The following is a 288,358-nucleotide window of genomic DNA, read 5'->3' as shown; positions in this document are numbered from 1 at the left end:
GAGAGGAGCAAAGGAGAGCCCTGAGGGCAATCAGCCCCAGGACCCAACACTTTCTGACACAATGATTTTATAGTGTTAGATAATGCAAACTATCATTTAATTCAACCCCTTCATTTTACAGAGAGGAAATGAGGTCCAGGGAGATGAAACCATTTACCCAAGTGCAAGCTTTTAGGTCCAGGCACATAGAAGGCTTTTATTAGGATCTACTATTTACTATGACACTGTTTCTGTTTAATTGAAGCCACGTGGTGAAGTGCTTGGTCACTGGGCCCATTTCCAATTGATCCCTAGTCTCTGATTTGCCTGGTACACAGACAACACTCAAGAAAATATTTATCAAATTAATACAAATTAAAAGAGAAAACACAGCCCATCAACTGATTTGAGGTAGTTTTAAATGTTTTCCAGTTAATATGGGTTCCTGAGCAAGTTAAAAGAAAGAGTCTGCCAAAGCCACATCTCTTAAATGTTTTAAAGAAAGTGCACATTCTCATTGGCCTGTGATGGTTTAAGTTCTGTACCATTCAAAACAGGGACAAAGATATGATCCTCTTTGAACTAGTATTGACCTTTTATCTGAAATCAGTGAAGTCAGCATCAGGATGTCAGCAATGAAAAACTGTACCGGTTGTACAGGAGACAGATAAACAAATTTAAAAACTAATAAATACTTCTGTCGTCATATGTGGGAGGCATTGCCTAGAGTGTTTCCCCCACAGTCATGACTACGGAGCAGAAAAGGAAATGTAGGAAAAAATATATCCCAAGAGGGATATTTAAATAGCATGGTGGGCAGTGGGAGAACGATGACTAATACTGCTGTTAGTAGTGGTTTGGAAACAAAAGAGATAAGTCTGCTAGAGATCTTTTGATTTCCTCTGTTACTGTTCCCCTTTAAAGCTAATGCTGGAAAGGACGAAGAAAGGGAGGGAGGGAAGGAGGGACAGGAGGGATAAATGAAGGAAGGGTGGACATTGGAGAGAATGCCAAGTTGAAAACCTATTTCCTGCCTTTGGCCAAATAGTAATATACATATTTAAGAGCTCATTTTGCTGGAAACCCAACTTAGGTCAAATTAATAGAACTCTAGCATTACTTAAAATTTTAAATTAGTTCACAAAAACTTAACATGCATTGAATCAACATCATAACACCTAATGGAAGTCAAAGAAACTACAGTTCAAAATTTAGGGGAAGAGAAAATACTATTTTATTTTAAGTGGAGAGAATCTGAAAGGTAAAGAGAGAATGGCTAAATAAATAGAAAGGATTTCCTCTGAAATCACAATTGTTGGGAGATTTTTTTTTTCAGAAAGCTTCCTAGGGGTCAGGAAAGAACCTCTGACCCTCAGATCAGCCATCAGTCCACACCACTGACTGCTAATTTAGGGGTGAAAGGAAAAGAGACCAAATGCGTAAGAAGGAAGGTGAAGGAGGACAAGGAAGGGGAGAAGGGTCAGGAGGAACTATTCTGTTTCAACAAAACTATGCAAAGTGAAATTCTGTTAGAACTTTCTGAGTCACATTAGGGATAGATGTGATGGTAGGTTTGATCCTTCTGCAAATAATTTTTAAAATACTAATTTTTTTAATATAGGATTTTTTTCTAGGTGACTGAAATAAAATGAAATTTTAAGTATGATTTGTTAAATAAATTTGTTTTCAACAACTTACGTTAGAGTACTTATGTCAGGAGAATATATATCATGGGATTAAGTCGAAAAAAAATGGATATTAGACCTCAAAGTAAGTATAGCATAGGAGACAAGTAACTTAAGGCAATTTCAGCTGCTTCAGAGTTTTTCCTTTCTTTTCTTAAAAATAAAAATATAATCTTATTACCTTGCACACAGGTGAATAAACTAGAAAAAAAAATCAGGAGAGGAAATTCAAAACTTGCATAGAACAGGATAAATTCTATTTTAAAAAGGCATGTTTCTATTTCACTTCAGTGCTGGCCAAAAGATGTCATTTCTTAGAATAAATGTAATATCAGAATTAAACATTTTTAAAGTCTGTATTAGAAAGACACATCATCACCTATGTAATATTTTTGTCAACATTACTTTGTCTAAAAATAATCATGAATAAGTAATCAGACAAATTCTAATTTAGAGCAACCTATAAAAGGAATAGCTTGGACTCTTTGTTAACATAAAAACATAAAATAAAATAAACTAAGAAGGTAGAGAAACTGTTCTTCCCCTTTTGCATCCATAGGGTCGGATTGCACTTCCTGGCCCCTGGGTGGTGGGTGGGGTTAGGTGATTAGTCCTAGTTGAGGATAAGTGATGAGTAGTTGTGACCAACCACTTGTGGGCCAGAGCATCTAATTGTTGGTGAGAAATTCACCACAGTTCTCTCTTTTGTCTCCAGCACAGTAGACCAGCAATTTTCTAGGTGGTGGTTGCCCTACCTAATCAGTTTCTAAATGACTACCATGAGCAGAGGTCTCCTTGGTACCCATACTGGGTAGTAAGAGCAAGAGTGAGCCACCTAGGATGAGCAAGAAACACACATGTTCAAGCACTAAGCTTTAGGGATGGCTTGTTATCAGAGAATTACCTAGCCTATCCTGACAGATAAATTAATCAGATTGAAGAATGTCCTTGTAAAAGGTGTATGCTTCAATAGCCTGGCCCATCATACAGCAAGAGAAGGGCCGTGGTACAGTACTCATATTGCTTAAATGTTTAACACAAAACTCCTGGTTTAAATAAACTCTTGAGTTCACCCTCTATTAAAGACATTGCAAGATGCATAATATTTGTGTAATTGGCTTTCTGTAAATAAGATATTCCCACAATTCTTTATAGAGTTATACTAACATTAGATGGATCATTCTTCATTTATCTTTACTGGTTCTGAGCAACTGGAATAAGAAAGAGTTACTAGGAGAGCACATGAATAGAGCCTCCTGAAAGGAAAAGGGAAAGTCCTATTTTGCAGATGGCATTAGGCCCTCTGTCAATTAAATGAAGAGAAACCATTCATGAGAACTTAATCTTAGGGAACCCGAGAACTAGAAGCCAAAGGACAACATGTGGCGAAAGAATAAATTAGCTAGGCTTTATTCCAAGAGTTCCACCATAAACTGTGTGATTTTAGCCAGGTCACTCTGATGTCTAGAATTTCTTTCATGTACAGGTAAGATTACTTTAGGCCAACCAGGACAAAAAAAAAGATCAAACTCTTGTAGGCTCTTTTGCATAAAGTGTGAAAAACCATGTTATTTGAATTATTTATTTATACCTCTACATTGTTACAAAAAGGATTTAAAACAGATTCCATATTATTTTATTAACAACAACAACAAAAAAAACCCTTGCGGTTTTCTGCTACCATATTTCTGAGTCTTTCAAGCGTATTGTAGAATTTATTCACTCATAGATTGCATACAAGCTAAAGTGAAAGTGGAAATCTCTTCTCTAGAAACTCATAACACTTAGCACAGCAACAAAGAAAGAGGAAGATCATATTTAGAAGTTTCTGTCTGACTTCCTACATGGTAAGTTTTCTGATGCCCTACTCCAGACACCAAAATAACTGCATTTACCCCCAAATAAGATACTCAAATCTCTGTAAATTAAGGATAACCATTTCATAATATATATATTTTTTATTTGTAGAGTATGTGTAAGTTAATGATATCTTTTTTACCAACTAGTATTCAATATAATGGTATGGTTTTAATCTTCCAATATGTATGTATATAATCTAAAATACCAAAATATCACTGACTTTACTGTGGGTTCGTCACCAGTTGTGGGTTCTGGCTGGCAGAAGTCCCACCGAGACGGAATGAATTATTCAAGACTCTGTGGAAAAAGTCAAGAGAGCGAGAGGGAGTCAGGAGCCAACTCCACGAACCTCTCAAATGCTCCCACATTTATTGTGTACAGTCAAAGGAGAAATCACTGACAGTTGTGTGATGGAGTGCAGGAATTTAGGGAAAGACAGGGTGGGATCAAGATTGTAGAGTTTGGCTCAAGGTCAGAAGACCCTTTATGTTTTGGTAAATCATGTTCGTGTTGGCATCAGCGAGCCTTACAGCTTATCAGGGCAGAACATGTGAGAAGCAGCTGCTTAACATTTTTCTTGGACTCAGGCGGCTGTGCCTGTCTTAGGTTGCCCCGCTCTGGGGATCTTACCCATCAGTGGCTAACCAGCCTTCTCACCTCTGAGTCTGCAGCTTTTTATAACTTGTTTACCATTCCAGCCCAAGACTTGTTCCTTTGGGGGGCCTACAGTTTACCTTTAGGGAAGTCATGGGAAGAGGGGAGCAAGATACATTCTTATAGATATGTTAAAGCAGACCACCAGCCCAGCCAGTTCCTTGCTTTGGGGATAGAAGACTGTCTAACAGCAGGTACGCCCAGCGTTTATAGCCCAGGGCCTGGGTCATTGCTTTGAAAGGAGCAGAGTGCTATCTAAAACCTCAACTATGCAAGCAAGGCAGTTACTAAGCACATTTGCTCTTCTTTAAGGAGACAAGCGGCTGGGGTCTGTTACAATTTGTTAGCCCAATCATGGGCTCCCACACCTTACAGTATAATCATATATAAAGGTGATTAACTTAAGCCAAATGAATTTTAACAGCCTATTTTAAATATTTAAATGCTACGTAAATATTTTAAATTATTCCTTTTGTAAAACACAATTTTATAGGGTGTTGATAACTAAAAATCTACTCTATTATGGATTTTCAGAGGTCTTCATGAATATTAAATCATAAATTCTTATGGATTTCCCAATTGTTAAATGTCTCATTTCATTAGATACTGTATATAAGTTTTTGCAATGGAGTATTGGCCAAAGTATGAACTTTGGAATTCTCCAAAAGGGTTTACCAGCTTAACAAAGCACATATTGTATAGCCTTGGATAATCATCTACGTAAAGTGAAGAGCTTCATCACCAACATTTCTAAATTGGGGATGGTAATCTGCCTTGAGGGTGGGGGGTATAGCTCAGTGACAGAGCATTGCTTGGCATGCATGAGGTCCCGGGTTCAATCCCTAGTGCCTCCGTTAAGGAGAAAAGAAAATCTGCTCTCTCTAAATCAGGGATGGTATTACTCACTCTTCAGATATATTATAAACAATAAATAAATCTATTCAATTACATTCAATAAGTTAACAACCCCCACGTGAAGATGATCCAGGATGCAACAGTAAAGTTATATACGTGTGAAGTTATATACCTGTAAAGCACTGACCAGAAACCAAACACCCATTAGTTAATCCTTACCTCCCCTTTTCCTCAACCCAACCCAAACTCCTAATAAATGTAAGGAGAAATAGGGACAGTTTAAGAAATTTTCTTCAACCAATAAAAACAGGATATCTGAGGGCTCATCCATTTATTTTAGTCTATAGATAGATTCTTTGTGACTAAGAATACCAAAATTAGACATTATTTTTATCTCTAAATTTCAAAGCAGTTGTTAAGAGCTGTGATTAAGCTACCAAAGTGAAGAATCTTAGAAGAATAACGAACATTGACTACAAATTAAACTGATGATTACATATTCCCTCTGGTGATTTGAGAGGCCACTTCTAATTGTACACTATAATTCAATGAAAAAACTAGCTTACACAAAGCAAGTACTTCAGAATAAGAAAAACTCAGACTTAAAATGAGCTGTCAATGTAATGTGAAATGTTAGAGAGGAATAATAATTAAAATATGCCTCAAGGGCTAAGTGAGATTTTCTTCTGTTAAAGAATACTACAAAGGAGGGGGCATGAGGGTAAACAATTCAATCAAAATGGCCAGATGAATGATGCTTATAGGAGTTTCCTGTTCTTGACATCTGAGCCTCATTATAATGCTCTATTTCCTGTATTTCCTTGTCTAAATAGAATTTTGCTTCAGGCAACTTTTTGCTGAACTTCTGTGTGTAGAAACCAGGGACTTTTATTGAATTGTTTCTCACTGGCTACTTAATGTCAACAAAGCATTGAAACAGACTGATGCCCTCAGTTGTGTGACGGAGCATTCCAGCCTAACAGTTGGCTGCACAGAGCACACATACAGCTCATATGAGACAAGGCTAAATGCAGTTACAGAACTCAGAGCTGATACACAGAGGACTATCTTTTTTAGACAATTCACCTCTGAAATGCTTATAAAATAATTTAGTAAAAGATGATAAAACATCTTTTTTTTAGGAAACAAAGATACCACCTAATATGTTGGTCTCCCCAAATACATACTGGTTTAAAGGTTCATTTTTAAAATAAGTTATCTAAAACTTGTAATACATTTTCATGAAGGGAAGTAAATTTTGAGTGATGACAGCAGGAAGAAATAAATGTGGCAAAACAGTAATTGAATAAAACATAAATTCAATAAAATGGTATAGAAAAATCAATGTTTTAAATTTATCCTGATTTAAATATAAAGAGAATTAAATTGAGGATGAGAAAATGTGGTTTCTAATCTTTGTTCTGCCACTACCTATGTGGCCCTGAGCAAACTGCCTGGGGATCATATTTGATAGACACAAAAAATTGTACAATTTCTTTTAAATTCTTGAGAATTAGCTTTAGTTCTCTCCTTTGATAACTTGTTCAGTAACTGATAAATACTAGAGAATGATTTAGACTTGACTCAGTTCCTCAGATGAGCTGCATTTTCTATATTCAGTTTGTGTAAGTTCAACAAATATTTTTTGAGGGGCTTTTGAATTGTGGGTACTGTGTCTAAACAAAATATTTTAAAAGATACTTCATAAAAGATGATATAGGATGCTTAAATCACCAGTCATCATTAAAATGCAAATTAAAATCATAATGAGCCATCACTATATATCCATCAGTTTGTCCAATATTTTAAAGCTGTCAATATCAAATACGGAGAAGGATACAGAGCAACTGGAAGACTCATACGTTGCTGATGGGAGGGTAAAACTGTGCATCATTTATGAAGCTAAACATACACTTACCACATTACCCAAAAATACCACCAAGTGTTCACCAAGAGAAAACAATTCTCCATATTCATAAATGTTCATAGTAGCTTTATTCAGAATAGCTGAAAACTGGAAATAACTCAACTATACAAGTAAATTGATAAAGTATTCTCTGTCAATTAGTGGAATACTACTGAGCAAAAAAAAGGAATGAATTAACAATATACTCATTGACACAAAAGAATCTCAAAATCATTATCCTAAGTTACTGAAGCCAGACACAAATGAATACATACTATATGATTTCATTTGCATGAAATTTTACAATGAAAAAGCTAATCTGCAACAACAGAAAGCATATAAGAAGTTGCCTGAGCTCAGGGGTGGAGGAGGATTGACTGTAAAAATGCACAAGGAAACTCACAATGGGAATATTCTATATCCTGACTGGAAAAATGGTTACAAGAATATATGTCTTTTTCCAAACTCTGAGCATACACTTAAAATATGGATGGCCAGATTGCCAGGGGCTTCTGAGGGAGTGAACAACCTTTGGGGTAAAGTAAAACGTACTTGAATTGAGAGACTCCCAGGAATGGAGGAGGAATATGCAGAGCCCATGAAATCAATCCACAAGAGAAGAGAACACTTTCATCGTTTAAATCCAAAGAGGAGAAGCCTGTTTACAGTAACACCAGTCTTGTATGAGCTTGAAAGAGAAGCCTTTCCTAGACTTTCAAATGCCAGAGCTGCCAAAATCTGTTTGGCAAAATGAAGAGAGCAGAGGGGTCAAGGAAGACAGAGGAAGCCAACAAGTCCTCACTCTGGCTCCCAGACAACCAGTGCCCATCTGCTTCCCTGGAAAGCTTCAATTACTGAATTGAGACCATAAGAGTTTGTTACCTAAACGTCATGGGTGCTGTTGAAAATACCATTTGGTAATGAGGGAACATTTTCCTAATGAATAAATTTTAAGGGGAGAATCAAGGAACAAAAATAAAGTTATGTTCTAATCACAAGGTTTGCTATGCCAAAGTGACTTGGAAACAAGCAAGGTAACATGACCAACCATCCCCGACCCCCAGCCTCCTCATCGCTGGTTCTCAACAGAACGCTGAGAAAATCTTGACGCTTCCATCACTCAGTCAATCAGTTACAACTGGGAACAGAGTCATTTTACTAAAATGCAGATGCTGCTGTTCCTCTCTTTGAAACGTGTGTAGGTATTAAAAATTAAAATGGTAAGAGGAGAATCTTAAAAAGAGCATATAAGGGAACTGTGCTTTGTAGCCACAAAATTTAGGCTACAAGTAACAGTTAACACAGTTAGCCTTTTCTTGCTCCACTGTGCGCAATAAGAAGGACCTAAGTTCTTCTGCCCCGAGACAATGAAGACTTGACGTCACTACAGCCAGGCTGGAAGCTAGCCTCTGGGAAGAAAGAGGAGGGAAGAATGGATTGAGGAAATTGGTAGAAGGAAGAAATTTGAAAAAAAAGAGAGAGAGAGAGTGGGAAAAAAAAAAAAGGAAAATTCTCAGATTTCTGAGGTAGATTCTACTTGGGCTACTGGTGACATGATGAGAAAATTTTTTTAATGTTTGTATCATCCTCTGGACCCCAAACACAACTCTTTGGAGATGCTGTAGCCAAATTCACCACATAAAAGTCTGGATGGTCTGAGGTCCCCACAATACTGATCCCAGGAGCTGGGCTTCCTACTTCTTTAAGGACTAGATCATGGGACCTTGCAAAATGAATTATGAATCATTTAACCACCAAAGACTAAGTTTCTCTGACTGTAAACATTTTTGTTATCACTGCAATCAGTGAAGGAGTTGCCTCTCTTGAATTTTATCAGCAGACACATCACCCACAAAAAGATGTCAGTTACTGGCTTACCAGAAAAATGATTAGAGATCATTTGAACCAATACAGAAACGTATCACAAATGGATTATGGAACAATAATAATTTCAGAGTTTGTTGCATTTTCCATTTCACTTTTCACATTATTTTAAATCCTACCTTTACCATAATATTTGAGTAGATAGCAAGAGACTTATATAAAACAAGTATGTATAGTCACATGATACTTAAAATAGAAAATGACTTCAAAAGAATTTCTAAAAGGGAGCTTTATCTTCTAATTAGGATACAGAAAAATGTATATATGAAAAAAATGTGGTTGTTTTTCTCTTTAGCTGAATCAATGAAGAGTTAATGTGCCCTGATAATCACTAGGGTAGGTTCTAATCTGTCAACCAGTCAATGGCCAGACCATTGGACCAACTACTGTGGCTTTCCTGCCAAGCACTAGGGATTGGGGTTGAGGAAAATAGTTCTAGCTAAAGGTGGGCCTGGGCCATGGCCTGAACCATGACCAGGATAGATGGAAACACTAGATGGCCTTAAGTGTCCTCTGGAACCTGTAATTCCCCATTCTATGATATGAGGAAGGATTCAAGTTGGACCTTGATCATTAAACGTAAGATAAGGCCGGGTTGTGCCAATTCCCCATATGGGGAAAAGGCAGAAAAGGGCAAAAGTGTACATGATTTATTTTCATTTCATTCCATTTAATTTAATTTGGTGTGTGTGTGTTATGTCTTTGGCGAAAGGGATGCATTCAACTTATTAGCTTGCTCTTTTTTTTCCTTAGAAGTCACCCATAGAGAAGATTTGTAGGGTTTTTAGTAGGATATACTTCATACCAAAAAAGTTATCTGATTTGTACATTAAATTTTCCCACACACTCACACCCACACACCCACACCCACATACTTGCACACACACTGTCTTCTTATGGCCTGCTTGCCTTGGTTGTTGCTACTATTTCACATTTCCAATTGTTAACTCCATGGTTTCTTCCCTTTAGATAATTTACACTTTAATTGCAGTATGTTTTACATTCTAAATTACCATTTTTTTCTGCCTTTGTAGTAGGAACACTTAAGGCCAGGGCTACATGACGCATACAAAGATTCAGTATGGGCTTTGCTGTCCAGTGTTTCTCACCACATCTGGGTCAGGTCCCTGCAAAGCAAGGTCGTGAGAATGTGACCGCTGTCTGCACTGCTCTTTTCTTAGCCCTTAGAGACATACAGGTCCTTTTGGACACTAAGTTGAAGAAGGTAGTAGTATTTAGAACAAATACACACAGATTTTTATCATTCTTGCCCATACTACTTTAAAACTTCTTTTTATAATTGGGCTTAGCTCCTGACTGGCTATGTGGCAAGAGGCCACTTTGCTTACACTGACATTTTTCTAGAAAACATCTTAGAGTCTCTTACTGAGAAGGAGATAGGTTGGAATAGCTGTGGGAAAAAAAAAAAAAACACAGCTGAGAATGGGAAAATTAAAGCAAAATGAACTGAAATTAAAAAATGATTGCCTTTTAAATAAAAAAGAAATAAAAGGCTCAAGTGAAAAAATGCTTTGTTTCATTCTTGCTTTCACTTCACTTTCCCACATGGCTCTCAATACAGAAGAATCAGCCACTAGCAAGAATGAAGCTACTTATTAAAACATGTTATTTCTAACTTTATAAAATACTCATGGGGCTTCATATTTTTTTAAAAAATCTTATATCTTGGCAAATTGAGTACCTTGTCTACTTTTTGTTCAGTAGTATATGTGTGGTACCTCCACAGGTAACAGGAAGAAAGTATTTAGTAAAGGTCAATATTACAAACTAAGAAGTAATGAGAATTAATAATAAAGCTAACTAAAATCTGCTTTTACCTAGTTCCAGACACTCCTTTCTCTTTCTTATTTTATTTACTCGAATAAGACCTGGTTGCACTTTATTCCTCATATTGGGAATTGGCATAATCCTCCTCCCATCTTACTTTTCATGATCAAGGTCCAACTCAAATCCCACCTCACATCATGGAATTGGTGAATATCAGATTCCAGAGGACACTTAAGACCATCTAGCGTTTCCACTTATTCTAGTCATGATTCAGGCCACGGCCTAGGTCCACCTTTAGCTCAAATTGTTTTCCTCAACCCTATTCCCCAGTGCTTGGCAGGAAAGCCACAGTAGCTGGTCCAGTGAAAGGTCTGGCCATTGACTGTATGAAAGATTGGAGCTCAACCCAAAAGAGAACTCATCCCTGGGCTCGCAGCTTCCCAGGAGGAGGTGTGGTTCAAAAGGCTGTGCTCAATGGAGGTGAAGGTATTTAGTGAACCTGTCAAATTCACTTCCTCCAGAATTTGTCCAGGAAAATTGAGTAGCTAGCTGGTCAGTTGCAATAGAAGCATGGATAGATCCACAGGGAGAAGCCAAAATTCCATGAACTAAAGGTCACACTGGCCATGAAAGACAGAAGGCAAACATCCAGGGCTATTGAGAACCCTTTCAGATTTTCCAGTGCTAAATCCACTATGTAAATTCTTCTAATAACCACCTCTCCTCATTCCTAAAGAAGCCCAAGTAAATTTCTGTTACTTGCAAGCAAAGAACAACCAGCATCCTTCCTATCCTTCATCACCCCCCACAGCACTCTATCATACAACACCCCTGCCCAGTGATCATGCTCACGTTTAAGTATCTCCAGTAGAAGTTAAACACTCAAATTATCCCAGTATCTCTAGGAAATTAGATTACAGAGCCATTTCTTATACTGAGTGAAGCTTTATTCCCCTGAATCTTATATTATCCAGTTATTTAAATCTTCATAGAGCTGTTCATTATTCTGATTACTCTCTTCTGAAAATGTTGCAGTGTATTCATAAATTTCCCAAACTGTGGCTTCCATAGCTGAAAACAATAGTCCATGTGTGGTATGACCAAAACAGATGGCCTGGACTACCACTTTCCTTGTTCTGTGTAATATATTTCAAGAACTATTGGCTAAGACTTTTTTTCAATGACATTGTTAAATTATTTTAAACTTACTGTTAGCCAAAAGCACTAAAAACTCATTTTTAAATGAGTTTCAGATAACCCACATGTCCCCCCTACCATGGGCCTATGTAGTGGGTTTTTAGCTCCAAGATCAGGATGTTAAGTTTGTAAGTTAAATTTTATCTTTGCTAGGCTAAATTTTATCAGTTTCTAGTCTTCCATCAAATGTCTCTGACCACTGACTCCAGCCTTTTATAATCACTTGATCCTCTGTATTGCTCCAGCAAATACATCTATTTCACTCATTTGGTGCATCACTCATACCACTTAATCAAGTCATTTATCCTTTAATAAAGGTTGACTCTAAAGCATAGAGCTGATATATCTTGTTTTCAGAAACTAGCAAGAGCTATACTCAAAAACCTTATTTGCAAATAGTAATAATAATAAAAAATGAATATTGTGAACATATCCAGTAGGTCTTACACTGCTTTTCTGGTCAATGTCTGTGAGCTTCCAGATATGTGATTCGAGTAGGTCTGGGCAAGGGAGCCTAGAACATTCTTTCCCTTCATTTTGGAAGATGAGAGGATAATCCTCTTGAAAATTTTTACCTTCAGCTGTTAGTATTTTGGATGTCCTTTGCATCTATTTAAAATATTTCTAGTAAACATTTACAAGACAGCACCTGTCAGAGGTGTTGAAACGGCTTGATTTGTCAATGTTTGAAAATTCTCAGATTTAGACATTAACTCTACATGAAGTTGTACATACAGCTATAGAGATACAATAAAGAGATTAAATTACATCACTCACAAGAAATTTCAAAATCATGTCCTATTAAAACAGCACTTCATCTTTATGCATTATGAATAAATATATTTTAATATATCCTTATAATTATTGTATGAATCACAGAATGATAATACACTGTATTTTGGAGTTAAAGGCAAAGAATTGATTTGTTAAGTGGAAACATTTAAGACCACATCACAACTTTGTGTCACTCTGCTCCATAATTTTTTTATTTTTTCCAATATTCTGGTTGCATTAATAAATGGAGATGAGCCAGACCTTTCTCAATTGCACAGAGGCCCTCGAGGCAAATGAGCATCACAATTTCATCACGGAAATATTCTCCTGATGGCCCTTATTTCTGGCCACATTAAACTTATTCTCACTTAACAACAAGGCGTTTTACAAGCTGATTCCTCTTGAGATTGTTTCTTCCATTTGGTACATTTTTAACGAGCAGCAGGAACTGTATGAATCACCATACTAGGTTCAGTGAAGAAAAAAACAACATCACTGACAGAACGAAATCAATGTGATCCTCTCCATCAAGGAGCTTACCATTCCCAAAGATGAGTCCGCAATTACCAACAGCACAAAGTAAAGGACTGGGTATTGTATTTTAGGAATAAACAAAACTACATGAGACCAGAAAGGAGACATCAATCAGATTAGAGATTTGGAAAGTTTGCCAGCTCCATATTTCTACAGTATGGGCAATCCTGGCACTAGTAATAAAGTTCTTTTTGGTCCCTTTGCTCTCACTTCCTGATTTTAACCCCACTTGCCATTCTTGGTGAGAAAAGGTTATTTCCGACACACATCAAGCATGAGAAAGCAATGCTGGGAGAGGAAACACAGTCACAGTTGTTGCTAACACTTCTGCTGCCAAAACTGCACCCCACTCTTTGCTCCAGTCCTGCAAGTTCTTGGGCTGATTTAGTCCAAAGTACTGTCCTGACGAGTCTCTGATCTTCCTATCCAGCCCTTTCTCTCAGTCTAATTCAACTGATACAGGGCTGAAATATTGCAAATGAAGCTTAATTAAAACAAAAGAAGAAAGATCAACATAGGTAAATGAGTCCTTCCTTATTTTAGTGTAACCTTCATAGATTACCTTGCCTGAAAGGCATGAACAGGCACACACACTCAATTTCATTTCTTCAACCCTGTCACTGTAAGTGTTTCCTCACCCAAAAATGTGGGCATATTTATTATCGGGTGATAAACACTGATACTCTTTGATTATAAATCTCAGTTTCTCACCTTAGTCATGAATTATGTTATCCACCTTGTAGTGGACATGAAGTGACTAAGCTGTAAGAGCCATTCACCTCCAGCTTCCGGAACTTGGGAAATGGTTCTGATTTTACAAAGTAAATATCGTGAGGTGCAAATATGAGGGATCAAATTTAAGTTAAGATTCCTAATAGAGAGACATACTTCCATTAAGAATCTTAAGTCTTAGCCAACGTATGCAGAGAGTACAAGCAGTAGAGGGGAAGAAGCTGAGCGTACACTCATGTCAGAGTTAGAGCTGCCGTTTTGCTGGGTCAGTCTTCAGGATAATGACTAAAGGCAAAGAATCTCTGTGATGAGTGATGCAGACCCTGAAACAAGACACAGACAACCAGTGCTTCCCAGGCACCCGAGGATCTAAGGATAAGATCAACACAAGACACAGGGAAGGGGACCCACATCATATTGAAGAAAGCATATTTCCCAGACATATTAGCCAAGGCTTATTACCAGTTCATTAGTAAGGCAAAACTAAAAATGTCAAAATCTAACAATTTATAGTTTATTATATATGCATGTAATAGTAAACTGTGTGTATATATATATGTATATGTATAACACACAGTGTTTAATTAAGCAAAATAAATTCTCCTATTACTTCTACAAGGAATTCAGTTAAAGAACCACATTAGGTGCTATAATAAAGAAATATCTGGATTGAATGAATCTTATTTGACTATTATAATCATAGCTTTGTACTCAGAGAAGGAGCATTAATAAAGATTCAATTTTTCTGTAAATGACAAATCACAAATAATAGTACTTTAAACATGATCAAAGTTTACCTCCATTTCACACCACCTGAACAATCCAGATCTGGCAAGACCAGGTCCCTTCTATCTTGTTACTCAGACATCTTCAATATGAAGTTTCCAACAGGTGGTTGGTCCAGGATAAAGCTCCAGTTTCATCCATCATGTCTCTGCACTCCAGCCAGTAGGAAGGAGCAAAATAGAGGTAAAGGCATTACCCTTCTCGTTAAGGATTATATTCCACCTACATTCTTGGCCATGACTTAGCCACAACCAGCTGCAAGTGAAAATGTGAATTTTATTCCTCTTTGTAAGTGGCCATGGTCCAGACAAAAATCAGAGACTCCACCATGGTGGAAGAATGGAGAATGGGTATTTAGAGCCGAACAGCAGTTCCTGCCTCAGTAGCCAAAATTCCCTCTACCTTATATGACTTTGGCCTGACAAATTACATTTCTGTTTGGATAAAGCAGCAGCAAACATTTACTGAGAGCATATTCTGTGTCAAGCACTTAATTAAAACCTTTAATTGTGTCCCCCAATTAAGATATGTTGAAATCCTAACCCAAATACCTTAGAAGGTGATCTTATTTGGAAATAGGGTTTTTCCAGGTGTAGTCAAGTTAAGATGAGGTCATTAGGGTGGACCCTTATCCAATATTGTTGGCATCCTTATAAAAAGGTGAACTTGGACACCGACACAGACATGCACAGAGGGAAGAGTGAGTAAAGAGTCACAGAGAGACTACCATGTGAAGATGGAGCACTGAAGCGATGCATCTACACACCAAGGAACACCGAAGACTCAGTAAACCACCAGAAGGCAGAACGAGGCAAGAAAGGATTTCTTTGCATGTTTCAGAGGGAGCGTGGCCCCAATGATACCTTGATTTAGAACTTCTAGCTTCCAGAATGGTGAAAATAAATCTCTGCTGTTTTAAGTCACTCAGTTTCTGGTACTTTGTTACAGCAGCCATAGGAACCTAACACAAAGAGGTTATCTCATTTAATTCCCACAACTACTGCTATGTAAGAGGTATTCATAGCATGTTATTCTATGTTATTATGGCATGTTATTCTGTTATTCTTCGCTTTTTACAAATAAGGAACTTAAGGCTCAAAAAGTTATGCAACAAGCCAAGATCCATTGAGTTTTGAAAGTCCCCTAGGTTTTTCTGATTCCAGACCTGCAACTCCTAATCTGCGATACTAACTAAGGAATTAACCAAAAGCCCTTGTTTTTTAAATCTTCCATCCCTTCCCAGCTTGGGCACCACTAGAAAAAATTATGAAGTGCTAGCAAATATTAAATGGTATTACTATCCCCCAGGTAGGTGCCTTTGCAGCATGATGCTGTAACTTTTCCTACAAACTGGGACACTTTCAAGAATGAAAATGATGCTATTCGTAATTACAGTGGAACAAGAAGCCTAAACCAGGACTATCTTGGGCAAACCAGGGCTTACAATTCCACTAATTTTAACTCACTCCAGAGTGTTCCACCCACCCTGACTCCTAACCAGAAATGTCATTATAGTGGCTATACAAAATTCGATTATGTTAGAAAACATCAAAAACCTTAACTATGCAGTAATAATAACATGGTACCACAAAAATAAGATATTCCTTGATAATGAGCAGTATAGAGACCACAGCAGATAGCTACAAAAATAATTTTGTAAGATGATAAATCCACAAAAAGAAAGAATACATTATTGATTATTTAGCCAAAAGCATCTGAGTAACTCTTCCAGACCTCTAAAAACTGAACACCCCCACCTCCGGAAAGTTAAAAAAGTGGGAAAAAAGGTTTATCTTGTTTGCGACTCTGCATGTGAAGGCTCTACTGATGCTAGCAGAATTAATAATCTAATACCGTGGAGAATATTAAGCATACATTTTTATTTAAAAAAAAAATTACCCCCTTCTAGACTCCTTTCCAAAGTTGAAGAAAAAGTTAACTTCCCCAGGGAGGTGAGTTGAAAATTGTTGTCTCTAGTCTCATGCAAACTTGAACCTTAACAATGTCAGAAAGAAGTCAGATTAGCCATCAGGAAGAGCTTTGTAAATTCAGACTTCTGCCAAGATAGAGTCTTCTCTGTTTATTTCTAAGAGACCTAGGTGCTCTTAGAGGTCACCTCATCTGGACTGTAACCAAATACTGAAGAAAAGTAATAATTCTACATGAGCATAGTGTACTATTTACATAATTGTACAATCTGCTAGAAGTTCAAATTTAGGCTCTCTACATCCCTGAAAGTCTGGCTTCCATAGCCTTTATCTGGGGCTAAGACAGACTCAATAAAACTGCTGACATGCACATGAATATGCACTTATCCTCCACATCCAACACTGTATAATCTGAGTAAACTGTAAGGTTCTAAAATGTTAACTGTGTTTACCTCTGCATGGAGGGATTTCCAATGATTATGTGTTCTATTCTTTCTTCTTCGTGGTTTTTCATTGAGAATATAGTACTTTTGAAATTGTATTAAATTATACTTTTGAAATTAGAAAAAAAAAAAGGTCTTTAAGAAAGATCATTAAATTATATATTAAGAAATTTCTGTTTCTGGTCCAGCCTATAAGAAGCTGGAATATGCCACTCTGTCTTAAACAAGAAGTAAAAAGCTAACCAAACTGAAAAATCAACAACTCCTCTTAGACCCTACAGAGAAGTGAGATCACAGGGCAAACTACTGCCTCCAAAATTACACAGATCATCAGACAAATACAGGAAGCCACAAACCTCCATGGGAACCAGTGCCAGGTAGGGAAACCTGAGCTGAAACTGATGAATTTGTACCGAGTCATCAGGGGCCCCCACACTTCTGTGAATTTTACCTCCAGGAGCTCAATCAAGCTCTCACAGTATATACTGGAGAAAAATCTCCTCTTGCTTCTTGCAGGAGGAGGGGAAAGGAACCATTTTTAAACACTCGAGAGCATTCTGTTCTTCTTATGATGGTCTGCCCTTAGGAGAAACTATTTAACCAGAGCCTAACCTGCTGACATTTTATCAGAGCTTAACTGACCTGGGGGAAGAAAATACATAACCCCAGCCTACTATAACCATTCTGTTCCACCTAAGGAGGAGAGGAGTCCTGAGAAGCATGTGTGGAGTTCACAATCCAGGGGTACCAGCTCACTAAAGGACTGAGATCTACTCGTAGGACCAGCGAATGCTTCCTCTCCCTCCTCTTCACCATCATGTTTCTAAAGGTCTATTTACAGCAGTTCCTTGTTCCCATTACCTCATGTCCAGCTATCAAGGAAAAGTTATAAGACGTACTAAAAGATAAAAAATACAGTCTAAAGAGACAGAGCAGGCATTAGAACCAGACTGTGATGCAGGAGGCACGTTGGAACTAACAGACAAGGAATTTTAAAAACTCTGATTAAGTCGCTAACTATTCTAATGGCTAGACAACATACAAGAACAGACAGGCAATGTAAGCAGACAGATAGAAATCCTAAGAACCAAAATAAAATGCTATGGGTAAAAAACACTCTCTAACAAATACAAATGCCTTGATGGGCTTATTTATAGACCAGATATGGCTGAAGAAAGAAGTTCTGAGCTTGAAGATATCTAAATAGAAACCTCCAAAAATGAAAAGCCAAAAAAAAAAAAAAAAAAGACTGCAAAGAAAAAACTCCAATCCCGGAATAGGATATCCCCAAACTGTGGGACAACTACAAAAAGTGTAATACATGCCCAACAGTAATACCCAAAGAAGAAGAGAGAGAAACAGAACAAATATTTGAAAAAACAATAAAAATTGCCTCAAATTAATATCAGATACCAAATCACAGATCCAAGAAGCTCAGAAAACACCAAGCTGGAGGAATGCAAAAATATACTACACGTAACAAATATCATTTTCAAACTACAGAAAATCAAAGATAAAGTTCTGGGGGAAAAAATGGGAAAAAAACAAAAACACCTGACCTATAGATGAACAAAGAAAAGTAAGAATTATATCCAACTTCTCCTCAGAAACCATGTAAACAAAAAAATGAAGTGAAATATTTAAAGTGTTAAGAGAAAAAACCACCTACTTAGAAGAATTCTGTACCCTGTAAAAAATATCCTTCAAAAGTGAAGGAGAAATAAAGACTTTCTCAGACAAACAAAAATTGAGGGAATTTGTTACCAACAGAAGTGCATTTCAAAATATTAAATTAAGTTATTTAAGGAGAAGGAAAATTATATAAGTCAGAAACTTAGATCTACGTAAACAAAAGAAAAGCATTAAAGGAGGAGTAAGTGAAGGTAAAATAAAAACATTTCTTTTTCTTATTCTTAATTGATCTAACAGATAACAGTTTGTTCAAAATAATAATAGCAATGATATATTCAATCATATATGCATAGTGTATACTATTAGAAAGGCCAAAATGTACAACACTGACAACACCAAACACTGGCAGGAACTCTCATTCATTCATTGTATCATTCAATACAAAATGGTATAGCCACTTTGAAAGACAATTCGGTGGTTTCTTACAAAAGTAAACACTTACCAAAGGACCCAGCAATTGTGCTTGTTGGCATTTGCCCAAAGGCGCTGAAAACTTACATCTACACAAAAACCTACACACAGGTATTTATAGTAGCTTTATCAATAATTGTCAAAACTTGGAAGCAACCAAGATATCCTTCAGTAGGTGAATGGATAAGTAAACTGTGGTACAATGGAGTATTATTTAATGCTAAAAAGAAATGAGCTATCAAACCATGAAAAGAAATGGAGGAAACTTAAATGCATATTACTAAGTGAAATAAGCCAATCTGAAAAGGCCACATACTATAGGATTCCAACTATATGACATTCTAGAAAAGACAAAACTATGGAGACAGTAAAAATATCAGTGGTTGTCAGGGATTAGGGGAGGGATAAATCAGCTCAACACAGGATATTTAAGGCAGTGAACTATTCTGTATGATACTACAGTGGTAGAAACATACCATTTCACATTTGTCCAAACCCATCAAATGTAACAACACAAAGAGCAAACCATAATGTAAATTATGAACTGTGGGTGATGATGTGTCAATGTAGGGTCATCAGCTGTAATAAATGTACAACTCTAGTGGAGAATATTATTAATGGCGGAGGCTCTGGATGTATGGAGACAAAGGGTAAATGGGAAATCTCTGTACCTTCTGCTCAATGCTGCAGTGAACCTAAAGCCGCTCAAAATAAAATAAATTCAATTTTTAAAACTTAATTAGTAAAGACTAAACACTTCCCCAAAAAAGTACAGAAATCCTATCTTAGTTTTCCTTCGTTGTGTAACAAATACCCCCAAAACTAGTGGTCTAGAACAACAATAGACATTTTTTATTTCACTTTTGTGGATCAGGAAGGGATAGCTTGGTTGGGTGGCCCTGGCTCAGGCTGCATTTGGAATGTTGGCTGGGGCTGTAGTCATCTGAAGGGTTGACTAGGGTTAAAGGATCATTTTTCAACATGTTTTACTCACAAGGCGTTGGCAGTAGACTCAGTTTCTTGCTGCAGGAGCCTTGAATGTCCTCGTGACACTGCAGCTGGCTTTGCCCAGAGCAAGAGGTCTGAAAGTGAACAAGGTAGAAACCACAACGACTTTAATGACTTAGTATCAGAGATTACACATGTCGCTTTCATCATCTGCAGTTTATTAGAAGCAATTTTGAAGAAAGTCTGACAAAATATTAATATTTGTTACTTCGACAGTGGAGAATATATGAAGTTTATAATTCTCTTTAGGTTTTTCTCTGGTTTTTGCATGTTTCATCATTTTAAATAAATGTTTATGAAAAAAACTTCTTTAATTATTTGATAAGTAGATGTTTTATTACACCTCTTACTATCCCTGAAACTGTTCTTTATGTATTCTGCCTCTTTGTGATTGAATATTCTCTGGGCCTGTTTCCTCATCTTTAAGGTAAGACGGGTGAAAAAGGGGTCATTTAAGATTCTTTGTAGTTCAGATACCTAAATGCCTTTCCCTTTCCATCCCCTGACACCCCACTCCGCCGGCTTTTAAGTTTCGTTATGTGATTCCATTATCAATCCATCTTCCTTTCCTTTGTGTAAATCTCCTTTTCTGAAAAGTCACCTGGAAACATTTGACCAAAGCATGCTTAGTAATCAGGTTTGCTAAAACTCTAGACAAGTTTTTCATTTTCCATTTAAAAGTTCTACATTTTCATCTGTTATCTCTGACATAAAAGAGGTGTAAGGAGCACGAGGAGGTGGTAATAGAGACGCTCCGTGGGAGCAGGGGTGCTACTGCGATCTTACCTGGACATCAGACTCCAGCCAAGGAGCAGCTAACTTGGGATGGACTAAATGAGTCCGTCTTAACTCTGTGTACAATCTGGGCAGGTCAGCGTGGGCGGAACAAACCGTACTTTGCCGCTGGAGGTTGGGAGGGAGGGTAAAATCAGGCAGGGGTGCGGGGAGAGAGGGCTGCCGGATCAGACACACCCTGTAGCATCTCCGCCTGAGGAGAAAGGTGCCCGTGGCTCCGCAAGCTCCCCAGAAAAACTGCGGAGGGCTGCTCGAGCCAAGGGAGCTCCGGCGGCAGCCCGCGCAGCCCGCGCAGCCCGCGCAGCCCGCGCAGCCCGCGGAGGAGGGGGCGGGGGCGCCCGCGCAGCCTCTCAACCCGACTCTCCGGCCGCGCGCTGACCCCGGCCTGGGAGGTCGCGGAGGAGGCTTTTCCCGCCAGCGTCCAGCACCCGGGGCCGCGAACCTTCCACCTACGAGGGCGCAGGTGCAAACATGGGCTACCAGGGGCAGCGCCAGGTCGTCCCGCCGCAGGTAACGCTGGAGACGGGCGGGTTGTGAAGGCAGGTCCCTTCAAGTTTCATTCACCCTACAACAGAGTTTAGCTGTCTTCATTTGGTGTCTTGATTTAGCACCACGGAAGGTTCTCCAGGAGAAAAAGTTTTGCCTTGATATGACTTTTTTCTTTTTCTTGGCGGGCGTTTTTCCATATAACCCCTTTAATTTCGCAAAATCACATCACTGGTTCCTCAGAGATCCTGTACTCAAGGATTTCATGCAGCAGTCCGAGTACTTGGCGCAGCTTGTGATCAGGGCACTTTAGGATGGCGTTTATTTATAAAGTTCTGTTGAATTACTAGATATTATTGTTACTCTTCATTATCATCCTCATCATTATTTTCTTATCATTATTGAGATTACTTATTACTACTGATTTCGTGTTAGTCTCTTACACTGCGTATTTGTCTTACAATTTTATGATTTTTTGAGCTAGTCAATATGTATTTAATTGCCATTTTATATATAGAGCGATCTAGATGACAGAGAAACCCTCGTTTCGGAACATAAGCACAGAGGGGAAACTTGTCGTCAGTCTGCTGCTGTTTTTAATGTTGTCAACTCTATTATAGGATCTGGTATCATAGGTAAGTTTTTTGTTTTTTGTTTTTGTTTTTTTTTTTAAGTAACAAGTCTCAGTTTAAAACATTTATTGTGTTGGTAGTATTCTTAGATTATTTTTAAAGGAAAAAATCTTAAATTATAAAATCGGTAATTTTTTTCCCCATAAACGTCTTTCCTTTCTTCCAATGTAACAATGTGCACACATCAGTCTTTTCTGCTGAGGGTTGTGATTCATACTCTTTCCACGTTTCAGAGCATCCTCCACATGTGGTAGATTAAGGTGAAGCTGACAATGGGAGATGCTGATTTTTTTTTCCATAGGCTTCATGATCAATTGATAATGTTACCTAATTTATTTTTTTCCCCTTTTCCTGGAGTGACCACCATTGCTTGAATCACCTCTGTATGACCTTCTAGAAGTGTAAAACCTCCAGGTATTTGGAAGTATTGGAGGTACAAAAATTTAATGTGAAAACATAACAATCTTGTGAAAAATTAAATCTGTGCAGTATTTCCTTACCCATTTATGTAGTGTTAAACTTTAAAGTACAAACTTACTATGATACATTAATTTTAAATATCATGTAATCAATACATAGAAATTGGTTAAATGTTTTTTTTTTTTAAATAAAGGACACAAATAGTCAGAATTGAAAGAAATGAGCAGCTCATATTTTCCCAAATTGAAGCAAGGGAAAAATTCTGACAAAATTAAGTGCATGGCATTATAATAATAAAGGCAGTTGTTTTTTTAGTGCTTATTATTCTTTTTATTATTTGAAAACATCCGATTTTAGAAAAAGCAGAGACAAAACAAAACCCTATAAATATTCATTGAGAATATTACTTTTTCCTATAAAGTTTTGACATTTTAGTCACAGTCATCTGGGTTGACTGTGGGTGTGGGTGTGTGTGCATATAAAACAATTATTGCACAATTTAAGTTGCAAGAATAAGCAATTAAATAGTATTACTTTTCTTAACTTTCACAAGTTGATGTGTTTCTTGATTTTACTTTCCATATATAGACAATTTGTTTTTCAAATGGTGGATAAAATTTAGGAACCTGAGGCAAAGTAGTAGGAAGTACTGGCAAAGGCTTGTTTGAAATTCTGCCTCTATGTACCACGGAGGTTTGGGCAGAACTCTAGAGCTCATTCCTAATATGAACAATTTAAGCTGATCCATGTCAGCAACTTTAAAAAGTACCTCTTAATTAGGCTCAGCAGATTTTTTCGGGGGGAATTTTTCAGAGAATACAAATCCTGGATGGAAATATTTTAAAGATGTTTTATTTTAAATATTATATTGTCATTAATCTAAAATTGCCCATTTCCAGAGAACTTCATAAGAAATAATGTTACTTACCCCCATCAGCTTTATAAAATATATTTTTGCCTCTCCTTTTCCTACAGGGTTGCCCATTTTGACCCCAGAGTTGGTCTTTCCTCATATCTCATAACCCTTCTACCCTCTCATTACCAGCTCTGCTTTTCCAGCCAGCATGTGAAGAGAGCAAGGACAGCCCTGGGTCATTACCCTCCACAGATTCTAGGTTGTTTGTCCCCCTGACCCTGAAGTGAACATTTCTCATGTGAACTGGCATCTGTTATTCATCTGATGCTTTCTAATTCTTATTCTTCCATTTTATCAACTTGCTCTCTTGACAAGTCCTTAACTTACAACATTTTATTCTGAAATAGGTATTAATATGCTAACATTTAACTTTAGTATTCCTATGCACTGTTTGTGACTATGTGATATAAGCGTGCCAATTTACTTAGCCTATTATGTATAGGAATTGGGGGGAAATATCTGTATTTCTGTATATTTTATTAATGTGACAGGTGGGGTATTTTATGTTTTTTGCAGGATTGCCTTATTCGATGAACCAAGCTGGCTTTCCTCTGGGAATATTGCTTCTATTTTGGGTTTCATATATCACAGGTAAAATACTATTTAATTGCTTATTCCTGCAACTTAAATTGTGCAAGAATTGTTTTACATGCACACACACCTACACCCACCCACACACACACACACACACATCCTGTAACTGAATTTTCCAATTAAAAAGTGCATCAAAGGATCCTAAAGAATTTAGACATTTATGTCTGAAGAGATTTTCTTTTCTTGCTAATCCTCTGAACAGATTAGAAAAGCATTATATATTACCAGACCCAAATCCTTTTCATGTGCCTTTTTCACTTTATGCAGAACGTGGTAGATGAGGGAGTCATTTTAAAGATTGATTAAAGCTGAGACTCTCCTCTCAAAATGTAGACTTCAGGGACTCCTTTCCTGAAAAAACCGTGGGCAGACGCACACTAATGAACAACCTTTTCCAGCTCTGTTGGTGCAGGGGGCACCGAGAGCCCTGGTGCTCAGCCAGCCTGGGTCACCACTCCCTCCCCACCCAGCCCTTGTCTGCCCGGGCTCCCTGCCTACCACCGTCTTCAAGTGCAGCAGTAAGGTGCTTCGGTATCCTTTCTTCTGTTCTGCTTCTCACTTTTCATGCAACATGTTCATTCACACCCAGATTTGGCCACTCCACCGTTTAAGTGCAGGCGTTACAACTCCCAATCATCTCCCCTCCTGATGTTCTCACCCCTGCCCCGTCATCCCACCAGCTCACCTCATGACAAATGCAAGTTCTTTCCTCTACCTTAGAATCACTGTGTGTGTATGTGTGTCTGTGTGTGTGTGCGTATGTGTGTACAGCAATCACAAAGAGACACGCCCCTGCAGTGGTGGCCGCTGTGTGGGACCACCTTGATGTCTGTCCCCAGGGAATGCAGAACACCTCTGCTGTCTCCCTCTCCAGAGTGGGGACCTGGACCTCAGTGATATCACCTTCCTGTGGGGTCATGAACCCCAGCCACCATTTCCCCACAGCCTTCAGTCAAAGACTGACTGGGAGAAGCCCCAAAGCTGGCTTCCCTGCCTCCAGGAGGAACCAATGTGTGGTGCACTTGGAGCTCAGGGCGCCTCTACCATGCTGGGCAAGGCTGCAGCTGGTCTCCACCCAAGACCACATCCCTGCTGAGCTCTCTCCCTGCCCTGTCCCTTTACTCCCCTTCTCCTGGGAGTGCTCCCTCAAATCCCTCACCTAAGAATCTCTGCCTCAGCTCTGCTTCTGAAGACCCTGACCAAGATACCATCCCTCACAAAACCTCAGGTTTCCAAATGCAGCCTGTAATTTGGCTGTTTTTCCTTAGGCTGAGAAAGAAAGTAAAGCATGTGGTAGATAGCAAAGTCAGAGCTGCAGAGACCCTGGCTCCCTTCCTCCCTGATTCTTCTCACCACCCTGACTCCCCAAACCTGAGCTGCTTTTAGTTTTTACAGCTCTTAATTTGTAGCTTAAGACCCATAACTTGGTAACATGGAACCCATTACTTAGTGCTTATTCAGAGTTGCTGGTATTTAAGAATTGCATTTTATTCATGAGAGCATTTATTACACTAAAAATTTCATTCAAGGATTTGCTGTTGTCATTTTTAATTTCCTGTTTCCCAGTCAATCAGCACTGACAAATAATTCATTTCCCCCCAAGTGTAATAACCAGGGTTTATCTAAGTGCATTGTAAACATTTATGCACATTGTAAACCATTAGATAGAGAAAATTTTAAAATATATACCACCTAAGGATTCAATCAATACTTGAGGAGAATGAATAGCTTCTTAAAGCCAAGTCACATTATACATCCATAGATCACAATATGAATAACTTTTTCAGCTGATGCTATACATAAACCTACAGCAATGACTATGAGCAATTCTTTGCAAAGCCATATATTGCAAAATTACTAATCCATGGAAGTTAGTTACTCTTATTAATTAAGCTGCAAGATAAAAATCCTTAAATGATTTTGATGAATAAAGGATGACCACACAGATGCAAAAAAAAATTGTAGACTATGATTCATTTTTTTCTTTTTTTTTTATTTTATTTCGAAATTAGGCTTTTAAGAGCAAAATCTACAAATTGGGGTATAATACTGAATTGTTCTTTAAATTGATGCTATAATTATACAGTGGTTTGTTTCTACAATTATTCTTTTGTCTTTCTAAAGTCTTTGGCTTTTTAAATGAGATATGTCCAGTTCAACAAGTAGTGTTTCTAAGTTCTGTTTTCATGTTTGTGAAATGTTGGGGAACGAGGAAGAATTGTAAATATTTACACCAAATAGTTTTATTTTAATTTGCTTTAAGATTCTCATATTTGTTGATTAGAGTAAAATAATTTTTATTGTCCAAGCATACATAATGATGGAAAAGAAAATTTCCCTCTTAAATAACACAGATTCATTCACAGATTATCTAAGATTTTCATAAAATATATTTAAAGTGAGATCAAAATGTTACAGGGATTGATTTTGAGATTCTTAAAACTTTTTAAAGAAATTTATTTATAGCTCATATTTAACAAGTAGATGAAAACATTTATTATTAACCAAATTCTTACCAAGTTGTTAACTTTAAGCAATACATTTTGAACTTTTATAAAGTTAAGCATTCTCATCCCAAGCATACAGTTCTTCACCAAAACTTTACAATATCTATGAAACTGGTTAGCTCCTGTTACTCAAGGCCTCATTGATTCTCTTCTTCGGCCATTAAGTTGCTGTTGAGTTTTCCTGCCTTTAGCATCTGTCTACTTCCTGATCTGTCCTCCATATTGTTGCAGGAGTTATCTTTGTAAAACTTCAGCATGGTCTCTGTTACGCCCCCACTCAAGACATGTCAACACCCTATAATGACAACAGAAAAAAATATATTGCATTTAAATTCTCGCATGTTTCAGCCACTGTCTACATTTTTTGTCTCATCTCCCCACTAATCTGACTTCTTTCACCCTGTCACCAACACTGCGATGTGTGGGATTTATGTTTTAGCCGTTCTGGACTATTCCATTCCCCACATGTAGAATATGCCTTCACACTGACGTTCCATGGACAGTCCCCCTGCTTGACATTTTTTTTACTTCACTACCTGGTGAAAACCTGTTTGAAGTATTTCAAAGCACTCCTCAGCTCTTCTGTGTAGCTTTTCTTAGTTTTGAACAAAGAACATAGAATTAATTACTATGCCATTTGTGCTTGCAGAATATTTTAAAATATATTTATTAGGTCATTTATCATGTTAAATCTGAATCAGATATGTAGACGTCTAGCCATCTTGCTATACTGATCATAGATTCATTCAACAAATATTCACTGACACTGCTGCCATTATAGCAATGAAGACCATTATTCCTGCCTGCATGAAGCTCACACTGTAGTATGTGAGGCAGGAAAAAAACCCACATAATTATAATATTTCATGAAAAATACCATAATACAAATATGTGCACAATAGGGATACTGGCATTTAACCCAGCTTTAAGGGTGCAGGCATATTTGGAGGAGAAAGAGACACCTTCGCTGACTGTTAATGGAAAAATGTGAGTGAGCAAAGAAGATGAAAGGGTACTCTAAGCAGATGGAAATGTGGAAATGCAGAAGAGAACTGTAGAAGTGATTCAGTCTGGCCAAAGTGTAGGGCTGATGTTCGTAAGTGGAAAGAGACGAAGTTAGGTTTGCAGAGGCATTTATGAAGGTTCCCATGTAATGATAATCATTACCATTTCCTGAGGACTAGCTCAATGCTGAGCATAATGCAGCCACTATACTTTATCTCCTGACTCCATGAAGTAGGTATTCATGTTCTAATTTTTATGGAGGAGGAAATTGAGACTTTAATAAGTTAAAATGATTTGCCCAAAGTCTGCAGTTACTGGCAGCAGAGTTGAGGTTTTGGTTAAGTGCATGGATTCTGGGGCTAGACTGCCAGGACTCTTCCTAAATGGGACATCATAATAGCACCTACCTAGGGTTGTTGTGAAGATTAAACAAGTTAATATACATAAAGCATTTAGGAAAAGGCCTGACGCACAAAAACTGTTGTGAAGTATTTGCTAGTGCTTTACCATTACCATCGGACTTCAAATACAAGGCTTTTTCCACCACCATTTGCAGCCTATAGATAATAACCAAGAATAGCACAAGTTCTCATTCCTTTAGCCTCTAGAGCATGCCAGGCATAGTGGTGGGCATTTAAACATCATCCTGCACACAGACTCTTCAAGGCTGGGCTATTGCCTTACTTTGCATGTGAGACTGAGGAAAGTCAAGTCCTTCACCCAAGATCCCACAGCAAATAAATGATTTTTTTCTGAAAAAAAATATGAAAAGGAGTTGATTTTTATCCAGAGGCATCAGAGGATTCCCCAGGAGGATTTTAAGCAGAAGGCAAGGTGAGATTAATGCTGTGGTCAGATTCATCTGATAGAGGGAGAATGTCAAGAAACTCTTGGGAGGAGATGTCACAAGTTTCTTGATCGGGGGCCAGATTGGTGGAGAGAACTATTAGGAGTTTTTGCAGTAATCCAGGTAAGAAGTGATAAAGGCCTAAGCCCTAAGATTAAGCAGGTTAGAGATTGGAAATGAGGAGACAGAGTTGAATAATTTATGATGCAGTAGTTAATGAACTTGGTGACTAAAGGAATATCGAAGGTGATGGATAATGAGAACTCTAGGGCGATTCTCAGGTTTCTGTTGATATTATTCACAGTTTGGAGAAATATGGATACAGAAGCAGGTTCCTGAACAAATATATAAATTAGAAGTTGGACATTTAAAATCAAGATGCCTATGAGATCTCCAAGGTAAAATGTTTATTAGACAGCTAGATGTAGAAATCTGGAGTTTTGGAGGAATCTGGGCAGAAGATACAAATTTGGGGGTTACTAACATCTGTATGAAAATTGAAACCACAGGCATGACTAAGATCACAGTAGCATATCTTGAAAAATGAGGAAAAAGTCCAAGAATCCAGGGTTTGAAGAGAGTTAAAGAAACTGGAGAAAAACTGAGTATAATTGGCCCAAAATGTAGGAGGAAATCCAAGAGGAAGTGATGTCACAAAGGCCAAGGGAGGATGATTGAGAAAGAGGGATTGAATGGTAAAGAGGAAAAATGCTCCTGAAAGCAAATATGATTGAGATTTAGGAGGTATCAGTTGGATTTATCAACTGGGAGCTCATGGATGAACTTGGTGAAAGAAGTTTCAGTGAAGCAGGGGGGACTCATAATTTGTCTTTTCTTCTTTGTCTTCAAATACATTTCCAAATAACTTAAAGGATCAAAAATTCAGCTGTGAATTTTGGAAGTGTGAGTGAGAAAAAATAAAAAGCAGTAACTGTGTACCCAATACAGCAGTTGGTGTTCAAAAAACACCGAGTTAAATGAAAAAAGAGAGAGAGATAAACTTTTAATTATATAATATCTGTATATTTGTATCTTCAGCTTAAACTCCAAAACTGGAACTTAAACATCTAAATGTAAATTAAAAAACAATTCTTAGAGTGCTCTCTTAACCATAATAACTATAAAATAAAGTTACTAGTAGTACTTTGTTATAAACACACGACTTGATTCTTTTAAATCTTTTTTTTTTCTGAATGCCTACAGCATTTTTTATTTTCAGTCTTTAAGCGTTGAATGCCTGTGAAATATTGGATTAATAACTACTTTCTATTGCTTGGACAGTTGAGCCACGTCTTGTTAATAGTCATTGCTCTGGTTAGGTTAGGAAAGTAAAATGAGAAACCGAAGCTTTAACTCTGGTCTTCATACCCTCTTCTGTCCAGTTCATTGCATGGATATGTTACGTATCTTTGCATCTCAGTTGAAAACATATAACTGGAAACAGTACAGTTTCATGAAACATAATGTTTTATGAAAAGAAAGTAAGCCTTTCCATGCTAAATTACTGTAGCATTAAATCCTTCTTTAAAGTTTCTCTTTTTCTTTAAGTCAAAACATAAAAAGAAAACCTTTATATTAAATATAATCTGACATTTGTTTAATGGTTATTTTTGCCACAGACTTTTCCCTTGTTTTATTGATAAAAGGAGGGGCCCTCTCTGGAACAGACACTTACCAGTCTTTGGTCAATAAAACTTTTGGCTTTCCAGGATATCTCCTACTCTCTGTTCTACAATTTTTGTATCCTTTCATAGGTAAGATGAATGCAAAAATGAATATTGTAATTATTTGCATAAACACACAGCCATTTCTGAATAGAATAGTTTTAATAGTCATTAAATAGTCATTAAAGAATACTAGCGGTTGAAATATTTTCCACGTGAAGTGTTTATCTTTAGCCGTTTTCCCCTTGTTTTCTGGTTCTTTTGGTTGGTTTTCTACGTATTTCATTGAAATAAAATGAGGGTGATTTTCATTCAGTTAATGGTTGTAATTCCCTAGTTTGGTGAAAAATAGAATGAGCTGGTATTACACTGAATGAAAGAAATAATAGATTTCTTCTGGGGCTGAAATATTTTTCGAAAACCTAAGGATCTGTGGACATGATGTACAAGGTCAACAGGCTATTTATAGTTTGCACCTAGTACTTCTTAAATAAGTAAAATGTTAACATTCACCAATGGCCAAATTGACTTCATTTTAAAATTAGTAACGCAGAAGCTATTGTTCAAACCACTGGTTCCTTCTGTCTACACAGAAGGCTAAGGATATATCTTCCCCAAATCTTACTTTTTTTAACTGAGGGGATATTTTGGAGCCTTCACAATTTTCTATCGTTGTTCCTCACTTTGAGCAATACATGTGTTCCTAAAACCGTGTTTAGAAACTGAGATTTCATGACAAAACAAATTCCATTTTAAATGACTACCAAAACTCACTATTATTTAAAGATTGATTCTGAAAGAATCGATTTGTAAAATGAAAATCTTTTTGTAATACAAGTTGATATTATCCCATAATCTGTTGTCTAGTTATTTTTAAAGTTGTACATAATTGTTATTATAATATATACTTGAAAGTAAGATTATGCCAATATTTGGGAATTGATAACAGATTACTTTCAAAATATTCAAGATGAAATATGTGATGGCTTGTTGGTGACTGTATTATTTTAATTATGTTTTTAGCTATGATAAGTTATAACATAATAACTGGAGATACTTTGAGCAAAGTTTTCCAAAGAATCCCTGTAGGTAAGTCAATGAATTTATTTTATATAGTTATTCACAGTTAATGTGGTCCATAATAAATTTTTTTCATAATAATTTTAAAGTAAAATATTTGCAAATGTTGCAATTGAGTGACTTCAAATATCTAGTAACATCTATGATCCAGTCTGATACTAAAGTATTAATCTCCTTTTAGATATAGTTTTGTTCTTATTTAGCTGTTTAATAAATTATTATTTATATACTTTGAATACTTTATTTTTTAATATTTTATGCTACATAGGTACTATTTGTGCTACACCATTTCTTAAATAAGCAAACTGACCTTTGTCCCCACAATTTGTATTAAGATATTTAATATTGTAAAATTAGCCTTTTTTAATGTGTAGTGCTGTGAGTTTTGGCAAATGCATACAGTCATACAACCATGGCCACAATCAAAATACAGTACAATTCCATTATCCCGCCCCCCAAATTTCCTTGTTCCCCTTTACAATCAAAGTTACCCACATCTCCAGCCCCTGGAAGCCACTGATCTGATTTTTCTTCCTACTTTGGCTTTTCCCTGAATGCCTAATAAATGGCATCATATAGAAGGTAGCCTTTGCAGCTTGACCTCACTCACTTAGTATAGTCCATTTGAGATTCATCCATGTTTTGGGGTGTATCAGTAGTTTGCTCTTTTATCTTTCATTGCTGAGGAATATTCCACTATGTGGATGAATACAGTTTACCTGTCATCCAGTTGAGGGACACTGAGATTGTTTCCAGGTTCATGTAATTATGAAAAAGCTACTATGCAGGGAAGAAACTATATTCAATACCTTGTAATAGCCTATAATGAAAGAGACTATGAAAAGGAAGATATATATGTGCAACTGAATCACTATGCTGCACACCAGAAATTAACACAACACTGTAAGTCGACTGTACTTCTATTAAAAACAAAGAAAAAGCTGCCACGAACATTTCAAGCAGAACTTTTCAGCATGCCGCTACCCCATTCCCTGTTGGCCCTTTTACCATATCATGGGCTATTGGAATAATTCAGAGATCATGAGTCTTTTTCTTTGAAGAGTTCTTCATCCAAGCCACATAATCCCCATTTCATAGTGACTTAACTCGATAGTTGTTTTATCGTTGAAACTGATGCAAAAACACCTTTCCTCTTAGTGCATGAATCACTCATTCTAGAGACATCCAAACAGAGTAAAACAAAACCTAAAACCTATTCCTCTCACAGAGTTAAGTGGAAACTAAAACCAGGGACATTTGAGCATCAAATCACAGACCTACTACTTGCTAGCTGTGTGACCTTGAGAAGGCTAATGCCCTCTCTGAGTTCTAGCCCCTCTTCACTAAATTATGAATTAGAGTATCACCTGCTTCATAGAATTAATGTGTGAAACAGGAGAGACAACACAAACAAGGCCTTGCAAAGGGAAGGCTTACCCAGCATCGTTCCCTGTCGTCTGTAGTTGCTGTCCTTGCCCCCAACCTCCAAATCATGTTTTCATAAACTGAGATCATGTGAGCGGATAGAATGTGAAAGAAAATGAGAAGAATATATACCTTATATACAAAATAATGTCAGTTATGTAAAATATCTATTTCCATAAATAAGGACAAAATAAGAAAAATATATTCACATATAAACTGTGGTTATCTTTTAATTGTGGGACACATGGGATTTTTATTTTCTTTGTTATTTTTCAGTTTTTCAAAAAAGCATTATGATTTAGAAAAAAGCTTTTTATCACCTTATTTTCTTATTTGAGAAGTAATACAATAGTGTGAGGACAATATTAGAAAACACAGCTAAGCAAAATAGAGAAGACAGGACATACTCATAATCTCCTTTTTTTGAGACAACCAAGGAGGGACAATCCTTCTAAGAGTTCATTCCTTCTTTCCTTTTTTCTTCCTTTTTAATGTATGCTTTCAGAGTTTTAAGGACGCATGAAACTTCAGACATTCTTATAAATAACACTATATGTCTTGTGTTATAACATGCCTCTTCACATTCTCATATCAAAATATAGGGATCTGTCCTATTTACTTTAACGGTAGTTCAGTATTCTATGTAGTATCTACTGTACAAGTGAGATAGACCACAATTAATTTAATTTTCTCTGAAACATTTTGATCACTTACTGATTTTTAATTTCACAAATAATATATGAATACATACTCTTCATAAAAATAAAACATCATAGAGAAATCTAAAGTTTCCTTTGAAACCCCCTTCCTGGTTGTTAGTTTTATAATCATCAAAAATGACTTTTAAAAAAGTAAGTCACATAACAAAGAGCACACTTGATTCTTATCACAGTTTTCTCATAGTTGTTAAATGGGATATTTTATCATGTGTGCTTTGTTTGTATGTCTTGTAAAGCCAAATTATTTTTGGAAGTAAGGAAAATCCTTAGCAAAGTCATATTTTTCCCCTGAAATATATCACCAATGTCTTAGACTGGTAAGTGGACAGTTGCTTTTGCTTTTCTCAGATAACCAAAGCCTTGGTTCTTGATACAAGTTAAAGTAATGAGAAATAATTATTAGAAGTAGTGTGTGTAGATAATTTTGAAATTTTTCAAAAATTTCAATGTTCAATTTTCTTTACTATTGTTTAAACATTTAAAATCCTTGTTCAGGCACATTTCTGTTAAAAGACACATGTAGGTAATAGATCTCAGCATTGGATTGTTAGTGAAAAAAGTCCTTTATGCTGATGGAGACCCTCAGTTACTGGGCTCCTCCGTGCTCTAGGGCTGTGAATTTTCCCAGTAGAAGGAAATATATTTTCTACCAAACATATTTGTAGAGCAAATGGTTTGAAGGGATACAAAGACCAGATACACAAATAATTTAATTCAAATTATGTTCACTGAGAACTATGTAAATAATTGAGTTCAAGGTTTTTGGAACTTGAACTTCCTGTTTTATTGTTTTGATTCACAATGTTAAGATGATTGTTTAGTTATGGCTGAATTGAATGAATACCCACGGTAAATTATTTCCATTCTGGTATATATGTGTGTGTGTGTGTCTGTGTGTCTGTGTGTGTACACACGCGTGTGTGTGTGAAATTTATGCCACATTGAAGTTCCCATCTTGGAACTTCCTTGTACGTTAGTGTATTGACCATTTAAGAAAATCAGTCTCACTTCTCAGAGTAATAACTCTTTTGTTTTTGTTTTTTACCACACTCACTTATTTGACAGACTTGGCTTCTACAGACTTCAGAGTCTGCAGAAACTAATGCACACAGACTTGGTACCACTGAGAACATTTCAAAAATAAATGACATGAACTCTGAAGGAATTTAATATGAGCTAAAAAAATTAAACAATGGTGTCTTCATTGGTTAGCTTCATTTAAAGCTGTGACTAGCCAGCTTTAAAAATACATAAATCCTTGTAAATATGTTTTATTTTGTGTTTACTTTTATTTATATTTGATCACACACACACACTCTCACACTCACACTCTATTATAATTTCCTTGTTATTAAAGCCAGGAGTCTGCAATGTACGCCAGGTTTCAGCAGCTTTCCTATGACATCTTCCCTATCCAAAAAGTTGCTCTGTCTACTTTCCTTCACTTCTTTCTCAGCAGAAGGATGTAAAGATAGTGAATATTTTTGTCTAAACCTTGATTTGTGAAATTTAAAATTTGACTCTTCAAATCTTTCTGGGACACAGAAGTTAAAAAAAAAAAAAGCCTCAGAATATATTCTGTCCTCATGTAGCTTACTTTCTGACTGAAGGGCTTTGCCCTTAGAGGGTTTGGGACAAGGAGTGACATAATGGTTTTAGCCTTTGGAAAGGATCTCTGTAATTTCTAGGTTAAAAATATACTCTAAGGGGACAAAGGAAGATAAAAGCAGGAAAACTGACTGGGAGGCTATTAAATAATTTGAATGCAAAATATGATAACATTATTTGAACTGTAGGTTCATCCGTAAGTTATTTTGTATTTACATTTTTGTGAATTATTTCTATTTTTACACAGTTTTATGAAATTTATTTACCCAAAATTGTTGTCACTTATGTAGCATTTTATATTATTTAAGTCATTTTTATAATTAAATATTTGACTGTTTTCTTGTGTCACTGGTGTGTTACTCGTATCTATTAACACTTTATAATATTTATTGTGTTTTTAGTTGATCCTGAAAACTTGCTTATTGGTCGCCATTTCATTATTGTGCTTTCCACCATTGCCTTTACTCTGCCTTTGTCCTTGTATCGAGATATAGCAAAGCTTGGAAAGGTAATTTTTACATTTTAAATAGGCACAGAAATGTACTTTGTTACCTGTGTTAATTCTGTCAAACTGCTGTCTATATGGCCAAGTTCTTAATTACAGTATTCATCTTTAGTTTCGTTTAGTTTACTTATAATTATATTAGAGTGAACTATGTTTGATATTTTATTTTAGGAAACTGATGGTTAACTAATTGATGAATATGAAATAAATATGTCCTTTCTTTTCCTTTTTAAGGTAGATTCTCTGATGTTAGACAGCACACTAAATTTAGAAGATATAAAGAACTCTACTTAAACCAAGTCTAATTTACTAAAAAAGTTCTGTCATTTTTATAGATAGTAAACAATTTAAAATTAAATTAACTTTAAGAAGTAAGAATTAATCACTTCATTGGCTTAAAATTTTTTTATAAATTACAGTGTCTATTGTGCCCGTTTTTTATCCTGTGAATTTAAATGTCAATATGTTGATTAATTAATTGTTAAGAGTCTGGCCAATACTTATGATTCTTATTTGCTAAAGAGAAATGATGATTTATTTCTAATGAAACCACCCAAATAAATATTCAGCTTACCACATATGCTTATCTTCATGCATTAGCATTTATCTGACTGTATTTTATTTTCTTACTCATGGAATGTTTGTATTTACTCAAAATATTATTGGTGTTGCATCTACATTATGCCAAGTATTCTAGTGAAACAAAATTTAAAGAGTTATTCATGTATTTTTTTTATATCCTATTTTGAAAAATTCAACAGTTGATTAATTTTACTTTTCACTGTGATATTTCATGTGTATCCACAGTTGTGAAGTCCCTCAGGTAGAGCTGAGTGTGGAGATGGTCTTCCAAAGTTTTCTGACCACTCTGCCTTCCTTCCCTAACAGGCACACAGAAATAAACCAGAGTGTATTAAGAGGCATTTTTTTGGTGAATTATCTGAAATGTCTGAACTATTTTCCATTTCACATGGTTAATGTAGACATAAATGCTTTCTTCTGAGAGCAGAAGGCAAGAATCTATGAAAAGAAAGCTAATAATCTATCATATTATTAATAACTGAACATTTTATCCCTAAATGTCCCTTAAAAATATCATATTGAAGTATCTAAATAAATCTCCCAGTGAGTGAAGTGGAGGGGTTAGGAACCCTGATCCAGAGTCAGGCTGCACATTGGGCTCCCCTGAGCCACTTCCTAGCAGTATGACTTTGAGATTCTTTCCTAATATCTCATTGGATTAGAGGACTCGTAATAGAACCTTCTTTCTAGTTAAAAACTAACATCCTAGGGAACAAAATTAATGACAATCAAATGAATAAATGCAATTTTGTACATTATATTTTTCTTATCAGACAAAAAATTCTAAAATATGCTTATCCATTAAAAAATTGAGTAGCAATGCAGATCTAATGTAATGAGTGCACAGAACACATAACACACAGACCAGTTTATATTTTAACCAGTTGAAATAGTGACAGAGGAGAGAGGAAGAAGCAAAGACTTTAGAAACAAAGACCAAAGGGAAAACCCACATAGGAAAAATAGACTAATAGAGGTAGAAAGCATAAAGAAAAAAGCAGGGCACCACAAAAGTATGTGTGAGTGGGTGGATGTGGGGCCATGTGTTGGAAGGAGCAGGGTAAGATACAGACAGAAGCTAAAGAAGCAATTATAGAGAGAGGAAAAAAAGCACAAGTTAACACTGAACCAGAATCTGAAGGAAAAAGAAAACATAATTTCTCTTTATGAAATAGTCATATTTGTTACTTGTTCTATTATGGGGGAAAAAACTAAGACTATGATTCTGACAAAAAGTTACATGCCTGAAAGTCAAGTATCATATGATATCACTTATATGTGAAATCTGAAAAAAAATGATACAAATGAACTTATTTACAAAATAGAAAGAGACTCCAAGGCATGGAAAACAAATTTATGGCTACTAAAGGGGAAAGATCAGGGAGGGATAAATTAAGAGTTTAGGATTAACAGATACACATTACTATATATAAAATAGATAAACCACAAGGTCCTACTGTATAGCACAGGGAACTACGTTCTTGTAATTTCTTATAATAACCTATAATGGAAAAGAATCTGAAAAAGAATTTGTATATAAATATGTATACATACGTGTGTGTGTGTGTATATATATATATATATATATATATATATATATATATGGCTGAATCACTTTGCTGTACACCTGAAACACTATAAGTCAACTATACTTCAATTTAAGAACAAAAAAGTTACATGCCTGAGATTATCAACACTAATCTATAGCAATAAACAACTAAAGAATTTTATTTTTAAAACTGTATGTAAGTTTACTCAAGTAAAAAGCAAATCACCTCATATGTTCAATAAAATAATGTCTGTTCTACTTACAGTACATCTTTACATTTTCCTTTGCAGATCTCTCTTGTTTCCACAGTTTTAACAACTCTGATTCTTGGAATTGTAATGGCAAGGGTAGTTTCACTGAGTCCACACATGTAAGTTTTGTTGCTTCATTTGATTTATACTCATCATTTAGATGTTTATATAACACATTATAAATACAGAAATATAAAGTAATGATGGTACCAGAAGAATCATTTATCTTTAATATTTGACAAAATGAGAAGTGATTAAGTTTAAGTAGACCTGTATTTTTCACCTGGACCCTGCATGGCTGATGGGATTAAACTTTATTATTTTAATGGCCTGCTGGAAGAATTAAAATAAGGAAGGGATTTTGAATAGTGAAAAATAGGAACAAAGTAGAGCAGTGGTAGACAGCAGAAGGAGAAGTGGTAGATGGCAGAAATTTCTGTATCTGTCCCAGAGATGGGTTTGTTCTTAGCAAAGTTTTCACCAGTCTAGGCTGAAATGAGAAGAATTAAGAATATAATGCATGTTTTTCTCCATTAAAAGAAATGCAATCACTTTGAAAACCCTTGATTCTCTGCTAAGATTATATTCTTCATTTTGTGTTAAAGTACTTTGTCATTTGTGAACTGCTGGTAATAGTTGATAGTGGTATTTATTTGTTTTTTATGTTATTATTCAGCCAAATAAAATGCTGCGAACTTGGTATTGGCTCCCCAGATTTTTAAAATGTTGCTTATCCAAGAAATTCAAAGTGGGGGCACTGCTGATCTAAACTACACAGTTTTTATGCTTTGACAACCCAGGTAAGGCTTGGGTTGTTTATATCCACATTCCCAAGAGAATGCTGGAATGAAACTACCTTAATTGGCTTTAAACACAAAATTGAATTCACACAATGCACAATAAGTATTTGTTGAAATAAATAATACGTTATGGAGTTTCCATGAGACCTTAAATAATATTTTCTTTATCCTAAATTACTCAAATAAAATTAACTTATAACATAAAACAGTACAAGGAACATGCTGGGTCTTCAATTAATGTTATCCATGAAGAAAGAAAAAAACCTGGTAAATAGCTAACATTGATAATGCCGTCCCTAAGGTAACTTACTTTTCCCTGTTGCTTAATTGTTGTTCTGCAAAATCATTTCATGTTCCACTATATATGCTTATATCTGGCTTCTTAATTTAGCAGGAAAATACCAAAAAGTATGCCTTAGATTTATTTGAAAGGAAATATAAAATATCTAGACTAATTGCATTTCATATAGTCTTTTCTTTGAAAAACACTTATTTTGTAAGAATTTTGATAAAAGGGAAAAGTATAAATATCTATCATGTTTATATTAATGTTCTCTTTGAATAATGTAATCCTAGTTCACAGTTGAACTATTCAGCTTGGCCTGCTGGAACAAAATACTGTAGACTGGGTGACTTAAACAACAGATTTTATTTTCTCATAGTTCTGGAGGCTGCCAGCATGGTCATATTCTGTTGAGGGATTTTTCCTGACTTGCAGAGGGCTAATGTCCTGCTATGTCTTCACATTGCAGAGAGTGAGAGAGACAGCAAGCTCTCTGGTATCTTCTTATAAAGGCACTAATCCCATCAAGAGTGTCCCACTCTTACGACCTCATCTAAACCTAATTATTTCTCAAAGTCGCATCTCCAGATACCATCACATTGGGTGGTTAGGGCTTCAACATATGAATTTAGGGGGGGGACAGTTCAGTCCATAGTGATAGTACTTTTGAAATGTACCTAGTTCACTTCAACATGGCCATTTATTCTTTCATTTAGTAAACACTTACTGAATGCCTATTGTTTCTAACCATTGTGCTGTGCCCTGAAAGAAAAAGAGCAGAGAGGCATAAGCCAGCACTTACTGCAAGTTGTTCACAACCAAGAATGGAGAATGGATTTATTTTTAAAACAGAAAAGAAAAAGAAATGACAGTACAGTATTAGAAGTACCAAATAGAAGCATAAGTGAGGGGCCGTGGCAGCACCAAAGAAGAGAGTCCTTAATAGTCTGAATTAAGGAGAGCTTCCTAGAGGAAGAGAAATATGATATGGGCGTTTGGAAAGATGGATCTGAATTTTTCCAGAGAGTTAAGGGTGTAAAAAGGCCTTGCAGGCCTGGGAAAGATAAGCATAGAAGCACAAACACATATATTAAATTCTACTGACATTTATTGAGCACTTGTTATATTGGTGCTGTATTCAGCTCTGGTTTTCAATTCATAGAAACAAAAGGCTAATAAGTATATTGAATAGAATACAATAAATAATAATTTTTGGTTAAAATTTTTAATTGTATAAGACAACTATTTTAATTGAAGCTTTTCTCAGGAAAAGTGATTCTGGAGAATAAATCATTAAGTTATAATAAAAAGTGTTATAGATTTGGTTAATAGGGTATTATGAGACAATATTGAGGGGAAAAGAAGCAAGTAGCTGAAAGTTGGAGGTAAATAAATAAGTCATTAATTGAGCCCCAGCAGAACAGTTTAATGCAATGATTGTCAACTCTGGCTTCACATTAGAATTACCTGATGAGCTTTTAAAAACATTGATGCCAGGGACCTACCTGCAGCGATTCTGAAGGAATTGGTCTAGGGGCCAGGCGTTTGGATTTATTATTTAACATTTGTGAGTCTGTGAACAAGGGTCTAGATCTACTCTTGGATTGAAGATTAAAGTCATTAGTGCACATTTTAACTAACACATTTCTAAAAACAGACTGAAGATTTTGTTATCTTAGTTATCCTTATATCATTATTTTTCATGATTCAGTCTTCACTTATTTTTTTCAGTATCTTCTGTACGCAAAATGTATTTGAGATACTTCTGTGAATACAGAGAAAAAAATACCTCTGCTCTGAGGGGCTCTCAGTTCAGTGGGGAAGATAAGATGCTACAAATGACTGTCATATAGGCAGTGTATCTTGATACAAAGGAAAGGGGAAGGAGAGACCACTTCCTGGTGGTGCTAAATGAACTGATTTTTATGGCCAAAGAGCTGTTTATTTCTGTTGTAAACAAAATGTGGCCTGTATCTTTTTGACCTTCCTCTAGTGCTGGTATCAAATTTTATCTGAGTCTGAATTTTTTTTTAATAACAAGGATTATTTACTTAGCTCTTTCAATATTTAGATGTTAAAGAATTGTGTTTTTTTAATACTGTGCTGCCTTTTATTTCTGTTTGAATACTATTGCAAACAACTTCTGTTTGTCCAGATCTACAATCAGGCTAATCAAATCCCACGTTCAGGGGTTGGCATAGTAGCTAGTTAGGCAGACTTCTTTCTGAAAATATGACAACCATGAATGCTTATCATCCATAAAACATGAAAAATTCAATACTCATTTTTTCGTTCAGATGAATGATCAGAAAAGCTGTACTTTTTCATAGGGCTTTTAAAGTGGTATTTGAAAAAGATCTTTAAATCCACTATCAGAAAGGAGGAAGGTCTGCAATGGCTACTGGTACTGACCTTGTTACCATGGAAACACCTTTTTAGTAGTTGTATTTTAAAAATAAAACATACAATTCAATTTCCTTTTCCATAACTCATAGGGCCATAAATCCTGCTTTTGGATATGATTTGAAATATCTCACAGCCCAATGACTTTCAGTTCTTTTTGGAACTGAAATGTTCAGTTTTATTGTATTTTCTAACCTTTTGCTTTCTAAAAACTGAGGTGGCAAACCAATTTAATTGCTTTCCAGAAAGTGCTAGTATCAAAATGCAATAACATAGTTCTCCCATTTTTTTTCAAACTGCATTCAGAGACATTATCCCTGTGAAAACTTCCCATTCTCTGCCTCATTAATATTCAGTTCTTTACATTCAGGATGGAAATGATAGCATGCAGTCCAAATTTACACCTATTTTCTCTTCATATAACATCTCTTTTATAGCATATAGTCAATCAATAGTGTAGTATCCCAAACATAATTTTTTAAATGTATCTATACTTTAACAGATATTTATCCATATAAACTGTGCCTTTTCCAAGGATCTCAATACATGTTGGCTTTGTTATCCCTTATTCATTCTAACCCTGAAATTCTACAATTGTAGCAATATATAAAGACAAATTAGAGGGCATAAAAGAAAGATGAGAAAAAAATGGGTAAGGACAGAGAAATGGTGCATATTTTAAAAAGGGAGTGATTAGCTTTGGCAAATACTAGCCACTGATTTTTTTGATGGTGCATAAATTACTGCCTTTTTTCTTGTAAATGACAACAACCATAAAACCATAACTGGTTGAACTCACACAGCTATAAAGTTCAAGAGTATTCCTGTTATTGGATTTGATTGGATTTAGGAACTCAATCAATGAAATCATAGTTTCTCTTTTTTCATCTTTTGGCTTTGCTTCCTGTTTTGGCTCTAGTTTCTGAAAGATTTTCCCCTCATTGTAACAAGATGGCAATAGCAGTTCCAGCCTACATCTATTCAAGTCCAAGTCCATAAAAAGAGAAAGAGCTTTCTCTTTAATTTTACCTCAAACCTCACTTCCAGTATTAATTCGGATTGACTCTAATAAGGACGCCCGACGATCATGGCTTGCATTGAGTTGCTTACATTTAGGTTACATGCCTACCCGTGATGCTAAGGATAAGATCAGCTCAACTAAAGCACATACTATGAGTAGAGGGAAAGGTGTCCCAAAGGAACTCAAGGCAATGACACCAGGAGAAAAGGGAGTAGCCTTTGCATGATGCGAACTACAGTTGTGCACTTCAGGTGATAGGACGTTACTGGTAACCGTCAGGACATTCACCTACCAAATGATTAGAGAGAATTAAGACTAAGTGAATTTGACATAATCCCTCCTTTGTTTTTTAAGAGCATCAATGAATGAAAAACCACATGACATAAGAGTGGATTAAGACAGTAAGAAATCTAAAGCATACCTTTTTTACCGTGGGAGATACGGAACGTGTTGTAGACTAAGCCAAAAGATGGAGCCAAAGTCCCCCAGGAGATCTTGAAAAGTTGAAATTTATTATGTAGAGTAATCCTTGGAGAGGATTGAAGTAATGGGATAATAAAAACGATCTTAGGACAATAAAAATTTCATATGGAAACATTCTCTGTTGAAGTAAATTTTCCTAAGTCTACTTCCATACTAGCAAAATTTGCTAACTCATTTGCTAGAAGACCATTTGACTCCAAGTTCTGCAGCCCTACTAGAGACAGCTTTGTTTTCCCAGACCAATTGCTGTGGGGAATCAACATATAGAACCATTGTTTGAATTGAATCTACGTGAAAATTAAAAGAACAGCAGCAAGACAATCTACTCTCAGAGAACATTAGTCCAGTCCCTGTGTTAGTGGAGCTGGAGGAGCAGCCTAGGCTTCTCAATGATAAGAATTCATTCCACTCATCATCCATTATTTTTTATAAATGGCTGCCTTAGTGAATGAAGCTTGCCACCTGCCTGTTATTTCCAATTAAAAGCCAGACTGGCCTCCAAAGTAAAGTAACAACCAAAGAGCGAAAATAGAGTAGCCTGTTCTTTTGGCCAATAAGCATTTATTAAATGTCTAGCTGATGCCAGCTACTCTTCTAGGTATTGAGGCTACAAAGATTAATAGAGCACAGTCCCTGACCTCAAATATTTATAGTTTTGGATGAGGAGAATAGACATTCAATCTTAATATAACATTTAATAGAATTATGGCAAAGTGCAGTGGAAACAGGAAGAGTCCTTAGCCCACCTGGGACGGCAGGTAATATTTCAAGATATGACAGTATGTGATCTGCTTTCAAAAAATGAGCTGGCATTAGTTGGGTCAAAAAAGAAGAAGAGGGAGGGCTGGGAAGCTCTTGTTTGCGGAAGTGAGTGAGGCCCAGAGGTGTGAAATATATAATGATGGAAAGTTTTAGCACTAGGAGGGACTTGAAGAGGAGGGACACTGCCATTATTTAGGGGAACTGTCAAATAAAATAAAGGTGTCTCCCTGGAGAATTTTCTCAAAACACTATCTTGCTTTTATGTTTCTCCTCAAATATATTTTTTATCATAGTTTTAACAATGATCATGTCTCCATATTATCTCTTTTGAAAAAATTGCCAAATAGGGTGCTTTCCTAATCCACTGACCTCTGCTCTCCCATCACCACCTTCTGTGTTTAGGAAGTAACTTGAGTGTTGGTGATTCTGAGTTGAAAGTTTGGCTACAGTGAACAAAGAAATGATTGTAGAGAGGCTGGTGGAGAGCAACATGGAAGGAAAGCTTCATGTGTACTGCTGAGAAAGTTGCATTTGTTCTTTGGTTGATGGGGCATTAAAAGTTCTTCAGCAGGACAGTAACCAGAGCGCATCTCCATTTTGGACTTCTCTTGCAGCAGAGATGAGGGTAGATGGGGGTATAAAGACCTGCGAGGAGGTGATCTATAGCAAGTGTCCAGGCAGAAGGCAACTGGAACAATATAAAGGCAAGGTTGGTCAAAAAGAAGAAGAGGAAAAAGAGGAGGGTGTTGCTAAGGTCTCCAGCCTGGACAACCAGAACGGTAGATGGTCCAGAACTCCCCATCAACATGAGAAAATGAGACAGTCTGTTTAGTCAGTTAGTATTGACTGAATGCTTACTGGGCCAGTCACTTTTCTAGGTGCTGGGGCTCTGAAGGTCAATATAGCACACTCCCTTACTGCAGGGCTCTTACAACTTACTGGGGACAAGGAGAGGTGGATAAACATAAAAAAGATAACTTCAAAAGACTAACAGAATTATGAGCAGGGTGTTGATGGGAACATAGAGGAAAAACCCCAGCTTTTTTATTGAAGTATAGCTGATTTACAATGCTGTGTTAATTTCTGGTGTACGGCACAGTGATTCAGTTACATATATATATACACACATATTCCTTTTCATATTCTTTTTCATTATAGGCTATTACAAGGTATTGAATGTAGTCCCCTGTGCTATACAGTAGGACCTTGTTGTTTAATCTGTTTTATATAAAGTAGTTAATATCTGCAAATCCAGCTTCTTGTAAGTTGTTAACAAGGATAAAAGAGGACACAGATCTGGGAAAAACATGTTTTTAATATTTTAATATCAATTTTTAGTAACCATTGGAGTGGAGAGCGAGGAAGAAGAAGGAGTTTCAAAAATGCCAGTCTGGCATTTAGGGAGAGTCTGGTATGGCCAGGATTGCACAGGGACAGCATATAAGGTGAAGAGAGGTACAACCCAAGTGGAACCTCAGTGGTAAACACTCTTGACCCTTGAACAGTGCAGGTTTAAACTGCTCAGGTCCATTTAGATTCTCTTTCAATAGTAAATTCTACAGTACTACACAATCACAATTGATTGAATCTGTGGACGCAGAACTCAAGGAGGGTGAATTTAAGTTATACTCATATTTTCAACTGCCCTAAGGGTCAGTGCCCCTAACCCCTGCATTGTTCAAGGGTCAACTATAATTATCTGAAGTTCACATCTGAAATTACATTTGTTTTAATATAAACCTTGAGCACTTGTGTTTAAAAACAAAAGGATCAGTTTTGATGTTTAGTGATACCCAAGGAGAATTTTCCTCAACAGCTGTACTGTATGTGTTCCTAACAGACCACAGCTGTGTGTAGAAGACTCAGAAGAAAAGTGATCTGGGAGTGAGGAAATGGCAGAGAGCTGTCAGCTGAGGCCGAGCTGGGAAGTGGGCAGGTCTGCTGATGTCACTAATAGCTTGTGGTGTGACAGGAAATGTGGAGCCTTTGTGTGTGTGCCAGCCACAGCACTTAATTCCCGGATGTATCTGATTGAAGAGGTTAATATGTAAGGCTCTCTTAACAAAAATGCAGGCTCTGTCGAGATTGTCTGATTTGGAAGGTGCCTGTGTTTAGCCGAAAAGAGTTTGGGCAATTACAACAGAGACGTGATGTCCTGTCCTCCTGATCAGAGGTGTAATGTTCTGGTGATTAGAAGCAGTCCCCCTGAGGCTTGTTTTCCCCAGTCTGTGAGGACTGGCGATATATTTGGTAGGACTTACTTCCTACGGCTCTGCCTTATTACTACTTAGCTATTATAAAGATAAGGAAAAGTGTGTCTTTCCAGACAGGATGCAATGCCTGAATCTAGGAATCCAAATGAGATAATTTTGCAAAATGAATTTAATCCCCCAAAACCTCCCCACTCCCACCTCACACACATAAGGAAAAGGCTTCTAAATTTTTTATAACTAAGCATCTGTCTGGATTTTTTCAAAGTTAGAAAAGCAATCACTCTTTTTAAATTATTTGTCATACCAAGGCTGCAAACTGCTACAAGGCAGTCTCTTTTTTTGTTAGTATTCAAATAGGTTAGGACACTGGAAGCATTGCTCCTTAAATGATCTGAACCTTATAGTAAGCCTCCGTTATGTCGCCATGATCTATTTGACGTTTTGTAAGACATTTTAAAAGACCCTGCCTCTTCCTAATATTGCTTTCATTTGGATTTATTTTCCTGAAAAGAATATTCACGTATTTTTACATGACCAAGTATTTCAAATTGCTTTATTTTATTTTTTATTGAAGTATAGTCCATTTGCAATGTTGTGTTCATTTCTGGTGTACATCATAGTAATTCATATATATATATGTATATATATATATACACACATATCCCTTTTCATATTCTTTTTCATTATAGGCTATTACAAGGTATTGAATATAGTTCCCTGTGCTATACAGTAGGACCTTGTTTATCTTATACATGGCAGTTAGTATCTACAAATCCCAAACTCCTAATTAACCCCTCCCCACCCCCTTTCCCCCCTGGTAACCATAAGTTTGTTTTCTGTGTCTGGGAGTCTGTCTCTATTTTATAAATAAGTTCATTTGTGTCCTTTTTTTTTTTTTTTTTTTTTTTAGATTCCACATATAAGCGATATCATATGGTATTTTTCTTTCTCTTTCTGGCTCACTTCACTAAGTATGATGATAATGAAATAGAGCTGCCTTCTACCAAATCCTTTCCTATTTCAGCTGTATCTTTTGGCATTTACTTTTTTACTTCTAGGGAATATGCTTGTAACTACTATTTCTGGATTCTCACTGCTGTCATATAGTAGATGAGGATCTAGCTCTCTCAGATTATTCTTCCTCTTCTACCATATCAATATGTGAAGACATAACACAACCTTCAAAATTCTATTTCCCTTTCTGTACATTTTTTTTCTAGAATTAAGACTTGCTTCTGTTTTTGCTTTTAATCATGTTTACCTGGATGTCCAGTCTAGCTTTTTTAAAATATATATATATATATATTTAAAGCAGTTTTGAGTTCAGGCAAAGTTGTGAGGAAAGTACAAAGATTTCCCATAAACCCTCTGCCCTCACACATGCATAGCCTCGCCCGTGATCAACATCCCCTACTCGAGTGGTACCTTGGTTACAACTGATGAATCTCAATCAGTACATCATAATCCCCCAAAGTCCATAGTTTACATTATAGTTCACACATGGTGTTGTACATTCTGTGGGTTTGGACAAATGTATAATGATATGTATCCATCATTATGTTGTCATGCAATGTATTTTCACTGCCCTAAAAATCCCATGTGTTTCCCCATTCATCCTGTCCCCTACCCCAAACCCCTGGCAACTACTGATCTTTTTACTCTCTCCATGGTTTTGCCTTTTCCCAAATAAAATCTGATTGAAATCATACCATGTGTAGTCTTTTCAGATTGGCTTCTTGCACTTAGTAATGTGCATTTAAAGTTTGCCCATGTCTTTTCATGGTTTGATGGCTCATCTGTTTTTAGTACTGAGTAATATTCTATCATATGGATATACCAGAGTTTATTTAGCCATTCACCTACTGAAGGATAGCTTGATTCCTTCCAAGTTTTGACAGTTATGAATAAAGCTGCTATAAACATCCATGTGGCAGGTTTTTGTGTGGAACATATGTTTTCAAATTCTTTGGGTACAGACCAAGCTGTGTGATTGCTAGATCCTATGGTAAGATTATGTTTAGTTTTGTAAGAAGCCATCAAACTGTCTTCCAAAGTGGCTGTACCATTTTGCATTCCCACTGGCAGTGAATGGGAGTTCCTGTTGCTCCACATCCTCACCAACATTTGGAATAGTCAGTGTTCTAGATTTTGGCCATTCTAGTAGTTGTACTTTTTTCTTTCAAGGTATGTTGTACTATCTCAGTGTTGTTTTAATTTGCATTTCCCTGGTGGCATATGATGTGGAGTATCTTTTCCTATGCTTGATGCTCTCAGAGTATCTTCCTTGGTGAGGGGTCTGTTAGGTGTCAGTGGATCTTTAGCCATTTTAAAATTGGGTCGTTTGTGTTCTTATTGTCGACTTTTACATGTTCTTTGTATATTTTGGAGATAGATGAGTCTTTCATGAGATGTGTCTTTTGTAAATATTTTCTCCTAGTTTAGTCTTTGATTTTGATTGTTTCTATTACTCCTTTTCCAAATGCTCAAACATATAAGAAAATCTACTAATCTTAATATTTTTCCTGGAGCTTTTTTTCCCTCTCTGAGCCTTTTTCCTCTTGCTCCTTTTTGGACAGAGTGATTTCTCAGTTTGCTGCCCCATTCTAGGACTTCCTTTCACCTCTTTTTTGTGTTAGATACCCTGTATCTAGTTTCTCGGGTCTTTCTTTTTTCTTTATTTTCTCCTTTTGCTGGACATCTGAGTATGTGGTGTCTCTGAGTCCTACACACACAGGGGGTTAGTGAGGTGAATTTCACATCATAGCTCCCTCTGTGTTGTTGTAACTTCTCTTCTCAGCAGTTACTTTGTAAACATCTGATTTCCTATTTTCAAAATGTCTTCTCCACTGATGTCTCTTCTTCTACTAACCTATTCCCTGTGGATTTAGCCCCCTTTTAAATTCCATCAGAGCATCCTAGTGAGATCTGAGGAGAAATCAGATAAATGTATGTGTCCCGTCCACCATGTTGAACTGGATGTCCAAGTTTAACACTTGATTTTTAATTTGCCTGCAGACTAAAGTACAAATTCAAGTATTTTATTTAAAACATATTTTCATCTTTAAGGAAGTTATTTCATTGTTTGTGGGGCTTGCACTATGCCATGGAGGATAGTTTGAGAATTATTAAAATTTATCCAATTTTGAATTATCTAGTGCCCTTCTTTGCCTCTTAGTTTACAGCTGCTATTGCTGTCTACTTGACTGAGAGATTAGGAAGAGAAAAGAACAAGCACTACCTGTATTAGTACTTAATTGAAAGCTTGTGAAGAGATACCTGTGAAAAACAATGACTGAAATACAATGTCACCTTGTTTTGCAAGCTGTTTCTTTATTTAACACCCAAAATTGGGAATTGATTACTCCTGCCTGTTATTTATGCATTTGGTGAAAGTTACTGTGTCTTCAATTTGGTAAAAATCATGAAAGATTAATTTTACATTGCTTCCAAAGGCAATGAAACAAACACAGATACACACACCTCAAGATTTTATAATAGGTGCAAGGCCATTTCACCTTATTAAAACAAAATACAGGACCTGAAAATAATTCCTGAAAGTGAATGTTTCCTAATCAAGTAAGGTAGCTTCTGTCTCTCTGTAATAAGGTAGTGTTAAGTGTTCAAGAAGTGAACTTGAATGTCCCAGTACTTACATTTAATGATTTCAAAGATAAAATATAAAAATATCCTTTCATAATATTTCCCTGTGATGAAATACAAAAGAAAGACATTTTATCTTTGCAGTATGGACAGAATAAAACCCTTTCTATAATCAGAAAATTATATAACAAAAAATTAGTAACAAGAATAACCCTTAATTTATGTGTGTGTGTATAGATAGGATCTTAAAAATGTAAAAGGTTAATTTTATACTTTTTTTTCCTTTCAAGTGATTAGTCTAAGACGTTATCCAGTGATTAAATAATCAGGCAATTTGCCTCTCTATCCATTTTAGATGTCAAATATCTTAAGGTTTAATGAGTGCCTTCTTTTATTCAAACGTTTAATTATCTTCCATTGGTGGTGATCTGCACACCAGTATAGCAAAACTTATCATATCACCACAGAGCAGCTACAGCCTTGCTGAGAAAACTGATGGCTGGGCCAAGACACAAACCCTGGAATGAGGTGAGAAGCTCCGAAAACGCTGAGATTCTCTAAGTGGCTTTATGCAGCTGGAATTTGCACCCACTTGATAGACACAGTTATGCAGAAAATTGTTTGGGACATGAGGTGTGGATTAGAGTAGCACTGAATATTTGCTGTGACTATCCAAAGCATAAGTGAACCTTTTTGTCTTTTTCATTATCAAAACCCAAAGGCTACCCTTTTGCTTGGATGTGTGTGATCTGTTATCAAGATTAATTATTCACTTATTTAAAATAAGATAAATTGCCTTTCCCAAGGTCCCTTCGTTCTCTAGAAGAATATGCACACCATGATGAAGATTGCATTTCATGTACTTGCAGGTCCTTACACCCAGACTAAGACCTGTATTGTTATTTTAATGATAACATAAGGAAAGGGAAAAAGTAGAAGGCTGTCCCGTCCAACACTGATTGTCCAGTATACACCACTCTGTCATTAATTGGCTCATAAGCCTTCTGTCTAAAAATAGAATTATTAATATTGTCTCTGTTCTACAGCAGAAAAAACTGAGACCATTGTCGTTAGGTAGTCTGCCCAAAGTCACCCTGCTAGTATATCATAAAGTTAAAATGTGAATCCAAGTCTGTCTGACCCCAAAGCCCATTACTTTTTCCCATTTCAGCTTGCTATATTCCATATATTTTTTTCTTAGTCAAGACAAAAGTTGTCCTTCACAATGGAAGTTAAATTCATTATTGTCCTAGTTGTCACTTATTGGTAATACCAACCACAGTTTGACCTGTAGCCAGCAAATAATCCCATTAAATTAAAGAAGCAGGTAGGAGCCAAAGGAGGGTAAAGAGCTGGTCCATTAACACTTGCTGAAAAGATGCTGTGGACAGCAGACGGCTAATTTCAGAACTACTGGCTTCCATTGCAAACTCTAGACACATACCAATGAATGCAGTTGGTTTCAGTTCCTCAGGGACATGAACTTTGACTGTGGCAACAGAAGAATCTAAAACAAAAAGAAATTGGACAGTGGCTCTTATTTAGTTTCTTCAGAAGAAAACTAGCTTCTGTTTGTACAAAAGAAATACTTCTGTAGGTTAGTTAAGATGTTTGATTTTGAAAAATTATTTGAAAACCATTTCTTCTTTACAGGTAAATTATTCTTTAAAATTTAAAAAAGGAAATGCTGATCCTATAGTTTGTAATAACAAAGTTTTTAGTTGATTCATATTTTGTAGTATTTCAATATGACTAGTGTGTACTGTTTTTCCCGTGTCTTTATTCATAATGACAATGTCTATTTGTTTCTCCTAGTCTGTTGCTTTTTTCATTCTTCTTTTTTTTTACATGCAGATTCCCTAGTAACCATGGTCTTTTATAAGTTAACCAAGTACTCTTCTTGTTCATGGCCATACTCAACTCATTCTTCTACTTGCTTCTCAGAAAGTCCAAGTGGTAAATAGTAGCTGAAACTTAGGGCATAGGCTACACTGTAGGAAAAATGAAACACCTTTAAGTAGTTTCTTTAACAACTTTAGACCATTAGAAGATAATTAGTGTTTCTGCAACAAAAATTACCTGTAGGACTCCTTTTAGATCTGTGCTGTCCAATACAGCAGCAATCAGCCGCCTGAGACTATCTAAATTAGATAAAATTAATTAAAATTAAAAATATTCCTCAGTTGCTGTAGCCATAATTTTAAATACTCAATAGCCACATGTCTAGTGGTCACCATATTGGACAGCGCAGATATAGAACATTTCCATCAGCACAAAAACACATATAGAGGAGCGATTGGACAGGTATGCTGTGATAGGAGTTCACTGCAACAGGAGTAGAGGAGGCAGCAGGTGGCAGCAGCTCCCACTCAAAAAACTGCGAGACTCTGAGCAAACCTTGTAACAGCAGGATGCCTCTCTTTGGGCTACTTAGTTCCTTTGTGCCTGTAACTGCTCATTTCAAATATGGGAAGAAATGATATAATGCATAAACGCCACTAACTCTGACAAAACAAATGAGACTTTCTTGTGTCTACTTTGAGAATGAATAACAAACTTCTGAAATAGATGGGTTTATACCTTGTGCCTTTATGCTTTCTAGGACCTGTATTCCCTGTCCTCCTCTCCTATCTTCGTGTATTCTTCTGGGTCTCACTCAAGCCTTTCCTTTTCAGAGAAGCTGGCCATACTTTTGAACATTTTGCTACCTTTTATTAAATAATAGTGGATAATAATAACAATATTAATACATAAGCTGTTAATACTAGTGACCATTTATTGAACACTTGCTGTATGCTAGGCTCTCTTCCAAAGTTTTACATATTTTTTTCACTTAATTTACACACTAACTCAATGAATTAGGTACTATTATTATTATCCCCATATTATAGATATCAAAACTGAAGCACAGAAAGGTTAAGTAATTTGCCTAAGATCATACAGCTAATAAGTGGTTGGGGACAGAAGACCAACACAGACTTTCTGACCTTGGAGCCTGTGCTCTTCACTATTACCTAGGGATGTGTTGATCAGGGAGACCAATCCCTGCCTAGAGACAGGTTGGCAAACATTTTAATTCCACTAAGAGAGAGGCTTATTTAAGCTATTTAAAGTGTATGTATTTCCAAAACTTCTTTGAGAAGTGTATCCACAGCTGGGAATTTGAGATGACTGGCAGTCCAGTACAGGAGAGATGGACAGATCAAAGAGACAAATCTCAACTTCTTTACTTACTATTTGTGGAAGCTTGACAAGCTATGTCACCACCCAGAGCTTGACTTTCCTAGTAAATTAAATGCTGATAATAATACTTGTGCTATTGCGATGATTAAGATGGCATGAGCTAGCTCTTGGAACACAAAGTACTTCTTCAGTTAATATTAGTTCATGTCTACCTTTCTCAATAAAGAGTAGTGCCAACTATGAATCTCCCTTGGGTAGGATGAGCCTGGAAGAATGAGTTAAAGCGAAATAAAGGGCAGCACTGATTAGTTGAGGAAGAACATTGCATTATTAATTTTTGAATCTTCCTCAATGAATATCTCAACTGATGAGTGCATAACAAATGTTTGTTGTTAAGTTGGTAAGCAAATGAAGTCACAGAATTGTCATCAGTTTTAAATATGTAGAATTAAGAGTCTTTCCAAGTGTTTGAGATGCATTTTTGAGGACTGGAGTGAACAGATAACGTTGATATTCCTCAGAAATTTACTTACAATTAAAAAAGATTAATAGGGGCCCCTTATTAAAATCTGACTTAAAGATACTCAGTTTGTACTGTGGCATCATTTCTTGTTCTTTTATGTGCTTATGCTTGCATTCATTTAATCATTCATCAAATTAACTGCTTTCTCTTCTAGACCAAAAACAGAAGATGCCTGGATCTTTGCAAAACCCAATGCGATTCAGGCTGTAGGTGTGATGTCGTTTGGTGAGTACATGGTTTCAAAGGCCCTTTCTCAATATGGAGTCTTCTGTGCCATGAAAAAGTGCTGTGTTTCATATTTGTGTCTGGAGAGCAGATGTCCTAAGTTTTAGACTTCCTATTAGCAGCATATGATCTAGTTTGTGCCAATATAAAATTAGTCTCAAACTTTTCTCACTCATCACTAAAATTTGCTTCAATTTGGACCAGGCTTTTGCTCATGCAGAAAATTCAACTAAAGTCATCTTGTTTCTTAACTTGAAATTCTAGCATGTGTTACGGACTTCTTCAAAACCTTGCACATGAAGTATTGTGAATTGGCCAGACATCTAAAGCAAGTCTGTTATATCCCAGATGGGAAAGGAAGTCTAGGACTGGAAATATGGTGTTGTTTAGATTTCCTTTAAGATTGGAAAGGCCACTAAGAAATGGAAAATGGGAGAGAAAGTTGGATAGGCCTGGTTTATATCAAGAGTGACATGAAGAGATCACATAAGCCTAATGTGTATGAAATCTCTCATTTCTAGAGTTGTGAGAAAGATTATTTCTGACATATCTAGTAAATTAGTATAGTTGAATTTCAGTTCATTAGTGTTTTCAAGGTAGCATAGATCTCTGAATTTTCAGAAGTAAAAAGAGAACCCTGGTGCTTGCCTTAACAATGCTTTTTTTTTCTTGTATTGCAGCATTTATTTGCCACCATAACTGCTTCTTAGTTTATGGTTCTTTGGAAGAACCCACAGTAGCTAAGTGGTCCCGCATCATCCATGTGTCCACTTTGATTTCCGTATTTATCAGTATTCTCTTTGCTACATGTGGATACTTAACGTTTACCGGCTTCACCCAAGGTAAAATGAGAGAGTCAATCTTATCATACTTCGGTGCTCATGTGGAGTGGTGCTTTCACTTCTCATTTTAAGTACAATTATACCCCATGTTCTGCTTCAAAGTAGAACCCTTTCTCTCCCTACCTTGCTGACTCTCCTAATTTTCCTAATTTCCTCCTTTTGAAACTGCTGAACTTTTTTCTGTCAACCATGCTCTCTCCTTCCATGAGTTCACTTCAGAGCACACTCCTCCTGGCTTCCCCCTCTGCTAGTCCACTGAGGTGCCCCTTCCAAAGACACCAATGTTCTCTCAGTCTTCAAAGCTAATGGTCTTTTTCTGGGTTCTGATTCTTATGGACCTCCCTGAATCACGTAACAATCCTGAACGTTCTTTCTTTCCTCACATAGAGAAAGAGCAGTACCGTCCCATCGTTCACTCCCTTAATAATTTTTTTCTCTCAGTGAGTCATCTTTGCTCTCTCTTACCTCCTCTCCCCCACCCTTCCACCTCATTAACTGGCTCGGGCAAGCTGGCTTTTTTCTCTCAGTAAATTCTCTGGGAATTTTTATTGTTTTAACTGTAGTTTAGAACTTTCTTTTCATCTCCAGCCTCTTGCCTACAGGACATTTGTACTTAGTTGTTCCAGTCTTGCCTTAAACACAAAACAATCTTTCCCACAAAACCAGCCTCTTCTCTCCCCGCCCCCACCCTCATGGCAGTGCCCCACACTGAATACACCTCTTTTTTCTTCCGTTAATCCCGGCCCAACAACTTAGTGGTCATCTCTTCTATGTCCTTGACCCTTACACTCACTCATCTATGTGGTGTGGTAGGGTATTTGGACAGCTTGCTAAATGCGCTGGTTCATGCATTTCACAGCTTGTGCGGGTCTATTATCTCATGTGTCCTTCAGACAACCCTAGGAAGGTAAGTGGAATAACTAGTTTTACCCCCTGCTTAAACACAGAGAGGTGAAGTAACTTGCCCAAGCTGGCTGGTGACAAAGTAGAAATCAAGTCTCCTGACGTTCAGTCCCGTTTTCTTGACGTTCCATCTTGCTGTCTACCCCGTTTTGGTCACGTATGACCCATTAAAAGCTGTCTCTTAGGCTCTAGTTCTTCTTAGCTTATTTTTCAGATGACATTGAGGTGGTACTCTTGGGTGGATGGTGCACTGTGCCAAGTGGAGGTTATAGGTGACTATGATTATAGGGACAGATTGCTCAAGAAATAAAGAAAGATGGCTTCAGAAAAGATTGATAACATAATTGTAGTGCCATCAAAAACATAATACATGTGTGTATTGTTAGAAGGCAGTAATGAAGTGACCTTGAAAATCTTGATAAAAATTGTATTTCAAAAGATAGCCATGTATCACTATTGCTACATAGTTTGCAAAGACGATGGCCTATAGGCTCCAGGCTGTACAGAATCTTGGTTTTAAAAGCCTTTTCTGTGAGACATAAACTCTCTTAGTCACACCTTCCTGGTGTTTTTATCGGCAATTGTTCAAATATAGTTAAGTCTTTATATAACAAAGCTGACAGGTTGGTTTTAATTGTCTTTCTTTTTTCTCTCTCTCTAGCTGTAATTACCTAAAATACACTCAGACTCAAGCTAGAATAAGCTGACATGGTTCTTCAGGCCACTTTGCCTCAGGCAGATCTAGTCTTGTTTGTGTAAACGGCATGCTGCTTTTCCCTTTCATCACATGAATTCCGGCTTGTGAGGCAATAAGAACTCTAGATTGTTCTTGATTTCCCAATGACTTTTGAAAAGGTTCAGGCCCATTGTTTAGTGGAGGTTAGTGAACACAGAGCTTGAGTTCTTTTCTTCTCAGAGTGTTGGAACCCTTTGAATTAACCTTTAAGCGGGCCTCTGTCACTACTGCTTTGTGGTTGAAGCTTATTCTGCCCAAAAGGGTGCTAGAAACTAATGTACATTTACTCCAGTTAATAAGGGAAGGGGAAAATAGTCACTCAAAGTTAGTCTTTGGAAGAGGCAGGTCATTTAGCTTTTTAATGAAAAAAAAGTAGAAAAGTATTGTTGTTTTGTTTTCTTTGTAAACAGTGTAGTAGTGTGGCTTTTATCTAATTTTCTATTCAGTCTAACTGAAAAATATGAACAACACTTTAAAATGTAAGCATGTTATATTTAGGAAATAAACAGTCCCAAATATCTTTTGTTTCCACATGGGGAAGTTTTTTACTGACATGACCTCTGTGCCCTCACTAGGATCCTGTATTTCTTTATAGGAATCCAAGAAAATACAGTCTTAAATAAGAATCAGTTCAAGGTTCACATACATGGTTCATCGTTTAGTTTGGAACTGATGAAATATAATACTCTGCCTGGGAAATAACCATATTTTCAGAGTTTTGAATCAGTGCATTTACACTTGGGTTCATCAGAGACCATGGAAGATCCTGCATGTTTGTAATTCCTCGCTGTCGCCCTGAGTTTGTGATTAAACCCTATAGCATGATATACAGGAAACTCAGCTCCCCACCTGCAGTAGTCTACTCTTCCTTTCAGGATTGTCCTTGATCTAAGAATAACATTTCAAAAGGAAATTTGTTTATTTTAACAGACTTTTTTTTTTTTTAATAATGAAGTCACTTACTTACGAGAAACAAAGACCAGAAGCAAGTTTATAAAACCAATGCACAAGAATTTAGGGAGTTGATTCTGGTTTGAGTAAGAAGACAATGGATAAAAGTATTTTTCAGAAGTTGATACAAATTTAAGGCTATCTACTAAAAACAAACAAGAAGAAGAAGAGAAAAACTGATGAATTCACTTTCAAGTTGAACTTGTGCTAGTCTTAATATCCAGCAGTAATTACATAGTTATTGAATGCAAAACTTATATTTAGACTTGGCAGTCTATTCTATTAATTAAATTAAATGACATTTACATTCTATTAATTAAATTAAATGACATTTATGTAGCTTCTCTTATCTAATAAATATCCAGTATCTCATTTATCAGGTATTTATTTCAAATACCCAGTAGCTGTTAAAATAAATCTATTTTATATTATTCTCTAGGAGACTTATTTGAAAATTATTGCAGAAATGATGACCTGGTAACATTTGGAAGGTTTTGTTATGGCGTCACTGTCATTTTGACGTACCCAATTGAATGCTTTGTGACCAGAGAGGTAAGCATAGTTTCTCTCCGACACTTTACCTAGGTGATCTCTCTACTACATTAACTTAGGAAGATTCACAAATAATTTGATTCTGCAAATTCCCAAGCACGTGGTAAGTAATATTGAAATGTTTACAAGATAAGCTTTCAAAAGTTGGATTTGAAAATCATGTTTGGTGGTTTAGTTTATATTAAGTATAAATATTTATACAATGCATTCCAGAATGAATGCCAGCCTTTAATAGAGTCAAAATGTTTTTTTAAGCGTTCTTTCAAAAAAAGTAAGTACTACGATTTAAAGTATGTTTTACAAAATTGTCTTTTTGCTAAGATATTTTATAAGTCAGTATGTATTAAAGGCACCATATAACAGATTCTGATCAGTTTTATTATTTTTAAAAAACTAAAATACCTTATTTTTCATGAAAAACTAAAATTCAATTTAAACCATTAGTTTTATAGATATATTTCATTTATATATTTATTTATATAGATATATTTATTTATATATTTACACATATTTACTTGTATGTGTATATAAATGTTTATTTATATTTATATACCATATAAAATAATATAAAGAGTATGTTATTTATTTACATCTATATATCAATATTTGTACTTATAAAGTCACCTCCAAGTTATTTTATATAGTCCACCTAGACTTGTGGAGGAAGATTAGGTAAAAGAGAACTAATTATTTCTGTGTAAAATTGGATGACATGGCTTGTCAGGAAGCCCTGCTGCAGTAAGCTAAAAATATACTGCGCAAGTTAGCAGAAAACATGATCCTGCTTCATAGTGGTTCTTTCAGGAATTGCACTGAAAAGGCTTAGTCTTAGGATCTATTCCTAAAGGCTGTTTACACAGCGCACCACGTCCTTGGGTCTCACGTGTGAAGTGAAATGCCTACAGAGCTTCAGATTCACTAACTAATGGGCAGGCTTCTAGAGGCAAACCAGTGGTTACCTTTTATGCCGATTCTGAGGATAGGCAACTGCACAGGGAAAAGGAATAAGGAAATGTTCAGCCCTATGAGCATCCTCTACAGTTAGCACTTGTCCCCACGTACAAATGCGTAACTCACAGGACAGCTCTCCTCCTGGAACACAGGGAGACGTAGATTGAACTTTATGAATATTTTTTAAATCTAAGCACTTTTAAAAATTTTGCTAACTATTGTTAGATGCAGGAAATGGTTCTATTTTAGCTTCTGCCCAGCACTTTAAGTTCAAATCTGACCTCTAGATCAGCAATAACAGATGGTGCATTCTCCTGTGGTTTCTGGTGAACTGCTCGTAGATGGTCTGAGTCACTCCACCTGCACAGCTTATGTCTTCAGTACTTGGAACTTGTGTTTCCTTTCTAGCTGCCATGACAGGAAGACAGAACTAAATCAAGATCTCTGCCATGATAACAAATACTAGGCAGAGGAACTTTGTATATACCTCACCCACTCACTTCCTTTTTCTTTCTCTCCTTTCTACACACACACACACACACACACACACACACAAATATACAGTTGGCATAAATATAATCAAAGCCATTTCTATTCATAGGTCAAGTAGCCGGCCATGTACAAGGGAGCCAGAAAGCCTGTTTACCCCTAATAAGTATCTCTCACTAGCCTGCCCCATTAAGTGATCTTCCACTAAGGTATGATTACAATCATATCTTAGAAGCATCCGTAAGAATGAACTTTAGATAAGATAATATTTGGAAGGATATTACCAATTGTAAAACCATAACTGAGTAAAAGTGATTAGTATCCCCAGTAAATTATTCACAGAGTTAGACAGCATCCAGGCTGTGGGGAATGTTGCTCACTTAGGAATGTTTCTTAGCACAGCTTGTAGAGTTGGCTTCATTAAGGTCCCCCAGCATCTGACCCTCTCCTGCTGTTTTCGCTTCTCGTCTTGTGGTTCTTTTGCACAATCACCACCCTATTCAGACTGTCTCCTCCTTGTCCCCCTAGGGTATTTTTCCTGTTCTTACCTCTTTGCTCTTTTTCACACTGTTGCTGCAGTCTGTTATTCTGGTCTAAATCCCATCCATGTTTCAAGCCCTGCCTCCAGTCAAGGTAAGGCAAGCACGTTTAAGGAATGCTGTAGAGCTGATTACTCTCAGGGAGACAGATCTAGATAACTAAAGCTCCTTCTAGTTCTACATTGTATTTGATCTTTTTTATCCTGTCAAAAATTGATCACTGTTTGTTTCATTAGATTAGTTGGCTCTCTCCAATTAGGATGTTAATTCCTGAAAATAGGAACCATCTCCTAGACATTTTCTCTTAGCAAAACATAACACAGTGTGGGACACATTAAACAGGTAACTGTTGATCGTTTTCCTAATCTGAGTGTCAATGGAAAATGGTAATCAACTCTTCTCCATTTTTGTTGAGGAAAGGCAAGATAAGGTAGGCTTAGCTTGTATCAAATAAGATTTAGATTATATGAAATTAATTTCCTGTTAGTAAAGGATATTACACATCCATTATTATTAAAGGATATTGTGGTAACTCCTTCCTTAGAGACCATTCAAACAATCTAAATAGCGTCTGTAGTTAGTGGTAACCTTGTTGGACTCAAAGAAGAAAGATAAGCTGACTTCCCAAGGTCTCTCTTGAGAAATGTATTTATTCACACATTATTATGACATGTTCTGTGTGTGTAATATAATCCACTGCCTGTCTAATAGTTCAACAAAGAATATTTGTTATTGATATCTGTGTGTGTATGTGTAATTACTTTGGAAAAGATAGAATATTTATTCATATGGCTTAAGATTTGATTGATTGCCTTACTGGTAGTATTTTATACAGTCCTGACTACTATAATATGAAATACTCTCTTAATCAATCCTGCATGACTCTGAGAATCCCTCTCTAAATAATCTGTTTATATTTGGCAGGTAATTGCCAACGTGTTTTTTGGTGGGAATCTTTCACTGTTTTTCCACATAATCATAACAGTGATTATCATCACTGTAGCCACACTGGTGTCATTGCTGATTGATTGCCTTGGAATAGTTTTAGAGCTTAATGTAAGTACATTTGAAGATTACTCTTTCCCTTCTAAAAACCCCATTTAAAATAATGTTTATATTCAACAAAAGGTATATTTTTTTCCTTAAGAAAGGTATCACTTTCTGATGTGGAATAAAAATGTGTTTGTTATATTATAGTAAATATTTATAATGATGATATTGTGTACTTTATAGGACTGTATAATTTTAGAGCAATGGTTCTCCAGTGGGGGAAATTTTGCACCCCCCCCCCCCCCCGTCAAGAGATTTATATCCATACCCCACATTCACCTACCCTGGCCCAAGTTATTTTTCTTTAAAATGTTTTTTACTCTCTCTAGGCCATTCCCTTGTAATCCTTACTTCTACCCCCCAAATCCAGGTCCTCATCATATCACATCTGAATTAATGCTGGCATTTTGCTTCAACTAGCAGATATTTAAGTTCTGCTTCCAATTTATCACCATCTTGCTTAAAAATCTCCACTTTCCTCCCAATAAGCATAAACTCTATTGCTTCTATAATCTGCCTTCTATGGAAAATTATTTACCATTGACTTCCCAAAATCTACCCTCAGCTCTAGTCAGTCTTACTTTTGACCTATAAGTAAGCCATATTAATTCTTTCTTTTATCCTTCAGTTTATGTTTATCCTTTCCTATAATTATTATTTTCCTTTCATTTCTGTTCAAATCTTACAAAGATTTAAAGTCTAGGGCAACTGCTAACTTGTTTATTTGTTGATCAGATATATAATGAATAATTACAGTTGACCCTTGAACAACATGGGTTTGTGCTGTGCGGGTCCACTTATACACATTGTTTTCGATAACTATGTACTACATGATCCTCAGTTGGTTGAATCCACAGATATGGAAGAACTGAGTATGTGGCGGGCTGGCTATAAATTATACATGGATTTCCAACTGCTCAGAAACTCCCTAACCCCCGCGTTGTTTAAGGGTCAATTATACTATGTGCTACATAGTAGAGTCACAAGGATGGAAGTCAGAAAAGATCCATGCTTTCTTGGAGCTTACAATCTCACAAATAAACTTAAAAGTTCAGCCACCATATAGGCAATGAAGAAGACAAAGGGAAGTAGGTGGACTCCTAAAAGACATTTTTGAGAAGAGATTGCAGAATTTGGCAACAGATTTAATTGAGAGGACAAGGGGATAGAGAGACACATCAAGAACGACTTTTTGGAATTCAGCAATTCCTCTATCCAAAGAAAATGAAAACACTAATTTGAAAATATGTATGTACCCTGAAGTTCAATGCAGCATTGTTTACAGTAGCCAAGATATGAAAGCAAACTGTGTTTATCGATAGATGAATGAATAAAGAAAATATGGTATACACGTGCAGTGGAATGTTACTCAGCCACAAAAATGAAATCTTTTCATTTGCAGCAATATGGTTGGATCCAGAGAGTATTACGCTAAGTGAAATAAGTCAGACAGAGAAAGACAAAGACTGTAATATCTTAGTTATATGTGGAATCTTAAAAAAATAAAAAAAAAAAACAAGCAAAACGGAAACAGACTCATAGATACAGAGAACAAACGAGTGGTTGCCAGAGGGAAGGTGGGGAGCAGGGTGAAATAGGTCAAGGAGATTAAGAGGTACAAAGCTCCATTCATAAAATAAATAAGCCTTGTGTATGTAATATGCAGCATAAGAAATATGGTCAGTAATATTGCAGTCACTTTGTATGGGGACAGATGGTTACTAGACTTACTAAAATGATCATTTTATAAAGTATGTAAATGTCAGGTCACCTGAAACTAACATAATATTGTATGTCAACTGTGTTTCAGTTTTTAAAAGTGACCCAAAACAGAGTGACTCCTTAGTTCTGCTTTGTGGAAGCAAGATAATGATGCCATTTGGTGAAACATGAATAGAAGTGAATCTCCCACTTTATAGTCTTTAATCTTCCCTTTCAACAGTCCTCATGGAATTCTACTCAGAATCACACCACTTAGCATTTGTTAATCATGCACACAGGGAGGGCAGGCTTTTACAAATGGGATCCCAAGTTATCATTTATTCACTCCATTGAGAGTTAAGGGGTAGGTGAAGGTATTATTGTCAGGGCGCAAGATATTATTTCCTCCCAATGTCCTTTGGATTTGAAGTTCTCAACAAAGGCAGTGGGAGATTCAGTCAGGAACACACTATTGGGAATTTTCTTGCCGCAGCATATGTGGAACGTAGGGAGTAGGCAGCTTCCCCAAACCACAGAGGATAAGGGAGACATCTATTCCACCAGCAACAGATAGAAAGCTCATAGAAGGGATGGCCAATTATCAAAGGTAACATTTACCTGCCTCCTAATTTTGCATAGGTTAGTAGGGTCACTCAGAATCATTTCATGTTCCAACCTTGATCTAGGTAAATGGATAATGGCTAACTTAATGCACTAACATGATTTTTGTATTATCTTGTATCATGTATTATTTGGGCTGTCCATACACTTGCCTTCCCTACCAAAGTGCAAGTTCTTTGAAGACAGGAATGGTACCTAGCTGCCTTCTCTATCCTCTTCAGTATATAGCACAGGGCTGAGAACACAGTGTTCAAATTACCATGTGGGCAATTGCCCCTTGGGAACACAGCTGAGGAACTCTTTCTACAAATGCTACTAGACATCAGAGACATTCTTTAGTGTAGCACCAGGAAATTAAGTGTTACAAAAAATTGTTGGTGTTGATAATAATAATGGTAATCCTTTAATTATGCTGAGGAGATGATCAGCATGATTCCCAGCTCTGTTATTTCTTGTTTTGTGTAATGTCTCATTTGAGTTTGCATCTTTGTTGGAATATTGTAGGACTTTGACATGAGAGAAAATATGATTATCAGCTGCTTTACCACTCACTATTTTGATAGCCTAAAGAATTTTTTTGTTCCCTTTAAGTTAACCAAGCATACACATGTTGCTTATTTTCCAGGAATGATATGTTTTTGTAAATTTGACCATTACTCTGTCAATTGTGAATCTTCCTGACACTTGGGAAACAAAATTATAAGCACATAATCACATTAACTATTCCCTGTTACAGTTATGTTGAAAATGTTTTGTGGTTAAGATGGTATTCTGGTATTGTAGAGTAATCAAAGAAAAATATTTGGTTAATACCTGTTATAAAGTCAAGATCTGAGCTGGCTTTGGAGAACTATTTTTAAGCATTTAAAACATGATTCTAGGTCCTTAGATTCTTTTAAAACCTGGTAATATAAACATTCGTAAAATACAGGGAAGGTGCTAAATTGTCATCATCTAATAACTCAATTACACTAGTTTTAAAGCACTTTGTAGGAAGTAATAAAATCTAAGATTTCCATTCTCTTCAAGACTACCTGAGTGTGTATTTTTCCAGTCTTTTGGTATGTACAATGTCATATTCAGGTCTTTATTCAACTCCATTTTGTGTGGGCATTTGTCATATTTAATAAAGCCAGATCAAGCATCATGTCTGTCGGTAATGCAAGCCAGGTCATGCGACACTTTAGAATAACTAAAGCATGTGGTGTTTCGCTTCTGAACAATAGTGTGAGCTAACGTGTGTGGAGTATTTACTATGTGACAAGTGTTTTGCATGCATTATCTTCCTTAATCGCATTAATTTTACAGATGAAGAAACTGAGGCACAGAGTGATTAGAGTGATTAAATAGGTCACACTAGTTTTCTTTTTTTAATTGAAATTAGTTGATTTACAATGTTATGTTACTTTCAGGTATATAACTTAGTGATTCAACATTTTATAGATTATACTCCATTTAAAGTTATTACAAAATAATGGGTATATTTTGCAATGTTATACAATATACCCTTGTAGCTTACTATGTTATACATAGTAGTTTGTACCTCTTAATTCCCTACCCCTATCTTGCCCCTGCCTCTTTCCCTCTCCCCACACGGAACCACTAGTTTATCTTCTGTATCTATGACTCTGTTTCTTTTTTGTTATACCCACTGGTTTTTTTTTTTTTAGATTCCACATATAAGTGATAGCATACAGTATTTGTCTTTCTATGTTTGACTTATTTCACTAAGCATAATGCTCTATTGGTCCATCCACATTGTTACAAATGGCAGATTTCATTCTTTTTATGGCTGAGTAATATTCCATTCTCTCTCTCTGTATATACACACACCACATTTTCTTCTTTATCCATTCATCTGTTAATGGACACTTAAGTAGGTCACACTAAGTGGTAGAATCAGGATGTGAATGCAGGCTTTTGAACCCTCTAGCCCACATTTTTAATCATTATGCTAGTCTGAGGTTTCCTAAGGCTTTAAACTGTGTAAAATGTGTGTTTATTTCTCTACGCATTTTTAAGTTAAAAAAATCTATGCATTGAGTTTACCCGTAAGTGAGGTTAAGAATAATTCATAAAATATAGGCATAGACTTTAATAATGGGTTAAAATAAATACGAAGAGATGAAATCAAAAGTTTCTCATCTAAGTTCATAATTTTTAGCTAATAGCTTTTACCTTAGTTAATAATTGTAGTACTTTAGGAATTCTTTTCTATTGTGGCTTCTGAATCATGACTAAGTAGAATAAGGATATTTACAGATGAAACATGTAATAGAATCAGACCTTCAACTTGCAAAGTTAGGGAAATGCTATACTTAGCATAACTAAAATAATATAAATTATTCAGGGTTATATTAGTTATTTACTAAGAAGCCAAACCCCATTTAGAACTTAGCTTCCCTTTTATTTCATTGTTTTCATGGCTGCAGACAACAGTGACATATTTTCTAAGGCAAACACACCTTCCATTTTAAAGGATTCATTTTAGAAACAAATAAAATAAATCTAAGTTCCATTCTGAGCAATAAGAATCCAGCCCCTCAGCACTAGTGTTGCTGTTAGAAAAAAGAGGCACCTGCAGTAATTGGGCCCTATGGGTCTCTGCTTGCAGCAGTACAAAGAGAACAGATGAAGCAGCTGGTGCCTGTGGCCAGAGTAACCAGCCCAATCAGTGCCGTGTGCAGCTTGCAGGGGAAGGAAGGAAGCAGACCAGGTACCCAGCGAGAGCCCACATACAGAGTGAGCAAGCTGTGGCTTTGGCTGTCAAAGACCTCCTGAGCTAGAGTTGCTTTTTAAGGTATAGGAACACATTTCATGAGTCCAGATTGACTACAAAGTAAAAATTTTAAAGATGTATAGCATTCTTTTAGTTTTCAGCTTCCTTGCATCATTTGAGAGGTTGCTATTCAGGTAGGAGAATTCAGATACTGTTCTACTCTGTACTGCCAGTAAAAATCTTTGACACCTTCTGTTTATTTCCCTCTTGCAAACTGCAAAATATCCAGGCATCAGTAGTGTTATTATCAAGGGACAGTGCTACCCTGACTTTATAAATAAGGCTACATTTTACTGTCTTTTTAATAAACAGCTATGGTATTTATGTCCTGTCAAGAAATTTCAAAAATTACTCCAAAACCAGTGGTATATCCTTGGCAAAGCTAGATTAAACAGGTCAAATTAGTCGGACTAATTTATAGAGAATAGAGCAGATGGAACTGTTCTATCATTTTATTAATGATCTTGGATCCTAACAACAATCTCTAGCAAGACGGAGCTTTCAAATATTAGGAAAGTAACCGCTCTCTAGACAAGATACTCAACTGGACTTCTTCCAGTACAAACATCAGCTATATAGTTTTCCCACTAATTGCTACTTTCTCAACTTAAGAATTACGACGTAAACAGAACACCCAATGCTCTGCACTGCCCAGCAAGTTAGGTTTGGAAGAGTCCCAGGATGCTGACTGATGGCAGCTTCTTAGCAGCAGCTGGTGGCAGTTTTCATCCTGATAGCACTTTCACACTCCACAGGTCCAGATGACATAGCTTCACATGTTAGCTCCTGTGAAGAGAAGACACTCCCTACACACACATGCACGCACACACTCAACACACACACTTACATATATGTTTTTATTATTGTTTTCAGAATTATTTCATAGAATTAAGAGGATAATAAATATTATAAGCACAGATTGAGTTCTACAATATTTTGCATAATTTTAAAACCATTATCAATTTCAAGTGTCATGATGGAGCCTAAGGAATCCATAATTCATTGAATTCCAGCCATATGAAAATTAATCCTTTATGCACTGTGTAACTTTGTAGGTATTCGTTTGTATTCAGGTGCTGTGAATGGCAAAATTATATTGTCTATATATTTTAAACTAGTGCTTCTTAGTATTTTCTCACATTTGATCTCGGTAGAAATATTTTCCATTAAGTATGATCCCTTTTATTCTTCCCCAGATTTTTAGATGCTGCCAGGCTAGTCTGATTTAAGTGTGCCCCACCTTAATTGGTATCTCTCTGGACTTTTGCTGTTTCTATAAACAATAAGAAAGTTATATTTTTAAAATCATAATTGTATATTTCTGGCATGAGAATAGTACTTAGTATAAAACACAATAAATTTAGTATGTGATGATACTTTAAAAATCTTTCTTTTAAAACTATTTTTATATAATGTGTTCTTTTAATCATCCAATTTCAAAATCAGTTTTCTATGATTTTTCCCTGGGGACAGTCTACCAAAATAATGTGTCAAAAACCTTTCAAAGTATAGATGATTGGTGTATAAGATTTTATTATTCTATTCTTCCTACTATTCTGAGTATTTACAAACTTCTGTGATAACTTTTTAAAATATGGACAATACGTATTTTATGGAAGATTTCCTTTTAATTCTAAACCATATATTTGTTATTGTATCTGTTTTAAAAAACTTATGTTTTATGATTTAAGAAAGTATTATTTGTCATATGATTATATGTAATATACTTTGCTAATATGTTATATTTTGTTTACTATATAATTAATATTTAACATAAAAAGAAAACTATATTACCTACAATGGATTAAATTTCAACATTATTCTTTTTGCAAAGCTGCTAGTGCAGATTTGGCCTCCTCAAGGGGAAAGTCTCTTTCCCTTTGAAGTGAATAACTCATGGTCTTTTTATAATAGACAACACTACTCCCCATAATTTTCAGTCTGACATTCCCCCCTCAGGTTGGACTTATCCATAGCTAGTGTGGGGGATGGTGAATGAATCATAGTTATTTAGTTCTGCTGTCAATTTTCTAGGGTAATTAATGTGTTTAGTTTGACTTGAAAGAGGATTTAGAAATGCTTTTTCATGCTAAGTGCCCTTAGGGTTACAGTTTTCCTTCCTCATACAGCCAGGCACCTCCTTTCACAGAAACTCAAGTAAAGGAGAGAGAAGTCATAAGGCCTACATGCACCTCTCAGTAGTCCCTTTTTGTTCACAATTGATAAACAGATCTCTCTGATGTGAATGACATGGTAGATACATAGCAATTTGGAATGAAGATTATAAGGAAATAGAATGTGACTGAAAATATGGGAAATTTTAAGAGTTTGCCAGGAGTCAGTCTTACCATCTGCTTTATTTTCTATATTTTTTCTGATTATTTTTCTCTAGTCTAGTTTACTAGTATATTATTTAACTTTTCCCATTTATAAATATACCATCCAAAAGGGAAAAACCTATTCCTAAGTCTTTCTTGGAATTATTTTTCTCTCCTTCATTTGATTTAACTGAACCTATCAGACTTTTAGCATGTACAATGATAAATACATTTTGTAAATATTTTTTAAAACTGTCCAAGGAATGCTCTAAATGGTAACATTATCTTGTCTCTTGTTTTCAATACCCAGGGTGTGCTGTGTGCAGCTCCCCTGATTTTTATCATCCCATCAGCATGTTATCTGAAACTGTCTGAAGAACGGAGGACACACTCAGATAAGATTATGTCGTGTGTCATGCTTCCTATCGGTGCTGTGGTGATGATTGTTGGGTTCGTCATGGCCGTCACAAACCCTCAAGACTGCACCCACGGGCAGGAGATGTTCTACTGCTTTCCCGACAATTCCTCCCTCACAAACATCTCAGTGTCTCACTTTCAACTGACAACACAACCTCCCATTCTAAACATCAGTACCTTTCAGTGAGGTGACTGCTTTAAAAGACATGGATTTTTCGTAGACTTTTAAACTGCATAATAACATTAACACATGTTTTAGTCTCTATATTATACAGTTGTTACTGGGGCATTGGTGAAGACTTGGTTTTCTTTACTCTTTAGTCCAGTGTAAAAATTAAAAAGGCAAAGAAAATTGAATGTATTTTTATCTTAAACTGGGACAAAATAAACGCTTTAATGCACTGCACTAACTAATCTTAAATGCAGAAGGAAGAGTGAAGCCTCTGGCATTTGCTGCCGTCCTCTCAAAGCATTATTCTCTATGTAATATGTGAGCTAATATATTGTCTAAAATAAGTGGATGGTTGTGGGTTGGAATTTTGTGTATGTGTCCTTTATGAGAAAAATGTGCTTTTTGTCTTTTAAAGTCTGTGTAATCAAAGGGAAGGAAAACTCAAAGCTATTAATGAGACTAGACATCTCAGGAGCAAAGTAAGCTCTCCATTATAATTTCAGCTGCATTCCTTGTTTAGAGGGTACTGGATCCCTGGAGAAATAAGTAAACTTCTTCCCATGTTACGAAGCATGAATAATAGACTGGATGTAGAGAGTAAGGTGTGTGAGGAATCAAAACTACCTCTCAGGTTTTGATCCTGTGGGAATATGATGGTAGTGCCATTAAATATATTATAAAGCAAGGAAAAACCATAAGATGTTGTGAGGCACAAGCTCAAGAGATCAGTTATGCATCAGCTTTGCACCTGTTGAATGTGAAGTGCTGGCATGAATTATCTTCGGAAGCTGAGCTCTAGACTGGAAGCTTGCAGGAAGAATCAGGGCTACCAAAGTGGCATTCTCACTGCTCCTGGGGATCCTCGAGATTCCTGGGAGCTCTTGTTAACTAGGTTCTCCAGAAGCAGACATTAAGACAGAGTTTGGCATGGGGGCTATATATGAGGGATTATAAAGGAAGGAGGGAGAAAATGGGAGGGAGGGGGAAGCGGGATTGGGCAAGGAACACGGAACTTCAGTGCAGGCTGACAAAGCCTCTGTCAAGTCCGCAAGGAGTCTCGAGCATGCATGGCCCCTCAGATTTGTCCCAGTTCAAATGAAATAGCCAAGTTTTCATACCGCTGCCTCCATCAGTCCTTGAATGTGGGCAGCTCTTTGCAGCTGAGCAAACCCTAAAGGAACTGAGAGCTGAAGGTGGTCTGCTGGTGGCTGGGGCACCATTGCTTCTTTGTAGAGGATTCGGGAGGCACAGCTGTGTCCTCCACAGCTTGCCTCATTTTATAATGAGGATTTTTTATGTCTCTTAATGAGCTTTCATGTTTTCATATCTATGACAATTTTTTCAAAGTCACAAGAAAATTTGGAACCATCTGCGTGGCTCCCTTAAATCAAGTATCATCCAAGATTTCACTTCTCACCTTTCATTTGTATTTCAATCAAGTTGGCAATCCATAGTACTGTATTAGTTGTTGTCAAATCATGAGAAAATATCACCAGCAGAGCTAATACACATGTAATGTGTTTGTACAAATCACAGGCAAAAAAAGAAAAATAATCCCACAGGATCTGTAGAAGGATAGTTTCACAGCAGTTGGAATAAAGAAGTGGTGAGAGCTGAGTTGTCATGTGACTCCCAATAAGAAAGGCCTATTGAAAGCTCCCTTTGCAGGGCCACTCTCAGGCTTTGAGTGGTGATACTTGCTTCAACAAAACATCATCCATGCCACTAAATTAATTTAAATTCTGTTGGCTGTATAGCTTTTCTGTATTTAATCTGTAGAACTGTGGGTTTTTTATAGTCATTTAAGAATCATAAGGTTAAGTAATTCATGTCCATTTTTAGACTGATACATGTTTTGGTAAAGTAATAATAATAATTCATTATCATTTCATTCCCTCCTGGCAGAATATGAGACATTTTTGCAGCTGTCCATCCCTACATTACTCAGGACTGAGAAACACTGACCCACATAGTTGTTAGATAAAGTCATGAGAGATGAGATTTGCAAGGGTGTACAAAGAGAAGTACGTCAAGGATAACGTAATTTAGTACTTAACCTTCTATTATCTTGTACTTTTGGTATTGCTTCAGATACATTAACCTTGACTGAAGTAAGTGAAAAGCTCCTGATAGGAACTGAGTGATGCATTAAAGCCTAATAAATATTTGTTCTGTGTGTGTGTGTGTGTGTTTTCCAGACTCACTGTAGGACAAGACTACCTTCGACCTAGTTATTAGCTACAAGGATTACCAACATCTTTCAAATTATGATATAATAAATGTTAGAAACTCCCATCTGTTTTGCAAGAATACTTGTTTTTTATGTTACCAACATGCAGAACTTCAAGAACCTCCCCCATCTATTTTCTGCCTCAATTTAATAAGAGATTTCCACTGAAGCTCATTCCCTCCCTGCTACTTCTTGCCCCTGACAGAGCAATTTGAATCTTTAATCCAGTTTTTGAAATTGTCACTACATTTGACTTTATAAAGATTTTCTTAATTTACAAAAGGAGGGAAAGGAATAGTATCTTCACACGCGGATGTAAACATCTAGCCTAGCAATACATTTTCTTTAAAGATATAGATTGGATGGCATCTGTATAACTTATAAATTGGGCCCTTGTTCATGTCATGTACAATAGAATCTTTCATCTCAACCCTAACTTGAACCATCTTCAAATATCACAACAGGTAGCCTGCCTTGCATCTGACTGGCTCCAGTGGTATCAAACAATAATTGTTGCCTCTTGTTTCTCCTCAAAGGACTCAAATCCAAGTGATCCCACTAGGAAAATCCTAACCAGTCCTCTGCTGAAGACATACTGCACACATCTACCTAATTAAAGATTAATTCATTGGACAGGAACCAGCCTTCTTCTGGTTTATCTGCTGCAGTCTTCCCAGGGCAGTGGTGCTGGTCTGTTTTTCAAGAGCTGGCCACTGACAGGACCAGGTGTTGTCAGGTATTCTCAAGCATGGACCAGCCAGTGACCATGAGGTAAGGTATCCATAAATGCTTAACTGACTTTGGTGGAGGTAATTATTAGCTATAGTAATCAGATAAACTCCTTTAAGAACTTGTAATGATTCTAAGAAGTGTATAAAGGATTTGCCCGGATAACAGAGTAGACCTGCAGAGTGGACAAGAGACACCGTGAGCTAGAGAACACATAGACCGGGAGAGAAAGAAAAGAGTGCAGTCTTTCTGTAGAGCAGGGGTCCACAAACTTCAACATGTTTCAGAGTCATTGGAGAGCTTGCTTACACACAGAGTGCTGGGCCCCACCTGCAGTGTTTCTGGTTCGGTACTCTGGGTTGAGGCCGAAGAATTTGCATTTTTGTTGAAAGTCCCCAGGGGATGCGGCCGCTGTTGCTTGAAAGATCACATTTGGATAAGGATGGAGATTGGACATAAGAGAGATGCTAGATGGGGCCATCTCTTTAGAGGCTGTGCAAAAATGCAAGCGAGGTGTAGAAATGCCATGCTGGAGTTCAGGGAAGAAACTGAGTGGAGACAGGAGGGAGAGCTATTGGCATATGGAATGTACATATCCTTTGTCTCTTTGAAAAATCATTTGGCGCTTACAGAGAGGAGAGGAGAAACCAAGACAGTAAGATTAGTGAAGAGTAATGACAAGGGAGGGGAAGAGCCCTAACAAAGAAGAAAACAGAGATTACGGTCTAAAATCAACACAGCTGCAGTGGTTAAGCTGAAAGTCTGGTTTGGAACCTACAGGCATTCAGGGAAGGCTGCATGAGCTTCATAGCTCTTATGAGAAGGAAGAAAATATACCAGATCCTCAAAAGGACACCAAGTTTTCCTAGCACTAAACTCAACAAAATGTCTTACTTGGAAAACAAATCTTACTTGGAACATGAGTAAAACTGGGTTATACTTATAATAACATCATGCAGATAAAAGACTGCATGTAACTTTTTTACAGGACACTCCAATAATCATTCCACTAATGTTTGCTCATTGACAATGAAGATTATGAAAAAATTAGCTTTGGAATTTTTATGATGTTGTCCATTTATAGTCATATGCTAAATGTTCCGTTAAAAGAAAAAAAACAAAACAAAAAACAAAGGCACATACAGATTTCGCCTGTCCTTAATTCCTAACTCCTACCTGATTCTGGTCCTTACCAACTCACACCCAGACTGATGCCACGGCCTCTTACCTGACCATTCTGCCCTCAGACTGTCCTGTCTTCAAAATGATTTGTGCATCACTCCAGGAAACATCTTCTTAAACAGATGCTTTGATAACACCACTTGACTGCTCAAAAGCTTTCCATGAAACTCTTGTGCTTATAGAATAAAGTACAAACTTCCCGGCCTGTATTCAAAGCTTTTATAATATGGCCTCAGCATTCACTCTGGCCTCATCTCCCATGACTGCTGGAAGGAACCCTTTTTTCTAACATTCACAAAAGCATCGCTTTACACTAAAATTGCTCTCTGCCCCTTTTGCATTACACTTGAATTTGCGCCATTCTCTCACCTGAAATATCCAAACCCTTTTCCCCTACCTCCATCAAAATTCTCTCAATCCTTCAGTCTCCCTGTGCCATCCCTGACAAGTCTAGCTGCAAGTTAGTTCTTCCTCCTTTGGAATTCTGTAATTCTTGTAGTTATGTTATATGAAGAAACCATGTCCAGCCAACTAGACTAAAATTTCCTTGAGGACAGTGTGTTTTAAAGCCTCTTTTTACTCTTCGTAGCCCATGGCATGGTGCCTTGAATGTTGTGAACACTTAAGTATTTGAAGGAGATTGATGGTATAAAAGGGAAAATGGCTGATTGTACCAATGGCCATACATATTGTTTTACTGGATTTTTTCAGCTACAATGATTGTCATTTGGTAAAGTAGCAACTTAATGTGATACAGTCATTTATCCAATCAGCCGGTTTAGATAATTAAGTTGGGTGTCTTGTTTTGCTTTATTACCATAGAACCTTCAGAGAAATTATTTGGAATATTCTTAAAAGGACTCTTCAAGTGCATACCAATCAGCACGTATCTTTTCACTTTCGTCTGCTAAATAAAAATTTACTTATCCCTTTCTTAATTATAAGTTCCTTGAGATTTAAGACCATGTCATATATAGTTTTCTTTTTTTGCCAGTGTATGCTCATATATCTTACTCATTCAAGATCCTTGTTAAACATTTGATGACATGAATTTACCTTATTTAGATACATTTAACTAAAATTTACAATTTACCAGAAAAACTTACATTAACTCCTTCATTTACTATTATTTCTAAAGAAACAGTCAAAACTTTAAAGCACAATGTGTTTATGGTTCAGATACAATTATCACCTTGTTGAATCTCAGCAGGCAGCTCAGTAATTTGACAGAGCACTGAAAAGAAGAGGTGGTTTAGGAACACACAGGCAGCAATTTAAGAAAAACACCTCAGGCAACATATGAGTTTGCAGTTTAAAATTTGAAAGACTGAAAAATTTTATTTCCAAGGCACAGTGGCAGCTATGTATTTATCATTTTTTAATTTTGTTTTGTCAGAGGACAACAAAGCCAGTTCCAGAAAAACAAATCCAGTCCAGGCTCCTTATAATCAGGTTTGTCTCATAACAATATTGTTCTTTAATTCTTTAGGCTCTGAGAAAAAAAAAATAGTAAAACGTCTTCTAAGAAAAAAAGAAAAATTATTTTATCCCAAAACAGCACCCTTTGGATAACTTCTGACTTTTCTTACACAATTTTGCATTCTTGTAAAGTCTTAAAAAGAATTTTCTAAGTTACACTTTTTAATTGTTGTTTCTCCACGTGCAAGAGGTAGACAAACTGGAAGCTGAGTAATACGACCTTGAGTTTTATGTGCTGAATGTTTCAAAGCATTTCAAAATGAATTTAGATTTGTTTTAAACACTGCAAGAATAATCAGGGAAGGAAATGTAAACATTTAGGAAAATAGGGCTTAGAAAACTCTTGGGTTTTGTAGAAGAGGCTACTTGATTGCACACAGTGGAAGATGCTTCCTGTTCTAGAAGACAATCTGAATTTTCAAAGTAGACATTTTAAACAAGGGATTAAGAAATTTTAAAATATTAGCTTCTTTTGGGTGGAAATTTTCTTGGAACAAATGCTTTTAAATGTGTAACCTAAATGCCAGCTGGGGACTCCTCACCCCCAAGTGAACTGGTTAAACTTGATCTTAAACCCCATTCCGCACTCAGGAGCCTACTCCACAATTTCAGCAGATTAGTCTGGCTTACTTTCTCACGCTTCTCTATGCCACTAAAAGCCAGTGTTCTTTTGCTCTGTGTCTGAAAAACTCCAAAATACTCCAGATGTGAAATACAATCCCTTCATCAATTTCCATCAAAATCTATTCACATCAAGCAGTGAGTGTATTTTGTATTGTTGTTGCATCTTCTGCAGATTTAGAGTACTTAGAAGGAAGCGTTGACCAATCATTAGGTTTCGCCTTCTAAACTCCTCCTTTATTCCTTATTTTTCATCTCTTTCTCCAGATGAACAAGCATCTGTCTCCCTCTGACATCCCCAGTGAGGTGCCAGCACCTCCAGGCCTCTAGAAGACCCCTCCTTATGCCACTTTACCCCATACTTGTCACTGTATTTTTTTCAACACTAATAACATTCTCTTCCTAGGAAGAATTCAGGTGAAAGCTGTCAGCATATTCATATTTTTCCATTTCCTTACAAATATGTACTCTGCCATTTATATTATGAATTATACTTCTGGTGACTTCACATTCCATAAAAAGAGAAGACCAGAAGACTTCTGCCTTGCATAAAATGAAAATTTGGGTTCATGGCTTCAAATAGGAACTATTCCATCCAAATGGGTTACAGAAACTTGACCAGTTCTGCTGTGGTTTCCCAACATAGCGAACACACGTAGCTTACAGTTGTGTTCCCGTGGGCCCCTAATGTGTATTTCTAGCCATTGTAGTTATCACCTGTACTGTTCTCCAAGCAACAGATGGGTGTCTACCTACTTCCTTTGCACGTTGGATAAAACTGGCCTTTTGAAATAGCTTAGAGCAGGTCCAGCTGTAGTGGGTGGGTAATCATCTGCTTTATAAGGGAGGAGAGTCTGAAAAGTCTCTCTACTCATTTTCTCAAATATCTTGTGTAAATGATACTATGGTATTAGATATATTGTTGATTAATCTACATTAATTATAATAGAGACATCCCTTAACACTGGGGCATTAACTAGAGGATCCAGATAAACAATTAGAAAGTGTAGCTCTAAGAGGATGAGAATGTTGCTCTCTGCAGTTCTCTCTGCCTCCCTAAATTCCAGCAGCACTTCAAGATTTTGCCCAAATACTTCCTCCTCTTATAACTGAGCAGGCCTCCCCCATATCCTCTGCTGTAGCCCCTCTCTGAAGTGCCCAGACAATAGTATCTCATACATACTTCCTTAGTTTTTCAGGTGTTAAAAACCACCACAAAATCTAAGAAATTAACTATTTGATGATTGTGAGCAAGTAACCCCCAGAACTTCTGGCTCCTAAGTATTGATAACCGATCAGAGAATTGTGCACAGCTGATCATGTACCCTGGGCTGCCCCTCCCTCATTTGGTCTTTAAAAAGGATCAGCTGAAACCGCCTAGGGGCATTCAGGGTTTTCTTGAATATGAGCCGCTCCCCACCCTCAACCCCGCTGTTCCTTACTCGGCCTTGCAGTAATTCTTTCTCTGCTCCAAACTGTGGCGTTTAGGTTTGTTTGGCCTCACTGTGTGTAAGGCATGTGAACTTGCATTTGGTAACAAGCACAGGAGTCTGTGCCTATGGCAGGTCAACTCTGGCCAGAGGCATCCCCTTCCCTGGGTCCCAGCAGCTGCAGGAGCTCACTTTGCTCCCGTGAACTGGGAGGGACTCTCCCCAACAGGCATGGCTGCCCCGTGGCCGGAGGCTGTTGGAGCCCAGAAACATTGGGAGTTGTGGTCCCCATTCGGTGTCGCCTCGAGGTGAGTCCCTCCAGCTCAGCGCAGGCTGGGAATTCCCTCCACTCCATGTGGGCTCAATCCCACCGGGAGGTGAACCACTCTGGTTCCATTCTCTTTCGAGAGCTGGGCCCGTTTGTTTGGAGGCATGTCTGGGAGTGGAAGTGGCATTTTAGACTACACCTCCTCTGATTGTCTGTGCAACCATAGCTTATTTATTGTTTGTGTTTTTGTGTGTGTCACATAGGAGGTGAACCACTCTGGCTTGAGCAGGATGGGGAAATTATACGCACTTCACCTGGGCTCATTCCCTTTCAGGGAGTGAGTCCTTCTGGGCTCATTGGGAGCCACTCTGGGTCTGCTGTCTTTCAGGAGCCATGCTGCTCTGGAGGTCTCCATCTGGTAGTGTTGTTTGTGTGTGTGTGCTTTGGCTAGTTGAGAGGTCTTTGGTGAGTAACGGGGCTGATGTGTGAAGACACCAGCGTGTCCTTCCCTATTGCACTGCCTTATGCCTTTGGTTGGGATTTTCCCTTTTAGGACTAGCCTTGGTCATTCATTCAGCTTCATCTCTGATGGGGCATTGGTTGGGGTTCTCCCCTTTTGGATTGATGGGGCATTGGTTGTGTCGACTGAAATAAACGTGCGGCCTAAAAGTTAAGAGTTATGTTTTATTTGGCGGGAGGACTCGAGCCAGGATGACAGCCTCTCAGATCGCCCTGAGGGACTGCTCCGAAGAGGTAGGGGAGGAGCTAGGATATATAGGAGCTTTACAACAAAGACCAGGAACAATAAAAGATTACTTGCTATCTAAAGAAAACCAGGCATCTCAAGTTAAAGAATTTAGTGCTTTTCTATGTATGGGAGGAAGCAAACATTTGGGCCCACTGAATTCATTCCTTTGACAAGCACCTAGCTATCTAGGGCCAGTATCCTGTCCTTTCTTTTTCTGAGTCCGCTTAGAGTGCACCATTGTGAGTGGCTGCAGAGGCTGGAGTGCAGGCCTGTCCCCACTGGGGGGTGGCAGCAGCTGCTGATGACTTGGTTTCAGCATTCTTTGTTTACTGATATGTTTGCAGTATTTTCACTCACATTGCAGTATTTTCGTTCACAGTTGGAAATCTCTCTTTTGGGCTGGGGAACTGGGACCCTGAGAGATCATTTTTGAATTTTTATTTGCTTGATATTTGATAACATCGACCTTGAATAATTCATAGTCCCCCTACGGTATATTTTGCAAAACTGGGAGATCTTCAGCTATGCTCCTATAAATGAAAGAAAATATTTTTTATTGCAATGCTGTGTGAGCTCAATACTCCTTGAGATCTGGTGAACAATGTTCCCTAATGGCTCTGCTATTATGTCAAAGTGGGACATTTGCAATTTGGCTTTTATTTTGGGTGTGTGTGTGAGTATCTCAGTACCTGAATCCAAGTCCTGTTCTCTCTTCCTGGTTTTGCTGAAAATGAGACATGTGATGCAAGCGAATGATACATATATTATTGTCTATTACTATTATTTCTTTAAACTGAAGTGGATATTTGGGAACTGAAAACAACAATCCCTAAAAATAGTCAAGATAGTAGGGTTTTATAAAAGCACTTAGAGGAGGAATTTGCGTTTCTGTTCCTAAGCCTTTGAGATGTAGCTGATCTACCTGGACTCTCAAGGAAAAAACACAAGGTTTTTTAAAAACCTGGAAATACTGTGAGATCTCTGGTTCTGTCTGTCTTTGCCTTAGAAAATTAACTTGTAAATGAGCTCTATTTAATCGACTTAAAAGTAAGTGCTTGCAAATTATATAAATTAAATAATTCTAAGTTTAAAAGAAGCTAGGCAACAAATTTCAGATTCATGTGATCTGGGGATTATTCAATACTGAATTAATATCAGTATTAAAAGTAGCTTAAGCTTGTTGGTATAATCAATACAGACATGTCTTTTACTGTACCTAGATTTACTGAAGGTCATTAAGGTCATGTTTCTTTTACAGAGTTTTTCAACAACAACAAAAAAATTAGCTTGGTGTGATGAAATTCTTATGGGTGAATTGAATGCATGTGGGATAAGAGATTTTGGGTAAACTCTTTGGAAATGATTATGTTTTGGAGATGTCTTCTTAAAGGTGATCTCTCTCTCCAGGTATTTGGTGACTTGAAATTTTAAAATTGTGCTGGATTGGGTTAAATGATGGAAATTTATTGAATAGTTAAATAGCTAGTTCATTTCCAAACAAAATAAGACACTGAAATATTCACTAGAAGTTAAGATTTTTAAGGATTGAGGGTTCTAATTTAAATATGTAATTACGGCTATTAGAAGTAATAAAGGAAACATTTTGGCATACAGTAGAAAAGTAGGATATATGTTTTGAGTAAAAAAAGTATGAGGAATGGAATTGCATTTTGTTTAAAGAGAAAGAAAGTAACTTCATCCTAGAATTGGTTGATTCTAGATGGAAAAAAAATAAGGGACAAATTAATATGGATACAGAAAATTGTAGAATGTTTGTAGAAGGAGAGCCCTAAAACAGGAGTTCTGTGTGGTAGGCTGAGATTAGATTAAACTTAATTAGGTAAATGGACTTTGTTATTAAAAGTGAGCTGGTATAGGACTGGATTTCATTCCTCTCTGTGAAGAGAACAAGTTTACTTAGAGTGCTTCTGACGACAGATTGTGTAAAACTTTGATATTTTTGACAAACTTCCCATCAAGTCCTAAATAAATTTCTTTTGACTTCTGCTGGCTTTGGGATGCTTCAGAGGGTCCCTGAGACATCGCAGAGAAAAACATTAAACTAACTGGGATTGGATGGTATGTTTAATTACATAAGGAGCATTGTCAAATGAATGATAAGCCTCCTCAGATTATATGATATGGATAAATGTTGTCAGTATAGGTATTCTAGAAATTATGTGGAGTTTCTGAAATTTGGTTATGTCCTGGTATAATGCTGTCAGTCATTCTAGTTGTTATCTTGGACTGTTGTACGTCGCAGCAATTTGATCAAGCTTCTTTGCCAAAACATTGTAATTGGATAGTTTACCTTCCCTTTTTGGGTCTTTTGATATTCATAGACAGTTAAGAATGCTTTGCAAAACTGCTTCATCTTCAAGAAGATTCATAAAAAGAACTTCTTGACAAGTATAGGTTTCTTTTAAATCATACAGCAGAGTTGGGTAAGATAATGGCGTTTTCACAGAGTACAACAATTCGTGATGTATAACAATGCTTGCTTTAAGTCTCCTGCTAAAAGCACATGTATGATGCTGTGTAACAATTTGGTATAAGTGATAAAATGTATGGCCTATAAAGTATTTCACCACTAACGTACTTCCAAGCCTGCTCAGGATACCTGATTCATATTCCCCCAATGTGGATAACTAGGCAAATATAAAGGAGCCCTAGGACCAGGGATATGATCTGAACCTGGGGCTGGAGCCACCTCCCCAGCACAGAGGGATAGATTTTGATCATCAGTGCTTTCTATTAAAAGATTTATAATCAAAAGAGAAAATAGATGGGGAAATCTGCACATACTGAGGTATGGGGAAGTTATTCTGGCTTATGCATGGTTTGACTTAAACTTTACTGACCAACGATGCCTGTTTTATGGCCTTTTGGACATGCATTGTACATCTGCCTTAGCCTTGAGGAGGGGAATGTATTTGAAAGTCAAAATGGAGCAGCTGTGCTTCAGACATCAAAGGTAAAGCTAGGTGGCCCTTGTGGATGTGATTTCAGACATGATACCATATTGTTGAGAACTCTAATTTTCTGGCCTGTGTTGTATTCCATATGCCACCAGCCATTCTCAAAGCAGTGTCTGCTGGCAAGTAGCAGCTACAATCTCATGACCTCAAGGTCTCTTCCTGTAACTATTAAATTTAGACAATAAAATTCTTTAGATCAAATTTTAGCAGAAAAAAGGAGAGATGTGTAGTGGCCAACAGCTCTTCATATATATGTTAATACCACATCAAAAGTTAAAACCTACTCAGATAAAAGTAGGCCACTGGCCACCTGGCTACAGGTCTCCCTCAAAGTGCCAAGTCCAGACTGGTTTTCAGGCTTATTCTCCTGAATTCCTTAGGGAATGAGATCTTAATCATGCAAGACTTGGACCCAGGACTTGGAACTCAGGAATATTTCCCAGTTCAGTGTCCATTCCCCAAACTGAGGCAGGATTACAGCCCCATTTCAGCACGAAGTAGCCAGAGTTGTCACTGCTTCATTCCTTGAAAGATGGAGCAGATGAAACAGGATTATAGATTGAAATTCAGTTCCCCTAAAATCGGGTTCCTCTGCCACATTTATGATTAACCTTTCTATCCAAAATATTATTCCCTTTCTTGTCCAACACCTGATCTCTTCAAGAATGAGGAGTATCCAAGAAAAGGAGGGAATTATAACCAAGCAGGACCCTATGGGGCCTTCCTGGGACAGGCCCCTCCCCCATATCCTCTGTTGTAGCTCCTCTCTGAAGTACCCAGATAATAGTACCTTATGCATATTTTCTGAGTTTTTCAAGTGCTAAAAACCACCACCAAATGGAAGAAATTATCTACTTGATGATCGTGAACACATAGCCCCCAGACCTCTGGTGCCTAAGTACTGATCACCACCAACCAGAATTGTGCACAGCTTATCACATACCCTGGGCTGCCCCTCCCTCAACTGGCCTTTAAAAATGCTCAGCTGAAACCATTCAAGGAGTTCGGGATATTCTTGGACATGACCCCACCACCACCAACTTGTCCTTGTTCAGCCCTGCAATAAACTTTTCTCTGCTCCAAACTCTGGTGTTTGGGTTTGTTTGGTCTCACTGTGCATCAGGCACATGAACTTGTGTTCGGTAACACTCTGAAAGTTCTCCCAGCCTTTTCTAGCAGGCTGTAACTTTTCTTCTTCTGCAAGACAATGGGTATATATCTGACGATTAAAAGAAAGAACAATCCAGTGTAAACAAGAACTTTTTGACAGTGGAGGTAACTGCTGTTTGTATGGGCTACCCTGGGACCTAGTGATCCTTCTGTGCCTGGAACAACTTAGAAGTTAGATGAACAATTGCTCACAATGTGGTAGGTGGTGGGGGCAGTTCATGTGCTGGATAAAAACTGAACTTGACAATCTTTAATGTCTCCCCTTAAATGCTGAGCTTCTGGGTACTGCCTTGTGTCCTCTGATCAAATAAAATAAAAAGCTTTTCTGGAATTCCTTCATTACTTATTTTTGCATGTCTTTTTTTTTCTAAATAAATAGTAAACATCTTTTAAAAAGTGGTCAATCATAACTTTTCAGTGCTTAGACCACCTTGCACAAATTACCTAATCAGAAAAATTTCTGGATTAAACCATAAAAGCTGGTTTTGAAAGGAGGTTAAGAAAGGGAAGGAAGGACAACCTGGAGAAGATAAAGCAGATCTGAAGCAGCACCACCAAGCTCCAAATTTCTAGGAATTAGGTTCCACTGAAGAACAAGAGCTCACAGAGAGTTAGAGGGCTCCTTCAACAGCTTCATGTCTTCTACCATCAGGTCTGGGCAGGAATTAGTGCTGCCACTGCTGATGAGCATGTGAGACCAATACTCATCCTCTTCTTCATCATCATTCCTGGTTTTCAATTTATGGGGAAGATATTTGCAATAGACACTAAACAAACTATTTAATAATTGTTGCAAATAGATCTGTAAATTCTTTGATTTCCCCCTTTGAATTGGAGGAAATTCTCTAAAAGCAGACCAGAAACCAACCACGGACAAGACATAGACAAATGCATCAAACCCATAACTGGGTTCACAAATGTACAGCATCTATTGGTGGTTAAGAGCCGGGAGGTGGATATACTGCCCTGCCCAGGAAGTTCGGTCTGTGGACCAGCAGCATTGGCATCACCTGGGAGCTCTTTAGAACTGCAGAATCGGGGGACTGGGAGGGATAGAGCTCAGTGGTAAAGCACATGCTTAGCATGTATGAGGTCCTGGATTCAATCCCCAGTAGCTCTGTTAAAATAAAAAGAGAGAAAGAAATGCAGAATCTCAGTCAGGCCCCATTCCAAATCAACTGGAACAGAATCTGCATTATAGCAAGAGCACCAGGTTATTCATGTTCAAGTTTGAAAAGCACTAGTGTACAGGTGGCCATGTCCTTGTGAAGGGGATTATCAGAATAAGCTAGGAAACTTAGTTAAATACAAAACCACCTCCCAGAGAGTCTGTTATGCCCACGTCAGGACTTCTGTTACTGATGAGAATGTGTGATAACACATTTCTGGGACTTTGGGGAGGAAAACAACTGTAAATCATTGATTTGTGGCAATAAAAATTAAGCCCATTTCTGTTTATTGTGTTTTTTTCAGAATAATCAAGCATTTTAAAAAAGATTTTCCAAAACTGTCTAAAAGTTAAACACACTAGCCATACATTTTCTTTAGATCATAATGTTGTTTTTGTTTTTGTAACTAAGATAGAAACAATGCTACAAATGAAGAAAACTTAAGACATCCTTTTGGATTCTAGTTTGTATGTAAAGAACCCTAATGAGTAAGTCAGAAAGTTTTTAGCATAGAAATGTGCTTTGAGTTTACATCTGTCATCAAACAAATGAGGGGAGAGAGAATGGAGTCAGGAATATAATGGGAATAAATGTTTAAAGCCTGAGCATAATATTTATATTTGAATGCATAAAGAGGACAACTCAATAAATTATGAAAGTCATCAAAAGTACTCTTTCTGTTGCTTCTAGATTAAGTAGCTGATTAAACAAAATATTCACTATCATAAGATGTGCTCTTTAATTAGACTGAAAAGCAGCTTAAAATTTGTTCAATAAAGATGAACGTGCAATTACTTTGTCAACATTAAAAACTTTATGGAAGAAGTATGCTCTATTTAGAACTAAGCAGTAAGTGAGTCACACAATTTAAATTTAGTGAGGGTCTGGTAACCAGAGAAGGGAGAATATTCCTCATTCTGACTGCAAGAACCAAAGGTCATAGCCAGGTGAGGGCCACTGGGTTTCCTCAGTCACCAGTGTGACAAGGCTTGAGGTCTGAGTCCAAGGTTAGAAGGATGTATCTCAACCTTGTCCTTTTCCAAGTAAGCAAATGAAATCTAATAATGTAATAAATGAAAAGTAAAATGAAATCACAATATCCTGGGTTTCTGTGAGAGCTTTTCCTACATTTATTGATCATTCGAATGACTATCTACTGTATTTCATTTACTTATTTTCTCCCATTGGAGTTGCTTTTTTCTTGATGACTTGATGACATGCCTTTGTGAATAATGTGTTCAGTAACTTAAACAATATTTAGTATTTATCTTTTAATTTTGTGATTGATTATTTACCTGATGAGGTTTTTTGCTTTATATAGCCAAATATATTTTTAAATAGTTTTTGTAAAAGTTGTTCTACTCAAATGTACAGACAGTCCCCGACTCATACTAGTTCTGACTTATAATTTTTTGACTTTATGCCAAAGTGAAAAAAATTCGGTAGAAACTGTACTTTGAATTGTGAATTTTGAACTTTTCTCAGGGTAGCCCTGTGCAGGACGATCCTTCTGGTGATGCTGAGTGTAGCAAAGGCTCCGAGTCAGCCATATGAGCAGGAGGGTAAACAACCAGTACACTTACAAGCATTCTGTACCCGTACAAGCACTCTGTTCTTCACTTTCAGTACAGTATTCAATAAACCATATGAGATATTCAACACTTTATTATAAAATAGGCTTTGTGTTTAGATGTTTAGATGATTTTGCCCAGCTGTAGGCGAATATAAGTGTTCTGAGCACATTGAAGATAGGCTCAGCTCCGCTATGATGTTCAGGTGTAGGTTAGGTGTAGTAAATGCATTTCGACTTGCACTATTTTCACCTTAGGTTGGGTTTATCAGGACTTAACCCCATCATAAGCTGAGGAAGATCTAGGATAATACTTTACACAAATCTTCTAGTTTTGAATTATAGTTCACTAATGTCTTTTAAAATACTTTTATTATAAAATTAGAAAGCACACATTGTAAATTAAAATGGAATAACAGCATGAAGGGAAAATTTAAATCACCACACTGTTAATATTTTGGTTTATTACCATACAGCCATTTTTCTATGTATATTTTCTCCAAGGTTGGGATAATGCTATTGTGACATAGCAAGAAATATATATTTGGATATATATTTGGTTTCTATCTACAGTTCCTCACACAGAGCTGCTAAAACCATTGCAATTTTCTAAGTAACAGGGTTCTAGAGGTATCTTTTGTCCTAAGAGTTGGTCTTTGACCCAAATTCCTGACATAAGAGCCTTTAAGACCCTTGGCATCTCTAGAAAGATAAGTGTGGAAGGGGAGTGGGGTTGGAGATAGAATTAATCACCAATGGTCAGTGATTTAATCAGTCATTCTTAAGTAATGGACTCTCCCAAAAGCTAAACAACAGGCTTCTGAGAGCTTCCTCCTCGGCAAGTGGCGTACGTGGAGAGGGCATGGAGGCTTGGTGCCACCCACCAGCCCTATGCATCTCTCCCAGTTGGCTGTTCCTGAGTTGTATCTTCATAATAAGTTAGTAATAGTAGACTGTGTTCCTGAGTTCTGTGACCATTCTTGCAAATTATCTCACTGAGGAGGGAATTGTGGAAACTCGTGATATATAGGGGGTCAGTCGGAAATACAGAGGTTCTGGACTTGTGATTAGAATCTAAAGTAGGGGTGATCTTACGAGACTGAGCTTTTTATTTGTGGGATCTGATGCTAACTCCAAGTGGATAGTGTCAGAATTGAATTGAAATGTAGGACACCAATCTGGCATCAGGGAATTGGTCAGTGTGGAGAAAAAGACTCATATATTTGGTGACTAAAGAAGTGTTATCAGAGAAGCAGGTTTTCCTTAAGCTATCTATTAAGTCTGAGGCCTAATTTTTAATATATAATATTATGAGTATTTTCTCTTGTCATAAAGTAAACATGATTTTTAACAGCTACATAATACTCCACATTTCATATGTTCCCATATTTATTCTCCTGTTCTGTTTTTAGGGTGTTTCTCATTTTTGTTGTAAATAACATTAATGGGCATTCTTTAATGTGAAACTGCACCACATTTCATTATATCCTTAAGATAAATTTCTAGGAATAGAATTATTGAGTTAAATAATATGAGTATTTTTAAGGCAACTTTTTTTTCTTGCTGCAGAATTGAAATCTAGGTAAGCTAAAATTTCACAGTTGTACATGAAGTTCCATTTTGCCACACATTAACACTATATATTACCATTTAAACCTGTTAACCACTAGAGAAGAGCTATTCTAAATGACTTTAAAACAATATTTTGACTACTTTGTACATCCCTAAAAGGATTTGCTTTAAAAACAAAAAGAACATTAATAAAACTCCACTCTTTTATATAACTTTATTGATGGCATTTTTGGTAATGTAGGCATTGTTAGTCCAAGGCTCTTACCTGGGTATTGTGGCTTAAGGCAAATGCATAATTATAATGATGTCCTTAAAAATCAGGATTTTTGGACATGGGATGCAGATGTAACATCTATAAAATTTTATAAAATTTCTGTAGCCCTAAAATTGAATTGAAAATATCTGTACAAATTCAAAAACTATGTTATCTTTAAAGAATTAAAAACATTTTTTGTCTCTGTCCACTGGAAAAGCCTAGAAGCAATGACCAATGTGTAATATATTGAGCACAGCAATGCCAAAACTGTGGGCTCCAAATACCTTTCCCACTAAAAGGAACCAAGGCTCTTTGAAGAAACAGCTCAATGCAGAAGTGGGAAAAAGATGTGCAAGATAAAAAATGGATGACAAAAAACAAAGCAGAACCATCAAAAAAACATGGAAGTCAGCTTGAAAAAATTTGATAGGACAATATGAGCATCAATCAGGATAATAATAGCAGTGGTTTAAAATGAATCCTGTATGTGCTCAAATTTAAAAAAAACTCATTCATCATCTTTGGAGGATTCAAAGGAACCAGTGCATTATTTGAACGCTACTAAATAAGAGGAAAATCAAGCATTTTTATAGTCTTTACAGTCTGTACTACTAGGTAATCAAAGAACTGATGAAAGGAAGTTTCTCTTTATTAAAATATTAATATAGTAAATGAAATAGTAAAATAGTAAATGAAAAGGGAATGATAGAATGAAAATATCCCCATTCTTTGACTCCTGATGACTGAATAAATATAAGCATTGATCATTAATAGCTTCTAACATCAAAATAACCCAATGTTGTTTGTTACCAATGGAAAACTGCAATCCCCCCTATCAAATAGTCCAGAAAAAAAAATCAAACTCAAATTATCAAGCCTCTAAATCTAACTTCTAATTTTTAGAAAAGAAGGACAGAGAAATCTGTTATGACATCACTGGAATACAAATGGCAAAATTCAGACATGGAAAATTCTACAGAGCAAATGACTCAGTTTCTTCAAGAAATAAACTAAAAAGGGGGAGCAGAGAAAAAAGGAAGGGAGGAGAAGAAAGGCAAGAATAGGGAGAGGGGAAGAGAGATACGGGGGAGAAGGGAAGAGAGACTATCAATTGAATAAAACATGAGACATAATGAACCTCATCTTCAATGGATATGCACGTAACTGTTTATTGGTGAAATATCTGAGATTTGCCTCAAAATAATCCACTGGGTAAAAATAGTGGATGAAGGTATAAATGAAACAAGATTGTCCATTAAGTGATCATTTTTCTATAAATAGGTGACAGGGACATGGGCATTTGTTATGCTATTTTCTCCTTTTGTATGTGTTAGAAATTTTCCACAATAAAAATACTTTTAAAAGAACAAAACACTTGGAGTATCCCCCATGAGGGGAGAAGAGGGAATGAATCTAATCACAAATAACTTTCCAGGCCTATAGGGAAGAAATTGCATAGTCTGACCCTTTTAGGAACTAATTTTTTAAATTGAAGTATAGTTGATGTACCATATTATATAAGTTACAGGTGTACAACATAGTGATTCACAATTTTTAAAGGTTATGCTCTATTTATAATTATTATAAAATATTGGTTATATTCCTTATGTTGTACACTTTACCCTTATAGCTTATTTTATACAAAATAGTTTGAACCTCTTCGGGAACTATTTTTGTTGAGTATTAAAAAATTGTGTGATACAGAGGGGGAAATCATGACAAAACACTCGAATTTTAAGTGGGGACATGAATAGATATTTGTGTGCTGGTGTTTATAGCAGCGTTATTCACAATAACCCAAATATCTATAAATTGCTGAATGAATAAATAAAACATGGTACACATACACACACACACACACACAGACACTCAAACACACACAACAAAACCATGTGAGCTCATAATCTTCTGGTCCTTGTGAAAGAAATGTTATCCGTGCCCAACTTAAAGGAGTATAAGATGATAGAGTTAGTTCTTGGAACCCAAATGATAGTAATTAGTAATACTTCATTTCCCTATTTTCAAAATGAAATGGAAGTGAAAAAAAGAGGAAAATGAAATGGAAGTGAAAAGATCATCAAGTATTTTTTCGTAGCTCTCTATTATTAATGTTACAAATGTAGTTGGCTAGAATATAGAATAAGCAAGCTTACCCTCTGTGTTGTAGATTTATAATTATTGTCTGCTGTGATTTTTTTTTTTTTTTGGTAAACATAGTTTGCCTGTATACAAATGTGACTAAAAGACATACAGTTTCCAGATGGTGCACTCAAACATAAGGCATAAATAAGTCTCTCCTCAATGAGTTCCCTCTGACACTTGCTTCAGACAAGTTTCTGGGTAATCACAGCCGGGATAGCTCCTCTCAAGACCACACAGGGAAGATCACCGTTTTTTTCTTTTTCTACATTTCTTCCCAGCAATGCCCAACCCTCGTGCTGTCCACAGGAGCACAACTCCCTCTGGGTACATAACTTAACACAACTCATTTAGGAACCTAGAATCAGAGACTAAATCATTCGAAAAGGCTCCGAATCTCTATTACAATAGGAGAGAATTTCAGAATACAGGTTACATAGTGTTGAGGTAATTTTCAAGTACACTGTCTCACATTCCTCAGTAAACTTGACACAAGTTTAAAGCCTTAAACAGTCTGTTCTTGGACGGCTTCACTTTTATTCCCCTTACAGGCAGCTGGCTCCTCCTTTGGCCTTGACCCAGGGTCACTGTCCTTTCTTGATAGACCTACCATCATCCCAGGCCTCCTCTGAGTTTTACTTCTACAGATTTCCTAGATCGTTAGAGAACCAGGCTCCTTTCCAGGCAGGGGTCCAAGTCAAGCTCTCTGCACTCTTGGGAGAACTGTTCTAGTAGCTCCAAATAGGAGCTGAGAATTTTCTGACCAAACTTCCTCTGGAGTCTGGGCAAAGATACAGTTTCCTGAGTTAAGCATCCTCTCAATCAGTACGTTCTGGGTTTCCTCTTAATTGTTTTACATTTTTCCTCTCTTCCTCCTATGTTTCAAAATTTTAAAGAACTTGTGTTCTCCTCTTCCTTCTACTCCTGATACATACACCTAAGGATTCCCCACCACCACCCTCCACTCTAAATTCTAATCGAAGCTTCTCTGAAAATCCCAAGCTCTAGATGCATCCTTGGAATTGTAACTTCTGCCTCACAGTTGAGTCCTTATCACAGATGCTTTGGCCCAGCAAACTGTGCAGAATTCTGTTTCCCAACTTAAATGGCAGTTTTGTGACAGCCACGTGTAGCACACATCCCTGGGGATCACCCCGAACCATGTGGATCCTGAGAGCTGACCGTGAGCTGTGGAGCCCCTTCTGCATTTGCTCTCTGTAGAGTGAAGCAGAAGCTCCTGAGGGGCACTGCATTCCTGGGAAAAGTTACAGCCAAGTACTGACCTGTGTGCCGGTTGGACAGCCTATCGTTTGCCTCAAAGTGGGACAAATCTAAGATGTCACTTAGGATCCAGAGCACCTCATGGAATCTAAGGCTGAGAAATCACCAGAAATTTCTCTCTTGTTGCCTTCTTCCCCCCTTTCAGTTCTGCTTTCTCCACTTCCTTACCTGCTTCTCCCTGGAGCACCTCCTAAATCTTGAAAATTGATACATCAATCCTCATCTCAAGGTCAGCTTCTGAAGAATTCAAACTGGTCCATGCCATAAAAAAGCCAACATTTAATTACAAACAATCCCCTGAATTCTGTAAAAGTGATCCAAATTTGGGAGATTTACCAAAATTTGGGAGGAGAAAGATTGTACCTCCATTCTAGCCTCCCAAAACTCTAAAGGTAAAATTATCCCCTGCTAATTTTTCATATTATATTATTTTCTTGGGTATTGGCTTTTTAAAAGACCCATATTTTCATATTTCATATTCAATTCAGTTCAATTTTCATATTTTTAAGAATCAATATTTATGTGGGATTTTTTTAAGTATAAATTAGACAGAAAAGAGACGGATTTTAGTTTATCCATATAGTAACCTGAATACAATCTCTTGACTTGTATTTTTGCTCCCAAATATTTTGGGTTATTTTTCTTTATACCACATGGTTCAGAAATATGATCAGCTCCAGAAGCCATTTCACACAATTAATTTGGTTTATAAGTCAAACCCTAATGCCTTTCTAAGTTTATTATAAAATATTTAAACCTTGTAACCAGGTACATAAAGTTCATAATTTGAATTTTTTCACTTAATGTTATATCCTTAAAGCTTTTTTTGTTACAAATAAAATTTTAAATACATCAAAAAATATATTAATGAACAGACATTTTTATGGTGAATAAATTTACCTTAATTTTAGTTTTTCTGATGTTTCTAAATTATGAATATAATACATTATAAACATTTTTTCAACTATGTGTAAAAAATCTGGAGGGAAATACTCCAAAATGCTATATTTATGTTAGGATATTTTCTTTTTTCTACTTGTCCGTATTTTTGAGATTATTATCATGAGAATATTTTCATAATGATAAATTTTAAATACAACTAGGCATAAAATCAAAGAAAATAGAAATGTTTAAAAAACAAAACTTCTAAAAATATGTAAGCTCACATAATTTTCATAGATTTTTTAAAGACATCTCCTTTACTAAGCCACAAAGAAAATATTCTAGATTATGGTGGTTTATATTGGAAATCACAAGCTATGATTTCTCCACTTAGTAGATTGCCTAATACTAGAGCACAATTCATGTTTGCCAAATAAATTATATTTTATGGTGAAAAAGCTTTTATTTAGCTTTGCGTTCATTAACTGATTAAGCAAGATATGTCACAATGAGCATCACTAGGGTATGAGGCAAGTTTGGTTTTTTTTTTTTTTTTTGGTGCTTATATAACATATAGAGATTCAGAATTCATATCCACATGTAAAAGCCCTTAATCAAGGAAAAACCTGTTTACATAAGCAGGTTGAACATTCAGCAGAAGCAAGATACAAGAGCTTAATGTTTGTCTTCCCTAAATGCAAAGTAATGATTTGTGTTGGAGATTGACACTCATTGATAATCTGGCTATCATTTTACAGATTTAGTCACTGCTTTTAATACCAGTCCTAACAAAACTAAACTTTTGGTCTAGAAAGTGCTTTATATACTGTTGAGTCACTTTGACTTCAATTTCAGAGTCCTCATACTTCAAATGCCAACTTGTCCTAATACATTGGAAAGAATGTTGAGATTTATGGTGCTAATTTAAGAAATAGAGCCCTTCTATTGAGAAAAGAGTTTTCTCATATCAACAGGAGATAAAAAATGACTTAGTGTTGATGTAAGAATTTCAGTCATTTGTAGGAGAGGTTGCACAATTATTCTTCCCTTAAATTTGTTTCCAATAAATTAAATGTGTGACATCTCTATAACAACACTCAAAAGCACTAAAACATCTAAAATAGTAAAGATCACCAAACTTTAGCTCCCACTTAATTTTCACTCAGGAATCACTATCATAGCATTTCTTTCGTTCAGCTGTTCTGTCTGCCAAGAGAAAAACCATAGTAAGAATGAACATAATTCTTGGTAAAAGAAATAAAAAAGAAAAAGCTTAGAAAAAAGAAAAAGCTTAGTAGAACAAACACTCCACCCCATCCCCTCCAGAAAAAAAGGACAATTACCATGCAACAGCTAGGCTACCATAGCAAGAGGCTCTGGGTAGTCTGTCTCAGGGGTCTGAACAATAGAAGAACTGTCAGTGTGTGGTGGACCCATTTGGATTCAGGCTGAACTGTGTCATTTCTTGAAGACCTTTCTAATAGCATGATCTTGTGATTATTCATGGACGAAACTCTTCTGTGTCATCTACAAAATTTGACCTCTACAGCTTTAGCTTTATGGAAAAAGTGAAACCGGAAAAATTGATTTTCCAGGCAATGATTTCAGAAGGAAAAATATGTATGTGATGTCTTGCAATTAAGGTGCAGTAAAACAAGCTTTTCTTCACCTAAGAGGTACTTTCATGGATTCAGATTAAAGTATATATAAATACTTACACACATATACATTACTGAAGTATCTGAAGGGAGAGTTAACATTTGAAGAGCACGCGTAGTTAATGATATCTTACATGAATTCAAAGCAAGAGAAGTCAGTGTGAACAACCTTTGAATTGGGGAAAAAAAAAAAAAGGCAGGTTGAAATGGCCCCAGTAATTATTTCGGCTGAATAAAGTCCAAAGCCAAGAAAGAAGTTCCAAAGATTTTTACAGAACCCATAGGACTCAACACAATTTATAAGCAGTGAAGTGTTGGGAAGAATCATAGCTACGTATTTAAATTAAAATATAACAACCAGTAGAAAGATTATTCTGGCTGTAGTCATCATGCACAATCCACCTTCACCAACTTTGTGAAGCAACTAAAAAGAAAACCAAAAACTTTTTCTATAGTTATTCTAGTAATTTTGATCAGCTATAACTAGTGTATGAGAACATACATTTTCTTCTAAGATACTTTGTCAGGCCCTTTATTTACCAGCCAGTAAATATTCCTTATATTTACATATCAATTAATCTTCTACCTTAGTTCTCAGAAGTATGAATGCAACTGGATGGGCCAAAGACAGTGCCAAGCTTTTCACACAGCCCCTTATTTATTAATCACACGTATGAAACACCTAAGAGATTTTGCTAGTGAAGTGTAGCACTTAGGTTGAAATCCTGGCATGGTTCACTGCCACAGGGATGAAATGTAGAGCACCCCAGGGACCAAGCTTTTTTTCCAGCATGTTAAGGCCCGTTGTAACATTCTTTTAGCTTTTGCTGTCTGTTCAATACAAGCAAGTATATAAGCAAGTAGTGAATTTAGTTCATATTTGTCCTTGGCAAGTTTCCTTTGCCCTGCACTTCTCTCGACTACTTAGAGATTCACCCTAGCTGCCTCTTCCAACTCTAGTCTGAGGAGTGTCCTTTGTTGCCCTGGCTTCCCACCAAATTTACCCTGGAAAGGCCAAAACAAATAGCACCATTGACAGACATTACAAAATGTCTGTCACTTTGCCAGGGGCTCCAGCAGACTCACAAGCCCTCAGGGGGTTTCTAGGGGTGAGCTGAGCCTCATATACAAATCTCCAGACTTTCTGGAGCTCTCTGCTGCTATGGATCAATGCTCTTCTTGTAGGTAGGAGGTGAAGATAATTTCAGGATGACTTTTCTGGCTCGTTTACCAAGCTTGCCTATGGGTCTCTGTCTGAGTATATGAGAAGCAGAGACAATGTCCCTTCAAGAGGAGCCAGGTAGGTAAATAAGTGGCTGCCTAGTCTCACCAGAAAAGCAACAGGACTCCAGATGCACTGGGTTATGCCTGTCCACTAAAACCCATGGTGTAATATTTTTAAGTCACGTAGGACTTTATTAAATAACAATGGAAAACCACCAGAGGGCTTTGAGAAGAGGAGATGTGTTTTTAAAAGGTTATTCTGGCTGCTCTATAGAATACAGATCAAAGAGGACAAGAATGGAAGTGAGGGGATGAGTCCAGCGTCCACTGTAGTGGTGTAGGTAAGAGAAGATGGTGGCTTGGTCTGAGGGACTGGCATGTGGGCAATGTCAATAGGAAAACAGTGCTCCAGTTCAGAAGAGTTTCTCTGAGGACCTTCTTTGTGGCAATAATCATATAGCAGAGCTTATCACAAAGGCCACCCCCGAATACAGCTGTGTTATCTCTGTATAACACTGTGTCTATTAGCTAGCCCCTCCAGGCTTCAATTTTCTCTTCCATAAAATAATAGCTAATAGTAGTACTTTTGCCTATGAGGTTATTTTGAGAATGAAAAATATCAATACCTATAAAGCTCTCGGAACAGGGTTTTACATGTAGAGTACAAATAAATACAGCCATTATTATTAACTTTATTACAAAGTGACAAATGGGAGGGCATAAATCAAAGTCTTTCAGTCACTCTAATATAACGTGAAGGATAAAAAGACAACCTTGCTTTACTGCACTGGTAAATATCTGATCTGTGATGAGCTAGTCCTCCTAATTACTGACTCTGGCCTTGCAGCACTATGAATGTCTCTATTGAACAAAATTCAGTTTAGCTCATGGCTGATTCCTGCCCTCAGAGTCAAAACACGGGAGCCTTTGAAAGACACAAGCAAGATTTTGTTATCCTAACAGAGTTATCCTTGCAGGGAGAAATTAGAGTATTTCTTCCCTTCTCTCCTTGAGTCCTACAGGATCTCTGATAGTGCCCATGTCTCTTCCACGGCTCCAGCTCTTGCTAGTAGCACCCTCACCCCTTGCCCGGCGATCACTGTGCCACCACTTAGCATGGTGCTGGGTCTCCTCTGAGTCCAGCTGCTGGTTCCTGGTAACCACACATTCATATGTCCTACAGTCTGAAGGTGGTCAGAACTTCTCTGAGTTGCCTTCACTAACCCTTGTCTAGCTTCTCTGTTTTCTGTCACCTCGGTAATCAAGTCCCTGTATTAATCCTATTATTTGAAAGTTTGAGGGTGGTTTCTGTTTTCCTGGCAAGATGCTGAATGATAGAACATTCATGGCGTCAGTATATTCATGGAGTTGATAAAGCAGAACACATTGGCAAAGATCAGAGCCCGCTATTCATAGAATTACATAAACATTCGGAGGCACGAAATCTCATAGGTGGATGGCAAGGGGAATACTTTATCTACCATGAGCTTCCACAATAATTTTAAATAATGCCTAAACTTTTGTTATAAAGATAATAGCCACTTATTTTAGAGAAAAAAAAAACAGAGAAGAGTCAAAAATAAAACCTTTTTTATTAGTTACTATTAATATACCTTTCCTGTATTGTACTTGGGTACTTGACAATAGTGCTTAGGGTAGGGCACAAGGGGAAGCAGTATTCATATTTAACCAATTAAATTTCAGTTTGTTAGATCTGAGCTATTTAAGAGAGCATAGATACCAACTTAACATTAATTCTATGATAGCAGAGTTTGAGAGAGGTGGGGAGGAAAGGAATGAGGATTTATTAAGACTCTTTTGAACCCCTTGTCTGCTGAATGAAAGACCAGCAGGAGGCGGTGACAGTTACTAAGGAGGAACAAGCAGGCTCTGTAATCCAGGAGCTTTCTGCTCAGATGAACAAGAAAATACAGAGAGAGAGAGATCGTTCCTTCCAGGGGCAGAATAGATATATTCCTTTGAAATACACTGAGGTATGCAACCTCATATTCCACCTTAATTCCTAAATAATTTCTCTTCAGAGACACTCTTGACCTTTGTCTTGTTATCCATGTGCGTAGAACATTCTTTGTACATTGTATATAAGAATACCAGCTCACGTGGCTGTAATTAAATCTTACCAATTGTATTCTTCATGGTAATTGATAAATCCCAAAGACCTCAAAAATATAAATAATTAAATATACAAGAATCACTCAATTTGAAAGAACTTACCTCAAAAAATATAAAATATTCTAGAACTTGAAAGAATGTAGAGTTTATCACATCTGTCATTTAGCCAACCAGGAAAGTCTATAAGCCAACCAATAATCATTAATTCATCTATAAAACTCATCATTAAGCTGCATTCCTTAGTATCTCTTCATTACTTGTTTTCCTGTTAGTCTGTGTCACCTTAAGATTCCAGAAAGTGATCAAACAGCAAGTGAGGGTCTCAACCCAACTCCGAGGGAAGAACTACCTTAAGTTTCACAGAGGCTGCAGACAGCCCGCCTTCCGTGCTGGAGGCCAGAGAAGAGTGAACAAACTCACTCCCGCTGGTCAGGCAGAGTTGGCAGCTCTTCTTAACGACTGAATCCCAAGGCCAAACAGCTCTGCAATTCCTTGTTGCATCAGCCTCAGTCCGGTGGAGCGCACTTGGCATGTCCTATTTTTAAAGATTTAAAATAATAATAGATTTTACAATGCTCTACTGCAGTAGTTTAAAATCAGGATGTGTAATCAAAGTCTACCTCAGTTTGAAGCTGATAATAAAACATCAAAAAGTATTACAAAGTTAGAAACTGACTAAGAGAAAGTTGTGAAAATATATGTCTGGTATAGAGTATTAGCTGTGTATAAAAGGACTTGGCTTAATTATATTGCTTTTGGGCCTGAAAAAAATATTTGATTTTAAATTCTTTCCACATTAATTCCTAAGTAATTTTTCTCCAAAGACATATCTCCTGAGCCTCTTCTTCCGATCAACAGCACAGAGCACTGTCTGTACACTACGTAGGAGAATACCAGGATATTACTCACAGGTCTTTAATTAAATCATTCGCCTTTCTAATTCTACTTCTCTTCCTTTCAGTCTCCCTCTTCCTTCTTCTTATGTTTCTTTATTTAGCAAAAAACCTGGTCTGTAACACTTCCTTAAGTTCCAACCCCAGTCCTGCTATTCACTCCTTTCCTTTTTCCACAAAGTACCTTAAAAACATATCTACACTCACTTCCTAGCTCTTTAAAATACTTGAAATCAAGACTTTATCACCACATTAAAAAATTTCAACTGTTATTTGTTAAAATTAGTGACAATTCCCCTGTATCTCTAGCAATTGACAAAATTGGCAATAATGCTGTTACAATACTAAGAAAATTCATCAGCTGTTGGAAACCAGTTATGACGTACAGTATCCAGAATGTAATCTGTGTGCTCCCATTGCATCATTCACAACTCTCTTTGCTGTTTTCTTTGAGACATAGCCTGGTCTCAGTTGTGCAATGAGTAATTAGGAAAAGATCTGTGTTCAGTATGGAGTAAAAAGGTTCTAAGAGCAGCATTTCCTCCCCTAAGTCTGGAATGGGCACAGTGGTGGTCTCAGCAGCCTCAGAGCAGCCCCAGAGCAGCCCCTGGGGGGGGGGGGGGGGGAATGAGGAGACCTGGCAGATGAGCCAACTGGAGGGCTTTGTTTCTAAGCACCCCTAGGGCAGTAAACCGAGAAATTCACAAGAAGAGCTGAGGGAGCTCATTTCTGGCAGACTCGTTGGGAACCCAGATCAGTCTGGTTTGGGTTACATGTGTCCCTAACAAATTTAAAGAAGATTAAAACAAATTTGTAGAAGACTCAGACAATAGGAAACCACACAGTGAATTTTCTGAATTTTAATCAAACACTGTAAACATTTGTTCAGTGTTTTCTAAGTATAGGAAAAGAAGGAAGTTGTAGCCTGTGTTCTTGAGAAATTCGCAGTCTATAGTAAAAACTCCAAATAAAAAGAGGACATCATAAGGCCCTTGAAAGTAGCCCAGAATTTTATGGGAGCGCAGAAAAAAGAAAAATGTGTTTCTGAGATGGGGATTCAGGTAAGATTTAAGTGGACCTGTGAGGGATGTAGTGCTGGTGTAGTATAAAGGAGAAACCAGGTAACACAGATGCAGGTATGAAATCCATTTCTATCGTGTACCAGTTAGGAATTGTGTTCAGGTATAAGCAACAGAAACCCCAAGGTATAAATTAAGCTTTGGTCTTTTTACCCAGCAAGAATTTCTGGACAGCTGACAGTGCAGAATCTCCTTCCCAGTACCATCAGAGTCCCAGGCTCCTCTCGTTTTTCTCTACCGATTTTAGTGTTAGACTCTCAACCTGGTAGTCCCAAGATGGTCCCTGCTTCCCCAGGCTTCTCAGCCCTACTTCCTAAAGAATAAGGAGGGAAGAAGGGACATGGAAGAGACAACACAATATTGCCAAAATGCCTAGCAGACTGCCACCTAAATCTTCTTGGCTAGAATGACATTAGAAAGCTCACTTTTTGCTACAAGAGAGGTTGAGATACATAGTTTCTTGCTTTCTTTTTTGTTTTAGTTAGTCACACTGTTTTACCCTTTCCCCCCCAAAAAATCAGGGTTCTGCTAAAGGAAAAAAAAGGAAGAAAGTATTAGGTTAGTAACTACCTGGATATGCCACATACCACTTATTAGTTGTGCAGCCAGTGTACAAATTACTAACACTTCTGAATGTCAGTTTCTTCACCTGTGAACTGGTTATAATAATATCTTCCTAGTCGGCATTTGGGTAGGGATTAGAGTTTATATATTTAGGATGGTCCTGATATGGTAGCAGCACAGGGTCACATGCAGCTGCTTTTATTACTGTTTGGTTGGTTGGCTGGTTAGTTGCTATGTTGATTAGGAACTGAAGGAGGAGTCAGATTTCAGTAGGTAAATATTGGAAAAATGAAATTTCAGATGAAGGAAGCAAGATGCCAAAAACGTGGAATTAGGTAAAATACATAAGAAAATCTAGAGTGTGTTGAGAAAAGTTTGTGTAGTTTAGGAAGACTCACCCATGTGAAAGAGAAACAGTGGATGGTCAAGCTAGAAAGTTAGGTTGGAACTGGGTCATAAGATGAATGTTGGCAGTGGCGGGGACAGGGGTGTAAGAGCCAGGTCAAGGAGTTTGGATGTCTGGGAAGATAGTGAGGAATCTCTGAAGGTTTCAATCCAAGATTAAAGTCCAAGCTGTGCTTTATCCTGACCACCCAGACAGCGATGTATAAGATACTTAGGAGCTGGAGAGAAATCAAAGCAAGGGGAAGAGCAGGGAAATTAATTTGTATCCAAGCAAAACGTAATAAAAGCCTGAAGTAAGATAGTAGCAACAAAATGGAAAAGAGAGACTGATGCAGGTGTCATTTTTAAAGCACTAATGACAGAGTTTGGCATCCAGTAGGATATAAACGGTCAGAAAAAAAGATGGTGCCAAGGTAGTGAGCTAAACTTCCAGTTTAGTGGTGTCATTACCCAGGGTGGAGCGTCAAAGAGCAGGCCAGGGAGAAAGAAGACCAAATTTAAAAGTGAAAGAATGGAGAGGGAATTGAAGGGAGGGGAGAGATGGAAAAGTACTGAGAACAGAAATGTTTATCCATGTAAAGTAAAATGTATAAAAGTAGTTGTATTCTATGTGGTTGTTTAATCTGTAAAAAGAATTTTCTCAGGCAAATGAATGAATCTGCACCAGCTAGATGCCTAATCCTAGTCACGTGCTAATCTGGCTGCACCGGGAGCTCCACCCTGTACACTTTAGAACAGTACTTGCCAACTGGATTAGCATAGAAATAGACCAAAAGCATGCAAACGGGTTCCTGAGGAATTCCCACTCCTTAGTTTTTCTCTCTCATTAGGATGCAAAGTTATGCCTCTGGAAATATTTGGGCACAGTTTGTCCTTCCTCGAGGCAGAGGGATGAGTTCATTTACCTCTTCGGTATCACTTGCAATGTTCAGATTGTATGATTGATTCTCCATTCTGGGCTCCGTTTCAGCAGTTAAACGGTCACAATGGAAACCCAAGGAGAAAGCAGACTGCAGAATCGCTGCTGGAATCAAGGCACTTTGTCACTTTGAGAAGAACAGACTAAGGAACACAAGAGGTCTATTGACAGAATTGTTTGCTTATCATTTTTAGCGCCAGACATTTAAAACTAGGCAGGAAAGACCTTTGAAAAATGATAATCCCAGTTTAGAGTTAATAGAATGCTTTCATCTCCATGTCTGGGATTTTTGGTTATTGAGATTTAACATTGTATGTAGCCTCAAATCATCTAAATACATTCTTAAGGCTGCAGAAAGGGATAATTAGATTCTAGAATCATAATTTTGAAGAGTTATTCTGAAAATGATTTTAGTGAAAGCTTTTATACAGCTGCAATCCTTTTCATTAATTATTCATTATTATTTCAAGTAAAATGTTAGTTCATTTTAACAGAAACTCCTTTAAAAAATGTCATCATATGGGTTTTCTTTCAGTATTATGGTTTACTTTAGTAATAATCATTTCTCCCTGAATGAAACTCCACAGGAATTTACTACAGTAAATTAAATTTACAGTATTTAATTTAGTACCTGTTGTGCCTCAGGCACTTAATTAGCACTGATGTAAAAAGGCACAATTTTATTATGCTAAATCATCTCACTAATAATGTGTGATTAGGACTGAATAGTTTCAGGAGTCAAAGTGATCATAAATAAATTCACATTAGAGGGTGGATGGATTAAAAATCATGTTTTTCTCATCTTTTTGATTTTTATTACATGTGAGGTTACAGAACCCATGAACTTATGGCACTTAACCTAAAAGCAGTAAAAGTGCTAACCTGGGTATTAGCTGATATTCATAAATCACCTGATAGTAGAAAAAGTCTGTGGCACATCCTGAAGTTGGCAGCCATCTGCAACAAAACTAAGCAGATTTCTTTCCTCCTTCAGATTCATGGAGATACTCAGTCTTTGAATCTCACTCTGAGGTTTCCAACTGCTAAAGGAACAATGTCTCAAAGGTACACAGGACCTTCCATGCAGAATTTTTGGCAAAAATGCCAATGTAGGAAATAGGAGCTATCTGTTACAATCTTCTTCTACATTGCCATAACCACATATTTTATAGACTTAAAAAGTAAGGGTTAAGTCAAGGTCATCCAGTTAGAGATTAATTTTTTAACACAAGTCTAATGTTCCATTTATTACCTTATTTTTATTACCTTAAAAATCACACTCAGCATATAAGTTAGTATCTGAACCAAGGTATCATGCCTTATAAGCAGCTTGTTTAATAAGCGCATTTGCTCAGCACATAATGCTGAGTTAAAAGAATTTAAAGAACTCAGATTTGGTTGCTTTTAGTAATTCTCATTATGACCTACTAGATTAAATTGCAAATTGAAATACAGCTGAAATAACTCTGTCACTGGTGCTGCTGTTATGACTAATGAAAAGATTTCTATTTCAAATACTCATCTCCAGAACATTTATTTTCATGGAAATATTCCATTTGCCAAGTACTAATGAGACATGTGTAGGACTCAAACATTGTGTTTGAATTCTTAAGAAAAATCACAGCTCTAGACTCAGAGAAGTGTGGGGACGTGGATGGGATTCCAAGCAGTTTTATTCCAATTATTTCTGATTTCAGTTAATGCTGTTGATCTTCAACTACATGTCAGAGGCTGTGCTTGACCCCTTCATGAACACGGTGACACCTAATATTCCCTCAAACATGGTGGGGTAGGCATGGCAATCTCCACTTCACAAATGATGAAATTTCAGGATTCTGAAACATAGTGTGATGTCTTATCCATAAGCTTCAGAGTAGCAAAATCAGTTGACATTGTCTGCTTCTGGCATTGGGGCCCAAATAAAAGGTAGTATATGATAAAATTTTAGTATTTATCATGAATTGGTTAATTAATTTATAAACCGGGCTGATAGTATTAGCAAACAAATAAATTTATACTTGAATAAAATGAAACTTTAGCAGGGCTATGGCAGTGGAACATATTGTGGAACTTTATATATTTCCATTTTGTTTAAATGTTTATCAGAGTAAATATTAATTGTAACTAAAACAAGTAAAATATAGGAAAATGGTGACCTTTGGTTAGATTTCTTTAAAACTTGGCATTGTCCTCTTGTTTTAATTTGATGCTGGGTCTCCCTAATATGTGTGGTGAAAATTTAATAATAATAATAATAATAATAATAATAATAATAATAATAATAATAATAATAATAGAAAACATGTATGTTTTATATACTCAAACATGTTACTACCTGCCATGTATGTTCTATATATATTAACCTACTTATTTCTCACAACTAGTTGATTTAGAGATTTCCATTGTCTCCATTTTAGAGATGGGGAAGTTGCATCACACAGAAAGTTCAAGAACTTTCCAAGCCTACACATGTAGCAAGTGACACACAACCCAAGCAGCGTGCCTCTGAATGCAGACCCTTTAACCCTACTCTCTGTTGCTGTACCAGTTCGAACTCCCCTACAGTGAAGTTCAATGACTTATGAGGCAATAGATCACTTTGATAGTTGTACTTCAGCACTGGGGTCCCAAACTCCTATTCTCTACCTGATTTAGTAATTAGAGAACCAAATTACATTCAATTCATTTCAACACATACTTGCTGAGAACCTGTCAGATGCCAGTCTTCTGGATGCTTAGGATTTATCAGCTACCTTTGGACAGATGAAGTGGTAGAAGACAGAAAAAAAAAAAATTCTTTGCCTGAATTCTCCATAAAGCAAAGCCTGTGACCAAGGGTTAATTAAGTGTAAGTGGTTAATTTAGGAATATGATCTCAGTGGACAGGAGTTAGATGTGGGATGAGGCTGGGATAAAAGAAGAATGGTGGAAGAATCAATTAATGGATGCACTAAGTTGGCCACCTCTCTGGTTGAGTACTGTTCTGTCCCTTGGGATACTTTATGAAAAGCGTCCAGGAACATCTGCCTGAGGGAAGAAAATGCTCACCTCCCATTGGCCAATGGTAGCCCTACAAGATTAACTCCCCCACCTTCAGGTTACACTGATTTTGTACCCAGCTGATTCCCAAAGGAAGTCTGCAAAGAAGCCCTAAGGCCGGAATTTAAGATGTGAGTCTACAATGAGGCAGGGTCAGATTTCAGACAAGCTATCTGAAGCTGGTCAAAGCCCTCAGGGAACCAGTGCCCATGGCCAAAGCTGGAATCATAGGTGAGGCCAGCAGAATGGAGAGCTTTGCACAAACTGTGTTCACTGCAACAATGAACAAACAATAGTAAATCGCATAGTAATTGAGAAAGTGACAAATGCTATTGGTAAACAAAAAATAAAATAAAGCATTTTAAGGAGGTTTGTAATGGAAGGATTGAAAAAATTAGTCTGAAACTTAGATACATTGATCAGGGTAGCCCTCATTAAGAGGAAAGTGATTGAAGCAATGACCTGAAGGAGGTGAAGGAACAAGCCACAGAGATAACTGTAACTTAAACATAATCTGAGTACTATCAATTATTAAGAACTGTTGAATAATTTCCATCTATGATCTTTTTACTTTAGTATTTCTGGTTGAGGGGGTGAGAGGTGGATTTTAAGTGTTCATGCAAATCCATTATTAACCAAAATTTTGGTTTGGTTTTTAGGCATTCCATTAACTTCTTTCAATTTATTCTGTTTTTGTTTCTTTCATGTCAAATAAGGCAACCTTTTATCACTCTTAGGTAAGGAATTAAGAACAACACGGTCATAATGTAAAGAATGTTTCCAACCCAGAACCTCTCCCTTGATTCCAGACCTGCAGATCTAATTGCGGGCTTAGCATCTCCACTGGCATATCCCATAGACATGTCAAACTTATCAAGTCCAAAATTAAACTCCTGATGTCCTCCTCACTGCAAATGTACTCATTTTACTTTTCAGGTCAGTACAATTCCATTTTTTCAAGTTTTCAGTACCATAATCTTGGTGCCATCCTTGTTTCTTTTCTTTCCTTTAATTTCCATATCTGGCTTGTTATTAAATCATTTCAAAACACATGTTTCTATATTTCAAAATAGATGCAGAATTTAGCCACTTCCTCCTAGCCAGGGGCTTGGTTTAAGCCACCATCATCCCTTACTTTTATTACCACAATCACTTCCGACTGTCTCCTTACTTCCCCGTTACTCTCCTACAGACTGTGAAAATTTGCTTCAGATCATGTCATTCCTCACTTCAAAGGCTAAAGTGTCCTCCTGACCCATACAAAAGCCAAAGTCCATCTCTGACTGCAAGGTCTTGTATGTTCTGATTACTCATTACCTCTCTGACCTCATCTCCAACTCCTTTCTTGATCCAAGCAGATACAATGCCTGCCCTTAAGCCTTTGAACTTGCTATTTTTCCTGTCTGAAATGGTCTTCCCCCAGATATTGAATAATGATGTTCTTCAGTTCCTTCAGATTTTTCTCAAATGTCATATTCTCAGTGCCCCCTGACCCCACCTCCCACTCACTCCCCACTCCTAGCCCCAGCTTGAGGACTAGCACAAATTTCCCGCCCAACACTTCCAGTTGCCCTTCTTTGCTTCACTCTCCTCCTTAGCATTTGTCACTTTCTAATACCTTCCTTATCTCTGACTTATTGTCTGCCTCCACCACTACCACATAAGCACCTGACACAGTGCCAAGCACATAATGTATGCTCAAAAAATTTTTTGCCAAATAAAAGAATAAACAAATAGTTTCAGAGACATCCATTTGCCTCCAGGATAGTTATGAAGATGACAGTAGAAATCCAGGGAAAAAGAAAACATTCAGCTTTTGACAACCAAGGTGTAATTTTTCAGCTAGTCAATAGGCTTCAATGTCAAAATATGTTAAGAAACAAAATATTTTACAAATTTCTTTAGCTCCCATTAATGTATTAAGAATAGGTTTGAGCAAATTGCATGGCAGGGTTTTATTACAAACCATGAACCCATGATTTGGCATCAGCAACTTTCTTTCAGAAAGGAGGAAAGAGCAGAAAGCCTTTCTCTTCCTGAAGAGGTGATACTGGGAAGGAAAGGAGAGGCAGAGAAAATAACCTTCCAGATGTGTATTATGATCTACCTACACCTCTCAGGCTGAAAATCATGGGAGATAGGTACTAGTTGAGTTGAAGGGAGAACTGGAAGCAGGAGCTTTGGCCCTATCTTTCACTTTGTACTCTGGGACCAGTAGGTACCGTGAGACCATCCTCTCGCTGGGGCAGGGAGAGGAGAGTTGTAACAGTGTTGATTGAGGCAGTGGGTGGAAATGGTTAAAAAGGTAGTTACAATGAGGAAATCAGTGCATTCCTCAAAGCAAAGAACTTCAAGGCAGGTACCAGGGAGCAAGTGAAAGACACAACTAGAACAAATAAGGGATTTGTAGTGCCATCTAAGATCAAGATAGCATGCAGTAAGAGGGAAAATAATTAGGTTCTGCCCTAGTCAATACAAATAGACCATAATTTCCTAGCCATAGATTTCACTGATGAACACCAACAAGACACACATGGATTGGATCAGACTGGGTCAGACAAGTCGATGGATGTCAGCCATCAACCATTGCAAATCCAAACCAGCACAAAACCATAATGGGGCACTCCATCCCTCCAATGAGGACCCTAAATTTCCGCTTCATCTTGATGCCCTCTTATAAAGGAGACAGGCACAGGACACATAGTCCTGACTAAAAAAAGTTGATTTTTGAATTGACCAATGGTTTATCTAATTAAATTGTTTCAACTAGAAAGAAACTATCTACGCTGAAAGAAAATGATATACTTTGAATTTGCAAATTGAAGTTCTCCCCACCCCAGTTATCCCCACTGAATTATTGAGGTCTCAGATGAATTGTATCCATTATAGGTAAATAAAAAGCCACACACATTTTTTGGGTACATCCCTGTAATAATGAATTTTCTACCCTACAAAGCAGAAGCATCATCCCTTACCTACCTGACCAGAAATTAAAATACTATGGTCGATCCAAAATGAACCTAATTAATCAATTCTTCATACATTACTTCATACCAATAATTATAGGGACAGGATAGAATTTCAACTCTGTCCAGAGTCTTAGAGTCTACACTTAAAGACAAGAAAAATAAGCTTTCACAGTAATGGAAATGTTGGCTCTCAACATAATCTGGAATGTATCAAATGTAAAAATATATATGTAGAAAAAAATACACACATAGTTAAGTCTCTTTTCTTCTTCTCCCATGGTTCCAATGAAATTCAGATATATTTTCTGTATATTCATCATGCAGTCAACCAACACATAAAGTAGGAACTGACACCCTAAAGTGTTTCTAAATGGAACACCACCCAAATATATGGTCCTGTGACTGCAGGTAAAAAGTACAAATTAGGATATCCTTTAATAAATGTAATACTTATGAATGAAAGTATTTTCCTTGAAAATAATATAAAATATCTTATTTTTATTTAATGGCAATTTCTTCCTTTAACTCTGTGTTTATCTGGAAAAGACTAGTTCAGTGTCATCTGTAACAGGATCTCAGCTTTTGCATTGATCATGTAATAAAGAAGTTGAACCTGTCATTTGCTGAATTTAATTGCTATTTTTGAAATAAAAATAGGAGTTATATCCTGTTGTTGTTTTTGTTTGTCAGTAACTGGTTAGGAAGAGTTTCCTGGCTAAGCAATTAAGCTAATACCATAGTAATTACTTAAATTATAGATTGGTATCCAAGACCTACTGAAGAAAATTGATGGTCATGAAGACTTATTGACTAACCAAGACCAACTATTCTATCCAGCTTATAAAATCTCCAGAATAAGGCAGGCAAGAATAATTTAAATATTATTTGACAAAATATAATTTGATCCTGGTTTTCAAGTCATTTAAAATACTGTAACTGGTTTCAATGTGTACATAAAAATGAAAGTCATTCTATAAGAAATCCAAAGGTAAAGCAAAATATATACATATTTCATTGTTCTTTTTCCATGTGCAATTTACTAAAAATAATTAGCTCATGTTCCTTATGAAAAATAATTTAAAAATAAATTTTTTTCACTGTTAATACCACTATCTTCCTATTACTCCTACTGACCACATTCTACACTCAACCATTGATATTTACTCCTCTTCCTTCAGTTCCAGCTCTCACTCACTCAGTCACAGTTGTTCCTAAATAAGTAGCATATCATAGTCAAAATGCATATTCTCTCAGCTTTCTTTAGTATAGGAATGACTAGAAGGGAATGTAGATATCAAAGCTATCAATGAATTTACTGATTGGAAAATACTGTTGCAAATTTAACACAAGTAAGACAATGATAAATTACCAAGAAATAGACCCAGTGATTTTTATGTTCAAACAGAGTGATAACCTAAATTAATTAGCTGATTTAGAGAAATTTAATATTTTCCTCTCATTTAACAGAAATTTCCAGGACCAAGAGCAAAGTAATCATCAAATGTTGCCATTTTAAGATTTTTAAAAGCTAATGGTTTAAAAAGAAAATTAAAACAACATGTTGGAGTAAAATTTCAAAGTGAAAAAATTATCAGAATAAAATTATAAAAAGTTAAGTATGAAACCTAAAGTAGATTTAATTATATTTTTGATCATATATCACTTTTTAAAAGTTGAAAACATGACTGTAATACAAATATAGTGTTAACTGAAGAAAAACACATAACCTAGAAGTTGCAATTTATGTGTTATTCATAGAGTACTTACTGCGTACTATAGTCTGGGAGACAGGCTTTCAGACGGCTCTGAGGAATCGCTTCAAAGAAGAGGGAGGAGCCAGGATACATCAGAGTTTTTGCTAGAAAAAAAAAATGTAGTCAAACACCAGAAGATTATTGCCGATCACAAAAGACAGACATTTCAAGTTAATGACTTTGTTGCTTTTCTATGCATGAGTAGAAGCAAGAGTTTGGGCTCATTGAAATTATTCCTTAGATATGCATCTTAACTATCTAGGGCCAATATCCTGTTTTCCTCCATCCTGAACTTCCTCCAGGCCTCACCGTCCTGGTGGCTGCTGTGGCTAACGGCTTGATGGTGGGCAACTCTTATTGTTTATCAGAATGGCAGGCAATATTTTTTTTGTCTGCAAAAGAATAAACATGCGTCAAAGATTTACTTAGCTCATTAATTAAGGAAACAAGATGTTAAATCTGGTTCCAGAGTCAGAAATACCAAAAATTACCAGTCCAGATCTCAAAAACTTGTTCTTTTTAGTGGATGTAAAGTATGTTCCAATTTCATCTGAACTCACAAATATACAAACAAACAAACACAAAACAAATGATCCCCAAATATTATCCCTGGATCATAAAATAAAATAAAAGGAGGCTTGTCTTATTTCATTTTGACATGTGAGTATAGCAGGAGGAGATAATTAACTATAAGCCTCCTCGCTGAGTTCAGCTCCTCTACAGCCAAATAGCATTGAACAACTATCCAGGCCAGAAAATTAACTTTTGTAAAAATTTCATAAAGAATCTCAGATTGGGAGTTCGGCCCCCTGTCGCCCGCCGTTCAGCCCAGCCCAGTCCAGCCAGCATGTACTTCCACTTCAGCTCCCTCTCCGCCGCCTTCCCGGGGCGCGGCACCCAGGTGCGCCTGAGCTCGATATGCCCCGGCGGCTTCGGCGGCGGCGGCGGCGGCGGCGGCAGCAGCAGCGGCAGCAGCAGCCGCAGCAGCCGCCGCAGCCGCTGCCGCCTCTACAGCCTGGGAGCCTTGAGGCCGCGCGTGGCCATGCACTCATCCTACGGGGGCCCCGTGGGCGCCGGCATCCGCGAGGTCACCATCAATCAGAGCCTGCTGACCCCGCTGCAGGTGGACATCGAACCCTCCATCCAGCAGGTGCGCCAGGAGGAGCGCGAGCAGATCAAGACCCTCAACAACACGTTCGCCTCCTTCATCTACAAGGTGTGGTTCCTGGAGCAGCAGAACAGGCTGCTGGAGACCAAGTGGGAGCTGCTTCAGGAGCAGAAGTCGACCAAGAGCAGCCGCCTCCCGGGCATCTTTGAGGCCTACATTGCCTGCCTGTGGAAGCAGCTTGAGACGCTGCAGCTGGATGGGGGCCGCCTGGAGGTGGAGCTTCGGAACATGCAGGACATCGTGGAAGAATTCAAGAATAAGTACGAAGATGAAATTAACCGTAGCATGGCTGCCGAGAATGAGTTCCTGGTGTTGAAGAAGGGTGTAGATGTTGCCTACATGAACAAGGTGGAATTGGAGGCCAAGGTGGACGCCTTGAAAGACAAGATCAACTTCCTCAGGACTCTCTACGAGGAGGAGTTTAAAGAGCTGCAGTCCGAGGTCTCAGACATGTCCGTGGTCCTGTCCATGGACAACAGCCGCTTCCTGGACCTGGACGGCATCATCGCCGAGGTCAAGGCCCAGTATGAGGAGATCGCCAACCGCAGCCGGGCCGAGGCCGAGACCTTGTACCAGACCAAGTTTGAGACCCCCAGGCACAGGCTGGGAAGCACGGGGATGGACTCCGGAATACCCGAAATGAGATTGCGGAGATGAACCGGGCTGTCCAGAGGCTGCAGGCTGAAATCGACAGCATCAAGAACCAGCGTGCCAAGTTGGAGGCTGCCATCTCTGAGGCTGAGGAGCGTGGGGAAATGGCACTCAAGGATGCACGCGCCAAGCAGGAAGACCTGGAGGCTGCCCTGCAACGGGCCAAGCAGGACATGGCCCGGCAGCTCCGGGAGTACCAGGAGCTGATGAATATCAAGCTGGCCCTGGACATCGGGATTGCCACCTACCGCAAATTGCTGGAGGGCGAGGAGAGCAGGTTGACCGAAGATGGAGTGGGAGCCATGAACATCTCTGTGGTGAATTCCACCGGCAGTGCTGGCAGTCAGCTGACCTTCGGGGGAACCATGGGCAGCAATGCCCTGAGATTCTCCAGTGGCGGAGGGCCCAGAGCCCTCAAGGCCTATTCCATTAGGACCACATCTGCCACTGGCAGGAGCACCCTCAACTGAGCCCCGGGCATGGGAGACCCTTATCCACACCCCATAGTTACAAGACAACTCCCATCCCTGGTCCCAAGACTGCAAGGCAGTCTGAAAAATGATGTCAGAATAGCTTCCAATAAAGCAGCCTCTTTCTGAGGCCTGGGTCAGGCCCCCCCCCCCAAAGAATCTCAGATTGTATTTTCAATAGGCTCTATTATTGCAGATACAGTTTTTAAAATGCTTTTATTGACTGTTTTATTTGAGACTAAGAAAACAAAATCAAGAAATTCACCTCAACAAAGTTCACCTGTTAAGATCTATAAATTTGGGTAAATTCTTCTTGCTTCAAGGTCCCTAAAATACAATGAGCTATTTGGCCTACCAAGGAGTGACATAATTTACAGCCTGAAAGCTCTAAAATGAATATCAGGCCAATATTCTGGGACTGTTTTATGAGTATTGGTTTCACCTTTGGTCTTCTCTAGTGGGCTGTTAATATTTCAGGATATAGACTTAACAGGTGTAGAATGTGGATCATAAACTGTCACCGCTTAGACTGTCAGATGGTACTAAAAGACTGAGTCTGGAATTTCGATACTCTTTTTAGCTCTGAAGAGGACAACTTCACAAAAGCAGACTGTGGCCTAATTTCATGCTCAATACTCCCTATCTATCCTTATCTAAATATTTTCAGAGCAGTCAGAGTCATTAAAAAATACTAGTGTGGGAGATTTTTACACATCATTTCACATCGTTCTTAAACTTCTCTCTACCTCATGGAAGATGCTGGGTTTGAGTATGAACCTCTTTCCCAATTCACAGCTTCCCTCCCCCAGCCTTTTTCTGTCACCCCCACAAAAGACTTTAAAAGAGAAAAAAGGAGTTAAAGATTTAGCTACCCACCATTTTCTTTTCCTTTGAATTCTTGCCGCCAGTCATAGCAAAACATTATTTTCTTTTGAAAAACCAACCAGGTAATAACAATTTCTGTTATGGACAAGCTTCTTTGTTAAAAGGAAGAAGCGTTGTTCCTCAAGCTCCTGTCTTATAGTCCATTATTCTCTTCTTGTCCCTGTCTCTCATTTTTGATTCACAATTGTATTGTCCCTCCTCATCATCCACAAAGTACACAGTTCCCTGCATTAGAAGAGAACAAATACTGCTGTATTATTTTTAAGGGCTTTAAAGATATTTGAATTGCTCATATTTACTGAGAGCCCACAAGGTCAGAGGTGCTTCAAAAAAAGGTGTCATTTCTGTTCCCAAAGATGATGGTATTAATTGCTCTCAGTAATTAATTTACTGTCCAGACAACAGTAAATTATTACTCAGTGCTGATGAAATTACACAAATCCACTTACAGTTTTATATTCTATATTTTTATGATTGCTATCCAAAATTCACTGTGAAGTTAGAGATCATGAAACAAAGTAGTCCAGGAGAGGTAGAATCTGTAGCCTACTCAAATACATGCAGCACTGGATGTGTTCGTTGTCTTTCCCCAGAAAAGTATATTTCAAATAACTCTGCCTAGATTTTTTTTAAATTGAAGTATAGTTGGTTTACAATGTTGTATTAATTTCTGTTATACAGTATAGTGATTCAGTTTTTAACGTATATAGATGTAATTTTTCATATTCCTTATATTACAGGCTATTACAAGGTATACAGTAGGGCCTTGCTGTTTATCTGGTTTATTTATAGTAGTTAGTATCTGCAAATCACAAACTTGCAATTTATCCCTTCACTGTCCCTCTTTTTTCCCCCTGGTAACCATAAGTTTGTTTTCTATGTCTGTGAGCCTATTTTGTAAATAAGTTCATTTGCCTCATTTTTTTTAGATTTCACCTATAAGTAATATCATATGGTATTTTTCTTTCTTTTTCTGGCTTACTTCACTTAGTGTGAAAATCTGCCTAGATTTTTTTTTATCAGAGTTACACAATATAAATGTTAAAGAGAAAATTTGATATGACATATTGACATGATAACCTACTATATCAGGGATTGGCAAACTTTTCTGAAAAGAGCCAGATAGTGAGTATTTTAGGCTTTGTGAATATATATATCAAAAAGGAACATGGGAAGCACAAATAAAGACAGGACCAGACATAAGTAACTAAGAGACTAGGCAGGAAGGCAAGAGCTCCTCCGCTTGGGGATCCGGACTGGCTTTCAGTGAAGGCTGCCTGAAGGAGGGCTTATAGGAGGAGAACAATATCAGTGTTAAATATTGAACAAGGACATTCTGGTTATAATGCAGCTAATGAAGCTGCATTAAAAAACAAACCCTGTGCACATGTCCAAATCCCCTCTTCTCTTAACAAATGATACTTATCCACTAATAATCCGTGAACTCAAATGTCAGAAAGCACAAAAAGTATTCCAGTTACCCTAAAAGCCCTGAAAAGCCTCCGTGCATTTATAAAAATTAGCAGCATTTACTAATTATTACACCCAGAAAAATCCATCTACTTCTCCCTTCAATTCAATCCAGTCTCTAAACCAATGAATTTCCATCCGAACAATACTTCTACTGTGTTTCAATCTGTGCTGTGAATACTTAGTATGTAAGAAGCTCTAACTCTAAGGGGATGTTTGTACCAAACAACAGTAATAAACTAGGTGCTATGTAAGTAGGTAAGGTTTTCATCTGTATATCGTATATTTAACTTTGCTTTATGCATTAGATGAATGCCATTAAATGCTCTCAAAAAACAAACATCAGGGTATAACATCACATCTTCTCATTGCCTTATAGTGATATTTCAGAGATACTTAATCACTGAAGAAAGTTTATCCCAAAATATTGTTACAGCACATTTAATCCTAGCATTTACTTTAAAAATCCCTCTCTACACACATATCACATACATTCTCAAGATTTGCTTACATTTCCACTGACATTTTTCTCTAACTTAGACAAGGTAGCTAACCAACCCTAAGTTATGCAACAGTAAGTAACAATTTTAATTTCCCTTAAGCACTATGTTAGCATTCAACAAATATTCCTATGATGTATTTCCATTAACATAGTTTGAAATGTTTTCTAATTTCCCTAGTGGTTTATTTTTTTTCACCCATGAACTATTTAGAAGTGTGTTAATTTCCAAGTACTTAAGATTTTCTCTAAATATCTGATTGTTACTAATTTCTTGTTTGATTCCATTGCAGTTAGAGAGTATATGCTGTATGATTGCAAATCTTTTAAAATATACTGAGTTTTGTTTCATAGCTCAGCAAATGCCCTAAACTAGTGAACACTCCACATGTACTTGAAAATGTGTATTTTGCATTTCTTGGGTTTAGTGGATTGTAAATATAGATTAGGTTTTAATGGATTATGGAATGATACAGATCATCTATTACTTTACAGATTTTTTTTTGTCTAGTTAATTAGAACTAACTGTAATACAACTCCCTCTTTCCTTTGCCCAGGCAAGTTCTTATAGGTGCAATGTTTTTGTTTTTTTTTTTAAGAGAAAAAAATGGCAATGTAAGAAGACAAAAAGTAGCTTTAGACAGAGTTTAGAATAAAAAGGAAAAAGGAATGATTCATACAGTTGTTGAAAAATGGCATCTTGGTTTTGTGGTTTTGTTTTTTGGTAAGAAGCTGGCAGCTGCTGGAGTGTTTCTTCACTAAAAAAAACTTTAATAACCAAAGACATCAAAAGAGAGCCACCCCTGCCTTGTCAGCCAAACCTCTCCCAGTTTACTGCCAGCCAAACCATGTCAAGTGGAAAGAGGACAGTTTTAAAAGGAGGGTGAGAATGGAAATAACCATACAGAATCAGAAGGTTGGGTACCAATTTCCTCACTCTCAATTCTCTCTCCAGACTGAAGCAAGCAGTGGTTGATTGTCCCTTTTGCTGTAAAGAATTAGTCTATTCTGTTTGAAGCCTCTGTGTACTGAATGGAAGGATGGTCAAGTCATTCTGATCCTCCTACGCCCTCATCTGAGAGTAACATGGCAGGAGGTGATGAAGTAATCATGCTGCTCTGTGTATCACTTTGAAATGATTCAGTCTCTTTCAAGTAAGGTTCAGTTTTGTAGATTTCTATCTCTACAGTGTGGCTTCTGGGCATATAGGGACTTCTGTGAACTCATGGAGGAAAGGGATAATGGTGTCAAAAATCCACACATGTGCCATGTTCTGGATCCTGCTGGGTCGGGATGGTTCCTGTACTGGTTACCACTATGATGCAACAGGATGCTTATTGCATTCAAGGCATCCTCAAGCCCTAGTGCTCTGTCAAGATCCCAGGCCAGCCTGTATCAGCCCCCCGGCTCTCTCAACACCTTCTAAGAGCTCCTGGCCAAAGAAGACAGCATGATGGAAGGAGCACCGTGTTGATCTTACTGATCTCACCAATCTTCTCCACCCACCCCTCTCACCATTGTGCCATATTTGTATGTCACCAAGCTGGCTCCTACCAGAGGCCTCAGGATGCAGGCCACACATTTTTGTGTTCTCAGGTTATCTTACACTCATCTGAGTTTTTCTAATACAGTTTTTTTTCTGGACTTTCCACCTTTGAAGAGGGGAGATGAGGATGCACAGATTTTTCCCTGGCTCTGTCAGTTTTTCTTACCTACTCCCTTAGACTGGAAAAGCTTTTCTCTACTTGCCCTTCCTCTCTGGAAGTACGTCAATTTAGTAACAGCCTCCTTCTTCATGGATCCCTTAGCCTGTTGGCTTAGCCTTAATGGTAGGTGTTGTGTTTCTCTCCTCAGCGGAAGAAGAAACCTTAAGACCTGGGCATACCAGACATGTGCTTGAAATGCAAGCTGCTGTCACCCTAGCTCTCAAGATGACTAAGCACGGAGATACGTTGGTGTATTACGTCAAATATAGTATTTCTGTTGAAGGCGCTTAAAAGTTTCCAGCATAATCTATAGTTCAATAGGGATTAAATTCCAGGTGCTCTGTAGCTGAAGGAGTTTGAAATGAAGCTGATGGAGGGACACCAAAGAGAGGAAAATATGGGAAGGGTGATTTTGTAGAAGTACAGAGTTAATTTATCTCGTGTGTGTCCTAGACTATGAATTCTTCTATCCCATCAAGGGCCAGGTGTGGGATTATGGAAAAGTGGCAGAAGACTTCAGGGGGTATTCAGTTTATGACAGAGTGATTAACTGTACTATTATTAGGCTGATTTTATACCTAGTTTTATATAAATGTGCAATAATTAACATTAAAAGAAAAAACACTGAGATACACAAGACGCTTTAAGCCATCTGATCTGGAAGACAATTTCCCAGTGCCACTGGCTGTTTTTGCTTCATTGGTTTGTTGATTATTTCATCTTTATACATAACAGCACAATTACACAGTCAACAGTCCTAAGACATAGTAGTTATCTAAACTGTAAGTCACTTTCTCATGCTGTTTGTTGTACTTGTTTTTATAAGATAGACTGAAAAATTGAGCTTAAACCAGGATAGAGTATCTAAAAGTTGCAGGTATGATTACATGCCATATACATTCTTTAAGTAAATATATTGTAAATACATATGGTATAGACTAGTTGCCTGATTTTGGCTGAATTGAATCTCCAGTTTTAATTCTGTAAGAAGTTCAGAACTAAACAATGTAGATAATTGTTATGGGAGAGAGTATTACCCCAAACTGCAGTTAAAGTTATACCAAGGTTAGCTGTTGGCTGTATTAGAGTCATTTATGGAGTAAACATTTTCATAACCAGCAGGCAAACAAGACTGGTTGTCTTGGTTACACATGATACCTATCGGAATTGGCCCGTTTCCCTTGTGTGACTTTCCATATTCTGAATCATGATTATTCATAATTATGTTAAACACCAGTAATCATAAATTGGCAGGTACAAATCAGTAGTGGCATGACCATGATTTGTTTTCACACGTAACTTGCATACAGCAAGAGTCTTTTGGTGGAGGGAAATGTTTAAGTTGGCAGAAATACAGGGTGTTAAAGTTCAGTCAGAAGCACCTACCTCAATTTAGCTTGACTTTATTTTTAATCTATGATGGATCGTGAAAGCTAGACACTTGGGCTTATGTATTAAGTATAAACAATAAATATAAAACAACAATTGTACAACTTTGCTCTCTAAAGTAGACAGTAGATAAATACCTCATGTGCTGCAGGACAACATAGAGAAAGGTGATCATGATCTCTCTCAAGGAAGGACAACTCATGTCTCATACGTACCTAAAATGATTGTACAGGTAAAGTCATTTATGTATTTTTTTTCCTCGAATGAATGTTGCTTTTTTAATGAGCAGAATAATAATTATTATGAGTATTATTTCCTCAATGAAAGTAACAATGAAAAGAAAAGTAAAAATTACAAATAAAAGAGAAGGTATCTGCATGGCTTTTTGTTTGTGTTAGGAAGAAATCTATAACTACAGCTACAAAATAAAAGAACATAATTTCCTATAACTATACAGGTCCAGTGGCTGAAATGTGAGACAAATCTTGGTAACAGAAGTCCAACAAACATCTATCTTACATGGTAGTTTAAAAAGGCTAGGCCTAGCTCTAATAAAGATTAACAATTTGATTAATAATTCAGTGCAAATGCAGACCTCCCAGAAATTTTTCTTTGGACAACCTTTAAACTTACCCCACAGCACAAGTGTGGGGTATGTTCAGTTAAAATCAGACAGTAGAGAACTAATGTGAGGACACTAGCCTAGAATTACACAAGTTCAATGACATATTTAATTTAAAAAGAAGTTGGAAAAGAATAAATGTTATTCCTTTCCATTTTGTCTGATCAGTACTTCCTTTATTTAAATATCTTATGTAAAGGCAATCATGGATATTTAATAAAAGCACATTTGAATGAGTGAGAGACAGAAATGAAAAAGCCTAGTGAAGGGTCTGTCCTTTATTTGTCGATCATAGGCCTTGGCTTATTTTCCTTGAAGGTGAAATGCTCTGAGTCAATATTACTATTTAAATAGAAAATCAGTAGCATCTTCTAATAAGAGCCTGTTACAGCCCTGTGCTACCTGCATTACACTTGTGAAAGAGATACTAGTGGCTCATCCTCATTATACTATAATATGATGAAATGCTTTTTGCAATAATGATTGTGAGATTTCTTATCAGTAAAATGAAGGCAATAATGTTAACCACACTGTGTTTTTAAGACTCTTAAATAATGTCTACAAAGTGCTTCACACAATGCCTGGAACTCCAATAAGTCTTAAATATATGGTAATTAGTTGCTATTGTTTTCTTGGCTTTTCTGCAGAAGATACAGAACTTGAGATTGTTTGTTTGAAGAAATCTGAAAGACTGCTTCAAAAGTGACTGCAGAGAAGCCACCTTGGACGATTTAAATAATCTTTTTTAGAGTTCCATCCTCCCTGGCGCTGGCTGGCACTATCTATTACAATTCACTATGCATTTGTATTGTTCACGGTTGCATCAGAGCTGTCTGTTTCTACAAGCAATTCTTTCAAGTGCCAATCCAGAGTTCCCTGAGTGCATCCACAATCTGTGACACAGAGCTGGCCAAGGAGGACAAGTCTGAATTCATTAATAGAGTCACAGCTGTGGCAATTGGTTGAACTTAAATGAAAATGTCTTAAGTGAAAATTCTCCATTATTTTTTTCCCACGTTTTCAAAATGATGACAGTGATAGCCAAGAAATAAGATTTTTGTGAAAAATGGGTTTGCTTTCTTTTCTTAAAACTTTTCCCCCGGGAATCATTGTGTAACTTGACTCAAAACTCATACATGCAGGCTACTGCCTGTCTTAGCATCAAGTTCATTTCAATTTCAAGAGAGAAAATCTTTGCAGAGTCTATGTGGCTGGTTTTTAACATCTTGTGGTAAAGAAAATGTGAATTTGTGCCTCCTGTGGGTCATCTTATGGAGCAGTTTGCTTAGGTAGCAGTCAACGGTGATCCAGAGATGCTACGTAAAACAGCAAATGTTAACACTTGACAGAGACATTGAGATGAGAAAAGATCTGAAGAATGAGAGATTCAAAAACATTACGGAGCACATCAATTTCTTTTTAAGGCACTTTAAAGTGCACTTTCTTTTCATTTCAACCAAAACATACATGACAATAGAAACTCATTAGAAATGTCAGAATTCTGAACTTTGTCTCACCACTTCTAAACATTAGTGTACACAGGCAAAAAGGACAACATCGTTTCCCTCTCCCAAAAAGCCTGCTTTGGGAAGCCAGCAATTTCCCTTTGTCCTCTCCTGGTTGTGTGTAAAACTCTCAAGACTGTCTCCTGAATAGTCGCTCAGTTACACATTCTTAAAATTATCACTTATCAAAGGAATTTGGCCTTTGATATGATATACACATCCTACCATTGAATTCAAAGTTCCCCTTTAGTTTTGACAACATTTTATTCTTCAGTTTTCTAACAACAAATGCCCTCCCGGTCCGGGTCCATGTTGAATCTCAAATTGAGAACTTATTTCAATTGCCACACATTAGGCCAAGCTGTTTCACAGTGAGGAATACTTTTGCACCCGAATTTTACTGATCCAAATTTATATCTGTTAACAAAGCCTTCCACAGATTTCTTCCAACTCAGAACTTCTGGAGCACTAGCTTTCTGAGCCACCTGTTTTGCACATAGGGATATATTTGTGTGCCTCTATTGGCTCATGTGTCTAACTCTAACCATGCCCAGTAAATGTCTGATTGACCTTATGCATACTAAACTCTATGCTAAACACTGGGGATACTGTCATCCTTAAGAATTTCTAGGTACAGTTAGGAATCTCACAGTTACTCAGTATATCCTCCAATTTTGGTCTCAGTAGAGACAAATAAGGGGCAATAAAAGATTTTTTAAAATGGTTTACCTCAAAGGTTCTCATATTTTGAGGTGTACTTTATACTTGGGCTGGAAGGGCAGGGTGAGAGAGGATGAGAAGACTAGGAATCAATATTTGTAACATGTATACTCAGGGATTCTGTTGCTCAGCCAGTATAAAATCCTCTGCCATTGATAAAGACCAAATCCTAGAAGTGTCACAGAATTACTGAACTCCAGTAGTTACCCTTATCTATATACTTCTTTTAACCTCTGCTTTAAGCAGGATTTTGTTAACATAATTAGTGGCTGATGATAAATTAAACATTTTGAATTTATATTGCTCTTCCCTTTAAGCTAGAAGTTCGGACATAGAATCTTAAACTCTTAGAGAGTAGAAATGGGGATTAGACTAAAGGAAATCCTGCAGGATTTTTGTCAATTATATTTGAATCTCAACATTGTGTTAGCAGATGGAGGGACTCCTAAATTAAGAAGCGCACCAAAGTGTGGGTTCTTGCCACGGGCTGTGAAAGAATTAACACAGCAAAGAAGAGGCAGAGGGATGAAGTGAACAGCTGCTTTATTGCTCAGAAGGGGAAATGGAAGGAAAGTGCTCAAGCAGGGAGAAGGGAATAAAAGCACTCAAGCAGGGAAGAGGCACTTGAGCTGAGAGCTGTCAGCCAAGATGGGCCATAGGGACAGCTCAGCCCAGGTTGGGCCACATAGACTTTTATGGGAGGCTTCTGCCATCATGTCTTCTTCTGGGTATGATGAGCCAATCAGTCCTTGTTCCAGTTTTTCAGTCTTTTCTGGCTGTTGTTATGGCAACTGTCAACTGTCATGGTGCTGGTGGGTGTGTCACTTAGCACGCTAATACAATATAAATCCTCCACCATCTTGGTCTGGGTGGGTCCTAACCCATTCTTGTTTCTTCTCTGCAGCTGCCTCCTAACACTTGGATAAGAATAATCATTTTTTTTTTTTTTATTTGAGGGAGAAGCAGGGGTATGATCCTGGGGGTAAGAGTCTTGGTAACAAAAGGGAAAATTGCTTTTAACCAGAATGCCTGTAATCTAGTGGATCAGCATCCCCCCAAAACACCATTTCCAAAGATTCTTTTCAGCCATGAAAGTTTTAAAGGGAAATGAAGAATAATCTCAGTTAATCGTGAGATAGGTGGTCAGAGTTGTTGCCATCATCTAATGCCTTCAAGTTTGTCCTAATCAGCTGCTGGGGCCTGTTCTTCTCTGACTCAGGGAGGCCTGGGAGACTTCAGCTTTTCTATAAACAAGAGGCAGGGGTGGGGGGTGTCCCACAGCGTCCTGCTCCCTTTCAATTGTTTATTGGTGTAAATCATTAGAGGAGGCATTTATCAAATACCACATTTTGTTTAGGTCTAAATATTAATTTTCATAAATATATTTTTATTAAAAACCTAAATAATATATGTAGATAAAAATAAGTATAAATAAACATAAGTAAATAGTAAATGTATAATACTAAATAGTAGATGTGTAACACTATTATAATACTTAAATTTATAAATAATATGAAGTGTACAAATTAAACAAAGTGTATAATGCTATTTAATACTGGGCTCTGCAAATATTCCCATTCACCACTCAGCTGTTGTTTTAACAGCTTCTCAACCTCTCCACATTTAGCAACCAAAAATTCCCCCAAATTACTAGGTATTTATCATCTCCTATGAGCTTTTACCCAGTAAGGATAGCTTTAGTAAACTTGAATTCAGATAACTATAGAAAAAGATTGTTCCTCTAAACGTGCTATCTATTTAGGAAGGTTATATGACAAAAGGGAACAGCATTTTGATGAATGCTTTTTAAAAACAATTTACCCATTCATTCTTTCTTAAAGGATTTCTAAGTATATAGTTACTTTGAGGGGCATTTTACAGTTTAAAACACTTTTTATATTGTACTTTTCTTATAAAGTGGTACTTTTGGATAATGCCATCCTGGCATGACTGATTATTTTAAGGAGAAATGTGAAGGCCATTCCAATCCATTTTCACTCTACTTTGTTATTTATACAGTGATTCTAATATTATTATTATTAATTAGAATAACCTTAATCTAATATTAAAATACTGAAAATAATGTTATATTCCTTAAGTAATTTAAAAATGGTTCCTGGTGTTAAGGTAAGCTAATGTACTGTGTTCTTTACTGAGAAGTGGAGACTCCAGCACTACTCTTCCACTAATTTGTGTGTCCTTGGGGTAATCCTACAATAAATTTGAGCTGCATTTTATTTCTCTTTAAAATAAGAATAATTATGCCTTCTCTTTGCCTTATAAGCATGTTGCAAGAATTAATTACACCTTTAAAATATATAGAGCGCTTTACTACCTTGCAAGTAAATATAACAAATATCAAATGTATTATTACTATAATATTAGCCCGAGATTTTCTTTCTTTATGGTTTGCTGAAAGGCACCATGGTGTTATAGTTTGCATTCTTAATAAAATCTCCTTTATAAATTTTAAGATCTTTTTAAACCATATTTTCTTACTTCATATTTCTAAGGAATATGTTTATAAAAGAAAATTATAATTTGGAGTTAGCTACAACTACTACTCTTGCTAAACAACATAGATTCTTAGATTTGGAGGATAGCTAAAATATTGGCCTAACTTCCCACTCATAGCAAGTATCCTCTCTATAACCTGCCTGATAAACTGACTTTTAACCCCAATTTGACCTTTTTCCAGGGACCATTTCCCAGAGCAATGCATTGCATCTAAAAATTTTGGGAAAAAGAACATGCAGTGGAGATCAACAAAGTCAAAAGCCAATTATTTTAAAAGTCTTATAAAATTGTTACACTTCTGGCAAGACTAACAATAATAAAAGAGAAGACATAAGTAAATGCATTTGGAATGAAAAAATGTGACAATTACAGCTTTTTTCAAGACTAAACAAATAGAGTATTATCAACTTTATGTTGATAATTTTGAAAATTTATGAAGTGATTATATTATACATTTATATGAAAAAGATAAATTTAGACAAGGAGAAAAGGAGAAGCCTAAATAAGAGCTTTGGTGCACATGCCATCACTAGGTAAGGCAACTCAAGAGCCCTGCATCAGTTTCCAGAAAGCTCCCCATGCGACATTCCTGTCTACTGCTCTGTAACTGAGGCTGGTTAATATACCAGCATGCCAGTGCTAAAGTCTTGGATTTGTTGTAAGTTACACACAAAAATGAATAAAGGTAGCTTGTGATGAAAAAAAAATACATTATAAAATAAGCGATAACAATCTAAACCATCAAGTTTATATTAGAATAGAGCTAGAAGATGATACTAAATCATTCTCATTCTTAGTTTTTCATAGCTAAGATTTTACTACCCTTAAAAATTAATCATTAACTTGAAGTATTCAGAAAATATGCCTACAGGAATAGCTGCTATTCAGCTCTGGTTCACATTGATGACCCATTGAGTTATTCATGTCTTAGCAAAAATACAAGAAGAAACTCTGATTTTTAAATGTGAACACTTTTCAAATTCTAAGAGGATGAAGTAATTCAGAGCTTAGTAACTGGAGTCGACAGAATCAAAGGTTTCCAATTAAATGATTCAATTGTTTCCAGTTTCTTATAAAATTATGGGTATGACATACGGTCATTTTGCTTTTCTAAAATATTCTACTATAGAACTTAATTCTTTGTAAGAGTTATGTGTAAACCCCTTAACTATTCATATTCTATTTCTTCATTAGTGTATAGTTAGCTATATACCCTTTGAAAAGAATTATGACACCTCTGTGGGTAGGGCTGCCAGATAAAATACAGGACACTGAGTTAAATTTGAATTTCAAAGGCAAAACAAATAATTATTTAGTATAATTAAATATTGCATAGGATATACTTATCCCCCAAATTATTTATTGTTTATCTGAAATTCAAATTTAACTGGGCATCCTGTATTTGTAGTTACTGAATCTGGCAACCTATTTATGTTTTCTAATAAATGTAATGGATGCTTTGAGTGAATAATCTCTAGTCTTTCTCAGATTTAACACTGTATGATCCCTATCTATTATGGTTAGACTTTAAAAAAATATTTATTCTTAATTCAAATCTTGCAACATAGAATATGATACTAATTTATCACCATCTGCTTGATGAACAAACTAAAAATTACAAAATTATTTTCCAAAACTTCCTTCATATATGGGATTTGAACTCTCACTAATAAAACTATTATAATTATAAAATTACTAGCTTCACTGAACTGACTTGACTTTCAAGTTTAAACAGAAGGATTGTATTCCAAAACTACCATTTACTGTGTTCCACCAACTTACTCTTAAATTCGTCAACTTCCTCTAACGTTGGGGTAAAAAAAAAAGGTGAGATCTTTCAGAAAGAATTGGAAGGAAGCTCTTGGGTGTTGAAATAGCAGTGTTAGCAATAGCTCAGCCTGTTCGATAGCATTGACAGACTGCAAAATTTATAACATGCATAAGAATCATGCCTGGAGTTATGAGACAACACTTAATCCAAATCAAAATATATAGAGAGAAAGGTAGCCTTACATTTGCCATGTGTAAAACTCTATTTGAGTAACACTCCAAATAAAAGGTCACTGATTATCGTAAGTAGTTCCTATGCAGTCAGGGAATTAAGAGGTTACAACTGATAGGGTTGTATATCATTTTCATTAGCAGCCTCAGAAAGAACATCTTAATCCCATTTTCATATTTTTATTCCAAAAATAACTCTATATTTACTTAGAACATTCCCAGATCTCTGTATGAGAATATTTGTTCCTTTCTGACCAAAATCATTCACTTTATTTATTACAACAGGAAATAGTAAAGATCTAGGAAATATGTATTATTATCCCTGAAATTTATACAGAAGCTCATGTAAATATGTAATCATATAAAAACATACCTAATAAGGAAAATCACTTTATTCAAGTAATCTTATCTTCTATCTACTTGTCTTCTGATGTCTGATAAATACTGTAAACTCAGGAGAAAATAGTTCAGTCAACAGTGATCTACAGAGGTCCTTCTTGTATCTTTTTAAATTGCAGACTTAGACTGGTATGGCCAGAGCTGCTTCTCTGTATAGGCTAGACTTTCCACTAAGTCTTAATGAAATGGGTATTATTTTTCCCATTTACTAAATAAGCTTTAAAAAAAAAGCCTCAAAGTTGACACACTCACATACATAAACCAGTTTATAACTCCATCTTTTTCTGCTTTCCTATCATATCTTTCCACTTCTCCTATAGTTACTAGAGAGAATTAGCTAAAATAGCCAATAATTAATGTTAAAAAAAAAACCCCACCATACCTGACGTGTGTTAGACATGGTAATTTCTATACACAAGATGGACTTGTGGTAGTACGTGCTTTCCATCCAACTATCAGTATCCTAAATATACATTTTGTAATTTATTTTCCTTGTCTGGCTGCCTTTCATGTTCCCAGAGAGATCTTTTCTCCTTGTAAGTAGAGGAAAATACGCAGTGTAATTAATTTAGCTGAAAAATTTTCACAGGATGGATCTTGCTAAGAATACAGAGGGATCTAATTCAACTTACACTTGTTCTGTACAGTTTTCAGAGTGTCTTGCATGGTTCTGTCATCCCACGGTAGAGCATGGATTATTAATAACAAAATTCTACATTTTATAAGTGCCTTAGATCTTCGTTTGGTCAAGGGTAGGTAGCTCACTCCAGGATGCACCTGAATTTCTGATCATTGAACTTTTTGTGTTTTGCCTCCCGGACCTTCATATTCCTTGGATGAAACTGGAAACATCCACAATCTCCACGTCTCCCCAGGCCAACGTGGGTTCTTTGGGACAAGACAGGTTTAGGTAGCCAGTATCTTTAACACTGACCTAGAGTTCAAGGATGGGAAAAGATGTTCTGCATGTTCTTTATGCAATAACATTAATTTGCTGTGGAGTAACTTTAAACAATGCTATCCATGCAGCAAGGTAGCTGTAGTGTCACTAAAAAAATAAAAAAATAGACACCAGAAGAAGGAACTTTCAAACCCAGTGTTGTGGCTTTAGGCAGTCCATTTGCTTCAGTTCCTAGAATTGTAAAGTAGGGATACGAGTGTCTATCTCCACAAGCTCTTGAAGGGCTCAAACTAGACTCAGTGAATGAAAGTGTTTTGCAAGGTGTTACAATGCAAAGTCTTATTAGTAATCATCCATGTATATAAATTCAATAGTTTTTGACACAGTGAGATTGATTACTCAACACAGAGACAAAAAGAACTCAGAGATCATAGAATATTTATAGACTCATTATAGAGATAAAGGAAATGGAAGATTCCCTAGCTGAGTCATTTGATCAAGATCATCATAAGTACAAGAAGCCAGAACTCTCAGTTTGGAGCAGAAAGACAACTGCTTCATAGACCGAGCCTTAACCAAGACACAGAGGGCTCCCATCTGTAACATTCTTTAAGAAAAGGGTCTCCATTACCCTCACTGGACACTTACTCTGTTTTCACTGGTGGTTTTTCTTTGCCAGGAATAGTAACTCACCTCATGTCACCCAGACAATAAGCAGCCAAGCCAGGGATGTGAACTCAAATCTATCTGGCTCCAGATCCTGAGCTCTTAACTGCTGTGGAACTTAGTTAACCACACACATGCTCAGCCTCCTATGAGAAAAGACGGAGGAAGGGGTGGCGAGCCCTGCCAGAAGGAAATATGCTGAGACTTGTTAGCTTTTATGCCTGGAAAGCCAGAGTCGGTGGCTGCCTGGCTCAAAATTGTACATTTTGACATACATGGAAACTGACAAGCAATTAAGAGTTTACCAAGCTCTTTAAGACTTACAAAGGGAGAAATGTAGCTCCTAATTATAGTTACAACTCAATAGGCAATATTAAAATGCTAACCATCAAGATTTTGTTAGGTTTATTATATCAAATAAATATAACTCGAATTAATTTTTCATCCTTAGCCTTTTTTTCAAGCAAGGAAATATACATATTTGAATGATGTTTAAACTTTAAATCACAAGGGTATTTTTTTTTTTAACAACGCTGATACTTCAGTGACATAAAAGGGCTTATTCTCTTCCAGCGAGTAAGAAATTTACTGCCAACCAGGAACAGATTATATAATCCAGAAACAGAAATTCACTTTGGCAAAAGGACACCTTAAAGAGAGAAGGAGAATTTTAGACAACTTAATGCTGACATATCAGAATCTGTAGCTTAGACTGTGGATGGGTACTGAAAACTAAGCCCTCCTGCAAGTCCACTGTACTGAATATTTACACGCCTGCGTGCCTGTGCACGTTTCTGTAGGCTTCACCTCTGTCCTGGAATGTGGGCATGGGAATAGGAGAGCCTTTGCCTAGAAATGGGTATGATAATATAGAACTACAGTGCCATTTATAAGAGACATAGCATACTAAACTAGGTATTTTTTCTTTTGATATATAGGACTGAAAATACATTTATCTTTTTGAAGAGAGGTAGAGGATTCTACACTGATTACTGACCAATTTCCTTTAATTTTCACTTGGTTGAGGGCCACAAAAATATTATTGATGATCCCAGTGGCCTGTGAGCCCCTCCAGGGCAGTGGCAATATCTTTGCCATCTTTGTTCCCCGGGGACAATGCTTATATTGCAGACATTCAGTAAATAGTCCCTTTATTGAAATAAAATTTAATTTATGAATATGCAATCTACTTGGAAAGTCTGTTTTAAGAAAATGTTCGGTGATTGTCTAAGTTTCAAAATATAAAGTCTGATGAATTAAAAGCACATTAAAATTAACCAGAAAGCGCATGTATTTCTGTACCTTTAATCTCTAGAATGCTTGGTTATAAGTGAGCTTCCAAAAGATAAAAGGCATAACATGATAATATAATTATATTCTAAACATAGGGCCATGGAAAGTGTAATTTACATTTTTACTTGATAGACAGTATTGTTCTTATTTTCTTTAAACTTGATATAAGTAAATATTAATTTTTTTTAGAGAAAAAAGGGTTTTACTTGTATTTTAGGAATATAATAGCCAAATACAACTTCTCTTTCTTCTACTTAACAGTATAAAAAGTGTAATATCTTCCACACTGACCCTTCAAAAACATACATGTGGTATGCAATAAAGAGGAGGCATACATTATAGTAAATACTTGATAACCTGAAGATTTGTATCAACACTTCATTCAAGTATGTCATGTATTTCACATATAAATGTCATGAGCATTCTTTACATATAAAAATAACTATGATTACCATGATTATTAAAAGCTATATAAACAATAGGGCTTTTAGGTATTGTATTTCCCTTAAAATAAATTTAATTAGCAATTGCTCTTAAAAAAAAATTGCTCTTGAACTAATTTCAATGGACAAAGTGAATTCTGTAAGTTCTTATAATCACATACACTAGACATTATACTAAACATGAAATCATTTAAAAAATTAATTTTTTAAAAATTTTCCTGTGTATATTTCTGTCTTCAATGTAAAAAGGAAAAAAGTTTTCCAATAAAAGAAATTAAGAAAGTTTTTCATAAAATGGTGCTTTCTGTATTAAAGAAATCATATTATTGCAAAAAATTATATCTAGTGAATTTATTTATTTTCACCTATGAAACAATTGTTGGACAGTTTTAAAGTAAAGGATATTAAAATAAAATTATATGAAAATGAATATATGTATTTTCATGTATTACTGAAGCATTATGCTGTACACCAGAAATTGACACAACATTGTAAACTGATTATACCTCAATAAAAAAAATATATATATATACAATAAATAAGTAAATAAAATTATAAATAAGAATGAGAGAAGAGGGAAAAGCAGATATGCCAACGACAGAGAGAGGCGGTAGTGACCAAATAAAAACCCTGGCCCAGGATTCCTGGTAGCTAAGAAAAAGAAAGATTTTTGGTACTTTGAGATAAAGCTTTCTCATAGAACATGTAAAACTTTCTCATGGAGCATTTATATAGGGAACATTGAATGTTAGCAACACTTGCAAAATTTTAACCTATTTTTTGGACTCTGTAAATTATAAAACGCTAAATGAAGATGAAATGATAATAAACTATTATGGATATATTCCAGACCTGGGAATAAAGCCACAACCCCAGTTTTTAGCTCCCTGTTGTCATAAATAAACTTATGCATAAATACCTTAATGATACACATGCTTGCCTGAGATTAAGTAGCTTCTAGAAATACGAAGTCTGAATGAAGAAGTCCATTAAAATTGAATCCTACCTTGCAACTTCTCTGATCTTGCTATGGAAAGCCACACACACACACACACACACACACACACACACACACACACACACACACACACACAATCTAGGAAGATATAAAATAATCACTTCCTTTATGTTGTAATATGTAGAAATGAAATGCATAGGAGGACATTCACCACCTCAGAAGTGTGATCTTTTTTTTCCACTTCAAATAATAAATCTTTTCAGTGGCACTTTTACTTGAAGAAAAGCATACTTGAACATTAAAAAGGTTTTCATCGTTCCAAAGTTTACAAAATATTTAGACATACCCCAATTTCATTTTCTAACAAGTTTTGCATTGCCCACTTGAACCTGTGGATGTCTGCTTTTTATATAAATACATATGTATTTGCTAAGTATATAAACCGGTTTATTTTTTAATATTCTCCAGCAGAAATCTGAAACCTAGATTATCATCCAGAGACATATATAGCTAAATAGACCTTTTCTCTACCTGGTGATTTTGAAATTAAATCCATAAGGTAACCATGTGGACAATAAATCTTCTCTCCCTAGCAGGATAAACTCAACTTTTATCTGTTCCATTTAAAATGGTCTACCAGCTGCTTTCAATTGTTCTCTGACATGAGGTCCCACTTGCCTCTTACAAGTCTTCTGAGGAGGGGAGTTTTTAAAAGATTCCCTCACTCTTTAATTCATTCCACAAATATGGGCAGAGAGCTTCCTGTGTTCTGGGCTATCCTTTTAGGACACAAAGGATGAGAGTGGCCCCTTAAGCCGTCCAACTCTGTTACTGTGTAAATGAATAACTAAAACAAAGTGTCATGGGGCCTGGCCCCACCTGGCAGAATCTAAAGCAGGCTAAGAAAGGGAAGGACTGATTCTCCATGTACAGTCCAGAAAATCTTCCAGAGGAGATAACACCTAAGCACAAGCATTAAAAATGACTGGATGGAGTGGGGGAGGGGAGATTTCCAAACAGAGAATTTGAGCAGAATGTTGGAAACTTGGGCAATTTTGCAACAGTTCAGCACAATGAGTGGGAAGGATGTGTGTGTGTTTGGGGGTGGGGTAGTTTCCCACTATTATGTACAAAGATTTATAACAACGTCCATTGCTATTTTGCTAATGAACTATGTAAGCAGCAGATTACAGGGGAGACAGTTTAGTGCCCGCCATATGAGAACACCAAGCCTACCCTATTAGGGATTCTGAAAGTTGTCAAACATAATTATATCTAGGGTAGGCTAAGGAATGCCAGACAACACACCACTCTATATTTTAGTAGCTTAACCCAAGTTTATTTCTTGCTTTATACAGATTCTGCTGTAGGTTCTGCGGCTCTCCAGGGCAGCTGTGCTCAGGGTAATAGTACAATTGTACAGGATCCCTCAGTCCTGAACCACCTTCATCTTAGTATAAACTTCCATGATTGCAGCAGCAGGAGAGGAGAGTATAGACTGTCAAGCACTGGCCCTTAAGTGATTCTACCAGGTAATGAAAGATTTTATACCTGCTCACATTTACTTACCAAAGCAAGTTACGTCACCATGCCTAATTTCAGTGGGGTGAAGAGTATAATCCTCCCGTATGCCTAAAACTCAAAGGAGAGCAGGAGAGATTGGTGAGCACTCAAAAATGCCTTCAGCAGTTATGAAATGTTATGGTAATGTTTTATGTTTCAGATTAGACTAATGGAGTCAATAAAATTACTAGCATGTCATAAATTAAGGTGGAAACTAACAAATGTTTAATCTTCATCTGGTGATGGAAAGTTACAGACTTTAAGTAGTTTCACTATTACTCAATGTTTACATTATTGTCTGTGTGAGCAACTGTAAAAACTAGTCATTTAGAGGCATAACTGATTCATGAATTGTTTAACCTGTGTTTAATAAAACCCAGATGGAGATAAAGGAATTGATTAGATATTAATATTATGTAAAATATTAAAAAGCAACTTTTTCTCATGTGGTTCCAATATTTTAACCCAAATAAACCACTTTTTTCTTTTCATAGGGAGAGATACACTGAAAGGAGTATATTATGCACAAGAAGGAATAAATAATAATGACTGTCCATAAGAGACAAATGGTATATTACTAGGTACTTCCTACATTAGTTTCAGCAATCTTTTTGGTTGCTACAAGGAGTAGTTAGTCAAGCACTGGTTCTAAGTATCAATTTAATTTTTACCACCTACCATGTGTTACTCTACTAAGGGTGAATTGGCTAACACAGATGTGTTACTTGATACTAATACCACAGTAGAGGCCTGCTTTAGGATGCTCCTTCACCTAACCTCTCTACTACAGTTTATTGAAATATTTTTAAACTGTAAAGTTAATTTCTTAATTAATTTCACATTACTTTTCTGAATGCAAGCTTTGGGCCCATCAAAAATGGCTTGCACCTGACAAGAATTGGCACTTATAATAACATACAAGATATGCAAATATACCAGTTTGTCAGGTGTAAAGAACACCTAAAGACCAGGCACGTGGGAACTAAAACGTACAAACAAGTACACGGTTGTGTTTGTGATTCCTTTCTTCCTGTAAAACTTGAGGTGAATAAAATCTATCATTCGATTCTTAGTTTATAGACTGTCATCAGACATAATATTGTTCAGTCCTCATGTCACAGCTATTATAGGCTTAAAATATATATATATATGCCTTTAAAAACGGGGCAAGCTTAAACCTGCCCCTGATTACAGTGTCAAAGGTATGCTTTTAACAGAACAGCCACCTTAGAGGTCAGGTTTGAAAAATAAAAACACACCACCACCCCGGACGAGGAAGGTCAGCCCGCAGGGAGGGCAAGCTGTAGGCCCCGTTCTGCGAGTTTCTGCAGGCACTTCCGCGGCCGCCGGGGTCCTCCCCTCAGCTGCTCGCAGGGCAGGTGCCCTCCCTTCCTCCCCACCTGTGCGGCCGGGGAGCGTCGGGCTTCCCGAAGCGACGCCCTAGCGGTGGGAATGGGAACACTCCGCGTGGGAGCCTCCTTTCCGTTCGGCTTCCCTCGCTGGACCCAAAAGCCCCCAAGCCCTGGGGGAAGGAAATTACCACTCGGTTCTCGCCCACTCCCGCCCCGTTTCTCTCTCCGGCTCGCTGCCTGTCTCGCTCCGATGCCACCGAGCCCGGTCGCCACTTCTGGGTGGCCGTCCGGCGGAGGCGGCTGCGAGCTCCCGGGCTCTGGACAGGGAAATGGGGCAGGGTGAGTGAGCCGACCCGGGGAGAGGCCCGGCAGCCGCCCGCGGGGCAAGGAGAGGCGCTGCCTCGGCCGGCCGGGCACCGGGCTGAGCCTCGGAAAGGCTGACGCTCTCCCCTTCCTTCCAGTCGCGGCTTGAGAGCCAAAAGCGAGCGCGCTGGCCGGGGGAGGGAGGAGTGGGAGAGGAAGCCGCGGGAGAGAACAGGGAGCCACTGTCTCCTTTTGAAAAGAAAGTAGGAGCCTTCCCAACTTTTCCTCGCGAAAAGTTTTCCCAGGGCGTTTTGCTTGTGCAAACTCGGCCGGAGGAGCCCGGGATCGCACTGCCGGCGTGGCGGAGGTGCCTGTGCGCCTCGCCCCTCGCCCCGCTCCTCCTCCTTCCAGCCAGGGCAGCTCCGCTCCCTCCCCACGAGGCGCCAAATGGCTACCCAGTAACCCCACGGGGCGGGGGCTGCAGCGCCGCCTCCCGCCGCCGCCGCCGCCGCCGCTCCGGGCAGCCGCTAGACCCGGCGGCGGCGCGCCCGCGGGTTGGGAGCCGGGCCCGCAGGTGGAAGCGCACCCGGGAGACGGGCGGGCCCGAGGCTGGGGCGGCTCGGGCGGGCTGCTGACGTGCGGCCAGCCCCGCTCAGTCCTCGGGAAGGCGCGCGTCCCGCCCTGACCCGCCGGCCTCTCCCACTCCAGCAGTGACGCGCCGCCTCAGAGCCGGAGCCCGCGCAGCGCCCCGCAGGGCGATGGACGGCAGAGCCCCGCGCGCTCAGGACTCCCCGCCGGCTCCCCAGCCGGCGGCCCCCGCAGGGTAAGCCTCCCGCTCCGCGCCGCCGATCACCGGGGACGGGGAGGGCGAGGGCAGCCGGGCCTCCAGCCGGTCACCTGGCTGGCAGTTCGCCGCCCCGCCGGTGGCCTGATTCTCCCTCCGCGGGACACGCGACCGACGAGGCTGCTTCCTCCCGGCCTCCTCCGAGGCTGCCCGGGGTCGGGGCTCGGGTCATTTTCGATTGCTTTCCTACCCGGGCTGCTGTGAGTTGCCTAAGGGCAGCTGAATGCCAGGAATTGAGCGAGGAGTCCGAGAGCAAAAATGGTAACAAAGAGCTCCTTGTTGGGGCTCTGGGAGAGCAGAGGAGGATACCTGTAAGTGAGCTCCTGGGAAGGGGGAGAAAAGTTTCCTTGGCCGAGGGCTGAGGCCCAGCAGGTGAGCAGTGTCAGGGTGACTGCTGGGAAGGGGCTTTCTGCGAGCGGGTGGAGGGCAACAGGAAGGTGTGCCAGCTGTCAGCCCGCATGACAGTTCCGGGACCGGGCCGGGTGCGCGCCTCTGACTGGGGGTGTGTGTGCTTGTGGCCAATTGCTGGTGCCAAAGCCCAGCGCAGAGTCAGACTACAAGCAATAGTTTTCATCGTATCCTCACGTGTTTAGAGGAGATTGGAGGGGAAGGGGCTGTCACATGGTGAGTTAATATTAAATGAAGCACTTCTTCCTGCCAGATATGCTAATAATCACTTGCTAAGCGTTTGGGTAAACAGTAATGAGAACAGGTAGTTCTGCAGGAGAAGGGGAGAACCTGAATATAACCTTGGTCTTGGTAAACAGTGAACACTTAACATGGGCGCTAGATGAGCTTCCGAAGTGGGAAACCCCTTTGAGGAGGTGTAACGTTTCTCTGCAAGTGTCCCCCCAACTCAATTTCTTTTCTGATAGTTAATCGGAACACAGAAATGCCCTAAAGAAAATATGAGTTTTTCAGAAAAGAAACGCTAAGGAAAAATCGACTTTGTAACTAATCAATGAGAGTTATACAGTTTTCCTGATTTAAGAGTAGAGAAGTCATTTTTCCCTGGAACATGACACGTGTTTCCTTAGAAGCAAGTCACAGCATGTTTATTCATCAGAGACCATGCGAATATTGGCAGTTGTCTAGAGGAAACATGGAAAAGTCTCAAAGCAACATGACTAATGTAAAAGATATTTATAATAATGCTTACGTAGAGGAAACATGTAGTGTATGAATTAATTCTTTCATTTTGTTCCAATTAGTTATCTTCTCCCCTCTGCAAATAGCTGTGTTTCTGTTGACTTTCGTTCCTATTCTTCCCTCAGTTTTTTCATTTTTTAGATATTATATATTCTTTCATATATTGTCACATTAGGATTATGAGGAAAGACATATATTGGCAGAAACATATTAATCATAAAAGCAAGGACCTGCAAATGGAACCCAGATGTATTCAGGTACCCCAAAATAAGATAGTATTAAATTGGTGGATTTGAAGATGGATTAGGTTAAGGTACTGTTAAAAAAAAAAAAAGGACCCAGCATACACACATACACAAAATACACTAATACACTTACAGGTTGTTCAGAAATTAAATAATACTTTTGAGTGAAATAGTCAAGTGAGATCAGATGGTTCTGAGATAAAGGAAACGGAAAGAGCTTTCTAGTGATGATCATGACTGTAGTAAGATATGTCAGATTTTGCTTTTGAGAATTTAAAGGTTAAACTGATAAATTCTTTGCTTCAAAAGAATGTACAAAACTGCTTTATCTAATTTCTCAAATATGAAGGAAATACTTTTTAGGAATTTTGCCTTGCCCTTTCAAAATTTAAGGAAGGACATCTGGAAAAATGCTTCAACATCTTATCTAAAATACCACCTCCTTAATGTATCATTTTACTTTGCATTATTCTATCCGGAGAAGTTAACAATATCGGAAAGGTATAAACGTAAAAAAGAGTTTCCTCTCTACTTTTTCTTTTACTTGTCTGTCTTGTCTCTTGGCATATTCCAGGTGCCTATTATATAATATTTGTTGACTGTTCAGTATTCAGTGTTGTTTTTGTTCTTTTTCTCAGAACCCCAGAACATTAAAAAGGTTTTAATTGTGGGGAAAAAAATTATCCTAGATACAGGTATTTGGGAGGTGGCAGAGGAAATCCAGTCAATATGTTATAATAAATTGTTAGGTTTGGAAAGTAAATTCCGTACTATAAAACTAATTAAATCATGACTTATTACTCCAGTAGTCTATGAGGCCTAGTTTAGTCCTAATCCTTGGATATTACTGTTCTGAAGAATCCCTCTGTGTGTAATTTTCCAAGTTTTACATCGTTGTAACAGGTCACCTTGAAGGAATTTAGTTCAACTCCTTAATTTACAAATGAGAATCTGAAGCCGAGACGCAGTGATTTAACTGAAGTCCTGGAGCAAATTAGTGGCAAAACCTGAAGGAAAACCCAGGACTTTAGTTGCCCAGTTCATTGCGTTAACTGCATTTAATCTTTTCCTAACCACAATATGATAAATTTCAGAGTCAGTTGGGAACCTTATCTTTAGAACTACTAGTACTGGTTTTTCTTGCCCAAGAATACATATGTATATATTTAACCCTATGAAATTTAAATGTCAAAAGTGTAGTTGACCTTGTTTTGAGGGCCTTTAGTGTTGATTCTGAAACAAATTTTCAGAAATGGGTTAGGGTAAAAGAGCCTGTTTTTTAAAATAATTTTGCAGCACTGGCACTATGGAGTTGATTGAAGACATAGTAAAAATTAAGAAATGATTTCATTTCAGCCACTGTCTTAAGCTTTTATTTGGATGCATTATTGGTTCTAAAGTTTTACTGGTTGTATAAACTTGAGTACTTCTTGACTAACATTTATTCACTACTTAAAAGTTGAATGCCTTAGCTGAGGTTTCAACATTACTTGGGTATCTTTAAAACTAACACCCAAGCTCTCACACCCCTATCTATTCTAATTTTAATTGGCCTGGGCGGGGACAAGGGCATGGGGGGTGGTGGGGGTTAAAATGCTGCTAGGTGATTCTAATATGCAACCAGCTCTGCGAACCAAACTGTTGATTAAGTCGATTTCAACAGCTGGGGTAAAGATGAAGCTGTAAATGGAGTGGAGGTTGGTATTAATCAGTTTTCCGAAACTCAAGAGTCTAACTTTCAGCTTTATTTTAGTTTTTAAAAGATTCCATTTAGGTGCTTTACAGTATTGTTTAATTTTTTTTTTTTTACTCTCTTTTGAGGAAATATATTAACTCCATTTTACAATTTTGGAACTGGGACTCAGCTTAATTAACATACGCAAGGTCATACAATGCTAAGGGATGCAAGAGTAATAGAAATTAGGTCTGATCCCAAAACCTATGCTCTTCACTAGGCCTGTCACCCAGTATGTTTGCTACCACGGACTATACTGAATGTATTATTCAAAGTGGCTTTATAGATGCATTGTCTTGATTCTTCTTAAAATCATGTTCATAGCATAATAAAAAAAAGAAACCTCCTACATACTCAAATGCATAAGAAAAAGCCCAGTGCCTTGCATTTGAAAGGAGCTTAAATATTTGGTTTATGTCTTTAAAGTCGTATTTAACATTCTCACGTGTTTGGTATGATTTAATTTTACTCAGTAAATTGACAGCCTTCTTTTGTCAGATGACAGTCATATCTGTACTTATTTTTGCTCTTTGGCGGCTATTAAATTTATTATAGCATAATTCCGAAAGTGGGTTTTTGACTACCAAATAAGAAAAATGAAATTGTTTATTAAGACAATTCTAGACATTTTGTTCAAAGTCTAGTTTCCCCTGAATGTGTTAAAGGATAATTGAATAACATTGTCACTTAACCTCATTATTGAAGTGCCAGGTATATTTATATAATAATAATTGTCAAGCTTCATGTTATTGAGACAGCTGCTTTTATATAATTAATCAGTCAAAACTTGTGAGCCCTTATTTTATATAAAACATGTTTTTCTAGGCACTGAGAGATTGGCTCCTGATATTAAGAGCTTTACTAAAAAAAAAACTAACTATGAAGGGAAAAAACAAAGGAAGGGGATATTGTATAGAAGTGGTAGTTTGACATTAACTTTAAAAGTATTATAGCTATGCTTAGAACTTAAAATGTAATATCCTAGCTCACTTGTCAGCAAACTTTGGCTGAGCAAACTATGTCTAGAAGGTTGAAACGGGCCCTCCACCTGTTTATCTTTTCTCTTCTTTTCTCCCATTGTTTTTATTGTGGTATAATAGACATAAAATTTACCAGCTTAACCATTTTTAAGTGTGTAGTTCAGTGGTAGTAGGTACATTCATATTGTTGTGCAACAATCATCACCATTCATCTCCAAAACTTTTCATCTTGCATAACTGAAACTGTACCCATTAAACAGTGACTCCCTCTCCCCTGTGCTCCCTAGCAACTGCTCTTCTCCTTTCTATCTCTATGATTTTTGACTACTCTGGTTACTTTATATAAGTCTTTGTCTTTTTGTGACTGGCTTATTTGACTTATCATAGTGTTCTCAGGGTTCATTCACATTGTATCACATATCAGAATTTCCTTACTTTTTGAGGCTAAATAGTGTTGCACATTTACTTAGATCCATTTATCTATCAATAGACACAGGCTGTATTTTAGTTATTATGAATAATATGGCTAGGAACATGCGTTCAAATATCTCTGAGACTCTGCTTTCAGTTTTTTTTTTTTGCATTCTTTTTTATTGAAGTATAGTCAGTTTACAATGTTGTGTCAATTTCTGGTGTACAGCATAATGTTTCAGTCATACATATACATGTATTTGTTTTCCCATTCTTTTTCCTTATAGGTTACTATAATAAGATATTGAATATAGTTCCCTGTCTATACAGTAGAAACTTGTTGTTTATCTATTTTGTATATAGTAGTTGCTTTCAGTTCTTTTGAAGTAGAATTACTGGATCATATGGTAATTCTATTTTTAATTTTTTTGAGAACCCCCATACTGTTTTCCATAGCGACTGTACCATTTTACATTACTGAAAACAGTGCACAAGTCTTCCGATTTCTTCACATCTTTGCCAACACTTCCTATTTATTTATTTATTTTTGATGGCAGCCATCCTAATAAATGTGAGGTGGTATCTCATTGTAGTTTTGATTTGTATTTCCCTATGATTAGTTAGTTGAGCATTATTAATTGTGCTTATTGGCCATTTGTAAATCTTCTTTTTGAGAAATGTTTGTTAAGTCCTTTGCCTGTGTTTCAGTTGGGTTTGATTTTTTGGTTGTTGAGTTTTAGGAGTTTCTCTACATATTCTGGATATTAATCCCTTATCCTTTACTTGTTTTCATAAAGAGTATTCTTGGCACATGGCCAGTCCCACTCATTTGCATATTGTTTATGGCTGCTTTCATAATATAGTTGAGTAGTCCAGACACAGATATTATGGCCTTCAAAGCTAAAACTATTTGCCCTCTGTCCATATACAGAAAATGTTTGCTAACCCCATGGGCTAATTTATGAAATTGGTAATGAAGTAGTTATTATTTATACAAAATTTGTTTATAAGGGGTGTCCAAATATTGAACTTAAGTATAAATTGGAACAAAATGATGTTTTGTTTACATAAAGCAAGATATATCTTACAGTAAGAGATTTTGCAGAATGATGATTAGTGGTCTCTTTTTAACCCCTCCCCAAAGTAAAGACGTAGGCTTGGCCTGCTGGCAAGTATTGTAAAAGTTTAACATTTATATGATATCAGAATATACCTTAAAGAGAAATTCTGAACTTCTGTCTTGAAGACACTTTCATGAAAAATGACCGATGTATGGTTAAGGTGTTAGAAACAAATGTGCCTGAGAAAAGCTGGACTAAAGGTAGAAGGAATTCCTGTCTAGCCTTTTTCAGTTTATGCCTATTTTATGAGTTAAGCAAACTGTCTTTAAAATTTTCAGCAAGTGTTTTTGTTGTTGCTGTTAAAGATATTTCAAATCCTTAAGCTTTTAGAGCTCTATCATTAGGGTGATAGTTGTTATATAAGACCTTTTTTTTTTTTAATGACCTTGCTAAATTTTTTCCCCATCTGTTACAGTAAAAACAAACTAAAAGTATGGGAGAAAGAAGTTTCCCATGACTATTTATAAAGGGCCAAATGTCTTCAGTTTTCGTTAAGACTTCATATCTGAGGAATGAATCCCTTGGAAAAGAATCTCAAAGACTGACTAGTCTTTAGAAGAATGAAAGAGTGAGCTTCTTTTTTTCATATATTTTAAGTTCACAATGCTGTTTATAAATTTAAATACATTAAAACTATTTATTGACTTCAGACATTAAAATAAGAAAGCCGGGGAGTTGAATTGTGGAGTAGTTTGACAAAGAAAATGCTTTAGTTGGGATGGTTATCTCATATATAGAAAGATGAAAATGGTACTATTTGTAGCTTTTAACGTATTTTAAATAGTTACAAGTCTATACAGAGATCCGAATTTCCATGTTTCACAGGAAATAAAATGAAGGTGTTCGGGTTTCCAGCATGTGCGGTGCCCCACATTGGGCAATGTCCTGATTATAGCTGTGCCTTCTCATGCTGTGTGGCTCAGAGGCAGGCCTTCAGGAATTTGGTGGGAGGACTGTGCACTGCAGAACTGAGTCGTTTTCTTAACTGCCTACTCTCTAGGAAAAAAAAAAGTGTAGTCCCATCAAGTCTTTCAGGTTTGTGGTTGTGAGATGATGAGAATGGAGGTGCTAGGTGAACAGGGAGAAGAATGATCTCTGAAATCACTCATTTTAATTTCTTTTAGTTACTCTTGTTCCCTTCCTGTTGAATGCCCTCCCTCATTGAAGTCAGAGCTTTAGAGATAATACAAATAATTATTTTTTAAAATAGACTATGGGTTAATAGGACAGAGGTTTTCCTTTCTAATTGCCTCAGGCTTGTAGAAGATTACTTTGGATAGAATTAAAAGAGTGAAAATACCATCCATATTTGGGGGGATTTGCTTTTTAAAAATAACAAGTGGTTCAGAGGCAAGCCTCTGAAGTGGGGTCAAAAAAGAACCTGAGGTACAATAGTTTGATCCCAAAATCTGGTTGTGCTTTTAAAACAATAATTCTGATTTTCTTGTGTGTGGGGTGTAGGTTGACTTTAGATAGGATTGAATGTCAGAGGAATCAGAATATTTTTTAAATGATGATATAATTAGAAAATGCATTGTTTCTCAGTGTAATTAATTTGAGAGATTAACACTAATTTGTACACATTCTGGTGTATTTTAAAAAATTAAATACACTATTTCACTTTGTAGCCTACCATTGCGGCCTCTGTTCTTATGCTGAGATATATGTGTAAGGAGGTAGTTAAGATGCTCAAATCTAGGTGGGACATTTATCACCAGTCCTTGTGGACTTGTGTCTCTCTAACCTGAACACCTGCAGTTTCATGCACATGCACACACACACATGCTATTATTTCTGGAGAGATGGAAGTGAGGAAGTATTAGATAACCCCAAGGGGAATACCCAGAGTTTTAACAGCTGCTAGAGTCGTGTATCAATTTAGTTGTGCTGGAAAAACAGGAAATTGAGTTACTAAGTCTGAAAATGGCTACCACCTTGCCATTCCCAGGTCTGATGGATGTGCTGTAGTTTCTAGACCAATTGAGTCCACAATAGCCAAGAAAATTATAACAACCATTGAATTGATTTTCTTCTTTGTGCTAAAGTGGATGCATGTTATATACAAAGTGGAAGTGGCAAAGAGAGGAGCAACCGTTTGTTTGTCTCTTCTTTTATGCCCGATAGGCAAGTATCACTGCTCCAGTAAAGAGACAGGGTCCTTGTCTTACAGACAACATCTGTGTTACATGGTCTCAGGCAGTGCTCATTATTCCCAGGTGTCCATGATTCGGTTAGTAGTTGGCAGCAAAACTACTGAGCAGAGTGTCCTACCAGGTTATGCGAGTGATTTCTTCCTGTCTTTTGTTTCCATATAAGGTGGTCATTCCCAGAAAGCAGTTAGATGCTTTAACTTAAAGCAAGAATCATTTTTGCTGTGCTTCAGGAGAGCAGCCCTGACAGTGGCAAAGAATCTTAGCAGGTGGAAGGAAACTAAGTTTTACATTCCGTGTTGCGATCCTATGATTCCAGTCTTCTTCAGTTTTCTCTTTTGCTGAAATGGGGTAAGTTTTACTGTGTTAGTTTATTTCCTATGAACTTTTCCCCTCTTCTAGGAAAGTTAGGTGTGACTTCCTTTGAATGAAAAATATTTAACGCTAGTGATCTGAAAGCGGAAATAATACGGATTTCCCCCTCATGTTTAATTAGGGCAACTTTTGTATCTAGAACCTAGTCCAACCTGTAATCTACTCTAGTTTACCACAGTTTTATTTTTGAAATACAGTCTGGTCTGAAGGAGCAATGTCTAAGAGTAGTTCATATTTGTTTGTGATTCTGTATGTATGTAGAAATACATAGGAAATTGGCTCCAAGATGATGCCAAGACAGTGCAGTCCTGAAGTTTGTGCTGGTAACTTTGTGAAGCCTAGGAACGTGCTCCCAACTAACGTAGTGCTTATAAGTGGTAAAACCTAGAATGTACCTACTTACGGGCATTTTCAGAGTTTTCTAATCAAATTCAGGATTTCATATACATGTATTATATATATATTTGGTGCATCACTTGGGATTTTCATTTTTGTGTGGATGATAGTTATTTAGGACACTAAGCAGATTATGCAAGCTCAATTTAGTAGCAATTTTAAAAGTTATCTAAAGATGTTGAATGAATATTTGCTGTAATTTTTGTATTCTTCCAGGTATTAAGCACATCAAAAGTTGAAGTTGGTTGTCATGAATCTTTGAACATCATGGACTTAGGGCATTCACAGTTTCCTTTTATCACCTAGGCAAGGTAGAGACCAAGTTTCTGGAACCCCATAGATAGTTGTAATGGTTTGAATACAAAAAAAATACCCCACGTATCATTGGTATTAAAGGAATAGCCTTGGAGCACGCAGAAATGATGGGCCATGCTGAAGGCATGCATAGTTTAGGAGGCAGGGAGTAAGTACACTGTTGGCTATTTGATTCCATCATCGACATCTTCACCACTTTATCGGTCTTTGCAGAGGATAGCATACAATTTCCTGTCAAGAAGCAATTTTTAAAAATTCTGGCACTTAGCCATTTTGTTTTAATAGTTAAAGCTATTTAGAATGCTTCACTCTCCAATCAGACCTAGTCAAAGCCGTTGTTTATTGTCATGACTGTTCATTCTGGCACATGATTTGTGTGACTAGTGAGGACCTGTCTCAGGGGCTGAGCTTTGCACACATTATCTCTGTGGCCCTAGGAGTATTTCCTTAGAATGATACTCGCCAATGCAGCCCTGTGTCAGCCATTCTTGTGGAAGCGGTAGGTGAGTGAGCAAAAAAGGAGGGGAGCTCTTAGGAGTTGAGAATGGAGGTTTTTTTTTTCCTTCCTGAATCGTAGAGAACCAATCAGCTTCAAATTAACACTGCTAATGAGAAACAGTTTTCATTGATAGATGCATTTGAAGTCCCCAAATTGGCTATATCAAAGCTGAAAAATGTTGAGTGTTTATTTTTAAAATAAAATGGGAAAATTTTCGGAGAAATGGTAATACCCTGTACATATGCAATTTGATTTTTAATTTTATATTTAAATACATTAAGTGTATCTCAGCTGTCTATATAATACTGATTTACTCCCTTTCCTTGGGCCTCTTGTGATCTGCTTATGTTTGTATACTACTGCTTCCTGAAAAAAAAATTAATTTCATGGGTTGTGAAGGGGAGAATTTTTCTGGCATTTATCCTGCTTTGGTTAGCCAAGTACATGCATGCTGTGCTAAATGGAAATGTAGTGATAATTAAAAATTTATTTGGGGATGTAGATGAAGAAAGGAACAGGAAAACAGGCAAAATACAGTCAATGATGGAAAAATGAAAAACGGAAGAGTCTCTGATGGTGGAAGAAAAGGCAGTGGTGAAAAACTGCTGGACTGTGCTGGCACTGAAACGGCACTTCGAGGTGTGAAGTCTAATCTCTCATGTTCAGTTGGTAACTCTGGTACTGTTGGTTGGTGAAACACTTCTGCGATCTTAGGTTATTACAAAACATTTTCTGCCAAAAACCATATATAACCTCTTCAGAAATACCATGTATGCTTTTTGGGGGGAGAGATTCCATCCAAAATTAATTGGTGATTATGCCAGTGGCAATCATTTTCTACAGTGGTGTTTATAGTTTACATCATTTATTCATTACTTTCCTAATAGGCAATATATTCAAATGACACAACATTCAAATGAGAAAAATGACAAAACAGTGAGAGCTCTCCCTTCCCCATGCCCCTTGGTTTTAATCATCCAGGTTTTCTCCCAGAGGCAGGTAGTGCTACTGGTTCTTGTAAATCCTCATAGGATACTCTATACCAGTGCTGTCCAATGGAAATAAACTTCAGCCACAAATGCAATTTTAAATTTTCTGGGAGACAGATTGAAAAATTCCATTTAAATGATACATTACATGATGCAGTGGTTAACATGCTTCTAGTTCTATAAAACAATGAAGTTGTCTTTAACAGAAAAATTATTTGATACTGTCAGATTTGCAATTTAAATAAATAAAGTAACATTTAAATTTCAGGTTCTTAGTCACCTCAGACACATCTTTAGAGCTGAAAAGCCTCATGTTGCTGGTGGCTACTCCACTGGACAGAGCATTTCCTTACAGTTAGGAGCAAATGAATGTGTGTATGTGTATTATTTCTTACTCTTTATGCACAGTTGGTAATACTTTGCACCTTGATTTTTCCCTTAATAATATAACTTGGTTATTATTCCATTTTATTATATAAAGGGCTCTTTTTCCCCCATGGGTGTGTATTATGTCCATAAGAATGAACCATACTTTATATAACCAGTCTCCCTATCGATGGATACTTGGATTTATTTCTCCCGTTTGCTGCTATTAAGTGGTCACTTTAGCATCCTTTTAGCAGTGTACAATCTGTTGCACTAATGCTCTTTCCTGTATGTTTGATTAAATTAACCAGATTGTGAGACCCTAAAAAGCAGAGACCATATTCTTTTTAAAAAAATTTTGATAGGACTTAAGAAAATTGTACACAGTAACGTGCAGGAATCATAAACAGCTCAATGAATTTCTATATATGCAAACATGTAATCACCAACCAGATCAAGATATAGAATACTTGTGGGACCTTAGAGACCTCCCTCGTGCTCTCTTGTAGTCAGTACTTCCCGTAGGAACCACTGTCTCTTAGCACTCTACCTCAAAACTCTTGTTCTTGGTTTGAGGTTCTCTTTTAGCGTTAACCCCTGCAGTGGTATTTATAAGAGATATATGCATTTCATTAGTAGTATAAGTGAAAATTCCCAGTGATGACAGTGCCATCTTACACTTTTAGAAGACAAAAACTTTGGCCATCTTGGGTAGAGTTGTTTAACAGGATGTAAGTGCCGTATTATTATTTGCAGCCTAAATAGTCCTATTTCAATAGTGATGGCTGAGTAACATTTGATTTACAGAATAGGTCATAGGTTTTGAGAGTGAAGCAATTAGTCATTATATAATTAATTAGTGCATGAGATTTCTCCTCATTTGTGCCAACACCCTGAAATCTAAATTGTCAAGAGCTGCTGTTTTGATTCAGTTCTTGAATTGGTAGAAGAAATTAGCCTTTTGCTGTGAACAGTGGTAGCTGAAAAGGGAGACCAAATAATAGAGGGTGTATTCTTCCAGTTCACAAAAGAAGAGATTGAGAATTTAGAAGTATCATGAATGAAGGAAATTACGTTGTCACAAAGGCACTTAGGAAAGGAAAATCAGTGTGAGTGCTCCTTCTCCCAGTGTTTTTGAGACTTACACTTCAAAATGGGTACAGAGCTGCAAATACTATAGTGGAAAAGAAGTTTATGCATTTTTTTCCCCTAAGAATGCTTTTGGCAACAAATTGGCATTTTACATTGTTCCAAAATAAGATGAAATTCTAAGGCAGAACTCATCAGAAAAAAAAAAAACCTTTAGCTAAAGAGTGACCATTTAATGCATGGGCAGGTGATAGAACATTCCATAAAGCATTTTAAGCAAGCTGGATACTCTCCATTTAACTCAGCAATCTAGCTCACTGTTGTTTGAAGCAGCGAACCAGTACACTTGGCTCTCTGGCATTTAACAGCATTTGGTTTTGGTTTCAAATAGAGCTGGTCCAGCCAGAAGTCAGAATAAGCGCTTGGCAGGCAGCTGTTGTCGAATGGACTTGGAGGCAGAAGACATGGAACCGAATCTCTGCTCTGCCACTCACTGGCTGAGGCACTTTCTTTCCTCTCATTGAGCCTCATTTCCTCTGTGGTGGAAGGAGATGATGGCACAGAACAAAAGTGTGGAAGTAACACCAGCACACACCAGGCATTCAGTTTATGTCTATTAAATTTTAAATATTATCTGCATTGCTGGGAAACAGCCTTTTGTAATACTGGCATCATTATGCTAATTGGAGACCAAGGAATGAGGGAACATGCTCTGTTCTTATTTTCCTCTCCCAGAACTGGGTGATGGGGTTAGTTTTTTCCCTAAGTCCACTGTGAAGGTCTCTGTGACACATTCAGGGGAGTTGTTCTTGGAAGGCTGAGTACAAAATGGGCACTAATCTTAGTGAAAACCCCGTTCCCTTTTAGAGGCGAGAAATGCCCTCTCTGAGATTAGGAATATGCTGCCAAGGTGATTGTAACTCTCATTGGTTCCTCGCCTCACCATCGTGGGAATTGCCTTACCTTTTACTATGGCACTTTTCTCCTGTGTGAGATGACAGTAACTCTAACTGCATTTCTTTGATTTTGTTAGGACTGATATGCAGTGACTGAAAATGTTCAGTTGTAGTATCATACACAAGAACATCATTATTCAAAAGAGGGAGTCAGAATTTGAGACACCATTCCAATCATAGGCTGTCATGTATTGAAGAGAATTTTTTTTTCAGAGATTAAAATAAGATCTTTCACCTCCTGGAAACAAGAAATTGAGCCATTACACCTTACCACCAATGCTGCAGAATGAAATGGCAATCTAGGAATTGCCTTTAGTTATTGGTAAGAGGAAGAGGGATCTGTAACTGTTGACTCTCCGCCTTAAGGGTGACTGTGACCACATCATTTGGCACAGAGAAGGCAGTGGGTAGCATTTATCCAGGTTGTGTAATATTGTAACTTTTTAGGGTCTCATGGCAGCATGATACATAGTCTGAAAATTAACCCAGCGGCACCCTTGACTAAAAGCCTGAAGTACAGAAAATACAGTTAAATTAGCCCTATTTGTTTCTCTGGATTCACTTTTTTATGTAATATAGGAATATTTTCTATATTCTTGGAGGTAAGTTTTAATGTCAAAGAGGAAAGACTAATTTAAAATTTCTTAATGTAATATCCACTTTTTCTTTGTAAGTATAATGAAAATTTTCAGGCAGAATAAATTACACCTATTCACAGACTCTGCACTTGAAAAGTTTCTTGAGCAGTAAGGTGTTCTGGTAAATTTACTTTCAAATAACGTGTTTTACAAGAATAAATTATACCTATTCACAGACTCTGCACTTGGAAGGTTTCTTGAGCAGTAAGGTGTTCTGGTAAATTTACTTTCAAATAACATGTTTTACAAGATAGTATGTGAAATCATACATATGAAGCCTCAATTGCTTTAGAGGTTGAATGAATGTAAATTCATTCAGATTTCCACTAATTAAAAGGATCAGGGTCACAGTTGCTAAAGAGCAGTGGATGAGGGCTTGAGTGACTCTGGTCATACAAGCAATGAGCATTTATGGAACACTGATGTTCACCAGGTTCTGTGTTAAATGCGTGACATGCGCTACTGCATTCAACAGTCAACAACCATTCTATAAAATCAGTGTAGTTGTTACCCAGGTTGTGCAGAAGAGGAAGCTGAGGCTTAGCGTGTAACCTGTCCAGGGTCACGTGGCCAGGCAGTGGCAGATCTGAGTGTGGGACCCACATGTCATTGCTTTGACCACTTTACGTTCTGCTCCCCTCCCTCCCTCTCTCCCCTAGGGGTGACAAAGCCAATGTAATTGGTAATAGTAGAGTGATGTTAAATGGGACTGAACCTTTTTTTTGCTGTTTTTTATTTTACTCTGATTATTAAATTGACATGCTTACCATAGAATATGTGAAAACAATAGGAATATGTAAAGAAAACATATCAGTATCTAGGCCACCTGGAGATAACCACTGTTAATATGATTTGCATTTTAGCATTTTCTAAGGTGCTTTCTGCATAGGACACAAGTTAACATGTTTTCCGTAAGAACAACTTCCATGGTCAAATAATTTGGGGAAAGTTTGGGTTAAACAAATTAAACTGTTTTCTTCCTTATACGTCTTCTCAGAGTCTGTATTATGCTAATGTGCATAATGCACTTCCAGAATGGAAACATGGAAAGTACTATTTTCCAAATTTATTTATCAGAAGAATACTGATTTGTATCTTGAAATCAGTGTTCTTTCAGATATAATTTAGGTAGAACATATCCTTCTGGACTTTTGATTAAACATTTACATTTTTAAGTAGAAATACTATTTTTATATTCCTTTTCTCCAGGATTTTGTATTATAGGTTATTTCAGTTATTTAAAACTCATTTTAAAATGCTTTTTGAAATAGTTGTATAAGAAACCATGTGTGTGCCTGTGTGTGTTTGCATTTTTTTTTTTTTTAATCTTTCATCCATTGTTAAACATGTGGGCTATTTCCAAAGAAATCATTAACCTTGAGAGGGTTGGAGTTTCAGATCTGGGTGAACGTGATTCCAGGACTAAAAGACTGCAAAATCTGTAGCAGTGAGAAAACCAGCCCAGGGTTTGTTACAGCTGGACACTGTGAAAGCCATTATAAGTTTCAGAGAAATCTGTGTGGATGGCCCTATGACTTGCCATCTGAGGGAGACGTGCCAAAGAAAGGACACTCTTAGGAGGAAATAGGAGTAGTCAGTTACTAGAACGGGCTGGGAAGTTAGGTGTCTGTGTGTGTAATTCCTCTCTTGGTTTGGAAGTATGCATTTCTTCAAGTGCAGCCTGTGTGGTCCCCAGGCCAGATGTGGTCTCCTCCCAGCAGCACTGGGGGAGCCTGGGCACATGGGGAGTTCTGGTTATTAATCTTTGCTGGGGTCACAGAGGGTGAGAGGGCTGGGAGTCTCAGGCTTCTTTGAAGAGTGGCAAAACTGGTCTTGTGGACAGGTTTGAATTGTGAGAAGGGGTAGTTTTAAACTTGGATTAGTTGGAGAGCTTTGGGGTTGAAGCTACTTTATAGATAACCCATTGTAACAACAAGGAGAACAAGAAATCTCCAAGAAAGAATCAACAATTCATTGATTTTTTTTTTAATTCAACAGGTACTTATTGAAGGCTAACTGTGTGTCAGGTTTTGGGCTGGGCATTGGCAGTTAATTGTATTGAAAATATACAGTACATGGAAGTTATATTCATAGAATACAGTCACTTGGGCTGGAATGAAAATATGATTCAATCTTATTAAAAAATACACATCTTTGAACAACCTCCAAGGCAGTGTAAACAGTACCCTCTCTGTTTTAAAATAAGGGAAGTCTGAATCTCTGAAATGCCAGTTACTATCCAGTTTCAGCTTTTCCTGAATATAGAACGTGTAGATGTGAATGTGCCCTCTCCCTACCCCCATGAAAATTCTCCCTGAGATTAGTTCTTCACAGTGGACTCTGGGAACTTCTTAGCATTGACTTTTCTTAGTCAGGACTGAATATCAAAACTATCTTTCTCAGCTGGGATTATTGATGGCAAGACTGGAGAATGCTGCCCTCACCAGGGCAGTGGACCTCAAGGCTTGGTAAGGTGCCAAAGGGAAAATTCCTAAAAGGAATATCCAGCAACCCAGGAGGCTCTCGGATTGTTGCTATGGCAGCAAGAGGTGGTTGACTCTGGCCTATTTTTTCCCTGCCAGGGGTTCCCGGGGCCCCCAGCTCAGCAGGCACCGGGCAGAGCTGCCAGTTTGACATCAGGCAACAGTGGAGTTTGTTCTTTATTTGACCAGACTCCAGCAGTCACCTTTGTTGCCTTAAACATGTGACTTATCTGTGTGAAGTGACAATCAAGAAGCATTGGGAATAGTCTAAGGGACAAAGGCATGGCATTTCAGGGAGATCTGGTATTGAACACTAGCTCAGTCACTGAACAGTTAGGAAATTTTGGACAAATTATCTCACCTCTTTGCCTCTGTTTCTCTTTTTTTTCTGTTATCTTTTTTCTTTTTTGAAAATGAAGATACCTACCTCATAGGCCCATGACTAGGATTAATTGGGAGTATTTATATGTGAAATTATGAAATATTGATGAATAATAAAATTCATTGACTGTGATTTGAATTTCACAAGTAAATGTCTGTAGCTAAATTACTAAGGTTTTTGAACATCAGCCACATGAAAAGTTCCTAAGATTGTTTTAAGCTGCCAACTCTTGGTTTCTAACAAGTAAATTAGTATTTGGTTAAGGACCATTTTTCCCCAGATATAAATAATGTTGTTTTGTAACTCATTTGTTCATAGAATGTGATTCTCTGTAAGCAGGTGTTCTGACCCTTTACAATCAGTAGAAAAGCCTCTACCTGGTAAGATGTGGAGATAGTGAGCACACAATGTGTATATTGTAAACCTTTATTCTTTTTCCTTCACAAAAAAGTAACCAACTAACCAAATATGTTCTTTCACTGGACTTTATTGTAGGCAGTGTTTCCCAATGAAAAGACCACAAGTCTTTAAGACCACAAGACAGTCAGTCCTCTCATGTATAAGAAGACTAGATTAATATTTTGGACCTTCCCTATCCACTGCTTGGGTTTCATCCTTTTTTTTTCAGGAGCTGCAGTAGCAGAATACAGGTCACACATTGTCTTACTACTTCTTACTACATGGTCACATGCTTTGCACATCTGTAAACTATAAATTACCCCTTTACATGAAAAATTATATTTGGATGAGAACCGCTTATGAATTGTTTGTTGATGATACAAGTCTTGAAGTAAATTGTTTGAATAGATGATGCATTTCCTTTCTAAATTCTTGATAGGGTTAGTTCTCTTGACAGCACAAATTCTGCTGGGTGTGGAGCGAGAAGGTGTTCCTTCTCATCCTGCTTGTTCATGCCATATTTATGTCATTGCCAGTTTCATTTCCACATGGATACGCATTCAATTAAAAATTGTCAGTGCCACTTCTGAAGGAAGGAAGATTATGACTTTGGTCGTAAAGCAAACAGCTGCGTTTTTTTTCTTGTTAAGGTATCCCAACCAGGTTACTACTGGTCATGAACTATTGAGAACTGGTGAGACCCCTCAAGGTCATGAAGAAAGAAGGTATGATCATGGAAGAACGTAGCACACTATAGTGTGTTCACATTTTGACTGGTGTGTTTTCTAAAAATGTACATGTTCTTATTTAAACTGACTCTGTCTGAACAGTATGAATACTTGTAGCACATTACTATTTTGTGATTTCAAAGAAATTGGCATTCTTAAAGATTTGTCAAGCATCATTGAGTTTGCTGACAGTACTTGTATATTTTATGAAAATAACAGCATCTTGCTCTTGGCACTAAACTGTACCAGGTACAGAAGGAGTTCATGAAGTTAAAAAAAAAATCAAGAGCCATGTATAAAATAAATAAGAACCAAGGATGTATTGTGCAGCACAGGGGATATAGCTATATTTTATAATAACTTTAAATTAAGTATAATCTATAAAAATATTGAATCATTGTGTTGTACACCTGAAACTAATATAATATTGTAAATCAACTATACTTTAATTAATAAAAAAAAGAGCAAAACTAGCCGTTCCTCCCCCAACCCCTTCTGAAATAACTAAACAAAAACCTTTAAAAATCTTTTATTTTTTAGATTCAAGGACATACTTTAAATGGGAGTTAGTGGAAACCTGGTCTCAAGATTATAAACAGAAGACACCTATCAAGTTTCTGAGCAATTGTTTCCTTCTCTACTTAATATTCACTTCGTGTTTGACAGTTTGGCATCTTTTCTGACATCACTGAGCCTTCACTGCATTTTTTCCAGTTTTCAGTTTGATTAAAAAACAAATCACTTTCTACATTGTCAAAACTTAATGGTTTTCAGTCAAATAGGGGAAAATGATTGTGATTATTTCGCTTTTTGAAATTTTTATTTTTTCATTGAAGTATAGTAGATTTACAATGTTTTAGATGTACAGCAAAGTGATTCAGTTATACATATATATAAATATACTTTTTCCTGATTATGATCACCCTTTTCCTGATTATGGGTATTTTAAATTTATATTTCATATATCATGTATTCATGATGTTTGAAGAACTCTTAAAATGTTTAATTTTCGTTCACTTTTCTCCTAAAAGTCTATTTCGTATCGTTTATCTCATTTATGTTTCTGTATTCATCTTTCTCATTGATTTTGTAAAAGCTCTTAATATGTATTTTGCTCTCAATATGGAAAACTTACTGACTTTTTATGTCTTAAGTTCTAAATATTTCCTCATTTTTATCATTTATCATGTAGCTTTGTTTATGGAAGCATTTTTAGCATTCTGGTTTCTTATTATTTGAGAGACAATTCCATGCATTTTCCTTTGTCTTGCTTGGAAATGAGTGTACTTTCTTAGAAATACATTCTGAGTCTTTAACTCCTTTATCTTAAATTTATGATAGCTGAAATATTTGACAGAAACAAACCAAAGTTTATTCTTTAATGGTATGAAATAGGGTTTAAATTTTTTTTGAAAAGTTATTTCCTCAACACTGTCTACTAAACAATTGATCTTTTCCCATTAATTTGAAATGGCACCATTATTATGTACTAAATTTATTTTTATTCCTGTATTTGTTAATGGGCTTTCTATTCAGCCCCATTGATTTTTCTGCTTTTCTATCAATCCAGAATGTTTTACTTGAATGTGTTAAGTGTCTCTTTAGTATGTTATAATGATCTGGTTAGGTAAGTCTTAATGGTCAATTTTCTTTTTAGAAATTCTCCTGGCTGCTCTCAGGCATTTGTTTTTCCATGTTGAATTTAGCATTGGGAATGAGAATTGATTACTTGTATTCAGTTTTCATAAAATTTTTAGGGAGTTAATGTTGCTACTCTGTCAAATTTTCTCATTCAGGAACATGTCCCCAGCACTATTTTCTTCCCCTGACTTCTCACCTCTCTCTCACAGAACAGTAGATTTTACTGTTAGGGAGGTATGCCTTCTCAGGTGCCCTCTGTTGATAGCAGATCATCTTGAGGGCTACTGAACTGACCAGCTGTCTTCAATTAAGTAAGTTACTTGATCATTATGGTGTAGTGCAGTGGTTTTCAAGTGTGGTCTCTGATCAGCAGGATCTGTCAACTGGGAACTTGATAGAAATGCAATTTCTTAGACCTGCTTAATCAGAAAGTCTGAGGGTGGAGCCCAGCAGTCTTTTTTAATATGCCCTCCATGTGATTCTAACTCCTGGGAAAGGTTGAGAACTGGTGTAGTGGATAGAGCATAGCTTTGGAGTCATACAGCTGACCCTTGAACAACACAGATTTGAACTGTGTGGATCCACTTGTATGTGAACATTTGTCACTAAATACGTACTATAGTAATACTTGATCTCTGGTTGGTTGAATCTATGGAGGTGGAACCAAGGACACAGAGAGCTGGCTGTAAATTTATGCCTGGAGTTTCAACTTTGTGGAGGGTCAGTCCCCCTGCCTCTGTTTCATTCAAGGGTCAACTGAGCTATAAATTTCCACTCTAAGCTGTTAGTCCAATGAAATTTTTGGGTAAGTTACTTGTATATTTAAGGCTGCTTATCCTCATCTGTATATATAAGTATTATATGTGCCCATAAGCAAAGGGTATAGATGCTGAGTAGCTATCATTGTTATTTGATTCCTTTCTAATAAGGGCTGAAAGGAGTGCACTGTGTGAGTATTGCACAGTAGTGGTGGTGTCTAGGGATGGAGGGAAAGGTCTGGACAGCAAGGGGTGTTGCTGGTTTTGATGGGTTCTAGATAATGCATGATGCCAAGAAGGGCATAAAAATTCCTGGTGTGGGGTGGTGAGGATAAACACTTTCAGTCTTGTTAAGGGTTCGTGCCTTTTAAGTGGGTGGACACAATAGCCTACTATTACTGAAGTCCCCGAATTCCATCTTAACGATATGTGTAGGATTAAATTATTACAGTTCCACTGTTACATTGAATGAAATAAAACTTGCCATATTTCTTTAGTTTAAAAAAATCTATTGTAGCAAATTTCTAAGAAATTTATGGAAGGATAGCTAGGGTACACAAGTGAAATGAGGATTCATATCTTCATTCAAATGGTAGAGATTAATAAGATACAAACGTAAGCAAATATATAAAACCTTATCAATTATTGGGAAACTGGAAATATGTTAATTTATTCAACATATTGGTGAATGGAATGACTTTATGCCAGAAACTGGACTAAGTAGTAAGCATAAAATGATTAAGATTTAGGGATAGCTTATAAGTGGCTCATGATTGGGTAGTAGAAATAGCCAGTTGATGTGATACTGTTGGTGGCAAGGCTAAGAATAAATGGACACGTGGATGGCTGTGAGAGCCCTGAGGCCTCCTGGAAGAGGGAACTCTTGAGGTGATCTTGAAAGACAGGTAGATTATACTCCAGGAGAGGTATGTAGAAAATGCTGTAAGAACTCCCCCAGTGATTAGTTCTGATGCATGGCACCAGGGTTCTTACAGTGAAGGTGTCTTAAAGATGAATGGGAGTTGCCAAACCAGAAAAGGAAGAGGGACATTGTAAATGGAGATTTACATAGACCAGGAGGCCTTGAATATTGGAGAATGTAGAGGAGTCCAGTGTGAGTAAAGCATATGGGCTGGGCAGGGGCAGGAGAGGCTACCGGCGAAGCTGGGCCCCATTGTGCAAATTCTCCCAAGATTATGGTGGACTTAAAGGCTTTTTGTTTTAATATTTTGTCTTGTTTTTGGGTGGAAGTTCTCAGTTGGTGGTAGGTCTTCATCTTTTTTTTTTGTAACCTATACCATTACATTCATAAGGAACTTAGGTTGAGTTCAGAAGAATATTTGTGTTACAAGTTCATGTTCATATAACACAATTTTAATGTGGGTTCTAGTTAGCCTTTCTCAGTATTAGAGGCTTTCAACTTGTGGGTTTAAAAGTTGGTTAGTAGTTTAAAAGTAGTTTAGACAAAGCCTCTTCCACCAGTGGGTGTGGTCTAGACTTATTCTTGCTGCCTAACTTGCCATGTTTGTGTGCTCTTGACATCCATATACCCAGGGCTTCCCCCACTGAGCCCATGGATGTTTCTTAGACCTCACTGGAGTCCTGCCTTGAACTTCAGGCCATTTGTCTGGGTCCTGACTCCCTGGCTAGCTAATCTTTTTCTCTTGGGGCCTAGATTTTTGTAGCCTCACTAACTAACCGTGAGCTTGCTATAACCAGAGAGACCCACCAGGAACCTTGCCACATCCTCAACCTGACTTTTAGATGTTCCACAAGTGCTTTGAGACCTGGCTATTATGTTTCATCCACCAGTGGATACCCCTTTACTATAGTATAGATACCCTTATAACCAATATTGAACTTGTACTCAGCAGCTTTTGGGGTTTATTTGGACTTTTGGTCTCAACATGCTGGTCAGCCCCTCTCATCCCAGCTCCGCTTAGCCCACTATTAACTTTTATCCTGAGTGGAAGAAATGTGTTTGTACATTATAAGGATTAGAAATTGCTAAATCCTGTGGACTCTTACAATATAACGTCCTGCGGGGAGGAAAATAGCTCAGTGGAAGAGCGCATGCTTAGTTTGCACGAGGTCCTCGGTTCAACCCTAGTACCTCCGTTTAAAAACACACACACACACATATAATGTCCTTTTCAATTTCCATTTCTTGATGCTCTGTTTTAGTTCTGGGCTATTTTGATAGCCCCTTCTTGCTCTGAGGTTTTATTTTTTAGAATTTAATATACTGTAGGGATATTTCCAAACCATGAGACAGTTGGTATCAAGCTCCTGCGCTCTCATCTGGAAGGTCTTTGTTGCTCGTACAGTGGAGGCCAGACTCTGCAGTCGGCACTGGGAATGCACAAGTGCCTGGTCCTAACCTTCCTTTCTGGCCTTGTCTCCCACCATCTCTTTCCACCCGCATTCTTTTCAGACCTGGGAGGCAAATTGTGGCATCTCCTGAATACCAGGAAGTTTCAGCCTCCTTGCCTTTGTCTAGTGTTTTCAGGGTGGAATTCTACTGGCCCAGCTCACTGCACAGAGCAATCCACACAGTTTTTTCAAGGCTCAGCTGCAAATTCCACTTTCCCCTCTAAGTTTTTATAGATCCTTGAGCCAGATATACTTCTTCCCTTTTGCTTTCATGGTTCTTTGCCTCTAACTCCATCAGAGCATGTGTTACTACTGTCTTCTATTTTTGTTTATGAGATTTTTTCTCTATAAGTTGTAAGCTTCAGAGTGAGATTTATTCATATTTTTATCCACACTAGCACTTGCTCACATAGTTTTGTTCACTGTGGGCTTTTAGTGATTGCTTTGTCCACATTAGGATTTTGGTAGTCTAAGAAACTTTCCTTTTTGCAGAGAGGGGTGCAGTGGAAGAATTTGTGTTTTTCCAGTAGTTGCCTGTATCTTCTAACCTGTCCTTCCCCTTTTCTCCCTCTTGTACGTGTCAGCTACAGGAATCTGGGTGAATGCTTGAGGCTGTAAAAGAAATAGTGTGGGAACACTCCCCATTGACCTTTAACTAATTAAGGAAATTGTCATGCTGTCTTTGAAAGGTGATTGAAAATAGATCAAATTCTTACTATTTACTGATACTGTTAAACCCAAGTACTGTGCCAGCACATTCACATGCACTGGCTCACCTAATCCTCCCAACAAACATGTGGGTTCACGTTTCATCCCCTTTACCCAGGAGGACACTCTGAGGCTCATACAGTTTTCTTAACTGAGATTAAGGAAGGGACAGCACCTGGTTTTCATGTCAGGTCTGTCTGATTGCAAAGTCTATGTTCTTCTTTACTGTACTGTCCTGCTCTACCTGGACATTTGAGAGTATGCATTTCTGACCCCACCTTCCTGTGGCAGAGATCAAATCAAGTTCAGCTTCAAGATCAGCTCGCAGTGGAAAAAATGATTTCAGTGTGTGCCCTTCTCCAAACTAGTGCTTATCAGCTTATAGATGCTTACGGTGTCAGCAAGGTAAATTAACCTATCGGATTCAGTTATACAGAAGATAAGTTTAAAATGTAAATATTAATTCAAAGACATTTATCATATAAAGTCAGTCAGTGGACAAACACACACAAAAAAGATTTTTGGCTTTTCCTTCTTTGCTGTATGATTAGAGGACTGGTAATTAGATCCTATTGGATGATGGTAGATTTCAGAAGATAATGAGAACTTACACATTTTTCTAGAGTTTGGAGTGATTACTTTCAAGTGGAGCAGGAAAAGCTATGAATTGAGATCCTTTTTGGATGTATGTATGCTTAGTGTTTCTTTATATAATATGTGGAAGTTCTGGGTTTTTTTTTTTTTTTTCTTTCTTTCCCCTCTTTGACCAAGTAGGACTTCCTGTGAAGGACCATTTGTCCTCAGAGAACTTCTGAATCAAGACATCATTGTGGGGAAAAAGAAACCAGCAAAAAGGATACCATATTATTTTACTATCCATTAATATTTATGCACTGAGATAAAAGTGAATGGGAAATGATTAGGTGATTTATTCAATGTCTGTTGAGCACTTACTATATTCTAGACTCTGTTAGGACAGGGAATAAGACAGGCCCAGTGACTTCCTCAGAGACTTTATAAGTGGTGACCCAGCAAAGGATAAAGACTCTTTAAGTTTACATATGACAACAAGAGGAATGTACAAAAATTGAGCAGCATTTGTTAAGACCTTATTAGACACTTGGTCTTAATGCTAAGTTTGTTAAATATGTTAGAGCATTTGTCTTTATAACAACCCTGTGTGAGAGATACTGAGCCTTTGTCTTTATTTATCAAATGAAAAAACAAAACAAAACAAAACCCGAGACAATGAGAAGAGAAAGCAACTTCTCCAAGATTACACTTGCTGCCTTGCTACTGTGATCCAGCCATTCACATCTATGTGATTTTAGTATACACCATGTGACTTTCTCCAGAGATTAGTTTTCCAAAACTTCTTTAAAAATAACATTCCATCTGCCTGTTCTAAGTTTGTCACATGGACTTGGGTCTGAATTGAAGATGTGACATTCTCTAACTGGGTAACCTTGGGCAAGTTGCTTAACCTCTCAGAGCCTCTGTTCCTTTGCCCATAAAATGGGGGTTAAAACACATTTTCATGTGTGTGTAAAAGCACAAGGTAGTAGGACCCTAAAATCTTAATTCCCATTCTTTTTCTCTCTTACTTTTTCGTAAAATGGCTCAACACAATTATGAAACCATATGAAAAAGATAGTACTGATTTTTTTTACCTTGAGCACTAACAGTTTTCTTGTAAACAACTTGAGGCGTTCCAGCAACCCAGTAAGTTTAGTTGTGATGTTGGAAAGAAAATATTGGGCTAGAAATTGGAAGTCCTGTGTTTAGTTTGCTACTTTGCTGTCCATTTCTTATTTTAAGAGGGACGGAAATGCTTTCATTTAATAATTACCTCATGACTTTTTACTACTTGTTGATGCTTGAAAGGGCTACCGACTCTGCAGTCAGGCAAAGAGAAATAATCCACACCCTCGATGCTCTGTTTGGATGGTGGGAGTCAGTTACATAATGGGAATAAGACTGTTTCTATCTCTTAAGCTAAACTAAACCACCATAATTCTAGAAAAAAAAAAAAAAAACTTTCCTCACAGATAAGCTTCTTGAGTGCCCAGTTTGACTTTATAATTTTGTAACATTTGGTTACTGCCGTGAGATCTTTTCAAGGTACTTGGTTGTTTACCCAGTAGTTAAAGTAAATGCATGATTACGAAATCTTTGTTGTTGATTAAACAACGATGTCATATGACAGTGTGGACTTTCTTTAGCATATTGTTCTGTTTAGCTGTCTTGAAAAGCTGGATTTAAAGTAGCAGCTGACTACAGTGAAGAAGTGTAATACTGTATTAATTTAATCACATATACCAATCCATTTGATCATATACCTATATGACTCATAACTAGAAGTATCTGTCACTTTCTAAAATATAATTCTGGAAAAGTTGTTTAAAAGTAGTTTTTGTTAATTTGGAAATTTAATTTTTGGTTGTATATGTACTGAAAGAAGTTGTTTAAAGGAATCAACGGTGAAATTTTGGGTGAGGGGAATAAGCAAGCCTTAATTAATTTGAATTTGCATAAATGAACCTTACTGGGTTATGCCATACTTATTAGGAAAATACAAAAAAGATTTTTTTCTATCTTGGTACACAATGGGTTGTAACTGCATAATAAAACTTAAACCATGACTTTCTTTTTATAAGGTCTATTTTGTGTTAAAATAAATCAGGGTGCTACTTTTTAACAAAACCCAGCTAACAATTACCAAGTGTGTACTGACTGTAAGCCAGGCATTGCACCAAGAGCTTAGCATGTATTTTATTTTTGTAGCAACTCAGAGGTGGGTGCTAAGATGCTTGTTTAACAACTGGAGGACTTTAGGCAGAGAAAAGAGAGATCTTGTCAAGGTTAGAGACATAGAAGATGGTAGAAGCAGTGACAGGGACTTGTTCACCCTCTCAACCACTAGTCACCAATGCTTCTGTGGTATTGACACAAATGTTCACCATTTTATGAAGATTTTTTCTATTTACATGAAATTTATCTTTAATATTTTATTCTAGAATATAAGTAGATAGGTAATAGATGGGAACTAAGTAGATTATAAAATGTTCGGACTACAGGGAGGTATGCCTCACCTACTTCTCTGCATAGATCACAAATGCCTACCACACAGTAGGCCAGATGACTGATTTCTAAAAATTAAATCAGTTAAAATACATTTTTGTGGAATGGTAATGTAAAAAATTATATATGTATAGTGAGTTAAATTTTTTTCTGTAAAACAGGCTTTCACGATAAAGGCATTCAGTGTTCTTGACTGACTGGTCTAGTTTCTTATATGATACCACGAATGCCAGAAATTATAATGGTTTTATTCTCTTTTATTTGTGGTGCTGGTTGTTGGTAAAAATAAGTCTCAGAGTACCTCTAGATAGTTGCGATGTCTTGCAAAAATGCTACCACAGAGGATTATAAATTTATATTAATAGTTGTGAGTAGATGTCTAGAGTTTGACTTGGAAACTATAAACAAAAACTGTTCTTTTCCTGAATTTTTGGAGACTGTTCAGATTCTTGATTTATTCTTAGCCTTAACTTGACAGACACTTGTACTTAAACTTTTCAGGTGTACCATTTTTTAAATTTGTTGATTCATCCTTTATGTCTTTCAGATAAGGATTTTTTAACATACAACGTTAATTTTTTTCTAGCATATCTTTTTTTCAGAATATCTCTTTAAAATCAGTAGTCAGACGGGCAAGAAATTGAGAGAGAAACTGGTGCACATATTTGCATTTGGGTATGGGAAGTCTAACTCAGTATAGAACACTGGTCACACATGATGGCTTTTAGCCCTCTAATAGTCTTTAGATACACTGTATTTCATTGAATGTAAAATGCAATCAAATTTTAGATTCAGCATTATTTTATGTGCCACTAAAAGAAAAAAAACACTGCCAATTAAACTAGTACAATGTTCTTAATTTTTTAAATTAAGGCATAATTTATATATGGTAAAATTTACTTAGTTTAATGTTTAGTTCTGAAAGTTTTGACAACTGCAGTCATAACACACCATCACAACCACCATCAAAACTGAGATATAGAAAAAAATCCATACACAATGTATTACCATTTAGTTTTTGTATTATATTTAATGAAATTGAAAGAGATTTTAAATTAATTTGACACATTTTTGTTATATTATTCTTGTGCAGTCGTATAAAGGAACATATAAACAAAATAATCAAAAAATTTTTTTCCTTAAACTTCATATTCTGGTTCTTCTTTTGAACTCAGAGTTGTCAGTGAGTGTTACTTCACTCAGTCTTGTCCTCTGCAATCCAGAAGGTGGACAATGATACAGCACTTCTGGAAACATATTCTACTATTGCTCCTGGGGTTTTCTTTCAAGTTGATTATGTCCATTACATAAGTTTCTGCTACCATTTCCTTATCTGACTAACTCTAGGTTTTGTTTTTTCCTTAGTGGGTAATATGTCACTGGAAGTTAAGCAGATTCTGTTTAAAGTCGGTAGGAACTTTCACACAAATTGATGCTTGAAGCCTTAATGTTAGTCTTGCTGGATGCATTAACGGTTTCATCAGCCGTTAGTTGCTTTCAAATATCTTCATCTTCTCCAAGAGATTTGGCAGTTTCACTACCTCTTATTGTTTTGCTTGGCTGGCAATACCAAATGTGTAACTGCATCTGTGCATGTAATTCCTTGGGATTGAAAAAACATGAATGCCTGGGAAGGCATGTGGGCATACCTGTATCATGACTCTCATCTGGCCAACAGCAAGTGTAAGACGCCAGTGAGTATAAGACACAACTAGATTTCATGTTTGTTAAAAAGTGAAAAAAGTGTGGACTAAAATTGGCAAAATATAGTTTTATGTACACCACTGCGTATTTTTATGCATGAGGAAATTGAAGTACACAGGGATTAGTTTAGGGTCTTAGAGATCTTTGGGAGCAAAGCTGGGGCCAGACACTGGGTTTCTGCCTGCTAGTTCGAAGTTCTTTTCATAATACCTCTGGGTGAGATGCTTTGATCTAACAGGAGGTTGATGTGGTAGCAAAAGTATTGACTTGGTGTTCAGACAGAGGGATTGTTCGCATTCTGATTCTGCACTTACAAACTTGTGACTCTGGAAGTTATTGTTATTCCCTGTCTCTCATTTTTCTCATCTGAGAAATGGGGTGATGATGATACCTACTTCAGAGAATTGTGTGATTAGTGAATACTTGCATAAAAGATTGGACATATTACTTCTCTTTTTTTAGCATCAAAAAATATTATTCTCTTCTCTCCACACTTTCTTCCTTTGTATGAAATTAAATCTATTGTCCCAAAATCTATGGTTTATAACCCTTGAGAATTTTAAGCTTCTCTATCATCTTCTGAAATTCTGCGGTCCCTGTGTGTGTAATGTGTTCTGCTATGACAGAAAAATCCATGAGTTTGACCACTGACATGAAATATACCCTTGGTAGTTCCTTCCACAAGTCATGGCAGCTCCCCAATTCAAGAAGTCACTTCAGCATAGGACTGCCCAGAAGTTTAAAGGATTTTGTGTTGCTTTGCTCTCTGTATTTTGTTTTGCAAATTGAACACAGATGAATTTTAGAAGTTATAAAACTCATTCAAATTTTCACCACCCAGAAATCATTGAGCATTTTTTCATATCATTTTACCAACTTTTTTTAGGGCTGAAAACATTACAGATAAAGTCCTCTTTAAGCACCACTCCTGTTCTATTCACCTTCCAAGAAGTGACCGAAATGGGTTAATGGTGTGCTTATTTCTGATCTAATTTTTATATTTATGTAAGTGTAAGAAATACATAATATTGGATGCTTTTACAGTTTACTTAGCTGATACACCCTTTTCATATATTTCTGTATTTTTCTTTATATTTCTTTTCAAACAACTTTTGCTTAGGATAGATATTATTTTTTAAAGCTTCTACTGTGAACTCGATCTCTGACATCTGAATTCCATTTGGAGAACTGCATAAAATCAACTGTAAGAGTTTTGAGCATTGGTGATTTGGAAAATTATCAGTTTTTAAAATCTATTCAGAGCATAGATAATAAACAATTATCCAAAAAAAATTTGAATTTTAGGGTGTTTCCTTTAGCTGTTTTAAATTTTTTTGATCCTGTGTTTTTATGACAGTCATAAATACTTCTGTATTGCTCCAATCTTCATCAAAACTTTAATAACTATATCATATTCAATTGCATTATTGTATCATTTATTTAACTCTTATGTGGCTCATTTGTTATATAATTACTTTTAGATTATTTGCTAATAACTCATATTTAGAAATCAACTTTTTTTTTTTTTTACTTTTTTTTAATTGAAGTATAGTCAGTTTACAATGTTGTGTCAATTTCTGGTGTACAGCACAATGCAGAATCAACCTTTTTTAAAAATAAGATTTCCTGATAAATATTTGCTCTGGAAACATGATGTGTGACATATTTATATTTTTAAAACATAACCCCTCCCTCAATCCAATTTTCAAATCTCTTTTTAAGAAAAAAAATCTTGAACTGAATATATTTCAAATACCAGAAAAGGAAAATGTTCCATAGGCAGGCATCCAAAAATATGTTTATTTTTCATGAGACATATAGTTGCTAAAAATCTTATAACTGAAAGATGATATAGATTTAGGTTGAGATCTATGAAAGTGAATTTTTTTCTTATACAGCGATATATTTCTCTTTCATGTGTATGAAAATATATCTAGTGGTATAAATCTGATGTTTTACTTTTTTCTGAGATTAAGTAAAATTTTCTGAACATCTCAAAGTAAAGTGAGATAGATGCTATTTAGCTTTTATTTTAAAGACAACTTTTTTGTTAAAATTGTTTACTAGAGAGTTTAAGTGAGTATTTCTAGAATTGTGACTCTGAATACAAAATTCTAGTTATATGATATGAATGTCATGTGAATATATTTACTGCATGAAATTTTGAGCTGAGGTGTGTAACGGTACCTAGGTTTGAAAGATTATATATCATAATCGGAACAACTCACAATACTACAAAAATACTGACTCTAGGTGTTTCAAAAGTAAAAATAATTTTGTGTTATATTTAATAAAAATGATTGAGTATTAGTCTGTAATTCGATGAGTTATTCAGATACTTAAGGTTTTTTTGTATGTATTGATGAGGTTCAATTTTGTAACAGTCCAAGAATATGCTGTGTCCTATTATAAATACATCAATACATTACTATCTAAAGTTGATAATAAGTGACAGATCTCTGAATGAAAGAACTGCAAGTTTGTTTTGTCACTATTTATGTTCTTTAGAGCCCCCAAATTTGTAATTTACTGATGAAGTCATTAGTAACTAATAATGTAAAGGTTAAATATTGTCATTTCTTCATACTCTGAGCCTTGGCTATTAGTTTTTGAAAGACCAATTCTGTACTATTGAGGTGTTTTACATTTACCTTAAGCAACTAATCCTGTAGAATTTTAGACCACAAAGTTATTTTCATGTTAATCTTCTGATCTTATAGATGAGAAATAGGGACCCCCAGCATGACTTTCTCAGGAACAGGAATTTTGCTGTCCAGGGAAATTTTGATTATGCAATGTAGATAATTCATCATCAGATTTATTATTTAATGGTGAATATTTATTTCCTTTGTAGTTGGGTACTTATACCACATGGTTTATATGAATATTATTAAATATACTTATCAGAATATTAAAATGTATAAACTGCATATATCTTTCAACTTTGTGGTTTCCATACATATGTGGGAATAGAATGCTGAAGGTTACTTCTTTTCTTGAAATTCATAAAGTATAAATTTTATTTGTACCCAACTGAAATGACAAAATTTATTCTCTAAGTCAGAGTATACAGTTTTAGACAAAATGGGAATATGAGCTTCTTAATTATTGTTATTTTTTGAGGATGGCATAGTCTGATGATTGAAGAATTAAAAATCTGGTCTAGTGCTGTTCTCTCACGTAGGTACACTGAGGCTATTCAGTGAATGTTGTAGAAAGTACCACATTGTTTCGCTATAAAAAGAAATACTGTTCTTATTTTTAAAGAGTGGGACAACAAACCAGCTGTTTCTGGTTTGAATCAATTTCACTTAGTGATAAGTGTCTTTCAAATGCAGTTTTATAGAAAACACTACTTTTAAAGTACTGTGGACCTTTGTGCTCTATACTTAAACACAAAATTTAAAAAAATAATGTGTAGTATTTTATTTTTTCAATGTACTTAAGTACTTGTAAAATCTTTAAAAATAAAGTACCCGAGTACTTTAAAGTATTTTACTAAACTTCAAATACTAGTTAAAGTTACACTGTACCTTAGAAAACTAAACTGGGAATAAGGACTTAAGTAAATATGAGGTCAAAGTAGCTAAAGGCAGATGTCACAAAAGTCAAGCATTTTTCTCTAATGGCACTGACAGATTCCTTACTCCAACTTTATCAAATTTTATTTAACATTTGATGCTAACAGATAAGCCTCTTTGATTTCAAAACCAAATGCAGATGCTAGAAGTAGTGATTTAGAATAGTGAAGGTAGACTACCACAGGTGTGACACACTGGTAGCGAATGGTGATGGCTGAAAGAGACAAAACCTACTAGACCTGGACTCGAGGACTCTGCAGACCTTACCGTGAGGGTCCACACGTATGGGTAAGCCCCCGAAGTGTTATGTAATCCAGCAAGGTAGAGCAATGAAAATAATATTTACCAAGTTAAAAGAGACCATAAGGCATCAAACTAAGGTAAAATGTGCTTTTTGTACTTAAGGAGGTTGTAAAACTAATTATAGGCTGGACCAGAAGGAAAACCTAGTTTATTTCCATAAGTATGAATTGTACAGAGACATTCCTTGACCCAAAGATACTATTTAAAATAAAGCTCAAACAAGAACCACTTAACCACATAGAAATAATAATCAAATTCTCATAAGCTCTTCGGGTTACAAAGAAGAAATCAAAATAACAGTTATTGACTATTAGAAAAACAAATACTAATATATTAATAAATTATATTCGGAAGCAAACACTTAAGTATTTTTATACTGCATTTTCATTATCAAACTGGAAAATGAAAGAGCATGAAGTAAGAACTTAACTCATGATGCTAAAACAAAACATGAAAGGATGAGGAAGTAAATAACACATAAATAAGCAGAAATTAGTGATTGAACAAATACAGAATTGAAAAACTAGGTTTTTATGAGTGGGGGAGGGCAACACAGCTCTTTTAGGATTTTAAAGAAAAAGAGAACAAAAATATAGAATCGAAGAGTTTTTAAGTTAAAAGAAAAAAATTATGGTAGTAGGTTTGAAATTCCAGATGAAATGCATGACCATTTAGAAAATACATAAATTAAAATTTTAATCAAGAATTAGAGCTGTTGAATCAAACTATTATTAAAAAATAAGAAAAATGTTATTAAAGGGCTGTCCTCCAAAAGGCTCTGGGATTAGTCAAGGAGACAAGCTAATTTGTTCTTCTAAGGAACAGATAACATTCTTTAAAGATTTACAAAGCATAGAAAAAACTATGTAGCTTCTGTGTTTATTTTTATGTGATGAGTACATCTTGACTGATGTTTTACAAAGAAATCCCACAAAATGAAAGAGGCCATCCTCTCTTATAAGTGTAACTATAAAAATTCAAAATAAAATAATAAAAGAATCTTTAGTAATAAAATAAGTAAATAATAAAATAATAAAATTTAACTGTCACAAAGTAGGATTATTATAGGAATTAAAAAATGGCTTATAGTTAGAAACTATATATCACACTAGTAAATCAGGGGAAAGTCATGTTCAAGGTTGCATAGTTTATAAGTGGCAGAACTAGGTGTCAAACTCAGTTTTGTGATGCAAAAGTCAGCCAGTCACTGTTCATCCCTGGGAAGTCACTCTTATTTCTCCTTACAAGTTAAAACACTTATCCTAGACTTCTCTGAGTTCATCTACCTTGCCCTGTCTCCCAGTTTTATCTCCGTGCCCTATCTCCCAGTTTTATCTCCTCTCTCTTGCTGAAATAGCTCCAAGAGAAGAGGCATACAATCTTCTGATCCAGTCTAGGTTCCTGACTGCATATTGTCCATTTGTCCTGTGAGTGATTACTGAGTGTCTGCTCAGGACCAGCCATTGTGTTCGTATCTGGGGAGACAAAGGTTCTTTACTGAAAAAGTTCCTGGACTATCAATACTTCTCCATACTGTAAGAAACTAGTTTTGAGAGGATGTAATTGTTTCCTTTTAATGGTCATTTTTATTCTATATTAGAAAATAGTATCTATCAGTTCTTGGATTTGATGCGTTACTGCTTAAAATAAAAAGTTAAATTGAGTAAAATACATAAATAAAACATTAATATTCCACTAATATGGGGAAAACCTTGAAAGGAAACAAAGATTGGGAAAGATCATATGGTATAATTGGGAGCTCAGACAGTGAGAACAGTATTTTTTATGGAACTGAAGTGTGTCTGTGTGTCTTTATAGCTTCTGCTTTATAGTTATATACAGTTACATACATATAGTTAAATATAATTTTTCTCTAAAGAGATAAAGCATTAAGTCTGGTCCTTCCACCACTGAATAGCTTTTCTCAAAAGATGATGGAAAATTAAAAACTCAGAAACCTAGACATGGAGGGATACTGATTAAACAATTGATTAAATAATATGTTTGTTAAGCCAATAAAATACATTATAGTTAATGATGAAATATATGCTGTTTTATTGAAATCAGGAATGAGTCAAAGATGCCTGCCATTACCATTACTATATAACTTTTCCTGAAAGCTCTAGCTAGTGCCATTAGATAAGATAGGGCAATGAGAGTTACACAAATTTCAAAGGAGTATGCTTTTTTCCCTCCCCAACCTCTTTTTTTCCTTCTTTCTTTTCCCTCTTTGGTAAGTAAGCTACCTAAAATCTAAAATTATCAGTGGAAAACATTTAAAACTAAGGAAAAATTTTAGAAAGTTGTCTGGGTATAAAAGTTAGTATGCACACACCTGTTAGAATGATTAAAATTCAAAACCCTGATAACACCAAATGCAGGCAAGGGTATAGAACAGTAGGAACCCTCATTCATTGCTGTTGGGAATGCAAAATAGTACCTCAGGTGGGCAGTTTCTTGTAAAACTAAACATATTCTTAACCATACAATCCAGTCATCACACTCCTGAGTTGAAACTTTATATTCATACAAAAATCTTCACAAGATTGTTCGGATCAGCTTTATTCATAAATGTCAAAACTTGGAAGCAAACAAGATTTCTTTCAATAGGTGAATGGATAAACAAACTGTGGTATACCCGTACAATTTTGTTCAAGGATGAAAAGAAATGAGTTAATTAAGCCATGAACGGTTATGGGGGAAATATAAATGTATATTGCTTAGTGAAAGGAGCCAGTCTGAAAAGGCTACATCCAGTATTATTTTAACTATATGGCATTCCAGAAAAGGCAAAACAATGAGACAATGAAAAAAAAAATCAGCTGTTAGAAGTTTGGGATGGGGAAGGAGGAAAGATAAAGTGGAGCATAGGATTTTGTAGGGCAGTGAAAATATTCTGTATGATGTAGTAATAATGGACACGTCATTATGTTTTTTTGAAGCCCATAGAACTGCACAACCCAAAGAGTGAACCCTAATGTAAACTACAGACTTTAATAATGTTAATAATAATTTATCAATATTAGTTCATCAGTTGTAACAAACGTACCTCACTAATGTGAGATGTAAATAATAGGGGAATCGGGAGAGGAGAGGGTCACAGGAGACATGAGAACTCTACGTCTGATCAGTTTTTCTATAAATCTAACTTAAATTGTTTTTTAAAAAGTCTGTTAACTAAAAAATTTAATATGGAAAAAATCTGCATCTTTGCCTCTTAGCCATTTTAGGCCACCATCATCTGCTTCCAGATCAGTGCAGTCTGCAGGGGACGGGGGAATAGATGACTCACTGGTGTGAGAAAGAAAATATTAGAATGTCTGTTAGTGTGTAATTTTTTTAAAAAAAGGATTTTTTTCCAATATTTAAAGCATGAATAGGCATTGAGGATATCACTCAGTTTTTTGGGTCACAGAGTCTGTGTGGTGCAGGAGTCGTGCTGAGGGAGGAGAGTATGAGCTTGCCGGGCTGGGGCCCCCTTGCTAGCCTCATGCTGTTGTACATGTCATGTTATTTATAAACTAATCTTCATGGTGGGAAGGTGTGCATATCTGCAAAGACATTGCACATTGACTATGATAAAAATATAAGCACCATGAACTACAAGAAAATAGCAAAGTCGACAGTTATGGTCTTAGTGTAAGCTTTTTGTCAGCCATGTTGTAAGACACAATGAGATCTGATAAGAATTGGAGCCCCAAAAGAAGTTATCAGACTACTTGAAATAAAGATTTACATCTACTTTTACTAATAATATACCATTAATAGCTAAAACGTATAAAATGTTTGTTTCACTTTATCATACATTTCAATTTCAATTTTGAAAAAGTACCCATGAATACAATAGCATATGTTATTTACAGTTATGAGCACTGGAGTCAGCTCTTTCCTTTCACTGATAGAGTTCTGTGATCAGATTCCCTTGGAGATTGCTGCTCTGGGTTAGTCTGCCTGGCTTTCCTGCCTCTGGTCTTGCTTTTCTTCAATCTGTTCTCCATATCAGCCAGGGAAAGCATTCTAAAATGTAACTCTGATTCTATCAATTTCTTGCTTGAAACAGTTTATTTCTGTGTTTTATGCTAAGGGCCAACTTCAGTTCTGTAAGATACGCTGATATGGGGGTCCTGTCTAGACGACTTTCGTCTCTCCCTTCAATAGGCTCTATCTTTCTATTTATTTGGGCATGTTGAGCTGTCACTTCTTCCAAGAGACCTTTTTTTAATCCCTAAACCAGGTGAGGTACACCCTCAGGCAGCCCATTGCCCCATCTGCTTGGTCTAGACTGTTGCTGTTTGCTTGTCTCCATTGTGACAAACTTCAGCAAGGATCTTCAGGACTTACCACCATGACTGTTCCAGTGTATGTAACACATATGAGTAGATAAGTTCATTAAAGCCTGTTTTAGAAGGAAAATGATGGGGGAAAAGGACTTTGTACACTGGTAATTAATTGATAAAAGATATAAGCTTCTTTATCCCTTCATCTAAAATATGTTAGATGAAGGATTATAAAAAATGCTATTTTTTTTGCCAAACTTTGATTCTTAACTCTTATGATAACTTTTTAAAGGTAACATCACGTATTGTTACTAATAATACATGTATTGAAAGGCAGCGAAATGTGCAATAAATTAACTTAGTGTAAAATAGTTAAAAGTTACTTTCTAACTTCCTCCGAAAGTGTTGGTCTTTGTGACCAGTTTTACGATCTATGATAAGGATCACTAAGGCTTTAGATGGTGGGAGTTTTTTTTTCTTATGTTTAAGGAGATATTTACATCATAAAAACTAAATTAAACCTACATTGTGGGAAAAGCTGCGTGGCTGATGACCAGAAGGTAAATATGACATTTTGGGGGGTGGGTTATTTTCTGGGTTCTACAAAGAGGAATGGACAAATGGACAAACAGATGGACGTTTCTCTCTCTCCCCCCAACCCCATTCCCGTACCTGATGTTTTCAGGAAAGCACTCTTTTGTGTGTGGAGGTGGGACCTCGCTTAAGAATGTGTGTTTTTGAGTCTGATGCGTCTTGGAGCTCTTGGTGGAAACTTGCAGCCATAGGAGCTTCTTTAATCCGGTTCTTGGAGGGCCCTTGGTCTGTGGAGTTGAGTCTCTGCTGCATGAGTTAGAATTGATTGCTCATAAAACTAAATACTAGTAGAGGCTGGGCTTCTAGGAGTATGTGGTGAGGTGTGGCAATATTTTTCATACTGTTTGGGGCTGCTTTCCACACGATTACTTCTCAGTATTAGTGATCATAGTACGTGTCTCCTGATCCTTTGGATATTACCCTTCTTTCCCTCCTTGGTTTAAAACAGTTTATTGTAGAGGAATCCCCTTCCCTCCCCTAGTATATTGCAACCTTTAGTCCTTGATCGAAGTGGCAACTTCTATTCTTCAGAAAGGGGAGGACCAGTTAGTTCTATAATGTAATGTTGTCTGATTATTGTTTGATTTTGGACAGTATCATGTCTTCCCTTAATTATTCATTTCTCTGTTTGCCTGTGTCTCTCTTCCCTCCCTTTCCTTCCTGACCCCCTTATTTTATGTTTGATTTTTAAATGGTATTCCCAACTTGTTGATAGTAAATATAATTGGATATTTCTAGAATGGTATAGACTTTAAAAAGCAGTTATATATCAAAATACTGGTATGTTAAAGAATGAAAGCTGTTAGTATTAAAATAAAACTATCTCAGAATTTTACTTTAATTTGCTGAAATTTCCTATAGCCTACGTCTCTGAACATACGTACGCTGCTCTAACTTCCTCTACCACATCCTCCAGTGCACCTTACTTGGAAAGTCAGACAGCGTTGTCTGATGTGTGGTGCAGTTGAAGCTGAGCGTACAGCCTTCTCCTGACTTCAGTCACCCCCATTCCTTGCTTTTTCCTGCTGTTCTGGGCCAAGTAACTCAGTTTTTCCACATTCAAATCATTCCCTGCCCCCAAATTTATTACTGGCAGCTGCTCCCACACATTTAAAAGCACAAAAATTTAAAGATTAGCCTTCAACGTAGAGGGACGTCTTTGATCTGTGGGCTTTATGTTGGATATTCCTTTTCATTACATGGCACCTGGTGGAATTAGTGAGTGCTTCCCATGTGCCAGATACTGTGCTGAATGCTGTGAGGTCGCAAAAATGTAAGTCTTTTACTTTTTTTGTAGATTCTTTAATTTCCCCACAGCTTTTCTGTTTTGTTACTAGTTTCTGTGTTTCATCTTCTGTCTACATAATTGAGCATTGACTGTAACTAATAAATATAAAAGACGTTAAATATTTTGTCCTTTTTTGCATACATTTTTGTTTAGTTCCTAAACTCTGTATTTCCAGGTTCCAAGCTAAAATGAGCTCTCACACCTACTTCAAGTGTAGCTACAAAGAATCAGGAAAATATATTGTCCTTTTTATTTTTCTTTTTGAGTGCACAGGAACTAAAACGTGTGGTTCAAATGACTGGCAGTGTCTGTAAGAGTGTGTACTGTAGCTAAGTTTCTCTTCAGCCTCCAGAGCCATCATTATGCTAGAAATCTACTGCACGTTCACAGGTAAGGGAAGTAAATGTGCTGTTTAATTGTGCAATTACTTCTCCTGGCGTGGATGTTTTTACTTTAAAGTGGAGTGGAGGCAGGAACAGATAAAAAATTATGTGGCAGTCTGGATATCAGTAAAAGCCATTAATGATTTTTGATTAACATAAGTAAAATTCACATTTATTGGGCGTACAATTCTAGGAATTTTGACCCATGCACAGAGTCATGAATACACCACCACAGTCAGGACACAGAGCAGTTCCATCCTTCCAGAAAAACTCTTTGTAGTTACAGCCTCCCCCATGACTGACACCTGGTGACCACTGATCTGTTCTCTCTCACTATAGTTTAGCTTTTTAAGAGTGTCATTAAAATGGAATCATAACCTTTTGAGACCGTCTTCTTTCACTCAGTATAAGCCTTTGAGAGTCATCCAATTTTTAAGTGTGCCTTTTTATTGCTCTGTGTAATATTATGGGGTATGGATGTACTACAAGTGTGTTTATTCATTCACCCATTGAATGCTATTTGAGTTGCTTTCAGTTATGAGTTGCTGTGAAGAGAACACTCTTGTACAGTTGGTTTTTTTAAATTTACATGTATGTACTGTTCATCGTTTCTAAGAACAGTTTAGAGCTTTAGCTTTTTATACTTACATAGTTACCAAAGGAATAAATCTAACCACAAAATAAGAATCAACAGAATGCAGTAATCCAATCATAAAGAACAGTCAGAAGTGCTTACACATATTCAAGAAATCAGTCATCTAAGTTATAAATAATAAGTTCGTTTGTGTCTTTTTTTTTTTTTCAGATTCCACATGTAAGTGATATCATATGGCATTTTTCTTTCTCTTTCTGGCTTACCTCACTTGGAATGACAATATCCAGGTCCATCCACTTTGCTGCAAATGGCATTATTTTATTCTTTTTTTTGGCTGAGTAGTATATCCAGTCTGTTGATGGACATTTGGGTTGTTTCCATGTCTTGGCTATTGTAAATAATGCTGCTGTGAACATTGGGGTGCATGTGTCTTTTTGAATTATATTTTTCTCTGGTTATATGCCCAGGAGTGGGATTGCTGGATCATATGCTAAGCCTATTTTTAGTTTTTAAAGGAATCTCCATATTGTCATCCATAGTGGCTGCACCAATTTACATTCTCACCAACAGTGTAGGAGGGTTCCTTTTTCTCCACACCCTCTCCAGCATTTATCATTTGTAGATTTTTTAATGATGGCCATTCTGGCTGGTGTGAGGTGATGTCTCATTGTAGTTTTGATTTGCATTTCTCTAACAATTAGTGATGTTGAGCATAGACACGTAGATCAATGGAACAGGATAGAAAGTCCAGAAATAAACCCATGCCTTCTTGTCAATTAATCTATGACAAAGGAGGCAAGAATATATAATGGAGAAAAGACAGCCTCTTTAATAGGTGATTCTGGGAAAACTGGACAGCTACCTGTAAAAGACTGAAATTAGAACATTCTCTAACACCATACAAAAAAATATACTCAAAATGGATTGAAGACTTAAATGTAAGACTAGATACTATAAAACTTCTAGAGGAAAACATAGGCAGAACACTCTTGGACATAAATCACAGCAATATATTTTTTGAACCAGTTCCTGGGGTAATGGAAATAAAAGCAAAAGTTAAAAAATAGATCTAATTAAACTTAAAAGCTTTTGGACAACTAAGGATACCATCATGTACAGGTTTTCATGTAAATCGTAGGTTTTCATTTCTCTTCTATCTAGGAAAGTGATTGCTGGGTCATATGGTAAGTGTATGCTTAACTTTGTGAGAAACTTCCAAACCATTTTCCAGAGTGGTTGTACCATTTTGTGTTCCACCAACAATGCATGAGAGTTTTGTTTGCTCTGCATCCTCGTCAGCACTTGTATTGGCCATATTTACTTTAGTCATTCTAATAGGTGTGTAATGATAGCTCATTTTGTTTTTAATCTACAATTCCTTAATGGTGCTAGATGTTGAAGAGCTTTTCATATGCTTATTTGCCTTTTGTTGATCCTCTTTAGTAAACTTCCTATTTAGGTCCTTTGTTGATTTTTAAAAACTGGATTATTTTCTTATTGCTGAATAGTAAGAGTTGTTTGTATATTCTGGATATAAGTACTTTGTCTAATGTGAGTTGCAAATATTTTCTCCCAGGCTGTGGTTTGTCCTTTATTCTCTTAACAGTGTATTTTAGAGAGTAAAAATATCTTATTTTCATAAGGTCCAATTTGTCAATATTTTTCTTTTACAGATTGTTTCTTGGTGTCTTGTCTAAGAACTTGGTACCCAGTTCATGAAGATACTTTCCTTTGTGTGTGTGTGTTTTAAGCCTTACAGCTTTTCATTTGTAACTAGATCTATTATTCATTTTGAGTTAATTTTTGTTAAAAGTATAAAATTTAGGTTTTGGGTTTTTTTTTTTTTTAGCATATGTATGTCCTATTATTCAAACATCATTTGTTGAAAAGACTATCCTTTCTCTATTGAATTTGATCCTATGTCAAAAATAAGTTCTTCCTATTGGTGTGGCTCTATTTCTAGACTCTCTATTGTGTTTTGTTGATCTGTGTGTCTGTCCATTTGTCAATATCACACTGTCTTGATTACTGTAGCTTTATAGTAAGATCAAAGTTGGGTAATACAAGTTCTCTAGCTTTCTTTTCTTTTTCAAAATTGTTTCTATTCTCATTCCTTTGCCTTACTACGTATTTTACAATCAGCTTGTCTATAGCTACAAACAGTCCATTGGAGTTTTGACTGGAATGGTGTTAAATGTATGGATGAGTTTGGGAAAAATTGACCTTTTTACAGTTTTGAGTCTTCTAATCCATGAAAATTGTATGCGTCTCCATTTAGTTAGGTCTTCTTTTATTTCTTTTATCAGTAGCATACAGGTTTCAGAATATAGATCCTATGTAGATTTTTATGGAATTATAACCAAGTAGTTCATTATTGTGATATTGTAAATTTTTCTTGGCTATTAAATAGAAACATTTTTTATTTTTGCAAAAGGAAATTACAAAAAGATAACTTTCCTTCTTTGCATTAAGAGACTCCTTCCCTGATCCTTGACCCTGAACTACGGGGCTTCTCCTTGCACTCTCTTTTTGCATCCATTATCTGCTTCTGAGTTTTGGGCTGCTTTGAGTCCTGGCTGGGGAATACTGATGGGAAAAAGTGGTTAACTCATTGCCAATTCAATGGTACTTTGACTTCTGGTCTTCTTCAGTCTACCTGCTCCAGTTTACTCTCAGAATCCTCCAACTGTTGCTTCATGCATTCTGTCCAAGTTTCATAGTGGTATTTTCTTGGAAAGACAGTAGAGTGTGCTTACCTCATTTTCCCTACAACTAGAACCGAGACCAGTTTCTCTTGAAGTGACTGTAATTAAGTGTTTTTAGTATCACATATCAAATTTTGTTTGTTATTAGCAGGCAGTCCATCTGTGTGTTGAGATCTTGTAACATTTCTCCTTTGTCTACTCTCTGTTAGGAAAATTACAGCACAACTCTTTTCCCAACTCTGAATACCCAACTCATATTTATATTCTTAAAGTATTTACTAAAGGAAAATATAACATTTTTGGCTTAAATAATTGGAATTGAATATGTGATGTCAGAGTAACATATTTATGACAATTTTCCTTAAGGAAGACAAGTCATGAGAAATTATATTTGAGTTGTTTAAGACTGCTTATGCTGGCAGTCTTGGCAAACTTTAGAAGGGATTGGAGAATTGATATTTTAAAAATAAATCTATGTGTATAAAACAAATTGTGGGAAATTTGATGTTATACATTTTAAAAAATTTATAGAAATAATGAGATGTAGAGGCGTATATTTTAGAGAAGGATGAACTTCTTTAATTTGCATAAACATTTCAGATTTTATTTACTTTTCATTCACTGCTTTAAAAAACAGCTAGTTTATCCAGAAATTCTGCAGTAAGAGTTTTAGCAATTTTTGTGTTGAAATTAGTGCAAATACATTTTCTTTTAAATTTGTTGGCTATTTTTGTGTTTAAAGTTTGTTTTTGGTGTGCCAAGCACAAACCAATACAACCATGGATTCTTGACCTCATCTCCAGTAATAATAGATCCTTTCATTATAAATTTTAATAATTCTGTAGTCAAGCATAATCATTTAGGAATAAAAGTATATAGTTTCAGTTTCAATCTGATTTCCCTGAAACTGAAAATACTTAGTAACATTTGTGTCTGTTATAGCAGATGGCGAAAAAGAAAAAACAAAGGAGAGGCCAGTTCTTTGGTGGGGGAAGGAAGTATTCATTTGCTTTTTCAAAAGTGGGCAAAGAATCCTCTATATTCTCTCCTGCTTTTCTTGGAAGAGAAATGTACGTTGGTTCAAAAAATATAATCGAAACATCTTGAAAAGTCTAGCTGACCAAATATTTCAGTTATGCCTCATTTTGAGGAAGGATGGGCGTCTAAAGGGAGGACTGGGTAGATGGCCATGATGAAAGGAAGGTGCATAGACTCTGGGGTCAGAAAGATCCCACAGGATTTATTTGGACATTTTTGTCAACCAGGTGAGCTTGTGAAGGTATTAGACTGATAGGAGAATAAGTTGCAGAATAAAACATCATAAGTCAAGTGGTGATTGTATGAGTTTTTCACTACATGTGCCTGAGAAAACTGACCCTATTAATTAGCATCTGTGTGGGTCCCCAAAGGAGATACAAACCTCACAGTAGGTTAAATGGGAAGTTTAATATAAAGAATTATTAACTATGAACAAAGAGTATAATACAAGGGCACACTCTGTAGTACTGTAGGGCAGAGGGAGAGTCACCAAGGAAGGACAAGCTAGCAAAGGGGTCAGACTTCCTTGAAGATGTGGATCAGTCCCTGGAGAGCGGAGACGCTTGCTGGTTTAGCCTAGCTGGAGCTGCTCTGGAGTTTCTAGATAAGCAATAAGCTACTCTTCACAGTGTAGGTGTGGAGCAGGTGTGGACTGGCAGTGGGAGTCTGAGTGCTGGAGGGGGCAGAAGTCCTTCCCAGTGCCTGGGATGGTGGGAATAGGGAGGGTGGTGAAGGGTTGGGGAGGTTGAGTTGTTAGTCACACAGGTGACTGTGTGCAGGCCATGAGGGGCTTTGCCCAGAGAATCAGACACCAGCATAGGCAAGAGATCTTCAGTACATTTGGTCTGGGTTAGGGGGGTGTGCTCAGCAAGGAGCCTCAGAAGGAGGCAGCAAGGTAATGCCGGGATGGTCTATGCCCATGGCTGGGTCTACCAGATGTCTTCACCTCTGCACCCCAGACTCCCCAGACCAGGCTGGAAATTCTAGGAAACCCCTTCCTCTTCAGTGTCCCAATGCTCTCTAAATGAAAGCTTAGTATCATGCCCACTTTAAAGGAGGGATGCTTAAAAGGAATTCTGTTGTTTATCTCAGGGCATTGAAGAGTGCATTTGGAACTGAGAGGCACTAAATTGATAACTCACAGGGTTATGAGGGGTTATGCCAGCGTATCAAATCTAGACATTATGCATTCTTCTATCTGGAGATTATCTCTATGTACCCTTCAATGTGTAGAATTCAAGATCTGTTTATTCCCACACACATCTGTTCCTACCCAGATGAAATGCTGTTTTGGTCATGCTGGTTTATCAACTGCTTTTTTTCTGTTAGTGCTCTTCACCTTTCCACGCTGGTACATTTTCAGTTTGTGTGATACCTGGTCCATTCTCACGTTAGCTCAATTGTCTCTAAAACATTTACATACTTTGTTCTAATTAGGATCTAATCTGGGACTTTGTTTTGCGTCTGGTTGTGTCCTATAAGCTTCTCAAGTAATGACACTGACTTTTGAAAGGACCTAGCCATTTGTCCTACAAAATATTGCATTTTCTGTTGCTTCCTTTTAGTGGTGTTCGCTTGTTCTTAAATCTCTCTGTATGGAAAAGTTAAATCTAGGCAACATGGATTCAAGTTGAGTGGTTTTGGACTAGAAGATATTGTCGATGGCATATATTCCGTAGTTTGTCTCATTAGGAGGCACAGTGTCCAGAATGACCGTCATTCATGTGGCATCGTGCTCTTTGGACCACAGTGCCGTTGCTGCTTTCTTAGTCTGCCGGCTTCTATTTCTTGTATTTGGCTTTATTGCATATGGAAGATCATAATGTTTCAGCACGATAAAAACCTTTATACATTTCTTCTCAAAGTTCTTTTCTTCATTGTCTCGGGAGAAACTTTGAAATGATTTTTAAGGTTGTCAGTACACTATTTGCTTTTCAGATCTTCCTCTAAAATTAAGCATGTATTATTTTAGACTTCTTAATGTAGGAAATTCGGTCTCAAGAAAATACTGAAGCATCTTAGGTATTTTAGATGTTTGTTCTGTGTGATTTTTTTAATAAGATATTATGGCAATTTAAAGCCCCCCCCCCCTTTTCTTTTCTCCTTTGTGACATCTTTATTTTTCTACCTGGTATATGAACAATGTGAACACGGGTCGGAAAAATCAGCTACACTGAAACACTCGAACCAGTTTTAAAACAGAGGGGGCACAGACATGGAGAGAGAATGGTAGAATTCCAGACCAGCTTTCTCCAAAGGGCTTGTCATCCAGGCCTGAAACCACAGGGTACGCTGGGCAGGGTCATGCAGTGTGGACTCGGGGCAGGAAGGACTAGGACCAGTCACAGCAGAGACTGCGGCTGGGCATGAGTTTCTCGGCTGCTGGCCTCATGCTACTTGTTGAAGTCGATCAGCCCATTGGAAGAATCCTGAGAAGTCATTGGGTTTCTGCCATCAAGCTCAGGCTCAGCTTTCTTTGCATGAAGTCCTGGAGAGAGGTTATTTTATGGGGAGGTGGTCATTGGGCAGTCTAACTACTCCTGGTGCAAGAAGGGGTTAGTACAAATTTGCAATGGTAAGTTTAATAAAATATAATATGGAATAAGTGGAAATGATTAGTAGTAATGACATGAAAAACATTTAAGTGGCATTGAATTCATTTTAATTTTCTAAACCCTGAGGGAATTGTGTATTTTTATCAAAAAGTAAAAACTGTCATTTTCCTTCTGTACTTTCTTCTGCCTGTCTCCATCTATCTCTCTATGTGTGTATACACATATACATAAACATACACACATATATGCGTAACAAATCCCCTTCTGTTGAAGACTTTTCAGCTTATATCCTTTCAGCCTTGTCAATGCTTCAAAATACTGTGCCACTTTTTAAAAAAAATGTAAAGGCTCTCCTTTTAGGATGTTGTTATGAAGGAGTAACTTGACAAGAAACATCTTGGGTAGTTTCCCTTTCAAAATAAACACATTTGATTCCTTGATATGTGGAAGCAGCTTTTCCCTAGAGACGAAGATGAGGAGAGTCCTAGAAGGAAGTGGGCTTAGTGAAGACTGGTGACTGTGATAAGTATTTCTCACCATTCACTTCTGTTTGTATTGGCTTTTGCTGTTGGCGTTGATTTAGGAGGCTTAGGAATTCATATTCTTGGCTTTTCTGAACAATACTAGGTCTTAAACACTAGTACTTGTTGGGTGGGGAAAGGATTTGTGAGTTTAACAATGCCTTTTTTTTTGCGTATAAATGATATTGGCTGAATAAGAAAACACTCGAGCAACCCAAGGCAGGGAGGGTGGAGAAAGGGCTGGGGTGCTGGGAGGGGTGTCTGCGTCTTTGAACCAAAGCACTTGGTATATGTGTGTGTGTTGGGGGTGAAATTGCCTTGTGACTCCTGGGGAGTTTAAGTACCTGTGCCATGTCTGTCCCGAGCCCCAGTTAGTCCTGTTCTTTCTCCTCCCTTCATCTCTGACTGTACTGTTCAGGAGCATGCACTTGACTCAACAATGGAATTTGCCAAATGGTATGAAATTTGCTGAGCCATCATGGTACCTAAAGTAAAGCGTCACTGAAATGTCAGAATTCTAAGTATGGTATCGTACAACTTTTAAGGATGTCTGCATATCCCTCACCTGATTTTTGTCTTCTTTACCTGCCTCACCCCAACCCCTCCCTCAGATCACCTGAAATGAACTTTTATTTGTATACTTCTGAAAATTCTTATCCGGACCTCCCCCTAGTATAAGATAGCCCTAAAACTCAAAGACATTCCTCCCACCCTTCATATGTAGCATTTAGACAAGGGCAGTTTTCTTTGATTTTACATCCATGGAATAATTTACATATACATAATTTAAGCCTTATAATAACAGGTAAGAATAGGTACTACTCTCACCAGGATACAGATGAGAAGCCTGTGGCTCAACTTCAGTTTTGAGGTTTGAATTTTTCCTTTTAAAGTAATTGGTGCATTAAAAAGGCAGTTCTGCTGTTACTTCCTTCAAATTCATTCTTCTTCTAAGTATTTGTGACCTGGTGCTTGTAATGGAAAACCATGTGATAGTGGGGGAGGGCAAGGTCCTAACTGTGACTGAATAATTAAATAAGTTGTGTCAAAGCTGCTTTAACCATCTTGCAAAGTTTTTCAAATTATGAATTTTAAGATAGACACACAAATCTCTCATCTGTAATTGAAAATTGCTTTTCTAATAAGTGACCCTAATGATTTTCATTCTTTATAACCCTTTACAAAGGAGAATACTTATCTTACTAGTTTTGCAGGTAAGCAAGATGATGCTAATCTCAGCCTGCTGTAAAATATGCACGTATACTTGGTTTTGAATTGCTGAATGCTTCCTCATGCAAATGTCTTCTTACTCTATGACATACTAGGATTTTTTTTTTTTTTTTTTGCATTGTATTCCTCATCACATATAGACCCATTAATACTGGAAGGAGATTTCACATCGAACTTAACATGGAAGCTATAAAAACAAAAATCTGTCAAGGTACATGTTTCCTGGTCACTAACGATCTGAGTCATAAGGATCTGATGCAAGAACAAAGATTAATTAGGGTGAAACATTGTCATAAAAGTCTCTTACTTCTTTTCCTCTGGTATTTTCTGGCAAAATAAAATGTACGTCAAAATCACATGCGAAAATACTTGAAATTAAGTCTTGTTAACTAAAATATGTCACATTTGTAAAAGGTTCAGTTTTACTAGTGCTGGAAATCTAAGATGGTATAAGCCTTTGTTATTTTTATTTTTTTTAAAGAAAAGACCAAACCCTTCCTTTAAAAGGGTTTATAAACCACTATCATGTAGCAGAGTTTTGTTGCTGCTGAAAAAAAGTTCCATTTATTTCTACAATTTAGTCTACAAGTCACCCTGGGAAGGGATAAATTGAGTATTTTAGAGATTTGAATCACATCCTACAAGGGGTGGGTCTGGCTCATAAGGGCAAATTTCAGAATTTCTGCCCCTCGTGGGGGATCTAGGAGCTTATTATCTCAGGACTTCATTTTGGAATTTAGAAGCAGAAGATAAACTTGATGATTCTTTTTACCCCAGGATGAGTAGTGATCCCTGATTAGAAATTCAGTGGAGTTGTGTGGTAAGAATGTTTATGGGTGGGAACTGCAGGGTGTGTCTCCCACTGGAATGTCTACTCCAAGGAGAGATCCAGGACACCATAGGATTAACCCTGGGGTGGAGCAGCACTGGGTCACTTAGTGTTTCTGAGTGCTGATTTTAGGGCAGGATTTAGCGCATATGCTTATGAGTCTTCTCTCCATACACAAATCAAGAGTAAAAATAGATGTTTCAAAAATTTAAATGTTTTCTGAAAGTCTTACTGAGCCTAAAGAACTTTTAAGAGACTTGAAAAGGGAATTTTTTTTTCTCCCTCACGATGTCTAGTGCTTGTTAAGGTATGTTACATGTGTAATTTTAATACACAGTGTTTAGTAGTGTTTCTGTGTGGTTGGTATTGGTCCATTTGACGGTTGAGGAAATTGAGGCTTACAGAGATGAAATAATTTGCTCAAGGTCACATAGTGAGTCTGAATTGGGCCCTAGGTCTTTTAAACTTGCAGTAGGTGTTTCTTAGTCATGATCCTGTTGTTAAAAAGCTGACCATTTTCAATTATAAGATAACTGAGATCCTATCTCTTCTTTCTGGAGCCAATCTTCTTTCTGGAGCCAATGGGAATTCGTTCCAGAAGTGAACCTACTCCTTAAAATAACCTCCCTTAGGTGTTTATCAGAGAAGGATTTGGATTAAAAAAATAAAATAATTGAGCACTTATCTTTTTAAGTATTTTAATATAAATGTGTGGGATCAATTTTCAGTTTCAGAGCATAAAAGAAAAACTCGCAATTTTAAACAGAAAAGGGAATAAAACTTATAAAAATGTTGGCAGTTTGGAGCAGCAGGACCTAGGCTGGGCCTTCAGATGTGGTCACACTGTTTGTCTGGCCTGCCAGACACACTGCTGCCTCTGTGACAGTCAGAAGCTGCCCTCAGAGTGTAGCTGGGAACCAGGAATCACCATGATGTCACTGCAAATGTGGCTCAGAAACCACTGTGTGCATTGTGCATTCATCCCAGGGGGCAAAAAAAAAAAAAAAAAAAAAGTGTCCCAGGGTTTGCTTTGCTTTTTCATACTCATGAAATTAGTTCCTGGGCAATGGGGTGCTGGGCAGCAAAGCCCAGTGTCTCATGACTTTGCTTAGTCCACCTTCTTCTTCCTGATCTCATGCCTGCATATGTGATTAGCAGCCCCCTAGTTTCGAGGGAGCCTGGAAAAAATAATGTATTGGGTTTTGGCCTCCGTCATACAGGAAGGCATACAGGAAGGTAGTTGGTATGGAGGTTGAGTGCCAGTTCACTATACCCACCATACCATTACCGAGGAATCCCTGCGATGGAGGAGACCTTGCTTTCTTTTCCATGACCACATTTCCTGACCGTCCTCACCTCTGACCCTCATTAAAATGCCACCTTTGGCCTTTCTGGTCCAGTGGAATATTTTTTGACTTTTCCTTTCCAGTGTTTTGAGTGGGTATACATACAGATGATGAGTTTTTTTTCTTTTTAACAAAATAATTTCTGAGAAACTGCCATCATAATGTATTAGCAGCTCCTAGATATAATCTGTTTGGTGTTAGGATGTGTGTTCATTTTTTTCCTTGCAGTTTTATTGAGATATAATTGACATACAGCACCATGTAAGTTTCAGGTGTACAGCATAATAATCAACCTTACATATATCATGAAATGATTACCACAGTAAGTTTAGTGAGCATCCATCATCTCATACAGACTAAAGAAAAGAAAGAAAATTTTTTTTTCTTGGGATGAGAACTCTTAAGATTTCCCTTCTTGACAACTTTCATATGTAATATACAGCAGTGTTAATTATATCCATCATGTTGTACATTACATGCGTAGAGTTGATCTTATAACTGGAAGTTTGTACCTTTGACCACCTTCATCCAATTCTCCTTCCTCCCACTTCCTCCTCTGGTAAACACAAAGATACTTTTTAAACCATGCCATTAGGAACTGTTTCAGTGAATGAATACTATTAAAAGAAATATTTGGTTAATATGTGCAGTTATACTTTTTTCTTTAATTTTGAGAGGTTGGACATTATAAAAAGTGGGACGAGAGATGCCAGAGCTAAACTCTTATCTCTTAATTCCAAAGTACGAGAAAAAAGCATTTAGCAACGTAACTCTAGGAAAGTGTCCTAAATCTATTATGTCTCCGAGAGAGTATTCTGCCGAGTACTTTTTCAAAGGTAAGCTGCGGAGAATCAAGTGTGTATACAGTAGAAACTTAAATGTGTATGCACCTTTTTTTCTGAATGGCAAGTAATTTAGATGTGGATTTTCCTGGAGATTTCTGATGGGAGTTACCTTTTGGAGAGCATATTATAAGGCGATAGTTTAAGTTATGCAGAAGCGTGGGAAGGAAGGAAGTTATTCCTAAGCTAGAATTGTGTCTTTTGGCCTTGTTTTAGATCAGGTGCCTAAAACTGTCAAAAGCTGAATTGGCTTCCAGAGAGAAGTAGCGTGTCCTCCAAGCCCTTCCGTCAGTGATCGAGGCCGTGTTATGTAAACCATGTTTTCTTTTTGGAGCTCCTTGCGTAGTCTTTCCTTTTTAATTTTTTCTTACCTTCTTAAAAAGTTTTTATACTTAGTGAGCAAATATAAGATACCAGTTTATAAGTTAAAAGAAAAAAAATTGAATAAGAATGGCAGTCTTTGGTTCACATTTAATTATAGAGAATTTGTATTTATATTTTTATCACCTTCATCTGTTTCCTCTCAATGCATTTGAGTATAAGAAAAAAACAACTGGTAAGCTAAAAAAAACAAAACAGCTGGCTGTTTTGGAAGTATTCATGATTATGTAACTGGCCCAATATGTATAAAACATCCATCAATTTAAGGGCAGGAAAGTAAGTAGTAATCTTAGCTGAGAATTATCCAGTTGTACTCAATTATTACTTATTTTTGAAAACGTCCTGTAAAAGGGGTAATTGCAGAGAGACTATCTGCAATTACAATCTAGAGTTTGATATGAGAAATAGGCTTGCTGATTATAGGTTTTCAAGTAGATATTTAAGTAGGAATTAGATTAATCTTCTCACCTATTCTGAAATCTGAATAGAAATAATACAATGCTGAAAATACGTAGGTTTTTGAGAGCTAGTGGATTGGCTGAGTATTCAGCGGAACCCTCTGAACCTCTGCTTGGTGACAAACACAACTTCCACCTCACACCTCCCTCTCCTTGCCTGTGTTACTCGTTGTCTTCAAGAACATGGCATTTCTTTTGGAAGATGTTTTCCTGATCAAAGTGGTAATATTAATACTATCTTTCCCTGTGCTCTAATTTTGCTTCATATTATCCTATACTCTTGTCAGGATATAAAAAGGCAAGAATTCTCACGACCTTGGAGATTTATATCGGCTGGCCAAACACTCCTGACCACGTTTATAGCTGCCCAGCCCTCACCAGTTTTTTCTCAGCCCTCTCTAAATTGTCATCATGATTTCTACTAAGTTGGAGTATTCGACTCACCTGGTACTCCATCTTAATGTTTTGTGTGTTTTTTTTTAATTTTAAAAAGAAAAACAAACAAAAAACCCCTCCTCTCTCATCCTGCCATCCGTCTCCCTCATCACTGACTGGCATTAGCGTACCTCTGAAATGATACATTTAGGAATTTAACTCACTCTACAAATTGTCTTCCTCCCTTTCTTACTAAACCTATTGTACTGCTCTTTGCATCTCCCAGATATTTATATATATGTATTTTTATTTAGTTGTCTGGCTTCTTATGCATTTATTTCTTTGTTCATCTAAACTCAAGGATCAGTCATTTTAACCCCCTTCAGTAGCTGGCTCAATTTCAAGTTTTCTCTTCTCCCTAGACAAACTTTTGCTCAACATGCCTCCAGCTGTAAAACTGAATCAGCCTAAATTATACTATCTTCCCATTTCAGTTCTCCAGCTGGTGGGTGCTACTGGAGGGAGAAAGTGGGCCTGGGTAACCTGACGGCAGATTCTTTGCATATCTCTCATGTAATTTTCATACCCTCCATGAAGTTACTGTTACCATCTTTTTCTAGATCAAAAAAAAAAGATACAAAGTTACAAAGTTGATTTGATCCCAGGCCTTCTGATGATCCCAGGCCATTGAGCAATAGATGCTGCAGTTCCAAGTGTCTCATCTGCACATCAGTCTTTCTTGGGGAAGAAAGTCTATCTGACCCTGATTGTCAAAGAAGACTCCTGGGCCTCACCCTGAACCAGCTTTAAGCCGCAGTCCCCATAACAGTTCCTATAGCCAGAGTCATGCCAGCCTCAGATTGGTTTGGGCTTCAGTTAATGCCAGTCGCAGTAGTAAGGCTGTGAGAGTTGGCTGCTTGTTTTATGCCAGTTAGGGACCACTTATGTGGCAAGCTTATGGAATCAATCTCATCTAGTCACCGGAGCTGCTAACCTGTGCAAGAGGTAGGAAACGGGTGCTAAGGAAGCAACTGACAAGAGTCAGTTATTTTTATTCAGTGTAAAGAAAGGGCTTCTTACATTTTCAAGTTCTAATAGTTTATTTCAGATTTTGTTACAGAAATTAAGACTAATTCATAAGAGAAGACAGTCTGAAATCAATAATAGAACAATTTTGTAGGGTTTACTTTCCTCAGAGGTCTCTTAAGGGAGTAGGGAAGGCATTACTACAGTAATTCCAAGTTGGGATTTTATGAGCCATAAGCTGAAAGATCAAAGATGCAAAGTTACTGAGATTGTAGGTGAAAGTGTAGCTCAGGTGATTGGCCAAGTTGTTCTATGATGGATGGCAAGTAAACGAGGCTACAGTATTTGAGGGATCAAGTTCACAGAGCAGGGGATGCAGGAGTGGAAAAGGCATAAGAAGTTATAATCAGAGGATGGGGTATTAAAGTTTGGTATTTCTGATGTGGCAAGCTTTCAGGCAGTGACAAGGTCCTGTGGTGATGCAGTCCAGGTGTAAGGAGGCCAGTTCACTAGGTAGGATGCTGAATGAACCATCAGTATGCACACTGAAGTTTACAGAGTACTGACAGCAAAAGGCAGGGAAGTTTGCTGTGAGCCAAATATCAAACTTCTCTATGTTTGTAGAAGGCAACATGGAGTTAAGTGACTAACATGGATAAAATGGCAATGTGCCTAGATGGTGAGACCATTGGAAGAAGAGGCATGGTTGTTAATAAAGTAGAGTCATCCATCAGTATGCACGGTGCAGAAGGGATTCAGGAAAATGCGACTCTGCTCCCTTTCCCTGATCTGCAGAGGCAAGGTGAGAATCAAGTTTGAGACGTTTATGATGGAGATGGTGTAACCGAGGAACAGGCAACATACATTAAGGCAAGGAAGTAGAGGGAATCTTCGTAGAAAATATTAAGAATGGTGTACCATGCTTCTTGGGGATTGGATAGCAGTTCCAAAGGTATGATAGACAGGTATGTGGTTGGTGAGAAAGAACGGGGGAGAGTGATACTCAGGCCACTCGAGGCAGTGATTATGGACTGTGGACCTAAGGGAGATGGAGCTGTGAAATAAAGGCTCTTCATTAGGATCTCTCTGGTGTGATTCAAGATGAGTTATTATTTTATTTTATAAGTGTTATTACTGTTGGTTGCTTGAGTCATTCCTCCTACTCCACCCCGTAAATGAAGCTTCTTTCTTTTCTTAAAGCCCCACTGATGCCTGCCTCTGCTTACACCTCGTTCCTACATTCAGTTTTCAAAAAATGCCTCTATCAGTCCATCTCAACATCTAACATCCACAGCCCATGAGACCATGTCCGCCCTCACCTCCTCCAGGATGTTTTTCTTCATACTTCTGCCCAGATACATACTGTCTGTTTTATTTGTCATGACTTTTAAGATGCTTTGTACCCATGTTATTTTGTGTGTATTTATGGCTGGACTGCATATTTTAGTACATTTCCGGTACTAACATAGTGCCTTGCCCTTTATATGTATAAAACACCTTTGTGAATATGGACTCCATTTGGAGTCCCTTTTATATAGAAAGTGCCCTCCAGTTTGCAGTTACCATCCATGTGTTCAAATATTCTTGATTCACTTCTCCATGCAACAAGGTCGACTTTGTTAACAAGAAATATTCTTATACTTAGGAAAACTGTAAATTGAACTTAAGACATTTATCTGAAAAGTTAGATTTATTATCCTTTTTATGCCATTGCTTCACTTCCATCCCTTTATTTCCTTTAGCCTCCTGTTCTATGCCTGTCTGTGTAAGAATGTCCCCCCTTTGTGGGGAGGGGATTAGGATTCCCTCCAGCTATTTTTTGATTGAAGAAGACCTCAGTTGTTGCCCACATATCAATTTCCTATTTTCTTCCTGGCGAATAAGCCTCAGATGTTATTTTTTCCTTTCTTGGCTTCAACCACCACTGAAAACCCCCCAGTAAATAGATAGCATAGTTAAATGATGACTGAAATATCTGTATAAGGTTTATTTTTGCTACCATAGCAACTGCTAGCAATTACATTGTCTCTCATTTTGGAGCTCCTAGCTCACATGAAATTGTTTGGTGTCACTTCCCCTGCTGGCAGTTGTGACTCTCTCCCTGTTTCATCAGGAAGAGGTTTGCCTATTGTCTTTTTTTTTTTTTTTTTTTTGCTTTAAAAATCAAAACAACACAAACAAAACCACGCACAACCCAACTCTCTAAATCTTTGACTTCATTCATGAGGTTCTAGAAGTTTTCTCATGAATGCACAAATACCCTTATTTTTATATCCATTTACTTTTTATATTCATCTTTTAAAAAATCATTCATTGACTCTTCTAGTACCAAATGAAAATGACAAATTTCCTACCCTAAAAGAATCCACAATGTAGGAAGGGAATAGATAAAGGCCTAGTAAGTATCATATAGAGCTTTTGTGCTCTGGTTACCCATGAGAGGCCTCCTCTGAGTGCTTAGTGAACACAGGACAGTGGGCTAGGAGTTTCCAAAGGGAGGAAGGGGGACGTATTTGAGATGTCTTTTTAGAGGAGTTAATATTAGAACTGGCCTTTTAGAACCAATGCTCTGAACAATGTATATGTGCATATCACCAAGGAATTCATGGAAGCAGCCATGCAAAATAATTATGTATGTGAATCGAGCACCTTCTGCATGCTTTAGCAGTGTGTAAAGAACTTGGGGGACTAAAGAAATATCTAAGAATTATTTTTAAAGGATAGAATTTAAAAGTTAGTTTCACATACATAATGCAGACCTGAAAATATAACAATAAGATGGTCTAGATTATAAGCTTTCCATGTATTTGTGGTGTGACTTCTGCCTGCCCTGCCTGTGGTGATAGCAATCCCTTCTTCAAGGGTCTTAAAGTCTATTTGAAAGTGTAAAACGTGCATAAATGGAAACTTAGCATTTTAGTCTGTCCATAAAGTTAATATGAATGAAATTAGAGATAAGTGCTGTGAACACTGTGAAATGAGAGAACTTGTCATGACCTGAAGAGAGAAAAGAAGCCTGAGAAGGTTACAGTGGTCCACTTAGACCTGCTGTTTCTCCTGCCTGGACCCTGGTCTTACCACCTCCTCTTTATGGCTTGGTTTGGTGACTGTAGAAAGAGTATGACAGTATCCAGTCCTATCAGTAGTGTTTGATGGTTTAAACTTCATTCTTACCTCTTTGTTACAAGAGTAAAGTGTCCGATACCACTGTCTCTAAATATTGGATGTGTCTGAAATGTCTGTGGTGGAGGAGGAGCATTTAGTGTTTGATTCTGGCCAGCCCAGCCAGGACATGTGTTTCTGGCACTCTCTGATTGGATGGCCTTTGTCAGGGCCACAGCCCACAACATGAGAGGTGTGCATCCTGCCTTTCTGAAAGACCTGTGGAATTTTGGTGTTTATAGTTGGATTATTGCTATGGAGGTCCAAAAATACATAGTCATCATAATCACATGCTGAAGACTTAATCTTACCTTTGTAGAATATAAGAAACAATGTTGGAAAGAAGACAATCTACTCAACTGTTGATAACATTTTAAACCTAACCATTTTGTTTAAAATATAACTTTCTTTGGGAAGTTACAATTTTTTAGAAGATAAAACTCACAATGGATTTTCTTACTATTTCAGACAAGCTAAACATTATTTTGTTAAATAAGTTATTATTATTTAATAAGTAATTACATATTGTTATTATTTAATAAGTAATATATTAATAGACATGTTACTTTTGTATCCTAATTGCAGTTATGGAGTGTAAGTCTTTCATCAGACATCTACTTGTTATGTTAATAGCAGTCTTAAAATATATGGCTTTTTTTTTAATTGTGATAAAATACACATAACATAAAATTTACTGTTTTAACCATTTTAACATGCACAGCATTGTAGCATTTAATACATGTGTCATGTTATGCAACCACAACTATCCAGTTCCAGAACATTCCATCATCCCAAGAGGAAACCCGTAACCGTCAAGCAATCACTCCACATCTTCCCTCCCCCAGCTCCTGGCAACCACTAACCTGTTTTCCGTTTGGTTTTTAATGTATATACTTTGATGTCATAGTTTGCAGAATAATGGAAGTACTTAAGTTTGGTCTTTATTGCTCAGTTTTTATAGTGGTATAATAATACTTTTCTATTCAGTGTGTTAGACTCATTTTCTGATCATGTGAGTATTTTTAAAGGAAAAAAAACATTCAGCAACACAGAGTTTCCTTAGGGATGTGCAGCTGTACTTTAGAAATTTTCTTTAACATTAAAACATTAGTAATTTTATTAATGGAGTAAAAAAAAAAAACTCATGAAATTGGAAATAAGTAGGTCAGGCATTTCTTTTAGCTTTTATAACACTGAGAATTAAGTACTATAACCATGCTAGCCGTGAAGATTATTCACACTTCTGTAACCTGTGGAATTCTGAAATTGTAAAGCATGAAAGTAAAAGGCCATGCAGAGTAACCGAGGAATTAAAAGTATCATCTAAATGAAACATGTCCTAAATTACAAGAATAAAAATTCCCTTTTTTCTACTGGATAGTCTTCTCTGAGGCTAAAGAAAAAATATCATTATAAAATATGTGGCTTTGTTCAGGTTTAAAAATTATGTACGTTGATAATGAATAATGTCATCAACTTATTTAGGAAAGCATTTGCACATCTTCCTTAAAAAGCAGTGATGATGTTTGAATATCTTGTTATGCTCTCGATACTGGTTGAAAGTAGGTCTATTTTACTGGTTTTCTCTGTGCGCCTAGTTCCCCTATGCTTTTTTTTTTTTTTTTTTAGCGTTTTGAGTACAGTGCTTATAGATAAGCTGTTTCACAGCTAAGCCCTTTGAAACAAAATCGGGTTGGAAGATTTAATTTGGAGCACATTTAAGAATTAGATTTGACTTTAAGTTTAGCGGATAAGCGTGCAGGTCTGGAGTCAGGCCACTTAGGTTCCCATCCTGCCCCTCATTGTACTACGTCAGTGAGTGACCGCCTCTCTGCACAGTTCTTATCCCTGAGTGTCTTGCAAATAAGCAGAGGGCCTGTTGGTGGGCTGTTGGCAGGGAGAACGGAAGAGGGCCTGAGAGGCTCTCTCCCGAGAGCATGCGCTGCTGTAAGTGTGCTGTGTGTGTGAGCTGCTGCTGGGGACCGGGGGATGCCAAAGCCTGCTTTTATCTAAAAATTGAAATGTTAACCCCACACTTCTACAACTCCTGAGGAAGAATTTCACTTTCACAAAACTGTTCCAACCCTTCTCCGTAAGTGTTCGCATATTGTTTTTCTTTGGATTCATTATTGTAATGTTTTTGTCATATGGATTTGAGCTACCCTCCCCCCCAAAAAAAGACTTTTTGGTTAAAAGGAAAAAAAGGTCTAATAACTTAATGCAAAGAAGATAAATGGCTGTTTTCTCTGTTATTCATGGTGATTCAAGGTGTTGAATCTTATTTTCATGTTTTCAATTTTAGAGTAGTGGAAATTACTTTTACAATTAAAATACAACCTAACTTTTACAATCCTAAAATACAATAATTAAATTACAGGGGAAATTACTCACTGCTGGTGAAATTCTGGTAGGATGTGTGTGTGTATTTAATATTCTCTTCAAGATGAAAGAAACACCCAGGGGAAAATATGAGCATCACAGGCAAGATACTTTTAAAGGGTGTCTGTTCTAGAGTTTGACCAAGTGGAAGAGCAAATTGTTGACTGGGGATTATATTTACCCCTTGCCCGGAGACCTCACAAAGGGGCAGCATGTCTTCATGAAAACATAGCATCTCCACTGTGTCTTTGCCTGCCCTGCCTTTGGACTTCCCACTTGGCCGGGCAGAGACACCGGCAGCACCGCCCAGGGCAAACAGTATTTGGTTTCTAAATAAGGCACGAAGCTGAAAATAAACAGAAGTGCAGTGGTTGTTAAATCAATATGAATCGTGCAGCTTCTGTCCATACTTTGTGGTGATGGTGTCTCTGTCTTTGTGGCGCTCATAACCCAGTGTCCTGGGAGTTAAGGAAAATAGTATTTAACTCTTTAACTAATGTTTAATGATTAATTGTTTTTCAAGAGGAAACCACACTAAAAAGTTGGTGTAGGAAAAACCCGTATGAAAAATCTCAAAAATTTTCCATGAGACTCACTCAGAATCCTTAAAAAAAAAAAAAAAGTGTGTGTGTGTGTGTGTAGTTGCTTGTGTGCATCTTTAAGTTTAAATTGACTAAACTAAAAAAAATTTAATATTTTATTTAATTTTTTTACATTTTTATTGAGTTAGTCTTTTTTTAAACATTTTTTATCGAGTTATAGTCATTTTACAATGTTGTATCAAACTCCAGTGTAGAGTACAATTTTTCAATTATACATGAACATATATTCATTGTCACGTTTTTTTCACTGTGAGCTACCACAAAATCTTGTATATATTTCCCTGTGCTATACAGTATAATCTTGTTTATCTATTCTACATTTTGAAATCCCAGTCTGTCCCTTCTCACCCCCCGCCCCCTTGGCAACCACAAATTTGTATTCTGTCTATGAGTCTGTTTCTGTTTCATTATTTATGTTCTTTTTTTTTTTTTTTAATTCCACATTTTTTTTTAGATTCCACATATGAGTGATCTCATATGGTATTTTTCTTTCTCTTTCTGGCTTACTTCACTTAGAAAATAAATTTTTTTTTTTACTGATATACCTTTTTTTAAAAGGGGGTATTGAGTAGAATCAACTTCACTTTCTAAATTGTTTACCGTGAAGGTCTGCTGCTGTTCTTTTTGGGGCATTAGAACACTCAGTAAGTATTAGCTATGTCAGTGCTGCAGGCACTGCGCTGAGGAGTGAACTTCTATTAACGTACTAAATTTTCACAGTAACCCCCTGAGTGCACATTTCTATCGCCCCCTTGTGCAGATGAGGATCTAAGGCAGAGTGAAGATAAGTGACTTGCTCTGGATCACACAGCCACTTAATGGCTAAGCTGGGACTCAGACCAGGTGTCAGCTCTGTCTTACTGGACTGCACCACATTGAGCAAAAGTAGCACTTTGCTTATTGTAAGACAGGGGAGTGATGCTGTAATTATGTATCTAAGCTACAAAAGGAGTAAAAGTAATCGTATCATGGTTTTACAAAAGTGCTGGAGGCAAGCTTTGTTCTCAAGAGGCCTCCTTTCAGGCCTACCTGCAGGAGGAATTCGTTCCACAGGTGGAGGCCTGACCCACATTTCCCGCTTGTACATCTCTTACCTGCTTTTAATTTTGCATCTAAGCTGGTGGAGCTCTACCCTCTACATGCTTCTTCTTACCTCCCAGACTGAACTCCTGGGCCAGTGGCTGGTGGAGGGACCCTCGTCTGTGCAGTCTGTTGCAGGAGCTGGGGGCCTTGTTGGTAGCGGTGCTCACCAGGGACCCCTCTGCTCTGAGGAGACAGCCTGCCTGGGCCTGACTGTCTGTGGGAGGCTGGGAGGTGTCCTGCAAGTGAAAAGACTAGACTGACAAGATATCTCTTGTCAGAATTTAGATTCTGAGGGGAGCTGGCTGGGGAGGACAGTCAGACTGACAAAATAAATGAAAGAATGGCAGTGATATTTGCTATAAAGAGAGTTAAAATGGAGTGAGGTGATAGCCCTATTTTAACTGGTTTGCTACCGTAGACGACATCCCTGAAAGTCTTGACAAGAAGCTGAGATCTCAGTGATGAGGAAAGTTCAAGGGGAAGAGCATCCTAGGCGAGAAGAGCAAAGGCAGAGCCAGGGAGCCTGGGAGGGCTCATAGAAGGCAGCCCTAGCAGGAAGCCGGGGTTGCCGGAGCCCAGGGGCTCATGCAGGCACTGCGAGAGCCAGAGAGGCCAGGCTTGCTGGGATTCATTCACTGGGATGAGGCTTTTGGGATTCATTCTTAGAGCCAGAGGAAACCTTTGGAGGATTTAAAACGGGGAATGAATTGATGGAGTTTACGTTTTAAAATGATCATCCTGGAAGTTTTTGGAGGAGATTGGATTGCAGCATGAGTGCAGATGGCGGGAAACTGTAATGGTGGTGCAGGTGGGAGGGGATGGTGGGTTGACCTGGGATGGCTGTAGTGGAGATTAAGTGTAGGGATTCAGCGTCTATTTTGAACTGAATACGGGTAGTAAGGGAAGAGAGACTTAAGTTTAAGTCTTTGGTTTTTGGCTTTAGTGGGGCTGTTTATTGAGTTTGGAAAGGGCAGAGATTAAAGTTTCATGTTTTGGCATTGTCAAGTTTAGACAGTCAAGAGGAGACGTAAAAAAAATTGGCATTAATACCCAGGTAGGATGACCATGTGATTGTGCAAGCAGGGACATTTTTGAGAGTGAAAGAAAGTGGAGTAGGATTTAGGTTTTAAATACTAAAGCTGGGACAGCAGAGGCAAACTGGGACTCTCTTGGCAAAATTGGAATGTATGACAGTGGGAATCTGCTTCCAGGCAAAGATTTCAGGATTGACAGTATCAGCTGTTTAGAATACTGCTAAGAAGTCAAGTGAGATAAGGACAGAGAACATGAGGGTCATTGGTGATAATCAAAATCCTGGACAGCCTTATCTTCTTGGGGCTAATGGGTGGCAGCGAGATGGGTGTGGACTTATAAGTAGATACAAGGTAAGGAAATAGAGATGGAAACTACATATACCCTTTCAAAGAGGTTTGGTTGTGGAGAGGGATGTAGGTGAAAAATATCCAGAGCTCTATAAGAGATCGTTGAGTCTCTTCCATCAAAACCGGAAAGGACATCCTAGGGGAAGTTTTCATTTTATTTTAGGCTAAAGCTGCATCAGATTTAATATTGCGCACGTGGAAGAATAAATATTGCTTCTATTAGTGAAAATAATGGGACATGCAATTTTGGATCAGGGTTTCTGTTGTTTTTATTTGAATAATCCATACTTGATTGTGAGCATTTCTAGAATTGTTGCAAAGGTGAACATTGATTTATAAAAGGACTGACTGTAAAATCTAGCCTTTCAGACTCTAGTTCATTCATATCGGGGCTCATATCGTTCGGACTAGTGGGGTGAAGCCATGTAACTCAAGCATCAGCCTCCACTAGCTGTAGTGGGGTTTCCATAAAACGATGCTTGTCTTGAACCAGTTGGAGCATCCGCAGGGAGTTTACCTGGTTCCTTTGCCTCTTTACAAAATTAAATACCTGATCTTTTCTCTGAATCTGATTTTCACATACCCAGCTTTCTTCAAACTACCTACAAATAATTTAAGATTTTTCTTTAATATCATATAGGCGTGTTTCTTTTTTCTTTTTCTTTTTAAATTGAAGTATAGTCAGTTACAGTGTGTCAATTTCTGGTGTACAGTACAATGTCCCAGTCGTGCATATACATGCTTATATATATATTCATTGCTTTTTTAAATCTAATTTTATATATAGGCATGTTTCTTAATGCTAATATCTGATGATTAAGTTATCTGGTGAGATATTGCTTCAAAATTTTTAAAAATTGTATAGGTTGAGAATTGGCAAGCATTTTAACTTCATAAAGGAGACAGAAACATTGAATTCTCCAGGTTTTAAATTGCTTGGTAAGTTATTTTTTTAAAATGACAGTGTAAAACACATTCTCTTCAGAAAAAGGTCCTGTGAAAATGTTACATGATCATTCCCGGAATGATTTTGTAAGACCAGTGAATTCCTTCTTTTACACATTTGCCAGAGGTAAGGAGTGCCTGGCACTTCCACGCATGATAAACAGTAGTGTTAGCAGCAGAACAGCACAGACGGTTTAGCGTTCTCCAAGTGTAAAGAGCGAAAGGAACGGGACTATTTCATGAGACTTCCTGAAAGGATCGCAAGTATATATGACTTGTAAAAGGTTTTAAAGCATTTCATATTTTCTAATTGTCTGCTTTTCAAAATGGTCTCATGTTTTACTTTGAACTACTGTTACTCTTAAACACTTTTAAACATGTGTGAGAACTCATTTAATCAAAATTTTTATAGAAAAAGCTGAAGAATTTATGGTTTTTTGATTTGGAGAGTATATTGTTTATTTTCCTTGACACATTAAATGTGTCACAGCCTGACTCATCACTTTGCTTAGAGTAACGTACTTCTTTTTAAAAAATGTGTATCCCAGAACTTCACTATTTTTTTTTAAAGACCACACTAACCTCATCCCTTAAATAGATACCTAATATTATGTAATCATAGATGAAATATGAAAATGAGTCTTTTTGTATATGCTCAAATTTTGAGGTGGAATATCTGGAGGTTTAGTGGCTTAAAAGAAATAATAAAATGAAGAAAAATGTGAGCTAACGTTGTCTTGTGGTGGAAAATATTTTTTTCCAGCTTTATTGAGATGTAATTGACATTATATCAATATAAATGAGACATAATTGACATAATATTGCATAAGTTTTAGGTGTTCAGTGTGTTGACTTTATACACTTATATATTACAAAATGGTTGCTGCCATAGCACTAAGTTACCATTTCTTTTTTTATGATGAGAACATTTAAGATCTCTCTTAGCACCTTTCAAGTATATAATACAGTATTATTAACTATAATCACCGTGCTATACATTAGCTCTCCAGAACTTACTCATCTTATAACTGTAAGTTTGTACTCTCTGACCAACATCTCCCATTTTCTCTAGTTTTTAGCTCCCAGGAACCTGGTAACTCTGATTCTCTGAGTTCAGCTGTTTTAGATTCCACATGTAAGTGATATCATACAGTATTTGTTTTCCTCTGATTGATTTATTTCACTTAGCACAATACCCTCAGGGTCCGTCTGTGTAATCACAAATGGCAGGATTTCTCTCTTTCTCATAGCTGAATAGCATTCCATTGTGTGTGTGTGTGTGTGTGTGTGTGTGTAATATACAACATCTTTTTTCACTGTTCATCCATTGATGGACACTTAGATTGTTTCCATATCTTAGCTCTTGTGAATAATGTTGAAATGAACATGTGAGTGCAGATATCTGATATCCTCTTTTTGTTTCCTTTGGATATATACCCAGAAGTGGGATTGCTATATCATATGGTAGTGCTATATTTAATTTTTTGAGACACATCCATACCGTTTTCCATAGTGGCTGTGCCAATTTACAGTTCCACCAAGAGTGCATAAAATTATTTCCTGTAACATAGCTGTTTAGTTTTTAAAGAAATCTTCTTAGAAGTGGTAAGATTTTTAAAAAATTAGAGTAGAGGAAAAGTAATAATTATTTGTGCCTAGGAAATATTTTATGTGTTTAAATTATAAATCAACTTGCTATTATAAAATATGTCTTAAATCCAGAAAATAATTTGTTAAATAAAATCAGAGTAGTTACATTAAATTAACAAGGGCTAAGTTTCTAAATACCTTGTAGAAATCTGACTTGCATAATTCAAATTTAGTCTTCCTAAAGAAATAAATACATGAGATTTATATTTTTCAAATTTCACTCACAAAGAAACTTTATCATACTTAAAGTTCATATAAGTCAAAACAACAGAAAATGTAATATCACCATTTTTTATTTTAAAGATCAAAAAGATATATCAAGTTATTATCTCCCTCTGATTAACTGCTGCTAAGCACACACTGAGGATTAAAAACTAAACAAATCCATTTATCCATGTAGGCCATGAGGTCAGATACTTGAGACTATAAATAGGCAGATTTAATGATGCCATTAATAAGGAAGAAGAGAATATACTTCTGGGGTGTCTTGTTTACTTCCACTAAGCATATGTTCTTTAGAAAACAAATTACTGAACCAGGTGGAATAAGGGAAAAACTAAGGTGAGTAACAGAATTATTTAACACAAACCCATTATACATTCAACAGTAAGAGTATAATTATATTCCATTTTCATATTTGAAATAATTATGTGTTAATCTTTAGAATTAACTTTGAGTATTTTCTGTAGTCTTGGAGATATGACTTTAAATGGAGTGTGTGGATGTCTTCCTATCACTCAATAACCTTGTCAAAGGAAAGAGGATAGTTATTCATACAAAGATTGCAGTGATTATCCATAAGCTATACATATGGAGACATAAAACTGGAAACATGTTTTTTCTAAATCCTACTGTTTTCAGCCTGCCCACAATGCTGTCCCTGTTATTGACCCTATCACACTCCCTCTTTTTTTAAACTTCAATCTATTGTCAATTGTGTCATTGAACTCTCAAGAAATATGGATACTCCACTGATGAGTCTATTTGTTGGGGTAACTTGTTAATAGTTTTCACTTGGGTACAAGTGTACCCAAGCTCATTTTTTCCCCCCAAAGAGAAACTCTTTGGAAAACAATGTAATTAACTGTTGTCTAAATAAACAAATATTGGAAAGAGTTTAAATTGATGGCTAGTTACATTTGATTGAGGTGGGGTTTTTTTGGAGAATTAATTTTGTGGAATCACATGAAGATGACTTTCCAATTTTCATAATGAATTGGAAAAACAGTTGATCAAAGGTAGCTGTCTTTTCTTGAAGTGCAGATGTATTGGAAGATATCTCACCTAGTTCATGAAAATAAGCAATAATCCATCAAAGAGAAATAGTTAAAGGATTAGTTTTGCTTTTGAGATAAACTATAACATTTTTATCTTTTCTAGTTTTTACTTTTTACATTTTTAGTTTTTCTTAAGAAAAATGGTAGAAAGAGGTTAAGAAAATAAAGTAAGAATAACATGAGAATGGTGCTTAAGAAATTTGGGGGGACAAAAGAGAATGTAATGATCTTTTTGGGAGATCATTGCAGTAAATATATCCAATTGGTTTTTATTTTAGGATCAAAAAGTGAATGTGTCATTATTATTTCAGTTCTTTATCTTGGCTTTTGTAATAACAGGAACACACCTATTATACTAGACTTCTTGTGCTTAAAAAAAAAGTTGTTTTAATGGCTTTGATATTCTAAGGGCTATTTTTGAACAAAATCTTTGCTAAGACTTTGTGCTGCATTGACCATCAGTACTTGGCATGTTATGTATGGCTTTGTTTCTAGTTCCACCTATTTCCTTAGGGAAAGTTTGTATAAATGAGACTACTGTGTATTTCTTTGTAATTTCCTTCTGTTGTTTCTTGGGAGGAAGAATTGCAATAGATTTTACAGTATTTCTACACTAGATTAGCTACCTTTCTGTGGAAATGAAATACATGGTAGTTGAGAGGGCCAGAAATGGTATTTTAGGTTGCTTAAACCAGGCAGATGACACAAAATTTACTTTTTAGAATGTGGGTGATTTCCTTTGCTTGTTATAGAGCACGAAGGCATGGTTCTGATGAGTGAATTAGTCTTTAGCACACACATGCCTCACGGTTTTCTTCTGGTGAGTCAGTGCTTCTTTTAGATGTTGTTCCAGAGAAAATAATAATACATTGTATTTATTGAATAGGTTCACACAATGTTGGGGGGTATTTTTTGTTTTGTTTTGTTTTGTTTTGTTTTTTGTTTGTTTGTTTGTTTTTGGATCTGTCACTCCAGATCTCCTATTGCTATTTCACCAGCGCTGGATGCCCACAGTTGGAGATTCAGCAATAGAATGCCATGGGGGAAAGGAGATGGGCTTGGAAATGAACTTCCCTGGGTTTCAAACCTAGATCTGCAATTTACTGTGACTGAGGACAAGTTAATTCTCCTCTTGGGGATGTGTTCCTTATGCTGTAAAATAGAGATTACAGCAACTCACAAGGTTGTTGTAAGAATGAGCTGTGATACCTGCATAGCTTCCCCCACATCGTAGTGTAATAGCATGCAGTGTCCATTGTTACGTGTGCTCTACCAGTGCTCACTGACCGATCAAACCGAAGACACCGAAAGAGAAAGGGAGAACAAGGTAACATCTGGGGCTTTCTATGCATAATTGAGCAAAATTGTATAATAATAAACTATTTTTCCAGTACAGGAACTGATGTATTTATTTTTCTATCCAAAGCCAGTGTAGGTGCTGAATAAATGCTTGTTGTATAGGAGTGAATTAGAGAAATTAGAATTCTTTTTTAAATTGAGAAAAGATTTGAGGACCTGACTCTGTATATGTTGTGTGTATCTGAAAAAAAGAATTCATTGGAGAATTCATTCATTCAACAGTATTTTATTAAGCATCTTCTTTGTGCTGAAAAATATTCTAGATCCTTTAGAACACAGCATTAAACCAGAGAGTTAAAGTGCTGGTCTCAGCTTCCATTCATTAATTAGAATTCACTAATCTGAACTAATTAGTGGTCAGAATTGTGACCATTTATAAGAAGCCAATGAACATTACTGTCGCTGGATGAAAAATAAAGAGTATGTAAGCTGAGATTTCTTTGCTTAGTATGCCATTTGTACCTAAAAATAAGGAAATAGGAAGGTAAACTCTTTCACAGAGATACCTAGCTCTTTGTCAGTAAGTATTACTTGGTTTTTAATTTCATTGTGATGTTTTAGTTATGATGACATAAATAAGATTTCAAATGGATTATTTATACTTTTTATTAAGTTATTTTCTTTGGGATTGAAAATAATAGTCATGACAGAAAGAAAGGGATTGTTTCAGATCATTCTTCCCTGAATAAAAGGGATTGTTTCTACAGGAGGATAAAAATGATAGTTTCTGGAGAGTTATACTTACGTATTTATAGCTTAATACTGCTTAGATTATTATTCTATTGAGAGAATTATTCGTATCATTTGTGACGTGTGATCTGATCCATAGTGTTTTCATTTTTTACTACCTTTCTTACAAAATTAAGAGGCAGCTTATGTGATTTTTGATTGGCCTGCTAGTATTCAAGTTGATGAACTAACAAAATTGAGTTCTGGGCCGCAGTTTCTTAAAGATCTGTCAGTGTATGGATCAGAGTTTTCTAGCAATGCTATGTCTAGTAAGATTGTAGAAGCTTTTAAACTTCAGTGAAATCATTCACTGAGTCAAGTAAAATTTCCATTCCCTCAGTAAAATATGCCGAATGGCTGTCCTTGGCACATTGAACCCCCAAAGCCTATAAGGTACTTTCTAGATTGCCCATACATGCCTTTTTTATAAAAAATCTGTTTTGACTGTTTCCTAACCTGTTAAGGCCTGTTTTTACCATTACTTATTGTAATAATGAAATTTACCTAAATATTATAAACATACGATTTGAATTCAGTAAGAGAGTTGTTTCTGTAAAAGCAAAGTTAAGTACTTCAGAAAGAATCTTTGGTGAGTAGGCCTCCTGTGCCTACCCCCCCCCCCAAAAAAAAGACGTACTGTTGAATTATATGTGAATGAGAGAACTAAAGAATGAAATAAAATGATAAAATCAAGGAATTTGCATTCAAATTGCTTGCAGGTGTCTTGAAATCTTTAGCTCACTTAAAAAAAAAAAAGAAAGAAAAAGGGGAAAGGAAGGCGAGCCTTTGTGTGCTGCTTATGCCAGAAAGACAAGGTGAAAATCCAATCAGTGAGTACAGTTCAAATATAAAAATTTCACTCTGCATCAGAGATCCATGAGTTAAAATATATCTGTTTATTTTAAATTAAAATAAAGTGCTAAAGGTTTACTTGAACTTTTGATTTCTCACTTTAAATGGCTTTTTAAAGTAACCTACTGATTAGAAATATTAAAGGGTTTTTGGTATATTTGCATTCCTTTTTGATCATTATCCTAAATCACTCTTCTCAGACTGTTTTCTGTAAGATAATATTAATATGTATTCTACTTACATATTTAAAAACTCAACAGATTTCTTTCCCCAAATGAATTTAAATATATAAGAAAATACTAAAAATACTTATGCAGTTTTGTGTGTGAGTTTAAAAGTACAATTTTGAACTACACATTGTTGTGTAAGCAGTACTTACGGAGGGATCCTATCTTTTCTTGGGTTTAGGTAGTGAATCCAGTGTAAGTTAAATGTAGTTGTTTTGTGTTTTCATTATACAAACTACCCTTCCTTTGTTAGATATGTTAGTCTCTTCAATGATTGCTACTTTGTATCTTGTCTTAAAACAAATATGTTTAATTATATTATAGTGATTGTATATTTAATATTTGTACTAACCCCTTGGTCTGTAATTGAAAGAAGAGTGGTTTAATGGAAAAGCAGAATCTTGTGGTCCTCGAGCTGTTTTAATTATAATCAAAATGTTTCTTGGATAATCAATTTGTGTCTGAAGCTGTGTTTTGTATAGTCTGTGTGGCTTATAATTTTTGAGTATCTATTGGTCTTTCATGAATATGTGGTAATTTTAAATGCCAGTGACTTCAAATAACTTTGGGAAATCATGACTTTAAACTTTTCATATGCCTGGTGAGAATTGGCAGTAATTGCCTAGGGCTTGAAATGGGTTAGGGTTAGTGCAAAGATACTAGAAAGAAAAATGATCTTTACTTACTTCAGGCACTTACTACGAATATTAAGGTGGAAGAAACCTCACACATTTTTTGCTAAAGCTTCTCATTTTACACATGAAAAGGCAGCAGAAATGACCTTCATTTAGGAGATTAGTATATATTTGATCTAAATATATTCTAAATATATATTTTGATTACCTCAGTAGTTTCTTTTATTTCAGTTACTGTTTTCAATTTTTTTTTGTTCTGTTGTACCATGGAACATAAGATTTTTTTTGTTTTACTTTAGTAATTCTTAAACACAAAAGGAGGGAGTATTTATTACTTGTCATCCAGCTTCAAAAATGTTTGCCTTTCTTGCTTTAGCTAGCTCCTTCCCTCTCTGCATTTTCTTCTTTTTTTTTCTTTTAAAGAAAAATCCCACCCATAACCATTTTACTCATAAGTATTTTATTATGTATGTATAAGTAATAACTTTTATTTTTAAACATACCTTCCATGGTATTATTGTACCCAACAGAATGAATGGTTCCTTCTGCGTTTCATCTAATACCCAGTTTTCATTTAAATTTCTGTAACAGTCACTTTGTCCAAATTGGATTCCGTTTCACACATTACTTTGGTAGTTATGTCACTTAAATCTCTCACTCTATGTAAGTCCTACCTGCCTCCCTTCTGCCCAGCTTTTCCCCCACATTGTCAGTTTGTTAGAGGAACTGAGTTGTAGACTATCCACATTCTAGATTTTGCTAATTATTATGTTTGCTAATTATTATATTAAACAGCTGAACTATTTGAGCATAATCAGGAAATGACTAATTTTTCATTCAAAAGACTTAATTTTCTGTGGAGCTGAGAGCAAGTGAGCTAGCATTTAAGAGTTTGTAGCAACTGTTTAAGATAGTTTAGCATTCTTCCAGAAATGAGCAGCCTAAGGTGTTCTAAAACTTGATTTATTCTCTGTTATATTTCCCCTGGTAATAAGACAGATAGAAGACAGTGGAAAACAGTGATTTAATTCCTCCCTGAGGAAAAGGTGAAAGGGGACTAGCAGATGTTAGACACAGAGACCCCCAACATAAATGCAGAAACCATGGGTCTGGGGTTTGAGAGTTGTGTCACTTAGTGAACGACCTCTGAGGTGGGAATAACTGAAGTAAGTTTTGCCAGGCTTCTTGGGTTTGAAGTCTTATTTTGTCGTATATAGGGTAATGTCTAGGCTGATCTTTTAATGGTTTATTTTCCAACAAAAGAAGCTTTTAGATCAAATACCTCAATGCTTATGTTTATGTGTGTAGTTTGCTGACAGTACTGTTTTCACATGGAAGCACAAGTAAGCACCTTTAGTAGACATTTAAACATGTGACCTTTGTTTCTTAATGAGAATGTGTTTTCCCTATATGCCTCTGTTTTAATAGCATAGGTTTATTTTTTAATACCAGCATTTTCACTTCTGTATTGATATATCAGATTTGTGTTATGAATAATGATATTTTCAAAATAGATTTTCAAATAGATTAAGAATTATTTTCATTTGTATGTCTTTCACTGAGTATAAATGAGAGCCTCTTGGTTCAGTAAGATAGTCTGTGAATGCGGTTCTGTATAGATTCTTTAGCAATTAGCCATCAAATGGAATAATATACATTGATGGCAATCATCATTTTTCTTTCCAGTACCTTTGCCTTTATTTTGGTCCACTGGGTCTCAAACTGTTTATATGTACTGGATCACCAGTATATATCACCTGGACCCCGTATGCAGATTCTATTTAAAAAGGTATAGTGTGGGGCCACCCAAGTGTGATTTAGAATCACCCAAACGTGATTCTAATGCCCATCTAATTTTGAGAATCACTACTTTAAGATATATTTTTATAGTAAGTTTTTAAATTTTTAAATAGTTTGATTTGGAAGAAGTTGCAAAAACAGTGCAGAACGTTTCCCTCTGCCTTTGCCCAAGCTTCCCCCAATAAGAATGTCTTACATAACTGTAGTACGTTATCAAAACCAGGGAAGTGAATTTGGTATAATAGTGTTAACTGAGGTACTGACCTTATTCAGACTTCAGCAGCTTTTACATGCATTCAGTATCTTTTAAAAATTTGTTTTGATTTATAATTCTATGGAATTTTATTACATGTGTAGATTTGTGTGACTTCCCACAATCAGAATACAGAACTGTTGCGTTATCACAAAGGATCCCTTACGTTACCTTACTAATTACACCCTGCCTCCAACCCTGGCAGCCAGTGATCTGTTTTCTAAGACTGTAAGTTTGTCACTTTGGGACTCATGTAAATGGAACCATATAGTATGTAACCTTTTGAGACTGGCTTCTTTCCCTCAGCATAATGCCTTTGAGATCATCTAAGGTGTTGAGTGTATCAAGGCTTACTTTTTATTGCTGAGTAGTATTCCATTGCACAGATGCATCACAGTTTTCTCATTCTCATTTTGGAGCACATTTGGGTTGTTCCCTATTTGGGTTTGTTATGAAGAGAGCTGCAGTAAACATTCATGTACAGGTTTGTGTGAACATAAAATTTCATTTCTCTCATGTAAATACCCAGGAGTAGATTGCTAGGTTGTATAGTTTGTGTATGTTTAACTTCATATTATACTGACAAACTGTTTCCCAAAGTGACTGTACCATTTTGCATTCACCTTATATAAGCCACAAATGAGAGATCTAGTTTCTCCACATTCTTGTCTGCACTTGATACTATCAGTAGTTTTTGATTTAGGTGTGTGGTGGTATCTCATGATAGCTTTAATTTGCATTTCCCTAAATGGATAATGATGTTGAACATTTTTTCATGTGCCTGTTTACCATTCTTATATCCTCTTTGGTAAAGAGTTCAAACCTTTGCCCATTTTATAAATGGATTCTTTGTTTTCTTACTATTGAGTTTAGAAGGTTCTCTCTATATTCTGGATATAAGTCTTTTTGTTAACTGTGTTACTCACAAATATTTTCTCCCGGTGTGTGTCTTGTCTTTTTAATCCTTTTAACTGGGTCTTTCACAGAGCAAAAGGTTTTAATTTTTGCTGAAGTTCAGTTTATTGATATTTTTAAAAATCTTACTAATTATGTCTTTGGTGTCATGTCTGAGATCCTTTTGCCTAAGCCTTGGTCCCAAGGGTTTTCTCCTATGTTTTGATCTAAACATTTTACATTTGTTTTACATTTAGATCAACTTTAGGTTAATTTTTGTATAAAGTATTAGTTTAGATTTTAATATTTCTAAACTCTGAGACATTATCTCCAAGTAGTTTTTCTAGCCAGTGTTTAACAAAACTTGTAGCTAGGAAAATTGATTTGGAAAAGTTATGTCAAGGAGTTTTCTTTATCCACATGCAGTGAATGTTATGCTTTTGAATATGGTTTACTCCAACTCACACCACTCCCCAACATCGATTTAAACTTTACAGAGACTAATGATTAAATGCTGTTTAGTATTTACCAAAGTACATTTTGGAAAGTAGATTATTGAGATTGTGACTTGAAAGCAACTTTTGCTTTCATTTTATGGTTGGTTAATGTACCAGTATGCTTGCTTGGCTGACATATACATTCCCACCATTTAATATGCATATGTACATATATTTTAATAATTATAACATCCACATTTAATGTTTTATATAGTTCCTTACCTAGCATTCTTTTGAAAACTGAAAAAAGCATCCCAACTAAGAACTTTTTTTAAAGAAAATGTTTTTAGAGCAATTAATTTTAGGTTCACAGCAAAACTGAGCAGAAGATACAGAGATTTCATATATACCCTCCCCCCCACGTTTGCATAGCCTCCCACAGTATCAGTATCCCCCCAGAGTGGTACATTTGTCACAGTTGATGAACCTGCACGGACAAATCATAAACACCCAAAGTCTATTGTTTACACCAGTCATCACTCGATGTTGTACATTCTTCAGGTTTGGACAAATAGATAATGATATGTATTCATCTTTATAGTGTCATATAAGATATTTTCACTGCTCTAAAAATCCTTCATGTTCCACCTATCCCTCCCTCCAACTCCTGGCAACCCCTGGTCTTTTTAGTGTCTCCATATTTTCACTCTTTCCAGAACATAATATAGTTGGAATTGTCCAATATGCAGCCTTTTCAGATGGCTTCTTGCACATAGTAATATGCATTTAAGATTCCTCCATTTTTTTTTTATGGCTTGATAGCTTATTTCTTTTATAGTGGAAAAATGGAAATAATGGAATAATATTCCATTGTCTGGATGTACCATAGTTTATTTGTCCATTGACCTACTGAAGGACATCTGGGTTGCAAACTAAGAACATGTTAACATCCTTTTAGGGGTGAAAATGTCTTTCTTTACATTTATTCTTTCATGTTTTCAGAGAGCATACTGAGTAAAACAATTGTGGATGACTTTTTTTGTCTTAAATTTAATACATATTTAACCTCATTTGAAAAAGTGGAAATATATCTTTATAAAGCTTTTTATACTTAATTTTTATGTGCCAAAGAAAAAAGAAGCCCAAGAAGTTCTGCAGTTCTCTCGCCCTGTATGTGTGTTATTCATTTTTGAATGTTTGAATTGTATTGTAAATCATATTTCTTACCTTTTCAGACTAATTTTCATAAACTGCACTGGCTTTCCCATATACATTGTCTGCAAGGCATCAAATAGAAAGTTCAGAGGAAGCTTTCAGTAGATGATGCCGAGTGCAGTTGCTACTGCCATTTATTACTTACTGGGCAGAAGGCTCTGCACACAGTGAATGTGGTGGCAACTGAGCTCTGCTGGGTCATGGTTTTGAAGTTTCAGTTTGTTTTTGAGAGAAATTTGCTAATCTCTATAAATGTTTATGAATTCAATAAGATAAATATTTTTTAACGCAAGCACTTGTTAAAAGATTATCTGTGTAAAACATTTGCACAGGTCCTGGAACTAGATAAACATTCAGTTAATTTAGTTTTTGTGGGGTCTGTTTAGGACATCTTTGAAATGGTTTGAACGGACTCATTTCATTTTTAAGCTACTGATATTAGAGGACCGCATGTGGTATTTCTTTAATCTACCCAGATTCTTTCTACAGCACTGAGCACACAGTGGGTGCCCAGTTGTTGACTGTCTCATGACTCATTGTTTATATTGCTTTCAAGTCTGTTTTGTCAACTTTGCTCATTTGTTTTGATGAAATTTTTTTATCTCCTTTGATATGCTCATTTCTACTGAAGGCTTTCCTCATTTTCCTCTTGTTGATGTTTGACTTTCTTAACTCTGAATAAAATAAACAACCCACTTAAGATACTTAGGAAAGCCCAGAGACAAGCTGAAATTGCAGCAACGTTTATAAGACAGATGTGAGAAATTTAATTTTTAATTTATAGGTACATTTTCCTACTCTATATCTTCGTCTGTGGGCAGGTTCCTTGAGTGTGTATATACATATGTAAAAATATATTCACTTATATTTGTACATTTTTCTGTAAGTAAATTATATAACTCTGAAAAGTAACAAGGGAAATTTGTTTTCCTTCCTTTCATAAGGAATTTCCTTCTTAGATAAAAGAAAGTAAAAATATAATGGGGATTTAAATTTAGAAAAGTTATTAGTAAACTCTGGACTACTTTTAAGATTTGTTATAGTCAAGGATTCTGAGACCTTCCTGAATTTACACGAACTTGATTGACCTAAGTAGCAACCTTCAGACAGTGTTTCAGAGTTTACAAAATTTCTTAGGAAAGTAAATAATTAACTCTAATGGAATGCCTACTGTCCATCAGGTGTCATGCTGGACCAGTGGTTCTCAAACTTGGCTGCACTTTAGAATCACTTGGAGAGATTGAAAAATAAAAAGCCAAACCCACAGCTGGTTAACTCAAAATTTCTGGGAGTGGGACCTGGGCCTCAGCATTTTGTAAGACTCTGCAAGGGAGTCCATTGTGTAGCCAGATTTGAGCACCACTGGGTGAAGAGATGGGTGGCGGTGAGTGTTGGCACTGCTTTTGAGTGGTCAGAGAATACCTGCATGAGGAGAAATACTGGATCTGAAGTCTGAGCTGAAGGAGCAGGCGTTTGAAGTTCTTTGGTTAAAGGCATGTGGGCTGAGGGAGCAGCTCTGCATGACCCTCAGATGCAGAGGAACCTGCTGTTTCAGGAAGGGACAGAATGCCCGTGTGAATTACACGCAGAGTTGAAGCTGAGTCATTAGAGGGACGCTCAGATGTTGGCGGGGGCTGGCTCAGTGATCTCTTAGGCTTTAGTGTACATCAGAGTCACTTGGAGAGTTATCAGAGGTGAATTGCAGGTCTCCATCCCCGGTGTTTCTGATTATTTAGGCCTGGGGTGTGGCCTGAGAATTTGCATTTCTAACAAGGACCCAGGTGCTGCTGCTGCTGCTGTGAAATCTGACTTTGAGAATCACCAGGCTGGCTCATCTAGGGCTTTGCAAACCAGGGATGAGATTCGGGTTTTATTCTCAAAACAATGAGGGACAAGTGAAGCATCAAGGATGTGATGTGATCTGACTGACATTTTTAAAAGATCCCTCTTGACTGCTGCAGAGAAGAACAGGTCTTGAGGGACAAGAGGAGAAGTGGGAGAGACCAGTCAGGCGCAATCCAAGCAAGAGATGACGGCTTAATTGCCAGGGTGGTAGCAGAGGAGCTGGTGAAAAGCACACAGTCAGGATATGCTTTAGAGTTAAAATCTCACAGGACTTGATGACGGGGAATAGGAGATAGGGACAGAGAGGCATCAAAATATACCTAGGATGTTTGCTTGAGGTAACAGGATGGTTAGTGGGGAACCGTTTGCAGGAATGGGAAATACTGGGGGAGGTTTGGATGCGTTTGGGGATTGGATGTAAAGAGGAGAATCAAGAGTTCTGATTGTGAGATGCCTATGGGACATTCAGATGGAGAAGACCATGAGATTTTGGGGCATGTAAGACAGAGCTCAATAAACAGGTCAGGTTGGAGACGTGAATTTAAGACTTATAGTTGGTGTTTAAAGCCATGGAGTTTCATGAGATTACATGGGGGTGAGGATTGTAGAAAGAGAAGAGAAAGGAGCAGACAAGGAGCCCTGGGGTGCCCCAACGTTTAAAAATCAGGCAAGGAGATGAGGGCATTGAGACTGAAGAGTGGCAGTGAGAAAGGAAGAAAACAGCAGGTTGTACTGTCACACAAAGAAGCCAAGGGAAGAGAATCCCCAGCAGAGGGCTTGAGCAGCAGTGAAATGTGTCCTTGTTGGAATTTAGGAACTTAACTCAAATGTGACCCAGACAAGATGTACAATTTGTCTGTTAGATTTGGGCACATAGGTGATTGGTGACCTTGACAAGAGAAATCTCTGTTGAGAGTCAAATAATGCCTTGGGTCTCCCCTCATTGCCTTTCATTACTGCTTAACTTTTAAGGCTACTGTATATATATTCATTCTGATTAGATATAAGGCTCATCCAGAAAAGGGACCTTTTGTTCTTACTTGCATACCTTCAGGCATGTAGCACAATGTTATGCCTACCACTGGAGCAAATTTTTGTTTAATAAAATTTTCTCTTGTTTCATTAAACCCAGAAAGAGACTCTAAGAAATCGTTTTGAGATATCGGTCTCTACTTTATTGTTGAAATGGATAGATTAGGGGCCATGAAAGCATTGCCAGAAGGACCGCTTCCTCAACACTGACCACAGTGCATCTAATGTTTGAGAGCCCTCTGCCCTGAGAGGGGGTGGCTGTTAAATTTCCTTCCAGTCATTAGAATGTAATACTTTAAAAACCTATTGTCTTAAGAATTATAATTCCATTCTTATATTTTGTCTTTAATATCAAAGTGGTATTTTTGTGTAGTAGTTCTCTGAATCTGTAGGGATATGACATAAATATAGCAAACAGATGAGATCCCACTGGACTTGAGTGGCTTATTAAGGATGCAAGTATACCTCATGTACAATTGAAAGCTTTTTTCTTTCAAGCTAAGAAGAGGTATTTGAGTAGATTTCTGTTGTTTTGCTGAGCTTCTGTTTTATCCCTTTTCATTTAATTTAAGGATATTAATATTGACAGGGATGGAGTAGTGATAACAATGGACACATGATTTTGAAGTGCTTTGTAAATCAAGTGGTTAAAAAAAAAATCAGTAGTAGTAGCAGGATACCATTTGAATTTTGTGTTAAAGTTAAATTTGGGTATTCAATAGTGCATAATATGAAAATGTACCTTAATTTTCATGATGAAAGTGGAGTATAATGTTGACAATTTTAATGAACGAAACAGTGCTTTACTTAAGCAGTAATTTAGTGTGGCTTGTAATTTTTAAGGCTTGATGAATGAATTTTTGCCTTGATACAGAAATGTTTTCTGTCCCAAATATCTTCAGTTTAACCTTCTCTCCACCACCCTTGTGTAAAATTTGCTGTTATTACTGTTGAAGGTAGTGGCCTCTGAGGAGCAGAAACTGAGTCAAACTGGGCTACTAGTGAAGAAGAGCTTATGTGAAAATCCCTTGAGTAGAAAACTGGCTCAAACATCATTCCTATTTATAAGGGGTGGGGCACTTCAATGGTGGTCACTGTGATTTTAATATATTAATGAAAACTAGTATTCTTAATCCATAAATTGTAGTTGTTATTGCATGTTGATTTCTTACATTTCATTACCCGAATTTCCTGCATTTAGATTGTTAAAAACTTTGATTACTTTCACAATATCTTTGGCTTTGGGTGATATGTGATTTTGTTACTGCTTCAAAGCATCTCAACCAAAAAAACTTCAAGTATTGGTAAAGATGTGGGTAGGTAAAAGGCATTTTAAAGATTTTGCTGGTGAGTAAAAGGTCAAATAAGTTAACAAAGTCTTAAAGGTACTTGGGATTCAGGCCCAATCCAGGCCTCTGCCTGGTATTCTCTTTACTAGACTACACAATGTAGTAAACAAACTTTAACTAGATAGACACATTCCTGAATTTAATGTAAATAGATCACAGTTGGAAACCAATTTATAAATGATCCTACAGGCTCTCTCTGCCTAAATACTTCTTTTCTTTGAAGAACTGAGTCACATATCTCTTCTCTTTGAAGTGTAACTCCGTACCTGCCTCACTCCCCCACAGAGCTCATTTCAACTTGCTCTCATTGCTCTGAAATTTCAAGGTTACCCATCAGTTTTACGCCACTTCTTTCCTTGCTTTGTGTTTGATGTTTACTTACTTACACATTGCATTTTGACTGTTGGGTTTCTAATTCATCATGGAAGGATCTTAGGCTAATACCCACTATGCTTTCCAAATTTCAGGACCAAAGATGACAAATGCTTTATTATTTAAAGTAATGGGGAACACTAAGCTGTTCCCAGTAGTTCTATGTAAATAATATTTCAACTTGTGCTTTGTTCTGCTTTCCTTTTTTTTTTTTTAAGTTGGCTTATCTTAAGTAATTTAAGGTGGGTTTTCAGCATAGACTCAAAGTACTTTAGGAAGTAAGTCATACATACATAGAACATTAAAACTGTTTGTTGCAGTCTGCAGTAGACAGGGAAAATGTCCTAGGGAACTGTGATTTGATCTGGACCTTGAGGGTTAGATAATATGTGTAAAGGCAGAGAGGATGGGGAGGGCATTCAAAGAGGAGCAACACTTGGAAATGGGAATATGCCTCCGATGATGGAAGCAGGGGGCGGGAAGGTGACGGTGGCAGCAGGAGTGCCTGTCAGACCTTCCATGGTGCCACTCCTCCTGAAAGCCAAGTCCCCCGTGGGCAAGTTGCTCTTGATGCTTTACTTCCCTGCACGCGGCACTTGGGCTTGTCTTCTGACCTTTCCCATGAAACTCTTCTAAAGTCCTGAGGTTCCCAATTATCCTTTGCTAATAAATCCAGTGTAAAATAAAATAAAAATAAAACATAATACATTCATTTCTAAAATCTAATACAGGCAATCCATATGTAGCGTGGTGGTAAGAACTTTTTTCCTTCCCAGTTATATGCTTAAGTAGCTCATTTTTGTGGGAAGTATTCATTAAATTCATTCATTCATTAAATATGAGTGCCTGCTATGTGGCAGACATTGTTCCAGAGATTCTACACATTAGCAAACGTGTGACACTGGGCAGTGGGGACGAGTCCCTATACTTATGGGATCAATTACTCTAATGGAAGGAGATGTGATAAACAAATATGTCAGTTGCTGATAAGCCCTCAGGCAAAAGTAAAGCAGAGAAACAGAGGTGTTTTCTTAAGGCCTGGAGCAGACCCTGTAGAGGGGACCTGAGTCAGGATTGTTCTGAGAGTGTTCAAGGAAAAGACAAGAGTTCATAGGATTGGAGTGCAGTGAGCCCAGGGAGAAAGTGGGAGAGAGGAGACTGGAGAGTCTAGAGGTAAGTGAGGATGGATTGTAAAACTCTAGACTTATTTTGGGTGAGGTCAGAAGCCAGTGGAAGGTGGGAAAGGAAGTTCGGTGATCAGACTTACCATTTTAAGAGGATCACTCCAGCTGCTGTGTTGAGAACGGAGTGTAAAGTGACAAGGCTGGGAGCAGGAAGACAGGTCAGCAGCTTGAACAGAGGTGTTTGGTAAATCAAAGTTGTCAGTGGGTTCTGGGTCTATTTATAATATAGAGCTGGCAGACTTGTCAAATGGATTGGATTGGATGTGTGTGAGAGAGGAGATTTTTGGCCCAAGCAACTGAAAGAATTATGATTTACTGAGATGGGAAGATTTGGAGAGGAAAAAATGTGGTTTGGAAAAGTAGGGAAGAGGAATTGGAAGTTAAATTAAGTTGGAGATTCCAGTTAGTCATCTGAGTCCAGATGTCAAGTAGGCGTTGGGTTTACAAATCTGGAGTTGAAGGGAGAGATCCAAGCTGAATATTTGGCATTTAAGATTTTCTTCATATAGATTTTATAAAATTCTTGTTATATTTATTGTAACAATTTAAAAAATTCATTTGTGTTGCTACTGTGGAAGAAGTTTTTTTCTTTCATTATACTTTGACTGGTTTTTGCTTATGTTTACATAGCTATTGACGTTGGCACGTGTACCAAGCCACCTTACTGAATTCTCTTATTTATGAAAGCTTTTAAATTGATTCACTGATTTCTCTTCTCCTTTGACTTCACTGTGGAATTTCACCCAACTCTTCAATCCTAAGAAGGACCACTTTCATGGCTCGATTTGCTTTCCTCTGCCTAAAATATCAATTATTTCTTGTCTTTCCCTGTGAGTTTCTATTCATTCCCCCAAACCCAACTCATGTTTCCCATCTGTAAAACACTTCTGGATTCCAGGGAGTTTCTCTTCCTATGAGCTTCAGCTATACCATCTGTGTTCCTATATTGGAACAATCATCAAACATTATTCTAATTTTGTATGTATCTGTCAGTCCTTTTTGGGTAGGAGAACCGGTCTTGCTGTCTTTACATCTCCAGTGTTTAACTGAATCTGCTACATGATTGTTGTTATAGGATAAATATTGGTTGAATAGATGAGTGGTCAGTTTTGGCAGATTAAAAACATTTAGAAATTGGATAAAGTTTTTCTTCATATAGATTTTATAAACATATATATTCAAACACTTACAAAAGTTCATTTTTGTCACTATTGTAAAATAAATTTTTTCTGAAGCATAATATAGCTATGTAGTTTATAGTCCTAAAAACTAGAGGCCTATTAGTTTAGTAAGTTAATGTGCAATGTAGGAAACTTGTTTCTGCTTTTTCATGATGCTGAGTGCACAAAAATGCTTAGATTTGTGAGACCTTAAATTTTGAAAGTACTGAATGGCTGGATGTTACATATTTACTTACAAAGAAGTCCTTTTATCTTGCTTGGTTTATATTTTTGCCTAGGAGAGGGAAGACGGAGAAATTAAAATTTATATCTTCTGAATATAAAGCAGGAGTATTTGTTCTCCCAGAAGCAAGCGGGGGATGGGCAAAAATAGGTGAAGGGGATTACGAGGTACAAACCTCCAATTATGAAATAAATAATTAAAAGCTCTAATTTTCAATACTTAAAAAAAGTCCATATCCTTACTTATAGTTACTTTATGTTCATCATGTCTCATTTTTTTCAACCCATCAAATCACTGAATTAGCCCATGTGACTTTTTAAAGAATGCCTACTACTGTTTTGTTATAAATTAGTGAAGGGGTTGTCCTAGTAAGTGACAAACTTATTTATTGGAATAATTATTTATAACATTTTTAATTGAAACAGAAACATAATTTATCAAATAACCAATCACAGTTCATTGTTCATTGCTAAGCACAGTGGGAAACACAGCATACATCTTTCTTACAGGGAGTAATAAACATAGGCAGAGAGATGAAACTGGTACCCAGGGGGAGAAATGGAAGAATATGTTACATTTGAGGAATCTGCTGTATGTGCCACATAAGGAGACACTCAATATGGAGGGGTGGGAGGAGGGTGGTTTCAGCTAGACTTTGAAGGATAGGTAGAGTTTATCTGGATAGAGAGGCAGAATTCGCTTGGTTGGAAAATAATAGAGTGAATGGTACAAAAGTAAGAGCTATTATGAGGTGTGGAATGAGATACTGATCTCCATCCTGAGACAGTAAGGGTTTTTATAATTTGTCACATCAGAGAAAATGCTATACTTTTGCTTTTCTATGGTGAACACACACTAGTTGAATTTAATGAAGGCCAGTATCTAATCTCTTTGTGATCATGTTTCTTTGTATTGCCAAGTGATGCAGGCATATTGTAGAAAACAAACAAAATATGCTGATTAAAAAAGGCAAAAAAAAAAAATTAACTCCATCATCCCTAGTAAACTGACAATTAACATTTTGATGCTTTTTTTCCCTAGATGTGAAAAACATATACACACATTTGTGTTTTTATTAAATAGATCATATGAGCAAGTTATTTTTAAAATACATGTATTTTATGCTCTGTGTTTTGTTTTTATTTTAGGAGAAAACCAAAAGCCAAAGCACCACTTCCTCCAGCTGAGACCAAATACCTTGATGCCTCTTCAGTTGACAATTCTGTAGAATCTTCTACTTTTATCATGGAACAGAAAGAAAACACGATAGATAAAGACATTGAACTCTTAGTGGTTCTACCTGGGGATATTATCAAATCTACTACTGTTCATGGCAGGTACGATGGGGTGAATGAAATACCAGGACTTCCCTTTCTTCTTCTGTAATTGAAACCCTCTGTTGTATACTTGATTTTTTTTCTTTGACAGAATACTTCATTCATCACTCAGTAAAAAAAAAGTAAATGCTGCAGGGTATTAAAAGTTTTTCTAACAGTGTTTGAAATATCAGATCTATGAACACCAGTGAAGTGACTCTTGAAATTTGGAACTATATTATTATATTTTGTTAGTCATTTAATACGTTTTTTTTTTAATAGCCTTTCCCAGAGGAATGATAATCAGTTGCATTGATTTTGTATGTCAAACTTACAAAGCAATCCAGGGATCCATGAAGAAACCCTTTCCTGTCCTTTCCAAATCATTCTTTCTCTTTTAAGCTGCTTCTCCAAATTTGATTTTGCAGAAGTTACAAACTACTCTTAAAATGTAATACTCTCTCATTTATCAAAACAGATAAATATATCTGTAAAACTAGCAGGATCTTTCATGTCATTGAATGACTTAATAAATTTATTAAAAGTGTGGATACATTTAACAGAAATGTAAAATTAAACTTTAACCCAGCAAGAAGGGAGGATGTGATTTAGGAGATTTATATTTTTAACACCTGACTAAAAATTGGAAAAATGGAATAAAGCCAAGTGTAATTTTCCATTTCATTTCGAAGTGGAAAGTTACGTGAGTTGTATACTTGGTCTTGTTCCACCTTTCACCTCAACTACCTGTTTGTTATTGAGTCCTGTTTTAGAAATTTAAGCTGTTTTGACCTTAGTATTACGTGTGTGTGTGTGTGTGTGTGTGTGTGTGTAGAATAAAAGAAGAAGTAAGCAACATATTGGGTATTGCATTTTTCCAATGTGGTTTTGTCTAAAAGAAACTCATTCAAGATAATCTTAAGATTTACCCTTAAGATTATGTATAACTTTATGGAAGTACATGAATATAGAACAGTTCAGCGTTAGCAGGCAGTACATAGCATTGTGTATTAAATTCTCATTAAATTTAGGTAAGTTGCATTTTGCCATTTATTTTGTATTGAAAGTAGTTTTGGAGATCGCACATTGAACCACACTTAGGAGGTTGAGAACCCTGTGACTGACTTTGGAGTTTTTCTACCTCAGATGCAGCTAAACACCTGGGTTGTGCCTCTTCTGGGTGAGGAAGGCATCTTGTAAGTTAGGGACAATGGCCATCATATCATCTTCAGTCCTTGAAATCATACCATTACTCTGGTTTTAAAGTAATAATGATAATGGATATGGCTAGGGATGATAAAGGCAATTCTTCTTATGTTCCCTGAATTCAAGGTAACTTAAAAAAAAAGTCAGTATTTTTCCAAGTTCTCCACTGATGCTGACAGGTAACAATGGTTTCATCATCAGTACTTCTTAACATTATTTCTTGAATGTAGCAGTCATCTGTTTATATTGCTGTCTACCCTACTGTCAGCCTTCTGTGTCCTTTAGATTTCTTTTTTTTCAACCTCAGTCACTGCAGTATTAGAATCACGGTTTTCCTCTCTAGCCTGTCACCCATAATTACTTTAGACTTTTCCACATACTACCCTGAGCTAGCTTTTCTTCCGTTTCCTTAACTCTGGGAAGCTACATCCATAGTCCTTTCCCCCTGTGCACCTGGACGGTGGTGTCTTGTCACCCTGAAGTTGTTCTGATACTGAGATGTTAGGGCTCCCTCTTTGACACAACCGTTTTGACATCTGGCATATCCACTTTTTCTTACATCGATTTGTTCTTCATCCTCCTTAAAAGTCTAATTCCTGACCTCTCTTCAGATTGCTGCATTGTTCTTCATATTTGACTTGGATTCTGCAGCGGTCATTCCTGCTGCATTTATACTTAAGAGGACCCCAGATTTTCCCCACCCTTTTGACCTTCCGGTGTGTTTGCCTCCCAGGTTCCTAAACCAGAGTAATTTTCTATCAGTCAGCTTTTTGTTTCTGGGCTGCCAACTGTTGTTGAATTGCCTCAGTTTTCTTATCTATAAAAATGTTTTATAACTGAATTGTTGTTGGGATTAAATGAAATATTATCAGTGCCTGGCACATATTGGTCTCCTCCATTTTGTATTGAGAATTGTTTTTCTTAACTCTGGGCTCTCTCCACTTACTCTCCACCCTCAGGTTAATCTGACTGAAACACCCCTCTGTTTGTGGCACTCCCTTTGATAAAAGACTGCAGGGACGGCAAGTCAGCACCAAATTAAGGAAGTCCAAGCTACCAAGCCTGGACGCTGGGTCACCTTATTTTCTTCTCCTCTGAGGTGAGGCAGGCTTTCCTTGCCTACTGCCCTTTGAATATCTTAAGCTTCTGCTGCATGTGACTCTTCCATCCTACAGAGACTGCTTTTTCTACCTCCACACTTTTGGGAAGGTTTTTCCGTCTGGAGTACCTTGCCACCCACATTTTCTCCAGTTATGTCATGTAGCTCAAGGGACACTTTATATAGGCTCCCTGATCTCCCCAGAATGAACTGTTAGCTCTGACTTCTAAACTCTACTGAAACTTTAAACCAGGAATGGTTATCACATCTTGTCCTATCCTATAATTTATATGTGTGTCTTATTTCTTAAATAAACCAGAAGCTCTATGCAGGTATCATTACTTTTCTTCATAGTGCTTAGCACAGTTTCTTGCAATGTAGTAGGCATTTAATAAATTCAGAATGTCTCCCTAAACTATTGTATGTAGATGGAAGTAGCAGCTTAAATGGTGTGTCTTGAAGCAGCATTTGGGTAGGCCCTCGTTGCTTTCCCAGGAGCTTTTAAATAAAGATACTTTCTTCAGGTAGAGTGCAAGGCAAGAATGCCCCCAATTCTGATTGCTTTTAAAATTCTGTTTGGGGCCCAAAAACTTCTGAGAGTAGAATTTGTTTCATATCCGTGTTTTTACTAGGGGCTTTGATTTAGGGACTTTGTTCCTAATAGTTTCATCATTCAGGACTGACTCAAGTTGTAGACACTATGACTTGTTTTTTTATTTTTAGTGTTTATGATTTAAAGTGGTTCTGTGATTCTGGATATCTTAGGAGTGATTCTAGATATTTCAGAGTGCTATTCATGATACCTTAAGACTGTGATTTGGGGGTATCTTGAATGTTGCAGCAAATGCTGGCTCATTTTTTAAAAACTCAGTGTTTAACAATAACATCAACAACAAAAATGTATAAATAGAAAAATACATTCTTTCTGGAAAATGTTAGCTCCTGAATGTGAAGACCCATGACATAGATAACCTAAATTTCTTTATGGTCTTGTTACTGTAATAACAATAGGAATAGGAAAAATTTCAACAAAATGATACAGGAATTTGGTGGGGGCGTCGGGAAGAGTAATTTTAAGTAAGTTTAAGGACTGGAGGTTTTCTCAGATAAATCAGAGTTCCATATGGCACTGTGAAAGTTCTCTAATATAATTTTTGAGATCATCTCTTCTTGATTTGTATAAATATTCCTTGTATATTCATTTTGATGGCATTATACATGTATATTTCCTTTGAAGAATAATATCAATATTAGACTGAAATAAATATTTAGAAAACTGATATACTTCATTTAACTTTTCAGACTTTTGTTTTCCTCAAAATGTATTCTTGGGGAAGATTTTAGCAAGCTTTCCTCTCTCTTATTGTACAGCTCATGCAGAGGTATGCTCAGAATGTTCCATTTGCGAGAATGTAATGCACAGCATGATCTTCAGAAGAATGTACTTGTTTGTACATTGATTTTTTTTTTTTTTCACCAGAGAGCTTATTCAGATTAGGGAACACAATAAGGTTGGAGGTGGTAGTCAACGTGCTCCGGGGGAGACTAAAAACTTATTATCCTGAATCAGGTTAGTAGCCTTCTGCAGGCTTAACAATCTCTTGGTACCAGAGCTTAATGATACCACCTCTTTAATGACCAAAACTCCCCCTGTGTCTGCCATCCTGCTTTCGTGATCTTTTGCTTACAGTGGAGGGTAGCTGCAGTGCCAGCCTGAAAACTCTTGAGCATTTCTGTGTCCTGCTATCATGGATAACAGGATTGAATGAAAGAGAATTAAAACACTTTAGTTAAATGTAATATCCATTATACTGTAGTATAGGTAGATATGTGTGTACACGTGTATATAAGTGTGTGTGCTGGTCGAGTAAATGGCCTTTTTCACCAGACAGAGCAGCTGTCTGCTTTACTAAAAGTGAGGGTTAATGAATCCTGCTTGTGAGCATTAGCGACCAGCTGCCTAGGGCTGTCCTCAGAAAATGTCATACCTGCAGAACAGCATAAACAGTGGTGCCTACCAGGATTTGGGAAAAGATAATTTTTAATGAAAAGAAGCGTATAGGCTGACCTGTTCCAGACACTACAAGAGAAAAAGAAAACATGTTGGTATGTGTGCACATCCCTCCAGGGCCTTACATTATAGTCAGGTGTCTGCCCAGTACGTAATCCTTTGTCATCAAGTAAGTGTTTGTTCCTTTTTCCTCTTTCTTTTTCTGGAACACTTTAAAAGCAGTTCTCATTTGGGAAATTTGATAGAAGATTGACATGAATCCTCTTTGTTTGCCTAGAAGGAGAGTATTCATGGCTATACTAGCATACTCTCTTGTCCTGTAATTTATGATATTTTCTGCCCTGAATGCTATAAATAGGAATTAGTTTTGATTTGAGCAAATCCGAGAGTACTAGGAATGAAAACACAAATAAAGAAAGCACAGAACTTGAAGTTAGAAACCTCAGGCTCTATAGTTTATTCCATAACTTGCTATATGACCTCAAGCAAGCCGCCTCACCTCTCTGGCCTTTCTGGCCAGAGTTTTGACTCGCACTGGGTGGGTCAGAGAACCAGCTCAGGAGTGTTTTACATGGACTACAGTGCCACCTACTGGGAAAAAGTAGACTATGAAAAGTGACAAGATAGTACTGGATCAATGTGGGTCAATTTTTGTTTTAAAAAAATAGTGATACAAAGACGATATGGATTTCAGAAGTGTTTCAGAATTTCATATATACTTCTATTTATTGAGAAGAGTCAGATGACATGTAGGGTAATTACATTATGTAATAAGCTAGTAGATTTTAAAAACACATTGCTGAGAATCTATTGCATGGCACGCTCACGTTGAACGCCCTAAGAATGCTTAAATTTTGATTTAGATACTTATTCAACTGAAGCTGCTTAAAGTTGGGATTTTAACTGGTAGCTTATTTAAATGTAAAGTGCTGCCCGAGTTTCTACCTGATGGTTATCCTGCACTCAAGGCTCAGGTAATGCCCCCAGCAGCCTGGAGCCAGGGTGCACGCAAGCCTCTGGTGACTGATTGCTCTCCTGGTTGGGCAAGGGTGACAGAATACACACAGATGCCTCCAGTGTCATTCCTAGGAGGGTCATCCTCATCACTTTCCCTTCTCTGGCATCTACACCTTATAACAATGACCCTTGTTAATTTTATTTTTAATTTTTATGCCTATAAATGCACTAGTTGGACATTACAGAAAGTAGGAAAATACAGATAAGCCAAAAAAACCTTAAAACACCATGTCATTATTAAGCAGACAGATTACAACTATTAACATTGTTGTCTCTAACCTTTTATCCACACACACGTGCACAGACACACACACACACGAATGTATATCTACGTACCTGCCTCTATAGGCACCCTTTTCTCTTTGCCAGTGTGGTATCATATTGCACATTCTGTCTTGGAACCTGCCTTTTTTTTCAGTGAATGATTTCTAACTTTCATGTCAATAAAATTTTATCTTATTCTGTGTCCGTATTTGAATTGCCCCAACTGAAGTGAGATATATTGGTAGTATTTCTGTTTTTATAAGGGGTGTGTGTATGTGTGTTTAACAGATATGTTCTTAAATCACAATTTTTATGAAGATAATTATTTATAATTAACCTTGAAAATAACATCCAAGGTAAATGATCAGGTAGAGTTTAGTTGAAAATGGGGAATTTCATTTTTTTTTTACATTGAGAAATATCTGTTTTTCATATTTAAGGCCTTTTATCAATTTAATACTACTATGATCTGTCATTGTCTTCAAATTTTAATTCTGTGTTACTCTCTTCAAAATGTTTCCTAATGCATAATTCAGTAAGCACTCTCAACTCTGAGGTTAGGTTTATTTGTTTTATGTACCAGATCCACTTCATTTCATGCACACAAGTATGGTTAGAGAGCGTTACTTGATTCCTGAACTCATTATTGAACTAAGTGGGTTAGCTTAAGATAAACAAACATCAGTAACAGTGGGGAATGTTCTAAAAATTCCCATATTGCTGTTGATAAGTTTAATTGGGTTGTTGGTATGCACTTGTAAGGGACAGCTAGAACCAATTCAACTCAACTCAGTTTTGAGGAAATTGGGTAAAATACTTTATCAGCTACTGGGGCAGATTTAAAGGATCATACTAAAGAAGTATCTTATTCATAGAGTTCAGCCCCTTATCAGATGCTTGAAATCCATCTAGTCATAGCAAGTACTTACCATCATGCATCCTCATTTTCCTATGACAGTCCCTCTTTGTACCTATCATCCCAGAGTAATTCCCAACGGTGGTCCCCTTTCGCTCTCAGGTGTCCCAAATTGGATGATAAATTACATAGCAGTCCTTTTGGAAACTCACCAAGGCAGATGTGGAGCTCCTCTGAAACCTCTTCGATGAACTGTGACTTTGACTTTTGATACTTAAAAACACAAAAATGAAAGTCTTGTCTTATCTAGCAGGTGATAAAGCTAGGACAAAATTACCCTTAATATGTGCTATGACCCCACCAGGGTCACTGGTGGATTTAGGGGCTAATTTAGTGATGTCATCAATCTATGAACTAAAACTGCAGCAGACAGCAGATAGCCTGTTGCAAACCATCCGCCCTATCCTGAATCCTGATTTATGGGGTCATTAGGCTAAGATGCAGGTGGATGAAGAGTCAAGACGTTTTAATCCTGACTGCACCCTCATATGATGCATGCCCTTCATAATCTGGTCATGTGACTTCTCTAACCACAGGTTTTTCATTCGTAAAGTGGGAGTAGATTTGTGGTGGTCGTGAGCTCAGATGAGTTAATAAATTTGAAATTAATACAAGGGGTTGTTATTTCTAAAAGGAGTAGGAAATCTCATAGCAGTCTCTTCCATTTCACAGAAGAGTTAAGAAATTTTTTTTTAAAAATCTACCCTCTAGGAAATCATTTTACTTTACAAGAGAAGAAAAAATCCATAAATAATATTAATACAAAGTGGACTCTGTTAAATAATATAAACCAAAATCCAAAGTAATGTAGTGAAATAGAGAAGACTGTTTCTTATTTGAATGAGGAAATGATGATCAAATTCAGCCAGTCCTTTTCAACTGTTAATTATTTGGCTGGGTTTCAGGTGGACCGCTGGCCTGTGCTCCCACCTTAGCAAACAGGAAAACATGCGTCCTTCCTGTGGTGACCCCGTGTCGAGCCTTTTAGCCAACTGCTGCAAGGTGCATCAGCTTAGGATAATTATCCTCAAACCAAAATTGTTGTTTTTGGTAGAAGTAGCTTGGCATCCAGGTGGATAATTCTAAACCATACTCAAGAGATGACTGTTTTCCGTAGGAGCATTTTGTGACTAGTTAATCCCAAAAGCAGCCCCACTGCTTGTGGAGCCTGCTTAAAAGTTAATGTCCTACTTTTATAGTATTAGGGCTCCTTTATGTAGAGCTGGCTGGTCAATAATTCCCACCCTCAAAATCAGCAAGGTCAAGGTCACCTCATCTGTGCTTTTAGTGCCAAATGCTGAGCCTTCAGTTAAATGCTTCAACCAGTTAAACTGGTCTGAGGCGTCTAGGGGAAAGGTCTTAGCCCAGCTTAATGCTATGTCCCACCTCTCTGTACAGATGTACTACAACAAGGCTACTAGTCAAGTTTGTTCATTAAAAAACAAAAACCAAAGCAGCTTTCTCACCTATGTGGTTTCCTTTAAAGCATGTGAATCTTCTTTCAGCAATTTTTCCTTTGCATGCAGACACTGTACAGACAAATCAAATGCATATTGTCTGCTATATGTTTGAGCTCATGGGTGTTGAAGCAGAATTACCTAATAGATAATCATTGGTTCCTATAAATTCCTTATTCAGTGACATTCACCTTACTATGTCCCTGGGAAGAAAGACTGTAAGAGGTGGTCCTGCTAGAGAGGAATTCATGTCTAGGTATCAATGGAACCCAGTTGACATCTTTAGAACATTCTGCTCTTACAGTCTCCAAAATGTTGACCTGAACCCCTGTTCCACAAATACCCTTTGTAATATTATTGTAAATTCCCAAAGGTTTATGTTCTTGGAACTACCTTTGGCTCTGACTTTATACCTTATTTTTGGATTCTTAGTTTCTAGTCTCTATTTTTTGAAATTTTTTTCCCTCTCCTTGATTAACCCCTCTTAAAGCTACCAGGACCTTAGCAATGCTTTGTGGGTCACCAGGAAGAGGTTAGTAAGCATATCGCATAGCAAGTAACTTAAATTAGCATTTTAGGCTTCCTGTTGAGTCCTTTCAGCAACCCTGCCACTTGGTAGTGTCTCTACAATCCTGGCCTCTTTCTGCTGGTTGGCTCCATTTTCTGTCTTTTGAGTAATTTTACCCTTTCCTTCCTGCATAGAATTTAATCAGTCCTGTCACCTCCCTACAAAATACATCTGGAATCTGACTAGTATAAGTGACCACCATCTCTCACCTAAATTTTTTGCAGTAGCTTTGTAACTTCTCCCCAGACTATTCTGAATACAACAATCAGGATATAATCCTTTTAAAATGTAAAGTAGTTTGCATCACTCCTCAGAACCCTTATGTGGTTTTCTATCTCAGTTCATAAAATCATGAAAAGTTTTCACTAGGCCCTTCAGCTCTATAAGATATCATGTCTACAGCTTTCACCCCAGCAAACTGGTTTCTGTTTTCCCTTAAACACAGGGAGCATACTTCTGCCTTAGGGCCTTTGCATTTGTCAACCCTGCCTGGTCTGTTCTTTCCCCAGTATCTCATTCCATTCAGGGCTCTGTTCTAATGTTGTTTTTTCAATTAGGACATTTTCGAATCTTCTTCCTTATCTTATTTTTCATTGCAGCATTTATTGTTATCTGATTACTGTACAATTTACTTGTTTCTTTATTCTCTTCTCCCCACATCACTGGTTTGAAAACTGTAGTATGTGTCAGAATCAGCTTCCCTTGCCTTATCCCTAGAGCATCTGATTCAAAGATCTGGACTGGGACTTGAGCACTTGCATTGGTAACAAGTTCCCAGCAATACTGATGCTGCAGATTGGTGAATCGCACTTAGGGAATCAGTGCACTAGAGCTACTCTGTCCAATAGAGTGGCCATTCACCACGTGTACATTTAAAGTATTTAGATTGAATTTAAGTGAATTCAAATGAAAAATTCAGGTTTTTGGTCCACTCGCTCAATGTATTTCAGGTTTTCAGCAGCCATATGTCGTGACTGGCCACTCTATTGGACAGCACACAGACAGCAAATCCCCGTCACTGCAGAAAGTTCTCTTGGGCAACACTGCTCTAGAACAGAAACTACATGAAGATGGATTTCTTTTCTGTTTTTTCCCCTCAGTGTTATATTCTCATATTTATATATCTGGTCCATTGGGCTTACTTTAGTATAAAGAATAAGGTAGATACATAACTTTTATTTTTCATCAGATTTTTCCCAGTACCAATTGTTGAAAATTCAGTTCTTATCCCAGAAATTTGAAATATCATTATCACAGGCAGTATTAAATTCCCATCTGTATTTACATCTGTAATAGAACTTTCTAGTCTTTTGCATTTATCTGTCTGGAGTTAGGAATATTTTCTAGACAAAATTGGGATCTGGAATTACTGAATTAAAAATTGAAACTGGAATTATAGAGTGAGAGAATAAGATCATAAAAAGTTCTATGACTCATAGTTGCCTTTCCAAGAGTCGTTTTTATTAGAAAACATTTAGACAGTGAGTTCAAAGGTCATGACATGGCTCTAGTCAGAATGAAACTTTTTTGCTATGAAATCCGGTATAGTGTGCAAAGGTTATAGAAGACCAAATTGACTAAGGGAATAGGCCATTATTAGAATATTCTTGGCCTGTTACCCACTACCCCTTATTAAGTTAGAAAACTTATATATCACATATAGAAATACAGTAATTCATTAAGGCATAGCAGAAGGGTTAAATAACAGGTGTGTATAAAGAGTATTAAATTGTCTTTATCTTAAAAATTTTCTGAATATCTTTTTCCTTAAAAGTTAATACATTTGTACATAAAGGGATGAAAAATGGTAGCACAAAAAGGGATTAACAAAACAAAAACAAAACTTTACACGAATAACTATTTTTGTCTTGTTAACTTTTAGTGTATATTTCTGGCAGAGAGTCTAAAGAACTGTACATTTAAGAAATAAAAGATGTTTGAAGTGTAAAGTTTAGAGTTTTTACATTCATTAGTACATTTATACATAGAGAGAAGGAGAAATAGAATCTGAACATATTACTGTTTACTCATAGACCACAGTGGACAGCTCCCATTTGGTTGGCAGTGAAAATTCTCTCCTCTTCCAGCTTAACTGTACTTATATTGTATTCACCTAGACCTTATTTAATCCTTCTTAACTTTACCATCGGAGAAAGAAGCACCATTTCCAAATCTAGAATTGGTATGTAGCATCAAATTGCCGTCATAGAGTACTGCTACCAAAAAGTGAACTTCAATAATAACAGTATGCTAGTCATTCTCTCCATGGAATTAAATGTGTACTATCCAAAGCCAAAATTTGGGCAATTATAAAAAATTTATGTGAGCATACTAGCTCAAGAGAAGGACATAAAACTCCTAAATATTACTGTGCAAATATTTAATAAAGACATAGGAAATATATTTTTGGGACTGAAACATATTCAAGAGAACATTTTTTTTCCTGAGGGACTTACTCTTTGTTTTTCTTGATATATGTATAATGGGGGTGCAACTGGTATGTGGGAGAGAGAAAGGGGGTGAGAGTCCCATTATGAAATTTACCTCTTTATCCCATAGAAACTGGGTGGCTTAAGAATGGGCAAGATCCACAGATGGTGAGGCTGAGGTCGGGGATGGTTTGAAAATTTATATGAAGTGTTTGACCTGAAGATCCCACGGTGTCAGACAACTCATTCGTCCCCAGCAGACATTGCCTCTCTGGAAAGGCAGAACCAGAGAGGCTACAGACCTGGGAACTCCACTTAGGAGAGTGGGGGTGGGGTGCATATGAAAACAGATTGTACTAAATTAAAAGGGGCATACTGAACAGTGAGATTTTTAGCCTCACTTCCCTGTCGAGTTTCTAAAAAACCAATAGCCAGGTTCATGTATCTAGTCAAGAAATTGGAGAATTGTTTTTTTATTGATGTTTGTATTTCCCATTGGAAAAAAAATAGCTAGCCACCTGATTACCCTCAAGTGAAGCTCATCAACCTATGTGCCTCAATTCATGAAAATAGGACTTTTACATACTGTTTTAGTGCTTGAGTCTTAAATATGAACTAACAGCTCAGGATCTCCAGATATTTGAGGAAAGCACATAATACAAAAGATTTTTTGGTGTGCTTTAAAGGCTGACAATTAAAAAAGATTCAGAGACCACATTGTTCTGTTGATGGTGTGAATGAGAAAACAAGTCTGCGTCAACAATTGGACTCTGTGGAAAGGGAAGCAAAAATTAGGAAGTGCCTCTGAATCTCAAGTTGGATTTGCAACTTCCAATTGAAATAGGTTCTGTATTACCATTAGCATTTAACATTTAATCACTATTTGAAATTATCTCATAATTTACTTGGTGATTTTTTCATTGTCTAGCACAGGAGTCCATAAACTTTCTCTGTCTAGAACCAGATAGTAAAAAGTATTCGGCTTTGCGGGCCACACAGTCTCGGTCACGTCTACTCAAATCTGCCGTTGTAACACAAAAGCAGCCCTAGGTGCTATGTAAACAAATGAGCATGGCTGTGTGCCAATAAAACTTTATTTACAAACACAGGCTGTGGGCCCACCTTGACCTGCAGACCATAGTTTGCAGACACTTGGTCTAGTCCGTCGAGCAGAGTGTTAGATCTCTGAGAGAAGGTATGCCAGAACACTTGTACTGGCAATGCACAGAAAATATTAAATGCTGCTCGAATGAATTAAGACATCTGTAGGACACTCTTCTTTAGGATTTTGTGTACTTCCTCACGTAGATACTGTCTAAGCTGTCTAAAGCCCAAAGGGTGGTGGTGGTTCTTAATGCTTCATTCTTATGGGAACTTTGGAATATTACTAGTTCACAAGCTGAAGACTTCTCATATTCCAAATGATACTATAAAGGAGCATCTGCTAATCTAAGTGACAGTTTTTGGGTAAGGAAAGGGCTTTTCCTTCCCTGAAATCTATAATATGAAGACAATTTAGCAGATAAAATATATGTAATATTTAAACCAACACAGGGATCCAAGCTCTCTTGACTACTATTCAGAATTTCTAAACTATTATAATTTTGTCTGCTTAAATATCTTGTAGTTAGATTTTTAAGCTGCTTTCACAAATAGTATTTTGTAGCTTTGTTTTATCTACTGAAAAGAGGTCCTAAGAAAAATGTTTGAAACGGTGACTTTGACAGTTAATGACATTGTTCTATGATCAGCATTACTCTTGTTTTACAGTAAACCTATGATGGACTTGCTGGTATTCCTCTGTGCACAGTATCACTTAAATCCATCAAGTCACACAATTGATCTGCTATCAGCTGAAAACAACCCCATTAAATTTAAGCCAAACACACCAATAGGAATGTTGGAGGTGGAGAAAGTAATTTTAAAGCCAAAAATTTTGGATAAGAAAAAACCTACACCTTTAATACCAGAGGTAAGATTCTCACTGTAGATTTTAATATCTTATGACTAAAATACTAAGCTGATTTTTTAGTCATTATCTGCAGCTCATTGTAAATGAAACAAAAATTGCCTTTCCTTGTCAAATTTGATGTGAATGTGGTTATCATGTTTTCCTGGGCCACTTTGTTTAGGATTCACTTGGTTATTTATCCTTGAATTTAACTAGAATTTGAGGAATATAGATTTTTAGATGCTCTAAAATGATCTGTATGACAGTATCAGGATCTGACAATTATGAATGATCTGTATTTTATTTTTTTTAACATTTTTTATTGATTTATAATCATTTTACAATGTTGTGTCAAAGATCTGTATTTTAAGTTACTTTAAAAATATATTTATTTTTAAAAAGGTTTTATAATCTTTTAATAAAATTCCTTTAAGAGTTTATTCAAATAAATTTTTGCCGTCTCTACTTAGTAAGTGGTGGTTGTAACTCACTAACTTCTAAATTATTGTTAATTTGAGTTACACAATGGCTCAGTTTTCTGTAATGTGTGAATTTTAAGCAAAAAATTTTAACCATAGTGATTCTAGTATCTTCAATTCTCCTTTATTTATAAAATCTTTTCCATTTCTATAAGCAACAGGGATAGAAGTTTATGGGTTTCTAGAGATGCTCTTTCATTAGGAACAGTATCAACCATTTTTAACTCCAGAAAATATGTAAAGCTTTATATATTGAATTAGTTCATTTATGTATGAGTACATATATTCTCACATTTTCTTTATATTCTTCTGAAGCTTTTTTACAAAAGGTTAGCTTTTTTTTTTAACAATACTAAAACATGTTTGCTTTCTACAAAATGTGATTGAATATTAAATATTAACTGGGGTATAGGGCTATTTTCTCTCAAGATGTATGCTATTATTTATCTAGATCGAAATAGTATTATCTATGCTACAGCATGAGATTATATATGGTGTTTTAGTTTTATGAATATATGCTGAGGATTTGCAGTCTGTAGGTTTTACTTAGCATAGTCACATGTTCCTAAACTCTATTTACTACAGGATTTAATTCAATCACAACAACATGTTGAGATGCTTAAATTCATCTCAAATAATTTTAAATTAGTAGGATTCAAGGTCTAAGTAAGGAATATTTTAATATTGTTTACTAGTATATTAACAAAAAATTAAGTGTTTTAAACAAAATAGTCCTTTTTCCATTGAGAACTGACAAACCATTAGAAAGATAAATATTCCTCAACTTAAAAATAGAATAAAACATGTATAATTCTGTATTATTAAGTATGTTTGCTAATTTTAAGTAAATATTTTAAGGGATAAAGCAAAAACATCTATTTTTTGTGCTAGATATGAGGCTTTTATATTTCTTTTTGGATTTAAATCTACTCAGTACTTTACATGAATTTAATCTAAATTATTTAATAAGCAAACTCCAAGAATCTGGTTTGGATTTAGGAAGTAACATTAATCAAAAAGAAAATCTTATACCAAAATAGAAAATACTGTTTTTTTAATATGAATATATAATTGTAGAGTATCTCATTATTCTAGACACCATTGTAGAAAGTTGGTTTCAGTGACTTATGGTATAACTATGGCTTTTATCTGTGTTTCAGAAAACTGTGAGAGTAGTGATCAATTTTAAAAAAACGCAGAAGACAATAGTAAGAGTTAGCCCACATGCACCACTTCAAGAACTTGTCCCCATTATATGCAGCAAATGTGAGTTTGATCCATCACATACACTGTTGTTGAAGGATTATCAGTCTCAGGAGCCCCTTGACTTGACAAAATCTCTTAATGACCTGGGACTAAGAGAATTATATGCCATGGATGTCAGCAGAGGTAAGTAAGACTTTTCATGTTATTCATTTGACAGGATGTGCATATATGTGCATGTTTTGTGTTTATGTATGAGTGTTTTCAAATTCATAATGGCACATATATGGATCCTATAGCTAGAAGTCAATATGTGTCATTGGGAATAAGATGAGAAAACTAAATGTAATAAAATTTAACTTGAGTTCAGTTATTAAAATTGGAATAAAAACTTATCCTTCTTAGCTGAGATCCACATTTTACATTTTCCATCTACCTATGAATATTTTGGGCTGTAATTTAACTTAATTCTTTGTGGCTTTGAGATTTAAACAGAATATTAAAATTTACATGTAAATTCATCACTGTTCTGATGAAGTGTGAACTATGATACACTCACCGTGGTTTTGTTTGAATCTTATTATCTTTCAAACTTGGAAATTTTTCAACAAATCTTTTTCTTAGTTCCGTATCCAAAATCAACTGCCTTATAAATCAGTCTAATTTGAAAATTTTTCTAAAAAGAAATAGCTTGGAGTACTAATCTATAAAAATAACAATGTATTAAAATTTATAGACCTTATATAGTACTGGTTTCTTACAGTGATTCTTATAGATAAATGCAAGTTTATTTGTTCAACACAAATCTGTTTTAATAGGAGAAATAAAAGTTTAGTGAAAAATGATTACGTCCTTTGTGTATAGAGAACTTCAAACTATTCTGAGATTGTGGCTTTATATAATCCATAGACAACTGTTTCAACTCAGTGATGTTTTATACTTGAACAAACATTATCTTTACAGTCAGTTTAACCTCTTTTACCCCCTCCTTCCATAGCCACTTCTGTTACTACCTTCAATAACTCATCTTTACAAGGTAAGACATATGAAACAACAGAACAAATTATAATGTGAAATAAATAGAAACAAATTATAATATGAAATCATTGTTTCTATTGGGTAAATTGAAAATAAGCTTCTAATTTTACTTGTTTTCTTAACATTACTATTATGTATATTCCATAAGAGACTTTAACTTAGAAAGTCCTTGGTTTTTATGTCCCCAAAAAAGAGTTTATAAGCTCTCTACCTTGATTTCTGAATTTAATACAATTAATACATTTCAATAATTGTTTGAAATCAATATTGTCTTAAGAATGTGAGAAACATATCTTGACTCTCAGACAAGTAAAAATGATTTTGCTAGAATCTTTATTGGGTATAAATGCTTACAGTTTGGTGGTTCCATGGAAGGGTCTCAGATTATTTTCATTGAAACAAGTATTCATAATAATCAGAGTATTATTATCATGGGAAATTTTTGCAGTCATTAAATTGTGAATATTTTGTAATAACATGGAAAGTGCTTATGCTAAAATCAGCTGCTGAAGCATTTAAATGTTTCATACAGTGTGTTGAAAAAACTTTTACATGAAATTTCTGAAAAGAGATATAGAAGAATTTTAATAGTGGATGCCTTTGGGTGGTAGGGCTATGGGTGGCTTTTTAAAAATTAATTAATTATTTAATTATTATTTTTATATGGGTGGCTTTTTTCATTCTTTTCTTTATAGGATAGAATTTTATATTGGAAATGTATTACTTTCATAGATGAAAATTTTATTAAAAATTAGCCAATAATAATAGAGTCTGGAAGTCTGTTTTCCCATTAAAAAAGCACAGGCACAGGTAATTGATTACTATGATAATTACCACCCTACAAAAAAAAGTAATAAACTTTACTCATTATGTGTTCTTGGATTATTGGAATCTTCCTTCTTTACCTCTTCTCATTTTTCCATAACATAATGAACCTCTCAAATCCAAGAATTAAGCCAAGAATAAGTAATAGTGTGACTATTTATTTTTGGTGGATATCATGAAGATGAGCTTCATCAAAGGAGCTGAAAATTCTTTTGATGTATTAAAGTGTGCACTGGCTAATAACCAGAAGATAGGCATTGTAATTCTGATACAGCATTAGCTGTCAAGCTCACTTGGCAAGCTGATAGGACAAAGGGCTTTGTCTGTCTGGAGCTCACCGTCCACTTCTATAATAATAAAGAGGTGGGGAAAAGTGTTTTCTGATTCTTTCCAGCAACAACATTTTGTTACTTGTCCTTGGTTTTTGCTTCTAACTTTGCCACTCTGTACATACATAACCCAGAGCAAATTCCATAACTTACTGGTACTGGCCTTACTGTGAAGGTGCTGAATGCACTGATTTCTAATATCCCTTCCAGATAAGAAAAGTATATGGTTTATGCAGAGTATTACATGTTGTGAACATAATATGAAGAAACTGGAATGGGAAATTTTAAAAAAATTTCCTTTTACAGTGTCAGAATCTACAAGGTCAATCCAAATGTTGTAAATGCTCCTGTCTCCTTATTTTGTCTGATGTTATCAGAAGGCTTAGAACTTCGTGTGTAATTTACAGCCTCCCTTCGGGAAACAGGAAACTACAATATTTGAGTTGCTTTTCTAAGTAAGCTCAAGTCTTTGTCTTAGTATTTAACTCTGACTTGTAGTGATCCATGAAGTTGAGCTTTAAGTGAAGAAGGAGTTAACTAGTAGAGGAGATGCCTGGGTGCCTGGAAATTGCTTTACCAAAAATAAATACGTGAATACTCTGCCTGTAGTTACTGCACTGCACCACCATATGAATTTTCTATCTACTATTCCAACTAAATTTAATTGTATATCTACATTCGATTAGTGGAGGTGTCTATCTTAAAACGAAATAGTAGCATTTCTTTTAAAAAAAGAGAGAAAAGAATAAGTTAGAGGTGTTATACATCATCTTTAAATGGATACTGGGTTCAGTTCTACCATTTAACGTCTGTGCGTCTTGATGTAAGTTACTCAAACACTTTGGTCACCATCACCAAGGACTGAGACACATAATGAGGTGATGCCATCTGCTTTTATTTCTTTATATTCCCAAACTTTGAAAAAGAGCTCAGAATAACAACTTGTAATATCTACCTCTCAGGATTGTTCTAAGAAATGAATTAGGCATGTGAAAAAATCTTTTACCATAAACTACTGTCCATAGGTCTATTATTACTAGTTGTTAATTGTCAGTTAGCTCACTGTACGGAATTCATATTGCTTATTTAGTATTTGAAGCACCAGATTTATGAAGTTTGAATTTGTGAAATATGGTTCTCTTTTAATGTCTTATTGAGACACATTGTGTTAATATATTTATTGGCATCAATTTTGCTTCCCTCGACTAGCCCCTACTTTGTCATAATTTATTTATTCTTCTTAACATTTCTTTTAAATAGATAGACTATACATTTACTCCTAAGAAAGGGGTATGTATTTAAGAGTATACATTGAGCTCTAAGTTCTGCTATAGATCCATCCCACAGATTTCAGTGTACAGTACTTTGTTTCCAGAGTCACTGAAATCATATTGTGGTTTACTGTAAAACCCATGTGTTTCATAGGTGAAATGTTTTTAAAATGTACAGATCCCCACTCATTGTGTGTGTTTCTTTCTCTCTCTCTTTTTTAAATTTGTGACTTATTTGTTGAAGAAACCAGGTTGTTTGTCTTATAGTGTTTCCCACGTTCAGAATTTTGCTGATTGCACCCGTGGTCCCGCTTACTGTGTTTCTTTATGCTATTTCTGGCAAATTGATTCTTAAATCTAGAGACTTGATCAGAGTTGGGTGAGATATTTTTGGCAAGAATACTTCACAGGTGGTATTGTGTTCTTCCATTAACAGACATGTAATTACAAGGTATCTTTTTTTGATGTTGTCCATCAGTAATCATTAGCTCTATCTTAGTTAATTAGGAGTTGGAAAATAATTATAATCTGTTGCAAATATTCCTTTAATTATTAATTGAGATATTTCTTTAAAAAGCAAATTTCTCTATGTCAGCTGTTTTGTTTCCGTAGATAGAATCCATTCAGAAAAGGCAGGATAAAAGTGTGATTCTTTCTCTTACTCAGTTTTTTTCAATAATTGGCAATGAGGATCAGTTATCTTTTTAGTTTTAGTATGAATTCATGGAGTTAAACATATGTGCCCTGATTCAATTTATTGAATTATTCTTATGATGCCCAAATTGTCCTGACTTCAGCCAAGAGAAGCCATATCAGATTGGCTCCTGAAATGGTTCCTTTGAGTGGGAAATAGTATTTAGAGGCAGTCTGGGCCAGGATGACTCAGCACTGCTGGATTTGTAATCTCTTTTAGTGGACATTAGGAAATACTTCTTTAAAAATGAAGTATTATGTGTACAGCCTTGAGGTTGGGTGTTTGCCTTTCTGATAGAAATGTGGTTTAATCTTAGCACTATTGACATTTGGGGCCAGCTGGTTCTTTGTTGTGGAGGGGCTGTCTTGCACACTGTAGCGCGTTCAGCAGCATCACTAGCCTTTACCCAGTAGTTGCCAGTAGCACATTCTCTTCACCCTCCCCTCAACTGTAACAAGCAAAATTGTCCCCAGACATTTTAAATGTCCTCTAGGGGGCCAGGGGTGGATGCAAAATCATCCCCAGTTGAGAACCACTGGATTAAAGAAATCATGTTTTTTAAACGTTTAACAGTGCGCCGAGTAATTATAATGAATCATGTTTTGGAGAATTAAATATTTCATAATAGTTTAGCTCTGAGAAAAATTATAATTCAAAATAAAGGGACAAACTGTATGATAGCAACTTTATATCTCATTTAATTAGAAAGTCCTTTTTACCTCTGAAATGTTGGTAATTGTGTAGGGAACACAGACTCTGAGTCACAAAGAACTAGGTTTATGTCCTACCCGTGTCATTTCCTGACTGTTGGCCTATGTATCTTAGTTTCTGTAAGCTTCAGTTTCCTCTGCTCTGGGATAGGAACAATAATATTAAATTTCCTTATTGCTTTGAGAATTAGATAAGATATAAGATGCCTAGCAGAGTGCATGGTTCATAGTAAACCATAATGAGTTGCTTTTAGCATTAGATGAAGTAATGAAGGGAAAGTAATTGAGAGAAACCTTGGAGGTGAACATACAACCCCGTGTACAAAAGTAAGGTGCTTTTCTTCTATTTTTAGAGTCCTGCCAAATATCACAAAACCTAGACATTATGAAGGATAAGGAAAATAAAGGGTTTTTCAGCTTTTTTCAACGCAGTAAGAAAAAGCGGGAGCAGGTACGTATTTTCTTATATAGCATTTTAGAAGATTCTTCTAATCTGTTTTTAATTGCATGTATTTTTTTCTCTTGAAATTACCTGTCGATTTTGCCTTTTAATTTTTCATTAGACTGCAAGTGCCCCTGCAACTCCCTTAGTAAGCAAGCATCGTCCAGCTTTTACAAGGTACAATACCATTTCCAAGCAGTATATTTCAAACACACTGCCATCGGACGCACCCAAGAAGAGGCGCGCTCCATTGCCTCCAATGCCAGGGTCCCAGAGCGCCCCCCAGGACCTCGCTCACATCCAGGAGAGGCCAGCCTCGTGTCTGATGAAATCCTCGAGTATGGATGAAACAGATGAGGTGTGTAAATTTGTTTTGTTTTGTGTTTTTAGTATGGGGCAGGGGACCATCTGTTTTTCCTCTTACCTAACTTTTCCACACAGGCTGCTAATAAGGTTAGTAACAGTTACTAATATGTAATAAGATGAATAACTAGTTACTAATAAATTGGTACTGTGGAGAGATTATATAGGTAGAGTTCTTCAGTGCAGTAAAGAATAAATACATCCATTTTAAGAATAAATATGTCTGTTTATATACAAGCAAATAAATCGTCCATAAACCTTGAAGTCTTAGTTTATTAGCCCAACCAGAGGTTCTTGCTTGATGCATGTATTAGGAATGAAAATACTTATTTTTGAATACCACTTTTTTTTTTTTTTTAAACAGCAACACAATCTTTACATTGCGTTTCTAACTATTAGATATAGTCAGGTCTTCTTGGCCTGACTCTGAGATTCTCAGGCGAGAAAATCCTTGTGCCTGCCTGGTACATAGATACTTTATAGTAAAAAAAAAAAAAAAAAAAGTCTTTTTATGTTGAATATATTGCAGTTACTATCATGTACTCTTATGTTCAAGGTGCTGTTCTAGGTGGACCTTTTCCCCCAAACATTCTTACTGTTGCTTCTCTTTAATCCCAAATTTTCCTGGACATGCTGTTTTGTAGAAATCCATTTGCAAACAACTTTTCATGCCTGTAAAGTCTGTCTATTCCTTGCTTTATTCATGTGAATTATAAGTAAAATTTAAGTAAATATAAGTGAACATAAGACCATATACTTTGTTGCTTGCAATCAGACAAATGATTTAAATAGCTTTGAGAGCAAATTTTATTTTGAGATATTTGAGACACTGAGAAGTTTTCTTGTATCTAGTTGAAGGATTTTATCTCCCCCTTGGAAGCTTAGTAAATTCAATGTTCAAGTAAATTAACCTTTCCTTACCAATTAATAAACATTTCTGTACTTCCTTAACCTTAGAAAAATTTTAAGTATAGTTTTTTAAAAATATTTTCACATGCATTTTATTTGTTTTTGGGTTTTTTTGAGGGGGTAATTTTATATATATATATATATATATATATATTTTTTTTTTTTTTTTTTTTTTTTTTAATGGAGGTACTGGGGATTGAACCTAGGACCTTGTGCATGCTAAGCGCAAGCTCTACCACTGAGCTACACCCTTCCCCCTAACTGTAGTTTTTAATGGTAATGTATAAACTATCATATGCATCTTTAGAAAGTAAATAGCAACTGGATTAGATAAAAATGAAGTCCCCCCCCACCAAAAATACTGAAACTCAGTAGCTACTTGGAAAATCATCTATTAAGCTGTCTTATTATTTCTATTGACTTTCTTATCTAATGGTTGTGGTATAAAATCTCATCATACAAATCAGGAGGATAATTTTTTTTTTTCAAATTATAGAATCAGTTACTATAGAGTTTTCCAGGGCAACTGCGTAGTAGTTGGGTTCAATCTTAAAAACCGTGTGGGATTGCATTAGTCAGGCCAGAGGAACCCTGTTGAAAGATGAGGGAGTGGGAAGACTGCGACTTGCCTGGGCAGGAGCAAGAGACAGAGGCTGGAGCTGAGTGAGATAAGCGGAGACCAAGTCAGGGTCTCAAAGACTTCATTTTGTAAGCAAAACTACTTTGCATTTCTTCATAGTAAGTCATTTGAAAGGTAGCACTTTTGGGGTTGTTTTATGTTTTTAACAACCATAAAACTGCACTGTAAGAGTATAAATTATTATACTCTTGAGTGGCTACCAAAGTCTGTCTTTTTCTTATATAGAAATAAATCTTAGCCCCTGCTGACAAGCCTTTATTCCCGATGACTTCATCCAGTCTATTCCAGTAAATGTCCCTTGTGTTTGAATCCTGAAGGGTCTGCGTTATCTTTCTGATAGTCTGCTTCTTAATTCTAGGCCTTGCTACCAGTGACCTCACTAAAAGCCATTTCTTTTCACTCTCACCCTCTGCTCTATGACCAGGTAATGCCTCCATGTTAAGTACTAATCTTTTTTTTTTTTTTTTTTTTAGTGTGTTGCCTTTGGCAAACTAGACATCTTTATATAATTTTCTAATTATTGTTTCCTTTGATCTGGACATCTGGATAGTTCTGCATTGTTTAATAGGACCTGGAAGTATTTGTTTTTTTCCTGGAGAAGCTGAGGAACTTTTAAAAAAATTTATTCATTGCAGAAGTTCTTAACAGGCTGTGGTTCTGTGTGTTATTGTGAGTGAGTGTGTGTGTGTGTACACGCACATGTGCATGCTCACAGGAATTCATGCCTCTCGAGGCATCCCAACACTTATTTCCTTAATATCTCGGCCATATTTTAAGAGAATGATCACTCCTTGGTCTTGATGTTTCTGTCTTCTTTGTTATAGCTCAGCTCTCTCTTCCTTTTGCTACCAGTTCCTTTTCCAGTTTGTAAATTTGGAGGTACCTGGATCCATGGTCTTAGCCTATATTTACTCTTTGAGAGAAAACATCTATGCTTTGTTGAGTTCTCCACTGTAGTGTTTTGGATAATATCCCCTGCAAAGATATGTCCAAGTCAAGGATCTAGAGATGAGAAAATCCTGGACTTAAGTTGGGCCCAAATCCAGTGAGCGGTGTTGGTTTAAGAGGGGAGACACAGGCACAGAGTTGCAAAGGAGATGGCCCTGTGACAGCAGAGACCGAGGGTGCAGTGATGCTGCCAGAGGCCAAAGAAGGCCAGGAGTCTCCAGAAGCTGGAAGAGGCAAAGAAGGAGTCTCCCCTAGTGCCTTCTGAGGGATATGGCCCTGCTGACACCTGGATTTCAGATTACTAGCTTCCAGAACTGTGACAGGATAAACTTCTGTAGTTTGAAGCCGCCCAGTCACAGAAATTTGTTACAGCTGCCCTAGGAACGAATACATCAGCTCTGTTCCAATTTCAATATTGTTGTACCTGCAGTTTGAACTGATGTTTGCTTGTTGACTCATCACTACCTGGAAATCACCGTACTTAAAATCAAACTCACCTTTTTTATTTTCTCCCAGATGGAAAAGCTCAAGATCATCTTTGATGTTTTTTCTTTTCACATCCAATTAGCAATCAATCCTTCATCCAGTATCCTTTCACAGTGTCTCCATGTCCCTTTCTTTCATTCCCTCTGCTAAAGTCATGCCTCAGGGAAACCCAGGGCCAGAGGGGTAAGGGGAAGGTCAGTACATAACTTGTCTTGCCCCTTCTTGTCTTCAGAACACAAAGAGTCTGACAAGTTGCCACATAAATATTTTGTAATCATCACTTCCCCGTTCAGAAAGTTTGGATAGCTGGCTGTTATTTTCTGGGCATTCAAGGCCCTCTGCAAACTGATCACAGTTTGAGGGCGGGGGTGGAAGGCGCTACTTTGCTTCCTTCTTCCCTTCCTCCCTCCTTCTTTTCCTCCCTTCCTCTCTTTTCAGCTTTACTGAGGTATAATTGACAAATAAAATTGTAAGATATTTAAAGTATACATTGTGGTGATTTGAAATACGTATACATTATGAAAGAATTCCCACTATCTATTTAATTAACATATCCATCACCTCACATATTATCTTTTTCTTTTTTCTTTTCTGTAAGAACATTCAAGTTCTACTCTCTTAGCAAATTTCAATTATATAATATATTGTTGTCAACTGTAATCAACACATTTTACATTTACATTAGATTCTTAGGCTTTATTCATCTTATAGCTGAAAGTTAGCCCCCTTTTACCAACTGCTTTCTGTTCCTCCCATCACCACCCCCGCTCCCCATCCTTGGCAACCTTTTTCTGCTGTTTCTATGAGTTCGACTTTTTTTTCAGATTCTACATATAAGTGATACGATACAGTATTTGCCTTTCTTTGTCTGGCTTACTTCATTTAGTGTAATGCCTTCAAGGTCCATCCATTTTGTTACAAATGGCAGGATTTCCTTGTTTCTCATGGCTGAATAATATTCCTCTGTGTGTGTGTGTGTGTGTGTGTGTGTGTGTGTGTGTGTGTGTGTGTGTGTGACATACACATATATATATTTAACATTTCACATCTTCTTTGTCCATTCATCCATATGTGGACATTTAGGTCATTTCTGCATCTTGGCTATTGTGAATAATGCTGCAATTCGAAATATAGGAGTGCAGGTATCTCTTCAATATCCTGTTTTTATTTCCTTTGGATACATCCTCAGAAGTGCAGTAGCTGGATTATGTGGTAGCTCTATTTTTAATTTTTTGATGAACCTCCATACTGTTTTCCATGGTGGCTGCACCATGGGAAAAAAAGGGGGGAGGAATTTAACACTCCCACCAACAGTGCACAAGGGTTCCCTTTTCTCCACATTCTTGCCAGCAGTTTCCCCTTATATTCTTGATGGTAGCCTTTCTAACAGGCATGAGGTGGTATCTCATTGTAGTTTTGATTTGCTCTTCCCTGATGATTAATTATGTTGAACACCATTTCATGTACCTATTGGTCATTTGTAAATCTTCTTTGAAAAAATGTTTATTCAGTTCCTCTGCCCATTTTTTTCCCACTCTTGAGTTGTATGAATTCTATTTTGGATACTAACCCTTTATCACATATGATTTTCAAATATTATCTCCCTTTCTGCAGGTTGCCTTTTCATTTTGTTATTGGTTTCTAGTGCTGTTCGAAAGCACCATTAAAAAAATTACTCATCCTTTTCAGTATGCTTCTAACTCTGTCCAAAAGATTTGACATCACTTGTGCAAGACCCTGCTTCCTATCCTTTCAGAATAGAGTGACCCCCCCCACCCAGCTCCATCTTCCTCATTCCTACTTACCCACTCAAATTTTACCTGTTCTTTTACCTGCTTCACAGAGAATTTTGTAAAGATGCTGTCATGGGGTGATCTTACTTTCTCTGAATTTGTCTCTCTTGTGCCTTTTTATTTTAATTTATATTTATGTGTAGGTAGTATATTGATATGATATTTATTTCTAAAGATAAAAAGGAAAATACAGTAAAAATTCTCCTTTCCTACCCTGCCCTCAGCCAAATTCTTCTAGAGGCAACCACTAACAGTTTCTTGTGCATTCTTCCAGACATAGTCGATGCATGTTCAAACCAATATACATCCTACATATGATTTTCTTTCTTGATGGTCATATGTTACATACACTATGTTATATGTCACTTTTTGGTACTGAATGATGTATTTGGGATATCTTTATCAGTACATAAAGGGCTTCCCTTTTTAAAGGCTGCATAATATTTACTCCTGTAAAGATAAACATTAAAGTTATTTTATTGTCTAAATTTTATAGCATTGTTAAATTCCTCCCCCCTTTTTTTTCTCCCTCAACCAGAGGGCAGGAATTGTGTTCCCCAGAAAAATTCTGCAACATAGTAGGTGTTTAAGTGATAAGTAAACTTTAACCACAGCTTTCACACATGTACAATATATACAATGAGAATGTCAGTCCAACAAAATTTTAGTATTTCACATGTGATTTGGTAAATTTTCAGAAGTACTTGGATAACTTAAAAATTGCTTACATTTACTTTTATATTAATTGGCCCAGGTAATTCTTGACAATAATTTTCTTAAGCTTTTACAGAAAAGCCAGAATTTTGGCAAGGTTATATTGAAAGCTTAAGGACCAACAACTAAAATGTAGTGTATATTATTACACAATGCAATAAATCAAATGATCCCTGAATTGAAATTTTTACATAGCCAGATGAAAATATTTAGGAGATTCAGCAAAACATATACAGTTATGTATGAATTTTACTTATTTTACTGCTTGCTTTTTTAAATTTAAAATCGAAGACTGTCGAAATAGTCATTATCACTGTCCACGTTTTATATCTATTTTAACAATTTAGTTTTGAATTTGAAATTATAAAAAGGCACTGTTTTTTACTGATTAAAAATAATATCAAGCTGGGAAAAAAATAAAGACATAATCATTTCCAAGTCCATGAAGAATTTTGGATACATTCTTATCCTGTAATTTTTATTGTTTAGGAGGTAAAATAAACCACAAGGGCGCGCTGTTTAACAGAAGTACAGCATTCTGATTTTTCCAATTTTTTCCCCCAAAGCAACCTTTGAATAAAGCAGAAAGAAAATGTTGGAAATAGTTAAATTATATTAGAAATGGCAAATGCTTATCTCTTTTGGGTGAAGTGCCAGAAAACAGAACTAGAGAGATAAATAACAGTAATGCATGAAAAGTGGTTTATAATTAGCACAGTTTTATTCATTTTGAGATTTTATTTTAATGTTCTTTTAAGTAACATTGATATTATATTTGCCTTAGACAGGCTTACAGATAAGTCAGTCTATCAGTAGCTTGGAAAAATGTTGTGAACCACATTTATTTTATACATTTTGGCTGTCTGTATTTAATAATTTGCCTTATTCCTCAAAGGCATTTCTCAGTACTGGCAAATTAAGGTATTTGGATAATGATTTTGGAGCTTAAACTGAAAATATTCACATAAAAGGCCACTGATTTTCTGAGCTAATTTTGGCAACTGATTGTGCAGTTTCCAAAGAGGATTCAATGATGATCCCAGTTAGTAAAATAACTTATCCTGACCTTTTGGGGGAACATTTCTGCATCTAAAATGATTTCTACCCACCTAAAGAATATATTTAAAAGAATACATAGTTTACTGTCATTGCTACAGTGTCCTTTGCATGTCCCTAAATTTCCCTGTATTCTTTTCACAGTTTCAGGTCTTATGTCATTTTCCTTATAAAGGTGAATATACCATCTTGTACAGAAATACTCATTTGGAAGAGAAAACCATCCAATTAGAAATTCTCTGGCAGTTTTTCTTGGTACTTTTTAAGCATTTTGTGAATATGATTCTGCCTGAAGATGTGAAATGTCATTTGTGCAACAGCATATGTAAGGGCTGGCCCATGCTGTCATTTACATGGACTAGCTCACATGTATTACTGCATAAAACGTGTACAGTTATTTACATAAGATTGTCATTTGTTTCATACGTGACAGAAGTCAGAAATGCAATGACATTGACTTAAATTAAAAGTGACTTAGAACTCTGGGATTGAAACTAAGTTCAGAAATCCAGTTTCTGCACTGCGTCTGCTGACCAAATATCTGTGAAGAGCACATTTAACGAAGTCAGTGGCGACAGGATGTCCTAGTATTATTGACAAATTAGCCTTTTAAGCCTCTTTTACATTTGAAGAAGAGGAAGAAGAGCTGGACAGAAGCTGTTGGTAATCTTGACCCATAGAATTCACAGAACCTTCTGGAGAATTCATTTTTGTACATTTGGGGTGGCTTTGCTGCTGGGAGTCATGTGTGACTACAACAACAAATTGCTTTTCCCAGGCTACTAGCAAGGTACCTTGTTTTCTTTAGGGTGTTGGCTTTTGGTTGGAAAAACAATAAGGAATCCTCTTGATTGGGCATGTTACTTGGTCTCATTTTGCATTCTGCTGCAGACAAACATTCAGATGTTGAGAAACTGAAATTCTTTGCCATACAGTATTATGCAAGTGAAATTTAATACTTAGACTGTTAGTTTTTTAACAGCTGATGTGTTTTTTTAAAAATATTTGACATTATTCATCTTTTACCCAATTTTATCTTTTAATATTTATCATGCTTTACAAGCAGATGATAGATTGTCATATGTTATGAAATGTGCAAGTGTACATGTCATCTTAGTTTCACTTAATGAGTTTCATCTAGTCATTTTATGCAGAGTCATTGAGGGTGTTGTAACAGAGCATGTATCTATAATTTTTCAGAAATATACTTTTTAGTTTTTCCTCCAGGTTACCATATAACATTTGATTTTCACCTCCACTCGCCACTTATAGTTATTATATAGAAAGTGGACCACACACATAATTCCACAATTGCCTAGGAACAGTGGTTGCCATGGCATTTTCAGCTTGATATACAGGATACAGCTGTCTGTACTTCCAAAAATATGACTTGTTTCATTCAGTCGAGAAATGCACCAGCACGGTATAATATTTAATATGCTTCCTCTTTTAAGGCTTTCCCAGGTATGAGACACAATTTGCGTTACAGTTTTCATCAGATTTTTCAAAGGGTCATAATCACACAAGAGCAGACATAATGACTAATGCTTATATGGCACTTCCTAATGTTTCAGACAGGGCTCAACCACGTTACCCATATAATGTTCATGAAAATCCCCTGAGCAATTTCTTTTTAGGTTTCTGCCAGCTTTACCTCTGATCTAAATGTAAAGAACTGTGCTTATTATAAAGTTGTTAAATTTTAAAGAACAATACTGTTCAAAGAACAATAGGTCGTTTATGGAATTAGTGTGGATTTCTCTTCCTTATCTAATAGTTTATAAAAGTTGTACCTCTCTGAAGTACATACTGAGTTAATAACATACCATTGAAAATAATCAGTGTTAGGAGTCTTCCTTTAGAAGTTCTCATAGTATGACGTTTACTTAGCCTTTCTACCGCTGTAACACTTGGGACCTCACGGGGAGACATGCCTTTCTTTGGTGACCAGCATGTATTAACAGAGGTCAGGGTGGAGAGAAGCAAGCGTCTTTTTGGAGCCACAGTGATAAAACGGTGAGGTCACTTGGATAATGCCTGTCATGCAACCTGGACTCCCTTCCTGGGAGGAACTGAGTTGGCCGCAGTTTGTTCCCTTGATTGCTGCTTTCCACTTGTCCAGGGCCGAAATCAGTTAGTTACCTGTTGATATTGAGTGTTCTCCTTCCTGCCTCTAGACACCCCTCTGTCTTGATCACTGTGACCAGAGAGAACCGTGGTTACTGCCATCCTCTGTCTTTTTAACTGAATCCTGAGCTCTGCCTTCTCCTGGTTCATCTTGTCTTTTTTCATCCAAGATGTACTATGAGTTAGCATTTTTGGAATTTAAAAAAAAAATGCTCTAAGGAAGGAATTATCACCAATAAGACTTGGTTATATGCTTTCTCAAGGTACTGTAGGGTTGGTGACATGAAAGCAGATTACCTCAGGAAGTGAAAGATAAAACCCTTGCAAGGAAGGGTGTGACACAGGTTGTAAAATGTGTGTTCTGGTTTTATTCTGATGTGCGTGGAGAAGGGCTGGAAAGAATTATATTGGGGCAGAAGAAACCCGAGCCCGGCTTGAGAGAGTCTTGGATCTATAATAGGTCTATTATAATTCTTCTTTGTTTTGGGTCATTTCTCTCATTGTCTTCTTCATCTTCTCCCTTGAAAAACAAGCCATTGAACTTCTTTATGGCTTGGGTTTCTCCTCTGTAGAATAAGGTTTTGTAGCTAAATTTCCAAAAGTCTTTTTCAAGACTTTCTTTCTCTGCTAGTACACAATTGTTTTGGTTATCTCATATTGGCCTTTAACAAATGAAAGTGCTCTGTTGCAGGGACCTTTGGTTTGATCAGTGTTAACCAGATATTGTACCTAATTGTGATATTACTCCTCTAAAGATTTTTGAACCCCAGAATACAATAGCAAAATGAAACATTGACTACCACCTTTTTTCCTGAACTCCTGACTGTAACACAAGAATCAACACAAGTGTTTTGGGCATTACTAAAAAGAGGTAAAAGATATAAAACTTGAAGAAGATATGTTCAGGTTAATGAGTTTATTAACCAGAGAACACAGATGTTATCATTGGCTAATGGTGAGTTTAAAACTAGATGATTTTGAGAGAAATCTAGCAGCAAGCTCAGTCACTCAGAATCCTCTGAAGAGGTCTAACTTTTGTTAGTAACCCCAAGTTGGTGATGATAATTTAGACACCTATAAGTGAATCCAGCTCTAACTGCATTGCTTCCTCTCATTGAATTTATTTCAGCAGATGGATAGAAACACCCTTAGAATTAGTAGAATAGGTGGGCTCTAATACTACTGCCCTGTTTCTCCTTTCTCAATTACAATAATCTGGTACCTGAAATGTCACCCCTATGTTTTACACCCCTTACTGGTATGATTTTTTTAAATCTAAGTTGACTCAGACAGGCTAAGACTTCCAGTGCTCTCAATCAAGGATCTTAAAACTGGTTTACAGAGAGAATAAGAAGAGAGTGTACAAGTCTTGGATTTTTAGAAGTCAGGAGGAAGTGCTACCCAGGGGAGCAAAGGGTATAGAATAAGGAGATTTAGGGCAGCAAAATAAACTACCCTGGGCCCACCAAAAGATAGCATGTTAGGGGGGCAAAAAACATCATAAACAAAGAAGGAGACAGACTGGCATGTATGCATTCATCTAATACAAGTCAAAATATGTGCACGTGTGTTTGTGTGTGTGTGTGGACAGATATGAGATATTTGTGAAAGGTTGGACACCAAGACTTCTATGAGGTGACCTATATTTGTTGGAATTTACAGTGATTTTTCTTTTTTTCCTCATCAACGTATGAACTGTTTGCGTCTCGTAGAAGATTGTGCTAATTTTATAATCAAATCAGTAATGAAACTGATGTCATTATAATTTTAAAAAAACTTGTCTTCAGAACTTTGCCTATTTTGAAAATTCAATAAAATGTTACTTATACTTTTATGTTGCATTCACTATGATAGAATAAGTATATGTTTTGAAGTTTAAGAAAATTTATTTATTTGTTTAAGGTGTAAAATTATTTCAGAATTCTTCCATCTAGAGTTAAGAGTTAAAGCTTGGCCTTCAGTTATATGAAAGTTCAGTCCTTCGGTTACAATTCATAGTAAATTAGGAAAACCTCAGGTTAATTGTAAGGTTATTTTATAATATTTTATAGCATTTATTGAGAATGTCCAGGTTGGAGAAGAATAATGGGAGCCTGTCCCTTAAGAAGAAAACAAAATTATATGAGTTTTAAGACAATTTTAAGAGATGGCTTAGGTTCTCTTTAGCCCCACCCCTCCCTACATTGTGAATCATATTATAAACAAACAAAAATCCAAAGCTTCTAATACAAACATTTAACAATGCCATTTAACAAGTTGGGCCATTGAATTTCCATCCTTTGATATAGTCTTTTTTAAAAATTATTTTTCTTTTTGTATTCTTTTAACTCTTTTATACAGAATATATTGATTTGAATAACTCACCTCTTATAATTCAATTATGATTAACAAAGTGATCTGATAACCAGTACAGAGCTAGTACTAAATAAATCTATTGAATGCCATTAAATTCTATTTTCTTCAGCTAAATTTAGTTCCATTTTGAACCAGTGAGTTCTGATCTGGATGTGAATTATGAGGGATTAACTATCTGGCATGGTTTTCAGCTTGACCTCGCCACTTTCATTAGTGACTTCTGTTTCTCTGTGCAGTGTTTTTCTTTTCACAGACCGTAAAATTCAATGACTTGCATTCCTGTTAGAGGTGCAGTTTTCACTGAGGGCAGGCAGACTTAGTGACTCTAAGTAAAGTAAATAATTGAATATCTCTAATCATTAACCCAAGTGTTTTTCCCGTAGTGAGAAGAAACCCCTCTATTTTCCTGTTTTGTAAATCGTTTGGGCTTAAATATAATTTGATCACAACTCCTTTTAAAAGTTTCAGTCATACTTTGACCAAAGGCAGTATACCTTAGCTAAGTGGTAAAAACCAAAGCCACATAAGCAGTTCTTTTCATTTTAATTGTTCACATTAAATTTATGGAATATTTCGAATTGGTATACTCTAATACACTTCCCTGTACCCTTCACTAAGATTTAACAAACTGGTGTAAGATATTTAGCTTTTTATTAAAGTCCTTTAAGGTAGGATGAAACTGCCTCAGGTGAGTTCCAGGTGGAGTCTACACACAGCGAATGTGTCTTACACATGGACTGAGCACCAGTCCGTGCAGTAGCGTCGGGGTGATTATAACTCAGGCTGACCCTCATAGGACTCCTACCACCGTCGTCACTGAAGAGAGTGCAGTCTCAGATGAATACCTCCTTTTATCCACATTCGTTAACCTCCACATTATAACTGTCATTTGCTTATCTTATTTATGCTGTCACATACTTGAAAATAGACAAATTACACGTGGTAATATCAACTACTGTTCATGGAGTGTGCACTGATGCCAGGTGCAGCACTAAGGACTTTACGCAGGTCGCTTCACGTAAGCATCCAGCCCCCGTGAAGTCGGTACTGTTACTTCTCCTGCTTTGTGGGTGAGGAGGCAGAAGGTTGCAGGGACAATAAATGCCACGCTTCCTGGTTTAAGCCCTGGCATTGACTCCAAAGCTTCTGTGTTTGGTAACCATTACACTGGCTGCCTTCCAACTTGCAAACCCTCTGTAAGCTTCACTCCAGTTAGACAGACTCATACTCAAAACCTGGGGTAGCTCAGCCCTGACTAATGCAAGAGCAGCAGTACTGGGAGTCTGGTAAGCAGCATACTACTGAAGTGTGCAGGAAAAAAAATAGGGTTTAAGAATGCATTGGTGGCCTTCTCACCTTTCTCCTTTCTTTTTTTCAACATTTTATATGGGAACTCATGATGTGTTTACTTAAATAACTGTGGTAGTTGAGTACGTCTGGTTTTTAGCAAACTTGTGTGCTGGGTTTGTATTATTCTGTATGTCTCCCACAATATACACTGGTTTTCTTGGCTTCAGTCTGTTTAGGAACACCTAGGTCTTCTACCTAAATACCCTTTCTTTTCCTGCAGACTTTTACCCAAGAGAAGGATGTTTTCAGTAGATACAGGATTCCAGGCGTTCCTCCATTTTATTATTAATAGTGACATTTTAGTTAACACAGAGTAACTCCAAGTTCGACTTGCTCCTGGCTGCTGCTTAGCTGATTCAAATTCTTTTGTAACAGTCTCTAAAAACACACCCACCCACAATAAATTTAAAAACTCCTGCCTCTGTCTTATAGGCAAGAAGAAATGTATATTAAGCTATTTCCTTGAATGCTAATACTAATATCATTCGTATCTCAGAACCAAACTTATATTCCTATTATTAATCTATGTTGATAATCTAAACTCACCATTCTTATTCCTCGAAAACTCCTGCCTTGGCCCATCTTAAGTCAGTTGTTAAAGTTATATTTTTGTCATAAACTTCATAAGTTGTAACCACTAATTACACCCTTGAATCCAGTTATGCAGGTAACATGAGTTTATCTGGTGGCACTACTGACAAGTATGTTCTCTTCTGATGTCTTTGTTCCTAGTCTCTGTGATCCAATTGCAGGTCTAGAAATATAAGTCTGTTTGCTTTCATGATACGCCGTGCAATACAGTAAGGGGGTCAGTCCTGCAGAATAAGGTTGTAACATATGTGCTCCCCTAAGATGTTCATGGCTTTGCCCTTCTAATGTGCTCTCCCTCAACTGTCTCCACAATTGCTATTAAAGATATTTTAGCATTTGTAACGCTGAAATATGTGTATTTTGACAAATTTTAAATTCTTTATCTATAGAAATGTAAATATCCTGTACAAAAAAAAAGTTAGCTTATTTTAAGACCTCTAGGGTAATAAATGAAATATGTGAGTTTATTTTTATTCTGTCTTTGAGTTATTAGGTCCATATAAGTTTGTGAGTCAGTGTATATAAATTCCTCCCTTTTTTATTTCTATGCTATCTGCTTTATTATATTATAACCAAAATTTAAGAGCTCTAACTCCTAAACAGATACTATTGTCTTGAGAAATTCATGTTGTGACTGTTTTTATCAGGTAATAGAAGAGGCCAATTAAATGACAGTGACTGGAAACCTGACCTAAAGGGGCACAGGGCTTGCCGTGGTAGACTGCAGGGAGGCAGTCAGTCTAAACATGGGAAACGCGTTTTCAGCGCGGCGTTAGAAAGAAAAGCAAATCCTGCCATGCCTTCATGTTTCGCTACTTACTTACTGATCACTTACTGTGTTCCTGCTGATAAACCAGGTCTGTGACAGGAGTGAGGTGTGAACAGGGCTTTACAGAAGTAAACTCATCAAGAAATATTAAAATGACATCTTCTGCTTTTGATGTTTTTAGATCGGTATTTCAAAAAGTGAAGTGCCACATTGTTTTAGGAGAATGTTTGGCCTTCTCCCTAACGATCCCTAAATTTGTTGCTTTTATAAGATAGCAAGTGAAAGTTTCTGAACATAGAGCCGTATCATCAGTATGAAGGTTTTTATTTAAACTGTGTTCTATTCAAAATGATATTTAAATACTGCCAGTCCCTCACTGCATTTCTTTCTCAGCTCTTTATCACCGAGGGCCTTTTCCTAATTATTTCAAGGGCCAAGCAGCAATTGAGGATCCACCCATACACCCACCCAGGCAGAGCCGGGGGTGAGGGGTGATCCTCAGATGCAGTTGGAATTGGCTTTAGTGACTCTGAATCAAAACCTAGGTTTGGGTGGCAGGCTTTAACTCTTCTCATGCTGGATTATGGAGACAGCTGAAGAGTTCTGTAGAAGGGACCAGAGTAATGAGAGGAGAGGAGGTTGGTAACTATATTTACCAACTTGGTATGGAAGCAGTTTAATGTTTTGACTACCAGGAAGGTCAGCCTGGTGCCACCCTGTCCAGCCCCCTTGTTGAGATGAGTTAACCTTAGTGAGAGGTGTGTTCTGCCAAGAGCCCCCCAACTGTGGACCTGACCCTGCTTCTGTCCCGGAGATGAGCTGCCTTCCTCTTCTGTACCTCCCACGGCTGGCAGGGAGGGCAGCTAACTCAGGCTTTGCTCTGTGGGGACAGGCTTCCCTTCTTCTCTGGCCAAGATATTACAATATTACAAAATAGTAAATTGGCCAGATTTTTCTGTGGTGTGTTGCACGACATAATGACTAATTAACATCTTATGAACGAGGCGGCTTCCCTTAGCTGTACTTACATTGTCTCGTAAGATCAAATGGCCAAGCTTTACATACTCTTCTAAGTCCAAGTTTATCAAGGCCTTTTATTTGCAAATGAAGAAGGCGGTGTTTGGTTCATTTCTTCCATTCACTCAACAGATGTTTAGTGAGAAACTTCTATGAGCCAGACTTTGTTCTGGAGATAAGCAGTGAGCAAATTAGGAAGGAAAAAAAAAAAATCCCTGCCCTTATAGCATACCTGGTGGAAGCAATAATAAACAAGGTAAATAAGCCAACTTAGTGGTATGGTAGAGAGTTATTAAATGCTGCTCATAAAGATGAAGCTGAGAAGAGGGACAGGAAGCACTGGGGGTCAAGGAGCTCACTGAAAAGGTGACATTTGAGAAATGACCTGAGGAAGATGAGGGGATAAGATGTTAAATTATCAGAAGAGCCTTTCAGGGGCAGGGAACAGCAAGGGCAGCCACCCTGAGGTGGGGACGCCCCGGCACATCTGAGGAGCTGCACGAAGGCCAGGGAGGCTCCCTCCAGTCCACACCGGGAGAAGGAGGTGGTTGGAGAGGCCTAGGGGCCAGGTCGCCGCGGGCCTTAGAAGTCACTACAAGGACTTTGGCTTTTCTGTGCCAATTGGGAAACCACTAGTGGGTTTTGAACAATGTGCCTTCACCTGATTTTTGTTTTAACAGAATCTTGTGCTGCTCTATTGAGGAAGGACTGTAGGGAAGCGATGTGGAAAAAGATAATCCAGTTAGAAAGTTCTTAGTGATGATTCAGACTGTGGTAGCAGTCGAACCGGATGAGCCAACAGGATGGACGTGATAGGGAATATGTGTGTATGGGAGGGTGGTGACCCCAAAGTTTCTGGCCTGGACAAATGGAAGAATGTCTCTTGATTGATACAGGGAAGACTGTAAGAGCAGGACTATTTTTAATGGGGTATAGGAAAGGAGGAATTGGCAGGATCTTAGTTTTAGACATGCTGAGTTTGAAATGGCCTTCTACATTAAATGGAGATCAGAGGTCCATGGTGGAGGCAGAAGTTTGGAAATTATCAACATATAAAACATAAAACCCAGAGAATAGTGGAGACATAAGAGAGTGAGTACAGATACCAAAGAGGGTATGTCCAAGGACTAGCTGAAAAGGAACCAGAAAGAAACGTAGAAAACAGAGTTCAGATCTAGGCAGAGCAAGGAAGTATCCTGGAAGTAAAAAAGAGAAGATTTTAGAGGGTGGTCAACTCCGTTTAATGCTGCTAATAGGTCAAATAGATGCGTTCTAAGAAGTAACCACTGACTTAGTCATGGGGGAGGGCACTGATGACTTTGATAGTGTAAAGGAAAGACAGATTTGTACCCATGTAGGGGAAACCCAGTTCTTCCCTACTGTGTGTTTCTTCTCTGTGAGTCTCCTTTGCTACTCACACAAAACATTTCACTTCTGGTCACCAAACGTGTGGAGGTTTTCCCCTACACCACCATGCAATTTTTAGACACCAGCAGGTTGTCCAAGAATTCAACTAAATTCTGACACCATCTACCCAGAGACAGCATCTGATTCTGCAGGTTAAGGGCTCAGTCCCACAAGACTGCCCTCCCTTCCCCACATATACTTCGGACACCAGTCACAAGCCCACGTCATCACCTGTGCTCCTGACCAACAGGATGTAGATTGGAGGTTCCAATGATCCCCTCCTTGGACTTGAGGTGCCAATAACATGACCCTGTTGTTACCTATACTTCTGACTGACTGGTTATGAATCAAAGGTTCCCTGGACCTCTTCCTAAGGTTCCATTAATTTGTCAGAGCGGCTCACAGAATTCAGGGAAACACTTGGTTACGTTTACCAGTTTCTTAAGGGATATGACAAAGGATATAGATGAATATCTAGATGGAAGAGATATATAGGGCAGAGTATCTGGGAAGGGGCACAGAGCGTCCACGACCTCTCCCAGCTCCTCCACGTGTTCATGGAGCTAGAAGCTTTCTGAACTCCATACTTCTGTGATTTTATGGCAGCCTCATCAAGGAGGCACGATCAGTCGTTAACTCCATTTTCAGCCCTTCTCCTTTCTCATGAGAATGAGGGCAGGGCTGAAAATTCCAGGCTTCTCATTGTGACTTTCCCATGACCAGACCTCATCCAGGAGCCCATCCAGAGTTGCCTCATTAGAACAAAAGACACTCCTATTACCCAGGAAGTCACAAGCGTTTCAGGAGCTGTGTGTCAGGAACCGAGGTCCAAGACCAACATGAGAATAAAAGATGCTCCTGTGTGCTTGTCACTTAGGAAATTGCAAGGGTCCTCTGTGCTGGGAACTAGAGGCAGAAACCAATGTATATTTTCTGTTATCTCACAGATAGGAACAGTTTTAATGGATCAAAGGGTGGGAAAAGTCTGACTGAAGGGTTTCAAGTGGAAGATGAGAAACTGGAGACAAAAGCTATGAATAACTCTTTGAAGCAGGTTTGTTGTAAAGGGAAAGAGCAAGGTGACAGGGCAGTGGGCCAGGAGGCACCCGCCAGCCTGCTGACAGTCACATGCTATGAGTGTGAGTGTTACTGTGTACGGAGCCGACAACCTCAAATGACCTTGCCTTGGGTAGACATATAGATTTTTGAAATGTTTGTCATTGAGATACTTTGCTAAAAGATAAAGATTAATCAAACCAGTCTTAATGTACAAATATTCTTCCCCTTTTTAATTTACATTCAATGTTTTCTCCAGATTTTTCTTTGAAAGTTAGTTTTTAACTGTGTTGCCCATGAGTCTTCTACATTTTAATTAGTTGTTGACATGACAGCCTCCCACTCTAGCCTACCTTTCTTGAGAAGGACCATATTTTATTTTTCTTTACATATCCATTTCTGGCACAGGGCAGATACTCCATAAATGCTTTTTGAATGAATGGCCATTGTGTTCCATATTGGCATATGATGTGTTTGATATAAAGGTCAGTGTCTTTCTAAAGTTTGCTGTTCATTTCTAAATAGAGATTATGTTTGGTCATTTTGTTTTCCACAGAATCCCTGCAGAGCAAGCAGAGTGAGGACAGGCTCTCTGCAGCTCAGTAGCACATCCACTGGGAATTCATCTTTGAAAAGGACAAAGCGGAAAGCACCTTCTCCACCCTCCAAAATACCTCTGCAACAAAGTGATGAAAATAGTCACGTGACTGGTAATGGCACTTTCCCCGTTAACATTACGTTTCTGCTGTTTTTTTTTAATATACAGTAGACAGTAGAAATAACAGATCATAAATTAAGCCTCTTTATTAAATAATAATAGTACTTAATCCTAGGCTTTTAATTGATTTCAACAATAATATTTAGATAGTCCTTGATTATTCTCTTTTTAAAATCTGCAACGTAACAAAATAAAATGAAAAAATTGTACAGCTCCATTATCCTAAAATGAGCATGTTATAATTTGTGAATCTGTTCAGAAAGATACTGCCTTTCAGGATTGGAATGTAGGAATGGGGAAAGTAGATTTTAGTTGTATCACAGCTGGACAGTAAAATGGCTTCTAACAAGGTTACGGCTATCTCTTTCTGAATTATATAAAAATTACTAAGTTAAGCTACTGAGGAATTGTTTCATTTGTGAATGTGACTTGCTCATAAGTTGTGTTTCTTCTGTCTTCTAGCTGGGCAGTCAGTACCTGCAGTTCCTACAGACAGTGTCTTGGAAGCCAGCCTTCCTGAGGGCCTGTCTAGCCCGGGTATGGCACCTTTATTCCGCATCATGTACCTACTGAGAAAGCACTTCCGGGATAGATGAGGAATGAATCTAGTTGTAATGCTCTGAATATGAAAGAGACACAGATGTTTTGACTCCATTTCCCAAATGTTGTATATTATGAAGTAAACTCCCCCCCCCCCCCGCCCCCAAGCCAAGTTCAGAATGTTGGATACAGAAATCAAAAGTTCAGTTCTGTGATGTTCCTTGAGTACTTTTCCTACATGGTCTACATGGTCTCCTGCTTTTCCGCATGCAGTGTCAGGTCACCATTCACTAACCTTCTACCTAAGAGGAATGACACATCTTAGGAATGTACCTTGGTGTGTTCAGGAGAAACCTTACATGGAGGTGTAAAGCACCCTTTCTGCAACTGTCCTAGGTATGAATTCATAGTGTACTAACCTCGTGGTAAGTATTTATTATGCAGTATTTTCTATTGTATGGTTTTGTTTTAGAGTCTCTCGAAATACATGAAACGCCAGTTTAAAATAAATTGAATCTAATCCTATTTCCTAATTTTTTAATAATAGCTATTAGTAACTATTTTAAGAATAAGTATGATAAAGTTTCTTAATCCTTAAAGTTAGATGTAAATGAATATGACAGCCTAATGTTTAATCAAAAATAGAAATTACTGTATCATACTTCAGCAAGGGGATATTTTGATAGGTAGGAAAATTTCTTAATATAACTACCTCATTTTTATCATTCATATTCACAAATACAGGAAAACTCAGAAGCACCCAAATGCTCCTGAATCTTTAACCCTTAGTTGATACTTAGAAATTTAAGAAATTTTAGAAATTTGACATAGAATTCTCCTTTCCTCTGTGATTAAAAACACTGTTATTAGATGATGAGTAATGATTTTTCTCAAGTCTTACCCAGAGTAGTATCGATGATACCATTCTGTTTCACAAAGGAAATCTACTAAATAATATCAAACTAGGTAAATGAAATGACAAGGTTCTGAAGTATTAGAGAAAAGTGGCTGCTGTTAACACTTTGCTTGATAGCTATGTCTCCTTCTCTTCCCTCTTTCCCCTTTTCCCGCTTCTTGTTTCATGCGTGGCTAACGGTGAGCTAACAAATCTGATTTCTTCCAAAATCCTTTTCAAGATCTCTATTTGCCTTGACCCTGTTGTCTAAGTGCTATTTCCACAGCTTTTACTTCTTTGGCAGAAGCCTCCCCTGGCCCTGGGCTCCCCGGTCGCGAGCAGAGCGCTGTCCCCACGCTGCCGGCGGGGGCGCCCCTCCCCGAGTGGCCTGCAACCCCCGAGGCAGCCGCCGCATCTCTGCCGTGTAGGTGACCTGGACTTCCCCGCCTGCTTTGGTGAAGACAGACAGATGTCATCACATACAGACTTGGTTACTTGTTGATTCCTTGTGTTAAAAAACGAAAGTAGTCTCTCCCTTTTTACTTGACATTTTATACCTTTTTTTTAGGGTTTGATGTTTTCCTAATCATATAGTGGATAAATATGGCAACATATAAAATGAGTAAAATCAGTGGCTCTGAAGGATTTCAGCTTCTCTTCTATTGGCTTGCTTTTTGGCAAAACTGTTTGAATTTTATGATTTTCAGTGTATAACTATATAAATATAAAAATGCATATATATCTTTTCTTTATAGGACTACTCTTTTGTTATCTAGATGCAGCTTATTTTCTATGGTATTGCTTTACATTGGTATTTTTATATTTTAATTATTAGACTTATTTTGTTACCAGATTGCAGAGCGTTATAGTTAGGTAATACTTGAATTCAATCAGAAGTGACTTCGCTCAATTTTTCAGTGACTCAGAAAGGGGTCCTCATCATCTCAAACCAGTTATTTAAAATTAGTATACTATCACACACCCCTTATAGGAATGAAGAATTGTGTGGCCAGTTCAGAAAATAGTTTAGGAGTTTTTAAAAAAAATAAAAACAAGGATTCATTTTCTACATGACCCACAAATCCCACTCCTAATAATTTTCCCAAGAGAAATGAAAACCAATGTGCATACAAACACCATGTGAGTCTTTATAGAGTTTTTATTTGTAATTGCTTAAAATGAGAAATAATCTAATGTTCCTAAACTGAGGAATGGATAAACAAAATGTAGTATGTCCATAGACTGGAATACTAAAACCTACCCATAAAAAGCAACAAATAATTAATACACACAACAACATAGATGAATCTGAAATGCATTATGTTAAGTGAAGGAATCCAGACTTCAATGGCTACATGGTATATTTCATTCACATGACACTCTTGCAAAGGCACAACTAGAGGGATGACTGTTGACAGGGGTTAGAAGGTGGAGCTGATTACCAAGAGGCATGGGGGATTTTGGAGGCTGATGGAATTATTCTGTATCTATGTGTGGTGGTCACACAAAGTTTTGACATATATGTATTTGACATATGTGTGTGTGTATCAAAACTGGACATTCCATAAAGTATTCCAAAAGTGGTGAATTTTACTGAATATAAGTTGTACCTCAGTTTTTAAAAATGAAAGAGAAAACAACTCTGGCAGCAACTATAATAGTGTCTGACACAGTGAACATTTTTTTTGAATGAATGAATTGGTTAAAAAGTAGTTCACCAGAGTTTAGATTTAAAACAATTCTGTTTTAGCAAAGAGTAGTATTTGTCAGACAATTTAGCCCTTTTGACCATCTCCAAGAAAAATATACAAGCTATTCCAAAAGGCTTAGTGCAATTTTAAGCTTTAACAACTTACAAGTGCTACAAACTTAACAAAGACATCTTTGGAAAGTTTAATTATTTAAATTTCTTTTATACATATTGTATTTTGTGAGTTTTAAATAATTTTTTAATTTCATTTTTTGTTTCAGTCAAATCTTTTAGAGGGACTGAAAAATTAAGATAAAAAATATTCAAATAAAGCTAAGTAATTGTAAAAGAATTTCAATAATTACACTTTCAAATGATTTTTTAAAAATTTTTAAACATACTTTTGAAGTTGTTATATCTTAAAACTACACTAAGATTTTGGATACTCTGTGTTCTTTAGAAGTGAATTTTCTTCCTTTAGAACATATGAAGCTGGAATATTACAGTTGCGACATAACATTTGTGAAAATTATTCAGTGTTCACAGCCCCACTTCTTTTTGTTGTTGCTGTAGTCCTAAAACTTGGCCATAGAATAAGTCTGTTAACACATACAAAACCAACTTGATTTAATAAAGCTTGGGAAAATCTGAACTAGTCAAACAGCAAAGTGTGAAAGTTCTCTGGGATGATTAGAATTTTTTAGAAGAATCACAGCCTTATGTAAGACCTTTAATGATAGGAATGTATTTCAAATATATATATATTTAGAGAATTCTGTATGATGCTTGTAACTACTAAGTTATAAAACCCCAGAAAAGTAATTTGAAAAGGTTTTTGAAGAATGTGACTCATTCTTCATATTTTAAATAATTGAGACCAGTTTCTTAGAGAGGACCTCATACTTAAAGTTGTATATCTCTATAACATTTGTGATGGTCAAGAGAGAAATCAGAAGAAAGATCGATAATTTGCTAAATGTTACCTAGGTTACTATAATTTTCAAAAGAGCTTAATATATACCAAGGAGCCATTTATAAAACACATTTGCATCTAAACTATAGTTACCTTTCATTTTTCTCAATACACAGATTTCAAGTTACATAAATATACTCTTACTATATAGGTACAATAGGCTACTTATTATAAAGACATAATATTATACATTGGTATCAAAATGCCTATTTCACATGTCATGATAAAACAAGATTTACATATATAAAGTCAAAGATTTATATATATTAAAGTCAAATTCTTTAATATTTTTATATGAATCTATTTTTATTTACAACAATGTCATTAAAATTCCCCATATTTGTTTATTATAAAGCCCAATAGCATACTTTTTTATCTATAATAAGATCCTAAAAATAAGATTAAAGACATTTTAAGTATTTCAGATATTCTTCAAATATGTCAAACTTTTTATTACATTTTCTAACTGGGCTTATCACTATAATCTAGGGCCATACCACCTTTTGTCCCCCTCTGTTGTAGTAAAATTAAACTTCATTCAGTTGCTATTATGTAGGTGGAAGTATTGAATTATACGTAAGCAAAGATCCAGAACCTCATTCTTTGGTTTAAATTTACTTTCACAGCTACTGTGGACACTAACTGCTTAGGAGGTCTCCCTCTCTTTTACCCAGTTGGCCATTTGTTGTCAGTGCTAAGAAATAATGATAAAACATTTTTATACAATGAAATATTAACCACAGCTATTGAAAAGAGACACACACACACACTCTGATATGGGACGATCTTTAAGATACAGTTAAGTGGAGAAAACAAAGTTGGTGGAAATCATCAGGTATAGTATAGTTCCGTTTACATTAAATAAACCACCAAGAGAGAAAGAGAGAAGGAAACGTGAGTATGCGTATCTGCTCATTATACTTTCTGATAATGTAGAGGAAAAAACTGTTAAGGGAAGTTGCCTCTGAGAAGCTAACTGAGTGGAAATTAAAATTATTCTTCATTGTATAATTCTTATAGAATACAAGTAGATACTTAAAGATACAAGTAGACTTGTATCTTTAAAATTATATTAAGCATCCAAGTAAGTGGCTTTTAACCCCGGTTGCACACTAGAATCACCTGAAGAACCTTAAAACTTGGTGCTACCCTTCAGAGATTCTGATTTAACAAACGTGGAGTAGAGTGTGAGCATCAGTATTTTTAAAAGATGCTCAGATAATTCTCAATCATAGGCATACTGGTAACTACTGAGTCAAACTTTATATAAGTACACTTGTAGCCGATACAAAAATCTTGTGTACTTGTTACTTACATTTAAAGCTACTACATGAGTGTAAAATAATTTAAATTGAAAGATTCTTAAATGAGATATGTAACTTGAAGCTTATAAGCTTAAATAACCTCTTCTTTCCTACCACAAATAAAACTTAGAGTGACACCATATTATTTTTAGAAATGTATGTCTGAGATAATCTGATTATATTTTAACATACTTATTCACCATTAGAAAAGTATTTTACTATATTAGCTTTGAATCAGAATTTAAGAGTCCAACTAATTATTATTTTAAAAATTCCTTCCTTGCCAGGATTGCATAGGACGAATGAGGAAAATTAATATTTAGGACTATATCTTCATTTCTTTGCAGCTGGAATGAACTCTGATTACAGCCTTGAAGAGATAGATGAAAAGGAAGAACTGAGTGAAGTGCCTAAGGATGAGACTGAACATACTTCTGTGAAGTCGCCAGACGTTCCCACTGGATCTACTGATATAATAAGTCCACTGAAAAACGATCCTGACTCAGCCCTTGGCAGTGATACTGGAGAGTCCTCACAGAACTCCAAAGAAGAAAAACAAGAAACTAGAAACACAGATGGACAGTAAGTAGTCTGTATGCCAGAAGTGTCCGGTGGTGGTTTGTTTAATTGATACTAGTCTTCTGAAATATACAACTGATATTTTAAACACAAACATAATCATTTCTTTAGTTTGTATGTTACCCTTTTACCATCATTATAAAAATGTTTATTCATAAAGTATCTATTTATATGTGATTGTTTTAAAATAAAATAAAATCAAAGCTACCAGTTCTGGTATCCCTGTGTTAGATAAACCACAACATGTAGTTATTTTTTATGAATATTAGAGTTTTTGTGTTGTGTTTGTTTTGCTTATTACCTTTTTGGCCTAAATTAACTATTTGATTTCAATTTTCACCAAATGCTCCTGAAGAATTTTTACTAACTGGTATACAAAACAATTCTGCCTGTTAGAACACGATGTTAAATCACTAATGTTATTTTTACAGTCAACTTTATGATGCAGAGAATGCTTTTTCCCCTTGGTCCTAGGAATCAAAAGTCATAGTACAGTACACTTAACATTAGGTTACAAATGCCACACCATGAATAAAGATGAAATCAAGTAGGCAAAATAAACTATTTTCATCAAGGTTTTACTATAACATGCATGGGATTGTCTCCAAATTAAACTCTTCTATCACCAAAAAACACAATGAGGTCAATCCATTCTGACTTGCCAGAAGCTGCCCTTGCCAGATGCAAGAAAAATGTCTTTAAAGGTAAACTGCATGTAGTTCCTTTTTCTTTAAAAAATAATTAATAATAACAAAAAGACACTTTTGGGGAAAATGTCCATTTTACCAAGCTTCTTACATCTTTCTTTGTAACAGGGCCACCATATGAAAACTAATGTTTCATAGCAGAATTTCCTCTCAGTTGTATTTTTTTCTTTGCCATTAAATTTCCAGTATTTGGCAGAAAAAGATGATTATTTCAGCCCATCTGTCTTTGGAAATTATTGCCTGTTTTCTCATCATGTACGTGTATGTGCGTCTGAATAGTATCAATGTATAACATATAGTCATATTTTGCAGTGGACCGCACATCACGGTGTATAATGCAAGCAATGAAGAGAGGGTGGTTGACAGTGTAAGAAACTTGAAGTCACTGGGCCCAAACCAGGAGAACGGTGAGTTCTATAAGCACTAATCGCTAACACTTTCATAGCACTTACTATGTGCCAAGGACCTTTCTTAAACACTTTACATATGTCAATTCACGTAATCTTGTATATTAACTCAGCTATGGGTATTATCACTTTAGTCCCATTTTACAGATGATTGAGCCACAAAGATACTGTGTAACTCAGTTGAGGTCTCACAATCCAGACCTTAGATTTGAACTCAGGCAGTATGTGTTCTATATGTGTTCACTCCAAAATGTGCTTTTTACCACTATGTGTACTAATTTCATTGCTGTTGTTAAATCTTAGAAGGTATCTCACTTAGGTCTTAAAGATGTATGCCCCGTGCACACTTGTGGTCTATTTCTCTTTTTTTCTTCTACTGACTCCCTAGTCCAAGCCTGTTTTACTTCCTAGTCAACTTGCTATACCTTGGGTGAAACTTGTCTGCCTGATTTTTTTCAGACCCAAACCATCAATTTATGTAACATTATGTACCAATATTTCCCACTACCCACCCCCAAACCAAGAGTTTATTCTCTTTCTCATGGTATCTTTCACTCAGTTCTGTCGTTAGGCCTATGCTCATTTTTATCTTTGCCTGGGAAATACATTTCCACCTATCTTCAGCCATTCAACTGTTATCCAAATCCTGCCACTTCACTTATTTTGTTACTTGATGACTAGAAACCATGTAGTTCTTTGGTTTCGATTCCTCAACTAGATTGGACAGTCTTGGATCGGAGAATTTATATCTGATACTTTGTTTGAATTCCTTATAGCACCTAGCAGAATACTGAGATATTGTTAAATATATATATTTAGGATTGAATTTCAGATAAATGATGCTATACAAATAGAAGGTGCAAGACGTATACAATTGTATAAGGGAATATGACGGAAGTGGCTTATGAGTTCTCATAGTCCAATCTAGTATGTTAATATATAAAACTAGGTTAAAATATAGGGAAATATATATATTCGTATTTGTGATATTGGGCTAATCCATGTTTTTTTCCAAACGTAAATATAGATATAGATATATATCATCTTATATATGTGGTATGAGTTGGTTAATTCGAATATGTAGGTCTCTGATTCATTTTTCCCTTGGTCAATACCATCCTGAGACACAAGGATCTAACTTACATATTTGTACATAATTTCCCCCTTTTTTCTTCTTGACTCAATTTTTTTTAACAGTATATATTATGATGGCAATAGCATTTCTGTTGAGAAATCATAATTTAAAAGCTGTGTCCTTTTTAAAATAGTCAAATGAAATCATTTTTGCTAAGATTTTAAAGCATCATGTTAGTGCTAGGGTCACAAGTACATTTCTGTAATAACATTTCTTTTGATTTGCACTTGATTTGCAATGACGTTTGTCAACGTTTTGTAATTTTTAAAAATAATTTGTTATCCTTAAACTGGTTTTGTTTGTCTTTCTCCTTTTTTTAACCTACCCTGTACACTTACCCAAACCATCCTTTCATCTGGTTTTGATGTTGGTGTCAGTTTTGAGTAGGAGGAAGGACAGGATAGTACAAACTATACCTTCTCCCTCTACTGGCCATTCCTGAAAAATGACCTATCCACGGACATTTCTAGCATTATTATCAGGTTTGTAGGAGGATAGACTAGCTAATAAACTCAGTAGTGATTCTAGGTGTCCAGGCCTGACATCACTGAGAATTTTGAAATTTTGATGAGAAATTCAGAGTTAGACAATGGTAAAGAAGGTGTAACCCACAGAAAGTGTGAAAAATAAAACTTCAGAACTAAAAAACCCCAACAAATTAGGGTTTGTTACAGGGGATTTAATTTAAAATATTTTTTTTATGTTGATTTACTTTCTTTTGGAAAATACCTATATTCGGTAGAAAATTAGAAATAAGAGAGAAGGAAATACAGTTAGGCCATTTCCTGATGCCAGGGACCACTTTTTAAATTTCTTTTGTGCTCATATCAGCATTGAGTGTACTAATTTCCATACAGGTGTTAAAAACACTTATGAACCAAGTAAATAAGAGCATGGGCAGAATTGTGCCTCTTTCATGGTTCCTAATCACATGTCCTTAATTTTATAAATCACAGAAGTTAATAATTATTAGTCATTGAGAAAAGAAATCACTTGTATAGACAATATATATTCTGATAATCCAGTTGCATTTCATTTGGGAAGAATAAAAGTTCCATTTTAGAATTATGTATTTAATACAGGAACCTTGCAACATAATATAAAATATAACCACCATAATCAAATAATTGTGCAGTTACTCAGGGTTTTAAAATATGAGGATCTTTTAAAAAATTATTTGTATCCAAATTTACCTGGCAACATGATTTTTATTTGCATGCATATCTTCCTTTTTTCCTTTTTTTTTTTTCTTCTTTTTTGAATAAAGGAACTATTTTAAATAGCTCATGACATTTTAGGCAGTGAACTTTATCTTATAGATGAAACTAATGACAAAACTACACAGAAATACTTGATATCCTTTCACAATTTGTTTTCCAAGGCCCACATTTCACTTGTGCTGTGCAAACTTTCATATCTGAAAGCAGAGGCCACTGAGAATTTTGAAGATGAGGGCTAGTTGGTTATTCAGGAAAATGGATTCCTCAGGGCATTTGACAAGAGGAGCACAGTACATAAATCACCTGGCTCAATACAAGACACGCGTGCACGTTCATAAAGCTGCGTTTCCTTCCAGATGCCTCAGTCCAACTCTTTGCCATCATGCTATTGGCTGGCAACTGTTGCTTTGTTAACCTAGACACTGGCAAGTGAGTTTCCTTTTCAAGAGTTCTGAATTAGAATTAAGAGGAAAAGTAGTGCTGGGGAGAGGGAGCTTGTTTTCTCTACCTGGATTCTGTCATGAGAAAAATAAGGATACTTTTTCTTGCAGAGAAAAATCAAAACCCACGTGATTGTTTCATGTAGTTGAAACTACCCATATTGTGACTGAAAACAAAGTTCTCTAAAAGTCTCTAGCAGGACACCTAATACACAAAACAGTAAACTTAGGTTCTGTTTTTATTTCAGCTCTTAAAAGGGAAGGTTCTGTTGTCTGCCTTAATTAAAATGGATAGCATTTGCTGGGATTGTTCCCCTTTTAATGTTGGATATGAAATATAAATAAAGTAGGGGTTATAGAAAAGACAGTATATTAAAATGAAAAAAACAGAAGAATAAAAATACATTTTTTGAATTTGTCAATGTCTTTTGTTATGTTTAACAATGACTGAAATACGGTCTTTACTTATAATAAGAAACATAGCTGTCTCCTGGGCAATATGCTATCCTAATAAGCATGTTAAATAAATAATATATATAATACACATTTTCACTTTTTACATCTGAGCAAACTGAGGCTCAGAGAGGTTAAGTAATAACATGATATGGCCACATAGGTTGTAATTAATCAAGCCAGATCCCAGACTCAGTCTCGATAGCAAAGCCCATGCTGTTTTCTCTGTATGCCACTACCTGTGTAATTTCTGTAAAATTAGTGAGTTGAAAATTATCTGTAGAATTCAAACCAATCTTTTTCAGTGTGGGGGAGGCAGGCATTGAAACCTTTAAGTTTTTCTATCTCTTTTCACATACTTCACCATTTTTTCTCTCAGTAGACCAAGATGAAATAACTGTCATTCCAACAAACACAGAAGATAATATGAAAAATGGAGTGAGAACAGAAATCAATGTAAGAGGTGTCGCCAAAAATAACAACGTGGACATGGAAGTTAACAGACTACCAAACTATCAGGCACATAAAACTGATACTGCTAGAAGTTACAAGGAAGATCATCTTGCTGTTTCATCAATACCAGATCAAAAACTGAATCAACCTAGTGCCGAAAAGACAAAAGTGCAAGATGCAGCAATTCAGACAGTCCCTTCCTGTGACAGTTTCAGTGGGAATCACCAAGATCATAATTCGTCTGACATCAAAGTTGATGAAAGTGTACAAACTTCAAGTAACAACAAGTCAACTCAACACTCATCTTTAAGTCCTCAAGATTCTGTAGATACCTCAAGAGAATTCAAGTGTCAGGGCCCACTAATTGTACATTCAGAAGATCAACTAGCCATAAAAGATCCAGTTTATGCACATGGTAATGATGACCTTTTGCCTCCTGTAGATGGGACTGATAAAAATTCAGCTGCTTCTTATATAAAGAATTATCCACTTTACAGACAAGACTACAATCCCAAGCCAAAACCTTCGAATGAAATTACAAGAGAGTACATACCCAAAATTGGGATGACTACTTATAAAATAGTGCCTCCCAGATCCCTAGAAATATCAAAAGATTGGGAATCTGAAACCATAGGGTATAAAAATGATCAAGAAATACATGCTTTAGGGAAAAAGGACACTCATGAGAATGTGAAGGAAACTGCAATCCAAACAGAAGATCTGGTCATTTCTGAAAGCCCAAAGGAGCCACAGGCAGACCTGAAACCAAAGCCTACCCTAAAAACAGAACATCAGGTGCAAAGCGTGGAGAGCATGCCTCTCAGCATGATGGCGAATCCTCTGAAACCTACTCCTAGAATGATGAGAGACACCGGCACGGCTCCTTTTGTGCCAAACTTGGAAGATATAAACAATATTTTGGAGTCAAAACGTAAATCTCGGGTTTCAAATCCCCAGGCCAAACCAAGTTCTTTTTTCTTGCAGATGCAAAAGAGAGTTTCAGGTCACTATGTGACATCTGCAGCTGCCAAGAGTGTTCAACCTGTGCCTAATCCTACACCAAAAGAATTAACAAAGAAAGAGGTGGAAAGGGATACAATACCTCCTCCAGAGCCAGCTCTTTCCCCCTTAAGTAAAACAACTCACTGTCCTCCACAGCCCCACATTAAACACACAGTTGACAGCAGTCAGACTACTGAAGCCTCTCCCCCTCCCATGGCGTCTCCCCCTCCCATGGCGTTTCCCCCTCCCGTAGCCTCTCTTCCTCTCGCAGCCTCTCCTCCTCCCGCAGCCTCTCCCCCACCCGTAGCCTCTCCCCCTCCAGTAGCTCCCAAACCTGTTCCTCTTCCTGGGAGTCAGTCAGCAGCACTGAATCTGAAGGCTCTGAAAACGTTTTGTACCCCTCGACCATATTCCGGCTCTGCTCCTTCACCGTTTGCCCTCGCTGTGGTGAAACGGTCACAGTCTTTCAGCAAAGCCCGTAAGGAGTCGTGCAGTGAAGAGGCCTGGGGCGCACACTCGCAAACTCCAACTGACTCAGAGGAAGGGAAGATTCCTTCCGTACATACACTTGTGGACGTCCCACAACTAGGTGTGAGTGATAAGGTAAATGTAACCTTTTTAAAAATAAGGGAGTCTTACAGAACAGGGTTTAAATGGGGTTAACAAGTATGTTTGTTGGTATGTTTGTAACTTAACTCTGAATTCATATTAATCCACTATCAAGCTACTGTTAAAAAAAAAGAGTGGTAATACATAGAATCTGATTATTTACTCAGAATTACTATAACTCATGTAACTTGATCATTACTATAAGAGCATCATTATATAATTGCAGTTTTAGCAAATATTTTAAAGTTTCTTTGCTTGTAAATGTGTATAGGGTTCTAGTTTAAACTCTATTTTTCTGTTTTGCTTATCTCAATTTATTTAAGACTCTTCTGGATATTCTGGTTTATTTTCTTCTCCAAGTCTCCATAATAAAATAGTTTTAATTAAAAGAAACATAGCAACATCAGACTAGATAAAATAACCAAACATTTCTCAGCTACATGTTTTCTATCGTATACACTCAACCTTAGCTTACCATTGTTATATATAAATATTTTAAATTGAAACCAGAGTTTAAATATGTAATTTTCTTAATTCCCCATTTTATTAATTCAGTGTCAACTTTCAAGTTATATGTATGTTGACCAAAATATCCCTTAGCCACCATCTAACCTTAGTAAGGTACAAAAAAACGGGGGGTTTGTTGACTTTGTGTTTGGTCAACTGAGTGATATGATGTGCTAGATTCAAATAGTGAAAGGAAATGATGAAATTCCCAGTACGAATTATGATAACCCCCATGCAATTTCTTAAAAAAATACTTACATTGTATACTTTTACTCTGATAGTGTTTAAAGAATACTTTCATATTTGTATGACAGTTCCAGAAGTATTTTTACTATTTTTTCAAACATTCCCAGAGTAACAGAGCATTAACCATATTGCCAAGTAAAGATTTTCCCATAATTTTAAAGCAGTATCTACCTTGAAGAATGTTGCTTCATATATTTCACATTTATGTTTATTACTTTAATATAATGTCCGGGAGAGATATATGATATAGAGATTAATTCTTGGGAATAAAGCCTGTAGTTTTTCTTAGAATGGAATATCATTTCTAAACAACAGAAGCTTGATTTAGATAATAGTTTTTGAGCCATTGTCTGAGCTCTGTTTAGCTCATCTTTTGTAAAGATATTTACTTGGCAGTTTGAAAAAGACATTTTTAAGTTTGAATACAGTTGCCAGTAAAATCAGTTACTAAATATTCCTTCCTATGAAGTTTAATTAAATTTTTGATTCTTAAATTTGGAAATTCCTAATATTTATTTTTAGTCTCATGGGAGAAATAAAACGTGGCTATCACTGAGTTCACGTGACTTCCAGAAACACAAAATAAGCTGTTACATGTGACATAGTCATTAATATTCCTTTATTAGAAGATATGTTAGATTCCTCCAATATGAATTGCCAATATTGGTCCATTTGTATGGTCAAAAATAATTTCACAACCCTAATATATTGGCATTATGCAAATCGGTTATTTTTTAGACTGTTCAATTGTTTATTATTACTTTGGCTCTTCTAGCCAACTCCATTGGAGATATCAGCATTATTTGACTCAAAGACAGTAAAATTACCACTGTATTCATGAAACAATGAGAGGTATCACTTTTCTTCCTTAGCCTCTTGAGTTCAAATGAAGGCAAATAATGCCTTCATCTTCCAGCTGAGCTCTGGCAGCAGAGATAACTCAGTGGAAGAGGAAATAGAGCTGTGCCTAAAACACCACTGTGGCAAATAGTGATGCTTAGAGCTTTTGATGATGAAAATGTTTTGAATAATGGCCCATTCTTCACTTGGTGTTCGTATAAATATTTCACATTTATTTTTATAGGAAAATAATTCTACACATAATGAACAGAATCCCCAAATACCATCTCCAACTGACTGCCCATCGTTCACCCTTAAGAGACAAAATTCTTCAACATTCCAAAGCTCTGACCCAGAACAGATCCGACAGAGTTTGCTGACTGCAATTCGTTCTGGAGAGGCTGCTGCCAAATTGAAAAGGGTAAGTTTTCTTTATCAGATGGGTGACAGGGGGTTTATTTTCAACACTGTCAAACTAATACTTAGGGGGAATTGTTTTCTGGCTTTTAAATCTGAATAGGGAATATGCCAGAAGGTACTCTTTTATGTCAAGCGGTCATTTTTGAAGTATAAGCTGAGAGAGTCCAGAGTATTACACATACTTAAAAATATGTCAGGTCTATTTTCCAAAACATAGGCCAGGTGCAGAACACGAGTTTTGCTCGTTATTATCTAACTATATATAGACAGTGCTCTGGACTCTTATTTTAAGAAATTGTGTTACCACAGCAAGAGAGATTCTGTGCAAAAGAAAATCCCTCCTTTATTCCAGAAAAGCTGCGCTATTGTAGGAGTCTGCAAGTTTTCAGTCATAGCTCCCAGTGATCCAAGTTATGACCGTACGTGGGAGTGAGTGGTTGCAGTGCGGGTGGGGAGTTTTATAGGTTAATCCAAAAAATGTAGGGAAAATCTAGAGAATTCAGATGAGACCTAATGCAGAGATTCAGATCTTAATAATGCCCTGCAGGAGTCCAGATTCTCCTTCCTGAGATGTAGGAGAGCAAGGAGGTGTGCTCCTTCTTGGGCAAACACCAAAAAGCATCACAGGGAATTATCTGTAGATGAATTTCCTCCCTTTGTCGCCTCCATCCTCTGAAAGAGGACGTGGTAAAGCCCTGCGTCTGGCATCATCACTTGGACTGCCCAGAGGCTATGTCTCCCTAAATGTCTTTCTTGTTCTTCCCTTAGTCATCTTGGTTGCAATTTCCTCAACACCCGAGACAAGAAAAGTACTTATTATTTCACTGACTCCCTAGGCATTTCATTTTGTGAATTGCTTTTCTAATCATTTTAGAAGCTATTTAGAGAAGAGTAAGAGACTTGTTGAGCAAAACACTGAACTCAACAGAAATGAAATCTGCGAAGGAACAGGAATGCTGCAAAGATAGAAAGGGGAAGGCCTCCGGGCACATCTACACGGCCAGCCTTGCCTGGCTAGCCAGCATCCCACGTAGGTTTCGGTGGAGCTGTGAATGACAGCCGTTTTCATGGAGGACTTGGCACTCCCATCTGGGCCCACATAGAGACAAGAGACAAGGCAAGAGATTGCTTGCTCTTAGGAGTGGAGGAAACATGAAGGAATAATTTAGGGGATTAAGTATGAATTTCATAGATTGGTTGTAGAGTTTGAATTTAGGTGCCAGGCAGCAAAAAAAATTTGGTATTTCACAGGTCATGAGATTTATATTTTTGTGGGGACTATATGCCCCTGTAAAAAAAAAACATTGTACATCCTCATTTATGAAAATAATTATTTATAATATTGTAAATTAAGGATAAGGTTCAAACCAGTCACTTCCAGTTTAAAGTTTTCTCAATTCAGTAAATTTGATAAGCATCTTTTCTTAATGCAAAAAAACACCAAACATTACCAGGGATACAAAATTGAATAAAATGAAGCCTCTACCTTCTGGTTGTTTATAGTCTGGGACTGAGAAACAGTGGTACATCCAGCCCACAGGAGAACAGAAAATAATCTCAGTATCTTTGTATTAAGTCAGTGGATTTAATAATCAGTTTCAATGAACTAATTGCAGAAAACAGTGCATTAAGTTGGACATGCCTTTCCGGCCAACAGTATTGTACTGGCAAGCAGCTGTATGCTTGGTGTGTTATGGGCTGATTTGGCAGCCTCTTCACATATAAAACTCACAGTGCTTCCAGAAAGAGCTGGATGTGAATCAACAACAGAAAGCAGGCACTAAGTGATGATCCTATAATTGTATCCTGTTTATAACTCATTACTTTAGGTTCTATTGAGTCTAAATTTTCTTTCAGTAGGAGGTTATTGATAGTTCTGACTCTACATAATGCCAGCTCCTAAATTCTGTTTAATGAAAACTCATTACATAATCCCTTTTCTTCCACTAAAGGTAGACTCAGGGTCCAGTAAAGTTCATGATATCCACACTCCATGATCAGCACCTTCACCTCTAGTTATATGCCCTACAGATGCGTTGTTATGTACCGAGACTCACATACAAGAATATTCGTGGAAGGTTGTTTATAATAGCTCCCAACACAGATAACCATAATATTATCCAAAAATAGAATAGTAGTATATTCAGAGAATGGACTATCAAGTAGCAATAAATCTGAAAAAATACACTAAACAATGTAGATAGAGACATAAAAATATACATGCAAAACTAACTAATATTATTTGGTAATGCATGCATTATTATATTTCAAAAAATTGCAGAATGTTGTAGGAATGGACACAAGAAAGGTCTCATTTCTTGTGATCTCTGCTTAAGCCTCATATTTCTGTCCTGTACTGAACATTTCTCCTGGTTTGTTTTAAATTCTAACATTTCTTTTATAGAACAACAGTTACGGTGCCAAATAAAATCTCCAGTGATTTTGACAGTGAGTTTAGATTGTTCATCAGAAAGTTGGCTCCGTGTTTCCCTGTATTTTGGCACCCAAATGTTCAATTTAACTCCAGGTACCAACCTGCCTTATGGCTCTTGTTCATACCCAAGCAATTAACCTTCATTATAATAATTGTTCTAATATGAATCAACTGTCTAGTTGATTGCTCTGGTGTAAATGCAGTCATGAACATGCCATGTTTTTTCATGTTTCTTAAAGCTTTTTCCTCATACCTTACCCTGACTCGACACCCATATAGTCACAGTGATTTGTCTTGTCTTCATATAAAGCATCCATAAATCTAGCACAGTATTTTTGTGTTTGATGTTCAGGTGTATATGAATCAGCAAAATTGTTTTCAGAGAGGAAGACAGACTAAGTCATCTATTATCATTGACTTGTGTTGACATAAGAATTTCTTTGGCTGTTTTCAGTTCTTGATGGTGCTTCATTTACTCAGGTTATTCCACTATTACAAGGAGAATAAAAGTTTGTAAAAATAAAGTCTGAAAATAAACTGACAAATGATAGTTAGTACTTGGTATTGAGTGTTTCCTCAGAAAGTGAAATTTATCTTTAGATAGAAATCTGAAGGGAAGAAGAAACCTGGGTAAGTCACCCAGAATCTTGCTGGCTTGTTTTGTTTGTTTAATTAGTCTGCTTTTTATTCGTAGTTCTTTGGTTTGAATTTGAGCAATCCAAGTGTTTCAGGTTGGCAGCTCTTTCTATATATATTTTCTTCTTTCTATATATTTTTAAAGTAAAAATAAAGGATAGTTTCATAGTTATTGCTCCTTATGGGAGTATGAAAGCTATGTGAATATTCCTGAAAATTCCTTAAACTTCAAGGGTAGATAGTCAACTAGAAGATGCTCACAGCAGTAAATTCTTAAATGTTAGTTTTTAAAAATATCTTTATTACGAGTGTCCAGTAATCATTGTTCTAAAAATTCAAGCAATACTTTTTTACTTTATAAATGTTCATAAAAACTTACCTTATTCCGTTCAAGAAATAGTCATTGAACTACACTGTGCCAGGCACTAAAGTAAACATGAGTATGAAGTGGGTACAAAGTGGCATTAAAATAGCAAGTTCTCTGACCTCAAAAAATTCATAGAATAATATTCTAATGATATCTTCTCGTGTTTGAAAGTTAAGTAAACGATTTCTTAAACATCAAACAAAATACCACTTCCCCCCAGAGTAATTGCTTTTGATAGAGTACAGTGTGACCTTTTGGACCGCTTTTGTAATATATAAATATTTAGTTTTTCTAATAAAAATGGAATCTTCTGTAAAACATTCATAAACATGTCTCTTGGAAACTTCCCATTTCATTACATACATATCTATCCTGTTCTTTTAAGACTACATAGTATTTGACTATGTGAATGAACTATAGCTTATTTGTTCTATATTGGTAGACTTTTAACTGGATTCTAGTTTTTCACTCTATAAATGGTGCTACTTCTAGACATTTAGAACCATCAGAATGTTTTTGAAAAGCTTAAACCAAATTTTCTCTCTTTTACTTGACAAAGAATATGAAAACTGTAATGTTGGCAAGAATTACAAAAAGAACCCCTCACGCATAGAATTTTTGGACCAGTGTTACATAACAAAAAGTCATTACCTGTCAGTTTGTCGACTGTACTTGGAAAGAAACCCCACATGAATACTGAACAGGGTGCAGATACTGTTGGCAACTTTTCTTCTTAGCTATTTTCTTTCAGGTGGATAGTGTCAGCCACTCTGCTCTGCTCCATCCCAGTTTCATAAGACAGTCAAGAAAATTGGTTAGTTAAGATGAACAATCTTTGTTTAGTAAAAGGCAAGAACTGAAGCACCAGGAAACCAAAGCCAAACTAAATTTGCCAGTTTTCTTTTCCTTTTCACTAACTTACTCCCTTGCTAGCAGAATCTGTGGCTTTTTGTACTTCAGTTTTCTTGTGGTGGGAAGAGGATAATGTTTGGTTATAAAACTAAACTAAGTCAAAATATAATCTAGACATAAACCGTTTTTCTTAAAATAAGGTCATACTTTATATATATATTTCAAAATATTATACCTATTTACTATTCAGAATCAAGATGATTTTCTTTTACATTCTTGGAATTTCAAGCTATTTAGGAAATTTTATTTTAGGGTTTTTGTTCACTTATAGTTTGTCAATAGGAAACTTTGCCGTAGAAGTTTGGAAGATGGTTTATTTACTAGGGAAGAAACCTCCTTTCCATCCTGCAGTTGTTTTGGCATAGCAGTTATAGATTTGACTTTTTTTTAGCCCTTTAGGAAGGCATTTTAAAAACCAAAGCTATTTTTTCTTATACATAAGAGGTACCTGGGACGGTAACTTCAAGTTAATATGTGTCATCAATACAAAAACTGCAGAATTCACTGCTTTGTGGAATTCACTTTCTTTTTCTGCATTCTCCTCGGTACTTTGGGGAAGCCAGAATTAATCTAGCTAAAAATGCACTTTAACAGCTTGGCCTGCAGTCTGTTTGTGCTCTTGTCCTTTGAGTTGATTTGGTAATTTTGTAAAGACTAAGATGTGTTAATGGATTATTTAACTTGTTTGTTGTGGAAATAACAATTCTCTCATTTTTAATTTCATGGTAGAATGAACATTTATCCTTGATTATTTGAAATTTGTTGAATAATAAATACTAAATGTTAGCATTTACCATTAAGCAAAAGTTAAAATGTAATTGTTGAAAACTGAAAATCAGACAGCTCTCCCATGTTAAATTGATGTGTGCAAAGTGTGTTTCTTCCTTCTCAGGTTACTGTTCCCTCAACTACAGTATCTGTGAACGGAAGGTCAAGACTCAGCCATTCCATGTCTTCTGGTGCCCAGGATGGCCATTAAAATTTGCCCCACCATACTGCACTTCAGCACCTCTCCTTCACAGAACAGCTTCATACTAACGGAGAATGTTGGCAAATGTATATTCAGATGTACACTAATATATTATCTATTAAAGCATAAGAATTTGTGTTGTGGCTTCTAATGCCAGAGGAAGAATTACTAGAATTTATAATTTATAATAATGTTTTTGGCCTTTTTTTGCCTTAAGAGCTGAATATGCTGCTTTAGAACTTTAAGACAAGGTGTTAAGGACTTTCATTTTTTTCAAAAGAGAAATAGTTACCTTTTGTTGATTTCACTTATTGACATATTCTCTACAATGGTGACTTAGACAAAAGGATAAATTAAGATTCATAGACTTCTATTTGTGTGACACATAAATAGCTAGGCATAGATCTGACATTTGCTGCCTCAATGTTACAGTTTAATTGGAAATGTTTAAGTTATATTTAAAGCCTCTTTGTGCTGAAAGTATGATCTAGAAAACTAATGATCAAGCATATTCAGTTTAACAGTTAATTTCAGTGATGAATCACTTAGTGAACAAGTCTTATCTTGTGTGTTCTTTATGTAATTACAAAATCAGTGTCAAGTTTATAGAAATTCATACTATTTTAATATTTTATTAACATGGACACACTTAGTTTTTTAATCTTTAGAACTTAAATTGCACAAGGAGAATTTTAAATATTTTCTGTATATAATTACGATATTATTGTCACACAGATTACACATTTTATGTGCCAGAAACCTTAAAAATCTTCTTGTGAAAATGTTGATATTTTGTGACAATTATTTCAAATTCGATATGTAGGGAGCAATAGGGGTTAATGTCCATATTGGAAAACTTCAAAGGCTACTTGGAGGTTTTAGGAATCCTGGTTTTAATTACAGTGATAAAACTATGCAGTTCAAACGCTAATATTCTAAATAATAATATATATTTACATTAAAGCTAAAACTGTTAAGGAAAACAATGCCTGATTTGTTGGCTTATAACTTGTTCTGGGGCCTAGAGCTTGTTGATGTTCTGTTCCTGCTTTAAGAATCTAATTGCTCACTTGTTCTAAAAGCTTTGTCAAACAAACAAACCGATGTTAGGTTGGTTTTTACTAAAGCTACTGGGATATCTGCCTCTTTGGAAAAATGTCTTGATTTTTTTCCCCCTGTTTAATAAAAGCAAGTTATATATTTGGGATGCTTTTTTTTAAAATGCAGTTTGTGTCTATCAGTATATTTGTGTATTTCACCTGATGAATACATCTCTATCAGCCACTAAATAAACAAGTAATAGTAAGACCTACCATTTATCAGCGCTTCTAGTGTACATAAGCCAGGCGTTCTAACTCCACAATTTATGATCTAAGCATGTAAAATGCTTAGCAGAGTTCCTGACACATGGCAAGTACACATTAAAAGTTACATGTTGCTGCTAGTTTCTTGAATCAGACTTGAAGAACCTCATATATTGAAACCTATGTTATGTCATTATAAACCAATAGGAAAAGTGGCAACTTCTTAAAAAACTGTGTTTGATTATCCACTTGGAAAGTAAATTTGAACCTCTACCTCAAACCATAAATAAATATTTGAGTTAAAGACAACTCTTAAAAATAGTACTTTAAAAACTTAGATGGATATATTCAACATTTTTCGTACCTTAGCACAGGAAAACTATTTAAATAGGGCAAAAAGACACAGTAATAAAAGATTTGATACATTTAAAAATATTAAAATTTAAAATTTATATGTATATTAAGTACTATAAAAGTGAAAGGTTATAAGTAAGATGTTTTTAATATATACAAGGGTTAATTTGTGAAAATGTAAAAATTCCTAAAACTCATGAGAAGTCTATCCAATAGAAATATGCACACACTGAAAAAAGAAGAGTTATTCCTTACAAGAGGAAATCTGAAAGGCCAAACATCTGGAAAAAATACTCTTCACTAATAATCAAGGAAATACAAGATAAAAACAAAAGGAAGTATATTATATCACACCCATCAAATTAGTAAAAATGTAAGTTTCAAAATGACAACTTGTCAAGGACAACAAAACAAACTCATTGTTAGTGGGGAAAATACACAGCACAACCATCAAATTTGCAACATCTAGCAAGCTTAAAGATCTCTTACCTTGTTACCTTACAGAAGTACTTATGTATGTACTTAAGGAGACAGATTCAAGGCTGCCATGAATATTTTTAAAAGACCAGAAAGGAGTCCTAACCAGCAGTCAATGTTGGTACTATATTTATATAACAGATTTCTGTACAACAGTTAAAATTGAACAAACTAGAACTATGCATAACAACATCTCAAATGGATACATCTCAAAAATAATAAGAAAAGCAAGTTGTGGAACAATGCTTTTTTTTATGATACCAGTTGTATAAAATATAAAATACGCAAAGTGACACTATATATTATGACTGTAAATATAGAAAAAATAAACAGGTTTACTAGTGGGAATCAAGAAATGAAGATTGGATTGGGGAGATTTACGGGAGTCATCAACTGTGTTGGCAGTATTTTCTTTTTATAAACAGTGGTTTAAACACAAGTTTTACTCCAGATTTTAGCATACTTGCGATAGTTTGTAATTAAAATGTCTTTTAAAGGTCACACAGGATTAGGGGGATATGCACATAAACCATTAATACACATACATTCTGAAAAAGTTGCCTTAGCCACAGTATTTCAGTAGGAAAACTTCCCTCTACTCAATTGGGAAAGAAATTTGAGACATAGTTTTCACTACTCATGTCCTTAAGTAATAGCAAAATTAAGACAAGGATTGATTTAGAATCAACTTTAAATTTCCGTATTTAATTTTTGGCATCTAAGCATCTTGCTTATCCTTTTTTTCTTATAGTACATATTTTCAAATTATCCAGATTCTATTGGTTAGTTGTTTGGCACATAGCTCATTTTAAAAAGCTACCTATTTTTAATAGTACCATAAGCAAACAGGTACTATTTATCTAATATATTTCCCATCCTCCTGAAGAGTGACCTTCCCTCCCATTTTAAGATCGGATTTGGCCTTGGCCACCTGAGATAGCAGAATCCACACTCTGCTTCTAGCTCCAAGTCCTTGAATGAGACCAGAGTATCACTGATACTTAAAAGAGTCCCACTGATAGTTATTGGCCTTGTGCCAGTTCATTTCTGTCCACCACCAGTAGAGACAAAAAACAAAACACAACACACACACACACACACACACAAGCGCTAAGAATCAAACTCATTTTAAAATCTACTGACTTTGATAAATGAAAAAAAAGGGAGCTTTGCAATCAGGGGTCACAACAAAGATTTCCATGGATTGAATGTTTTTCTTAGATTATTTTTGATGTAAGAATTGCTAATCTGGCGTTTTAGAGTTTACACAGAATTTTTGTTATGTGATCCACACAGGGAACAATAAAAAAGTACACAAAGAAATTGCTACTTTACAAAGGTCACGCAACCAGACAAGTGGCAGAACCCCACATCTGATTTCCAGTCTGCTCTTTCCGATGGCCAAACTTTGCAAAAGCTGGAGAAAATGGTGCTTGATTTCAAGGGATACTTAAATAGTAACCTACTTGTTCTGGATCTTCAGTTGGTTTTCCTTTTCTCTTAAATGTTACCACTTTCCTGCAAGTTTTTATCCTTAACACCTCAGACTCTTTATAGGGGTAGATAGATTTTGTTTATGGCAAGAAAAAATGCCACCATGTGCTCTCTCAAAAGAGCTTTTCTGACAGGTATTTTGAGAGGAATTGTGAAACATTCTGGTAATTTGTGTAGAACTGTTGGCATTTCTGCTTCACAAACTGGAGAAATTCACTTGGAAGTCTTGCAAATTACTCATCTTGAAGAGGAAGTGCTACAATTCCAAACTTACAGTTTTGAAACAAGCAACTTCTTTCCCTCCCAATTTATTCTTACCCACCCCTTGTGCAGATGACAGTGATGGCCCTGATTCTTCACCTCACCTGCATCCACACCTTTTGCCACATGACTGCACTTCCTCCCACTAAAGAGATAGAGCCCATTTCGCAACCCATAGAAGCAGGTTTTGTGACAAATAGAATGAGATGAAAATGCCAGTTCTGAGACTAGATCTCAAAGTTTGCATGTTTTTGCTTGCTCTTCCTGTGCCTAAAATGCTGCGGTGAGAAACACCTCGGAGTTGGCTGAATGATCTGAGGATGAGAGGTGTACGGAGCAGGGCTCCCAACCGAGGTCAGCCTGGAGCATTTAACAGACCCCACCCGCCCCCCACTCCCCTGCCCCAGACACGAGCAAGTTCAGTCAAGATCAGCAGGTCCACACGGCCACCCATAGCTGGCTCTGGTGTGTGAGCAGTCAGTCATTCCATGATTGGTGGTTAGACAGCACTAATGTGGCAATGGATGCAATACAGCCTCTCAAACAAACACATGTATTTATGACTCTACCCAAATCAAAATTCACTCAATCTGTTCAGGCCCACACACCCTGCTTCCCTGAGTCCCACAGACTTATTTCCTAAGTCCAACACAAATATACCTCAGACTCTGCCTAGCTCCCAACTAGCTCAGAACAATTCTAACTTAATAATTCCTTTATTAATTGTGGTGCAGAAATATTTTCTTCCCCTTTCCCTCTTTTCCTATTTTATCTTCAGAAGTGGGAGCATGAGAGCTCAACTATCAAAGAGATCCACAGCCCCCTCAGAGGCTCTTTGGACTTGTCTATTTCATATAGTTGCAAGCTAAAATACAGACTTCCCAGCTGAATTTGAATTTCAAAGAGAAACAGTGAGTTGCTTTTTAGTATAGGTATGGCCAATGCAATATTTGGGATCTACTTATACTAAAAAGTAATCATTTATCTGAAATTCAAATTTATCTGGACATCCTGTATTTTTCTTTGCTAAATCTTGCAGCCTTACCATTTCAAGAAAATCTGGAAGGAGTAAATGAATCAAGAAGCAGCACCCACCAGGTGCAAAAGAGAGAAGAGATCAGGCACAGGCCAGGTCAATCAAGAAACCAGAAAGCAGCGTTGTGAAAAAGAGTGGCTCAACCCTTGTTCTCTTTGATTGTTCACCATTAGAGAAACCCTCGTATAGTAAGTGGGAAAAGGTTCACTGAAGAGTTTACAGTCAAGAAACCCTTTGGATGACTTCTGCTGGTAGGCTTCAGATACCTTCAACTCATCGGGAAATGATATACTTAAGAAATTCTGCTAATGTTTCATTAACCTCAACATCATTATTATGAAAATTATTGTAACAATTTTATTGTAACAATTGCTAAACTAGGTGGGAGGTATGTGGGTTATAATTATACATGATTTTTAACTTACCTGCATGTTTGAAATTATTCATAACAAAGCTGGGAAATAAACTGAGACACTCCCCTTATAGCAACCAGCTGCACTATTCACATGTTGGGAGGGAGATTTAATCTGTGGTCATTTGTTTCATTTCCACCAATGAAGAATTTTAGGCACGTCAGAGGAGATGATGTGATGCAAGTATGGGTCTGGCAAAAGCAACTTGCTGTTAGCAAAGTTTATTGAAGGGTTTTATGGTTAAGTCTTAACTAAAAAAACTGCATGATTTGATTGAACATAGCATGATTTGATTGAATATAGCATTATTTGTAAGATGGAGGAGAGAAATAAGGAAAATGAAATTTAAGTACTACCTATGCACCATTTACCCTGCTAGGTCATCTTTGAGGTAGGTTTTGTCATCCCCTTTTACACATGAGGCTCAGAGCAGCTAAGGAACTCACCCCAGGGATACAGAGATTGAATATGGATACTTGATTCCATGCCCCCATTTTTTCCACTAGGGGCTGCTGCCTTTTTCCAGTCATAAATTTGTACTGAACAACCAATCTTCAAAAAGTTTTGTTTTTCTTTGCAATGAGTATTTCTTACAGAGCACATCCTTGGCCTTTGTAACCTGATCTCAACTGTCTGAACCTGGGGGGGGGGGGGGCGGGGGGGGATCAAAACAAAGTGACCAATATTTCTCTGAGACCAGTCATTCTGCCATTTTGAAACAGAAAGTATGGTTGTTAATTTGTACTAGGTGTTGTGACACATTCCCAGTGACTATTAATTGAGCACCTCCTAGAACTGTGCTAAGTACTTTAAAAGGGTACATCCCTGCCCTCAAGGAGTTTAGAATCTAAGCCAGAGAGAAGTGGTACAGAAGCAGAAATATGGGGTAAACAACTCAACACTGCATTGAGATGTCCCAGAGGAACATCTGGTAGATGTAAGAGGCAGTGAAGACTTCAGGACGTAAAGTGGAAATTCTGATCTGCACTTTCAAAGATGGATAGGAGTTGGTAATGTGAGCATAGGAGGGAAAATGTTTACATTGAGAATGGGAACAAAGTCTCTGAGAGTGGTGCGCTTATGGTGAATTATGTTAACAGTGTGTACCCTATTCTAGAGTGGCAAGTTTGTTCCTTTACTCAATGAGCATGTATTTGTTGACAATTTTCTTTCCACCAGGCACCGTGCTGGGTGATAAGGAAACAAAGATAAATAAGACACAAGTCTAGTCCCTCTAAGCATTATAAACTAATGAGAGTTCATGAAATACGGTCATAAAGAAAACTATGCTAGAAAATTAAGTTGCCCACTTTTCTACCAGGTTATTTGACTTTTTCCTTTTTGATTTTTTTCCTATATGTATTTTTGATACTAGCCCACTGTTGGTTATATGCATTGCAAATCTCTTTTTTTGGGGGGGGATAATTAGGTTTATTTATTTGTTTATTTTTAGAGGACATACTGGGGATTGAACCCAGGACTCTACCACTTGAGCTATACCTTCCCCCCTGCAAATTTCTTCATATTTGTAGCTTGCTATTCCCATTATTTGTGTTTTTAATGAAAAGTTCTTGTTAAGTAATTGAATATATCAATATTTTATTTCATGCTTAAGTTCTTTTGTATTATATTTAAGAAATCCTGGAACTTCTGGGTTGGTGAGCAAGTAGAGATATGGACAGATTTGTGTGCCTGGAGAGGGCATGGAAGTTCTGTGCTCCTTCCCTATACCTTGTGATATCCATCTTTTCCATTGGATGTTCATCTGTATCCTTTATCATAACCTTTAACAAACTGCTAAACATATTTCTGGACTGTAAAAAAGACAGCAATAACAACAACAAGGAAACTTGCTGTATGACAAAAAGCCACCTCTTGACTAGCAAAGCTCAAATATTCTACCCATGAGAAAACCGTTTTGCACTTGGAGGAAGAAAGCACTGAAGATGAGATAAAGATGGCCGAGTAGAAAGATCCTGAGGTCACCTCCTCTCAGGAGCACACCACAACCACAACTATCTGCAGAACAACCATCCATGAAAAAGACTGAAGCATACCAGAAAAGATCTTCTACAACTAAAGACATACAGAAGGAACCACAACAAGATAGGTAGGAGAGGCAGACTCATGATATAATCAAGTCCTATATCACCAAGTGGGTGACCCACAAACTGGGGAATATTTATACTGCAGAGGTTCTCCTGCAAGAATGAGAGTTCTGAGCCCCATGTCGGGCTCCCCAGCCCAGGGGTCTTGCACCAGGAAGACAAGCCCCGAGAGCATTTGACCTTGAAGGCCAGAGGGGCTTAACGTCAGGAGACCCAAAGAATTGTGGGAAATAGAGACCATACTCTTAAAGGGTGCACATAGACTCTCATGTACGCTAGGACCCAGGGCAAAAGCAGGAATTTGGTAGGATCCTGGGCCAGACATACATGCTGGTCTTGGAGAGTTTCCCAGAGAGGTGCAGTGGTGGCTGCCACTCACCCTGGGGGCATAGACACCGGTGGCAGAAATATTTGGGAGCTCTTTCTACCACACAAAAGCTAGCGCTGATGGCTGCCATTTTGGGATCCTCCCTCTAGCCCATTAGCACCAATAACCTGGCTCCACCCAACAGCATGTAGGCACCAGTACTGAGATGCCTCAGGCCAAAGAACTAATTAGGTGGGGACATAGCACCATCCATCAGCTGACAGGCTATCTAGAGTCTTCCTGAGCCTGCAACTGCCTCTAGACAGGCCTCTACACATGGTGCTGCCCACCAGAGAGCCAAGACTCAGCTCTAGCCAACAGTGGGCAGGTGCCGGCTCTGCCATCCAGGAAGCCTGCACTAGCCTCTAGACCAACCTCATGCACCAGGCGGTAGACACCAGATGCAAGAAAACCACAATCCAGCAGCCTGCAGACCCAGCCCACTCACAGCAGGCCAGACCCTACGCTGGGACCGGCTGGGCCTCGGCCCTGCCCAACAGCAGACAAACACAAGCTTTGGGACGCCCTGGACCCCATAGCCAAATGTGTCAACCCCCCCCCCCCCAGTGATCTGACACCAGCTCTGGGGTCCTGGGCCCTGCAGCCAGACTCCAAAACCCAGCTCTGCCTGCCAGTAGCCCAGCACTAACCCCAGGACCTGGCTTCACCCAACAGTGAGGAGCAAGAGCCCTGGAGTCTTCTGGACCCTGACCTCTGCCCACCAGTGAGCCAGCACTGGCCCCAGGGTCCCCTGGGGTTCTGCAGTCAGCTACCTAGTGACCAGGCTCCACTGACCAGCAGCCAACTGCCTCCACACAAGGCAGGGCATGGCAACCAATCGGGCCAGGGGACAATCAATCCTAAAAGACCATCCACATAGTCAGCCTGTCACCACAGAAGGACCCACAAGCCTTCTTAAGGGAAATCTCTAGAGCATATAGCTTGTATGACGAGAGGGGAGTGTGCTGCTGGGATGCATAGGACTCATCCTACAGAAGCCATTTCTCCAAGGTCAAGAAACATAACTAACCCAACACATACATAAAAATATAAATAACAACTTAGACAAAATGATGTGGCAGAGGAACATGTTCCAGACAAAGAAACACGATGAAACCAGAACAAGGACTAACTGAAGTGAAGATAGGCCATCTACCCAAGAAAGAATTCAGAGTAATGATTGTAAAGATGATGAAAGAACTCAGGAGAAGAACAGGTGCACAGAACAAGAAGTCAAAGTTTTAACAAAGCATTAGAAAATATAAAGAACAATCAAACAGAAAGGAGGAATACAACAACCGAAATGAAAAATACACTAGAAGGAATCAAGAAGAGACTAAATGATACAGAAGAATGGGTCAGTGAGCTAGAAGACAGTAGTGGAAATCACTGCCACTGAACTGAAAAAAGAAAAGAAAAGAAAAGAAATGAGAACAGCTTAAGAAATCTCTGGGACAATATCAAGCACATTAATATTCGTGTTTTAGGGGTCCCAGAAGGAGAATAGAGAAACAAAGGGGCTGAGAACATATCTGAAAACATAATAGCTGAAAACTTCCCTAGCCAGGGAAAATAAACAGTTACCCACGTCCAGGAAGCACAAGGATTCCCATACAGGATGAACCCAAAAAGGAATACAAGAAGACACACTGTAATTAAAATGACAAAAATTAAACATAAAGAGAACATGAAAAAGCAGCAAGGGAAAAGCAAAAAAAAATTATATACAAGGGAACTCTCATAGGGCTATCAGCTTATTTTTCAGCAGAAACTGCAGGTCAGAAGGGAGTAACATGATATATTCAAAGTGATAAAAGGGAAAAGCTACAACCAAGAATACTCTACCTAGCAAGGCTCTCTTTCAAATTTCATGGAGAGATTAGAAGTGTTACAGATAAGCAAAAACTAAAAGAGTTCAGCATCACCAAACCAACTTCACAACAAGTGGTAAAGGAACTTCTCTAGGCGAAAAAAGAAAGAAAGAAAAAGAAAGAGGGAGAAAGGAAAGAAAGAAGGAAAGGAAAGGAAAAGACCACACTAGAAAACTAGAAAATTACTAAATGAAAAAGCACACTGGTAAAGGCAAACATACAGTAAAGGTAGGAAATCACTGACACACAAAGCCAGGAGGGAGGTCAAATGACAAAAGTAGTAAAATCATCTATATCCACAATAAGCAGTTAAGGGATACACAAAACAATTAAATATAAAATAAGATATCAAAAAGTAATCATGAGAGGAGGAGAGTACAAATGCAGGGTTTTTAAAATGCACTTGAAATTAAGAGAGCAGCAACTTGGAACAATTATATATATAGATTATGTATATATAAATAAATTATATTTATATATTATATATAGACTGCAAATATATATAGACTACAAAACCATGGTAACCACAAACCAAAAATCTATAATAGATTTACACACAAGAAAGGAAAAGTAATCCAAACATAACACTAAATACAGTCATCAAATCACAAGAGAACAAAAGAAAGGGGGAAAAAAAGACCTATAAAAACAAACCCAAAACAATTAACAAAATAGCAATAAGAACATACATATTGATAATTACCTTAAATCTAAATGGACAAAATGCTCCAAACAAAAGACAGAGTGGCTGAATGGATACAAAACAAGAGCTGCATACATACTGCCTACAAGAGACTCACTTCAGAGTGAGAGACACACACAGACTACAGTGAGGGGAAGGAAAAAATATTCCATGCAAATGAAAATCAGAAGAAAGCTGGGGTAACAATACTTCTATCAGACAAAATAGACTTTAAAATGAAGACTATTGAAGAGACAAAGAAGGATACTACATAATGATCAAAGGATCAATCCAAGAAGAAGATATAACAATTGTTAATATAGGTACCCAACATAAGAGCACCTAAATATGTAAAGCAAATATTAACAGATCTTTTTAATAATTTAATGTATTAATTATAATTTATTATTATGCTTTTATAAAATATTAAGGCATAAAAGGAGAGATCGACAGTAGCACAATAATAGTAGGGAACTTTAACACCCCTCTCATATCAATGGACAGATCATCCAGACAGAAAATCAAAAGGAAACAAAGGCCTTAAATAACACTTTAGACCAAATGGACTTAATTCATATATATGGAGCATTCCATCTGAAAGAAGCAGAATACACATTCTTTTCAAGTGCATACGGAATATTCTCCAAAATAGATCACAAGTGAGGCCACAAAATGAGCCTCAATAAATTTAAGAAAATTGAAATCATAACAAGTATCTTTTTCAACCATGATGCTATGAGACATAGCTATCAATTACAAGAAGAAACCAGCAATAAACAAAAACAAATGGAGACTAAACAATATGCTACTAAACAACCAATGAATCACTGAAGAAATCAAAAAGGAAATTAAATAAATACCTAGAGACAAATGAAAATGAAAACACAATGATCCAAAACATTTGGGATGCAGCAAAAACAGTTCTAAGAGGGAAGTTTATAGCAATACAAGCTTACCTAAGGAAACAAGAAAAATCTCAAATAAACAACCTAACCTTACAACTAAAGGGACTAGAGAAAGAAGAATAAACTAAGTTAGTAGAAGGAAAGAAATCATAAAGATCAGAGCAGAAGTAAATGAAATAGAAACAAAAAAATAGAAAGATCAATGAAACTAACAGCTGGTTCTTCAAGAAAAACAAAATTGATAAACCTTTAGCCAGACTCATCAAGAAAAAAAGTGAGAGGGCACAAATCAATAAAATCAGAAATGAAAAAGGAGAAGTTACAATCAAAACCACAGAAATACAAAGAATCATAAGAGACAACTATGAACAACTATATGCAGTAAAATGGACAACCTAGAAAAAATGGACAAATTCTTAGAAAAGTACCATCTCCCAAGACTGAACCAGGAAGAAATAGAAAATATATAGAGACTAATTATCAGTAATGAAATTGAATCAGTAATTTGAAAACTCCCAACAGAAGTCCAGGACCAGATGGCTTCACAGGTGAATTCTACCAAACATTTAGAGAAGAGAAACATTGTTAATACCTATCCTTCTCAAACTATTTCAAAAAGCTGCAGAGGAAGTAACACTTCCAAAGTCATTCTAAGATGACAGCATCACACTGGTACCAAAACCAGACAAACCTATCACACACACACATACACACAAAGAAAATTACAGGCAAATATCACTGATGAACATAGATGCAAAAATCTTCAACAAAATATTAGTAAACAAAATCCAACAATACATTAAAAGGATCATACACCATGATTAAGTAGGGATTTATCCCAGGGATACAAGAGTTTAATATCTGCAAATCATTCAATGCGATATACCACATTAACAAATTACCAAAGAATAAAAACCAAATAATCATTACAATAGATGCAGAAAAAGGTTTTGACAAAATTCAGAATCCATTTACAATGAAGAAAAAAATCCAGAAAGTGGGCATAGAGGGAAGACACCTCAACATAACAAAGGCCATACATGACAAACCCACAGCTAACATCATACTCAACAGTGAAAAGCTGAAGGCATTTCCTCTAAGATCAGGAACAAGACAAGGATTTCCAGTCTCACCACATTTATTCATCACACTTTAGGAAGTTCTAGCCACAGCAATCATAGAAGACAAAGAAATAAAAAGAATCGAAATTGGAGAGTAAAAAGTAAAACTATCAGTTTGCAGATGACATGATACTATACATAGAAAACCCTAAAGACTCTACCAGAAAACTACTAGAGCTCATTAATGAATTCAGTAAGGTTGCAAGATAGAAAATTAATATACAGAAATCTGTTGCATTTCTATACACTAAAGTGAACTATCATAAAGAGAAATTAAGGAAACAATCTCATTTACCATCACATCAAAAGGAACAAAATACCTGGGAAAAAACTTACCTAAAGAGGCAAAAGATCTATACTCTGAAAATTGTAAGATGTTGATGAAAGAAACAGAAGAAGTTGACATAACAGATGGAAAGATATACTGTGTTCTTGGACTGGAAGAATCTGTATTGTTAAAATGACCAAACTACCTAAGGCAATCTGCAAATTCAATGCAATCCCCATCAAAATATCAATGGCATTTTTCACAGAATTTGACAAATAATTTTAAAATTTGTATGAAAACACAAGACTCCAAATAGCCAAACAATTTTGAGAAAGAACAGAGCTGGAGGAATCTTGCTCCCTGACTTCAGATTATATTAATGCTACAGTAATCAAAACAGTATGGTATTGTCACATAAACAGACACATAGATCCATGGAACAGAATAGAGAGCCCAAAATTAACCTATACACTCATGATCAATTAATCTATGACAAAGGAAGAACGAATATACAATGGAGAGAAGATAATCTCTTCAATAAGTGGTGCTGGGAAAACCTGACAGCTACATGTAAAAGCATGAAGTTGGAATAGTATCTAACACCATATACAAAAAGTCAAAATGGGTTAAAGACCTAAATGTAAGACCAGATACTATAAAACTCCTAGAGGAAAACATAGACCGCACTTTGTGGTACAAGCAAAAGAAACAAATGGGACCTAATTAAACTTAAAGGCTTTTGCACAGAAAACGAAGCCATCACTGAAACAAAAAGACAACCTACTGAGTGGGAAAAAATACTTGCAAATTATATGCCTGATAAGGGGTTATTATCCAACATACATAAACAGCTTATACAACTCAACTTCAAAAAAAGGAACAACCTGATTAAAAAATGGGCAAAAGAACTGAATAGACATTTTTCCAAAGAGGAAATGCAGATGTCCAACAGGCCTATAAAAAGATGCTCAACATTGCTAATCATCAGGGAAATGCAAATCAAAAGCACGAGATATTACCTCACACCTGTCAGAATGTCTATCATCAAAAAGAACACAAATAACAAAGGTTGGCAAGGATGAGGAGAAACGAGAAACCTCACACTGTTGGTGGGAATGTAAATTGGTGCAGCCACTTTGGAAAACAGTATGGAGGTTTCTCAAAAAGTTAAAAATAGAACTACCACATGACCCGGGAAATCCACTCTTGGACACTAATTCGAAAAGCCACATGCACCGCAATGTTCATAGCAGCACTATTTACAATTGCCAAGGTATGGAAGCATCTAAGTGTCCGTCAACAATTGAATGGATAAAGAAGATGGATATATGTGTATATATATATGTATAAGTATATGTGTGTGTGTGTGTGTATGTATGTGTATACACACACACACGCATACATACACATGGTGGAATACTACTCAGCCACAAAAAAGAACGAAATTTTGCCATTTGCAGCAACATAGATGAACTTGGGAGGGCATTATGCTAGGTGAAATAAGTCAGAGAAAGATAAATAGTATGATATCACTTATATGCGGGATCTAAAAAGTATAACAAACTAGAGAATAAAACAAAAAAGAAGCAGACTTACAGACTAGAGGACAGACTAATGGTTACCAGTGGGGAGAGGGAAAGGAGAGGGGCACAAAGGGTTATTATGGAATTAAATGAAATCATGTGTGTGAAACTTTTGGAAATTGTAAAACACTATAGAATTTAAAGAATCTTCTATTAGGAAGAATGAATTAGGAAAAAAAAAAAAAAAACCAAGAAGTCCTTCCATCCCCTAAGGTTAGAAAGGGGTTCTCACTGATATTTTATTCTGAAAAATGTAAAGTTTTGTATCTTAAATTTAAGCTCTGAATGCAACTGAGGCTGATTTTTGGTATGATTTGAGATAGTAATCTATTTCTACTTTTACCCCCTATATGAAATCAGGTTTTTCTAAGCTATATTTGTTATAACCATTCCTTTCCCCAATGATCTAATACACCAACTCTACTATTTTTAATTAATAGGTCTGTTTGGGGGCTCTTTTTTTCTGTTCCATTGGTCAAGATGCTTATTCCTGCACCAAAATCACACTGTCTTTGTGACAATACCTTTATAATAAGCCTTTATAAGTTGAAGGGAAGTCACTGCTTTTTTCTCTCATTCAGAAATATCTTGGCTATTTTTGGCTCTTTGCTTTCTCTATAAATTTTGGAATAAACTTGTTAAGTTACACAACACTTGAATGGAAATTTTATAAAAGTATTAATGTGTCTGGCTAATGACCATGAAGAATAGCTTGGTTTCATCAGTAATGGAAGGAATGTAACTCATGATCACAAGGGGTATCATTTGACCCTACTGACAAACATTCAGAAGTTTAAGACGACTAAGTTCTGGAGAGAATATGGATCAGCAGAATCTTTCATATACTCTGGTGGGAGTATAAATTGGTACAAATACTTTGGAAAAAAGGATGGGATTATATAATATTTAACATTTGCATATATCTTGTTACCTCTCTACCTCCAGTCAACAGCCTTCTCTATCCTGCTCTGTGTCTGTGGAAGCTGACCTTTCTAGACTTTTTCAGTGGGCTCTCTTGCATTCTGGCTTCTGGTCGGGTTGAGCCAAAGAGAGACCTTCACAAAACACTGGAGAGAAGGGTTGAGAGCGAAGTCAGGGTTTTAGTGAGATCAGCTCCCTCTGTGCCAGGCTGCTGATTGTCTGACTTCTACTAAAAGCTAGAGCTATTGGGTAATCCTCTCCCACAGCTGCAGCTCCTTGCCTCTTCAGAGATGGGGATGGTTATGGCTCCTTGCCCTTGCTAGTGCTAGCATGCTTCATTATCCCGTAATAGTTCCTTTATTAAACTTTCCTCAATTACACAATTTGACCTTGTTCCTTCCTGCCAGGACCCTGATTGGTACTCAACAATTTCACTCAGGCATATACCCAAGAGAAACCAAAAGCAGAGATGCTTTCCAGGAGACATGTTCAAGAATGTTTGCAATACACTTGGCACACTTTGGTAATAGCAAAAACAAACAAACAAACAAGAAACAAACACGTGCGGGGAGAGGAGGAGGACAGCCCAAAGCCATTGTGATGTATTTGCCCAGCCTGTTATTACACAAAAGTGAAAATTAATCACCTATACCCACATATAGCAACACAGATGAGTTTTAGTAACCAAATGTTGAGAAAAAAATTTTAAGAAAGTCATAGAAGGCAAAATACAGCATAACATTTTTATAAAATTAAAGACCATATGTGTTAAAACTTTTAAAAAGTGAGGCATGATAAACACTAAATTTAGGACAGTGGTTACGTCTGAAAGGGAGGATGAAGGGTAGAATTAGGGTAGGCAGGAAGACATGGGTAGGTTATTGGTAATATTACCCTGTTATGAAGTAGATGGTGGATTCAGGGGTTAAATTAATTTTAAAATGTGTTAATTAGAAACAGATGTGTAATTGATTAATGTTAAATCATAAAAGCGAGTTTAGGAACTCTGGAATTCCAGGCTAAGAGTTTCAAATTTATCCTGCAAGTTAGCTTCTGAAGTTTTTGAGCAGAAGAGTGACATCATTATACGTTTAAGTGAATTTGCTGGAAGAGGACAAAAGTAGAAATTCAGAAGTCTCCTTTGTGAACTGATCGAGTTCTGGTCCTACAGTCATGGCAGTGGCACAAGAAGATAAAGAGAAGGAAGGAAAGAGAAACAGGGCTAAGTATTGATAGCATTCCTGGTGGCAATACAGAAGGCGAAAATGAGAGGATGGAAGTACGAGGCCGAGAGTTAATCAACCAGGACAAGTTTTCCATAATGGAATTTTTGAAATCAACATTTAAAGTATAGTCTTCTAAGGAGGCATAAAGAATTTTAAATTGTTTGATGCTGTCTCAATAATGGCTAAGTTTATGCTAAATAAACTGCCTCCATTTCTTGGGTCCTTCCCAGTACTTAATATTCACTGGGAATTGAACTCAAGCGCAAAGCTGTGACGCCACAAACCACTGCTGGGTTCTGGTTATCCCTGCTAGATTAGTTATGTCTATCTAGCTGATGCATATTAACCAAATTTAGGTGATTTTTTTGTGTGTGTGTTTTTGTTTCTATAATGGAAGGAGTACCATTAAAAGATATAAAGAGACTGCTCAGCTGAAAAACTGAAACTATTCCAAATGAGTGTCAATCCACTGCTTGGATGTCAATTATTTAAAAATTCTGAATATACTTCTACAACCAATATTTAAATGGTATTCTCTTTCCTACATTCAATAAAAATAAATTTTATTAGTGAATTCAATCCTGTGGGTTAAGATGTTAATCCCAGCACTCTATTTATACAATTATTTTTCAAGTTATTTCCTATTTTTATCTTGTCCTTCAACTGCAGTATAGTTCAGGGTTGCCTATTTTTAGTGCACTCAAGTACCACAGGGCAGAAATGCTTTAACACTTCACTGTATAACCATGGCAGCCCTGGACTGCACCTTCCCTCCTAGCAGGCGGCCCGTGCTTATGTTATCTGGGTCTTCTTAACTTAAAGGGTGAGTCCAAAGTTTCCTGTTCACCTAGCATAAAGAATATCCATGTTGTGGCCAGAAGAGAAATAAAATATTTTGATGACCCCTGTATTTTAGAGGTGATCTCAAAAACCTTGTCTAAAAATAAGATTAAGTCATTTTTAGTAACCCTGGGATTTTCGCTCATTCTGTCCAGTCCTGATATTGGGAATCCTAATATGAGAATCTTTTTTTTTTAATCAGAAAAATAAGTCTGATTTCTTACAGAATCTTTGACAACTTTCCTTTCTTTTTTTAAACCATTGTCTAGATGAGCTATCTGTGGAACAAGCTGACGGTCATTTAAATATGAATTTAAAATCTGCCTCAAACATCTGAGTGGGGGCCAAAAATGCCAAATGTATTTAGGGATATCTGGTTAATACTGTTGCAGATTATCCAAATCAGCTCACTCCTAGAAGGCTGAGAATAGACGCAGAAAAAGAAGAGACGGGACTAGGTAATTACGGCACAGTAGTGCGGAGTGAGATAAGGATGTTTGGGAGAATGGGACTGTATGTTTCCTCCTCGGCTCTCAGGCTGTCTATGCCACCTGCTGCACAATGGGAGGAACTGGGTTCCTCTTCAACAAACACCGGCAGTTGGTCTTTTCATGTCTTGCCAGAAGTACTTGTCTTCACTAGGACAAAGGTCTCTGCAGCACCACAGAGATTTACGCCTTAAGTACAGCAAAACAAAATTAGGATTGCTTTCTTAAACCTTTAAATGGTCATAAAGAAAAAGTGGGAAAATAAGTTATTCTGAGGATGTCTGCCCAACACCATGGTCCTGATGTGAAACTCCATTTGCTACTTGTTTGAAAGGGTATGATTTACCCTAGAAATAACAATTTCAAGGCTCAGTCACCAAAGTGTGGAGAAGAAAAGCGAAGTGTGGTTTCTCTGGGTTGCAATGCA

At 36.7% G+C, this 288,358-nt stretch overlaps 2 protein-coding genes, 1 long non-coding RNA gene and 1 pseudogene across 11 annotated transcripts; 3 read left to right on the top strand and 1 right to left on the bottom strand.

Annotated features, from left to right (window-relative positions):
• The first annotated feature begins 20,910 nt into the window (after positions 1-20,910).
• SLC38A11 (solute carrier family 38 member 11) lies at positions 20,911-71,043 on the top strand. The gene is made up of 12 exons (XM_074363220.1): positions 20,911-21,421; positions 21,915-22,032; positions 23,882-23,956; positions 29,938-30,072; positions 31,006-31,071; positions 35,216-35,322; positions 37,741-37,820; positions 53,127-53,197; positions 53,878-54,039; positions 57,069-57,181; positions 60,085-60,216; positions 67,940-71,043. Exons 1-12 carry the CDS (start codon positions 21,383-21,385, stop codon positions 68,231-68,233), a joined length of 1,392 nt encoding a protein of 463 aa, XP_074219321.1. The 5' UTR covers positions 20,911-21,382; the 3' UTR covers positions 68,234-71,043.
• A 23,334-nt stretch (positions 71,044-94,377) lies between these two features.
• On the bottom strand, positions 94,378-135,363 carry LOC123613201 (uncharacterized). Of its 2 annotated transcripts, XR_006720543.2 has the most exons (5): positions 131,194-135,363; positions 128,392-128,454; positions 109,725-109,958; positions 106,573-106,663; positions 94,378-95,472 (listed from the first exon to the last, which is right to left on the bottom strand). It is a non-coding gene; the product is annotated as an uncharacterized LOC123613201 (long non-coding RNA). The 2 variants fall into 2 exon arrangements; XR_006720544.2 differs by lacking the exon at positions 109,725-109,958 and having other exon boundaries at positions 131,194-135,359.
• Positions 106,578-109,716, top strand: LOC105082003 (keratin, type II cytoskeletal 7 pseudogene; annotated as a pseudogene).
• On the top strand, positions 129,832-271,414 carry COBLL1 (cordon-bleu WH2 repeat protein like 1). Of its 8 annotated transcripts, none has more exons than XM_074363797.1 (17): positions 129,832-130,076; positions 130,749-130,863; positions 148,213-148,287; positions 212,098-212,286; positions 225,003-225,204; positions 226,823-227,051; positions 227,863-227,901; positions 232,086-232,183; positions 232,296-232,532; positions 250,312-250,465; positions 250,936-251,010; positions 252,213-252,332; positions 256,223-256,457; positions 257,474-257,568; positions 261,196-262,874; positions 264,718-264,894; positions 270,135-271,414. In XM_074363797.1, exons 1-17 carry the CDS (start codon positions 130,067-130,069, stop codon positions 270,219-270,221), a joined length of 3,816 nt encoding a protein of 1,271 aa, XP_074219898.1. In that variant the 5' UTR covers positions 129,832-130,066; the 3' UTR covers positions 270,222-271,414. The 8 variants fall into 8 exon arrangements, with proteins under 8 accessions (XP_074219898.1, XP_074219895.1, XP_074219896.1 ...); XM_074363794.1 differs by having other exon boundaries at positions 129,887-130,076; positions 261,199-262,874; XM_074363795.1 differs by lacking the exon at positions 148,213-148,287 and having other exon boundaries at positions 129,888-130,076.
• Positions 271,415-288,358: the final 16,944 nt, after the last annotated feature.

Source organism: Camelus bactrianus, chromosome 5 (assembly GCF_048773025.1).
Source record: "Camelus bactrianus isolate YW-2024 breed Bactrian camel chromosome 5, ASM4877302v1, whole genome shotgun sequence".
In the NCBI taxonomy this organism is placed as follows: Eukaryota; Metazoa; Chordata; class Mammalia; order Artiodactyla; family Camelidae; genus Camelus; species Camelus bactrianus.
Note: the sequence above shows the minus strand (reverse complement) of the source record. Positions and strands in the feature narration are given on the sequence as shown.

What these genes read in the sequence shown, in the direction of transcription:
- SLC38A11 (XM_074363220.1), top strand. Translation starts at nt 21,383, where the DNA reads ATGGGCTACCAGGGGCAGCGCCAGGTCGTCCCGCCGCAG. An exon ending in ATTTTTGTATCCTTTCATAG is followed by an intron (nt 30,073 to 31,005) that starts GTAAGATGAATG and finishes TTATGTTTTTAG; the next exon opens with CTATGATAAGTTATAACATA. An exon ending in GTTTACCGGCTTCACCCAAG is followed by an intron (nt 54,040 to 57,068) that starts GTAAAATGAGAG and finishes ATTATTCTCTAG; the next exon opens with GAGACTTATTTGAAAATTAT.
- COBLL1 (XM_074363797.1), top strand. An exon ending in CTACACCTTTAATACCAGAG is followed by an intron (nt 225,205 to 226,822) that starts GTAAGATTCTCA and finishes TCTGTGTTTCAG; the next exon opens with AAAACTGTGAGAGTAGTGAT. An exon ending in GTATGGATGAAACAGATGAG is followed by an intron (nt 232,533 to 250,311) that starts GTGTGTAAATTT and finishes TGTTTTCCACAG; the next exon opens with AATCCCTGCAGAGCAAGCAG.